The 288,358-nt window shown below is 37.6% G+C and overlaps 1 non-coding gene across 1 annotated transcript; it reads left to right on the top strand.

The window, feature by feature from the left end:
• Positions 1-268,792: 268,792 nt before the first annotated feature.
• On the top strand, positions 268,793-268,956 carry LOC115801866 (U1 spliceosomal RNA). Its single transcript, XR_004022229.1, has one exon. It is a non-coding gene; the product is annotated as a U1 spliceosomal RNA (small nuclear RNA).
• Positions 268,957-288,358: the final 19,402 nt, after the last annotated feature.

The following is a 288,358-nucleotide window of genomic DNA, read 5'->3' as shown; positions in this document are numbered from 1 at the left end:
TATCTTTTTGTATCATAGTTTCCTCTAGATATATGCCCAGGAGTGGGATTGCAGGATCATATGGTAACCCTAATTTTAGTTTTTTAAGGAACCTCCATGCTGTATATTATTAAAATATCAGTTAATACTTGAAGGCTTATAATGGAAATTCAGGAGCTTCTTTCCCCAATTTTCCTTTGCCTGATTCTCATTCCACAGTGACAGTCTCTTTAAGGGCATTTAACTGTTCTGGTATTTAATAGTATATTTAAAAATATCGTTATTTCTTGAGTTATTGTTTCAGCTTTTGACATTATCTTTGCATTTCAAACTTATGGAAGATGAGGCTCACCATCCTCATTCCTCTTGCCCTACAGCCATGCAAGTTTCCTTCTAGCCATCCTCTGAATATACTATATCACAAGTTAGAATGAATAGAAATGTAGTATTTATATTATTCTGACTACTGATTCGGTTCATAGATATGCAGCTATGAACAAAATGTACTATGATTACATTTTCTTTCCTTAACTTTTAATTTTTCCTGGAGTTATTAATTGTCCTATTTTTTGTTTGCTCAGTTTTCTATTTAAATATCACTACTTAATCTGCAAACTCTCCAACACAGCTATGAAACTCCTCTCAATACTGTTAAATGGTTGAGCAATCCATTGTATTATATATATATTGTGATGATATCTCCCTGGGAGCCCTCTCTTCTCCTCTTCCCATCTGGACCATTTTCTCTCTGTATTTGCTGCACAGCTGTCACCCCAAGGTTTCCTTTCACCCTCTTTCCATGATTACCCTAACTTATCTCCTATTTCCAGGAGTCTATATTTTCATCTTTCTTGGTTTACTCCAGTTTAGGACAACATATCTGTGGCACAGATATTCTAAGATTACTGCTATGATCCCCATATCCTGGTATACATGTCTCTATGTGGGGGGACCTAGTGAATTATTTCTAGATAATAGAATATGGCAGGGGTGATGAGTTGTTGGTTCCATGATTGTATTACATAAGCTTGTAATGCTTGTCTTGCAAGAAAGCTGTCTCCTTTATTGGCTTTAAAAAAGACAAGCTGCCATATTGTGAGCTATACTATGAGAGGGACACATGGAAAAGAACTGAAGCAGCTTATGGCTGACAGTCAGCAAGAAATTGAGGTCCTCAGTCTGGCATCACGCAAGGAGCTGAATGCTGCCAACAAACAAGTGAGCTTGGAAGGAAACCCTTCCCTAGCTAAACCTTTAGGTGAGAACCCAGTTTTAGGTGACTACCTTGGTCCTAGCCTTGCAAAGGACACAGCTAAACCATGCCCCCAGATTCCTGACACACAGAACATATGAGATAATAAATGTGTGTAGTTTTAAGCCACTACTTTTTGATACTACTATGGCATAGCAGTAGAAACTGAATATAGGTTTTGGTACCTAGAAATGTTATAGCAAATACTTAAAGATGTGGGATCAACCTTGCAACTAGGCAGTGGATGATGCCTAGTAGAGTTTTAAGGAGAATAGTAGAGAAAGCTTAAATTGCCTTGACGGACAGTAGAAATCTGGACTTTAAGGAGGATGCTGTCAGTGGGGACTCAAAGGTAGTGAGTAGCATGTTATTGGAAACTGGATGAAGGGGCATCCCTATTAGGAAGGGCAGAAATCTTAGTGAAATTCTCACCTGCAGTTACATGCAGAGCAGAATATGTAAGAGATAAATGTATTTTGTGAAGGAGATTGCCAACCAAAGTTTTGAAGGTTTAGCCTACTTTTTTCTTGTTGTTTATGGTAAAATGTAAGGAGAGAGACATATAAGGGAAGAACTGTTAAACAAGAAGTAACCAAAAATTGATGATTTTGAAAAATTTTAGCCTCTCCAGATGGCAAAATACAGGAAAATTAGGATATGTCTTCTGAGTACTATCAGGAAAGTGTATGGTTTAGAGAAAAGCCAAGAGTATGACTGTACAAGCTTTTGTTACAACTTCAGAAATATCAGGGGATTAGAGTAGTATTCAGTCACACAGGGAACCATTGAAAGAGGTTAAGAGTATGTTTTGTGGAATCTTTCAAACCTTGGGGCCTCTAGGAAGATTAAAGCTGTTGTCCCTCAGCAATTTTAGCAGGAGTCCAAGATAGACAAAACTTTATCCCAGAAAAAGTTGCTTTTGCCTAATAGAATGGACTATGGAAGAGCCACAAGTTTTTGAGAAAGTTATTCAGCAAAAGCACTGTCAGCTTGAATTGAAAGGTATAGTGATTGTGTAAAATGAAAGAAGGCTGTCAGTCCCCAAAATTAATGTCAGGAAGCAGGCTGATATTACTACTCAGCAGCAAACACATATTACTCTTGATCATTCAGAGGGTAGAACCAAGAACATAGAGAGTAGAGCCCAGAGTCAGGGGAAATTATTCCTAGGTCTTGAAATCTAATCAAAGAACTCCCAATATTTGCACAACTGGGTTTTAGAATTTCAGTGGATCAGTGATACTTCTACACCTTTCATTTTTCCTATTTTTGAATGGAAATATCTATAGCTGATATCTTACACCTGTGCTACCTTTGTATGCTGGTTGTATATGGAACAGATAACTTGTCTCTTTAGTTTTATAGTTCAGTGCATCTGAGAACTTAATTATTATAGATGATAAGATTCTGGACTTGGAAAAGATGCAGTAATGGGATGAGACTTTTGGAGACCTTGGGAGGGGGTGAATGTATTTTGCATGTGGAAGGGGCATGAATCAATGATGGCCAGAAAATGGATGGAGGCAGGCAGACTCTAAGATGGCCCAATGATTCTCACCTATCTGTATCCAAGCCTTTTGTAATCCCCTTCCCTTATCCAATAGAATACAACAAAAAGGACAGGATGCCACTTTTGTGATTATATTACATAAAATTGTAATGCCTGCCTTGGTAGGAGACTCTATCCTTTGCTGACTTTAAAGAAAAGAGCTGTCTGTTGTGAGCTGACCCATGAAGAAAGCTCTGTGATAATGAACTGAGGGCAGCTTCTGGCCAAAGGTCAATAAGAAACTAAGGCCCTCAGTCTGGCATCTTGCAAGAAATTGAATGCTGCCAACAAAAATGTGAGCTTGAAAGTAGATCCATCTCCGGCAAGCCTGCAGAGGAGAAACCATTTAGTCTTAGCCAAGACCTTGATTGCAGCCATGCAGAGGACCCAGCTAAGCTATGCCTCGACTGCTGACTCACAAACTGTGGGATAATAAATGTATGTTGTTTAAAGCCACTAAGTTTTTGGTAGTATATTTATGCAGCAAAAATTAACTAATGCATTATCTTTCTATACCACCCTGAGAAAGGGAGCACATTTCATCTGTATGCAAGTGCTTTTCTTCTGCCCTCACCCTTGATTGATAATTTTGTTCTGTGTAAAATTGCAGATTGGAAATAAATTTTGTTTTTACTCAGAATTTTGAAAGCTACATTGTATTCTAACCCATAATACTGCTATTTAGAGATCTGATGTGTTACAATTTTTGAACCCCTGTATTTGACCTGTGTTGATGGGCATTGGGTGGCTTCTGCCAATTTGAAAATGGTATCCATCAATTCTGGGAAATTGCTTGAGGTTTTTTTTGGTTTTTGTTTTTTGTTTTTTGCGGTACGCAGGCCTCTCACTGTTGTGGCCTCTCCCGTTGCAGAGCACAGGCTCTGGATGCACAGGCTCAGCGGCCATGGCTCACGGGCCTAGCTGCTCTGCGGCATGTGGGATCTTCCCGGACTGGGGCATGAACCCGTGTCCCCTACATCGGCAGGCGGACTCTCAACCACTGCGCCACCAGGGAAGCCCTGCTTGAGATTTTTAATGCTGATTTCTTCTGGGTTTTTTTTCCAGTTTTCTTTTTTGGACTTCCTATTAACCACACTGTTGAATTGATCTTCTAAATTTCTTATTTTTTTTCTCTATTATTTCCCAAGACTTTTAATCGTTTTATTTTCTTGGACATTTTCTGTCATCTATGAAACATTGTATTTCTATCATACTTTTAATTCCCAAGTATTATCTCTTTTTCCTTTTCTTTTTTACAGCATTTTTATTTGTTTGATTGTTTTCATGTCTTAAGACCAGTGGTTTCTGTTGTTGAAGTTGTCTTTTGTTTTCTGAATTGCCTGTATTACCTCTAAGCTACTTGCTTGTTTGTTTAGGTCTCTGTCTTTCATGTTAGAGCCATTCCTTAAACATCTGGTACTATTTGGCTGTCCACTTATATTTCACAGTGAGGCATTAAAGAAAGGTTAAAAACTGTGGATAGTAGTGGGTAGGTGCTTGTATTCTTTTGGGTTTCACTGTAGGGTGATATGTTTCTCCAAAATCAATATCTTTGGATCTTTTCTCTTGGCCTATTTTGTTTTCCAAGATAGAAACCCTATAGAAATCTCCTATTTGGGGGTCATAAGCCCATCTGCTCACATTCAGAGGTCTGAGTGAGTGAAGGAGAGTCAGATTCTATTATTTAGGTCAATATGGTTTCTTACTCTTGGCCTCAGCTGTGCCTGCTGTTCCCAAGTTCTTCTGCTAGAACAGAGAAGCAGTATTTGGCTACCCAGTATATTCTGAGACAATTTCTGATAACATGTATGGAAAATAAGTTTGGATAAGCAAAAATGATTGCCAGAGGATAACTTGTTATCATTTGAATGGCATTCAAGTTCCTCTGCTTCCCAACAGGTGTGAAGTGACACATAAGTTTGCTATGAATGGGTTACAGGTATGTGAGCTACCCAGCCACCTCAGCCCTTGGAGAGCCACCAGGCCACCGGCCATGAGCACATAGTGCATTTACCCCTGTGAAACATATGCACATGATAATTTCCTATATATGTCATTACATGAAAAACATTGGAAAGCACCATTCTCTACAATCTCACCCAATATACATTTCTAGTCTTGCTTCTCACAACTTCCCAGAATAAACTTTATTTTCTAGTCAATACCTGGAAAATCCCATTGCCATCCTTTTTTCCCCTCCTCTCTCACTTTTTGCTTACTCACCTGGTCTGCTCACCTGTATTTTCCACTTATTTACACTTAAGTCTAATCTCAAGTTTCAGCCACTATATAAAGCTTTCCTAGATTATTCTAGCTGTTTGTGATGTTTTTTCCTCTGAATTTTCATAGCATTAATTTTTCATAATACTCATTTCCTTTTTCTTGATCTATTTTATATTGTACTTATATTCATATATATTTTCTGTCCAACTAGATTGTGAGCTTACAGAGAATCAAACCCTGTCTTATTCATTGTTTTGACCCCTTTACTGTACTATCTCATTCCCTCAACAATCTTTGTTGGAATGTATGAATGAGTGAATGAATGAATCAATCAATAAAAATTAATGCAGCTAATACACTATCACACTCTCTGACAACTTGTATTGCTAAACTTTAAGGTCAGATCTCTTCACAGATCCAAGTGAAGTTTCTATGGGAACATGCTTGGTAGTGATTTTTTTAAAATTTTTATTTTGTTGGAATAGTAATGTACTGTCTAGATATGGGGTGTGATTTGCCCTTTAGTGAAACTTCTATCAGCAGCACAAGTGTTTTTTCTGTCACTGTCCTCAGAATAGAAAAATCAACATGATTCTGTCAACTGTATTTATAATTGCTTTAGAAACACTTTTTATTTCTTTTCAAGTGATATGTAAGAAAAGGAAAACCATAGAATTAAACAGGACATGAATCTGCCATGCAGAATTTCACCTTTTGTTTTCTCCTTCATCAGTTAGATTTGCATGTATAATGCATTTTGAAAATACCAACCCATTTATATTTTCCTCTGAAGCTAGCCTAAGGGGTTGCTGCTGTTACTTTCCACAAGATAGCAACTTTATTAGCTCTTTCTCCAAACTTGTCCATTTGAACGTGTTTATTTGCTTTGTTTCTTAGTTTACAGAGTGTTACATTTCCATAGCTTTCATTCCAGAGTTCTTTGCGCAACTTCTCTTTTTCCCCTACTTTCTAACATCTGTTTTCATCTGGCTCTGACCTTTGACCTGTGTGCTGGTAAGGGAGAGGGGTAAGTTCTGTACTCATTCTTTCGCTACAAGTCATTTATTAAAGTAATTCAAGGTTCTTAGAAAAGTAGGATGTAGGGTTAAAAGCCCTAAGTGTGAATTTTAATTCTACCAGTATTCAGTCAGTAACCTCTGGCAAATTATGGCCTCTCTCTGGGCATTTTCTTTCATCAGAAAGTGAATAGGTTGGACTAAACTAGTGGTTTTCAAATTAAAGTCCTTAATGACCCAGGAAAGCAGGAAGATATATCCCAGACCAGGGGAATAGAAAAGACCAAGCCACACACACATCCGCAAAACAGTTGTTCTAGCTAAAGCTACAGTGGGGAAATCAGGCTGGCAACAGGATGAAATCGCATCATTACATCCCATACCCACATCCCTAATGTACAGAAGAGTAAAGGAGTTACCACCGAGAGGAAAAGTCATTTAAATTTGCGGTGAGATATTGCTTTACAGTTTGGCAGTAGAAGTCATCAAAGAATGTGATATGATCTTGTAAGCTTTCAGTTTTGTTTTATACATTGGAAATCTTTGCGAAAGTTTATTTAAAATAAGTATTTCATGGCTAAAAATTAAAGTTTATAAACTGCTGGACTATCTAATGCTATGGTTCCTTTCAACTCTAGATGTTGTGCTTGACTCACCAGGCAATGAAATAATGACTAGTCCAGTGGGGTCTGTATTTGGTGTTTTCTGGTTGAAAGTGTCAGAAGGGCATTGGAGGGTGAAAATTAAGGGGCAGTATATGACAGCACTGATCCTCTGCACTATAAGTTCTGTGATGGTCTCACATGCTTTCTCATCTCTGACCTCATTTGATCATAACAAGTGTTCTTTCAAGTCACTGAGGATGAAATCCCCTTGGTTACGGGAATGGCGTTTATAGTCATTAGATCTGGGCTTAAGTCCTGGTTTTGTAACTTAATAACTGTGTTGCCTTGGGCAAGTTCTTTTACCTCCTTAATGCTCTAATTTTTTCATTTATAAGATGGGACCAATAATATCTTCTTTAATTGGTTAGCATTAAGTTGGAACTATATAATTAATATCAAGTTCTTAATATAGTGCTTGGTAAATAATCCACAAATGTACCTATTGTTTTTGTTGTTGGTGGTGTTTCAACCCTCTTTAGAGTAAGCTGGAAGTATACTTCTGCAAAGCCCTCTTTGACTACCTTTGCTGTACACTTAGGTGTTTGTTTTCCTGTGTTTTTACTTCACTAGTCCAACTCCCATTAAATAACTGTGTTTTGTATTCTAATTTCATACTTGAAGCTCCCTGAGGGAAGGCTGTATGTGTTTTTATTCATGTATTTCAGTGCCTAATACAGTATCTGTATTACATTAATGCTCAATAGTTTTTGAATGAATGAATGAATGAATGAATCCTCGAAAGAAGTTTACATTTTGTGAACTGAAATTTGTCTTTAGTCAGTTTTTACTTTGTGTTTCATCCACAGTTGCATCTGAGGCAGCAGAGACATTGTTGTTAAAAATAGCTTTTAGCAGCTTAATATGCTATAAGCCACAAGGAAGATAACTCTGAAGCTGAATCATGTACAAGCACAAATTTCCCTGAAAATTTTGTTCAATTCAAGGACATAATTTCTTTCTATTTTTTGGATATACAAAGGTGTAGATGCAGCACTAAAATAGCTGTTTATATTAAAAATAATCATTCTTTTAGACCTAACTAAATCCCACCTCTCCTGAAAGGACTTTCTTGTCTAAGCTGACCCAAACAGATTTCCTTTCCTCCTATCCCTCTGACCCTCCCTTGCTTATATTCATCTTTCATGTATATTTATTGTGCATTTACCCACAGGATGCCAGGCATTATGACAGGTGCTAGATATTAAGTCATACACTCAAGATAGACATTATCTCTTGCCCTTGTGTCAGATTGAACTCTGACAGACAACCATGTAGATAGACCATTATGCTCACTAGAGTTGTCATGTGTTCTGGGAAGGCCAGGTTCCTAACTGGCAGAGAATATTTGTGGACACTGAGAAAGATGTCCATCCTGTGGTTTGCATAGTATCCTAAAGACTTGAGAGACAGAACATGAGTCTGGCCAGCCTTGGGGCACAGGCATATAGAAGGAGAGAACGGTAAGGGAAAATCACGTGAGGAAAATGGCCTCTTGGACAGGGTCTTCCCTGTGCCCCCATATACTCCCCTTGCTAAAGATCTTAAATGGCAAGGCCTGGGTGCAACTGTGTGAGGCTGCTGGTCTTCTGAAACTCTCCTCTCCAGTGTCCAGTGTTCTGTGAAGGTCCAGGGCAGTGGTATAAATCGAGCACCATATCACTTGGTCTCCAGAAGCAGAGGAGATTTGCTGCTTGCTGGCACAGGAGAAGAGCGCCAGAGACCAGCAGTTCCGAGAAAGCCTGCAGAGGGTCAGCTATAGCCATTGTCACTAGTCAGCCAAGAGGGACCATGGAAGCAGCAGCCATTGGAACAGAAGGGCCACAAAACCACTAGCAGCAATTCTGATTATTTGTGGAGAATCACATCTCTCCCCAGGCCCAGAGATTCCTGGTGAGGCTGATTAGGGAGAGAGATTCTGGAAAAGGCAAGACTTCCTATTAGTCCAGAGAGTGAGGTCCCAGACCATTGTGATTTGGAGTATTGCTATAATTTTCACACAATTACACTTGCTGGCAAGCAAGACAAAGTGAGTCTCACTATTTACTATTGACTTACAATAGTAAATGCATAATTGCAATAAAATGTAAGTGCAACAACACCTAATATTTGGTGAATGCTTATGATATGGAAGACACTTTTGTAAGCATAGTACATGAATTATTTCATTTAATACTTCAAACATGTGAAGTAGGTACTGTTGTGTCCAATTTACAAATGAGGAAATTGAGACTCAGGGAAGTTAAATAACATGCCCAAGGTCACACACGTGGGTTGTGGCAGAACTAGGATGGGAACCTAAGTGGTCTGATCACAGAGTGTATGCTTATGTCTTACGCATTCACCACTTCTTTGATTATTATGTCTATAAAGCCTTGTCTCCTGACTAGATATAAGTTCTTTAAGGGCTGAGTGCCTTCTGCTCATTTTATAGCAACCTCAAAGGCACTGGGCATGGGGTGCCCCTCTGGGCAAGACTTTCAATAAGAAACTTGTACTATGTAACCCTAATGTGCTACCTGCTATCCTCCCTCTTCACTCCCTAGCTACTCTTACTGAGACATTTGGTGATTATGTTGCCTAGCACTTCTTCAAACTACTTGTCTTGGGTAATTATCTACCCAACTTCATCCCAATTGTCTCATATTCTAGTGTGTTCCTTCTTTCCCTCAAAGAAGGTTCTATTTCTTTACTACAACAGATGTAGGTCAAGTGAATGGAGGAAAGTGATTCAATTAAGATAATTCAAGTGAGCCTGAAATCATTCAACAATCATTTATTGAATGTTTCTTTTGTTTCAAGCACTATCATGGATAATGGGTAAGACACCGTTTCTGCCTTAATAACTTCATAAACTAGTCTAGGAGAGGCAGCATTTGTAGTAAGGACTATAAAATTAGGCAGAATGGATTAAGTATACAGAATTCAGAAAAGGGAGAAATCAGTTTGGATGTGGGATACCAAGGCTACATGAAAGTAGCATTTGTCATGGTCCTTGAAGAGTTGAAATAGAAAATGTTTATGTCTTGTCTTAAGGGTAGGGTCATTCCAATATGGAAGTCCTTTTACTCTTCCCAGGATTCCTTTAATTTTTTAAATGAATGTCTTTTAACTTAAATGGATCCCTAATGGGTGAAACTGCTGCCAGTAAGAAAAGGTAATGAGCTCTATGTACATGCTGTTATTATCTGCATTTATTGATGAGGATATTAAAGCTCAGAAGTTAAGTAACTTAACGAGTGTTCCAAGCTAATAGATGGGTAAGCTGGGAGGAAGATTCAGACCTGCTCGTTGTAGAACTGGACTTTCCTCTGCCTATTTTAAAGTCTATACTATGAAGAATTACTTAAAAATAAGGGGAAGGAAAAACAAACTTTATTGGAGAGGAAGAGTTCTATGCTCAATTAAGACTGGAAAATGACACTAAAGTTAAGCAGATACCATTACTATACGTGTTCTCAGAGTCTTACCGTTAAAACACATTAAGAATCTCTAAGAAGGGGGTATAGACTGCATTATTTCTCCAACTTGACCGTGAAACTGGATATTTGTGAAGCACCCCTGGGATGACTGTTCATCAAATGTATCTTGGAGAGTGCTGTATTGTAGCCCAGAAGACTGAGCAAAGTTTCAGGTGATATGGAGGAAGAGGGATATGGGGAGGTGGCTATTTAGGACCCAGGAACCTTCCTTGTTCTACTTGAAGCATAGGATGTAGGCAGTCACTTTCTTCAGTTTCAAGTCAGGGCAACCTTGGCTGAGCACATCTTAGGAGCTCAATCAATACTTAGAGAATTGACTTGAATTAGAGAATACAACACTTCCTCTCATTTCAGTAGAGGCTCTCCCAATAACAGAACTATTTGGAGAGAATAGCTGTGTAAAGAGCTGCCCTGCCAACAGTTTTGATTTGTCTGGAGGCAGCAGACAGTCATGTCGTGGGGATCTTCCCTCTCTGCACAATCCAGTAGAACATTTCAGAGTTTCTCTTCCTACTCAGGATCATCCCCTCTCCTTACACCCAGCCCCAAACTGTGACTTAAAGTCTTATGGTTTGTTTTCATAGTGTTTCAAATGGAGACTCTTTTGCAGCTCTCTTTTAATCAAACATTTATATGGTGGTTCACTTTGAAGACAAAATATTGTACTTTAAATTCACCCTGAGATAATTACAACATCATGGTCTTTATTTGAGCTGCAAAACCCATAGTATTTTTGTGGAAAATGAAGCCATCAAAAATGTGAGTCTGTATAATTTCCTGAATTATCAGATGGAGAGAAAATAGGATTTTAAGAACAAAGAGAGAAGATATCTGACCTATATGACTCAAATTTTATCCAGTTGCCCTTTCAGTTTTAAAGGAATGATGGCTTTTTATTTCACAAGATATGTGGTAGAGAAGAATAATGATATCTTCATTTACATGGCACTTTTAGTTTATTAAAAGTTATTTTTAATATCCATGATCTCACTAGACTTGACTGTTACTACAATCCTGTAAAGAAAACAGGTTAATTAATGATTGACCTCCATGTCGTAGAGGAGAAAACTGCGACCTGAGAGGATAATGACTCTTAATTCCCACAACCCTATTTAACTTATTCAAACATATCTTTTGTGCTACTAATATGTGCTAAGCACTGTACTAGGATATGGGAATCTGAGGATGAAGGTGAATAAGATACTGTACCTATCCTCAAAGTTCAAGCCATCCAGAAAGAAAGACCAACATGAGATTGATAAATTGGCATGTGTGGTGATAAGGTCTGTTCACAGTGCTGAAAGAGCATCTGCTTTCTCAGTGAGACATGATAGACAAGTGTTGAGAGTGATTCAGAGAAATGGTTCTCAAACTTCAGTGTGCACCCAAATCACTGCAGAGTATTGGGTCCCTCTTCGAGAGCTCCTGACTTAATTGTTCTGGGGTGGAGAATTTGCTTTTCAACACATGGTGCTGATGCTGCTGGTCTGAGGACCACACTTTAAAACCATTGATATAGGGACTGATTGATGCAGGCCCTGGGAAGTGTAGCAAAAATTGGAACATTAAAGGACAAGGAAAGACTCCCAATAAGACTCAGCAAGAAGGCTGTCAAATTGTTTTAACAACCCAGTGAGATGGGAAATTATAAATTTTTAATGGGATAAATTAATGCCTCATCAATGTTGCTACCAAGGCTTGGGAAGATGAGAAGGGAAGTAGAAAATTGTAAATATGGGTGGATCCTTGTTTAAGACTGACCTAGGAGTGGAAAAATTATAGATGCTGGAAGCATGGTTTTTGGACATGAGGTCTCATTTGGGTAGGAGGGAAATGAAGATAGGTTAAGGGTGACAGGCCCACCACGGTTGTTTTCATACTGTGAAGCAATGGGACTAATTCTTACAGTTGCATATTATGGAGGTTTCTTGAGAGGAAGAAGCAGGCTTTGTGCCCACCACCATTGCCTCAAACAGAGCAGCTGTGCTTTTGTTTATGTTGAATCTACTGGAATTCCTTGTGATAATTTATTTCCATAAAAGGTTCTATAACCAAATGGAATTTGGTCGCAATTGAACTACGATAAAAAAAGAGGTCAAGGGTTTGGGGGTGTTGATGGATTTTGCTGAAATGGGGATTTGTTGTAGTTCCAGTCACAGCTTGTGCTCCTTCTGGCTGCCAAGGTAAAATCTCCTTTGTGCAACAGTGATTCTGGAATAATGTTTTCACGGAATAAACCCAAGTGAGACAGAAACACAGCTGTCTGCTAGTGAAAAGGTTATACAGTTACTCCCAAGGGCCCTGGGAAGACAAGAAATGTGTAGTCCTTTTAGCTGTATACTGTGTCCAGGGGTCATTTGCTTATTGGGAACATAGGGTAATTAGTAAATTTTCAGGTCCTTTTGGCAATTGTCTTATTGATCTCCTGATAGTTTATAAATGTTTTCATTCATGTAATGCTATTTGCTCTCCTTATATAACCCTTTCTGGTGTGCTTCTATAGAAAGTATTTGGGGAAAGATGAGACAATTATATACAAAAATATTTATATATTAATGCACTCAGCAAAACAAGGACGAAGTGGAGGCAATATATAAGCCATGTCGTAATTTAAGCCAGTATTTCCGAAATATGTCTGGATAACAAATAAAATTCTTGTTAAAAATAAAATGACTAGATTTGAAACTACTGAATCAAAATTTTTAGTGGAGTATCTTGAATCTGTATTTTTAACATGTTCCCAGGTGATTCATATGCAGTCAACTCATTGTTGGGTATTTAAAAATCATAGCTTGAGGCCATCAGGGCACCTATATGTGGCCCTATATGATATATTCAACCAGGGCCAGTCTACAATGTAAGAAGCTATGCATAACCTGTGGGGCAGCCTAACTTTATTGCCCACTACTCTTCACAGCTACCATGTTTATTTGCCTCTATGAGTCTTGTTCCCTGACACATATTATGTTCAAAATAAATATTCTCTAATGATCCTCTGGGGAACAGGCAGCAAAAACTGAAAAGTATATAACTTACAGAACTACCCTCAGGGAAAAATGTAAACCAATTCCAGACTTATAAATGTTACCTGATTCTTAAGTATTTAAGAATTGGGTTTCAAAGCCTGTGTTTTTTCACTCTGTCATGTAATGCCTATGCAGTTTATCTGCTACCATTAACACTGATGAATACCAAGATGAGTTCTGAGGAAAGAGCCATGTATCTGGGATTGCTTGACTAAGGCTTCTAGGAAGGAGGGCTGTTGTGTGCATGGAAGCTATGGTACACTGAGGATATGAGCATGTGCTCTAGATTCAAGCTTAAATTTAAATACCCCCAATAAACGTTTGTGTGACCTTAGGCAAGTTAGTTTAGGATAGGAAGCCTCAGTTTTCTCATCAGTAAAATGGACATAATTATTCTGTCTACTCAGAGGGTTGTCATAAGAATTGCATGCTATATTGTATGTAAAGTACTCAACACAGGGACTGGAGGGCAGTAAGTATTGAATACATTGAACAAGTTGGAGTCATTATAATCCCCAGGTGATCACACAGCCCCACCTGATCCAAGTCCAGTACACTGAGAGAACATATTATGTTTCCTTTTTATTAAAATATTTTTTAAATAAAACAAGAACTTGCACTAATTGTATTAATGAAATCATTTTTTCAGTGTAATTCTACTTCCATATAATTAAATGATTCTTGATAAATGGGATTTTTAACTATATAATTAAAATAGATTGACTTTGTACTGTCATAAAGCAGAGTTTTGTAATGGGAAGGGCTTGGATTTTGAATTCATACAGGATTGGGTCCAGAAGTCTCTACCATCATTCTCTAGTTGTGTGAACTTGGGCAGTTCCCCTGAGACTCAGTTCCCATCTGTAAAATGAAGATAATAATGTCTATTTCAACTGGTTACTGTGAGGATTAAATGTTGAAAGGATCTAACAACATATAAAATAGCTGGCAGTTAACAAAAGTATATTTAAGAATGTTTTCAGCAGCAAGTAACATTAACCCAACACACACTCAAGTGCTTTGAACAGATAGGGTTCTATCTTTTTCTGATAGCAAAATCTCAGAAAGAGATAATTATTGACATTGGATGAGATGCTCAGTAATGATGACATAAATCCTCTATTCTTTTCACTGTTCTTAGAACATTGCCTTTCATCCTAAAGCTGTTACCTCATGATCACAAGATGACTTTCACAACTCTGATTTCAGTTTCAAGAGGGAAAAAGAAAAAAAAAAAAGAATTAAGAAGTCTTCTCTTTGGGAAGCTTGGGCTTTGTATTCAGAAATAGAATCCTCCCCTACCAGAGTACCCTTTTATAGATCATTGGCCAGAACTAGGTTCAATGAGTGGCCACGGGTAATAAAATTATCATTATTCAACACCTGGGCTGGAGCGAGTAACGGTCTGGTATATACGACATAAAAGGATGTTAACTGGATCCCTGAAACAGTAGGGTTCTATCAGTCAACTAGAAAGAGATGAGGTGGGCAAAGGAGATGCTGGGTAACCATAGAAAGTATCTGCCACCAGAGTCATTCAACAAAGCCTAAATTTACTCTCCCCTTACCTAATAAAAATGAATAAATGTACAAATAAAAAGTCCTTGGCTAGTTTAGGAGTCCTCATATATAGTTTATGAAAATATGACTTCTGAACGCAAATATACTGTAGGATCCAAAAAGTTGCCCTTAAAAAGAGTCAAACTTTCAAGGAATAACCTTAATCATTTGGGTCAGAGTTTTTAGCATGGATTCCAAAGAATGGATTTTAATCTAAATATTGGAGAAGATTAATAGTGACCATTTGGCTACTTTCAAAGAATGGTGGTCTTAGCTAAGCACTTAGGTAACAGGACTATCTGGGAAGGTAAATTTGCACCGGACCTTTTCCCAGAATTGCATTAGTTGGGCGCTGTCAATGGAGGAGGAAAGACCTGGACACATAGCTAAGTGACAAGAACTGCCTCTTCTCATGTGAGAAGGTATGACGTAAAAAGTCTGGACACTATTTCATTATTGGTATATCCCAAGCCAAAATCTGACTCCTACTTTCATTTCTAGCCTCAGATCTCAGCACTCCCCCCACCTCTCCCTCTGCACCACAGCTCCTTGACTCTCCTGACATGATCAAATAGTCTAGGTCTCCCTGTTACAAATTGCCTGAGTGCCTGGCACTTTCCTTTGGAATATATGCAACACTTATAAATAAGTGACTGGCTACTTGTGTAATTATGATTTACTGTCTCTTACCGAGAAGAATATAAGCTCCTTGAAGTGCTACATCCTCAGCGTCAGAAAATGTTTGGTACTTGGTAAGCAATCCATAAATATTTATTTTTGAACATGTATATTTAGGATGTATCAATTAAGAAGGTTATCTGAAAATCTAAATATACTGATTGGGAAGGAAGGAGTGAATTTTCACTTCATAAAATAATTTCCCAGAGGAGCCCTTTAAACATGGAGCTCCTTTCAGGCATTTAAAATAGGATATGATTTACCAGAATTTGATTCATATTACTTTTCAGGAACACATACACACACATACACACACACACACACACATACACACACACCCCTAGTACAAAACCATATGCTACAAACATATCCTCTAAATTCCTCATTTTCAGGCATGATCTAAAACCAATTATGAAAAAAATTGAAAAAGAAGGGGAAAAAACAAACTAGTTCTAGAATACCAGCCCCATGATTAACAGGATAAAATAATGATGAGAAAGATCAGATGCCTACTAGGGAAATTAGGATAGGAGTATGTGGCCCTAAATAAATCATCTCCCACCCTTTCTCCTAATAGTGGGTTTGATTTTGAGTCAGTTCTTGGGCATGAATCTGCTCTGTGGAGGACTAGAATAATTGTTCCTCTCAAAACAAGCCATGTGGGCTGCTGGCCGAATGCATTAGTGTCAGTGGGGGATAGGTGGTAGGGTGGTGATGGAATACCGAGACCTGGGTAATAATAACGATGAAGGCAGCTACCTTCCCTGTGAGCTACCAGTCCCTGTGTGCTCATCGTGTACCACACACTGTGCTATGCACTGGACTTGGATCATCTCTTTTAAACTTTGAATTCCTATCTGCCACTTACTTCATAATTTTCAGAAAGTCATTTAAACTCTTATAATTCAGGTACTGAAACAAATGATGCCTGCTTTAACTTTCTCCCAAAATAAGGCTCAAAGGAGATCATGGATGTGAATACACCCTGTCACCTGCGAAGCATTATAGAAATATAAGACATTTAACCATGCCTTATATTTGTATCTACTTAAATATTTTCGTAGTTATATATGTTTTGTGTATATATATATTTTATATTTTGATATATATTTGTATTTATTTTGTTTCAACAAACGTTTAATTAGATCTATGCTTGGGATGTAATGGTAGCTGAGAGGCCGTCTAATTCATGAAGCCTTGAGATAAAAAGAAGTCTTCTTGGAGAGAGTCCAAACTTGCCTTTTAAAGGATGAAGAAGAGTTGCCCAAATGAAGTAGGGCAGAGGAGTCCAGGACATGCCAGACAGAGGCAACAAAATGAGCAAAACTAAAAAGGCATCCAACAGTTGGCCCTGGGAAGAAAATCAGTTCAGTATTACTAGATGTAGAATGTGTAGGAGTGTCAAACAATGAGGCTGGAGAATTACACAAGAGCCAGGTTATCTAGGGCATTCCAAGCCCTACTAATGTGTTTGATCTGTATTTTTGGAGAACAAATGAACTGCTTTAAGCAGAAAGATGACATGGTCATATTTGTATTTTAAAAAGACCAATCTGGAGGTATTATGAAGGATAGATTTAAGGAGAACCAAACTGGAAAGGGAAAATTAAGTTAGGAGGCTAAAACAGTAATTCTAGCCTGATGACAAGGTCTTAACTGGAGTAATAGTTGTTGGTAGGAGAGGAGAGAATGGATTCCCTAAATATATGTGTATGGGGGAGGAGTTTCACATTGGGAAATCTGGTTATTGATTAAATATGGCAATAAAGAAGAAAAAAGTAAAAGTCCATGGTGAATCCAAGATCCATAACTCTTTTTCTGGATGAATGGATGGATAGATGGATAATTTGGGTATGTAAGCACTGAAAGAGTTTGATTTGATTCTGGACCTCATGAGGTGCCAGATATTTGATTTTAATTTTAATCCTATAAGTCTAATTACTCAACTTACTCAACCACTCAAACACCGAAATCCCCTTAATTCTACCATGTACCAAACACTGTGCTCCGTTGGGATGCAAAAATGAATGATACTGGCCATTCGCTTTAAAAGGTTTACATTCTTGGTAGGGGAACAAGACTTACAGATAATAATCTAAGGTATCCTGGAGGCAAATGATGTGTGCAGAAGATCAATGGTTCAAGTTCTCAATGTGAAAGAGACAGGGTAGAGTAGCATCGATGGCTTCCTGTTTCAGGTGCCAACTTTATTTGGGCCTTGAAGGAGGACAACACAGGCCAAAGGAGAAGGGAAGGAATTAATAGCAGAGAGAATGGAAGCAGTTGAAGGGTAAGGTGATTGGCAGAGGTGTGTCTGAAGATTGTAAGTAGGCTAGTGTGTTTGGAGAAACCCTCCCTCTTGTCTAGTCGCATGTGGGATGTTTTTAAAGTTGCCACTGCCTGAGAAAATCCAGAGACTCTGCAAAAGCCCTACCTGGTTTCTAATGAGGGTGGTCAGAGGCCACTCAGTAGACTTCCCATTTGAAAACAATGGCCAGAATGAGGGAATATTTTCTTTTGGCAGTGAGCACAGTCATGATGTGCCTTGTATTACCTTAGAGAAGAGCTAATTTCCCCTGCTCTGTGTTCTGAGGAAAATATCCCCACTTTTGACAGATGTTCTAATTCAACAATTAGCAGTGACTATGACATGCAAAAATTACCAGTTGCTAAAGCCTCACTTAGCCAAATGGGAGACATGGAGTATTTTTATACCCGGCAGCCTTGGGCTGTGTAGCTTGAAGCACACACTTGCCCAGCATTTCTCTAACTTATGAGTTTCACCACTAACTGTAATTTATTTTTAAATATTCTAAAAATGTGCCCATCGCAACAGTTTCTGGGTGGTGGGAGGAGAAAAGAAAAGGATGCAATGCTGTATGAAATGGCATCCACTAAACAGCTTCCTTTCCAGACTTTCGTACCATTATATCACAGGAAAGACTGGCAATGCTTCAGCCAAAGGGCAGCTTGGTTATGAGAGCCCTAACAGGACATTTCTGCTCCAGCAAATGATTAGTGCCTTCCTTGCCACTCAGGTATTCTGGGTAAAATTAAAACAGGAGATTTATTGGTTTCGAGGGTCCTAGCTCCTCTCTCTGCATTTTTTTCCTTCTCGTATCAATAATAGTATACTTCTTCCATTTGTCCATTTTACACCAGATATCCATTTTTTGCCCCAACAAAGTCTTCTCAGAAAAAATTCAATCTCAGTATATTGAAATAACCACAGGGCCTCAGGATTAGAAAATCAATGATAACTGTGATTTCCAAACCTTTTGTACTAAACCTGTTTTAGGAAAATAAATACATATATACCTATATTTACATGCATACAAATGAGCAGACACTCACAATATGTGTATTAGTAAAATAAAAGCACAGCATACATTTAAGTAAATATTAATAACTAATTATGGTGCATACAAATAGTCTTAATAATTTCAATAATTTTAACCAACTTGTTGTCAAATCTGATCTGAATGTCAACCTTTACTTTTTGGTGTGGTTAATGAAGACCTCATACCAGGGATAGAAGTCTTAATTGAACCATTTTCCTGTAGTGAGATACTGCATAAATTATTTGTATTGTCTTCACTCTGCAGTTCCTCCAAGGGGATTATTATATACCAGAAGTGTATTTTGTGAGGGTTAGCTTATTAAATATCAGACACTCTGCTCTGTAAACCTATTTTATGTAAGTGATAATATGTAGCAATATGTCAAAAACAATCCCACAATTCATGTGCCACTGCCAACCTCTCCACCTGTGAAGTCCCACTCTTCCAACAGGAATTTCTTTCACTGAAGCATGTACTCTAGCCAAGAGGCTGGTCTCAATCTGGATATTAAGTATTAGTATTTTTTAATCTGCGGTTATCTTTACATTAAAAAATAAAAGTTCTAAATTCATTTCCCATCCCTTAGTTGTTCATCCTGAACATTCCACTTTGGAGTCTGTAAATGGGCCTGGGTGGATGAGCTCCTCTATCTTCTCTAGAATCATCTACACTCCTGGCTTCCTGAATGGTCTGTGTTAGTTGTGAGTTGTCAGAGAGAGGCAGTGTGTAATGGGAGCAAATTCTCAGTGGTCAGAAACATGGTTTCTAGGAGGTGAAGGTTATATGCAGTCCAGTTCAATTTCTTCAAATCCACATTTGCAGGTGACCCTGTGTACAGCCCAGGAATGTATGGCTGGCCGGATCTGACCTCATGGGGGCTATCTTCTAAAGGTCAGTGGGGCTCTTTCTGACTTGGTCCCAAATTCCCTCCTAACAATCTCTCTCTCTCTCTAATGATGTGATTCTCTTACCGCTTTCTGGCAATCAAGCTGTCTGCTGTTTTCTTCTGCTTACCATTCAGGGCAGCCATAGTACTCCCGAATAGGGCATGTCTTGTTCCCCACATCCAACTCCTTACATATTCCTGTGGATTCTATTCTACAGTCTCTCTCACATTTGTCTGCTGTTCTGTCTTCACTGTTAGCACCCTCATTCAGGCCTCATTATCTCTTGCCTGAACTGGAATTACAGCCTCTCATCAACACCCCTGCCACCTGTCTCCCCTCACTCAAATCTCTTCCCCACATTACTGCCACCTCCAAATGTTGCTCATTTTTGTCAGAAATTTCCAATGGCTCCTCTGCTGTCTGTACCATTAATTAACCCGCTCAGGATGGCATTCACATTCACAACTCTATGTGCCCGATCTGCCTTTTCTGACTCCCTGCATTCTTCTGCAATTCTTTATTTTCCAGACAAATTAATTCTACTTCGTCAACATATCCCACATTTTCACTCCTTTGTTCCATTGTTACCAGTTTCCTCTGCCTGAAAAATAATCCTCCCCCTTCATATTTTAATCCATTCGTTCAACCGTGACTTTTTATGCACTACTAAGATTTTCAGAGGCTCTCACCTGTAAAATGTCTACCTGTTTTTTCAGGGCCATGTCATATACAACTTCCTCCACTAAGCCTTTTTTGCCTTCACAAAGCAATGCCATTTCTACGTCTTCTGAACTTTTTCAGTATTTTATTTGTGCTTTTCTTATGGCACTGTTTTTTGTTTGTTTAGTCTTACATTTTGGCTAAAACCACGTAACAAATACCTAGTCTATACCAAGCACTGTGATAGGTCATATGAGATTGTATTTAATACTCTCTATACCCTTACTAGGTCCATAATATTATCCCCCTTTTAAAGAGTGGGAAAATGCCCAAGGTCAAATCGCTAATGAGTTTTAGGCAGGAATCGGCCAAGCCTGTTCTCTTTCCTGATTATATGATGGCATGATTATAATCATAGTTGTACTTTTTCATCACCAATAATACACCACAAACTCCTTGAAGACATGGGCTCTGTGTTATTAACCTCAGTGCTAGCCACACAGTACTTATTAAGAACTAAATTGATTGAGTTTCATTCAGTTGAACTGTAGCTGAGGGGCCTTGGGGAAGGGAACAAGTCAAAGGAGTAAGTGGCCTCAACATGCCTTTAGACTGGCCAACCCCACTAGTGTGAGCCTTTCCACACACAGGTCAGAAAAGGGCCTAAATAATTCAGTCAGCCTCAGTCCACATAGGTCTTCATTTTCTAGCTTTCTAGAAGTCACTGCTGCCTAACTCCTGGCTGCCACAGTCTGCTGTAGCTTTAAATATTCACTGCGTTAATCCTGATTACTGAATAGAGTGGCAATTAAGCTTTCATGGCATAATTTCTATGTTTCACTGGAACAGTGCTAATAGTACATTTTGTCTTTCCCTTCAAAGAACCCACCTGTTTTTTGGGGGAGACGGCAGCAGGCCGGTGCTGAGGGCTGCTCCTTAAAGGGCTGGTGTTAGTTATGGGATTCAATCCCTACATCTAGAGCCACAGAAGGTTTGAACCATGGAGAGGGGAAAGATGTGAACCTTCCTTCAACTCTGCCCTGACCAGAGCCAAATGTTTTTAGACTCAAAGGAAACCTTCATCTATGTCCTTTGCCACTTTGTATTTCCTCGTATTTCAAAAGGCCAACTGGGGCCATATTTTTACAGGCTGGCTCCCTCCTCACCAATAGGCAAGACCACGAGACTTCTCTAAGATTGTACCTGTGCCACAAGGAATTTCTGTGTCTTGTCTGAACAGCTACACTGGAGGTCTCAACCTTCATTTCCCAGGCAGTTTCTTAACTGTTAGCCTGTTTTCTCACACCTGCTTCCATCCCTCTGGGACTAAATCTTCATTTCCCCAGCCCACTACTACTATTCAGGAAGCTGACTTATGCTCCTTTTTGCCCTGGTTTTAGGTCCCACAGCCAAGGGCCAGCCCCAGCTCCTAGACTCCAGCCCAGTTCAAGGTCCTGAACACACCCTTCAAGCAAGCCCTGCTGTGACATGAGCTGGGAGCTGAGGGGCAAGCAGGCTGGGACGGAGCCGAAAAAGGGAAAAATAAGGACTACAGCTGGAGGGACTAGCTCAGCTACAGAGATGACCACTGAAGAGGAAGGCCATCAAGCCAAATTTTACTTTCATAAAAGCCTGGAGGAGGGAGCCACCATCATGGCCCAAATGGTTCTATCTGGTGGGCAGGGCATGGAGATTAGAACCCTAGTTAGTGGCCGTATGCAAAGTTTGACTGGTGGCAGCTTTGTTGATCTGAGTGGTTTACATTATTTGGAGAAGCCTACTCTAGCCAAAGGTAAGTTAAGCATAATGCAAAGGCTTTGGAACTAAAAGGAGTTGGGTTCTAATTCCTGGCAGCCTCTAACTAGCTCTGTGAGTTTGGGCAGCTTAATTAATCTCTGTGAGCCTTGGGTTTCTCACATAAAATTGGGGATATAATAATTATCTTGTAAAGCTGTGATGAGATTTAAATATGGTAATACATGTCAAATACCCCACATAGGAGCTGACAATAAAAGATATTTATTCATATTAGATGGGAGGGTTGAGACCTCAGGAAAAGTGAAAGGATACAGACAGACAGTAGATAGCAACTTGTGTCCAGGGTCTCAGCGGTGGATATGAAGTGCAAATCAAGAAGCAAGGTCAAAAGATCAGGAATGCAGATGGGCACACTGAGCCAGAGCCAGGGGAAAACAGTGTCAGGGCTCCCTGGTACACTTGACTCACACAAGATAAATTTTAGCCCTCACCAGCTGGTCAGAGGCTATTCGTGTCCTCCCTGCCTTCGTCAGGTCTGGTCCGGGAATTGGGCAGGGGACCCTTTGTGCCTATGAACGAACAGGCAGGGGCGCTGCAGAGCGGGCCAACTGCTCAGGTAGACGATGAGAGCAGCTGCCTGAGAAATAATGGGAAGGGCACCGCCAGCAGTCCCGCCTACCTCACCTCTGCCAGGAGCTGGTGCAGCCACCTGGAACCCTGTCCCTGGAGCCAGGGACACAGGGTGCGATGACGCTGTACTTGTGGCTTATGTTAGAGGACCTGAGTAGGGCAGGAGATTACTGGTGTTCAGGAACAGCTTGGAACAGAGTAGGGTCATCCCCCAAGGCAGAAGCAGATTAGGAGTCAGGTACTAAGATATGACAATGTCTGGTTGGCCCTTCTCTGTTGCTTTTGCTGGCTCTTGGCTAATTTCTCTGCACCTGACTTTGTGAGCTACTGTCACAGTCATGATAGGTGTGTATGTGTGCGTGCACACACACATGTGTAAAAATAAGACAAGAGAGAGTATTGGAAAATCAGTGGGTATGGTAATCAAGTTGCCTACATATTTTAAGGGCCCCATGATTTCAGTCTTTCTTCTTATATTAAATCACTGTCTCTATAAACATCTCTACCTCAAACTTTAAACTCTGTGAGGGCAGGGAAATTCCAAGTGTCTGCCTAGCACAGAGTAAGTGTCTGGGAAATACCAATTGAATGGAACATCTGTATTTTAGTCCCTGTATGAGACACTTTAATATATTATTTCTAATTTTTGTCACAACCCTGTGAAGCATCATTGACCTAATTTTATAAATGACAAAACTGAGATACATAGAAAGTCCGTACAAAATTTGTAAGTGGCAGATTTGAGAAATAAGCTTTACTCTAGCTCATGTATCATATAACATGTCTATGTTTGTGATTTGGAAACATGGTTATTCATCACTGTAGCTTTAAAGTAGGAGGGAGAACACTTAGGAATTCTGGGGTTAAATGGAGAAAATGAAGGGTTGGAGAAGGGAGGAACAGGCATCTGACATTTCCAGAGTGACAATTAACATTAGCACGCTTGGCCTGGTGTAGTATTGGCCTGATCTAGCAAATAAAAATACAGGATCCCCAGGTAAATTTGAATATCAGATAAGCAACAGATAATTTTTTAGTGTGAGTGTGTCTCAAAAATTGCATGGGATATACTTAAACTAAAAAATAATTTGTTGTCTATCTAAAATTTAAATTTAATTGCACATCCTGTATTGTATCTCCCAAGCCTACTCTGGTTTGATCTATAGGACAGTTCCAAGAGACATTGGTTAAGATTGACAGGAAGGGAGTTCCGGTTAAGGAGGTCATCTACAGGTGGAACAAGTTTGTGTGATTGTGTCTCCTTTCAGTCATTCAACAAACATTTGGGGGCCATTGTCTCATGCAAGGTATTGTGAGGAAGGGAGAAGTGTGTGGGTGCCAGTTAATACTCCTTCAGTTCTTTGAGCCCAGTAGAGGAGTGGAGGAATATACATCAGTTACTGTGGTATTAGTCTATGGGAGGCATGTGACACATTGCTGGAGGAGATTTGGCATGGCCTGGGTGCAGGGAAGGCTTCTTAGGGAAGAATTTACTACAGTTAGGCGTGACCCAGTTTCATTAAGCTGCTCCACAATCTAAGCTCCATGATCCTGCTGAAGTGATCTCCCCAAGTGCAAGTCTGTATACATCCCCACCCTTGCTTACAATCTATTATTGGCCCCCATAAACTTTTTTTTTTTTTTTTTTTTTTTTTTCTGTACGCGGGTCTCTCACTGCTGTGGCCTCTCCCGCTGCGGAGCACAGGCTCCGGACGCGCAGGCTCAGTGGCCATGGCTCACAGGCCCAGCCGCTCCGCGGCATGTGGGATCTTCCCGGACCGGGGCACGAACCCGTGTCCCCTGCATCGGCAGGTGGACTCTCAACCACTGCACCACCAGGGAAGCCCCCCATAACCTTTTAAATTAAATGGCCAAACACTTCTGTTGAGATAAAAGTCCCTGTCTGACAGAGAGTCTGTGTACTGGCCCAGCCTCATCTTCACTTTGCCTTGGCTGTGAAGAAATGTCCTGCAGGATCTGACATGCTGTCCTTGTCCCCTCAAGCTGGTCATCTTCCTGATACGGCTTCAGCTTCACCTCACCTGCCTAACTCCTACTCTCTTATATGTGGCTACTAGGTGTGAAGCACATTCTATATGGCCAACTCTTTATCAGGTAGTTAAATTATTTAATCCTCCAAGGCTCTGTTGCAGAGTCACACCTTACTGAAGCACACCTCTCCCTGACTGCAATCTTATGGGCTCCTCCTATTAGCTTTCCTTTGTCAACGCACCTGCACCAGGTGTGGTCATTGTCAGTTTGCTGTCTTTACTACAATGTGAGCTTTTTGAACAGAAAGGTAGCGTATTACTTTTGTCTATAATCTTCAGGATCTAACACCATGCCAGACAGGTAGGAAGGACCCAGACATTTGCTATATGAATGAATACATATTTTAAGGCAGGGTTCCCCAGCCCCCGGGCCGCAGACCAGTACGGGTCCGTGGCCTGTTGGGAAGCAGGCCGCACAGCAGGAGGTGAGTGGTGGATAAGCGAGCAAAGCTTCGTCAACTGCTCCCCATTGCTCCCCATCTCCCACTTTACCGCCTGAACCATGCCCAGCCCACCCGGCCTCGCCCAAGGAAAAATTGTCTTCCACAAGACCAGACCCCAGTGCCAAAAAGGTTGGGGACTGCTGTTTTAAGGGAGTTAGAGACTCCTTGTAATAATAACATTGCTACTAATAGTAGCTATCGTTTACTGAGCCTGTGTTAAGCGTTTTATATCCATGATTTTTTTTTCCATAATTTTTTTCCATGATTTTATTTAATACTTTCAGTGACTATATGAGGTATAACTTTTTATAATTGCCATTTCACAGATGAGGAAACAGAGGTTAAAAATGTTAGTTAACTTGCCCAAGCTGGTGGTGGAGCTGGCGTTCAAACCCAGGTGTGACCGACTGCAGAGCCCATGGTCTTAATCACTAGGCAGTCCTGCCTCTCAAATGTCCCTTAAGACTGTCATCAACTTCCCTTAGTCCCTTACTCTTTCCCTAGTGGGTTAAATGCACTTGTCACATCTGACTACTCAGGAAAACCCAGCTGGGCCAAAGAAAATATCTCCGTGGGAGAACCAAGGCTTGTGCAAATATCCAGACTGTGAGGAAGGCCTGCGGTTTTTTCGTTTGTGCCCTGTTTGTAATAAATAAGCCACAGCAGCATGCTTAGGTCGTTAGCAGAGATAGATGGAGCCAGCCAAGCCATTGCTCTACACTTGACAGAATGGAAATGCTGCTTCTCCATTTGTGGAGCAGGGTGGTGAAGGAATTCCCCAGCCTTTATGTGCTTTAAGAGGATGATTGCATATGGGAGGAGAAATAGGAGGTAGGAGATGACTCCAAAGGGATTTATTGGGAGAGTCATTACAGGAGAAGGCAAATGAAGGGGCTGGCAAGTGCTGTACCTGAATAGTAGAGTCTAGTTTGTACTTGACTGTGTACAAATCCCTGCACCCCTGGGACCTCAGTGTCCTCTATAAAGTGGGGTTGGGGGCGGTCACATTAGATTAGGACTTTCCACAGTCCTAATTCCACAGTCCTAGTTCCATGTGTGTTAAAAGGCATTATATGGTGAAAGTCACTTTATATTTAAAACAAAAAGTAAAATACTGTTTAAGAAAGGTTTGTTTTATTTAATTTAATTTTTTAAACATCTTTATTGGAGTATAATTGCTTTACAATGGTGTGTTATTTTCTGCTTTATAACAAAGTGAGTCAGTTATACATATACATATGTTCCCATATCTCTTCCCTCCTGCGTCTCCCTCCTTCCCACCCTCCCTAAAAAAGGTTTTTTGTTTGTTATTTACTGCAGGATTTCTCAGGACCTTTATATGCTAATGTAAATTACCAGTCTCCCGGTGGTCAGATACTTGGTGGCATTTCCTAAACTTGATTGATCACCAAACCACATTTTCAAAGAACTATCATGTGGTAGAATTTCCAGGACCAAAAGCTATACGAGATGGTGTCTGGGGCTCACTTATCTGAAGGAGAGCTGCACTACCACTTACGTTAGCTAGGGAACACCTTGGACAGGGTGGCAGAGCTGTTTTATCTTCTAGAGGGAGAGAAGATACACACAAATGTACTTTCTTGGTTTAAAGGCTCTGTGCCCAGCTGTGTACCCAAAACTTCCCCATGTATTTAGTGCCTAAACTCCTATGAGAGGCAAATTGAACTTTACAGTATGCTTTGAAAGATGGAGTTTATGCCTGTATTTCACCACACATTTAATATAAATTTTATATAAGTGATCTCATTTAATTTTCACAAAATACCCCAGTGCAATGGTTGTGCATATTTTGTAGGAGATAACATTCACAGCCCTGCCTGAAATATGCATATCATTGTTCCTATTTGACAGATAATTAAACTGAGGTCCAGGGAGCTTAAGTACTAGAAGAGCTAATAAGTATTGGAACCAGGATACACACCCAAGTCTCTTTCTATTTAAGTGACAAGGAAAATTTCAGTTCTTTCACAGTTTTTTGATTTGTTTTCAATCAGGTTGACCTAGATAAATAGTCAATATATGAATGAAAGCCTTGGTGCCAACTCAGGATTCTACTTTAGTACCTTCTTTGTCAACTGAAGAACAGTAAAGTTACTAAAATTTATGAACATTTACATCAGTTAACCATTTCTGCATAATAAACCACCCCAAAACATAGAAGCTTAAAACATGGACCATTTTATTTGCTCACAGCACTTCCCTTGATCTCATCCAAGGTCACTCACATGGCAACAGCCATCTGTTAGCTTAACCAGGGCTGGACAGTCTAACACAGCCTCGTTTTCTTATCTGGTGGTTAGCGCTGGCTCACAGTAGGAGCCTCTGTATCCAACGGCAAACATGGAGTTCTTCAAATGGTGGTGGCAGTGTGCTCAGGCTTCTTGAAAATCAGGCTTAGGGACTCTCACACCATCAATTCCCCCACATTCTGCTACTCAAAGCAGGTCATAAAGCCAGCCCAGAACCAAGGGTGGGAAATGGACCCTGATTCTTGATGGGAGAAGCATCAAAGTCAACTGCAGAGGGGCCTGTGGGCAGGGATTATTGTAGCCATCTTTGCAAACAGTTGACCACTGTTTTAGTGGATATTTCTTTGAAAACCTGCTCAGGCAATGCCTCCTTTTCTGAACATCTGCCTCACTTTTAGTGGGATAGGCCTCTCTAGTAAGAGCTGATTAAACAAAAGATAGACCCTTACCCAAGAAGGAGTTAATTCATTGCCAAGTTGAGTCAGTAGATTCTTTTCCTAAGAATTTCAAATTGCAAAAAGAGATACAAGTTAGTCAGCAATGCTGGAATCAAAAGCAATTCTGTGGAGCCATTTCTTCTCAATATTCATGAAGAAGCAGAGATATACCATTCATTCATTCATTTAAATATATTAACAGCACACTCATTGCATGCTTGGCACTGTGATAGGCACTGGGCCCACTCGACTGGGAAAGAACAATGAAAGCGTATCCACAGGGATAACGGGACAAACACTACCTGTTTCCAAAGAGACAGAGGCTCTGGCTCCAGAACCTGGAGATCCCTGGTTATACATCTTGCCCTTATCTGCTCTAAGTAGCCTCTAGAACTGTGCAATAAAAACCGTTACTTTCCTTAAGCTGGTAGAAATGAGTTCTGTCACTTGCATCTAAATGAGTCTGAATATAGTATTCTACTGAGAGAAGCTGCCAGTTACTTTCTGTATTGGCAGAGAGGATATAACATTGGAACAAACTGTCTACTATTCTGGGACTTTTAAGAATTAGTACCTGGGAGACATGGTCATTTGGATTTGGTGACAGCAGGACCTCAAGATGTCAAGTAGATTTTTCTTTATTTTTATACAGCAAGACACTTCCAAATATAGTAAATCTCTGACTTGCTTACTGGGCAAGAATTGACTCAGGAGGAAATAAGTCTACCTTTCTAATAATAATTATTTATTCAACTTTCCACTGATTATATTTTGAGTGCCAGGCACCATTCTAGGAACTTAAGAAACATCAACCAACCCAGCTGACAAAGGTTTTCGCCCTTACAGAGCTTGCAGGCCAGCATGTTGTTCCCAAGTTATGAAAAGTGAGAAACACGTAGAGATCATTTTGGTATGTTTACAATTAGGTATTTTCTAACATAAGTATTTTCTGGAATAGGTATTTTTCTCATTGAGAAATCTAATGGCCAATAATATATCAATAAACATTGCTGAATGTGTAAGTGCAATAGAAAGTGAAAAACAAGGGCAACAGAAATATTAAAAACTCAGTAGTGTTGATGTAATTGTTTCTGTGAAATAATTCACTGACTTACTCTCTTGCAAGATTGACTCTATGGTGAAGTGCTGCGCTGTATTCTGTACTGGGATAGAATTGGTAAGGTTGGGGATAATATATACCATAGCTGGATTTGGGGCATTGTAGCTCATGTAATGTATGACTGTAAAGAGTCTGATTTCATTCTCATTAGTCCTGGGCAGTATTTATTTCTCCTCTGGCAGTTATCATTGTTGAGACAGGTTTACATCATTTGTATTGCCTATCTTGTACATAAACCTTGTGAAAAGAAATCTGTTTAGTTTTTAAAAGTACTATTAAAAATGAAGAATCAAATCTTTTCTGAGTTGTTTTACTTGGAAGAAGCTTTGACTTTTTAAAAAATGTAGCTCCTTTTACAATAGTCAAATGGCTGGGTTTGATTCTTGATTCTCGGAGTTCAAACATTAATGTCTTTTCCAAGTATTCTACATAGGTTCATGTAAGAATATTTATTAAATCAATTGTCATAAGAAATTCTCCAGGATATTGCAGACACTTAACTGAAGGATAAGGGAAACAGATAGATGGATATAGATGAATGGATGGATGGATGAATGGATGGATAGATAGAGATAGATAGATAGAAGATAGATAGGTAGATATGGATAGATATATAGATAGACGCATATATATGTATATATATATACATACATACATATTTATATACTTATATATATGGCTTCTGATGTTCTTGCTGTATTTGCAGCCTGAGGAATCATTTTCTTCATGGTGGACCCTTTGAAGGCTTAATCGAAGCAGTTGGTGATGTGCCTGTGCTTGTTTCTGTGCCCTTTTGCTCAGCCCACGGAAACATGTCTGTACAATTAGTCCAGTCTATCAGAAGATATCATGATATCACATACCAGCTGTTCAGAAGAGATGTGATATAGCATAGAAACTTAGAGTCAGGTCTTGAAGGTAAACAGACGGTTTCAGATCCAAGCTTGGTCACTTACTGGCTACAAGACCCCAAACGAATTGCCTATCATCTCTAAATGTTGAGTTTCCTTATCTGTTATGTGGTCACTCTAATAACATCTAGTTTATAAGTTTATTGTAAGAAATTAATAAAGTAATACAAAGCACAATGGCATAGAGTAAGGCCCTGTTATTGCTAGTGTAAGATGATAGAACAATAATGGGGGTAAGGGAATATGAGTTAGTAGAACACAGATTTGTGGAATCTTAAGGCAGAAAAGGACCTTTTCAGATCTTCCAAGTTTTCTATTTCATGGACTGGGAATCAGAGGCCCTAAGAGGTTAACCTAGGGTCACCAAGCAAGGTGGATGGTAGAATTAAGAGTTACACACTGGTCTAGAGTCAGAGATAAGATACTTTTCAACTGGTCTGTTCTTTTATTTTTCCCTCTCATAACAAGAAGGATATGTTTGTGATCATTATAGTCAGATTACCTGAGTGACTTTTGCAGTAACTTCAATCCAGGGAATTACCTGAAGCTCCACCACTTATATGTGGCTTTCTCAAGAAGTGGGAACTCCTGTATCACCAGGATAAAAGGGAGCACAGCGCTTAAAGAACAGACTCTATCCCTGACTCTATTAACTCTATGTGTATGCTTTCAAAAGGAAATTCTCTTGGGCAGATAAGAAGTTGGCACGCTGAAAGGTAATACAAAATTTCCATGCTCAGTCGTCAGGACTTGAGCAGGCTCGCCTGCGATGCAGCCTACGTCATCCAGAGCTTTTCTCCAGCCTCCCGGCTCCTGTGCATTACTCATGGCTCTGAACAACAGAGCAGGGCAGTGCTTATTGTTCAGGGTATGAATTCATCATATGAGGGGCTGTTCTGAATGGAAACTGACCCCCTTCTATCCTCCCATATCTCTCCCCCTCAAGATGCCTCACAGACTGAGGAGATTGGGAAGCAGTAGAGGGAGGGGCGGTTAGCACTGCCCTGTGTGGACCCCTGAGGCTTCTTGCTGGACCAGGATACTGAGTTCCCTTTTCTGAGCATCTGCACCTTATAAATAGATCCTTTAAAAAGTATGTGTGTAGCTTCCCAGGTGATTCTCTCTTGAAAACCTGGAGAGAGGTGGAGGCGTGAAGAATCCATCCCATTTTGAGATAGCAGCTCAGAAATGCAATAGAGATCAGCTGTTTAGTTCCTGGACATGTCCTCCCATGATCTCTAATGAGGAAATGTTTGTTTAATCTCTTTTAGATTGCTGGGCCAGGCTGTTTTCAGCGGGAAGCTCAAACAAAGAAAATAATTTTATAATAAGGTAAAAGTTAATTGCATATAATTAAGTTCTATAAAGTTAGCACCCGTAATTTATTCGTTACTTCTTAATTAAAAGTCTTTAACGTTTTATATATGCCTGTTGGATGAAATGGCAGAAGGCTATTTTACTAACTATGATTCAAATAGCTGGGGGATGATTTTAGCCTTCTGGGCCCCAAGTTTCCAATCTGGGTTCTTGGAGTTCTGAGGAAAACAACCAAAACAGGTTTTTGCCTCTGATGTTCCTGGAATTACACTACTTGGTCTTAATACTCACCTTGAGGAATATTAATGAATATAAATTGCAAAGGCCAAATGATGCTACTTAATGTTAATCATAATATTCTAATTAAATTGAAATATGAAGGGGCACAAAATATTTGAATTTGAGCCCTGATCCCCTACCCACATTGGCTAGCATTATGTGAAACAGGTTAGCTGTGAACGGCCCTACATGGATTTCTTGGTTTTGTTTTTTTTTTCCTTTGTTCCTCAGTTCCCCTAATTACTTAGAATATCTGAACTAAGGCATCTTCGTTTGAGACCAGTTACAGCCTTTGTGAATAAGATTGTAGTCTGGAAAAGATGTATTTTCCTACTAATATAAAATAAAATAAATTCTGATAACTTGGTATCTTTAAATCTCAAGCCTGGGTATTCTCGTTGGTGCTGTGGATCACGGAGTAGCTAGGGAGACAAAGCACTCCCACTTCTCTGGATTAGCATCAGCACCCTCTTCTCCGTTTTGTTATATACGTTGCCATGGTGTTGGAAGGTTGTGGCCTAGATAAAGCATTGGAATATTGGGGCTCTTAGAAAAGCTTTGAGAAATATCCTCTCTCTCCATCAGGCTTAGATTAGCCAGGGTCCTCGTCTAATTTCCATGATCTGATGTATGCAATATCAATGGTATCAATAAAAATTTCTAAAACCTCCTAAATGATTTCAGCTCTCTTTTACATTTCTGAACATCCCTGAAGTGCCTTGATTACTGTCTTTGTTTTTACCTCTCTTTTCTCTCTTTACCTCTCCCTTTCTCCCTCTCACCTTTTCCTCTTTTACACATGTTTATTGAGTGCCACATATAGTACTATACTATAGGAGAATGGTTCCTGGTAACACAACCGTGAAACACATGTATTATTTTTCTTTTCTTACACATATTGCATCTGAATGTCAGGGGGTTTGAGTGCCATGATCAAAGTCACACTGCCAGGACGTTTGGCAGAGCCAGGTTTCAAGCCAAGTTCTATGACTTCACAGCACCTGCACTTTTCATTCTCCCTGCCTACCTTGTGAGCCTAAGGTGGTCTATCACTACAGCGGCTCCTTAAGCTTTACCAGTAGTTGACTTGTCACTAATCTGTAGATCCCAGGATCTTCTTACTGGCGAGAAAATTGATAGTAAAACCTAAAGAAAACAAGTATCTGCAGTAGTTGAGGGGATCCTATAAGAATCAGAAAATTCCAATGATCTAAAATTTTTCTACATCTATGTAAGAATTATTTAATGTAATATGTATGTATATGTGTGTATATATACGTATATATGTGTATATATTTATATATATAATATTGTGTGTGTATATGTATACTTGTGTGTGTATATATATATACACACACACACACACACATATATATATATATATATATATATATATATATATATACGCCATTCATTCAATAAAGATTTTTAGTACTGAAGCATCTTGGTCACGCCCTATCACATAATCTTGAGTCTTGAAGGAAACCAAGTCCATCTAAGTTTTGAAGATGGTAATTCAGATAGCTCAGTCACATAGTTATATTATAAAATATTTTTAAAGCAATAAAATAGTTTTCCCTAACCTTTTCAAAGACATTTGGCAAGAGCAATGATGACTGGCAGACCATATTCTCTTTGGCATATGGGACAAGAGAAAAAACAACAACATAGTTTCACATTATGTGTAACTGCAGTCTTCATCTTGAAGGAGGAGAGGGTAGGACCAGCATAGGCTGATGTTTCATTAGGAGCCTAGGTTTTTGTTATGCATATTCATACATGATCTTGTTCAATGTTGACATTCTACACATGAGGAAACAAAGGAAAAAACAGATACTCTTAGGTGAATAATTGACAAATTTTTGAAAACTCAGCAAATTTTCATCCTGATCTCTATCTAGGTCTATATTACTATTCTTCTGTATTCCCCACATGCAGAATATACTACTGTTTCCACTTTTCTTCTTATCCAAAAACTGAGCTCAAGTATCACTTCCTCCAGGAAGCCTTCCAAGACTAGCCCAGATCATACTGATCTTTCTCTCTTTAGAATTCCTATAGGACTACTTCTCAGAATTATAAATGTAGTTCATCTAATACTGCCTTAAGTTGATCTCTTTCATTAGGATATGCCTTACCTCGCTATGTAGCTTGACTTTTCTGAGTTCCTTGAGAAGCAGACCTATACCTCCTTCTTTTTTTGTTCCCTATTACAGCTAAAGACAGCTGGTTACATACATACTTATCAAATGTCTTTGAACACAGCTTAGTCATGTTCCCAGAATAACCAAGAAGGACTGGACATTGGCAAAAATTCAGATTCTTGTTGCTGTGGCCCTTCTTTGTAACTTACTAGGGTAGAAAGGGAGCCCAGGAATCTGAAGTTTAAGCATTTTCCCTGAATGATCCTATGCAAATAGTTTGGGGATCATACTTCAGTATTCATTGCTGGAAGGCAGTGGTTACCAAAGTGGACAAGACTGGAATAACCTGGGATGCATGAAAATAATATAGATTTGCAACTCTCAACCCAAACCAATGGAATCAGAAGTTTTTGGAATGGGCAGGGGAAGGGACCTAAGAATCTGTATTTTTTGAAATTTCTGCAGGTGATTTTGAAATGACCAGTCTTCCTATTTTTTTTTTTTTTCCTGCTGCAAAAAGCTTTACTGTTTCCATTCGGTCCATGGTTTGGGATAGAGCTGGTTAAAAAGTTGCTTAGTGGCAGCTGGAAGAGGCTCGGGGAGAAGCCCTGACAGCAGGGGTATGCAGAGGGGCTCCTCAAAGGCCGCTGGGCTCTGGGGGCTCCTAGCTGTGCTTGGGGTTGAGTCTTTCTAAGAGATACTCACAAACCCAGACTGGGGTCTGGCTAGCCTGTGGGGGTTAGTCAGGTGACTGTTCATCTTCTGGATGAGTTTCACCCACTCATCTAGGAAGCAGATCTCCAGGAAGTCACAGAGATGGGGGTCTGTGCAGGCAGAACCCAGGGTATGCAGATCCAGAACAGCCTGGTTGAGGCTCTCCTCCAGGACTACGGTCATTTCTATAGCATCTAGGGTTTTACCCCAATCATCTTGGGACACTTCCTGGAAGAGGGCACATCTTCAAGAGATGCTCAATTCCCTTCAGAGCCACATGCTTGTGGTCAAAGTAGAAGCCCTGAGAGAGGTAGGTGCAGGAGGCCTGCAGATGCAGGTGGGCCAAGTGGTTGATGGCAGCCTCTACCTTGGTGGAATAATTCTGATGAATCTGGGAGCTCATGGTTGGTCTATAATAAGGAACTAACCACAAAAAATGGTGTTGGCTGGCTCCGGAGGTTGGAGGGTACTCAGAGACCAGAAGAAGGGGCGTCCCCCAGTATGTTCCTTCCAAACACCAAACCCCACTGAAGCAAGAGGCAGATCCGCAGGACCCCCGGGTGCACTCTGAATACCCAGTCCTATTACCACTATTTGGGAAGTTCTTTTAACTACTCTCCCATCCAGTTTCATTAGCATCAGACTCTTGGTTCTACATCCGCAATCTCCACACCTTCTGCCAGGCCTCTGGCTATATTCCATCACTCTTCTCTCTGGTAAGAAAATGCCTAAAGCAAGACTGCCATTTTGAAAAAAGTCTCCCCTAGGAGACAAGCACATTTCAAATACCATTCTGAGCTAAACTCTTGATTTTAGCAATAAATCTCTTCTAAAATTATGAAGAAACATGGCTTAATGAAGCTATTGAAAATTCCATAAATTTATCCTACATGACTAAGATGTTGCAGCTTTTTGTATCCAGTTTAACCCACATGGAAAATGTTAAATCACCATATTAACAGCACAATCCAGCAGTTAAATAGCATGACAGTTACCATGGAAATGTGCCAAACACAGGTGGGTTGGCAGTGTGTGTAGGGGGTATTGGAGGGAGGAATGTATTGTAGGTTACTTGAGAACTGCTATGCCCCATTTTTGTATTTAAATTATTCATACTCTCAACCAATTTAAAGAGATGCAGCTGAGCTTTTAAAAGTAAGACCTCCTCTCTCTCTACCTGTTTACTCCTTTGGTGGAAACATGGTTATTTCTCCTTTCAGCTAGAAGCATTGATTTTTCATACATAGTTTTCTGAATGTAATAATATTAATACTAATACTGACAACCATCAAAAATATAAAATCTGGGACTTTGCTGGTGGCGCAGTGGTTAAGAATCCGCCTGCCAGTGCAGGGGACACGGGTTCAAGCCCTGGTCCGGGAAGATCCCACATGCTGCGGAGCAACTAAGCCCGTGCGCCACAACTACTGAGCCTGCACTCTACAGCCTGCGAGCCACAACTACGGAGCCCGAGTGCCACAACTACTGAAGCCCGCACGCCTAGAGCCCGTGCTCTGCAACAAGAGAAGCCACCGCAATGAGAAGCCGGGGAACCGCAACGAAGAATAGCCCGTGCACAGCAACAAAGACCCAAGGCAGCCAAAAATAAAAATAAATAAATACATAAAAATTTTTTTAAAAAATGTAAACTTTAAATACATTCCATATCCTGCAAGGCCCTAGATGGATGGAGCCCTGCCTAACTCTCTGATGTCATTTTGTACCAACACTTCCCTGTTTACCTTGTTCTAGGCACACTGGCCCATCTGTCTGTCAAATATGGCAAGTCAATTTCTCCATATAGGGGGGTGTTCCACGCTGAATCGTACTACCCTGCAAATTTGTGTGTTGAAGTGCTAATCCCCTGTGCCTAAGAATGTGACTGTATTTGGAGATAGGGTCTTTAAAGAGCTAATTAAGTTAAAATGAGGTCATTAGGGTGGGCCCTTATACAATATGATTCATGTCTCTATAAAAGAAGGAGATTAAGACACAGAACACAGACACAAAAAGGGAAGATCATGTGAAGATACATGCTATGCACAAGCCAAGGAGAGAGGTGTAAGAAGACAACCCTGACAATACCTTGATCTTGGACTTTTGGCCTCCAGAATAGTGAGAAAACACGTTGTGGTTGTTTAAGCCACCCAGTCTCTGGTACTTTGTTATGTCAGCCCTAGTCAGCTAATACATGGGTGTTTGTACTTATTTCTTTTTGTGCATGAAATGTTCTGACCCCAGAGTTTCAAAGGGCTAGACGTTTCTTTGATATTCAAGTCTCATCTCAGATGGTCATCTCCTCAGAAATACCATGATAATCCTAAATTTTGCCCTTTCCCCAGTCATTTACTGAAGTGGAAACTGGAGAGGAGAATGGAGCTAAACTGTCAATCAGGACAATGTGATCCCTTGCAACACTGTTTAGTTCAAATAATCCAGTCCTAAGTCAATTAACCCATGCCACTGTTGTAGCCACAGGAATTTGTTCACTGGCAATCCAATCAGTCACAGCATGGGACTTTTGTCATAATTATGGGATGTGACCACCAGGGAAGCCTGCCTTGGTACTCCTGGTAGCCTTTTTGTGACCATAAGTACCACCTGAAGATGACACAGACATACAAAAGATAACAGGCAGAGAGAGACATACATACAAAGCCAGGTCTTGAATAACCATGCTTGAATCCTACTCTATCATCAGACCTTGTTACCAATAAAGCTCTTTTACTATTTAAGCCAGCTTTATTTGGGTTTCCTGTTCCTTGCAATGGAAAGCATACTGACAGATGCAATTACTATCCCATTATTGTATTTTAGCTTCCCATTTTCTATGGAAATGTCCTGTACAAATATTGGAAATTGCCCTGTACAACTATTTCCTTGTTAGTTTTCTGCTCTTTCTGACAGCAGATACCCTTTCTTGTTTTCTGCATTTTCAACATGTGGAACAGCCTGGTACCTAACTAATGTACACCGAATATATGAGTAATAAATAGTATTATATTAAGTATGCCAGATACTATGCTAGGTGCTTTATGCGTATTATGAGTTTCCTCCCTTACCCACTAGAATGTGAGCTTTATGAAAATGGAGAAGTGCTTTGTTCATTGCTGTATTCTCTGGACCTAAAACAGTATCTGATATAGAGGAGGCACTACTGAATACTTGCTTTTGTTTTGTTTTGTTTTTTCAATTGGAGTATAGTTGCTTTACAATGTTGTGTTAATTTCTGCTGTACAGCAAAGTGAAGCAGCTATACATATACACATATCCCCTCCTTTTTGGATTTCCTTCCCATTTAGGTCACCACAGAGCATTGAGTAGAGTTCCCTGTGCTACATAGTAGGTTCTCATTAGTTATCTATTTCAGCGCCCCCCAACCTTTTTGGCATCAGGGACCAGTGGAAGACACTGGTCTTCTTTGCGGAAGACAGTTTTTTCACGGACAGGGGAGTGGGGCTGGTCCAGGTGGTAATGCGAGCGATGGGAAGCGGCAGATGAAGGTTCGCTTGCTCGCCCACTGCTTACCTCCTGCTGTGCCTCCTGGTTGCTAACAGGCCGCAGACCACTACTGGTCTGTGGCCTGGAGCTAGGGGACCCCTGATCTATTTTATACATAGTAGCGTATGTATATCAGTCCCAATCTCCCAATTCATCCCACAACCACTTCCCCCCACTTGGTGTTCATACGTTTGTTCTCTATGTCTGTGTCTCTGTTTTTCCTTTGCAAATAGGTTTATCTGTACCATTTTTCTATTAATGGATTCCACATATATGCATTAATATACAATATTTGTTTTTCTCTTTTTGACTTACTTCACTCTGTATGACAGTCTCTAGGTCCATCTACCTCACCTCACTACAAATAACTCAATTTTGTTTCTTTTTATGGCTGAGTAATATTCCATTGTATATATGTGCCACATCTTTTTTATCCATTCATCTGTCAATGGACACTTAGGTTGCTTCCATGTCCTGGCTATTGTAAATGGTGCTGCAATGAACATTGGGGTGCATGTATCTTTTGGAATTATGGTTTTCTCCAGACATATGCCCAGGAGTGGGATTGCTGGGTCATATGATTGTTCTATTTTTAGTTTCTTAAGGGACCTCCATACTGTTCTCCATAGTGGCTGTATCAATTTACATTCCCACCAACAGTGCAAGAGGGTTCCCTTTTCTCCACACCCTCTCCAGCATTTGTTGTTTGTAGATTTTCTGATGATGCCCATTCTAACTGGTGTGAGGTGATACCTCATTGTAGTTTTAATTTGCATTTCTCTAGTAATTAGTGATGTTGAGCAGCTTTTCATGTGCTTCTTGGCCATCTGTATGTCTTCTTTGGAGAAATGTCTATTTAGGTCTTCTGCCCATTTTTGGATTGGGTTGTTTGTTTTTTTGATATTGAGCTGCATGAGCTCCTTGTATAATTTGGAGATTAATCCTTTGTCAGTTGCTTTGTCTACAAATATTTTCTCCCATTCTGAGGGTGTCTTTTTGTTTTGTTTATGGTTTCCTTTGCTGTGCAGAATGTTTTAAGTTTAATTGGGTTCCTTTTGTTTATTTTTGCTTTTATTTTCATTCTCTAGGAGGTGGGGCAAAAAAGATCTTGCTGTGATTTATGTCATGGAGTGTACTGCCTATGTTTCCCTCTAAGAATTTTATCAAGTCTGGAGTTACATTTAGGTCTTTAATCCATTTTGGGTTTATTTTTGTGTATGGTGTTAGGGAGTATCCTAATTTCATTCTTTTACATGTAGCTGTCCAGTTTTCCCAGCTTATTGAAGAGACTGTCTTTTTCTCCATTTTATATTCTCGCCTCCTTTGTCATAGATTAGGTGACCATAAGTGCGTGGGTTCGTCTCTGGGCTTTCTATCCTGTTCCATTGATCTATCTTTCTGTTTTTTTGCCAGCAGCATACTGTCCTCATGACTGTAGCTTTGTAGTGTAGTCTGAAGTCAGGGAGCCTGATTCCTCCAGCTCCATTTTTCTTTCTCAAGATTGCTTTGGCTATTCGGGGTCTTTTGTATTTCCATACAAATTATAAAATTGTTTGTTCTAATTCTGTGAAAAATGCCATTGGTAATTTGATAGGGATTGCATTGAATCTGTAGATTGCTTTGGGCAATACAGTCATTTTCACAATATTGAGTCTTCTAATCCAAGAACATGGTATATCTCTCTATCAGTTTGTGTCGTCTTCTGATTTTTTCATCAGTATCTTATAGTTTTCTGAGTACAGGTCTTTTGCCTCCTTAGGTAGGTTTACTCCTAGGTATTTTATTCTTTCTGTTGCATTGGTAAATGGCAGTGTTTCCTTAATTTCTCTTTCTGATTTTTCATTGTTAGTGTATAGGAATAAAAGAGATTTCTATGTATTAATTTTGTATCCTGCTACTCTACCAATTTCATTGATTAGCTCTAGTAGTTTTCTGGTGGCATCTTTAGGATTTTCTATGTATAGTACCATGTCATCTGCAAACAGTGACAATTTTACTTCTTCTTTTCCAATTTGAATTCCTTTTATTTCTTTTTCTTCTCTGATTCCCATGGCTAGAACTTCCAAAACTATGTTGAATAATAGTGTTGAGAGTGGACATCCTTGTCTTGTTCCTGATCTTAGAGGAAATGTTTTCAGTTTTTCACCATTGAGAATGATGTTTGCTGTGGGTTTGTCATATATGGCCTTTATTATGTTGAGGTAGATTCCCTCTGTGTCCACATTCTGGAGAGTTTTTATCATAAATTGGTGTTGAATTTTGTCAAAAGCTTTTTCTGCATCTATTGAGATGATCATATGGTTTTTATTCTTTAATTTGTTAATATGGTGTATCATATTGATTGATTTGCGTATATTGAAGAATTCTTGCAGCCCTGGGATAAATCCCACTTGCATGATCCTTTTAATGTGTTGTTGGATTCAGATTGCTAGTATTTCGTTGAGGATTTTTACACCTATGTTCATCAGTGATATTAGTCTGTAATTGTCGTTTTTTGTGATACCTTTGTCTGTTTTTGGTATCACGGTGATGGTGGCCTCGTAGAATGAGTTTGAGAGGGTTCCTTCCTCTGCAATTTTTTTGAAGATTTTGAGAAGGATGGGTGTTAGCTGTTCTCTAAATGTTTGATAGAATTTTCCTGTGAATCCATCTGGTCCTGGACTTTTGTTTGTTGGAAGATCTTTAATCAGTTTCTATTTCATTGCATGTGATTGGTCTCTTCATATTTTCTATTTCTTCCTGGTTCAGTCTTGGAAGTTTGTACCTTTCTAAGAGTTTGTCCATTTCTTCCAGGTTTTCCATTTTATTGGCACATAGTTGCTTGTAGTAGTCTCTTATGATCCTTTGTATTTCTGCAGTGTCAGTTGTGATTTCTTGTTTTTCATTTCTAATTTTACTGATTTGAGTCCTCTGCCTTTTTTTCTTGATTAGTCTGGCTAAACATTTATCAATTTGGTTTATCTTCTCAAAGAACCAGCTTTTAGTTTCATTGACCTTTGCTATTGTTTTTTTATTTCTACTTCATTTATTTCTGCTCTGATTTTTATGATTTCTTTCCTTCGACTAGCTTTTGGTTTTATTTGTTCTTCTTTCTCTAGTTGCTTTAGGTGTAAAATTAAGTTGTTTATTTGAGGTTTCTCTTGTTTCTTGAGGTAGGATTGTATTGCTATAAACATCCTTCTTAGAACTGCTTTTACTGCAGCCCATAGGTTTTGGGTTGTTGTGTTTTCATTGTCATTTATTTCTAGGTATTTTTAAAATTTCCTCTTTGATTTCTTCAGTGATATCTTGGTTATTTAGTAGCATATTGTTTAGCCTCCATGTGTTTGTGTTTTTTACAGTTTTTTTTTTTTTTCTTAATTGGTTTCTAATCTCATAGTGTTGTGGTCAGAAAAGATGCCTGATACAATTTCAATTTTCTTAAATTTACCGAGGCTTGATTTGTGACCCAAGGTCTGATCTATCCTGGAGAATGTTCCATGTGCGTCTGAGAAGAAAGTGTATTCTTCTGCTTTCAGATGGAATTCCTATAAATATCAATTAAGTCTATCTGGTCTAGTGTGTCATTTAAAGCTTGTGTTTCCTTATTAATTTTTTGTCTGGATGTTCTGTCCATTGGTGTAAGTGGAGTGTTACAGTCCCCCACTATATTGTGTTACATTCAATTTCCCCTTTTATGGCTGTTAGCGTTTGCCTTATATATTGAGGTGTTCCTATGTTGTGTGCATAAATGTTTACAATTGTTATATCTTCTTCTTGGATTGATCCCTTGATCATTATGTAGTGTCCTTCTTTGTCTCTTGTAACAGTCTTTATTTTCAAATCTATTTTGTCTGTGATGAGTATTGCTACTCCAGCTTTCTTTTGATTTCCATTTGCTTGGAATATCTTTTTCCATCCCCTCACTTGCAGTCTGTATGTGTCCTTAGGTCTGAAGTGGGTCTCTTGTGTACAGCATATATACAGGTCTTGTTTCTGTATCCATTCAGCCAGTCTGTCTTTTGCTTGGAGCATTTAATCCATCTACATTTAAGGTAATTATCTATATGTATGTTCCTATTACCATTTTCTTAATAGTTTTGGGATTGTTTTTGTAGGTCTTTTGCTTCTGTTGTGTTTCCTGTCTAGAGAATTTCCTTTAGCATTTGTTGTAAAGCTGGTTTGGTGGTGCTGAATTCTCTTAACTTTTGCTTATCTGTAAAGGTTTTAATTTCTTCATCGTATCTGAATGAGATCCTTGCTGGGTAGAATAATCTTGGTTGTAGTTTTTTCCCTTTCATCACTTTATATATATCCTGCCACTCCCTTCTGGCCTGAAGAGTTTCTGCTGAAAAATCAGGCAATAACCTTATGGTGATTCCCTTTTATGTTATTTGTTGCTTTTCCCTTGCCCCTTTTTAATGCTTTTTCTTTGAATTTAATTTTTGTTAGTTTGATTAATATGTGTCTCGGTGTGTTTCTCCTTGGGTTTATCCTGTATGGTACTCCTTGCATTTCCTGGATTTGGGTGGCTGTTTCCTTTCCCATGTTAAGGAAGCTTTTGACTACCATCTCTTCAATATTTTTTCAGACTCTTTCTCTTTCTCTTCTTGTTCTGGGGCCCCTATAATTCGAATGTTGGTTCATTTAATGTTTACCCAGAGGTCTCTGAGACTGCCCTCATTTCTTTTCATTCTTTTTTCTTTATTTGCCTCTCAGCAGTTACTTCCACCATTCTGTCTTCCAGGTCACTTATTCATTCATCTGCCTCAATTATTCTGCTATTGATTCCTTCTAGTGTGTTTTTCATTTAGGTTATTGTGTTGTTCATCACTGTTTGTTTGTTCTTTAGTTCTTCTAGGTCCTTGTTAAACGTTTCTTGTATTTTCTCGATCCGTGCCTCCATTCTATTTCTGAGATTTTGGATCTTCTTTACCATTGTTACTCTGAATTCTTTTTCACGTAGATTGCCTATTTCCTCTTCATTTATGTGTTCTTGTAGGTTTTTACCTTGCTCCTTTGTCTGTAACATATTTCTCTGTCATCTCATTTTTGTTGATGTGAGGGGCTGTGTTCCTGTCTTGCTGGTTGTTTGGCCTGAGGTGTCCAGCACTGGAACTTGCAGGCAGTTGGGTGGAGCCGGATTGGTGCTAAGATGAGAACCTCTGGGAGAGCTCATACCAATTAATATTCCCTCAGGCCTGAAGTTCTCTGGTAGTCCAGTGGCTCGGATTTGGTGCTCCCACCACAGGGGCTTAGACCCAACCTCTGGCCTGGTTGCTCAGGGATATTTCTTGTCCCCTTAGGTGTCCAAGGTCCTCCACTAGTGTCATGTAATGTTGTGAGTGCTCTGTGAGAATTGTTCCAATGTGTTCTTAATGTACTTGTGAGGAGATATGAACTCCATGTCCTCCTATTCCACTGTCTTGACTCTGCTGCAATTGCATTCTTATATACAGCAAAAAGTTAAAGTCAGTGTTCATATAATTGACCCTAGAGGCTTCCATGAGAGGCCCCACCCCTAACTGGGACCAATACATGATTTTGAATGAATGGATTTTACTGAATTCTTTTAACAATCCTGTGACACAAGTACCATCCTTATTCCCATTTCACAGATGAGTAGGGAGCTCATTAAATATGAGAGCTGGAAAACAAGCCTAGTCTTTTGGACTCCAAAGTTCACAACACTGTAATGCCTCATGACCATAAAGCTTACAGATTAAAACAACAATAAAGTTGATATTGAATTTATTAAAGAAGGCTTTCCACCTGGACACAGTTGAATTAATTACTTGCACCAGTTTGGTCAACTCCTTGTTGCCCATTTCTCAGTCTGCATCATAATCACTTGTGTAGATTATTAAAAATAACAATGCCTGGATCCATTTCAGAACTACTTAATCAGATTCCCAGGGGTGAGCGGTAGGGAGATACAGAGCTCAGGTTAAGGTGGTTTTCAAAACACTACAGGTTATTCTGATGCACAATAAGAGCTGAGAATCACTGTTGAATTATGAAATAGTTTATTCTGCTAGTGAGACAACTGTGCTGAGAATTGTTAGGGAACGACTGAGAAAGAAGCTTTCTGAGGTCACCTCCATGTGCTTTTCACCTTTGAATTGTCAATGCCTAGTCCAATGTCAGGTCAATAGTAGCAATACTACTACTCTTAGTATTTCAAATAATGATAAATACTGACATAAACTTATTTCTCTGAACTAGGCTCTGTATTAAATTATACCTATTTTCTTGTTTAATCCCAAACAATCTAAAGAGGTATGTACCAAAATTATCTTCTGTATTTTTCAGATGAGAAAAGTGAGGGTCAGCCAGGCTGTTTTTTACCCTGGGTCCAATATTAAATATGTGAAGTAGGTTTTCTTCTTATTCTAACTCTAATCTTAACGTGCACAAAATATTCCTTCTCAAAGATAATCTGTTAATGCTTTGGGAAGGAAGCAACTAGCAATAAGGAAAGAAAGAAGGAAGGGTGGAAGGATGCAAGGAAGAAAGAAGGGGGCAAAGGGAGAGGAACAAAGGAATGGAAGAGGGAGGAAAGGGGGAATTCTGGTGCTATGAAAGTAGAAATACAAGTCAGCTCTGAAGTCATCTCAGACCTGCCTTTTCTTCAAAGGGTTAGGCTGTTTCTTGCCACCTGCCAGTGAAGTCTCAGAATTTTGTCACCTGTGGGGTTGCTGGCTTCCAGAACTTGCTAAAACACCACTTTCCCCTCTCTCCCCAAGGAGAAGTGCCAACATGGAAGGGTTAAGTTCAAGTGCATTAATAGGGCATGGTGCTTGGGGACTAGAAATTTTGGCGTGTTGAGTGAAGAGATTAAAAAATTCAGTTTTCTACGGTGAGTCTCTTCTTGAGGTGGCTTCTATCCATGAATTCTTTCTTTCTCTTGCCTTCTCTGAGATCTGCATGGAAATATGATGAAATGTTACTTTTCTACCATATACTTAATTAAAAAAATGAACCCTAGGTTATTTGGTAAGGTTTGGGGGAAAGGGAGGAAAACTCAGCCAATTGCCCCAGGTTTTAGGGACAAAATCTGTTTTTGGATTTATCTTTTATTATCTCTTCTCACCACTGTAATGGTAATATTTAGAGGGCCAGTTAGGGTGTGGGCCTGGGGTAAGGTTCCAAGGAGGCCATGGTTTACTTTTGGTCTAGGACACTTGGATATGCCTACTCTAAGTCAAAGTTGTCTCCATTTGTCTACTGGTACAGCTTGACCATGCTGGAATTCCCACACGGGATCAGGGACCAGTGTCCTGCAGGATAAAAAAATGTGCACGTTTGCCTAGAGTGTCCCTTCTACATATTTTATTTTAGAATCTGTATCAGCAAAATATAGGTAGTCAAAAAATGCATAAGCTTGGTCCTTGTCAAATATCATCTTCTCATGACTAACTGAGCCACCTCCCACTCTTCTGAGAGCCTGCAGTGAAGAGAGTCCTATCTAATTTCAGGAGTGTCCAGCACCAGTGATTAACAAAGTCCCCAGTGGCTCAACAACAATTTCTTTTGTAAGGGAGACAGCAGCTTTCCAGGCAGACCTTTACCTGCTTGAATAAGCAAAGCTTTCCTAAGCCCCAAGTCTCTCATCCTGTGAAAAATGCTGCTTGCATTTTCCTTCAATGAGAAACCAGAGCAGAAAAGTATGATGTATGAGAGCACAGCCTTCAGAATCAAACACAATCAGGTTTTATTCATGACAAAGTTATTTAACATGGCTATGGATAAAAGTTACCTAACACCTGTAAATCTCATTTCCTTATCTGTATATTAGGGATGATAATAACCCCATAGGCATTTTCTGATGATGAAATGTAACAATCAAGGCACAAACTAAGTAGCAATGAATGGATGCTATTATTCATTAGAAAATTTTATGAAATCAGATATGAAACCCAAGAACTGGGTCTGAAGTTTTTAATGTTGTGTTGTGCTTCCTCCTCCAAATCCTGCACCTTTGGTCTCAATGGGCTTCACATCTTGCACATTGAGTTCTCTAGGATGCAGACTCTGAGAGGCAGTTTAGTGCACCATAAGTTCAGATTGGAGGGTCCTTGGGACCAGTCTCTGTGAAAGGGAAGGAAGGGAGCAGGCTTGAGCAAAGGGAGAAGCCGGGCTGTGATGCAGCTTCAGCTGACCCCTCAGGAAGCTCTAGACTAGACTGGTGCCAGAGTTGTCACGCATTGGGCCAGAATGACCAGGCCTTTATATCTCTGCCTTAACAGTCACTGGATGTGCCTGCCTGTGGGAGGAGTTGATCTTGGGTGAGATGGCTCTCTGCAGCTGAGGCAATCCTTGAAGAAACTGAGAGCTGGAGTGTGTCTGCCTGCAGCACTCCCTACAGCTTAGCAACAAGGACTTTTTGAAAAGGAATGGGGGTGGACCACCCCCATGTCCACCAAACCACATCCCTGCCATACTGGTGCATAATGATAGCTTTTGGTTTTCTATGTGCTAAGCAATGTTAGACATATATCCATATTTCTTACTGTCTGTCTGTCTAGTTTTTTTAAAGCTTATTCTTTTTTAAAATTTTGTTTTAATTTTATTTTTTGACCACATCATGCAGCATGTGTGATCTTAGTTCCCCTACCAGGGATTGAACCCGCGACCCCTGCAGTGGAAGTGCGGAGTCTTAACCATTGTACCACCTGGGAAGTCCCTGTCTGCCTATTTATCTGTCTATCTATCTATCTGTCTATCAATTGACCTATCTAAACTGAGGCACAAATTTAAATAAAATGCCCCAAATCAACCACCCACTGAGCAATAGGAGTGACTGTTGAAACCAGATAATCTAGCTGCAGTGCTCACACTCTTAAACACTGCTATCTAGTAACTAGATAGATAACTAAACACTAGATAATCTATCTAATAGTGACCTGGGTCTCCAAAGAGATCTACTGGTCTTGTCAGATACATTTGTGTATCTCTAGTACAGTGGTTCTGAAACTGCAGTCCCCAGATCAGCAACATCAGCATCACTGGAAATTTATTAGAAATGCAAATCCCCTGACTGTTCAGTCTTCCTGTCAGGTATACCCGAGTGGCCCATCCCTCTCCCATGGAACTTTGCCCCCTCCTGGCCATTGGCTCCCAGCTGTGAGTACCTACTCCTGCTAGGTTTCACATTTAGAATAGAGTTCTTCCTTGTATAATGTTGTCATCATCCCCTCTCAGCCTCAAGGATAGTATTTAATTGGTTTTCTAATTTACAGTCTGATGTTATTCCAAGACAACAGAGTTGGCAACCCAAACCAAGTATGCTGATTTTATTGGCAGGTCAGAGAGCCCACAATTCAAATCTCAGGCCCATGGCTTACTAACAGCATGACCTTGACCAAGTTCCAATTCATCTGTAAATTGCAATGGTTTTATCTACAAAAATGGGAATAAAAATACCTGTCTCACAGGCTTGCTCTGCATAATTATTTAGATAACTGCCTAGGTGCTGACACATAGAGTATGCTCCATAAGAGACTTATCTAAAATTTATGTGTATGCCCTTTTCCCTCTCCTCTCTCAGCTACCTTTGAAAGACCAGCTAAACTTAAAAATCAATACCACATATTGGTATCTTCATGCCAGGTAGAGCATCCTACCCATCCATCCTTCTTTCTTTCCCTAAGAAAAGAATTTATTGAAATATTTTACATTTTTTCTAAACAACTCCCCTGCAGAGTGACAGAAATATATTAGGTACTCCAGTGAATTAGTTAAATCTGAACAATATATGTATATGTGTACATACACACTCTCACCACACACACACACACACACACACACACATACATGCACATATACACACCTAAGCTGTTGTAACAAACCTTTACATTATCTTACTATTAGTCTGATATCAACCTTATGAGATAATATAGACTCCTTTATTTTAATGATGATAAACTATTATAAATAGCAGTTAACTATCTTGCCAGATATCTCATATAGTTAATAAGGGGCAGAACCAGAACTGAAGCTCAGAATCCCAATATAGCCTTCTTTAGATTATAAAGCCCTCCAAAGAATTCTGATTAGCAATTAAAGTAACTTTTTTAACTGAGAAATATGTTTAGGTGTTGGTGATAGATAAGGACAGTATCCAGATAATGGCATCTACCATTTCTTATCAGAACATTACCAACATTTGCTCTGTGGATTGCAGTAGAGAATCCTGCAGAGAAAAATTTATGTGATCAGCAGGGTGCAAGAAGGTTGTAATGTGGAGGAAGCCCAGAATTTATTAAAATATCAAGGGATTATTATTTAAACCTAAACTAAGAAACCTGTGAATGGAGAGAAGAATGAATATCTCCTGGAGTGAGGCCCATTAACGTCCTGGGAAGAGCTAACTGTGGAATAGGACACAGCTAGTAACTAAGGGCCTTCTACAGGTTAACCCTAAGGACCCAGCCAGTCTCCACAGGAGCCTGGATCCGCTGAAGTTCTGGCTGAGCTACTGGTCCTTGGGAGTCAATTCACGTGGAGCAACCATAGCAGTGGTTCTCAACTTGGGCTATATCTGGGGAGATTTAAGCCACACCTGGATCACTTAAATCAGAATCACTGGGGGTGGAACCCAGATATAATATTTTTTAAAGCTCTCCATAGGATGATAATGTATAGCTAAGGTCAAGGGCCACTGTTCTGGAAACTAAAATGTTTCCCTCTCTTTTATTCTCTTTCATTCCTTTTATTTTTTTATCTTCGTTTCTCCCTCCTTCCCTTCTTCTCATTCTTCTTTTAATTTTTTCTGAAAAACATTATTAGGGACTTATTACATGAGAAGCCATGTGCTATAAAGATATATAAGATGTGGTTCCTGTCCCTGTATTATTTTTATGCAGCAGTGTAACAAATGAATGCAAATGTAGAGGTTTAAAACAATACCCATTTATTAGCTAACAGTTCTGTAGTTCAGAAGCTTGGCACAGCATGAATGGGTTCATTGCTCAGGATATCACAAGGCTGAAATGGAACTGTTAGCCATATTTAATTCTTATCTGAAGACTCTTGGAAAAAATCCACTTCTGAGCTCATTTATATTTTTGGCTGAACTCAGCTCCTTGGGGTTGTAGCACTGAAGTTCCATTTTCCTTGCTGGCTGTCAGGAGTCTCTCAGCACCTAGAGGCCATTCACATTCCTCACCACTTGGTGTCCTCCATCTTCAAGCCAGCAAGGTGCATTGAATCTTTCTCATGCTTTGGATCTATGATTATCTCTTCTGTGACCAACTGGAGAAAATGCTTAGCTTTTAAAGGATTTGCATGATTAAGTCAGGACCACATGGATGATTTCCCTAACTTAAAGCTAATTTATTTGGGACTTTAATTACATCTGCAAAATGCCCTTCATAGCAACACCTAGATTAGTATTTGATTGAATAATTGGGTAAAGGTTAGTGTGCACACTGGACAAGAATTTGAGGGGGCATCTTAGAATTCTGCCTACTACATTCCCAAGGAGTTCACATGTAAAGAAGCAGATGTAAAGTGCTCCATGTAAAGCAATACAGGATGATAACAGATATAAGGAATACTAACAAATTGTTGAAAGAGTGACTAACTCTGGGGGATATGTATAGAGGGTCAGAGTATGCTTCCTAGAGGAGGTATACCTGAGCCCATTCACACATTGGACAATTACTTATTGAGCTCACACTGAACCGAGTTTTGAGAAATGACTAATTATTTTCCAGATGAACAGGAGTATGAGTGAACTTTCCAGAAAGGAAACACCCTATAAAAAGAACACGTGTCCAGCAAGTGACAGAAGAAGAATTATTTAAGGGAGGAGATGCTGTTCAGTCCTTCTAGAACATAAAGTGTTCAGGGGAAGTGATTAGAGAGGAGGCCAGAGTGAGGCAGGGGTCTGAGTTATGAAACCCTGTGACACAAATTTTACTTTATTCATTGGTGATAGGGAACCACTGAGGGCTTTCCCCCAATTTTGTTGAGGCATATTTAAAGTACAATAAATTGCACATATTTAAAGCATACAATTTGATGAATTTTGGCGTATTTAAACACCCCTGAAATCATTACCACGATCAAGAAAACAAACATTTTCTATCACTTCAATAGTTTTCTCATGCCCTTTTACAACCCGTCTCTCCCCTGAACTCTGCCCCAGGCAACCTCTGACTTGGTTTCTGTCACTATACATTAGTTCCCATTTTCTAGAATTTTATATAAATGGATTCATGTAGTATGTACTCATTTGTGCTTGGCTTCTTTCACTCAGCATAATGATTTTGAGGTGAGGTTCATCTATGTTGTTGCAATTACCAATAGGTCATTTCTTTTTGTTGCTGAGTACTATTCCATTGTAGTATATGAATATACTTTTATCTATTTTCCTGTTGGTAGGCATTTGTGTTGTTTTCTGGTTTTGTCTACTAAATAAATTATTGAAATAATTTTAATAAAGCAGCTATGAACATTCATGTTCTAGTCTGTGTAGATATGTTTTCATTTCTCTTACATAGATATTTAGGAACAGAATGTCTATGCATAACTTTTTTAAAAATTGTTTTACATTTAACTTTTTAAGAAAAATTTCCAGAGTGCTTGTACCATTTTGTAGCAGTATATGAAACTTTTAGATGCTCTATAATTTCATTAACACTGGTATTTTCAATCTTTAAATTTCATCAAAGCAAATGGGTGTGTATGGTATCTCATTGCATTATTAATTTGCATTTCTGTGATACCTAGTAATGTTGATCTCCTTTTCATATGCTTATTGGCCATGTGTATACAGTTGGCCCTCCATATCCTCAGTTCCTCATACATGGATTCAACCAACCATGGATGAAAAATATTTTATTTATTCCAGAAAGTTCCAAAAAGCAAAACTTGAATTTGCCATGTGCCAGCAACTATTTACATAGAATTTACATTGTATTAGGTATTATAAATAATCTAGAGATGATTTAAATATAAGGGAGAATATTCATAGGTTATATGCAAATACTAATCCATTTTACTTATGATACTTGAGCATTGGTGATTTTTGGTATTCTCAGGGGTACTTGTGTGTGGAAGGAAAGGCATCAACAAGAGATGATGGGAAAGCAAAGAGGAGACCCTGTGGAGAAAGCGGTATTTGAGTAGAACCTCAGAGGAAGATGAAGATTTTTATTGTTTGAAATGATTTCAGACAGAGGGAATAGTATGAGTGAAAGCAGGAGGGTGTGTTTTGCAGGTCAGTGAGTTGTGTGTTGTGAATAAAGCAGGGAAATGTGGGTAAGTGATGGACTGGTGGGTTTAGTGAGATTGGAGGCTAGAAAGAAAGGTTGGGGCCAGATGATGTGTGATTTCATGTTCCTGGGTATATCATACCTATTGTTTCACTAGGTCCTGTGTTAGAATCATCTGACAGTTTAGCAAGATGTGGTCCCTGCCTCCAAGAAACTCATCCTCTAGTGAATAAAAGGACCTGATAAGTCATTATAAAGAGGCTAAAATGTGCAACAAGGATATATCTAAAGTGGAAGGCACAAATAAAGAGTCACTAATGGAGGTTTCTGGAGGGTGTGAGGTGGAGCATTGTTTAAAGAAGGATTTCCAAACAGAGGCAGTAGCATGAGTAGAAATGTGGAAGTAAGTGTGCTCAGGCTCCATGCATCTCTCTTGTTTCTTTCTTCCTTACTTCTAGCTAGAGGAAATCTGAGTTTGGGGCTTAAGGTGGAAATGGAGACATTGCTTTGGCTTCCAGTCCAGTCTTAATTGGGTCAATTTCATCTACCAGCACCAGAGAGTCCTTATTTCAGTATCAGATGCTGACCCATCTTTCACAATGAAGTGGTACTTTATGTCTCTTCTAGGCATTGATCCTTGTATAAATCTGCCTCAGAAATCTTAAATGAGGAAGTAGTGATTACAAGGCAGGATTCAGGTTTTCCTGCATTCCCAGCCCTAATAATTTGGAGAGCAGGACTTAGTTCTGCTCAGAGCAGACAAGGCTTTGATTGGAAATGCTAAATTTCCAGAGGCTTCTACAAAGTTATTTGTTGTTTTCTTGGCTCAGTGGACCCTTCTTATCACCTGTCTCAGAGCTCTGCAGCATCTTGCATTTTGATGGTAAGAAGCCGTAGAGGGGACAATACAGGTGTTTGGAATTTCAAGTGATTCAGCACCACTGGGAACATGACATACTAGAAATGACAATCTCTCCATTTCCACCTGCCAGAAACTCTGGGACCAGTGACAGGCAGCCTCTCCCCAAGTCATGAATATGATGAATAGCTTTGCGCTCACCAGGCGGTTATCTTCTTAGTGTAATTCAGGCTGAGAAGATACTTTCTAAGTGGAAAGCTTGAGTTTCAACTCAGAAAGCACTTAAGCATATTGGAATCTCCACGTAAGTAATTTATTTGTTTTATTTTCATTTGAGTCTGAGGAATTGTTCTGATTGCATAGTCAGTGGTGATTGCCAAGGGCCACCGTTTGAGGTTGGGTTTCCTGGGAAGCAGATGCTGAGACAGAGTGTTAGTCAGTTGGGGTGGCCATAACAAAGTATTGTAGACTGGCTGGTTTAAACAACAGAAATTTATTTTCTCACAGTTCTGGAGGCTGGAAAGCTGAGATCAGGATGCCAGCATGGTCAGGTTCTTGTAAGGGCTCTCGTCTTGGCTTGCAAATGTCCACCTTCTCACTGTATGCTCACATGACTCTTCCGTGTGTACACATAAAGATACACTCACCCGCACACACACACACACACACACACACACACACACAGATCTTTCTCTTCCTATTAGGCCACAAATCTTATAGAATTAGGATTCCACCGTTATGACCTCTTTTAACCTTAATTACTTCCAAAGCTCTGTCTTCAAATATAATCACATTAGGGGTTAGGACTTCAATATATAGATTTTGGGGAGGGGGGGAACACAGTTCAGTTCATAGGGCTGAGATTACTAATCAGGAGATTAATTAGGGAAAGCTTGGAATACTACTTCTAGAAGGGAAGAAAAAGAAGCAGAGTTGAATAGAAGGAGAAGTTGGGCTGTTAAACAGTCTCACCAAAGATGTCAGCTGACCCTACAGGGAGCTCAAAAGCTGGGGAAGGTTTTTCAGAGCTGTGCCAAGTTGAAGTCTTTTTATTACTGTGTTAAACAGTGATTGGATATGGACTGACCCTACTGAGAATTTTCTTATTCTCTCCTTGTTCATCTGTATATATTTTGAGGATGTGTGGATAGATTTCTAGGCAGCTTGACATTATTCCCTGGGAATGTGGTAAGCCTTTTTCAGATTCTTGCTGTACATGATGGTTTTGATGACTAATTCCTAAGGAAGAAACAAAACAAAACAAAACAAAACAACAAGGAGAATCCAGACAAAAGGAATTTGCTTCTGAGGTCAGTCTAATGATAACACACTCAAAAGCTCCTAGTTTCAGGTGAAAATGAAGAAAATACCAGCATCAAAAATGTGCATAACAATGGGTGACTCTATTTCTAACAAACCTACTTGTCTTTATTTTTTTTTAATCTAGACTGGCTGGCTCAGTTGGCTAAGTTGACCATTTTGGTTCCTCACTTTTACCTAGAAAATATTTACCATTTCTCTACCCTCATATATTAACCATTATAAACCTTTAGGGCTTTAGCATTCCCTAATCTCACAGAATTAAGCCTTCTCATTATGATCTTCTTAGCATACTATGCTGTGTCCTTTGCAGCAATCTCAACAGGTGTAATTACCTGATTAATGATTGTTTCTCTGTTACAGTGTTAGTCCTATGAAGCTAGGGAATCATGCTTGTTTTATTCACCATTGTATTATCACCATCTAGCACACCTCTTGGCACATAGTGTTCAAACATCATTCACTGAATAAATAAATAGATGAGTCAATGAATGTTAACAAAGCAAAAGTATCAACCAGACCTTTTGGGGTCATTTAGTATGTTTGATATGAAGTTCCCAGTGTTTTCTACATTCTTAAATGGATCGCATTTAATAAGTCATTTTAAAAACTGATTGCTCAAATTACACACTGTCATACTTTTTCCTCAGACCATTGCTTTGGGGAAAATATATCAAAATGTATCTTCATGACATACATCAACAGCAATCTGTAATTATGAAAAAGTCAGTGATTAAGATTTATCCTTCATGGCGCCTGACTTGTTAGGATGTTCTCACAGGGAAATGCACACATCTATTCATATCCATTTACTGAAAAACAGTCCTTTATCATGGAAAGTCTTCCTGTCTGAATGGAACAACATGACGAATACTTACCTCACTGGTCAGAGTACCAGAGTTCACCTTGCTTTTCAGTGAGTTCACAGCTAGATCCCTCTAGCATCCAACATTCATTTTCTATTTCAAAAAAAATTTTTAATGTCCTCAATAACTAATTTAAGGTAGTGCAAAGAGGCTTTATTATTAATTACTCTTGAAAAAACTAGGTGATGTTTGTCTTGGCCAGGTGGGAGAGACTGATGCTAGGTAATGTAAATCTTTTATGTTCTGTGTTAATGTTGGTCCTGAATTTAGCAAGGAATATCCAGTTTTTGGAATACATGCCTTGAGTTTTAAGGAAACTATTGCCAATGTGTGGCATGGCCACTTATATTTCTGTACTTGTCCCCATGGGAGATGTCATTATTAACAATACTTATTTTCTATTAAACCTAATATTTTTTCAGAAACCCATTCAAAATAGTATTTTAGGCAGCCACTATCACTTGCCTTGTTGATATGTGAGGTGAAATCTCTTTTACTCTCACTCAAAGACAAGGTATGGTTTAATTGGGCAAAACTCTAACTTAGGAACACACCAGAAAAATGAATGATGGATTCAAGGGATAGTGTAAATACATGGCTGGATGGATCAAACATGTTTATATACATTCCAGTTACCAGGAATTTCATGCACATTTTTTCATTTGATATTCATAAAATGCCTGTGGAATAGGGAAATCAGACATTTTCTTTTTATTTAATAGATTAAGAAGGCAAGATTGAGAGAAATTTAGGGACTTATTTGGGATCAGAAACCTAATAAATAAAAAAAAAAATGTGTCCTCTGATTCCAAATTATTTTTATTTAGAAATTATTTCTATAGAATTATTTTATAATTAGAATTTTTCTATTACTATAATTATATAGTTATTCTTCTTTATAATTAGAATTATTTTCATTTTCTATAGTTTCTTTCTAATGACCTAATTGATTGATGTATAAAGAGTAAAGGCAGAAAATTCATAAGGCTAAAAAATATACTGTGGCAAGCTTCCTTTTCCCCCGATAAGAGACCAATTAAAGAAATCAGGGATAAAACTTGATTCTTGTATGAACTTTACTCAAGACATCTGAAAAGGTCTTCTGACTCAGGGAGAAACTGGTTGTTTTCCAGTGCTGTTGTCAAAATACTGGCTGATTATTATCCTTCTGGCAAACAAGCTGTTTAAAAGCCATTGTGGGGTGCTCATGTGAAGCCCCATCACTAAACAGGAAAACAGAGAATATTATTATGCATACTTAGCATAGGCACAGTTACTCTGGAAAGGAAGACAACATTGAGAATCCAATTCTGGCTGTCCTTTTGTATTTTCCACAAATAATACCTCCCCTGTGACCACTCTCAAAGTCTTCTAGACAATTTCAATACCAGTGGGTCTGTCTCTTTGACTTGTTTTTGAGGCTACTTGGATAGCCTGAATTTTAACAGTGTAAAAAATAATTGTATAGAAGCCAGGTGCTGAGAAATAGGGGTTAGGGTATGAAGGTTTCTACAATAAACTTGTGTGTGTGTGTTAATGTTTAGAAATGAATGACCTAAAAACAAGGCATGAAGTTTATTAAACCTAGAGGGCCTTCCAAATTTATAAGCGATAAATTAAAAACTTAGGTTGGAAAAAATTAAAACAAAACCATTCAAGAATAACAAAAATAAAAATTGTTTAATAATACAGAACTATATGTATCCATTACTCAAACCAACTATACAATTAAAGACAAAGTCGTTATGTTAGCTACCTTGAGCAATCAAAGAAATCCAGACCATTGGGTGTGAAAACCAAGTATTGGTTGTACCTAGGTTGAGCCCTGAGTAACATTCTAAATAAATTATTTTCTTGTGTCTATTTATCTTTGTTGTAATAAAACTATAAAGAAAGAGTACCTAGCCCAATGTCTATAGGATAGACTCATTTCATGTGGCTGCTATTATTAAAAGCAGATCAATGGTCTATCACAAAATAGCCAACCACTAATACCTTACACCCAAGGAAAATAAATTCATTATGGTTAATTTTATGGTTTTTGTCCTCCGTAGTTTGCAACAATATGCAGTATTTCTTTTCTGTTTTATTCGCATATGCTGCATAACGATTTTTTGTTTTCTGGAATTTTTATCACATGTCATACCATCATTATTACACAGTGGTATTTCAAAACTTAGAATAAATGAAAACTCCCAAAATGTGGTTAAAGAATCTGTGTGGTAAAATGACATGAATTCTGAATTTGACTCAATGATTCTTCTTTAGACTCTGATCATGTACCAGACTGAACCAGGCATTATTGCACAGGGGAACATGTATGTACTTTGAAATCAGAGATAGTTATTGAAATTAAAAATCAGTAATTTGGATTGTCAAATTTGATTCACAAGAATCAGGTATAATACTCAGTACTGAGCTTTACTAGTAATTAAAAGTGTATGGGTGACAATGTAACACAGGCAATGCATTTTCCTTTGGAAAGGTTTGAGATGACCAATGCCACTCCCTAGATCCACTAGGACCTATTCTGATTTTGATTAAACATGGGATGTTCTAAGCAACACATGCAGGATATTGCTTGTTACAGAAGGAGCCATTTTGGTTATGGATCATCTCATTTTTAAAACTTCAATATAGCTTACATGACATTTTCCAGTGGGCCATGTCCCATATATCTATGAATTCATAAGGTATGTACAATAAGCATCATAGACAGACCAGATATATTTTGTTAAAAGCATTTCAAATACAAGGACTTTCTCTGTTATCTTTCTGCTAGTAAGTTTGCAAGGGGCTTTGACCAGTTCAGCTTGTTCTTTCCCAGGTGTCCCTGGTAAAGAAAAAAGTATTTCACAGATATCATAGGCTTACTGCTAACCCTTTATTTCTCACATGAGTTCAAATCATTACTTTACTACTTGGTTACTGAGTGTGATTATTCTGGGAGACCTCGGTCAATTTCCACTACATAGGTTTTTTAAGACTGAGGACATTCACTGTTCAGAATATTATTTTTCCTTCTTTCTTAGGTAAGCAATGAGGATAATAAAATGTAACTGTTAGGTATTGTTCTCAAGGATCTCACACCAAGCAGTGTATGTACCTTTCCAAGAAATATATATTTCACTTCATTACAACAAATGAAACAAGAAATGCTTTCACAGTTTCTGTAAGAATTCTGTTTTTTTTTTTAAAGTACCAGCTAACAGTTTTAATGCTACAACTAATGAACAAGAAAACTATCTAAAGTAAAGTAATAGTGTTATGTTTCAATACTACCACTGCCAATTATGTCTGACCCTGGGCTTGTGTTGCCAGTGGCAAACAATAGGAGAAAGATGTGGCATCCATACAAGTAGGTGAGAAGAAATCTGCTAAAACTTTAATGGATTGCTAAAAGCCAAGTGCAGGCTGGTGTTATAGTATAGAATCACTGGGAGGCCTAGATACAAAGGAAGTTGACATTCACTCATAGATTAGGGGCAAGTCAGGAGTCCAGAGCAAGCTTTTCTCAGTGGTGGTGTGTAGGAGAGCATCTGCCACCACTGCAGGAAAGGCATGACTCCTTATTCCCTGATTAGACTCTTTTCTCAAATGGGCAAGAGCTTTTTTTTCCCCCTAATTGAAGTATAGTTGATTTACAATGTTGTGTTAGTTTCAGGTGTACAGCATAGTGATTTAGTATTTTTGTAGATTGTATTCTGTCACAGGTTATTATAGAATAATGGTTATAATTCCCTGTCTATACAGTATATCCTTATTGCTTATCTATTTTATTCATAGTAGCTTGTATCTGTTAATCCCATACTCCTAATTTGTCCCTCCTCTCTTCCCTCTCCCCTTGGGGAAGGGCATCAAACCCTATCACCACCAAGGCTCAGGTAAAGACCCATTGTGCTGAAAGAAGTAGAGGGAAGCACCATCTACTCATGGGGAAGGGGTAGTCAAGAGTCCTCTGCCCAAAATGCTACAAAATTATTAGACATCTCCTACCACAGGGGGAGGAGAAAAAAATTTTCACCTGTACATGACCCACCACAGACACTAGGCAGAGTTTGGCTGCCACATAGAAGAGGGCCATGAGCACTGAGGAAGCCCCACCCCCAAAGCCCAGACACACAGAGCCTACCTACACTGATCTGGGCCAGGCAACAAAGAACCTCACTATCACCAGCGTAGGAATCACTGAGGAACAGGGACAGTACTCAGATACAGAGAAAGGTCAAAAGTGTGAAGAGAAACCCAGCTATGTGGTGTAAGCATACCGGGGTGGTAGAAAGCTGAGGGTGGAGCACAAACATTGAGATAAAACTTCAGAGAAATTTTAAGTTTATGGTGTCCTGAGGGTAACCATAGCTACAACAAAGCCCAGCTTAACTCCTGACTGGATTGACTCAACCCTTAATATTAATAACCTAACCAAAAAAAGAGCCATGCCCATTTTCAAGCATAAATGCTAATATTTACCTCAGTCTCCACTGTTAAATATGTTATATGTTTCATATATAATGATATGTCTCACATTTAATATAAAAATTGTACAAGACACAGGTGTGAGCACACCCTCACCCCCAACCAACTGTCAAGAGAAAAAGCAATTAATATAAACAGACTTAGTAATGACTCAGATGCTGGAACTATCAGACAGTGACTTTAAAACAACTATGTTCGATATCTTAAAACATCTACCTGAAAATCTGATGATTTGCATCAAGAGAGGGGGAATTTCAACAGGGAGATAAAACTATAAAAGAATCAAATGGAAATGGTAGAAATAAAAAGCATGGTATAAAAGATAAAGAATTCATTTGCCAGGCTCGTGAATAGACTTAACACAGCTGAAGTAAGAAACAGTGAATCTGAGTATAGATGAAGAGTATATACTGAAATTGAATCACAAAGAGAAAAGCAGTAGGGGAAAAAAGATATCCAACACCTCTGGAGTAATACCGAATAGCTTAATACACATGTAATTGAGGTCCCAGACAAATTAGAGGGAACATAGCAGAAGAAATATTTGAAGAGAAGACAGCCAAGAATTTTCCCAAAATAATAAAAGTAATAAAACTGCAGGTTCAGGATGCTTAGAGAAACACAAAAAGATAAATAAAAAATAAAGCATACCTGATAGAGCATATTTACACTTATGGTAACTAAAGAAGAAAATAAAACACTGAAATTAGACATATACAAAAAGATATACTACACACATTGAAAAAAATATGGATAATAAGAGACTATTAATAACAATTTCACCATAAATTATGCAAGAGAGGAAAGAGAAGTGACATCTTTAAGGTAAAGTTTTCCAACTCTTAATTTTATACCAAGTGAAAACATCTTTCAGAAATGAAGGTGAATAAAGAGTTTTCCTTCAGAAAAAAAAAAAAATGAAACTGAGAGAATTCTTCGCTAAGACCTAAGACCTATGATATAAAAATGTTAAAGGAAGTTTCCTAGGCAAGAGAAGTAAGAGATCAGAAACTTGTATATATACAAAGAAATGAAGAGCTTAAAAATGGTAAGGGTTAAGATAAATGCAAAATTTATCATTTTTCTTATTTTGAATCAATCTAAAATATAACTGACCATTACAAGCAAAATTTTTAATATTATATTATTGGACTGTAACATATTTAAAATTAAACTGTATGTCAATGGTAACAGAAATGGGAGGAGGGAAAAAAATGAAAGGTTTTCTTTTAAGGTTCTTACACTATACATGAAGTAGTGAAATATTATTTGAAGGTAACCTGAGATAAATTAAAGATGTGTTATAAACTTTAGGGCAACCTCTAAACATTAAAAAGAAAGTAATATTGCTAATAAACTAATAGTGAAGATGAATACAATCTTAGAAATACTCAAATCAAATCCAAAAGCAGGCAACAGAAGTAAAAAATAATAATAATTTTTAAAAATAGAGAACAGATAGAAAAAAGAGAAAACATCCAATAAGATACTAGATTTAACTCTAACACTACAAATACAGTAAATATAAAAGGATCAATCATTCAAATTAAAAGATAGAGGTTATCAGATGGAATAAAAAGCATGACCACACTATATGCTATCTACAAAAATACTCACTACAAATATAAACATGTTGACAAAAGTAAAAGTAATAGGATAGAAAAAGAGATATGTAAACACTAACTAAAAGAAAGAAAGAATGGTTTTATTAATATCAGACAAAGTAGATTTCAATACAAGGGATAGTACTACCAGGTGTAAAAGGAGGACATAATGATAAAGGAATTAATTCACAAAAAAGACATAACAATCCTAAATATGTATGCACCTAACAATTAGCTTCAAAATATGGAAATGAAAACTGATAGAACTGAAAGCATAAATAGGCAAATTCACAATTTTAGTTGAGAGACTTCTGTGCTACTCTCTCAGTAATCCATAGAACAAATAGAAAATCAGTGAAAATATAGAAGGCCTTTACAATATTACAAACCAACATGACTTAATTGACATTTTAAAAAAACACACTTCACCCAAAATAGAAGAATATGCATTTGCATTATTCCTATGCCTCCTATAAGCAGATCCCAAGATGGGATTAGACATTAAAGAGATTTACTGGTGAGACTCAGTCTAAGGAAAAAAAAAAAAAATAGAACCAAACTTTCAGTTATAAGATAGATAAGTCCTGGGGATGTTACATACATCAGGGTAACTATAGTTAACAATACTGTATTGTATATTTGTAAGTTGAAAAACAAAAAGAGGTTTATTGGTGAGATTTCATTTAAGGAGTCTTCAAGCAGCCCATGGGCAGTATGACTTAGCATAAGTGTACTGGTGAATTCAGTGGGTAGCAGCTGGGGCCATCCAACAACTATCCTTCCCCAAGCAGGAGATCTGAGTGCCATGTTTTCATGGATGCCAAGTACATGTTTTATGCTCCACAGCATATACTTCACACAGCTTTGGAGAACAGCTCCTCCATGGTTCCTATGACCCTCTCTTTCTGAGGAGAAACTTAGAAAAGGAAGGTTAAACTAGTGGGATAAACTATAGGCATTAATGGTGAAGAAATCCAAATAAAGTTGATAGTTTAGTCATTAGTATTGTACCAATGTTGATCTTTTTTGAATTGTAGATCTTTTTTAAATGAAGTGTAGTTGATTTACAGTATTATATTTAAACTATACAGCATAATGACTCAATATTTTTACAGTTTATACTCTATTAATTACAAGATAATGGCTATAATTCCCTATGCTATTCTATATATCCTTGTTGCCTATCTACTTTATACATAGGAGTTTGTATCTCTTAATCCGTACACCTAACGTGCCCTTCCATCCTATACCAATGTTGATTTATTAATTTTGATGAATGTACCTGTGATATTGTCATATAATAAGAAATATATATTTGGTCTTTTTTCCTGGTACCTAGCACAGAACTCTTAAAATCTTTCTAATTTCCTAAGTGATAGGGGTGAGAGGAGCATCAATTATTTTATATATATATCTCCGCTTTTAACCATACCTCGTATATGTCAATGAGGTGAATTTTAGTGGACCCCGAAATAGAATCAAGATGAGGACTGGTTGCCAGAGAAGGCAACCATGTGATTATAGGGTTGAAATTTTCAGCCCCACCCCTGACCTCCAGGGAAGGTTGAGGGGCTAGAGATTGAGTTAATCACCAATGACCAAAGATTTAATCAATCACACCCACACAATGGAACCTCCACAAAAACTCTATAAACAATGGGATTTGGAGAGTTTCTGGGTTGGTGAACATATCCATGTGCCAGGAGGGCGGTACATCCCAAACTCCATGAAGACAGAAGCTACTATACTTGGGACCCTTTTAGACTTCATCTATGTACCTCTTCATCTAGCTGTTTATTTGTATCCCTTATAACAGCAGTCCCCAACCTTTTTGGCACCAGGGACCAAAGTTTTGTGGAAGACAATTTTTCAACAGACGGGGGTGGGGGATGGTTCTGGCAGTAATGCAAGCGATAGGGAGCAGTAGATGAAACTTTGCTTGCTTGCCTGCTGCTCACCTCCTGCTGTGCAACCCGGTGCCTAACAGGCCACAGACCAATACTGGTCCGCAGTCCAGGGGTTGGGAACACCTGCCTTATAATATCCTTTATAATAAACTAGTAATAACAAGTAAAATGTTTCCCTGGGTTCTGTGAGCTGTTGTAGCAAATTGTTGAACCTGAGGAGGGGGTTATGGGAACCACCAACTGGTAGCCAAGTCAGGCAGAAGTGTGGGCAATCTGGAGACCCACTACTTGTGATTGGCATCTGAAATTGGGGGCATTTTTATGGGACTGACCCTTAACCAGTGGGGTCTGTGCTATTCCAGGTAGTTAGTGTCAGAACTGAATTGTAGTACACCCAGTTGGTGTCTGTAGAAAATTGGAGAACTGCTTAGTGTGGAAATCCCATATATTTAGTGTCAAAACTGTTTTGCGGGTAAGAAACAGATCATAATACTAGTATTACCATAAATATGCTAGATGTTAACCCTAAGGGAGATGGGTGAATGATACACAAGGATTCTCTGCCCTACTTCTGCAAAATTATTTCAAAATAAAAAGTGCAAAGAAAAGGAGAAAAGAAATGACCCTATTTTCTCCTGCTAATTAGTCAATTTCCCTGCCAGTTTTGTGAGTCCTCTTCTTGCCTGTTGGTCTTTGGACACAATAAGTCCAAAGAGCCCTGATGGTAGCCATAGTTGGTGGTTTAATGGAACTCTTGTTGAATCCCTTTAATGACCTTTTAGTCAGAAAGACCAAGAAATAAAAATGAAAGAGAAAGAGAGAGAGAGGGAGAATGTGTGTGTGTGTGTGAGAGAAGAGATCCAAATTACAAATCACAAATGAGAGGGGGCATTACCACAGATCCTATATAAACATTATGATGATAATAAGGAAATATTTTGAACAACTTTATGTCCATACATTTTTACAAAGTAGGAGAACTGAATGACTTCTTTGAAAGATATGAACTACCAAAGATCACTCAAAAAGAAATAGATACCCTAAATTGTCAACCTAATACTGTTATCACATTGAGGAAGTTCCCTTTAATTTCTAGTTTGCTGAGAATTTTTATTATGAAGGATGTTGGATTTTTTTCTTATGTTTCTTCTGTGTATATTTAGATGATCATATGGTTGTTGAATAATTGTAACAGAAACAGACTCACAGACCTAGAGAATGAACTTCTGGTTACCAGGGGGAAGGGTGGGAGGAGGGATAGATTGGGAGTTTGGGATTGACATGTACACAGTGCTATGTTTAAAATAGGTAAACAACAAGGACCTACTGTATAGCACAGGGAACTCTGCTTATTATTCTGTAATAACCTAAATGGGAAAAGAATTTGAAAAAGAATAGATACATGTATGTGTGTCACTGAATCACTTAGCTGTACACCTGAAACTAACACAGCATTGTTAATCAACTATACTTCAATATAAAATATTTTTTTAAAAAAAAGTAAAAAAAATAAATAAAATAAAATCACCTGGGCTGCTTATTAAAATGCAGATGCCTGAGTCATTTCTCCCAGAAACTCTACTTCACTAAACCTGAGTTGGGGCCTGGGAATATGAAAAAAAATTAAAAAAAAAAATAAATATAGCTATTATTTTCATCAGTATAGACCCATTTTCCAAAGTCCCACAATTAGACATAGATACTAGGATCACAACATGTGGTTCAAAAATAATAGCTATTTTTGTTAATTTGGGATCAATGTTGAGATTTGGTTACTTGTTTCTTGCCCATATTGATTTATGCCCGCTTAGGTTCTAAAGAGATTCAATATGAGGACAATAAATCCCAATATATTTTTATTGTTTCTGATCAGGTATCCTCTCCTATTTACCCAGTGTAATTTTTTAAGGGTGAGCTTGAAACAAACACTTTATAGAGGAGTACCACGGTTAACACTTCATCTTTTCCTTGAAGTCTAAAGTCACACTTCAGCAAACGATTTCACCCTTCCTTCCTCCTGGATCCCACAATGGCCTCTTTTCAGAGGTGCTTCTCAAGTGGAAAGTGCATTGCTAGTTTCAACATTGAAAATAAAAATTTTAAGGGGGAGGATTTTCTTCTTTTAATTACAGCTTTTTAAAATTTCTTTAACCTCTTTATTGGAATATAATTGCTTTACAATGGTGTGTTAGTTTCTGCTGTATGACAAAGTGAATCAGCTATACATATACATATATCCCCATATCTCCTCCCTCTTGCATTTCCCTCCCACCCTTCCTATCCCACCCCTTTAGGTGGACACAAAGCACAAAGCTGATCTCCCTGTGCTATGCGGCTGCTTCCCACTAGCTATTTTATATTTGGTAGTATATATATGTCCATGCCATCTCTCACTTCATCCCAGCTTACCTGTCCCCATCCCTGTGTCCTCAAGTCCATTCTCTACTTCTGCATCTTTATTCCTGTCCTGCCACTACATTCCTCAGAAACCTTTTTTTTAGATTCCATATATATGTGTTAGCATATGATATTTGTTTTACTCTTTCTGACTTACTTCACTCTGTATGACAGTCTCTAGGTCCATCCACCTCACTACAAATAACTCAATTTCGTTTCTTTTTATGGCCGAGTAATATTCCATGGTATATATGTGCCACATCTTCTTTATCCATTCATCTGTTGATGGATACTTAGGTTGCTTCCATGTCCTGGCTATTGTAAAAAGTGCTGCAATGAACATTGTGGTACATGTCTCTTTTTGAATTATGGTTTTCTCAGGGTATATGCCCAGTAGTGGGATTACTGAGTCATATGGTAGTTCTATTTTTAGTTTTTTAAGGAACCTCCATACTGTTCTCCATAGTGGCTCTATCAATTTACATTCCCACCAACAGTGTATGAGGGTTCCCTTTTCTCCACACCCTTTCCAGCATCTATTGTTTGTAGATTTTTTGATGATGGCCATTCTGACCAGTGTAAGGTGATACCTCATTGCAGTTTTGATTTGCAATTTTCTAATGATTAATGATGTTGAGCATCCATTCATGTGTTTGTTGGCAATCTGCATATCTTCTTTGTAGAAATGTCTATTTAGGCCTTCTGCCCATTTTTGGACAGGGTTGTTTTTTTAGCTGAGCTGAATGAGCTGCTTGTATATTTTGGAGATTAATCCTTTTTCAGTGGCTTCATTTGCAAATATTTTCTCCCATTCTGCGGGTTGTCTCTTGGTCTTGTTTATGGTTTCCTTTGCTGTGCAAAAGTTTTTAGGTTTCATTAGGCCCCATTTGTTTCTTTTTGTTTTTATTTTCATTTCTCTAGGAGGTGGGTCAAAAAGGATCTTGTTGTGATTCATGTCATACAGTGTTCTGCCTATGTTTTCCTCTAAGAGTTGTATAGTGTCTGGCCTTACATTTAGGTCTTTAATCCATTTTGAGTTTATTTTTGTATGTGGTATGAGAGAGTATTCTAATTTCGTTCTTTTACATGTAGCCATCCAGTTTTCCAAGCACCACTTATTGAAGAGGCTGTCTTTTCTCCATCGTATACACTTGCCTCCTTTATCAAAGATAAGGTGACCATATGTGTATGGGTTTATCTCTGAGCTTTCTATCCTGTTCCATTGATCTATGTTTCTGTTTTTGTGCCAGTCCCATACTGTCTTAATTACTGTAGCTTTTTAGTATAGTCTGAAGTCCAGGAGCCTGATTCCTCCAGCTCTGTTTTTCTTTCTCAAGATTGCTTTGGCTATTCGGGGTCTTTTGTGTTTCCATACAAATTGTGAAATTTTCTGTTCTAGTTCTGTGAAAAATGCCATTGGTAGTTTGATAGGGATTGCATTGAATCTGTAGATTGCTTTGGGTAGTAGAGTCATTTTCACAATGTTGATTCTTCCAATCCAAGAACATGGTATATCTCTCCATCTGTTTGTATCTTCTTTAATTTCTTTCATCAGTGTCTTATAGTTTCTGCATACAGGTCTTTTGTCTCCTTAGGTAGGTTTATTCTGAGGTATTTGATTCTTTTTTATTGCAATGGTCAATGGGAGTGTTTCCTTCATTTCTCTTTCAGATTTTTCATCAACAGTGTATAGGAATGCAAGAGATTTCTGTGCATTAATTTTGTATCCTGCTACTTTACCAAATTCATTAATTAGCTCTAGTAGTTTTCTGGTAGCATCTTTAGGATTCTCTATGTATAGTATGATGTCATCAGCAAACAGTGACAGATTGACTTTTTCTTTTCCAATTTGGATTCCTATTATTTCTTTTTCTTCTCTGATTGCTGTGGCTAAAACTTCTAACTATTATGTTGAATAATAGTGGTGAGAGTGGACAACCTTGTCTTGATCTTAGTGGAAATGGTTTCACTTTTTCACCATTGAGAATGATGTTGGCTGTGGGTTTGTCACATATGGCCTTTATTATGTTGATGTAAGTTCCCTCTATACCTACTTTCTGGAGGGTTTTTGTCATTAATGGATGTTGAATTTTGTCGAAAGCTTTTTCTGCATCTATTGAGATGATCATAAGGTTTTCCCCTTCAATTTCTTAGTATGGTATGTCACGTTGATTGATTTGCATATGAAGAATCCATGCCTTCCTGGGATAAACCCCACTTAATCATGGTGTATGATCCTTTTAATGTACTGTTGGATTCTGTTGGCTAGTATTTTGTTGAGGATTTTTGCATCTATGTTCATCAGTGATATTGGCCTGTAGTTTTTTTTTTTGTGACATCTTTGTCTGGTTTTGGTATCAAGGGCGATGGTGGCCTTGTAGAATGAATTTGGCAGTGTTCCTCCCTCTGCTATATTTTGGAAGAGTTTGAGAAGGATAGGTGTTAGCTCTTTTCTAAACATTTGATAGAATTCACCTGTGAAGCCATCCGGCCCTGGGCTTTTGTTTGTTGGAAGATTTTTAATCACAGTTTCAATTTCAGTGCTTCTGATTGGTCTGTTTATATTTTCTATTTCTTCCTGGTTCAGTTTCAGAAGGCTATGCTTTTCTAGGAATTTGTCCATTTCTTCCAGGTTGTCCATTTTATCAACATAGAGTTACTTGTAGTAATCTCTCATGATCCTTTGTATTTCTGCAGTGTCAGTTTTTACTTCTCCTTTTTCATTTCTAATTCTGTCGATTTGAGTCTTCTCCCTTTTTCTCTTGATGACTCTGGCTAATGGTATATCAATTTTGTTTATCTTCTCAAAGAACCAGCTTTTAGTTTTATTTATTGATCTTTGCTATCATTTCCTTCATTTCTTTTTCATTTATTTCTGATCTGATCCTTATGATTTCTTTCCTTTTGCTAACTTTGGGGTTGTTTTTTTCTTCTTTCTCTAATTGCTTTAGGTGTAAGGTTAGGTTGTTTATTTGAGATGTTTCTTGTTTCTTAAGGTAGGATTGTGTTGCTATAAACTTCCCTCTAAGAACTGCTTTTTGCTGAACCCCATAGGTTTCGGGTCATTGTCTTTTCATTGTCATTTGTTTCTAGGTATTTTTTGATTTCCTCTTTGATTTCTTCAGTGATCTCTTGGTTATTTAGTATTGTATTGTTTAGCCTTCATGTGTTTGTAGTTTTTACAGATTTTTTCCTGTAATTGATATCTAGTCTCATAGCATTGTGGTCAGAAAAGATACTTGGTACGATTTCAATTTTCTTAAATTTACCAAGGCTTGATTTGTGACCCAAAATATGATCTATCCAGGAGAATGTTCCATGAGCACTTGAAAAGAAAGTGTATTCTTTTGTTTTTGGATGGAATGTCCTATATATATCAGTTAAGTCCATTTGTTTAGTGCATCATTTAAAGATTGTGTTTCCTTATTTATTTTCATTTTGGATGATCTGCCCATTGGTGAAAGTGGGGTGTTAATGTCCCCAACTATTATTGTGTTACTGTCAATTTCCCCTTTTATGGCTGTTAGCATTTGCCTTATGTATTGAGGTACTCCTATGTTGGGTTCATAAATATTTACAATTGTTATATCTTCTCCTTTGATTGATCCCTTGATCATTATGTAGTGTCTCTCTTTGTCTTTTGTAGTAGTCTTTATTTTAAAATCTATTTTGTTCTGATATGAGAATTGCTATTCCATCTTTCTTTTGATTTTTATTTGCGTGGAATATCTTTTTCCATCCCCTCACTTTCAGTCTGTATGTGTCCTTAGGTCTGAAGTGGGTCTCTTGTAGACAGCATATATATGGGTCTTGTTTTTGTATCCACTCAGCTAGTCTGTGTCCTTTGGTGGGAGCATTTAATCCATTTACATTTAACGTAGTTATTGATATGTATGTTCCTATTATCATTTTCTTAATTGTTTTGGGTTTGTTATTGTAGATCTTTTCCTTCTCTTGTGTTTCATGCCTAGAGAAGTTCCTTTAGCGTTTATTGTAAAGCTGGTTTGGTGGTGCTGAATTCTCTTAGCTTTTGCTTTGTCTGTAAAGGTTTTAATTTCTCCATCGAATATGAATGAGATCCTTGCTGGGTAGAGTAATCTTGGTTGTAGGTTTTTCCCTTTCATCACTTTAAATATGTCCTGCCACTCCCTTCTAGCTTGCAGAGTTTCTGCTGAAAGATCATCTGTTAACTTTATGGGGATTCCCTTGTATGCTATTTGTTGCTTTTCCCTTGCTGCTTTTAATATTTTTTCTTTGTGTTTAATTTTTGATAGTTTGATTAATATGTGTCTTGGTGTGTTTCTCCTTGGATTTATCTTGTGTGAGACTCTCGCACTTCCTGGACTTGATTGACTATTTCCTTTCCCATGTTAGGAAAGTTTTCAACTATAATCTCTTCAAATATTTTCTCAATCACTTTTTTTTTCTCTTCTTGTTCTGGGACCCCTATAATTCGAATGTTGGTGAGTTTAAATTTGTCCCAGTGGTCTCTGAGACTGTCCTCAATTCTTTTCTTTCTTTTTTCTTTATTCTGCTCTGTGGTAGTTATTTCCACTATTTTATCTTCCCAGTCACTTATCTGTTCTTCTGCCCCAGTTATACTGCTATTGATTCTTTCTAGAGAATTTTTAATATCATTTATTGTGTTTTTCTTCATTGTTTGCTCTTTAGCTCTTCTAAGTCCTTGTTAAACGTTTCTTTTATTTTCCTCATTCTATTTTCAAGATTTTGGATCATTTTTACTATCATTACTCTGATTTCTTTTCAGGTAGACTGCCTATTTCCTCTTCATTTGTTTGGTCTGGTGGGTTTTTACCTTGCTCTTTCATCTGCTGTGTATTTCTCTGTCTTCTCATTTTGCTTAACTTACTGTGTTTGGGGTCTCCTTTTCACAGGCTGCACGTTCGTAGTTCCCTTTGGTTTTGGAGTGTTCTCCCAGTGGGTAAGGTTGGTTCAGTAGGTTGTGTAGGCTTCCTGGTGGAGAGGACTGGTGCCTGTGTTCTGGTGGATGAGTCTGGATCTTGTTTTTCTGGTGGGAAGGACCACATCTAGTGGTGTGTTTTCGGGTGTCTGTGAACTTATGGTTTCAGGCTGTATCTCTGATAATGGGTGGCGTTGTGTTCCTGTCTTGCTAGTTGTTTGACATAGGGTGTCCAGCACTGTAAATTGCTGGTCTTTAAATGGAGCTGGGTCTTAGCATTGAGATGGAGATCTCTGGGAGAGCTTTTGCCATTTGATATTACGTGAGGCTGAGAGGTCTTTAGTAGACCAATGTCCCACCTCACAGGCTCAGGCCTGACACCCAGCCAGAGCACCAAGACCCTGTCAGCCACATTGCTCCAAAGAAAAGGGAGAAAGAAAGATAGAAAGAAAGAGAGAGAGAGAGAGAGAGAGAGGGAGGGAGGGAGGAAGGAGGAAATAAAATAAAGTTATTAAAATTTTTTAATGTTATTAAAAACCAAAAAATTAAAAAGTAATAAAAAAGAAGAAAAGAGAGCAGCCAAACCAAAAAACAAGTCCACCAATGATAACAAACACTAAAAACTATACTAAAAGAAAACAATAAACAATGGGCAGACAGAACGCTAGGACAATTGGAAAAAGCAAAGCTATTCAGACAAAATCACACAAAGAAACATATACATACACACTCACAAAAAGCGAAAGAGAAAAAAATATATATATATATATCAGTTATTTCAGAGATGCAGGGTACATCAAGTTGATCGTGGAGATTTAATCCACTGCTCCTAGGCCTGTTGGGAGAGATTTCCCTTTCTCTACTTTTTTCACACAGCTCCTGGGGTTCAGCTTTGGATTTGGACCCACCTCTGAGTGTAGGTCGCCTGAGGGCGTCTGTTCTTTGCTCAGACAGGACGACATTAAAGTAGCAGCTGATTAGGGGGCTCTGGCTCACTCAGGCTGGGGGGAGGGAGGGGTACAGAATGCAGGGCGAGCCTCCGGCTGCAGAGGCCGTTGTGATGTTGCAACAGCCTGAGGTGCGCCGAGTGTTTTCCCGGGAAAGTTGTCCCTGGATCACAGGATCCTGGCAGTGGCGGGCTGCACAGGCTCTCGGGAGGGGAGGTGTGGCTAGTGACCTGTGCTTACACACAGGCTTCTTGGTGGCTGCAGCAGCAGCCTTAGTATCTCATGCCCGTCTCTGTTGTCTGTGCTGATAGCTGCAGCTCACGCCCATCCCTGGAGCTCATTTAGGCGGTGCTCTGAATCCCTTCTCCTTGCACACCCCGAAACAATGGTCTCTTGCCTCTTAGGCAGCTCCAGACTTTTTCCTGGACTCCCTCCCAGTTAGCCGTGGTGCACTAGTCCCCTTCAGGCTGTGTTCACGCAGTCAACCCCAGTCCTCTCCCTGGGATCTGACCTCCGAAGCCCGAGCCTCAGCTCGCAGTCCCGCCTGCCCCAGCGGGTGAGCAGACAAGCCTCTCGGGCTGGTGAGTGCCGGTTGGCCCTGATCCTCTGTGTGGGAATCTCTCCGCTTTGCCCTCTGCACCCTGTTGCTGTGCTCTCTTCCGTGGCTCTGAAGATTCCCCCCGCCCACCCCCCGTCTCCGCCAGTGAAGGGGCTTCCTAGTGTGTGGAAACCTTTCCTCCTTCACAGCTCCCTCCCAGAGATGCAGGTCCCGTCCCTATTCTTTTGTCTCTGTTTTCCCTTTTTTCTTTTGCCCTATCCACGTACACGGGGAGTTTCTTGCCTTTTGGGAAGTCTGAGGTCTTCTGCCAGTGTTCAGTAGGTGTTCTGTCGGAGCTGTTCCACATGTAGATGTAGTTTTGATGTATTTGTGGGGAGGAAGATGATCTCCACGTCTTACTCTTCTGCCATCTTAAAGGCGCACTCTAATTACAGCTTTTAGCAAGCACTTTACTCTACATGTTGGTCTTCTTCACTATATTGAAGCTCGTGAGGCCAAGATCATGTTGTATGTTTATACTTTATTATTTTTTGTTTGTTTTCACAGGCTCTACTACAGGCTTTGCACAAGGTTGTTTCTTATTAAATATTGAATAAGTAAGTGAATAAGTAAATGTTCTACCCTAGGGCATTATGTGATGTTGACCCATTTTTTCACTCTTGGTAGAAGTAGATTTTGTTCTCTGAAGAGACTAGAATATTTGTGTGAGTCAGACAGGTCACAAATGATTGCCAGTAATAACATAAAACACAAAGAAAGTACCTGGTATGATTTAGAGACAAATAGAGTTGTTAGATGGAAAAGGAGCAGGTGATTTATTTAAAATGGACATGTGTTTGTTTAGAGGGGAAACAGAGCAGAACCTTACTTTTTTCTAAGAGTAGCATCTAGAAACTTATTTGGACACACTGGGAAGCAGTAAGTTGGCTAATAATTGTGTTATTCCTGATGCTAGTTTAGAAAGATAAATACGTTTTCACAATCCCAAGTTTCCTGTTACCCTGGCAACCACAGGTAGAGCACTACAGTGATGGGATTGACTCACTAAATCCTTTTCTAAATCCTCTCAAAGATTTAATGTTGTTAGCTTATCAAGTATATGTCTCAAACTCTTGCTCTTCTAAAATACTTAGAAAAACCCTTTGATTGGGATCCAAAATGATTTCTCTATATCACTGATGAACTTTTATTAAGGCTGATCTTTTGAAAACTCATCAAACTAAAATTTGAGCTTCTTTTACAATGGCAATTGAAAATCTCCCCAGGAGATTTCAGCCAAAGAGAGGCTCACCTAGCTTTAGTGTTTTTACTCAGTATTTACTGAATACTTTAAGACAAATATGTCTGTTGAATAATAAGCAAACAAACATAACAGGGCATTTAATTTTCTTCTGAACTTTGCATATTTACTAATATCCAAATGATGCTTCTAAATTTTTCCTACTCTTCATGCTGTGTAGCCATTGAGCAAATGCATCAGCTTTTTCCTTAGGACTAAAAGCATGCATTTTCAGTCCCACAATATGTTACCACACATTGATAAATAAAAGTAACAATGACCACAATATAATGACAACACCAAATAGTATTAATTATATATTTCCATGGAATGTTTCAGCCTAAAAAGAACTTCAGTATCACTCATCTTAAACTTCAGGACAACTGAAATGGATGTTACTATCTTCTTTGTAGAGATGAGAAAAGTGAAACACAGAGAATACAAGTGATTTTTCCCAAAATACAAGTAAAAAAGCTAGAATTTAATATCCCATTTGATGAGACTTCTGTTGCATCAATTTAATTATCCCACTCATGAAAACTAAGATTTTGTCTTGGTTGAGATGGCAGGTATATACAAGGAAGAGCAAAGAATGCTGGCAAAGTACCTAGGGATCAGATAATAAAAGTCTTGGAGTATTTTAAAGAGGTTGAATTCCATTCTGTAAATTTTAGGGAAACTTTGAAAGTCATTAAGCAGGAGAGGAATGTAATTAAATTTATATTTTGGAATAGTAACTCTGGAGTTATTAATGAAAAGATATTTAAGTGATGCAAGACAATAGAGAGAGAGGTTAGTTAAGATGTTATTACTAATGAAGTGATCCACCTAACTCACAATTACTAAGTGAAATAAACACATGGGACATGGGTAGAGTAGGAAGGTACCTACTAATGAGCCAGGCACTATGCTGGATGCTTTGGAAATACTATCTTTAACCCTCCAAAAATAACCTCTATTATGCACTACTGTTTTTATGGCCTAGAGAAATTATATAATATATTCAATTTCTCACAGCCAGCAAATGGCATAACCAGAATTTAAAATTAGGGTTGGGGCTTCCCTGGTGGCACAGTGGTTGAGAATCTGCCTGCCAATGCAGGGGACATGGATTCGAGCCCTGGTCTGGGAAGATCCCACATGCCGCAGAGCAACTGGGCCCGTGTGTCTGGAGCCTGTGCTCCGCAACAAGAGAGGTCATGATAGTGAGAGGCCCATGCACCGCGATGAAGAGTGGCCCCTGCTTACCACAACTAGAGAGAGCCCTCGCACAGAAACGAAGACCCAACACAGCCATAAATAAAAAAATAAATTTTAAAAAATAAAATAAAATTAGGGTTTATCTGGTTCCAAATCTCTTAATTTTCATCAACATAATTCAGGAGCAATGAGATGGTGAGGAAGGAACATTATCAGGCCCTATTTAGGAAACAAACATTTGATTGGATTAGAATACTAGTGATTGAAGGATGGAAGAGTCCAGAATACTTCCTAGTTTTATGGTTTGAATGCCTGGATGAATTATTGTACCATTAAAAGAAATGAGAAATTGGGGATGAAAAGCAGATTTGGTGGAAAGATAAAAATCTTACTTGTGACTTCAAAACTGTTTTACATTAGGATCACCTGAGATGCTCTTAAAATCAGTTTTAACTGCCTGATTTTCACACTAAATGTAATCATGAGGGCAAGGATCAATGTATCTGAATGTACAATTACATCTAACAGCTTAGTTCTTGGCATATAATAGGTATATAAAAAATAAATTAAATTTCTGAATCAGAAAGAACTCTGAAGCCTATAATATTTGTCTTAGGTTGAATTAGTCATGGTTTGCCTAAGAAAACAGAAACCACACTAATTGTTTAAAGTAAGAAGGGATTTAACATAGGGAGTTAGAGTCATACAACCTTTGGAAGTTCTAGAGGAATGAAGGCATTAGAACAATTACTGGTTTTTTGTTTGTTTTTTTTTTTAAATTCAGGGAAATTCAGAAGAGAAAGAATTGCCGAGAAGATGTTAATAATCTCAACTCTCTGCAAAGCCTAGGTGGGGTATTTTAAGGACAGCTGGAACCTGCTAGCAAAATTCCACATTTGCCATCTCTCTAATCCGTTTATTTGTCCATTGTTACTGCTGGAAAACAATGGCTTCTTCTTTTCTTCCACCTTTCAAATATCAAATAAGTTCCCCAAGATTATCCAAGAAATGTAGTTTCTAGGCTTTTACCCAGTGTAGTAAAATGGAGAACTTGAAAAGTAGTGTGATATCATCATCAAATGACATCTAGCAGACACGTCATGTGTTTTTCTCTCAGGCTCTTTTAAAGATATAAGGCACTACTATTTCTGCCTTGTTTCCCCTCCAATGTGCAAAATTTATAGGCTACCTTTCTTTTCTCTTCTCCCTGCCTCACAAATACACGTTTTCATGTACTTTTGTTCAATGTAGATATTTTATATAATATACTGATAGGATGAGTCTTTCCATTTAGTTCAGCTGTGCTTAATATCTTCTAGTGTTATTCCAAATTAGTGTTACTGTCACAGATTATGCTCTTTTAGAGAATGGGTATGACTGCATTATTGTAATTTTGTTTGTTTATATGACATTTGGATTGTTTACAGGTTTGACTATTATGAATAAATACCTGCTATGAGAATTCTTACACAAGTGTTTTGTTGCACATGTATTCATTTTTCTTGGATAAATATTTAGGAATAGAATTTCTGGGTCAGAGGGTAATTATATGGGATTTTTTTCCAAAATTATTGCACCATTTTATATTTACATCAGGATTATGTGAGATACCTGGGTGCTCCAGACCTTCACAGCTAGTTTCTTTTATATTTTAATCATTCTAATGTGTGAGTAGTGATATCGAGCTTCTTTTATGCACTTAATGGTTATTCACCTATGTTTCTTTTTGATGGGTGTTTCAAGAATTAAACTATTTTTAAAATTGGGTTAGTTTTCTTTTTAGTGACATAGGCATTCTTTATATATTCTGGATACAAGTCCTTTGATACGTAAAACACACACACACACACACACACACACACACACACAGAGTGACTTGACTGTTGTAACCCAGTCTATAATTTGCCTACTCTTTTTCCTAATATTGCCTTTTTATGAGCAGACATTTTAAGTAAGTGTAATTTATAAGTTTTTTTAATGGTTTCTTCTTTCTGTGCCCTATCTAAATTTGTCTCATGAAATATTCATGAAAATATTCTCTTATGTTTTCACCTAAAAAGTATATAGTTTTAGCTTCTATACTTAGGTTTATGAAGTAAAGCTTTAGTTTATGTTTTCTCAGTAGTCTTATTGCTATCTGTTGAAAGGACTTTCCACATTGGATTGCTTTGACAAATTTGTTCAAAAAAATAAATTGACCATACAAATGTGGGTCTAATTCTATTTTATTCCTTTAATCAATTTGTCTATCTTTGGGACAGTGTTAAACTGTCTTATTTACCATGGCTTTACAAAAAGTCTTGAAATTACATAGACCAAGTATTCATTCTTTTTTTTTCTCTTTTCAAGGTTGTGTTTACTATTCTAGGCCCTGTGAATTTCCATTTAAATTTAGACTTACCTTATTAATTTCTACAAAAAACGCCGTTGGGGATTTGCTGGGGATTGTATTGAATCAATGAATCAATATGGGGAGAATTTATAGTTTACTGAAATATAAATTATCAAGTCTTTTGGTCCACAAACATGTTATCACTCTACATTTATATAGGTTTTTAGTATGTTTAGTATATGTCAATGTTTAGTATATGTCAATGTAGAGGCTTTGCATTCTTTTAGAAAAATTAACCAAACCATACTTCTTGTTTTTGTTATTATAATTGTTATTTTTAAATATTTCATTTTACATTTGTTGTTAGTATAATTAAAATGATTTTTTGTATGTTGACATTGGACCATAGAAGCTTGCTAAAGTCACTTATTAGTTTTAGTATTTTTTCTTTGTAGATTCATTGGGATTTTTACGGACACCATCATGTTTTTCTATTTGAGTGTTTTATCTCTCCCTTTCCAATCTATAGGACTTTTAATTATTTTTCTGGTTTTATTACACTTCAATAAGGTTCTGCAGTACAATGTTAAATAAAAGGGATGAGAAAGAATATTTTTCAGTTATCCCTGATCTTAGGAAGACTATACTTAATTATTTAGTGTTTTATCAGTTCTGATATGAGCTTTATCATGTTTTTTTGTATCAGGTTGAAGAAAATTCTATTCTTTTTTTTCTGAGAGTTTTTAAATATGAGTGTGTACTGAATTATATCAAATGCTATTTTTCTGCATCTATTGAGATAATTGTATAGATTTCCATTTATTCTTTTAATATGGTAAGTTACACAGATTCTTCAATGTTAAACTAACTTTGCTTCCTTAGACACATATATTTGACTTTTATGTTATTTGATTGAATATGCTAATATTTTGTTAAGTATTTTTCCATGTATGTTCATGAGGAATATTATCTCTAATTTGCTTTCTTTGTAAATTTCTTTCCTGTTTGTGGTATGAGGGTCTTTTGCCTTATTAAAACATTGGAACACATTACTTTTCCCTCTATTTCCTGATTGGTATTTCTTCCTAAAATGTGTGATATAATTCACCAGTAAAGTCACCTGGACCTCAGCTTTTCTTGGGGAGAAGGTTTTGGCTAATAAATATTACTTATTTATTATATATCGAACTATTCATATTTAGGTTTCCTTGAATCACCTGTGTTAATTTGAGTCTTTCAAGTAACTTTTTAATATTTCAACTAAGTTGTTAAATATATTAGCATGTCATTTTTCTTAATATTTTCTTATTATACTTTTAAAACAATTCTAGGCACTAGAAGTGGTTCCCCTCTTTCAATCCTAATATTGGTGATATCTCTCTCTCTCTCTCTCTCTTTCTCTCCTCTCCCTCTCTCTCAATCTGACCAGTATAACTAGGGATTTATCAATTTTGTTGACATTTCATTAAAGAATCACTCGGATAATAAAATCAATAAGCTTCTAGCCCAGCTGCCTAAGAAAATAAAGAGAGAAAACAGAAATTACTAATATCAGAAATGAAAAAGATATCACTAAAATCCCATTAAAAGGATAATAAAAGAATACTATGAACAACTCTATGCCCCAACATTTGATAACCTAGATAACATGGACCAATTCCTCCATAGACACAATCTGCCAAAATTCACACAAGAAGAAATAGATGTTACAGATAGACTGACTATATATTGAATCAATAATTAATAACCTTTCAAAACAGAAAGCACCAGGCTCTGATGGTTTCTCTGGTGAATTGTACCAAACATTTAAGAACTAAATTATACCAATTCTCTACAATATATTTTAGAAGATAGAAGCAGAGGGAATATTTCCTAATTCATTCTCTGAGACCAACATTGCCCTAATACCAAAACCAGTTACAAAAAAAGAAAACTATAGACCAATATCTCTAATGAAGATAGATGCAAAAATTCTCAACCAAGTTTTAGCAAATCAAATTCAAAAAAAGCATAAAAAAATTATACACCATGACCAAATGAAATTTACCCCAGGTATGCAATGCCAATTCAACACTGTAAAATCAATTGATATAATTTATTACATCAAAAGACTAAGAAAGAAAGGCCACATGACCATATCAATAGATGCAGAAAAAGCATTTAAGAAAATTCAACTCCCATTCATGATAAAAGCTCTCAGTAAATGAGTAGAGGGAAACTTCTTCAACTTGATAAAGACTATCTACAAAATACTTACAGCTAACATAATACTTTATTGTGAGAGAATGAAAGCTTTCTCACCAGGATCAGGTACAAAGCAAGTATTTCCCCTCTCACAACTTTTGTTTCAATGTCAAACTGAAAGTCCTTGCTAAATCAATAAGACAAGAAAAGGAAATGAAAAGTATACAGATTGGGAAGGAAGACATAAAAGTGTCTTTGTTCACAGATGACATGATCATCTATGTAGAAAATCCAAAGTAATTGACAAAATTCTGGGAACTAATAAATGATTATAGCAATGTAGCAGAATACAAAGTTAATATATAAAAATCAGTCCCTTTCCTATAAGATAAAAATGAATAAGTGGAACTTGGATTTTGAAACAATATCATTTACATTACCATCCCCCAAAATGAAATACTTTGATATAAATCTTACAAAATACCTATAAGATCTATATGAGGAAAACTATTAAGCTCTGGTGAATGAAATCAAAGAACTAAATAAATGGAGAGGTATTTCATGTTCATGGAAAGGAAGACTCAATATTATCAAAATGTCAATTCTTCCTAACTTAATCTATAGATCCAGTGCTATCCCAATCAAAATCCCAGGAGGTTTCTTTTATGAATATCAGCTGATTTGAAAGTTTATATTAAGATGCAAATGTACCAGGATAGTCAATACAATATTGAAGGAGAAGAACAAAACTTGCCACCTGACTCCAAGACTTACTATAAAACTACAGTAATCAAGACAGTATGGCATTGGCAAATGAATAAACACATCAGTGGAACAGAATAGAGAACCCAGAAATAGACCCACTTAAATATAGTCAACTTATTTTTGACAAGGAAGCAAAGTCAATACAGTGGATCAAAGATAGTTTCTTCAACAAATGGTACCTGAACAACTGAACAACCACATGCAAGTAATGAATCTAGACACAGACGTTATACTAGTTACAAAAAATTATATCAAAATGGATCATAAGCCTATGTATAAAACACAAAAATATAAATCTAGAAGATAACATAGGAGAAACCTAGGTGACCTTGGTAATGGTGATACTTTTTAAGATATGACACCAAAGAAATAATCTGAGAAAGAAATAATTGATAAACTGGACTTCATTAAAATTTAAAATTTCTGTCCTTCAAAAGACAATGTCAAGAACATGAAAAGACAAGCCACAGACTAGAAGAAAACATTTTCAGGAGGCATATCTGATAAAGGACTGTTACCTAAAAGGTACAAAGCACTCTTAAAATTCAACAAGAAAACAAAACAAATAAACACAGAGTTTTAAATGGCAAAAGAACTTAACTGATACCAAAGAAGACATACAGATGGCAAATAAGTATATGAAAAGATGCTGCACATCATGTGTCATCAGGGAAATGCAAATTAAAGCAACAATGAGATACCATTACATACCTATTACAGTGGCCAAACTCCAGAACATTTACAATACAAAATGCTGGTGAGAATGTGGAGCAACAGGAACTTTCCTGCATTGCTGGTGGAAATATGCAAAATGTATAGCCACTTTGGAAGACACTTTCACAGTTTCTTTAAAAACTAAACATATTCTTACAATATGATCCAGAAATCATGCTCCTCGTTATTTACCCAAGCAGATGAAAACTTATGGCCACACAAAAACCTGCACAGGGATGACTAAAGCAGCTTTATTCATAATTTCCATAACTTGTATGCAACCGTAATGTCCTTCAATAGGTAATTGAATAAACTATGTTACATCCATACAATTAAGTATTATTCATAACTAAAAAAATGAACTATCAAACCATGAAAAGACATGGAGAAAAGTTATATGCATATTACTAAGGAAAAGAAGCCACTCTGAAAAAGGCTAGATACTGTATGATTCCAACTATATGAAACTCTGGAAAGGGAAAAACTACAGAGACAGTATAAAGATCAAATAAGATCAGAGGTTCCCTGAAGTGGTGGTGATGGGAAGAATAGGCAGAACACAGAGGATTTTTAGGGCAGAGAAGACACTCTGTATAATATTACAACAATGGATTTATGTCATTATACATTTGTCCAAACCCATAGAATGTACAACATCTAGTGTGCACCATAAGGTAAACTATGGACTCCGGGTGATTATGAGGTGTCAGTTTAGGTTCGTACTTGGTAAAACATGTCCCTTTCTGCTGAGTGATATTGGCAAAAGGGGAGGCTATGCATGTGCAGAACAGGAATATATAGGAAATCTCTGTACCTCCTTTATCAATTTTGTTGTAAACCTAAAACTGTGCTAAATAATAAAGTCTTAAATTTAAAAAGAATCATTAAGAAAAAAATTTCTTAATTGTTCATGTTTTTCATTTACACGATTTTCACGTTTGTCTATTACTTCATTCCTTCTACTTACTTTGAATTTAATTTTCTCTTCTTCTAGTTTCTTAAGGTGGATATTAAATTACTGATTGAGACCCTTATTATTTTCTAATATAAGCATTTAATGGTATAAAATGTTCTCTAATCACTCCTGCACATTTTGATATGAATTATTTTTACTTCATTAAAATATTTTCTAAAAATATTTTCTAATTTCCCTTAAGAATTTTTCTTTGACCCATGGGAAATTTTAAATATCATTTTGTCATTGATATCTAATATAATACTATTGTGGTCAGAAAGAATACTTTTTATCATTTAAGTAATTTTAAATTTATTGCAACTTCATTTATCATGCAGTATATAAAGCAATATCCTTGATTAATGTTCCATGTGCACATGAATAAAATGTATGCTATACAGTTGCTGGATATATTGTTCTGTAAATGCCAGTTGTTCTAAGGTAGTTGATAGTGTTACTCAATTTTTCTATATCTTTACTGAACTGTGCTCACTTTTCTCTATCAATTGAGAGAGCAGTGATAAAATTTTCTATTATAACTTTGGATTTATCCTTTTCTCTCAGTAGTTTTGTCAGTATTTACTGCCTGTATTTTGTATTTATATTATTAACTGTGGACCCATTTAATATTTTTGTCTTCTTGATGAGTTAACCCTTTTCATATTATTAATTATCTCCCTTAAAATCTGGTAATATTCCTTATCTTGGAGTCTATTTTCTTCCAATAATAATAGATCCTCTTTAGCATCTTTATCCTAATTTTATCATGGCATTTATTTTTATTATTCCTTTACTTTTATTCTTATATTTAAAATAATTATATTTAAGGCATACCTTTAAAACATACTTAAAATGTGCTTATATTTCAAGTGTGTGTCAAAAGTAGTATTTAGTTGGGTATTGCTTTTTTATTCTAGCCTGACAATCTCTGCCTTTTAATTCAAGTGTTTAGTCCATTTACATTTGATATAATCACTTCTATGGTTGGGTTTAATATCACAATTTACTATTTGTTTTTATCAATAACTGATCTAGTTTTGTTCCTTTAATCTTCCTTTCCTCCCTTCATTTTTGCTCTAGACTGTTTGTGTCACCTTCAAAATTCGTATGTTGAAACACTAATCCCCAGTGTGATAGTGTTTGAAGGGAAGGCCTTTAGGAGGTAATTAGATCATAAGGGCAGAGCCCTCATGGGGATGTTAGTGCCCTTATAAAAAGAGACAAGAGAGAGATTTTTTTCTCTCTCTTTCTCTACCCACACCATGTGAGGATACAATAAGAAGACAGCCTTGTGCATATCAGGAAGAGAGCCCTGACAGTGAATCTGCCAGCACTCTGACCTTGGACTTCCTAGCCCTTAGAACTATGAGAAGTAACTTTCTGTTGTTTAAGCCATCCAGTCTATGGTATTCTGTTATGGCAACCTGAAGTAGGACAATCTTGTTAGTTAATTTTTTTATGTATTCAATTTTATCTCATCTGTTGACATGTTAACTTTATCTCTTCATTTTTATTTATTACTTTTACTAGTTGTTTAAGTATTTTATATGTATTCTTAATTTATCACACCCACAATAAACATTAGATTTCCTTGTATATTACATAAGACACTAAAACAGTATATGTTTATTTACTTTCCTCCCATCTTTGTGCTGTTGTCAAATAATTTATTCTATACGTTATAAATCCCTCACTATATTAGTATTAATTTTTAATAGTTCACTACCTTTTATTTTATTTTATTTTTTTATATGATGAGCAACAATATTTTCTAGAATGGTACCATCCATACAATAGCCACTCGAGCATTTGAAATGAGTTCACTATCTTTTAAATAAATCAAAATATAAAGTATAAAATGTCTTTCATATTCCCTCATATATTTATCATTTTCTAGAGAAATGTTTTGTATTTATTCAGCTTTCCTTCTGATGTCATTTTCCTTATGACTAAAGAATTTCCCTTAATACTTTTGTAGTACAAATCTGCTGGAGACAAATTCTACCAGCTTTTTAAAAAACATTCATTTTTTGCCTTTGTTTTATTTTATTTTATTTATTTTTTTCCAACATCTTTATTAGAGTATAATTGCTTTACAGTGTTGTGTTAGTTTCCGCTGTATAACAAAGTGAATCAGCTATATTCATACGTATATCCCCATATCCTCTCCCTCTTGTATCTCCCTCCCACACTCCTTATCCCACCCCTCTAGGTGGTTGCAAAGCACCAAGCTGATCTCCCTGTGCCATGCAGCTGCTTCCCACTAGCTATCTATTTAACATTTGGTAGTATATATATGTCAATTCTACTCTCTCACTTTGTCCCAGCTTACCTCCCCCACACCAAGTCCTCAAGTCCGTTCTCTATGTCTGTGTCTTTATTCCTGTCCTGCCCCTAGGTTCATCAGAGCCATTTTTCTATTTTTTTATTTTTAGATTCCATATATATGTGTACCATGCTTTCTGGATTGCTGTAACTTTGGAGTATAGTCTGAAGTCAGGGAACCTGATTCCTCTAGCTCTGTTCTTCTTTCTCAAGACTGCTTTGGCTATTCGGGGTCTTTTGTGTTTCCATACAAATTGTGAAATTTTTTGTTCTAGTTCTGTGAAAAATGCCATTGATAGTTTCATAGGGGTTGCATTGAATCTGTACATTGTTTTGGGTAGTATAGTCATTTTCACAATGTTGCTTCTTCCAATCCAAGAACATGGTATATCTCTCCATCTGTTTGTATCTTCTTTAATTTCTTTGTTCAGTGTCTTATAGTTTCTGCATATAGGTCTTTTGTCTCCTTAGGTAGGTTTATTCTGAGCTATTTTATTCTCTTTTGTTGCAGTGGTCAATAGGAGTGTTTCCTTAATTTCTCTTTCAGATTTTTCATCATTAGTGTATAGGAATGCAAGAGATTTCTGTGCATTAATTTTGTTTCCTGCTACTCTACCAAATTCATTGATTAGCTCTAGTAGTTTTCTGGTGGCATCTTTAGGATTTTCTATGTATAGTACCATGTCATCTGCAAACAGTGACAATTTTACTTCTTTTCTGATTTGGATTCCTATTATTTCTTTTTCTTCTCTGATTGCTGTGGCTAAAACTTCCAAAACTGTGTTGAATAATAGTGGTGAGAGTGGGCAACCTTGTCTTGTTTCTAACCTTAGAGGAAATGGTTTCAGTTTTTCACCATTGAGAACGATCTTGACTCTGGGTTTGTCATATATGGACTTTATTATGCCGAGGTAGGTTACCTCTATGCCTACTTTCTGGAGACTTTTTATCATAAATGGGTGTTGAATTTTGTCAAATCTTTTTCTGCATCTATTGAGATTATCATATGGTTTTTCTCCTTCAATTTGTTAATATGGTGTATCACATTGATTGATTTGCATATATTGAAGAATCCTTGCATTGCTGGGATAAACCCCACTTGGTCATGGTGTATGATCCTTTTAATGTGCTGTTGGATTCCATTTGCTAATATTTTGTTGAGGATTTTTGCACCTATGTTCATCAGAGACACTGGCCTATAGTTTTCTTTTTTTGTGACATCCTTGTATGGTTTTGGTATCAGTGTGATGATGGCCTCGTAGAATGAGTTTGGGAGTGTTCCTCCCTCTGCTATATTTTGGAAGAGCTTGAGAAGGATACGTGTTAGCTCTTCTCTAAATGTTTGGTAGAATTCAGCTGTGAGGCTATCTGGTTCTGGGCTTCTGTTTGTTAGAAGATTTTTAATCACAGTTTCAATTTCAGTGCTTCTGATTGGTCTGTTTATATTTTCTGTTTCTTCCTGGTTTAGTCTCAGAAGGTTGTGCTTCTCTAAGAATTTGTCCATTTCTTCCAGGTTGTCCATTTTATTGGCATAGAGTTGCTTGTAGTAATCTCTCATGATCCTTTGTATTTCTGCAGAGTCAGTTTTTACTTCTCCTTTTTCATTTCTAGTTCTGTCAATTTGAGTCTTCTCCCTTTTTTTCTTGATGAGTCTGGCTAATGGTTTATCAATTTTATTTATCTTCTCAAAGAACCAGCTTTTAGTTTTATTGATCTTTGCTATTGCTTCATTTCTTTTTCATTTTTTTTCTGATCTGATCTTTATGATTTCTTTCCTTCTGCTAACTTTGGGAGTTTTTTTGTTCTTCTTTCTCTGATTGCTTTAGGTGTAAGATTGTATTGTTTACTTGAGATTTTTCTTAATTCTTGAGGTAGGATTGTATTGCTATAAAATTCCCTCTTAGAACTGCTTTTGCTGCATCCTGTAGGTTTTGGGTCATCATGTTTTCATTGTCATTTGTTTCTTGGTAATTTTTGATTTCCTCTTTGATTTCTTCAGTGATCTCTTGGTTATTTAGTATTGTATTGTTGAGCCTCCATTTGTTTGTATTTTTTACAGTTTTTTTCCTGTAATTGATATGTAGTCTCATTGTGTTGTGGTCAGAAAAGATATTTGATATGCTTTCAATTTTCTTAAATTTACCGAGGCTTGATTTGTGACCCAAGATATGGTCTATTCTGGAGAATATTGCATGAGCACTTGAGAAGAAAGTGTATTCTGTTGTTTTTGGATGGAATATCCGATAAATATCAGTTAAGTCCATCTTATTTAATGTGTCATTTAAAGCTTTTGTTTCCTTATTTATTTTCATTTTGGATGATCTTTCCATAAGTGAAAGTGGGAGGTTTAAGTCTCCTACTATTATTGTGTTACTGTCAATTTCCCCTTTTATGGCTGTTAGCATTTGCCTTATGTATTGAGGTACTCCTATGTTGGGTTCATAAATATTTACAAGTGTTATATCTTATTCCTGGATTGATCCCTTGATCATTATGTAGTGTCCTTCTTTGTCTCTTGTAATAGTCTTTATTTTAAAGTCTATTTTGTCTGATATGAGAATTGCTACTTGAGCTTTCTTTTGATTTCCATTTGCATGGAACATCTTTTTCCTTTCCCTCACTTTCAGTCTGTATGTGTCCTTAGGTCTGAAGTGGGTCTCTTGTAGACAGCATATATATGGGTCTTGTTTTTGTATCCATTCAGCCAATCTATGTCTTTTGGTTTGAGCATTTAATCCATTTACATTTAAGGTAATTATTGATATGTATGTTCCTATTACCATTTTCTTAATTGTTTTGGGTTTGTTGCTGTACGTCTTTTCCCTCTCTTGTGTTTCTTGCCTAGAGAAGTTCCTTTAGCATTTGTTGTAAAGCTCGTTTGGTGGTGCTGAATTCTCCTAACTTTTGCTTATCAGTAAAGGTTTTAATTTCTCCATGGAATCTGAATGAGATCCTCGCTGGGTAGAGTAATCTTGGTTGTAGGTCTTTCCATTTCATCACTTTAAATATGTCCTACCAATCCCTCTGTCTTGCAGTGTTTCTGCTGAAAAATCAGCTGTTAACCTTATGGGGATTCCCTTGGACGTTATTTGTTGCTTTTCCCTTGCTGCTTTTAATATTTTTACTTTGTGTTTTATTTTTGATAGTTTGATTAATATGTGTCTTGGAGTGTTTCTCTTTGGGTTTATCCTGTATGGAGCTGTCTGTGCTTCCTGGACTTGATTGACTATTTCCTTTCCCATGTTAAGAAAGTTTTCAACTATAATCTGTTCAAATATTTTCTCAGACCCTTTCTTTTTCTCTTTTTCTTCTGGTACCCCTATAATTCTGATGTTGGTGCGTTTAATGTTGTCCCTCTGAGACTGTCCTCAATTCTTTTCATTCTTTTTTCTTTATTCTGCCCCCTGGCAGTTATTTCCACCATTTTATATTCCAACTCACTTATCTGTTCTTCTGCCTGTTATTCTGTTATTGATTCCTTCTAGAGTATTTTTAATTTCAGTAATTGTGTTGTTCATCACTGTTTGTTTGCTCTTTAGTTCTTCTAGATCCTTGTTAAATGTTACTTGTATTTTCTCCATTCTGTTTCCAAGATTTTGGATCATCTTTACTATCATTACTCTGACTTCTTTTTCAGGTAGGTTGCCTATTTCATCTTCATTTATTTGGTCTTGCTCCTTTGTCTGTAACATGTTTTTTTGTCATTTCCTTTTTTTGTTTGTTTTGATGGATGGTGCTGTATTCCTTTCTTACTGGTTGTTTGGCCTGAGACGTCCAGCACTGGAGTTTGCAGGCAGTTGGATAGAGCTGGATCTTGGTACTGAGGTGAGGACCTCCAGGAGACCTCACTCCAATTGATATTCCCTGGGGTATGAGGTTCCCTGTTAGTCCAGCAGTTTGGACTTGGAGATCCCACCACAGGAGCTTGGGCCCGACCTCCAGCCTGGGAACCAAGATCCCGCAAGCTTCATGGTGTTGTAAAAAAAAAAAAGGAAGAAAGAAAGAAAAAAAGGAGCAGTACAATATCAAAGAATAAGAAAATAAAATTAGAAAGATAAAAAATATATTAGGAAAAATAAAACTATAATTGAAACAACTGCAACAAAACCACACCAGAAAAAAGAAAAAAAAAAAGTGGTGGGGGAACAAGCCAAAAGGAGTGTTCACTAAAAAAGTATAGAGAATAAAATAAAACTAGAAAGATAAAATATTTATTAGGAAAAATAAAAATATAAAAGCATCAACAACAATGAATCTACAAGGTAAAACAGAACCCCAGTCTAAAAGAGGGAAAAAGAAAAAAAAAAAAAAAGCCTTGGCTTTGGGGGTGGAGTTTAGGCCGGGGTGAAACTTAGGCAGGGGTGGGGTTTAGGGTGAGGCGGGACCTAGGTCGGTGGGGGGTGACGTTTGAGCATGGGGTGGGGCCTAGGTAGGGTGACGTTTAAGTGTGGGGTAGGGCCTCTATTTAGGACCTGCCTGGAAGGGGAGAAGCAGCACGTGGAAAGGAGGGCCTCTGGAGTGTGGAGTTCTGGAGTTTGGAGGTAGGGACTTGAGCGAGGGTGTGTGGGTGTGGTTTAGGCCCAGTGCATTGGAGCGAGTGTCCGAGTGTAGAGGTAGGGCCCTGGGTGGGGGTGTAGGGGCAGGGCTTGGGCTCTACGCGTCCTGAGGGAGGCTCCGAGGGCAGAGGATTAGGCCTGGGAGCCCAGCAGGCTTCCCAGTGCCTAAGTGGACAGGGCAAGCACTGGCCCCTCTCCCACCATCTCCCCCACGGTCTCCTCCATTGCCGCTGGACCCTTAACCATGGGTGGGTCCTGCTGAGTGTAGTACCTTCATTTTAAAGGATATTTTTGTAGGGTATTTTATTCTTGGCTGGCAATTACATATATTTTTTTTCTTTTAGCAACTTAAAAGCAGCATTCCATTGTTCTCTGCCTTTATTTCTGCCTGGAGTTCAGCAGTCAATCGTATCTTTTTATTTTTTCTTTACATCATATATCATTTTTTTATGGATACTTTTAAAATTCTCTTTTTGTGTTTGGCTTTCAGCAATTTCCCTATGATTTACCAATATGTGGTGTTCACTCTGTTTATCCTGCTTGGGATTCAGTGAGCTGCTTATATCTTTGGTTTGATATTCTTCATTGAAATGTAAGTTTTACTGGCCATTATTTCTTCAAATACTTTTTGTTTTGCAATCTAAGTCTCTTCATAGATTATGTAGTAATCTATGTCTCTTCTGTCAATTCTGGAGCAATCTCCAGATTGCTCTGGAAGATAAATCTGTCTCTTCTCCAAGTCCATGCATGTTAACCTTCTTGCTATTGCTCTGTTAACTTTCTCAGCTTTTTTCCCCTCTCTGTGCTTCATTTTAAATCATTTACATTCTATTGTCTTTAAGTTTGCAGACCTTTACTTTTGTATTTCCCAATCAGTATACAATTAATCTTTTTAATTTTTATCTCAAATATTGTATTTTTCAATTCTAGATTTCCATTTTTTCATGGCGTTAATTTGGTTTTTGAAATGTCCTACCTCTTCGCTTATTGTGTTTTATCTTTTAATTCCTTAAAATATTTGTGATAGCTTTCTTAAATTCATTGTTTTCTAAGTCCAAAATTTCTGTTAGCTCTGTATCTTTTTCCATCAAATGCTAGTTCTTTTTTTTTTTAATTGGTCATAGGTAACAAATTCCTGCTTCTTTGCATGATTAGTAATCTTTTACTATTTGCTACCTATTGTTCATAGTATGGTGTAAGGAATCTTGATTGTATCTTTCTTTATAGAGTGCTGTGTTTTGACCTGGCAGGCAGTTGATTTACTGGATCAGCTTGATCCTTCTGAAGCATCTTTTTAAGTTTTTCTAGGGTAGGTCACAAGTAACCCTTGTTCTAGGACTAGAGTAGCCCTACAGCTTTTCTGTAGTATCATTTGCATTTTCAAGGTGTTCACTGAGATCCCTATTCTGTCTGTTTGTGACTCCTACTTTTCTTTGCACTATATGATCTCAAGAATATCCATTCAGCTTGCATTTCCTCAGTAGCAGTTCTCTGCCAGGCCTCCTCTGCCAGGAGATTTTCCCAGCTTATATTCAATTTAATATTGGCCAAAGACATTAGAATACCACTGTAGGTTTGTGGTTCTCCTATTCTGCATAGCACTTTTCTCTCCAGCATCATGTCCTTCACATTTTATCTGCCTCAGCATTGCCAAACTCTGGTCTCTGCCTCATCAGCTTATTGAGAATATCATGCTTTGCTTGGGGTGTATCTTCTAATGTAAGAGTACAGCCAGTACCTGCAGACAGAAAGTCAGGATGACTGTGGGACTTACTTCATGGATTTCCCTTATTTAGGGAGCACAGTCCCATGCTACTTCTTATTGAATATCTGACAACTGTCATTTCATTCATTTTGTCCAGTTTCATAGTTATTCACAGTGGGAGGGCTAGTCCAGTAGTTGTTCACTTATGTCCAGAAGCAGAAACTTCTGAAATAAAATTTTACTACAGCTATCTCAGTCTTTCAGACAAGTAAAAATAGTTTATCCCTACTTCTAGAGTCAAAATAATATTCTTAGAATCAGTCTAAAGCAAAGACTTGGTTATCTGAGGTTAAAAGAAAAAGCAATAGATGTTGGTTGGCCACTTCAGGATGACTGGCAGTTTAGGTTAATTGTCCTGATGGCACAAACTATGAACAAAATTTCAACTGGGAGAACTCTCCCATCAGGAGAGTAATTACAAGATAATGTAAATTACCACAGGTAGAAAAAAGCCTACCTGTGTATTCTGTCCTCTGCTGGTAGAGAATGGTGTCTGAGACATTGCTACATTCTTTAGTGCAGTTTTTTTTTTTTAATTGAAGTATAGTTGACTTACAAATTTATTAGTTTCAAGTGTACAATATAGTAATTCAATATTTTTATAGATTATGCTCCATACAAAATTATTATGAAATATTGACTATATTCCCTGTGCTGTACATTACATCCCTGTATCTTATTTATTTTATACTGAGTAGTTCATACCTTTTAATCCCCGTCACCTATTTTACCCCTTCCTCTACCCCCTCCTTTCTGCTAACTACTAGTTTGTTCTCTGTATCTGAGCCTGTTTCTGTTTTGTTATATTTGTTAGTTTTATTTTTTAGATTCCATATGTAAGTGAAAACATACAGTATTTGTCTTTCTTTGCCTGACATTTCACTTAGTGCAGTTTGGCAGTTGCAATGATTACAGTCCCAATCACCAGATCTTATTTTGAGGTGTCTTTCTTTTCCACCTAGCATATTAAAAACTTATTAATTTCCATTTAACCTTTGGCACCCATTTTCTGGCACCAGTACTGAACTGATTATAGGTTCTGTTTACTGATGTTTTCCTTATTAACTTTGAGCAGACATTTTCAGTTTTGTGCTGTGGTAACTAAGAGTTGACAGTTTTGCTATGGAATTGCTTACACCTGAGAAACCTGTGTCCTTGGGAAGATACCCACAGTCTTCACATTTGTTCCATCTGAATAATCATCTTTAGTGGATTCCAGAAGTAAAGCTACTGTTGATTTTTTGAAGCTTGTTTCCCCAAGGACCTAGTGATGCCCATGACCTCTTCCTTGTAATCAAGTCACTTGTTCCTTATTTTTCGAATGTTTTAAGTCTTTCTTTCTGCTAACTCTGTTTCTGCAATAGTGAAATTTGCTTCTGGTGTTTGAATTTTTCTCTACTCTCCCCCTACATACCTTTTATGAAGGCTTGATTGTGTTTGTAATAGCTTAACTGACTTCTTAGACTTTTCATTTCTCCAGCACACATTACGTGAGCACTTTTACCTGGAACCAAAAACTTTATTTCATTTCATCTTCCCTTTTCCTTCCACTCAGATGTTTGATTTTCTATACACTTCTGATTTTGTCTTCTGGTTTGTCCTATAGTGAGATATATGAAGTTAATGAATTCTTGGAATAACCAAAGCAACCAGTGAAAAATAAATCTTGTCAGTGTTACCTTTCTGAGCTGGTTAATTTCACCCATTGGACCAATATTTTGTCCAGGCCTGAACTCAACCTACTGTCTTTCTTATATCCACTTTAATCTGTTTTATTTTAGCTTTGTCTACCCTCAGAGTCATAATTCCAAAGTTTAGGGGCATAGTTTCTCAGGACACACTCAGTGTCTACATGCCATTCCTGGTGGGTGTCACCTTAAAGCTCACTAGCAATTCCTAAAGTCTGTTCTTATGACACTTTCTGATCTTTTCATCTCAAACCTATATAGTTTGTAATATTCTAATTTAGCTGTTGGGGGAGGGGTAGTATTTTTATATGCTTACTGTGAAATCTCCAACTGCAGTTTTAAGAGGGTACTTCTCAACAGCTTCCTGGAACCTGATACTTTCTGGGCAGCCTGTTTGCTAGCTATGCATTTGCCATTTTTCTTTTGTTGGTTACTTTGGGGCTTATTCCCCTTTCCTGTTAATAAAAAACATCTCCCTTTTTTCTGACACCCTCTTTAAGAATAACTTGATCTGGGTGATTGACCTTTTCCTCTTCACATATTAGTTTCTCTTAATCTTTAAGATCTCATCTTCTTTTTCATCTGTGAATAATCTGTTCCACAAGATCTTTATCATTTCTCTTCAAGAAATGTATTTTTTCTTCTAGCTTATTAGTTCGTTTTCATTTTTTCCCCTTAATTTACTCATTTACATTCCTTTGCGTTGATTCTAATCAAAAGTCTGAAGAATATTTTTAACTATGCCAGTTCTGCTCTTATTTTCTAGGCAAATGTGATTCTTAGAATTGAAGTTCACTTAAATACTGTTTGGTCCATTGGATTTGCCATAGTTTCTTAGATTTGTTTTTCTGCATTAACCGAATAAAATCTTTGCTTTAAAATTAGGAACCCCATTCATTTTTCATTTGTTCATGAAAAAATATCTTTCACTCTTTTGGGAATGTGCCACTTTGGTTGTCTGAAATTAAGTTCAGAATTTGTGTAATGGGCAAAATCCATCACAAGTTGTGGTCATGGGCTGATGAGTGATTCTTAAATTTGGTGAAGTTGTTACAGCTCTACCTACCAAGGCTTGACACTAAAGATTTAAAGCTAGAAATTCAAAAGGGTTCTACACCAGGGAGGCTCTCATCTGCTTTTAGAGTTTTAGGTCCAGATCTTGTGGCCAGATATCTGACTGAGAATCAGAGTAAAGGAAGCAATTATTTTTTCACAATCCTCCCTGGAAAGTAAGCCTTTGAAGGGGTGGGGTGGGGGTGGGGATAAGAAGGAAGACTGTTTTTTCATTACTCTATATATTTTCTAAAAACTCAAACCTATAAAAAATTTACAAGAGTATTACAAAGAACATGCATATACACATATCCTTCATGTAGTTTCACTCATTATTAATATTTTGCTGCCTTGGTTTTTTCCTTTCTCTCTCTCTCTCTCCCCCACCCACATATACATACACATACACACACACACACCCTTATATGCACCTATATAATATATACATTGTTTTATTTGAGGAACCATTTGAGAAAAAAATTGTAAAACTCGTGACCTTTCACTCATAAAAACTGTAGCATAGATAATGTATTTCCTTTTTACATAGTTGCAGTGAAATCACCAAATTCAGGAAATTTAGCATCTGATACTGTTCCTAATATATAGTCTATAATCAGAGTTTTGTAATTACAGCAATATTATCCTTTAAAGAAATATTTTTATCAGTACAAATCCTTTCCAAGATCAAGTGCTATATTAGGTTGCCATATCTCTAATGTCCTTTAATCTGACAAATATGCTCAGCTTACTTATTTTATAACATTGACATTTTTGAAAAGTAGAATGTCCCTCAACTTTGACTTGTCTGATATTTCCTCATGCATGTTTCCTCATCCTCATTTTGTGATTTCATTCTTATTCTGGCTTTGTCTAAAATACCAAGCTAAGCAGTACTATGTTGTTCAAGCTCCACTCTAATTGGCCAGTACACTATGGTCCCTACAGCTGGCATGTGCTAAGATCTGCACCTGCATCCTTCTCTTTATGCAAACAACACTTACCTGAACAATGTATTAATGTTACAGTGACCAAGGTTAAAATCCTATATTTCTACTGAAGCCTGAAGCTTAAAGCTACTTACTCAGGCCATTTGAGTTTAAAACCATCTGCCTAATTGTGAACAATCATCTGCCTAACACAATGTAAGCTGCCATGAACCGTTAAACAATACGTAGATGGACTATGCTTACTGATGTGCCACAAAAGCCTAAAGTCACCTACCCTAGCCAGGTTAAAGGCATCACTCTTTCTGTGTTACCTGTGTCTTCAGGTGTAATCATTTGCTTATTTCCAAAGAATCCCAGTCCATTTATACATAGTGCCTATCCTCAGTGGCATCTCAATATATGGTTGCTACATTGAATTGGATTGCACTGTATTAGACTGATGTTTGAGTGTGTGAACCTAAAGCAAGATATCCTTGTGCATAATAAAAGCATAATTGTCTCCTAGTGTGGTAAAAAGTTACCTCCCTTTTTCAATTAGATTATCCATCCACATAGACAAAGTCAAATTTTATATGTCAGCAAGGCTTAACTGCAAGTTCAGTTAAACAAAAAATTGAACATCCAAAGAGAAACACTCCTTAAGTGATAGGCTGAGCCTCAAGGGCACTCATCAGACCCCGGATTTTGACATCCGTAAAAAAAGAATGCAGGCCCACAGCATACAGTTGCATGGTTGTTGCTGATGACAGAAGGAGACCCTGCAGAATCAGAAAAGAGAAATGGAAATAATGAACAAATCAACCCAGAGAGCAGGTGCTGACATGTGGCTTCATATCAGATAGGACACTTCCTTCACTGTGTGACAAGAAAATTGAGGACAGAATGCCCAGCAACATTACACAAAAACAAAATCTTAAAAAAGGAACACAGAGAGGCATAAAATGATCGATGAAAGGGCTCTAAGAGGTGGCCTGACCAAACAATTTGAAAACTACTGTGGTTGAAGGCTGTGTGGCACTTTACTCCTGACTTCTGTTGGCCTCTGGTGACTTCACCTCAGCTGGCTTTTGCATTGAGTGAAGTTTGCAATGCAGAGTTCTTTTTGGTGGACCAAAAAGGATCTTTCGGTTTCAGTGTGGATTTGAAGAGCCCTAGATTTCTAACCATGAAAAAAGGGAAAATCTAGGACCAGGAAACCTATTTTAGCACATCATAATGCTATATTTTATAACCCACAGGATTTTGCAGAAAAGATATTAGCCAGAGGTTCTCAAAGTTTGATCTGGGATCTTCTGGAAGTATCTGAGACCTTTTAAGGAAGTATTTAAGTGCAGGTAAAACTGTTTTCATAATAATGCTAAGATGTTATTCACCTTTTCCACTCTTATTCTCTTTTGAGTATACGGTGGGATCTTCCAAAGGCTACCTGAAGTGTGATGACATCTTCCTTTTGAAAGCTAATAGGATGTGTACTTATGTATTTTAAATGTTCTAAGGTAGTATATTTAGGGTATAAGTATATACTTTTTCAGGGATTAACTCAGTTTGTTCTCAGTGATTACTTTGCTATCACTGGTTATTACCTTTAGTAATCTTACTAACCTTATTATCATCTAAAAATAATTATTTTGAAATTCCAGGATAAACTATAATATTTTATAAAAAATGCAAAAGGCATGTTTTAGAATTCCAAAATAATGACCTATTAGACAATAACTAGGTTAGAGAGCTTATGAGAGGTAAACTTGCTCTTATAGCTGTGACAACAAGCTGTCCTAGTAGCTTTTCACCATCAAACACTTATAATTTTTTAAATGCCAATTTCACTTAAGAATGTCCTTAATGAAGTACAGATCTTCCTCAAATTACAATGGGGTTACATCCCAATAAACCCTTCATAAGTTGAAACCATCATAAGTCAAAAATGCATTTAATACACCTAACACACCTAACATCATAGCTTAGCCTATCCTACTTTTAATATGCTCAGAAATAAGCCTACAGTTTGGTAAAATCATCTAACACAAAGCCTATTTTATAATAAAGTGTTGAATATCTCATGTAATGTATTAAATACTGTACTGAAAGTGAAAAACGGAGTGGTTGTGTGGGTACAGAATGGCTGTAAGCATACCCTCGTGATCACATGGCTGACTGGGAACTTCGGCCAACTGCTACTGCCCAGCATCACTAGCCCAGAAAAGATCAAAATTAAAAATTCAAAGTACGGTTTCTCCTGAATTGAATGTGTATCATTTTCACATAATCGTAAAGTTGAAAAATTGTAAGTTGAACCATCATAAGTGGGGAATTTATCTGTAGTAAAATATTATTGAGTTTATTAACTATTGACCCTTGAGTACTTGCTTTTTAATATATTGTATGACAAAATGGGAAGTACACATAAAGCAATTCTGCATACTGAAGTACAGTGGTTGCCTCAAGGAAAAGCGCTTGTGTGATTGAATAATGAGCTAATTGCTTTATTTTCATGGAACAACAGACAGACTATGGTTTTTCAGACTTTGGTATTTGGCAAGCATTTTATCAAAAATGGACAATGTGGACCTGTCATTTTAAGAAAAATAACTGCCAGTATTTGTTGCCAATGTTAAAATTTGAGCTTTCTAGCAAAAATTAGAAATTTGGGAAACTCTTATTCAGCAGTGTGAGCTTGACAACTTCACAGTACTTAAAAAAGCTTTACTGCTGAGCTCAGTGATCTATTGATGGTATTGTCTAAAGAAATGCATTCGCATATGGAAGGTCTGCATAAATCATTGAACCGATATTTTCTAAATGATCCATGCATGATGTTACAAAATCATGTATGAGTAAAAGATTCACTCAGCTTATAGGTAGATTAGTAGAATTTAAGGCAACAGAATTCACTGACATGATTTCAAATTCCACACTGCAAATAACTCTGAAGAAACTACCACTTGTGTTTTGGTATACTATCATATAAGAATATTTATAATTATCTGAAAATGCTACTGAAATACTCCTCTTTCCAATACAGAGCTTTGTGAAGCTGGATTTTCTTCACATAGTTCAATTAAAACCACATAGTGTAATTGATAGGATGTTGAAGCTGACATAAGAATCTAGTTAACTTCTATTAAGCCAAACATTAAAGAGGTTTGCAAAAATATAAAACAACACCATTATTCTCACTAACTTTTTGTTTTGTTTTGTTTTAGAAAGTTTGGTATTTATGTTATCAAGTAGTAATTTTATTTTTATTATTTTAAATTTAATTAATATTTGGTTTTTATCTCTAATACAGTAAATATAGATAGATATGACCAAAATAATCAAAAGCTCTTTGGGATCCTCAGTTTTTACAGTATAAAGGGATAATAAGACAAAAAAAGTTGAGAACAGCTGACATAAGCTATTTCTCATTCAGATAATAACAAAATTATTAGGTGCTTTTTATGTGTTAGGAGTTGTTCTAGGTGCCAGTGTCAGAGAAAAAAGACAGAACGTACATTTAAGATGCATATTGTTAATTGTTAAATGTAATAAAGAAAAGATTTTGAAACTCATTTTACCTTATTCCTGTAGCACCAATGTGAACTACATATTTATTGAGTGCCTACAATGTGTAGGTGATTTATGTATATCATTTCTTATTTTTACGAGGTCTCCATAAAATATCCCCATTTCAAAGATGAGGAAGTTGAGACCTAAAGAAATAAAATGATATGATCATGAATACATAGCTACTTATTGGCAAAGCCATGAATCAAAAACAGATCTGCCTATTTCTGAAATGCAGACTGCTTCCCTTATACAAAACTTGTACTTTATAGGAGATACTTAAGTAGGAGTTTGATGGCCCAGTAGGTGAGATGCTATGTAAAATTTTCATGGAACAGAGGTGGTTGAACTAATTAGCATTTAGGTATTAACTAAACTAGAGATATTATGATTCAAAGATTCACATTTATTCTGTTAATATGGCGGTTAACGCAGGAAAGAGTTGTGGTTGAGTTCACAGGCAGTCTTCTACAAAAGCCAGTGTTTCAGATTAAGTCTGAAGGCAACCTGCTGGAGAATTTTTTTTTTTGGTTGGTGGAGGTCAGTCTTTTGTTCTATTCACGCCTTCAACCAGTTGAATGATGCCCAACCACATTATGAAGGACAATCTGCTTTACTCAAAGTTCACCAATCTAAATACAAATATCATCTGAAAACACCCTCGCAAAAACATCCAGAATAATTTTTGACCACATATCTGGGCTATGTGGCCCAGCCATGTTGCCACATAAAATTAACCATCACAACCAGCTGGGTTTCACTAATTTTCTCTACTTTTTCCCCGATTTCAACTTCATGGGTTTCTGTCCTTTTCCTTATTATTTTTTCTTCTGCTTGTTAAGGGTTTTTCTTTTTCTGGTTTCTTAAGGTGAAAAAGTAAACTATTGATTATGAGACCTTTCTTCTTTTTTATTACTAATAGTTAAAATTATACATTTCCCTCTAAGAACTGCTTTAGCTGCATCCTACAAATTTTGATATATTATATTCTCATTTTCTTTCAATTCAAAAATGTTCCTGTTTCTCTTGAAAACTCCTCTTTCTCTTAGTTTAATTTCAAAGTATTTGAGGATTTTGTTCACATCTTTTTTGCAGTTCATTGCTAGTTCAATTCCATTTCGGCCAGAGAACAAACTTTTATTTTATTTCATTTTTTTAAAATTTATTAAGATTTGTTTAATGACCAAGGATGTGGTCTATCTTGTTAATTGTCCTGTGTGCATTGGAAAGGCATGGGAATTCTGCTATTGTTAAATGGATAGTTCTATAAATTTCAATAAGATCTAGTTGGTTGATGTTTTTATTGCATGTCATCTGTATCCATGCTGATTTTCTATCTACTTGTTCTGTTGATCAGTGAAATTCACTATAATTGTGAATTGGTCCATTTAGCCTTTTAGTTCTATAAGCTTTGCTTCATGTATTTTGGATCTCTGTTGTGAGATGCATATATATTTAGGGTTATTATATCTTGTTGGTGAATTAATCCTTTTATCATTAAGTGATATCCTTCTTTATTCTTGATAATTCTTCTTGTACTGACATATGATTTGTCTGATATTATCATGACTCTTCTAGTTTTCTTTTGATTAATATTTTATGGGAATCATTTTTCATCCTTTTAATTTTATCCTACCTAAATCATTATATTAAAAGTGGCTTTCTTGTATATATCTTATAACTGGGCCCTTTTTTTTTTAAACATCTTTATTGGAGTATAATTGCTTTACAATTGTGTGTTAGTTTCTGCTTTTTAACAAAGTGAATCAGTTATATATATACATATGTTCCCATATCTCTTCCCTCTTGTGTCTCCCTCCCTCCCGCCCTCCCTATCCCACCACTCCAGGCGGTCACAAAGCACCGAGCCGATATCCCTGTGCCATGTGGCTGCTTCCCACTAGCTATCTACCTTACGTTTGTTAGTGTATTTATGTCCATGCCTCTCTCTCGCTTTGTCACAGCTCACTCTTCCCCCTCCCCATATCCTCAAGTCCGTTCCCCAGTAGGTCTGTGTCTTTATTCCTGTCTTACCCCTAGGTTCTTCATGACATCGTTTTTTCTTAAATTCCATATATATGTGTTAGCATACGGTATTTGTCTTTCTCTTTCTGACTTACTTCACTCTGTATGACAGACTCTAGGTCTATCCACCTCATTAAAAATAGCTCAATTTCTTTTCTTTTTATGGCTGAGTAATATTCCATTGTATATATGTGCCACATCTTCTTTATCCATTCATCTGATGATGGACATTACGTTGTTTCCATCTCCGGGCTATTGTAAATAGAGCTGCAATGAACATTTTGGTACATGACTCTTTTTGAATTTTGGTTTTCTCAGGGTATATTCCCAGTAGTGGGATTGCTGGGTCACATGGTAGTTTTATTTGTAGTTATTTAAGGAACCTCCATACTGTTCTCTATAGTGGCTGAACCAATTCACATTCCCACCAGCAGTGCAAGAGTGTTCCCTTTTCTCCACACCCTCTCCAGCATTTACTATTTCTAGATTTTTTCATGATGGCCTTTCTGACTGGTGTGAGGTGATATCTCATTGTAGTTTTGATTTGCATTTCTCTAATGATTAATGATGAGCATTCTTTCATGGGTTTGTTGGCAGTCTGTATATCTTCTTTGGAGAAATGTCTGTTTAGGCCTTCTGCCCATTTTTGGATTGGGTTGTTTGTTTTTTTGTTATTGAGCTGCATGAGCTGCCTGTAGATTTTGGAAATTAATCCTTTGTCAGTTGCTTCATTTGCAAATATTTTCTCCCATTCTGCGGGTTGTCTCTTGGTCTTGTTTACGGTTTCCTTTGCTGTGCAAAAGTTTTGAAGTTTCATTAGGTCCCATTTGTTTATTTTTGTTTTTATTTCCATTTCTCTAGGAGGTGGGTCAAAAAGGATCTTGCTGCGATTTATGTCATAGAGTGTTCTGTCTATGTTTTCCTCTAAGAGTTTGATAGTTTCTGGCCTTACATTTAGGTTTTTAATCCATTTTGAGCTTATTTTTGTGTATGGTGTTAGGGAGTGATCTAATCTCATACATTTACATGTACCTGTCCAGTTTTCCCAGCAACACTTATTGAAGAGGCTGTCCTTTCTCCACTGTACATTTCTGCCTCCTTTATCAAAGATAGGGTGACCATATATGTGTGGGTTTATCTCTGGGCTTTCTATCCTGTTCCATTGATCTATCTTTCTGTTTTTGTGCCAGTACCATACTGTCTTGATTACTGTAGCTTTGTAGTATAGTCTGAAGTCAGGGAGCCTGATTCCTCCAGCTCCATTTTTCGTTCTCAAGACTGCTTTGGCTATTCGGGGTCTTTTGTGTTTCCATACAAATTGTGAAATTTTTTGTTCTAGTTCTGTGAAAAATGCCAGTGGTAGTTTGATAGGGATTGCATTGAATCTGTAGATTGCTTTAGGTAGTAGAGTCATTTTCACAATGTTGATTCTTCCAATCCAAGAACATGGTATATCTCTCCATCTATTTGTATCATCTTTAATTTCCTATATCAGTGTCTTATAATTTTCTGCATACAGGTCTTTTGTCTGCTTAGGTAGGCTTATTCCTAGATATTTTATTCTTTTTGTTGCAATGGTAAATGGGAGTGTTTTCTTGATTTCACTTTCAGATTTTTCATCCTTAGTGTGTAGGAATGCAAGAGATTTCTGTGCATTAATTTTGTATCCTGCAACTTTACCAAATTCATTGATTAGCTCTAGTAGTTTTCTGGTAGCATCTTTAGGATTCTCTATGTATAGTATCATGTCATCTGCAAACAGTGACAGCTTTACTTCTTCTTTTCCGAATTGGATTCCTTTTGTTTCCTTTTCTTCTCTGATTGCTGTGGCTAAAACTTCCAAAACTATATTGAATAAGAGTGGTGAGAGTGGGCAACCTTGTCTTGTTCCTGATCTTAGTGGAGATGCTTTCAGTTTTTCACCATTGAGGATGATGTTGGCTGTGGGTTTGTAATATATGACCTTTATTATATTGAGGAAAGTTCCCTCTACGCCTACTTTCTGCAGGGTTTTTATCATAAATGGGTGTTGAATTTTGTCAAAAGCTTTCTCTGCCTCTATTGAGATGATCATATGGTTTTTCTCCTTCAATTTGTTAATATGGTGTATCACATTGATAGATTTGCATATATTGAAGAATCCTTGCATTCCTGGAATAAACCCCACTTGATCATGGTATATGATCCGTTTAATGTGCTGTTGGATTCTGTTTGCTAGTATTTTGTTGAGGATTTTTGCATCTATGTTCATCAGTGATATTGTCCTGTAGTTTTCTTTCTTTGTGACATCCTTGTCTGGTTTTGGTATCAAGGTGATGGTGGCCTCGTAGAATGAATTTGGGAGTGTTCCTCCCTCTGCTATATTTTGGAAGAGTTTGAGAAGGATAGGTGTTAGCTCTTCTCTAAATGTTTGATAGAATTCGCCTGTGAAGCCATCTGGTCCTGGGCTTCTGTTTGTTGGAAGATTTTTATTCACAGTTTCAATTTCAGTGCTTGTGATTGGTCTGTTCATATTTTCTATTTCTTCCTGATTTAGTCTTGGCAGGTTGTGCGTTTCTAAGAATTTGTCCATTTCTTCCAGGTTGTCCATTTTATTGGCATAGAGTTGCTTGTAGTAATCTCTCATGATCTTTTTTATTTCTGCAGTGTCAGTTGTTACTTCTCCTTTTTCATTTCTAATTCTATTGATTTGAGTCTTCTCCCTTTTTTTCTTGATGAGTCTGGCTAATGGTTTATCTATTTTGTTTATCTTCTCAAAGAACCAGCTTTTAGTTTTATTGATCTTTGCTATCATTTCCTTCATTTCTTTCTCATTTATTTCTGATCTGATTTTTATGATTTCTTTCCTTCTGCTAACTTTGGGGTTTTTTTGTTCTTCTTTTCTAATTGCTTTAGGTGCAAGGTTAGGTTGTTTATTCAGGATGTTCCCTGTTTCTTAAGGTAGGCTTGTACTGCTATAAACTTCCCTCTTAGGACTGCTTTTGCTGCATCCCATAGGTTTTGGGTCGTCGTGTCTCCATTGTCATTTGTTTCTAGGTATTTTTTGACTTCCTCTTTGATTTTTTCAATGATCACTTCGTTATTAAGTAGTGTATTGTTTAGCCTCCATGTGTTTGTATTTTTTACAGATCTTTTCCTGTAATTGATGTCTAGTCTCATGGTGTTGTGGTTCGAAAAGATACTTGATACAATTTCAATTTTCTTAAATTTACCAAGGCTTGATTTGTGACCCAAGATATGATCTATCCAGGATAATGTTCCATGAGCACTTGAGAAAAATGTGTATTCTGTTGTTTTTGGATGGAGTGTCCTATAAATATCAATTAAGTCCATCTTGTTTAATGTATCATTTAAAGCTTGGATTTCCTTATTTATTTGCATTTTGGATGATCTGTCCATTGGTGAACATGGGGTGTTAAAGTCCCCTACTATGAATGTGTTACTGTCGATTTCCCCTTTTATGGCTGTTAGTATTTGCCTTATGTATTGAGGTGCTCCTATGTTGGGTGCATAAATATTTTCAATTGTTATATCTTCTTCTTGGATCGATCCCTTGATCATTAGTAGTGTCCTTCTTTGTCTCTTCTAATAGTCTTTATTTTAAAGTCTATTTTGTCTGATATGAGTATTGCTACTCCAGCTTTCTTTTGGTTTCCATTTGCACGGAATATATTTTTCCATCCCCTTACTTTCAGTCTGTACGTGTCTCTACGTCTGAAGTGGGTCTCTTGTAGACAGCAAATATATGGGCCTTGTTTTTGTATCCATTCAGCCAATCTGTGTCTTTTGGTGGGAGCATTTAGTCCATTTACACTTAAGGTAATTATCGATATGTATGTTCCTATTCCCATTTTCTAAATTGTTTGGGGTTCATTATTATAGGTCTTTTCCTTCTCTTGTGTTTCTTGCCTAGAGAAATTCCTTTAGCATTTGTTGTAAAGCTGGTTTGATGGTGCTGTACTCTCTCAGCTTTTGCTTGTCTGTAAAGTTTTTAATTTCTCCATCAAATCTGAATGAGATCCTTGCTGGGTAGAGTAATCTTGGTTTCAGGTTTTTCTCCTTCATCACTTTCAGTATGTCCTGCCACTCCCTTCTTGCTTGCAGAGTTTCTGCTGAGAGATCAGCTGTTAACCTTATGGGGATTCCCTTGTGTGTTATTTTTCCCTTGCTCCTTTTAATATGCTTTCTTTGTGTTTAATTTTTGACAGCTTGATTAATATGTGTCTTGGCCTATTTCTCCTTGAATTTATCCTGGGCCTTGTTTTGCTTAATCCATTTTGACAGTGTATCTTTTACTTGGTGTGTTTAGATCATTTACACATATGTAATTACTGATATGCTTGAATTTATGTTTAGCATTTTATTATTTTTATTTTGTTTTTATTCTGTTGTTTTCCCTTTCCTGCCTTCTTTTAAGTTATTTGACTTCTTTTTAGTATTGCTTTTTCTTCTCTAATTTTTTACTATATTTTGTGTTCAGTTTTTTTAGTGATCTCTCTAGGATTATAATATACATATTAACTTTACAGTTATGTACACTTTACATAGAATTAATATTTTATCACTGTAAATGGAATTTAGAAAACTTGTACCATACAGTCCCTTTACTTTATCCCATTTTTTTTAGTTGGCATATATATTACACTACACACATTTCAAAACTCAACAATGTTATAATTTTTAAATATAACTGTTATGCATATTTTACAAAACTTAAGATAAAATATTTTAGTACAGTTAATGAGGTATTTACCATTTCTGTTGTTTTTCCTTCATTTCTGAAATTCTTTCCACCTAAAGTTTTCTTCTTATTGAAGAACTTTCTTTAATATTTCTTTCAGAGTAAGTCTTTTGATAACAGATTCTCCTTGTTTTCCTTCATCGAAAATGTCTTTATTTCGCCTTCTATCGTGAGGGATATTTTCTTTTGATATAGAATTTGGGGTTGACAATTACTCTATTTTATCACTTGACAAATGTCTTATTGTCTTCTGGCCTCCATGGTTTCAGATGAGAAATCCACTGTATTTGAATCATTATTCCCCTATAGATAAAATGTCATTTTTCTTTGGCTGATTTCAAGATTTTTTTCTTTGTCTTTGGTTTTCACCAGTTTGATAATCATGTGTCTAAGTGTGAACTTCCATGAGTTTACCCTTTAAGGGCATTTTTTAAACTGCATTTAATCTGTAAGTTTCTTCCAGCCATTATTTCTTCAAAAATTTTTTTTTGCACCAGACTTGATTCTTCTGGAGCTTCAATAATATAAATAATAAACCTTTTATGTTGTCTAACAGGTCAGTGTCAAATTAATGTTTCAAAGTATCAGGGAATCCTTGTGGGTTACAAGACAAGATAAAGCTTTATAGACAAAATAGACCAGAACTGATCCATGATAAATCAAAAGGAAATATACTGAGAGAGATGGAGAAAATATTATTGGTGATTGGAAAACCCTGAAACCACACTGTGAGACTAAAATTGATGATTTCTGTAATTCTTTATAAATCATACTTCTATTTTCAAAAGGTATCTCCAGATAAGCATACTATACTCTAGGTCATAAGGCCAATCATGACAAGGGTGAAGATGTTGGCCTACTCCACAAAACTGGGAGATAAACAAATATATCCTTGGCATCTCATGCCTACCTTCTCTCTTTTTCTGCCCCTTGGCCATCCTCTATCTTGTGTGCTTACCTGCCTGCCAAAGATCCAGGGCACGTCTTTATCTCAGGTTGCTCATGAATTTGGGGCAGCAAGCTGAAATGTTGAAATACAGTTGTCTGTGAGAAACTCAATGTGATACTCTTTTCAGGAAGATTTGCTTTTAAAATAGTAATTAGTATATAAAAATAATTACTATTGGTAGAATATCATAACTAGCAAATGTGTAATAATTTAGGTTAGAGGCAGATCTTCTGCAATATGTGGGTAAAAACCTAGTCTCCTCGTGTATTACATAGAGCTGACCCATTGATATTAGTAATCAATATCTCCCCTTCAAAAAACATTTTTAAAACTGTGCAAAAATTCTATGTTTTCAGAAGAGAATGCAATTAAATAATTACATATATATAATATTTTCTTGAGGAATGTTCAGTGGGTCAGAATCCGTCTCTAATAACCAAGGCAGAAGAGTAGAATGGAGTGAAATAGGTTTATCTCAAAATAAACATGACATTAATGGGGAAGTTCCTCAATGTCATGTGTGCATTAAATTGAGAGCTGATTCAGGAGAATGTAGTTCTTTGATTCCAACTCACAAAGAAAACATCTTCTAGTTAAAGGTATTTTAAGCTTGCACTTTAGAAGAAGTTGTCATATGAAGACTAGTTAAGACAGCTGAAGAAACAGAGAAAATGATTTTGAAGTAGTATAAAAATCTAAGTAAATTCAACCATAAATAATAGAATTAAAATAAAGGAATTTGAGGAGATAAAAACTTAGCAGTTAAACAGGATGGGATAACATTGCGTCTTGCATCCATGGCAAGTGGCCAAGATTTTATTCGTTATGCCAGCTAGTCTTAAACACTGATTTTATTTCAGCTGCCTAAAAATAAACTAGTTATTTTGATAAATACACATTGGAATCATACTTAAGGGAGAACTAGGTACTAAAGACAACTTTAAAAGGCAAAAATAATGTATTATCAAATAACTTCATAAAATCTCTTAAATTGTCTCTGAATTAGAGTATACATGATGTGTGGGCACCTTATATATTAATTTTTATGAATGCTAAATGCATCAAAGATGGAATAACAAAAAAGGAGAATTGATATGAAGGTGACTGAGCATTCAAACCTTTCTACCATTAAGATAATTATCCATCCATATTAGTGAATACAGACTAGGTTTAAGTATTGATTCTGGCCCAGTCTTTCTCCTCTTTTCTTCTGGAACTCCAATTATTTGTGTGGTAGTGTCCTCCTATTTCTCTTAGGCTTTTTTTAGATTTTCAATCCTCTCATCTCTCAGTGCTTTAGTCTAGATATATCCTTCTAGACTACTTTCTAGTATGCTGATTCTTTTTTATTTAAGTCTACTCTTCTCTTAAGGCCATCAATTAAGTTTTTACTTTCAGTCATTATATTTTTCAGTACTAAATTTCTATTTATTCTTTTATATAGGTTCTAGTCCTCTGCTTAAATCCTCCACTTTGTATTTTAATTATTTGAGCATATTTATCACATTTATCTTAATGACTAGGTTTGAACATCTAATTACGTGTGTCTCTGGTGGGTCTGTTTTTATATTTGCTGTTTTTATTGGCTTTTGATTAAGTCTTTTTGTATGTTTAATTATGTTTTACTGAATGTCAGACATTAAACATAAAAATCATTTGAGACTGGATTTTTTTTCTCTAAAAAGAATTTTAAATTTTGTTTCTAGCCTGCATCTAGGCTAAAGACAATAGCAATACCAGATTATCTTAATACAATAAAGGCCTGAGAGGATTTGAAGCTGAGAGGATTTGAGTTCTTTTCATGGCTGTCACACCTTCTCATATGTTTAACCATGTGGAGTCATAATAGAAAGCCAGGTAGATATCAGGGTCCTTCCTGCTTGGTGAGTCCTGAATCCAGTTTTGGTTCTCCCAGCCCCTTGAGTCTGCCAGAAACTCTGCATACTTTCTCAAAATCTCCAGCAGTACTTTTAGAATTAGTAAATTCCTGAACAGAAAAAACAAGTACTAATTGCCAAGCTTACCTCTTTTGCTTTCCTTCCTCTCCCAGATTCTTGTTGTTGGTAACTTTTCAATTCCTTCCAATTTTTTAAGCCTGATTTGCCTGACTTTTATAATTGTCATCCATAAGAAAGTTTGTCTGAAATAACCCAGTCAACCATTGCTGGATTTAGAACTCAATTTAAATTTTATATGTTTACTCTAATGAATGGGGTTTGTGAAGAAGTAGAAAGTAGGGAATAAGGGGATAAACCAAGAGATTAACACAAGTGTAAAGGTATAGGGAAAAGATAATGAGGATCTAAAGCAGGATTGTAATGATAAGGATAGGGAAGATCTGAGGGGTTTTAGAAACATTTCAGAAGTAACATTGGCATCCCAAGTAAAAGCCTGAGGTCTTTCCAGAGCTCCTTCTTTTTGGGTTTTGAACTACTGATTGTTTGGATGTGGCCATAAAAGGTATTGGCACTAGGTTCTGCTTTAGATGACACTGGATGATGGTCTTATTAACAGAGAGAGGAAATACGGGAGGATAAATAATATTGGGTAAGGAATTGGAAAGAAATAAATTCAGCTTTGGACATACTGCAATTTGAGGTGTCTTGAGCACATACAAATAATGATAGGGAGAATTCTAAAGATTTCCACCCTCCCAAGATTCTTGTCTCCTGATGATTCCACCAAACATTAGTCTATATACTGTTGTGAAGGGACTGTGCAGATATAACTAAGGTTACTATCAGAGATTAAGGTAGAGTGTTTAACCCAGGTTATTTAAGTGAGCCCAATATATCGCACAAGCCGTTAAAATCAGAAGAAGAAGGCAGAAGAATCGGTCAAAGAGATGCAACAGAAAAGGACATGAGAGAGTTTCCAAGTGTGAGAAGGATTCTTGGTGCCATTGCTGGCTCTGAGATGTAAGTACCCATGTGCATGGATTAGAGTGAGGTTTCTAGGAGCAAAAGGGAACCCCCAGCTAACAGCCAGCAAAGAAGGGGGACTCAGCTGTACAACCATAAGAAACTGGATTCTGCCACCAATCTGAAGGAACTTGCAAGTGGAATCTTCCCCAGAGCTTCCAGAGAGGAACACAACCTGCCAACCACTTCATTTCAGTTTTGTGAGACCCAAAGTAGAGGCAACAAATGAACCATGCTGTACCCAAAACTGACCCATGGAAACTGTGAGATAATAAACGATTGCTGTTTTAAGCTGATAAGTTTGCAATAATTTGTTACAATAGCAATAGAAAACATATACATTACACACACATACATACACCTACCAACACATCTCAAACTCAGGGTAGAAGTACAAGAAGAGGGTGTACTATAGAGTTCTATAGTTCTATTGAGTGAGAGAAGTAATCAATAATATACACTTGGGAAATTAAAAAAAAATGTTTAAAGAGTAAATAGCACAAGAGGATACCAAAGAAATAGAAAACCATAAGGTGTGTTATAGAAGCGAAGAACAGAGAAAATCTTAAGAATGAAGGAATGAACAGCAATACAGCACTGTAAGATGCCACAGAAGGGAAGGATTCTTAACAAGGAGTGTTACTATACTATACCTCTTTCTTGCTATATTTTTTTGTAAATGGCTGCTTTTTCCCTTATTCTTATAATATCACCCTATTAGATTGTGGTATGAGTTATGTCACATACCATCTTTCACACTCTTCAACAGCGCTAAGAAGATCAGAACCAAAAATGGAGGCCATCTCTAGGAAATATAAGGCTTTGATGTCAGTTAGGGTCCTCCAAAAAGCAGAGGCCAAAATAGAATTAGCCAATGAAAGAGATTTATTAGAAGCAATGCCTATGAAGATAAAGGGAAGGGGAAGGAGTAGGCAGGGAGATTCTTCAGACCCTGATACAGGTCTGGACCCTGGGAAAGGAGAGAGGAGAGAAAAGAGGGTTGAGTAGTAAGAGCCTCAGGCTGTGAGGAGGTTCCGAGAAAGTCTCAGTCCAGACGAGGGGAAGCACAGAATAAAGATTATTAATCAGAGGCATGTCATATTGGCAGAAATGGTGCACTTCTTGTATCCCCTCCAAGTTTAGTCATTAGCTTTGAGCAACTCAGGGTGAGTGTGGGCTTGGAGAGAACACTGTAGTGCATCCAAAGATGTGGCAGCTGGAAGCTATCTGCCAACTATGCTCTTCACAGCAGATTCTCTTAAAGGCATGTCTGAGCAGCCCTACCCAGGGCCACCACAAACCATACAGCATGCATTTACTGCATAAATGTTTATTAAGAATTACTCCCCTACCTTGTTTCACTTTTCTTATCTTGTTATTTTGTGGATATGTATTTGTATAAGAGTGCTTCAAAATATTACTGTAATAAAGCAGATTATAAAATACTTTTACTTGGAAGACTAAACTAAAAAGTAAGATTCCAAAAATAAATGCTGGACTATATTAGAAATAGAGTGGATATTGTTCTGCTTTATTGGATAGTTTATTAAACCCCTTAACTTTTGATTATACTTGTTTTTATCCAAGTCTAATATTTTCAGAGTCAGCGTGTTACTTTATTCACATGATTTCAGACATTGAGGAAGGCCAACACGTGTTTCCTTCCCTTTGCATCTATTGCCTGATGCCTGAAGTTACACAACCAGATTAGCGATATATTCTTGCACACTTCATGTTTTCTCTTGCCTCTCCCTGGAGTACCCTACGACCGTTCCTTCTCTGCTTTTACCACCTATCTTTCAAGAATTAGTTCAGGCATCATCATCTCTAGGAAGCGCCTCCACATACCCTTTCTCTGCATCTATAATTCCTCAACTATATATCTGTCATATCGCTTATCCCACAGTGTTATCATGATTGTTTGAGACCCTTGGGCAGAGACCTTCCTTGTGTTTTATCATTATTCCTTACAATTAGCACTTCGTATGGAATAAAATAGGTACACAGTATGTGTTTGTTAAGTGAAAAACTTAAATTCCATTAAAATATATATAACCACAGGTGTGTTTAGCACTTCACATAGTCATTTCCACTTGAAGATGATTAAAAGATAGAAGTAGGTTTTGACTGGGGTAGGGAATAGTCTGGGCGCCAGTGATAGGGACAGTGCTACTGAAGAAGGTTTTTAAAAAGCCGTCCTCTAAGATAATAGAAAGTGTTCAGAATTGGAAACCTGATACTAAGTTACTTACGCAAAAGAAACTCACAATTTTTCACAAAGCTGGCCCAGGGATAGGCTCATTTTAATTTCAATATGCTACCTTAGCCCAAGTGAATTGATTTGGTAAACTAAGTTTTTTCAGCCATCAGAAAAGGTAAATGACATTCAGACATCTGCTTGAAGGAAAAAAAAATTTCCTCTTGGTCTCCTACAGATGTGTCTTTAAGAATGGCACATTAGTTAAAATCCAGGAGCAAATAAATCAATACCAAATGTGAAGTGGCACTTAAAGGTTTATCTCATTGCCAGTTCTCTTTTAGACCTGGCTTGATTTCTTTCAACAGCAGACCCTCTGGGACTCTACTACTCTGCATGGGGTTTCTCCTCTGGAACATTTACTGACCTTTTGAGAATATTCCTAACTCCTCTTGTTTCTATAGTCTCTGTTTCCAGGACTCTGTTCAGGTTGAATGAGAGCTAGGCTTGAAGGATGATATATCTCTGCCTTATGTAATACTCCACTTAGCCACTGGCATAATCATTATGTTCTAAAAATTAATGATGAGGATTATGACATGCTAGAGATTTTACAAATACACTTATTCTGAGTGATATTTGTGAATATACCTTTTTTCTCTTATAATGAGCTTAAGATACTTAACTGTGGAAAACTTATTGTAAGAGGGAAAAGCAGACTTCCTTTCTTTACGCTTTGCAGATCTTACCCCTCTGCTTAAAACCTTTGCACTGCAAAATGAATGAACTTTAAATGTTGTCATGGTCTGTAAGATCTTACATGATCTGGATGTAATCTGTCTTTATGACTTCTGCTCTTCACATTCTTCCCTTGTTCCCTGGCCCCAGTAGACTTCCCTTTGATACAGACCCATTTGGGCCCTTCCTGCCATAGGAACTTTATATATGATAATGGTCCCTATCTTCCCAGGTCTTCATGTATCTGTTTCCTTTCCATTCAATCTCAGTTTAAATGTCATCTTCTTAGAAAGGCCTACTTTGCCCATCATAGATAAAGCATACCCCTCCCCCACTGTCTATTCTATTTTATTTGCTCTAAAACACTCTGAAGTTACTTAGTCTGTTGACACTGAAGGGGAGAATATGCTACTCCAAAATATGCCATTTTGGCATATTGATTATTTTGAATTAAATTTACTTGAGAAATAGCTGGTGCAAGAAGGACATTCTGATTCTCTTTTATCCCCTTGAAAGCAGGAAGTAAATCTTCCATGTGATAGGTACCTTCCCTGTACCAGGAGGTAAAGAGATAATCCTTATTACTAGATATAGGGAATTTAGGACCAAGAAGGCCATATAAACACATCTTGTTACTTCTTCACTCATTTACTACCCCAAGCCCAAACCTCTTTATCTTGTCAATTCTTCACAAATTAATTGTTTCTTTGTCTAAAAGGTCTAAAAGCTTCCTGCTTTGGTCACTTCTTGGAGTCTCATATTTTTATGAGATTCCTATATGCGTGAAATTAAATTTGTTTTTCTTCTGTTAATCTGTCTTATGTCAATTTAATTTTTAGACTGACCAAAGAAACTAGATGGGAAGAAGGGAAAACTTTTCTGCCCCTACAGCTCCATGAGGGCATGGGCTTCATTGGTTTGTTTATGGAAAAACAGACAACTTGGTGGCACATATCAACAGGCTTATATATGATGCTCACCTTCAAGTCCAGCTCTTTGAAAGTGCCAAGATTAGCTTTGATTGAACAGTCTTTGATGAAATGACCACTCCTGAATCAAATATTGAGGTCAGGAGGGTGAAACACAAATGAATCAAGCTTGGATTACATGCCTTCTGCATGTAAAGAGTAGAACAAACCGTGATAGCAAAGACTGAGAATGTGAACAAGGGTGATTTTCCAGAGAAAATGAGGGTAATTTTTTTGAAAAAAAAAAAAGAGAAAGAGAGAAATAAAGACTTAGAAGTTGAAAGCAACAGCTGCCCACTACAAGCAATAGAAATTGATATCATTACTTTAAAGGGCTACAAGGCATTCCTCAGTGTAGACGAATCCTAATTTAGTTAACTAATTCCCCGTGGATGGACATTTTTAGGTTGCTTGCAAAATGTTGTGATGAACACCATTGTTATATCATTGATTATATCAGGATAATTCCTAAAAGTGAAATTGCTGGGCTCTAGTGTACACATTAAATGTTTGTTTTAGAAAAGTACTATTAAATGAAAATAAGTTTCATTGTGGAAACTCATTCCTTTTGTTATAACAGTACTGTCCAATACAAATATAATGTCAGCCACATATGTAGTATAAATTTTCTAATAGCCATTTTAAAAAAGTAAAAAAGAAATATGTGAACTTAATTTTTTAAATGTATATTATTTAACCCAATATATCAATAAGACTGTCATTTCAACATGTAATCAGTATAAAAATTTATTCATGAGACATTTTACATTTTTTCCTCACATTAAGTCTTTGCGATCCGGTGTGCATTTTACACTTACAAAACATCTCAATTAGAACTAATACTCAGTGGCCACGTAAAATTAGTAACTACCTCATTGGAGAGAACAGCTCTAGAGTGTTCTAGTTCTAGTAAGCACATAGAAAGTTTTACACACCTACGTGCTCTGAGACTAGTTTCTGGATGATTATTTAAAGCTAGCTCTAACTGAACCTAGTACAAATCACGCATTAATAAGACTGTCCATCCGGTGAACTACAGTAATCTGGCAACAGAGTGGTCAATTCTGTAATGATCACAGAGAATTCATCAGACTTTGGGGAGTCTGGATGAAATATGCTTTTAGACTATACAAATCTTTTTACTCTGATTTCAGGAAAGGGTCTAATATGTACTCAATGCTTACTTAGAGCTGTGTTCTGTATTCATTTGTTCCTCACAGGATGTGAATTAGGTACAATTGCTACACCCATTTTGCAGATAAAAAAACTGAGGCCCAAAGAAATTAGTTTCATAGCTAGCAACTGGTGAAACTGGAATTGAAACCTCTGACTTCTAACTCCAATATCCATATCCACTAGCTCTGTTTCGTTTTATTCTCACTGTACCATACATGCTGATACAACAGCCTTTGACTAATAGTTAATTTCTTGTGCACACTGACACAGTGAGTCGGTGCCCTAAAATTTTAGATGTTAATAGCCTAGTCATCAAAGTTATATTCCCTTTTGAAAATTAGCATTTAGGAATTTAACTTACCTATTGATGTAATAAAATGGCTAACAAGTCAGTCCCAAGACCCTGATCAACTTGGCTTATGCAAAAAAATTAAAAAATAAAAAAGGTTATCTAAATTTGAAGACCAAATCCTGAATCCTGGAGATTCCATGTAACCCAACCTGAATAGCCAGATTCTCCCCCTTTTTATGGTCTCTTCCTCTCATCTTTCAGATGATTCTATTTAGTCCTTTAGGAAAAAATTGCCCTGGGAAAATAAGAAAGCATCCATCATTTTAATGTGACAGGTAGAAAAGTAGCTCAGGACCAGAATAGAAATCATTTAATTGTTCTTGAATGCTTGGGAGATACCACTAAGCTTCCAAAAAGTGCCTGGGAGAGTATGTGATAAACATGTTGTTGGAATGTGCATTATCTTATTCCAATTCCCAAATCTAGCTGAAGACACAATATTCAGACCAAAAAAAAAAAAAACAAAAAAACGTCAACAGCCTGAAAATTTAAAGGTTTTCATTTTCTTTGCTATTAGTGATTTTGAGGCTTCAATTAGAAATCTCTCTGCTTAAAACAGATTTGACCTTGACAAATGCACATCTTTCTCATTGGTCAAATGAACATATCACCTAAATTTGAAAACATGCTTGGGTACTCATTAATTGTCCACTTAAAATTTGGAGGCTGTCTTTGTAATGGAAGTGTTAAATTTAATTAAATAAGGTGGCTATTAGACTAAGGTGGTTCTAATGCCTTAACAGCCTAATAAGTAAACAAAAGCCTTTACCTGCAAATGCCTCAAGGTCAAGAAAGTGAAACTGAGGACAACCAATCACAAACAGCCAACTAGGCTTTACCAAATAAGGAAGTGGTTTAAACTGTTAACCAATCAAATACTTTCATTACTTTGCTTCTGCATCTCCTCTATAAAAGTTTTGTCACTAGTTCCTGGTTGGTGGAGTGCTCCTAACCACTCCAGTGCTCAAATAAACTCTTAAAATTTTAATATGCCTTAGTTTATTTTTTAATAGAAGCATAGAGAGAACCCATGAAATGATTTCCTGAAGCACTTAAGTAGGAGGCACTTACAAGATCTTCAGCAAATGTGTTTATGTGTCTGTCAGCTTGTGGTACTAGAGTGGGGCAATAGGGTAAAAAAAAAGATATTTTTCCTACTAAGAAGCCGGAAGAGGAGCATTGCTATGTACAGTATTTACAAACCCAGACAGTGATCACCACATTCAAAGACAGTTTATGGTAAGTAAATGCAAGGTTGAGCTGAGAGAGACTTAAGGATTTAGAAGTTTTAAGTCGCAGACAAAATAGCTCTTTCTTTCAAGGGAATGTTTTGTTGAAATGCTTGAAATATATTCACCAGAAGTAAAAAGATGGTCTAATAGACTTTTATAGAATCTCAGAAGTGTTGCTCAGGGGAGGAAGATCTGTCCTTCTTCAACCTGCTTTGGAGTCCTAACAGCATGGCAGTGATGGGGGGGTGGTGGTGGTGCAGGTAAACCTGCCTGAGACCAGGGTCTGTGTCCCTCTGGTTTGTCACTGTATTCTTAAGGTGTGGCACTGGCAGAGCATTATGTAAATGATGCTGAATAAATGAGAGACTTTGTCTCATTGATCAGAAGTTTCTCTCATCAATCAGTTGTGGTTTGGCCACACAGCTGGTCTTAAGTGGACCTCTTGGTAGGCTACTATAAAGGAAATTTAGGGAGGGTCAAAGCAGATGACCTTAATGTCATTTCTAATCTTGAGAGACTATGATTTTAAGATCTTTCAAAGACTTGCGGTTTGATGGGCATGATGGATCAAAATGCTTAGTTTCTTAGTCCTAGGAGCACCACCCCTCTGATGAAATTTGAAGAGAAACACTTACAAGGACTGGTCTATCCCTTCAGATATGGGCTGGAGCACAGGGTTTGTCTGACACAAATTGAAAATCAGGGCCTCCAAACAATTTTGGAAAACAATTTTCATTATATGAGGATCAGAAATGACCTCATCAAAGCGTTGAAGGACTTCTCTCAAGGCTTGTAAGCTCCATGGAAACCATTTGAGTGTGGGGGAAGCATGTGGGGGGCTCCTTTTCTGGCTCCTCTGAGACCCTCGCTCTCTCACTACAGACATGGAGGTAATGACACTTGCCACCTTGCCTTCATTAGTATAATAGCTTTAATGATTTGATTTACTCCTGTAAAAGGTGCTGCATAAACGCAAATGATCACCAAGAATGATAATTAACAGTCTTCAGCTACAAACCTCTCCCACCTAAAGTCCATATATCAGAGAATGAGAAATGTAGACGCTGTCCCCTCTTTGTGCTAAATATGGTGACAGGCATTTGTAAAAGCTGTGCCTTTCTCTGGTTCCATAGCCTAAGTATGTTTGCTGACTGAAGGAGATACTGATATAATTTATCTTTCATAAGAGTTCAGTGCTAGGGTGGCAAGGTGCTGCATTCAATATGGGGGGTGAGGGGGAGGGTGGGAGCAGGGAAGCTATTTCCAGGTAGGAAAACATGAAGTCCCCAAACCCTAAGTGTATTTAATAAAGAGAGATTTATCATGATTTGTACCCTGCCAGCATTGTACACAAATAGCTTTACAAGATGAGGAAAGTACCGAAACAGGGCCTGAACATCTCAGGTTTAAAAATGTAGCTCAACCCATGCGCATTGCTTTGCACGGCCCTGACCAATTATCAGATGCTGCTTATTGACACCATTGATTATTTCTATGAAATAAACAATCTGATTAAATAGCAAAAGCTTCAAGCCTCTTGATTTAAATCTGGAAGGAAGAGGAAAGTTTTGTTCCTAGAAATGTAGTTCATTTGCCCATTAAAGTTAATCTGCCTAATGTGTTACATTATAAAAAACAAAACAAGCTAAGATGAAGGATGAGGGTGGTCAAGCTTTCATTCCTTTAGCAGGTTGACTCTTTTTTTTTTTTAAAGAGGATACATTTCATGAGGTTTTGATTTTTACAATGTGAGCTGCAGCACAATCTTTGTTTATCCTACTAACTGATGTATTCTTTTAATTACCGTGTTACTGATGAACATGTGGCAAAGCCCTCTCCTCGGCACAGTACTTAAATAGAGCATCAATTATGAATAAGGAATCTTTGTTGTTAGCTTAGGCCTCTTATCTTTCTCGGTTTGCTTGGGACTGTTATTTTTACCTTCTTTGACTTCTTGCAGTGTCACAAGGTGATCTAATCTTAAATGCTTGCCTTCTCTTTGCAGCCCATTCTAGCTTTATAGCTTGGGTCTTTCATCTATTTCTTGATCCAAGATCAGGTGTTTCATTCATTCATAGATAATTTACTTCTACTGGTTATTTGAGTTTTTGAAGCTCAAAACGCCAATTGAAGTGAAAAGTTCAGAAAAAAAGAGACTCAAGTACTTTGGAGTCTAAGACATTTAAGGTTCCTCCCAGGCGGTTAACTCTCCAGTTCAAGGTGAGAAGATTTGCAAAGTTAGAAAGGCTGGTAAATTCATGAATTGACTTCCGAAGTCACATGTAATTTGCTTTTTAAGAAGAAGAAGAGCATTAGAAATTTGGGTTCAAAATAGAACATATACAATGAGAGAATTCAGTCCTGAACTTTTTCTTGTATTTTTCCATGCAAATAAGGCAGTTGGAGTGGAAAATAGGAGAAATTGACCCTGCAGTCAGCTAACGGTAAAGCTTAACATATAAGAGACAATATTTTAAGAGCATATTTTAAAGCAGTCTAACTCCAGTAACAGGATTAGAGTCATTTGAATCCTCAGCAAACTTTCAAAATTTGCGGCTTTGTTTTGGTTTCCTTCTCTCTTTTCATTCTTTACTTCTTATTTTCATTCTGGTGCTACCTTTGCTTCACCCATATTTTAACTGTTCAAACCTCAGCTGGCAACCTAACATCCCATTATGCCCCCTCTTTCCCCATACCATTCAAAATTACTTTCTTTTTAAGGTAATTTCAGCTAGGTGTTAGGAGAAAAATAATCTGAATAAATTTCCCTTTACCAGGCCATTTGTGAAAAATGTACACAGGAGAGAAAAAAAAGTTTAAAGCAACAATATCCTAAAAGTGATGTGATGGCTATTTACTGGTTTCACCCACTCTGAGCAACAGAATGTTGACTTTAATGGTTAGATAGGGTCTCCTCAGTGAGACAATTTATATGTAACAGAAACAGCAAATAAATTCATCTTATTAGGCTAATTCAGGTTGATAGTGCTGCTTGAAGCACTGTGTTAAGAAAGTTTACAAAGCAAAGTCAAGATGTAGTAAGAAAGAACAGTTCAAATGATTAGAGCTTTCTTCCATAGATGAGAGATGTGAGAATGGTAGTCCTAAGGCCAAACCTTTACCATTCCTAATATATTGAACTATACTAATGGAACCTATGCTTTAAAGCAGTTGAAACAATTAAATGAAATAATACTTAGAAAATACTTAGCATGATCATCCTCACCTCTAGCTGAGATTTTGATTTAGTACGTCTGAAGGGATTAAAACAACACAGCAACAACAGCAACAGTGACATCAATAGCAAATGACTAGATGAAAATGACTTTCCACTGGGATTGAGACCCATTGGCATTACCCATAGTAGGCCGTCAATATATATTAACTGTTATTATTATTATTAAAATGGAGAAGCATTTCCCAAAAGTTGTGCTATGAACACCAGAGCATTAAATTATGTATGAAAATGAAAATTGCAGTTATATGTGTGTGGAAATGCTGCATAGTCTCTTCCCTCCTTTAAAACTAAAAGGCGCTTTACTTATTGAAAAAGTTGAGAAGTCCTTTAGTAAATAAATTTATTTTCCAAGTTTTTGTGAATTCATACCTTTATCCTTAACCATCTATTGACATTCATTGAAAGTAGAATTTGGAAGAATATATTCTGAGTACAGTTCTTAAAGGTTTAAGCAGGAGTACACAAAACAAACTACACATAATATATAACTGTGTTCTGTATAATTTCTTATTTTGCAATAGTATGTAACTGTTCCTCTGACCAGATCAGTTGCAGTAATATGAAACATCATGGAAGTCATTTCTGCTATAAAAAGGCAACAGAAAACCTCTTTTTTGACTGAACCCAATTACCATCCCAATTTTCACTTCTTTTTTGTTCCATATTTCCAGCATAGCTTGTCCTATGCTCATATGCTTTATTTTTTAATTTATTTTTGAAATTAATTTTTATTAGAGTATAGTTGATTTACAGTGTTGTGTTTCTGCTGTACAGCAAAGTGAATCAGTTATACACATACGTATATCTACTCTTTTTTAGATTCTTTTCCCATATAGGTCATTACAGACTACTGAGTTCCCTGTGCTATACAGTAGGTTGTTATTAGTTATCTATTTTATATATAGTAGTATGTATATGTCAATCCCAATCTCCCAATTAATTACTCCCCAGCTCCCTTTCCCTCTTGGTAACCAAAAGTTTGTTTTCTACATCCGTGAATCTATTTCTATTTTGTAAATAAGTTCATTTGTACCATTTTTTTTACATATAAGTGATATCATGTGATATCTGTCTAACTTACTTCACTCAGTATGACATTCTGTAGGTGCATCCATGTCACAGCAAGGAGCTAGATTTTTTTTAAATCCCAATTTTCTATGCCTCTGGACAGCATATCTCCTTAGAAGAGTCGCCTATACTTGCTGTGTTATGGACTGAATTGTGTCTCCACAAAAGTCCTGTGTTGAAGCCCTAATCCCCAGTATCTCAGGATGTGACTGTATTTAGAGATAGGACCTCTAACGAAGTGATTAAGTTAAAACAAGTTCATTAGAGTGGGCCCTAATCCAATCTGACAGATGGCCTTATTTATAAGAGGAAATTTGGGTACACAGAGATACCAGGTGTAATGCACAGAAGAAAGACACTGTGGAGCACAGTGAAAAGGCAGCTATTTGCAAGCCAAGCAGAGAGGGCTCAGAAGAAACCTAACCTACTGACACCTTGATCTTGGGCTTCCAGCCTCCAGAACTCTGAGAAAATAAGTTTCTGTTGTTTAAGCCACTCAGTCTCTGGTATTTTATTATGGCAGCCCTAGCAAACATGCTGCCTACAATATGTCTACCTTGTCTTCTCTTGAATCTGCTCCATTTAGGTGTTTGACCTCACCATTTTTCCCAAACAGCACATCTGAGGGCACCACAGCATTTGACGCAGTTGATTACTCCCTCCTTTTTGGAAAGTTTTTTCCACTTGGCTTCTAGGACATCACACTCTCCTGGTTTTCCTCCTGTATCACTGTCACTGTCATTGACCAGCCTTCTCACTCTTCATTCTGTTTTTCCCTCATATCCCTGACCTCTTGCTCCCTGGGACTCCTTATTACTCTTCCTTCTATTTTTCTTACCCAGAACTATCATTATCAAACACCTACCTTATATATTTATCATCATTGTCTGATTCCCTCCCCAGGAATGTGCGAGATTTTTGTTTCTTTTAGCCACTGATATATCATCAACATCTAGGACAGTGCCTGGCACATACTAAGTAGGTTTAACAAATGCTTTTTGAATAAATAAATTGGATACAACCAATTAATTCACTTAGGAAAATGGTCTATTTCTTTCCTCATTGTCATTTTCTGATGTACTCTTGTGTTCCACTCTGTTTGGAAGCAGTAGAGGTTCATTTCTGCAGCACTTTAGTAAATTCTAGCATTGTCTAGTGGTCAAGGGTATAGGCTCCAGACCTGGACTCTGCCTTTACTGGTTGTGATAACACAGGCACATTTAGCCTGTTGCCTCAAATTTGAACAAAAGCTAATGATTATTTCACCCTATAGGAGATGAAGGGAGAGAATGCATGTACTTAATGCAGTGCTTGGCACCTCGTACAAGTTCAGTGTTATCTTCCATCATGATCAGAATTTCTACAGCAGAATTTCTACAGTAGAGCTACATACTTCCTTGAATGCAGAAACCTTGGATTCTATACTTTCATCTTTACCAGTTGCTAGTGCTGTAATCTACATAGCAAAGCTACTCAGAAATGCTCCCCACTGATGTAGAAGCACAGCCCTAACTAGCTACATAGGTGTTAGGAGACAGCAGCCTTGCGAGGGTTAACAGGACTTTCTGGGTGGAAGAGCAGTAGCACTTGTTTTTTTTTTTCTGTTCAAGGCTTCACATACTGCCCAAAGTATCTCTTATAATTCTGTGCAAAAAGACTAAAAAAATCTGAGATCCTCTTCAAATGTAAGAATTCTGAGTCAATAAAATGTGGGGTTTTTGATATGGAAATGCAGCATGAAATAGATAAGTGGAGCATCTAACATAGAAATTTTGAGAGTGTCTATGTCTCTATTCAATTGAGGAAGTGAGTGGTGTAGGTAGGAAAGGGGCTGTTTTAAGTTCACACTATGAAAGAGACTTTAAAGAATCCTTTGTTTGTTGTGTTCTCTTCTATTTGTGACACAAAGCAAAGGGGTTAGTTCACAAGGCTGTGAGCCAGAGAGCTTGGAGTATCCTGAGGGAAAAGGCTTCAGCATTAAACATACAGACAAGAGAACCCAAACACAGGGTGTTAACACATGCAGGAAGCCTGAGGGCTTTGACAGAGGGCTTTGGAGGGAGCAAATCTTAGCAACACTGATAATAAATATGCTGTTGAGAGTGAACATTAAGGGTTAGAATAAGGAAAGGCTGAACATTTTGTAAAATTTAAGAAGGGAATTAGAGGCAAACAGAAAAGCAAGTGTAAAGCAGAGCCCAGTTAGAATAACAAGTAGATTAGTGTGGTTGGAACATAGTGTAAGGGTGAGAGTTTCAAAGCATTTTTATTTATAGGGTAATTTTTAGATTGTTGCAGGGTCACTGGATCTTCCCAACCCCTTAAACTAAAAGTAAACTGCAGTTTTTCTTCACTGGGTGTTACATGAGGGACTGTGGTCACTGAAATGTAAAACTCTAGCAAGGAAATGGAATAAAGTTGAAAGAGGGGTTGAAGCTCAGCCTTGGAAAGCAGTGTAGAGTAACACCTAAAAGACGACCTTGAGTTCAGGTGACTAGGTTCAAATTTCAATTCTGTGACTTGCTAATTGGGTGATCTTGGGCAAGTTAATTAATGTTTTTGAGCCTATATTCTAATTTACATAATGTGGGGATAATATTATCTTCCTCACAAGGTGATTATGAGGATTAAATGAGATCATGTATAGAAAGCATTTTGCACAGCGCCTGCCTTATTGTTAGTGTTTGGTAAAGATAAATGATGCCATTGATTTTGACAATGGCAATGATTTAAAAGGGCCTAGGAGGGAGATCTTACGAAGTTTTCAGTATAATAAAATGAACATAACAAACCCACATTTACATAGATAAACACATCACAATCCCTAGATTATATTGGGGAAAAAGGAGAACATCACAGCTTCACAAGAGAGAAAGTGCTGGATATTGGACCTTCTTACGTAACTGGAACTAAGAAAAGTAAGAACACGTAATCAACTTTCTCCCTCTGTGCTGTGGACCTAGCTCACTTGAGGATGCTTTGCTCTCATCAGCTGGCCAGCTAATGTGAGAAGATCAATGATAAACTCAGTACACTCAGATAAGCTTGATTCTGAACCTTAGAGTGCCACATCATTCTTTTACTGAAGTGAGCCCAATAACAGAGAAATGACCTTTTTGGATTGTCAACGACAGAAAAAATATATATATACTTAAAAACAATCCTTTTGGGCTTTAAGAGAAGGTATTTTTCTTGCAGCGGTATTCCACAGTTCAGTGGGGCTAGCCAGATCTTATACTAGAAAGGATGTACAAATGGTGTCTGAGGAACATGCCTGCTGCTCTTTGTTCTAAATTTCCCCATGCTGCCGTTCAGGACCATGCTCCCCGTGGAAATGTTACATAAGGCCCTCCTTTATCCTGAATTGTTTATTAAAACCATTTTGAAATGAAGATTTTTATCTATGCTACCATCATCCACATCGATAAAATATTTTCCTGCTGATCCTCTCAAGCTCTAAAGCATGCCCTGACTCCTGAGATGATTACATTTTATGCTGGCTCGTGGCATAAACTTTCAAAACCACTAGGTGAGTTGTCTTTGTAGTACAACTGATTTCTTGATTGATGTACAGTGTCTGACATGGCTTTGTTCTCCTGGCTTCCCACTGGTTATCAGATTATAGATAAGAAGAAAAGAGTGTTGGGCTTCCCTGGTGGCGCAGTGGTTGAGAGTCCGCCTGCCGATGCAGGGGACACGGGTTCGTGCCCCGGTCCGGGAAGATCCCACATGTCGCGGAGCATCTGGGCCCGTGAGCCATGGCCGCTGAGCCTGCACGTCCGGAGCCTGTGCTCCACAACGGGAGAGGCCACAACAGTGAGAGGCCCGCGTACCGCAAAAAAAAAAAAAAAAAAGAAGAAGAAAAGAGTGTAACAATCAGAGCAACACTGGAATCTCTAATGATATTAGAGGTTACCTTCTCTTTAAGAGAGGATTTGTTATCTTAAAATGATTGGATCATCCAAATATATCATGCTGGGCAAGTCAACTCAACTACAGACTGGGGCTTTGGAAAGCTTTCTTCCTGATCCCAGAGTTCATCTCATTTTTGGCTGCAGGAAATCTATGCCCTGAGAAATTAGATGTCTGGAATGACCTTTAATCTCAGCGGAAAGCTTTTTTGTTGTTGAAATGCTGCCCAATTGTGAGGAAAGACACAATTTTCCTTACAGTGCAGAGAAAGAAAAAAAAATTTTAATTTAATGCTGGCCTCTTACTTTGCAAAACGGAGCTAATACTTTCCTCTTGCTCTGAGAAAACTTCAGCTGTTTTGTTTTCCTTTCTTCCAAAGTGGAAGAAGATTGCCATATTGAGACGTTCTTTGGAAAGCACATAGGACACTTAGATTTGGCTTGCTGTCTGTAGATACTTGGCCTATCAAAAGATCCAGAAATAAGCTTTGATGAATCAACCAATTTTCCTGTTTTGAAAACTTCTCTGAATCCATTATTATGTAAAACAAATAAAATTGGTTTTTCTTTCAAATACGCTTTCTAATATCCACTGTGCTTCAGTACTAGTTAGAATTGCAACTTCCTATGTGAATATACTGTTTTTCTAACACAAATGGCTACCCTCTCCTATTCTCTATGGTGCAGTGGCTCTGTGAGTGTGACAAGGTTAAATATTTTGTGTTTAAAATATCTTTACTGAATCCCAGCTGTGGGCTTTTAATCCTAATGGAGAACACGGACAGATCTTACATACTTGTCTCATGCACCAATTACTTGGTGAAGGAAGTTCGCATGCAGATGTGACCTCTAAGAAGGAAACTTCAGACAAACGATAGCAAATTATATTGGAATAGGCAGAGGCTGAGGTCACCATAGAGAAAACATACAGTCTGTAATTCAAATGGCCAAGGCAGATTGTTTAAAACACAAATCATTAGGCTGGAAAGCGTTCTGCTTAGCAGTAAAATTTGAGTTATCCTTCCATCCCTTCAGACTCTTCTCATCCTATTCAGCCCTACTGCACCAGGCTTAGGGACTCCAGTCACAGTTTGTAGCTCACCCATTCCTCTTGTGTTGCTAGCAGGTAAGGCTGTTCATGCAGAAATCACTGATGACAGTGGGAATGACTGTACTGTCTTAGAAACAGACCCAGAAGGCCCTGGCTCCTTCAGATATCAGAGGCTGATGTACTTGTGTGATTAGTCAGAGGGGGAGAAGTGTCCAGCTCATCCCTCTGATCAAGCTCACCAACAGTGCAAAAACCCCATGGCTGGAATTGTCATAACTTCTACCTTGTAACCAAAAGTTTCCCAGAGCTGGTGAGCATGCAGGCTTGACAGAGAGCTGTGGGTAGGAGAGCAGGGGGCCAGCACGTGGCTATTTCAGAAGAGCAGCTCTAGCTGAGGAGAGAGAAGGGCAAGACCTAAGATAAAGTGAGCTTGGAGAAAGCATCTCCAGGAAGAAGAGACTTCCCTTGGGTCTCCTGGTTCCCCTGGGATCAGATTCCTGTGCTAACCATATGCTCTGTTAATGCTTCTGCCCTGTGTCTGGCTGTAAATGACTCATTTATTGAATGCCTGTGTACCAGGCGCTATTAATTTAAAGTCTATTCTGTCAGGTATTAGTATTGTATCCTTCATGTTTTACAGATAAAGAAAATGAGGCTTCGGGAGATTAATTTGCCCCAGTTTAAACAGTTAGTGCATTTGTATTAGGATTCAAAGTCAGGTGTATCCAACTTTTGTGTTTTTAGCACAATACACAGCTTCCCCATTTCCTCTCCACTCTTTGCTGGTCTCTTTTCTACCTTGAAAAGTCTCAGGTTTGATTGTCAAGTTAGTGTCCTAGAGCAGAATTCTGCCCAGAGCATCCTTACTGAAGGGGTTGTCTAGACAGGCAGGTCATCAGGACAGGATACCCACGGGGACTAGTACTAGTTGACTGACCACAAGGTTCCAGTGCAAAAGGGGCAAGGCTGGGTGGACCTTGCAGAAACACAGTTTAAAAGAGGAACTTTCGGCAAACAAATAGCATCGACTACACGACACCGACCAAGCTCAAATTATTCTCACGCATAAAGTCTAATGAAAAACAGGCATAGAAATTGATTCTGTTTTGTTTTGTTTTGTTTTGTTTCCTCCTTGAGTTGGACCCACTGCTGGATCTGTATTAGGTCTAGGCACATGCTCGCTTTTATGATTTACTTATTCCATTCTGTAATAGACCTTAAATTACTGATGTTTAATGAAGATACACATTCCCAGACTGATAGGTCTTAGGCCAAGACATTGATGCCACATAACCCTATTATGCTATTCCTAACAAGAAATACAGAATTTTTCTGATTCCCTCAAACCAGCAATGAGAAAAGCCTAAGAAGAGGAGCAAGGGAAAAGAGTTAATGATGTTACTTTAACTGAGAAGAGCTGGCATATTTGAAATCAGTCTCCAGCCATGAATCCCCAGCCTGCGGTCCCTTCTCCTTACAGTACCACCACTTTGAGGTTTCTAAGGGACAGACTCTATGCCTAGGAAAGTGAGACACAGGGCTTTTGAATTTAAAAACAAACTCTGGTTGATTTTGATCAGCAGCATTCTTTTGGGTTTGCTGAGGACAAGCTGTTGATGGAGAGGTGGACTTAAAGAAGTTTAGGATATGATCCCTAACTCAAGAAGCACAAGGGCAGGGGTGATGATAGAAGGGAGAATGTGTGAGATGGCACAGTGTTCAATACAGGTACTGGTAAAAAGCTGAGTGCCAGAGTTGTGGGATGGACATTCAGACGAAGGCGAAATCTTGCCATCTTACATGTTATATTCCAACCATGATAGAAGCTCATAGTTGCGAGTACAATTTTGAGAGGCTCTATGAATAATTTCTTTTCTTTCCTTTTTTGCTTAATGGCCTGTAGTCAGTCTGGCTGGCTTTGACACCACCTTCACTACCTAGTAGTTGCATGATGGTGTCCAAGTCTCTTTCTGTGTCTGTGCCTCCGTCTCCTTATCTGTTAAACAACAACACTTGTACTAGTAATAAATACATCATTGTATGAAACGCGAGAAGTAAATGAAATAATTCGTATGAAGCACTCAACACAGAGCTTGGCACATGGAAGAGTCAGTAAATAATACTATGGCAGATAGTGTTGATTGTCTGCTTAATATCCATTCTCTCCTTCCCTGCTGACAAACTCCAACTGAGTTGAGTGGCATTTTCCCTAGATGAATGCTCACTCTCCAGCCTCCCTTGAACCAGAGGTAGCCACATGGTGCTATTCTGGTCAATTTGTTGTAGGTAGAAGTCTCCTGGAAGTTTCTGGGAAAGGTTTCACTTCCCTATTCAAAGGGAACATAACCTGACATGTGCCTGACATAACCCCTTCCCCAGTTTTTCTTCCTTGAATATGGATCTAATGTCAGGAGTCAAAGCCACAATTTGTGACAGAAGCAACAAGAAAAGAGAAATTTCAAGAGAATTGAAGATATGCCAGCCCAAACCCTGTCAACCTACAAAACCAACACCAGCAGGAACCCATATCCAGGTTTCTTTTTGTGTGAGAAAAATGCCCCCTAATATTTATTTTTATTGTTTTAAGTTGACTCTATCAGAAGGTCTTCGTTATTTGCAGGTGAAAGCATTTTTAACAGAGTTACATATCACCATTTTTTTTTTTTTTTACTTAAACCCAGGGATAATTTTAATCTTTGTAAAAACCCAGGAAGGTAAGGTATTGTTATTCTCAGTTTTCTTCAGATGAGACTTTTATTGAGGCTTAATAATAAAAAGTAACATTTTAATATTAAAAAGAATTAACAATGATAATACTACAAATAATGAATTATAATAAGGTAATAAAATGTTAAATGTAATAATAGCCGACAGTTTTTGAGTTCTTATTATGTGCCACTTGCATTTTATTTGTTTAATCCTCATAACTCTATAAGGCAGGTTTTTTTGTTTGTTTGTTTGTTTTTGCGGTACGCGGGCCTCTCACTGTTGTGGCCTCTCCCGTTGCGGAGCACAGGCTCCGGACGCGCAGGCTCAGTGGCCATGGCTCACAGGCCCAGCCGCTCCGCAGCATGCGGGATCTTCCCGGACCGGGGCACGAACCTGTGTCCCCTGCATCGACAGGCGGACTCTCAACCGCTGCGCCACCAGGGAAGTCCTAAGGCAGGTATTTTTATCCCCGCCATTTTACAGATGAGAAAACTGAGGCACATAAAGGTTAAAAAACTTGCCCAAAGTCACAGAACTGAGATTTACATTCAGAGCTTTTGGACCACCAAGCTTATGTGCCTAATTATTTAACTAATTCTACCTGCCTTCCTGCAGTTCCCAAATGTTTTCTGTCTCCTCCAGGTCTTTTTGTACATGCTGTTCATTGCGGCTGGAACAGTTGTCTCTCCACTACCTTTTCTTGGCTAAATATCATTGATGTTTCCTACCTCAGCTTAAATATATCTTCTTGGAAGCCTTCCGCGACACTCCCTCCGCTGTATGTGATTCCATTTTCTCTTGTGTTCACTCCTGTCACAGAACTTAGTCCACTCTTTTGCATGTTCTATTTATGAATCTTGCTCGCCCCTCAGAGATCATCTTTCAGGACATTGGCTCTACGCTCTGTTCACCAACGTTGTCCTAGGATTTGTTTTATAAAGACATTCAATTAAAGGTGTCAGATTTAACTGATGCTTTGTTCTCATTGGATGCTTCAGGGGAGGAATGGTGCCTGAGGAGGTATGAACAAAGCAGATTTAGGGAAAGGAGGAATGACGGACTCAATTCTAGGGTCCCCAGCAGGACTTGCATGCAGGTCAGTTCATGTAGTGCCAGTGAAATTATGCTCGCTATTTTAGCATTTACTGCAATCAGCCCTAGGAAGGCTACTAAGTAGTCCACAGCCAAAAAAAAAAAAAGGAAGGAAGAAAATAAAAAATGCTCTGAAAAGGTGGCAATGTGTGTCTCTGGAAGGCAAGCCTAGACATGTGGTGGGAGTTAAAGAAATGCAGAATTACAAAAAGAATCCCTCCCACGGATGTCTAAAAATGACGTTCCTAGCAGCTTTAGGTATCACAGTTGTTCAGGCAGAAAACTATTTGATTAACTCACTGGCATTATCTCCGAGGTGTGGGTGTCTTGGAAATCTGCATGCACAATATTTCCTTAAGATAAGCTACTGGGCATTGCTGTATATAGGCTTCATTGCTGCTCTTCGGCTCACTCTGTATGTGGCTGACGTCATGCACTTTAAATATTGTCCCTCCCAAGGTTAAGATAGGTGTGCTGTGGTCATTTTTGTGCCTGGCCTTTGGGAAAAAGATAATGAGATTTGACGTTGACATGAAATAGAATTTCTGAATGTACCAGAATGGGCAACATACCCAACCCCACCCCCTTCATTCTCTCTACACTGCTTTCCCTTGAAGGTTTTCAGGTAGCTCCTTTCTCATCTGCATTTTTCCTTTTATTTTAGATATTTGGTGAATCAGACTTGGTTCATCTAGGTGGCAGAGTTAGTCATAGTGTGATATTGAAGTCTGCAGAGGCCACATACAGAAGGATCACCAGAAATAATGGAATGAATATGTGGGTCACTCAGTAATCCCTACTCTGACCCGTACCTAACCCTGGGTCAGAAATATGCTTTAATCGATTTCCATGGTTAGAGAAGAGAGCTTTCCACCCCAAGTTTAAGAAGCCCAAGCAACAAGAAACCTGACTTCCCAAATGTGACCTTACTTAAGTCCATTGATTTATAAATGATTCAGTTTGATTTAGTAGTAATGATAAATGATATTTTAAATTATAGGAATACCTAACAGTTTTATTTGTCCAATTTCAATCAATCTTAGGGGGTGCCAGGAGCAATTTGTTGATAATGATTCTGAAACTATGTATTGGTTGGTAGAAAATTATACTCTAATCCAGGGGTTGGCCAATTTGTTTTGTACAGGGTCAAATAGTAAATATTTTAGGCTTTGAAGGCCATACGATCTGTGTTGCAACAATTCAACTCTGCCACTGCAGCCCAAAAGCAGTCAAGGCAATACGTAGAGAAATGGGCGTGACTGTTCCAATGAAACTATTTATATAAACAGGAGGCAGAATTTGGCTCACTGCAGGGCCATAGCTTGATGACACCTGCAATTAACAATTTCTTTAGTGGACAGAGGGAGATATTGGTAGAGATTGGTGACACAGAAGCCATGCATTTCCCATTGCTGTTATAGAGATTTGCAGCATTCAAACCCTTTCATTTTTAAAGTCTTATTGGTTCCTCCCAAGAAACGCATGAGGCAGCTCAGCAGCAGAAACTTTTAGGTCAGTGGTGCATTCTGGTTAAAAGCACAAGCTTTAGAGAGAGACTGGTGTTGGAATTGAACTCTGTACTTAAAAGCTGTATGAACTTGAGCAGGCAATTATCCTTAGTACCTCTGTGCCTAATCTGTTAATAAATGATAATAATAGTATCTACCTCAAGTATAAAGGGCCCTTCAATCAATGTTTGTGATAAATTCAATTATTATTATGATCTTCCCTATCTATAAACCGGGGCTAACCACATGGTACTTACAAGTATTAAATGAGGTAGCATATGTAAAGCTTATATAGCACAATGCTTAGTGCATAGTAATGCGTAATAAATGTTAACTAGTATTCATATTTCCATTTTACTGATAAAGGAAGTTTAAAATGATAAAATAGTTCTGCCAAATCTTTATAGTAAATAATAGCAGAAGTGGGACTAAAACCTAGTCCTTTGGACTCCAGAGATCATGTTATTGCCCACTAAAAATGAGGAAATGTATATTAAACCTCCCTGAAAAGTGAAACTCAAATGGAAACATTTTTCATTAGAAGTGATAGGATATAGACAAGCCCTCACTTTCCATTAGTTGCATTTATTGATTTGTTTATTTTTAGTCATATATTTTGTCACATACTTCTCTATAAAATTCCTTGATTTGAGGTATATTTTTCTTATTTGCCAGTCAGGAGGCAACTTGGCCCTGGGAATAGAGCACAGGCTTGAGAGCTCTTAGGGAGAAGAGATTTTATATTGCCTTTTCTACGAGATATATTTCATCCTTTATAAAACAGACCCGATTGCCTAAATGCCCATGTTTTATTCCATGTTGATACCATAATCTTAACCTTATCCCAGTGGAGAAAAATAGTGGACATATACACCAAAGTGGGGGGAGGCTAGAGACCTCTAACTTGTGTGCTTGTGTGGCTCCGAAAGATGATCTGAGTCAATTAGATTAATTTCCACTCCACTGTTCTTTCTCCCATGGAGAATGTCAGAGCAGTGAAGGGCTTCAGAGAGGAGATGGCACTTGGAAAGTCATGAAGAGTAAATAGAAAATTCAGCAAGAGCAGAAGGGGACAGACATTATAGGCAGAAAGTACAGGCTAAGCAAACGAGGGTTGACTGCAAAGGGAAGAGAGATCCTAACGAGAGCTGCCAGGAGGCTTTTGAGACTGTTGCTTGGTAACCACCTAGCACAGTTTGGTGGCTGTAGCTGAATCATTCAAATAACTCTTGGCTGCCCAATCCCTTTCTCCACCTCCATAAGTGTGAACACAGAGTGGAATCTAATTCTAAGTCAGCAGCTGATACAGACATCAGCGATGGGGAGTACGTTATCTCAGGGACATCTCTCCTTCAGTTGTGGGTAAGTTCTTGCCTTCTCTCCTAGGGACACCCATAGACTCCCTTACCCATGTTCAAGTTGGCCCCTGGACTAGTGAGCTGTGGCTGACTTGAAAGAAACTCACCTTTGTAAACACAGTTCCATGAATTATACCAAACTCTAGAAGAAGAAATCAAACTTAAAACAGAAGGGAGATGAGGAATAGTCCCCAGGGGAAGGTGCAGATGAGCGTTTTCATGTACTAAAAAAAAATGTAAACACTTTCAAAAGATGGCACTTTCAGCCCAGGCAGGCAGTGAAGGAAGAAATTTGTCAAGATCCCATGTGTTTTCTTGATGATACTTCTCCTCCCTCAGTGAATAAATTGATAAAATATCAAGAGCTGTTCTGGAGGTAACGAGCACACAAGAATTTACAGTAGAGGTTGTTCACTGCAGCAGTTGACTGTCTGTTTGATTCTAGCCCAGACAGTCTCCTACTCGCCTACAGAGAAGGGTGGAGATTCTTCTGGTCATGACTCATGAGGCCGGCGGCCAGAGGAAGGGGGGAGACCAGCGTGGAGAGCTCAGGCTTGAGTGGGCCCGTGTACCCTTGCAAGCCGGGGACTCGTGGGAGATGCCTGCCCCACGTTTGCCTCCATTTGCTTTTTACTTCTCTCCTCCTTTCTCTTTCCATCCCCACAAACACATGCACATGTTGGAGGGAAGAGGCTATTTCTGGCTTGCTAGCAAAGACAGAAATCACACCCAAACACAGAAAAACTAGGAGAGGATACTGCTGAGAGAGTGAACCACATTTTTGAATAGCTGAGTTGAAGACCCTTCAGAAGGAAGGAGACCTTTTGTGACATTTGGTTCTTCCCTTGTGATTGACTTGTTTTGCTTCAATGGCTAAAATTCTTCTGAATTTCTATCAGCAGTTGCATGACAGTTTCAGAAAGAATGACAGAATGGCTCCATTAAACAGAAAATTCCTTCTCGACAAGCCACTTGAATGTTTAATGTGTATTTCTTTAACTTCTTGGAAGAATGGCGTAACCCGGCTAATGCCTGGGGGTCTGGTCATGTTCTATTCTTTTTTGATTCATATATTGGGAAGGAAATGAGTCACGCTTGATTAAGGGCTTGATACCACCTACTTATGCAAATTATGTGTGTGGACGAGAGCAGGATGAAGCAGAATGCCATAGGGTGGGCAACATTCCTTCCTGTGCTTGAGTGTTGACTTTGCAGACCGCAACTCTCAGCATCTCCATCCATGAGCTGTTCTGTGACCAACTCTGCAGAGAAGCACTGTGTGTTTATATGTGTGTGTGTACCAAAACATCTTTGGCTCATCACAAAATGTCAAACTATTATATGGTCCTTATTGCCTCTATGGAAGAGACTGTTTGAATGCCAAATCAGACTGCCAGGCACAAATTACAGTAATAACAATAATGATTATTTATTATTTGTTTTGTGTTTGGTATGTGCTAGGTGCATCTCCTCATTTAATCCTCCCGATATTCCGCAAGTAGATATTTATAACCTCTATTATAATAATCTCAGGAAGGTTAAATGAATAAACTCAACCTCAGATCTGCTTATCTCTAAAATTTGTGCTGTTATAAAATAGCATCCTCAATCTGATTTTGGAATTGCACTGTGAAACCCACCATGTTTCAAAAACATTTTTATAAAATGTAAGGCAGTGAGATAGAATATTTTATTCATAATGCACTGCAAAGCCAGAAATTTAAAATGATTCAATATCGGTACTACTCAGTTTAGCACATAATTTAATACTCTCACAAATTGTTCTTTTTTTTTTTTATGAAGACCGATCCTTGAGGGCAGATTTTTTTTTATACTTTTAAAATGTAAACATATATATAGAGAGAGAGTCGGTATTTTGAATACGATTCAAAATTTCTGTGTCTGTTTTACTTCAACTGCATTTTTTTCTTTTCACCTTTTGACTTCCTTCATCCATTTCTCCCACCTTCCACCCCCTGCCTCTGGCAATCACTAATCTATTCTCTGTACCTATGATCTTGTTGTTTTGTTTTGTTTTAGTTTCCACATAGAAGAGATATCATATAGTATTTGTCTTTCTCTGTCTGACTTACTTCACTTAGCATAATGCCCTAGAGGTCTATCCATGTTGTTGCAAATGGCAAAGATTTCGTTCTTTTTCATGGCTGAATAATAATCCATTATATATCTATGTGTGTGTGTATATATATATATATATATATATACATATATCTTTATCCATTTTTTTAATCCATTCATCCATGGATGGACACAGACTGTTTCCTTATCTTGGCTGTTGTAAATAATGCTGCAATGAATATGGGGGGGTGCATATATCTTTTTGAGTTACTGCTTTTTTTTTTTTTGATAAATACCCAAAAGTGAATTGCTGGATGATATGGTAGTTTTGCTTTTTTTTTTGGCTACATTACGTGCAAGATCTTAGTTCCCCGACCAGGGATCAAACCCGTGTCCCCTGCAGTGGAAGCACATAGTCCAAACCACTGGACCACCAGGGACTTCCGTGGTAGTTCTATTTTAATTTCTGGCAGAACCTCCAAACTTTATTTGTATCCTCTTCTGGACCTAACATAAGATAAGAAATCCAATTACAGTAAAGACAAGAGAGCAGATGAGACATTAATATGTGTGTGCCCAGCACAAGGAGAGGTATTTTTACATGGTTCCTATGGAATCACATTTTATGTGAGGATTTGATTATAAAGTCAGCACACATGGTGATTATTTGTTAGACTTTTACCCAGCATCAAGTTGCCTTTCTTTTTTTTAAATTTATTTCTTGAAGTATAGTTGATTTACAATGTTGTGTTAATTTCTGCTGTACAGCAAAGTGATTCAGTTATATATATATATATTTTGTTTTTTCTAGAAACATACAGCCCACCAAAACTGAATCAAGTTGCCTTTCTATTGTAATCCCTCATTTTCCAGCCATGTGGAATTTGGATGGGACTGGTCTCATCACAGCTCCAAAGTGGGTCCTGATTGAATTAAACTAATTAGTGAATTCCATCCCCTTGGCTACAGTTATTGATTCAGGGATGTCATATGACCCACACAAAAACAACCAGGACACAATTCCTGAGCTTTGACCTGAGCCATGAGGAAATTTGAATTCCTATTTTTGTAGCATCAAGAGCCTTTTGAGGACGAAGAAGGAAGGACTTTCATATGAACCTGCCCAACACTGAAAATGCAGAGCTATGAAATGATGAGAAAGACCTGTGTCTCAGGAATATTGTTTGAGTCCTGAGTTACCCCTAATCTAGGAGTAGGAACCAATTTTCTTATTGCTTAAGGAGTTTGAGTTGTTTTTTCTGTTCCTTACAACATGAATCCTACCTGATTCCCCAGGAAAGGCAAAAAGAAATCTCATATGTTATTACTTTATAGATAGTTATGAGGCAGGAGATAGATGGGCTCCAGGCCAGACATTTACAACTAGCCTCCTGTTCATATTCCTTGAGGCAGGGGATAGATGGGCCCCAGGTTAAACATTTACAGCCAGTCTCCTGTTTATACTTCAAGATAGAAATACAACAGGGACAGGGTAAATAGCTGAACTTGGTCTCCTGTGGACACTTTAAGATAACAGTAATGGCAGGGGCAGAGATGGGCTAAGCACTGCTTTGGTAAAAGACCAAGAGGTCACATATTTCTCATGCTTGGGGTCAGGGAGACCTCGACTGCACGTGCACAGAAAGGCTCCTTGGGGGGTCAAAAGGGAGGGGACGCCAGACCATAATAAGTTGTGGTAACTCCCTCAAAGGCCCTTGCACTGAAATCCATCTTGGCTAAAGGATGTGCACACACATAAGTGAGGGCCCTGAGGCAAATCACCCATGGGGTCAAAGCAAGACGATTGGTCAGAGGAAAACAAAAGCCCAGAAGACTGCCCTCTTATAAATGATTTAAACTTCTCAAAGGTGCTACTTCTTTTTCAGCTCGCCCATGCATCTGTTGGCATGTCCTCTGCTTTTCTAATAAACACCCAACTTTCCTCTTTACCTACTGTCTCCTTGTCAAAAAACATTTTTTCAAGGCAGACAAGAACTGGGACCCAGACTTTGTCTGCTGGCCCTACTGGTCTAGTGGTTGAGATTTGGTGCTCTCACTGCCGTGACCAGGATTCGATCCCGGTCTAGCTCCCAGCTGCTGCTCACTGTTGTCTCTCCAAAATCAGTCATTGAATCTCCTAGTAAGGCCAAAACAACCAGTTTTTTTTTTGTTGTTGTTGTTTATCATGGAAACAGATTGCTGTTTCTTGAGTTGGGCAGGTAATGAAGTGATTGGCTTTCATTTAAGGGTCACATTAGGAAAAATATTTTTTTTTTAACTCTAGAGTAACACTGTGCTGTTAGATGCTCAAAATGTGCAAGGCAAGTGGAAACTGGGTTAATCCCAGGCAACAGCAATATTTTGTGCTTGCTCTAGGACATTTGCTCACTGAGTGGATGTTAGGTAACATCACTGTCTTAGTCAGCTCGGGCTGCTATAACAAGAATACCATAGGCTGGGTGGCTTGAGCAACGAACATTTATTTCTCACAGTTCTGGAGACTGAGAAGTCTGAGATCAGGGTGATGGCATGGTCAGGTTCTAGTTCCAGCCTTCTTCCTGGTTTCCACGTGATGAAGAGAGAGGACTCAGGACTCTTTATCCCCTTATAAGGCCTTCAATTCCACTATGGGGGCTCCACCCCCATGATCTCATCCAAACCTAATTACATCCCAAAGTCCCCCACCTCCAAATATAATCACATTGGGGATTAAGACTTCAACATATGGATTTGGGAAGGAGACAAACATTCAGTCCATAGCAATCACCCAAACTATTTAAAATCCTTCCCCACAGCAACTCCGCCAAGTACTTGTACTTGAAATCACATAAGAAAAAGAAATATATCCAGAATATGACTCCACAGAATTATCTAATTTTATCTTCACAGCATTACTTTAAGGAAGAAATCAGTATTTCAATATTCTGCATATGAGGGCATTGAGACTCAAGGAAATTTAGAGTTTTCTTTCAGCATTGTAAAGATGGTAACTAAAGCCAGGATTTACAGCCAAGCCTGTCAGACACAAGCTACATGATACAGGAGATCAATAAACTCTTTTTTGATTAATTGAAAGTCTTATTAGATTTCAATTTAATGAAAGTTATAAATATGGTGGCAAATTGCTACCTCTCAGGAATCAATGAGCCTGTTTAAAAATGTGGTATTTAGAAGCCTTGGCCTATCCCCTTAACTGAATTTTTTTCGAACTGTATTTCAGTTTTAGAATCATGGCAGTCTCTAAATTACAGAATACATGGGGATCATGTAGTGACATGCCCCTCGAGTAGTTCTTTATGGCTAAAGAATGATAATTTCTTTTGAAGCAAAACGGTCACACAGTGCAATACAGCAGAAAATAGTTATTGGAATTAAGGAAATAATAGGTATTCTTTGAATTCTTCAAATTTGTATCACTTTGATAGAGCCCATAGAGTTGAGTTTCTGTTGCATTTAAGTGAATCCAGTAAAGAAGGATGAAATATCACTTGTTTTTATAAGTCAAAAGGGAAACTACTTGGCAAAAATTACAATTCAATGCCCTAGTTTTTGACAGCCTATTGGGGAAAATGTCATACTGCAATGCCAGGGAAATTGCCAATTTCCCACAAAGGAAAGCATTTTTTTTGTAACTAAGGAAGTTTAGTGTGCAGTAGGATATGAAGACTTGAAAGCACTTGAATCGTCTCTAGAAATGGCTGAGCTGTGCTTAGCCCTCTCTGTGTACACATCAATCAAACACAGTTTTTGTCAAAATTGCTTTACTTTGCTCCCTAACTTATCATGACTTCTGCTGAGATTTGGTTATGGGAACGGGGCTTGGAAATAAAATAGCAACAGTGGTTTTAGAGGTTTTCTTCCTTTTCATTTTTCAATATATTGATTAAAATAAATTAAACTTCAGCTAATTTATCACCCCTTATAATGAATTCATCAGGCCTCTGAAAACATAGGGAAGCACAAAATTGTTGCTACCTGTTTGTATTAAACTTTGGCATTTAGTATTTCATGGTTTATCATGGTAACCATTCTTTGTATTACCCTTCTTTTTTAGTGTTAGGAAGAAGGAACCAGGAAGAAAAGCAATTAACTTACAGTTTCCTGAATTGTGTTAATACAGATAGTCCTTGTACAGTCTTTAGATTTTGTTTTCACTGAAAAGATAAGAAGTAGTAACTCATTTAAGGCAGAGTGTCTTGACCCATATACATCTGAATTTTGGCCTGTAATTTTCTTTAAAGTAACAAGAATTAAGAAGCATTTTGAGGGCAGCTATTTATGCATATGTTGAAGTAATCTTCAGTGGTTTTTGTTCTTTTTTAAAAAATTTTGTTTATGTCATCATCATCCCAACGTGGGAGGACAGGTTTTATAATTCACATCTCCTAACCCCCAGTGTGATGTCTGCCTCATTACATTGCATTGTCCCTGGGGTAGGGAATAATTTTGTTGCCCAAAGAAATATACAGACTAAAATATATGAAAAAAACTGTCTTGTAATTTAAAAGTAAGGATTCACATACGGTTGAATAACTCAACACTATGAACGGTTTTCTAAAAGAAAAAATAAGTAAGAGACAGCACTTGAATTCAGGAAATTTTACTTTAAAGGATAAACTCCATAAAATGCATCTGACATCCTCCTTCATCTAACTGCTTCCTACTTTTCTAGCTCATTTCCTGTCATTCACCATCTTACACTGTGTATTCCAACAACACTAAACTGTTTGAATTTCCTAGATACATCATGCTGGAAGTAAAAAAGAAACAGGTGGTTTATCAGAAACTAGGATTTGGGATTGTCCTGCAAAAGCTAGAACCATGTTATGGGCTGCCAGGTGGGAGCTGATGATAGGCTGCTCCTTGGGAGTTGAACCAGAGAAAGCACAGCTGCTGCTGGAAATGCTGTCATGCAGAGTGAGAAATATATAAATCTCTTGCCTTCTCCTCTATTCTTGCCCTTGCCCACCAGTGACTTCCATTGCCCACACCAACCAGATGTCAGTTGCCAAGGGGAGGCTGGGAAAGTTAGTTCCCCGAGATGCAAAGCAGATCAGGGAGGAGGTAGGGAATGGATCTTAGAGCAAACATGCAAATGAAATTTACAACCTGTCTTAAGTTGAGCTTACCCAGAAATACCATAAAATGAGGACTTGCATTCAAGCAGTTTCTTTGGGAGGTGAATCCAGGATATAAAACAGAAGTGGAAAAATGATATGTGGGGGAGGTAAGGAAGCTGATACAAGGAAAATTAATAAGCAAGTTATCACTGTGGGAACCTGGGGCTCAATCATGTTGGGAATCTCTGAGAAATTGCATAGAAAATGCCTCAGAATCCCACCTGAGGGATGAGGAAGCTGGGATATGTATGCAGCAACTCTCTTGCCTCATTGCTTGAGAACTGCTCTTGTGAGGGAATAGGCCATTATCTTGGTTGTACTTCCAGCCTTCCCTGAGCATGGGGTGAACATTCTCAAAGAAAGATGATCAGAGAATGTCCAGAGGCAGAAAAATCGCAAGTGCTTGCAGTAAGAACCTGTCAGCAGATAAAGGAATGATGAGGGTCAAGCGGCAATGAGAGCACCTGCTACACGCTCAGGACTGAATTAGGTGCTTCCTTTCTGTGTGTCGTTTGTACTTTCTTCATATGTCTGTCATTGTGTTTATTACATAGCTGTTTCTAATCTATTCTTTTCTTCCTTAAACCAGAGCTATTTCTTATTCTTTATCTAGTCTCCACCAATCAGCCACAGACCTCCTTATATATATAAAATATTAAATTGATGTTTTTAATCCTATCAGACCTAACTCCTCCCTTTTTATAACAAATAATATGAAATATCCCATTTAATGTCCTGAAATTTAAATAATAAAGCCTATTTAAACACATTTTTAAAAATATCAATATTATATCCTAACTCTAATAAAAAAAAAATCAGAAGAAACCAATTTATCATAAAATGGCATGTGTATCATTAGTAAAGGGTAAGGTATGAATACACTAGAAGGCATAATAAGTGGTTAGACACTTGCATTTACTTATGAAAACTACATGAAAAACAGAAAACTTTTGAATATTATTTACATTTTTATCTTTGTTAGTTGAAATATAAGCTAATATGTAGACTCAGTGTATATATACATAGACATAGTGTGGATGCAGCAACTAAAAGTGCAGAATGACATGGAAGTGTTGTATGAAAACTTAAATTTTATAAGATTATTTCAATTTGTGATGTGCTTTTCCAAAAAAGTGAACAAGTCTTGATAGATTTACTAAGAAAGTACTTTTTGCTGATTAGCATAATGGCATTTCTGAAAAATTCTGTGTAGTTAAAACAGAGAAAATGTGTGTGTATATGTGTGTTTGTATTTTCATGCAGAATAGAGTTAGGACATAAGCTCAGATATTATATCGAGATTATTCATCTACATGAATCTCCCACAGGATATTTGATAGTTGCCAGATGTGAGTTAATTATCTAATGTGCAGGACAGGCCTGTGCCTTGAAGTATATATAGCATCCCTGGTCATTCCTATACCCTTAATTCTAAGGGGTCCCCTAATTATTGTGACAATGAAAAAATACTCTCAAATTTCTAAAACACCCCTTTGAAAGTGAGGCTTGCCCTTTGAGAACTACTTTGTTAAATGTTTGTTGAATGCATCTGCTTCTCAAGTAGATAGACCCCAAATAGTGGATTAGTTATGGATGGGTGAATAGGAAGTTGAAATTACCTAGGAATATAAAAAGTGGAAATTCATCAACATATCAAAATCACTTTCTGATTATAAAGATGATTGATGGCTGTTTGGAAATATGTATTTTAAAATGTGGCTACTTATTGGTATATTTAAAACTGTCCTCCAGGAGAAAATATAATGAACTTGGCCTTTTAGCTCAACATTTTAATAATGGCTTGGAAAAAGATACAGGAGCCATGTTTATCAGATTTGGAGATAACACAAAGTTGGAAAACATAGTTAATGTGGTGGGTGACACCCATGGTAAAACAATGAGTTAAAAAAATACAATGATATTCATACTCTGGTCCCAGAATATGATTGTATCAGTACGAAACAAAGGCATAGGCTCTCTTATACACATCAGCTCATTACTATCTTAATAAGTAGAGAGACACTGGTTTCACCTGTTTCCATGTGATCTTTAACTACAACAAATGTCTAATATTTAACACAGACAAGGTTATAATCCCACTACACTGACTTGTTTATGGTAATATGTTTAAGTCTGAGTGGTGTCCTTTAAGAGGAGCATTGACCAACCTAAAAACTTAAAAGAAAATAATAATAATGCAAGATCTGAAAACTCCTCCATTTGAAGAATGATGAACAGAATTGGGGATATTCAGAGTGGAAATGAAAATATTTAGGGGAGACATGGTTTACACATGAGCGAATTAAGACTCAGAGGTTAAGTAATTTGTGCAAGGTAATAAAACTAATACATTTAATTTATCAAACATGCATTGCTAAGTGATGGACTATGGATCATTTGCAGTGTTCATAATAAGCACATGTACTGGCAATATAAACAGTGCCCAAATTTTAGTAGCTTACTAATTCAGCAACTTAAAGTTTATTTACACACAGCTAAATTGTCCCATCTTTGATCTTTTTAAGTGATTTTCCTTCCTACATGGGGTGATTCTAGAACGCAGGCTTCCTCCATTTTGTCGTTGCTCTTTCCTCTAAGTTCTCAGCATCCTCCACATTTAGTCAGCCAATAGGAAAAAGGGAGCATGTGTGGTAGCACAACTGCTTCTTAAAAACTGCCTGGGAAGTGACATACACATATTCCATTAGTCAGAAGAACTCACATGACCAAACTTGGAATCAAGGGAGGGGGAAGAGAGCAAGGACTCAGGAAGAAGATGAGAAACATAGGCCTGAATTAGGCAGTTGTCTCCCACATATTGCTGGCTATGGAAAGAGAGAATGAATTTGTTGGAGGAGCCGCTAACATTTTCAGCTACCATCAGCAAAATAAACTTTTCCACTTATTTTACAATTGAGGACACCAAAGCTTATAAATATTTAAGAACCTTTCCCTAGGTCTCATAGCTTTTAAGTGGGTACTGAATTTTTTGTCTAATTTTAAAGTCTAGGTTTGTCTTTATACTATTCTAAACCATCTCTAGTGAGAGATAGACCTTCCTATTACTACATTTTGCTTTCTTCCCCAAATGAGTTCAATTTTCCTATTTTTACTTACTTTTTTGATCAACCAATGGGATCTTGACTAGTTCTAACTTTTCTTGAATCAAGCGTTACATCCCCTTTCTAGACAAATTATTGTTAGTCACCCAGAGGCATGCCACCAATAATCTTTCTTCTGGAAGTGGTTAAAACAGATACATCCAAAACATACACACACACACACACACACACACACACCTGCTTACACATACACTCACAGTCACTCATACACTCATACTGACACACACACTCACACTCACATATACACGCACAAGCTCCTTCTCTGACCTTTTCTAACTCATACATTTTTCTCCTTTGGGGGATTAAACTACTCCTGGCTCCCCTTTGCTGGTATTTAAATAAAGTCTGCATAAAATACTGAAGTCATTTTCTTCCTGGCTTTGCTCAGTCTCCATAGCAACCTGCTTAGCAACAGACTTCTTTAAAAAGGAATCTCAAAAAAGCTGCACAGGACCATATTTCTTACAATTGTACTAAAAATTGGAAAAAAATTAAAATGAGAACTGTCATCACAACTTACACTAACTTTCCTCTCAATAATTCTCTGGCCTGTTGACCTGCTTCTGCTCCTGCCATGTACTGTCCGTTCTCCACATTGCAGTCACAGCCACCTCCAAACACAGTTCAGTTTGTATCATGTTCCTTCCAAAATGTTTCTTTCCAGGAGTTCTGTTCTCATTCTGATACAGCCCAAATTTTGATCAGGGCTCACAAAGCCTTACAAAGTCCCCCCAGTCTCTGGGACGTGTTCCTCTTTGCTCCCACAGTCCTTTCTTGTTGTCACTCCCATCTGCCAAGCTCATTGCCCCTTCAAGGCCTTTACATCTGCTGTTCTCTCTGCCTGGGCTGCTCTGCCCCGAGATTTTTACATGATTCATACCTTCTTATACTCAGCATCTGAATTAATCTGCATGATTTTAAATAGAAATGGATATCATCTTCTTCAATGGGTGGTGCTGGGAAAACTGGACAGCTACATGTAAAAGAATGAAATTAGAATACTCCCTAACACCATACACAAAAATAAACTCAAAATAGATTAAAGACCTAAATGTAAGGCTGGACACTATAAAACTCTTAGAGGAAAACATAGGAAGAACACTCTTTGATATAAATCACAGCAGGATCTTTTTGACCCACCTCCTAGAGAAATGGAAATAAAACCAAAAATAAACAAATGGGACCTAATGAAACTTAAAAGCTTTTGCACAGCAAAAGAAACTGTAAACAAGACAAAAAGACAACCCTCAGAATGGGAGAAAATATTTGCAAACGAATCAACAAAGGATCAATCTCTAAAATATATAAACTGCTTATGCAGCTCAATATTAAAAAAAAAAAAACAACCCAATCAAAAAATGGTCAGAAGACCAAAATAGACATTTCTCCAAAGAGGACATACAGATGGCCAAGAGGCACATGAAAAGATGCTCAACATCACTAATTATTAGAGAAATGCAAATTAAAACTACAATGAGGTATCACCTCACACCAGTTAGAATGGGCATCATCAGAAAATCTACAGACAACAAATGCTGGAGAGGGTGTGGAGAAAAGGGAACCCTCTTGCACTGTTGGTGGGAATGTAAATTGATACAGCCACTATGGAGGTTCCTTAAAAAACTAAAAATAGAATTACCATATGACCCAGCAACCCCACTGCTGAGCATATACCCAGAGAAAACCATAATTCAAAAAGACACATGCACCCCAATGTTCATTGCAATAGCCAGGTCATGGCTATTTACAATAGCCAGGTCATGGAAGCAACCTAAATGCCCAACGACAGACAAATGGATAAAGAAGATGTGGTACATATGTACAATGGAATATTACTCAGCCATAAAAAGGAATGAAATTAGGTCATTTTTAGAGACGTGGATGGATGTAGAGTCTATCATACAGAGTGAAGTAAGTCAGAAAGAGAGAAACAAATACTGTATATTAATGCATGTATGTGGAATCTTGAAAAATGATACAGATGAACTGGTTTGCAAGGCAGAAATAGAGACACAGATGTAGAGAACAAGCATATGGACACCAAGGGGGGAAAGCGGGAGGAGATGGTGGTGGTGGGATGAATTGGGAGATTGGGATTGACATATATACACTAATATGTATAAAATAGATAACTAATAAGAACCTGCTGTATAAAAAATAAATTAAATTAAAAAAAGGAATTGAACATCATCTGAAAATACAACCTTTATTTGTTTATGCACTTATTATACATGTGATTTCCACTAGGGGAGGGGCTTTGTCTTCTTCACAACCTTATTCCAACTACTTAGCGCAGGGCTGGCAATGAGTAATCACTCACTGTTGAATAAAATCAACAACTAATGACCATTGTTTGTTTAGTGCCTCCCACATATCAGAATGTATTTGTTTGTTGTTTCAGACTGTAGATAAAATGACTGAAGTTTCTAGAGAATAGGACCCAGTGTCTCTGTCCATCCTGAAAGTAAATGCTTATGCATTAGGGACATTCCACTCCACATTTAGATTAAGAGCAGAACTGGGATTCTGTCAGGTGGCCCAAACTGGCCATAATTAGTCTGCAGAGGTGGAAAAGGACTGTCCATGTAGTTTTGCTCACTGCATTCATCTAGACTCTAAGATCATGCATAAAACATGTTTGCTTTAACTTTGCACAAAGTTCAGTATGATGGAGTTTGAGGGAAATTCATCTTTCAGACAGGTGGTTTCCAAGATTATAAAATTGAGCACAGGTGACTAAAGGCGTTTGCTTAAGAGGGGGAGGAAGGATTCTTTAGTATTTTTTACGCCTGCCCCTCTCCTCCTTTCCCAGAAATGGTGCTTGATAAAGAACATTAATTAAGTGGGTACTCTATGGATGATGCAGATTATTCCAGAGGAAATAAATGCAGTGTATAAGTTAATCAAAAGAATTTCCCCGGCATTGACTTTACCCCTTAGCTCTTTAATTAGCTATTCAAGAGCAGCGCTCCTATACATGTCTAAAAATAGACAGAAGCTTCCTCAGGAGAGAAGTAAGGCAACCTGTTTTCTCTGCATTTCAGTAGTGGTTCAGATTTGCACTTTAATTTCATAAAACTGATAAAAAGTTTGTATATTTTTTTTCTTTTAAAAGTGTACATCTGTAACAGAAAAGACATGCCCAGAGGCTTTACTCATGTAAAAGCATAGTATTATATTACGTTTGCATAGAACTTTGTAGTTTGCAAAGCTCTTTAATATAGATAATGTGACTTTTCTTCCTCACATTCAAGTAGGTGATGTTAACATTAAAAAACAGCTGTGGGGCATCTTGATCCCATTGGCACTTAAACTGGCAGCCCCTCCCATCCTGGTGTTTCTGGGAGTCCCAAGGAGATGTTTGACCTTGTCTCACAATGTTGTGTGTCAGCTACTGCTACCACAAGAAGCCCTTTATTTTCTTTCTCATCTGTACTGTATTCTTTTGTTAATGTTCTCCAGATTACTTTAAAAATGCCCACTAGTGCATCTGTGAGAATGCTAATATCCTTGCTGACCCTTGAGGTGCCAGAGGAGTGCTGTGATCTCCATGGAAGTGGACAGAATGCTTTGCTTTAACATATTTTATGCTACATTTTCTCCGCTAATTCTTCCACCTTCAGGGACACTTATGCCAAATACATAGATTCTTTGAGCAGGCCCCCCCATCAACTCACAAATTATGCTCTAGCACTGGATCTGATTGAGGCCCAAGTAAGAGTCTGCTATACGTTATTTCATTAGGTTTCCATGACAACTCTATGAGATATTTAGGGTAAGGCGTTTAGGTGAGGTTTATTATTGGTTCCATTTTATGTATTAGAAACTAAAATACAAGGAATTTGATTCATTTTTTAAATTTTTAAAAAATAATTTTAAAGAATTGTCAGGTTAAAATAGGAATGAGATACCTTTCTACTTACCTACCCCCACATCCTTTTTGTTATTTCTTTGTCTAAGATCAAAGTCTCCTTTTTTAAGTTCCTCATGCAAACTTTTTTTTTTCCAGCTTTATTAATGAATAATTGACAAGTACACAGGTAATTTCTAATTCTCTTTAAATGAGAAAAGCTGCCCAGGAAGGAATGAATTTTATGTGAGTGGAGGTTTGGAAGCAGAGACTGGAAGGTACAATGGAGTGGTCAGATACCAGATGGAGAATATGGACTAGACGCATCTCTAAAATCCCTTTCCAATCCTTTTGTGGTCAATAATCCCACAGCTAAAACCGAAATCAAGTGAACAACAATGTGACTCTGCTAAAGGAAAGGGAGAAGGTCTGGACTTTTATTAAAAGAGGGGTGAGGAAAGCACAAAGCAAAATGGTTGATGAAATCTGAGAGAAAAATCAGAAGAAAGGCAGAGGGAGGAAGTTTTCAGTTTAGGCAAGAGCAGCAGGGTCTGGAAAGAGTTTGTGGATTACTAAATCCTTTCAAGTTCAAAGGCAGAGAGCTGGTGACCTGACATGAGGTCTTCTATAGCTGTTGGAGTTTGAAGAGGGGGCAGGAATAATGCCAGTCAGCAGGAGATGGGTGGGATCAAAGTCTTGAGTTAAGAAGCAGCTTAGCCCCATAGAGGCATCTCAACCCTCTTGCATTTGGTTTCAGCTCCATGTCCACACCTGGGAGCAGCATGCCCCTAACAGACACCAGGGTGATAGTGCTGGTAGTGGTAGAACAGACCTCTCTGCTACATAAGAACCAATCAGGAGAAACCAGTCTCACGGGAAAGAAAAACTAATGACAATTGTGGGACATCCAGAAATCTCTTCTCTGCCTTAGTTTTGAGTAAACATAACTCAAAAAGTTCTGGGACAAAGAATTGTGACTTGACCATTGACATAGGCCATTGGCCTATGTCAGAACTATCTGTTACTCTGCTACTTTCTATATATCTATTTAATTGGTCCTTCCCCACAGATTACTGTTCATTGATCTTACTAAAGGTTTTCCAGCATCTGGGTTTTCTGTATACTTGTTTTCCCTAGGACACTGGAGCTCATTGCCTTGTGTGTGTGAGTTGGTAGGGAGTTACTTAGTTGCACATCATCTTTATCCTGAAGTGACCTTTTTCTTAGCTTTGACCCATGGACCATAAACACTTACACTGCTAGGCTCTTGAACCATTAGGACGTGAGGCTCTGTCTGGCATCCCATACAGATGGCTTTGCCTCATTTATCTCAGGCTTGGAAACTGAGCATTCTAATACAAACACCCTTATGCATGATGTAATATTTATTTTAAAATTGTATATCTTTTTTGCAATAAATAATAAAAAAGTGAGTTCAGACAGCCTTAATAATCTAGTTAAGGCTTGCATCAGAAAAGAAAAGCAGGGCTTCCCTGGTGGTGCGGTGGTTGAGAGTCTGCCTGCCGATGCAGGGGACACGGGTTCGTGCCCCGGTCTGGGAAGATCCCACATGCCGCGGAGCGGCTGGGCCCGTGAGCCATGGCTGCTGAGCCTGTGCGTTCGGAGCCTGTGCTCCGCAACGGGAGAGGCCACGGCAGTGAGAGGCCCACATACCTCAAAAAAAAAAAAAAAAAAGAAAAGCAATTTTTACTTCCAGATGGGTAAATTGAGACAGGTTAAATGTTTTCTCCTGATAACAGCAAAAAGTAACAGAGTTGAGAGTATAACTCTGCAACCCTGATTCCCAGTTCTCATTAATAAAACACAGTCAACACCCTGCTCTCTTGCTCTGATTGCTAAATTTACAGACCCCAATTCTCCCATTAAATCTAAATTGTATTTGTATTTAAATCTAAATTGTATTTAGCATTTCCATCAGAAAGCTTTAATTTTTAAATTATTTCTAAGAGCTCTGAGGAGAGGTTATTGGCATTCTATCTTGAGAGCACAGGAGAAAAGGTAGTACAAAAGTTAAGTGACAAACCACAGGACACAAACAGACTGCTATTGCCAGAATAGACAGAAATTCATAGAAATTCATTCCCTCTATTTTTGAATATGAAAATTTTCTTAGTGAAGTGCTTAAAACAATCCTAAAATCAAAATATGACAAAATATAGAGAAAAACTGAGTATCCATTTGCCCACTAAGCTTACTCTTTAGCTTAATACCTTGAATAGTTAATTATCTTTATCTAATTCCTGTTTTCCAAACCTGTTTGGCCCTACCAACAGGCTAACATGCATATAGTGACTATAATATGTTGAATAACTCCAGGATAAACAGTAAAGATTTGAGCTTACACAGTCTTGCTATATTTATATGTGCTAACTATTGACATCAATATACTCTTAATTGCTGAGTACACATGAGATCACTATTTACTGTGAAAGACACTGGATAGGATTGAAAGGAAAACATCATGATAAAATTGCCCAGTAATTCAAAATGTTAGCATGTGGCTAGGAGACTGAAAACACCGCCAATGCATTCAGAAATTTCTGTTCCAATGTAGAGTGTGAGTGAAGATAAGATAAAATTCAGATTTTAATGCAAGAAAGTAAATAAGACTATAGATTTCACCAGGACTCGGTAAGTGAAACTCTCAATTAGAGTAGAACAATTAAGGGATAGAATTTGTACAAAATGTAGAAGGAAAGATGGGAAAAATCTTTTACATGGGTACATATCCTGTACAAGATATGTATAATAATTTCAGAAATTTAGCAGGGAATGACATAATTTTCATAGAACTGCATGGCATATGATTAGAGGGTGGAAAACAGGAGTCAGAAACCAACTTGGAGGATTTCCAGTGATGTAGATGAGAAATAAGAGATGTTTAAACTAAGGAAGAGACCATCTTTGAGAGATAATTAGGAGGAAGAATTAAGAATGTGAGACTTCAAAGAGCCTACCCTAGAACAATGGGTGGATAGTGGCTTCATTTACCAGGATAGAGAATGTGAGAAGTGAAAAAAAAAGACTTTGAGAAGACATTTAGATTTAGAAATTTTGCTTTGATATCTTTGTGAGACATTCAATTTAAAATGACCACCAGTCAATAGGAAAATCATGCCTGAACCTCAGTCAGTAAGTCTGGGAAGAGATATTCATAGTCCTGAGGTTTTTGTTGTACAAAAGAACCTGGAGATACTGTTCCATGTGGGAAGAGACTCATGGATTGAGCATTGGAAATTCCACATGTAATCAACTCGTCACATCTTTGTTATTAGTGTTTTAAAGAACTAAATATAGCACTAAAAATAGGTATATGCCAAGAACTTAGGAGCAGAAAAGGAAATTGAGTTGACCCTTGAACAATGCAGGGGTTGGAGCATTGACCTCTGCTTAGTCAAAAATCTACATGTAATTCATAGTTGGTCCTCTGAGTACACTGTCCCTCATCCTTGGATTCAGCCAGACTCAGGTTCTGTAGTACTGTAGTATTTACTTTGGAAAAAAGTCCATGTATAAGTGGACCTACACAGTTCAAACCTGTGTTGTTCAACTGTATTTTGTTTTGCAGTCTGTTCCGGTAAATTAGGGATGTTTTCCTTAATCTTGGAGGATGTCTTCTAAAAGAGAAAGAAGACTTAACCTATGTAGCTTCAAAGGCTTAATCCAGAAAAATGAAATAAGGAAAAACTGTCTAATAAATTGAACTGTGCCAAATAAGACAGTTTGGTTAGGCAGAAAAAACTTTCTAGACACTAAAGCTGTGTCTGACATACAGGCAACACACAGTAAACATTTGTTGAATGAATAAGACTGATCACTTTGCTGAGAGTTGTAAATAATGATGAAATATTGAATGAGGAGTTCCCTAAAATTGATTTCTGTCCAGTCTTATGTATCTAATATTTTACATTGAATAGTTCTTTGGTCCATTTCTTTGAGACCTTTAAATGTAAAGACTTATCTGAAGATAAGACTTCCCTTTAGATATAGCTCCATAAAATTAGCTTATCACCCTTTGCTGAGAAAATAGTATATATAAATGTGCTGGAGTCTACTTTGTCAAACATAATCTGTAAATCTAATAAGACATTTGCTCAGAACTATCACTTTGCCAATATCTTTACTTTGAACATGGTTGGCTTCCTAAATATTTTTTAAAGACTTTATTTTTTAGAGCAATTTTAGGTTTACAGTAAAATTGAGAGAAAAATACAGAGATTTTCCATTTACCCCCTGCCCTCACACACGCATAGCCTCCTCCATTATGAACACCACTCACCAGAACGGTGCATTTTTTTACCAAGGGTGAACCTACATTGACACATTATAATCACCCAGAGTCCATAATTACCTTAGGGTTCACTCTTGGTATTGTACATTCTATGCGTTTGGGCAAATGAATAATGACATACAGCTATCATTATAATATCATACTGCCCTGAAGATCCTCTGTGCCCTGATTGTTCATCTCTCACCCCTGCCTCACCCCTGGCAAACACTGATCATTTTACTGTCTCCATAGTTTTGCTTCTTTCAGAATGTCACATAGTTGGAATCATACAGTATGTAGCTGTCTCAGACTGGCTTCTTTTACTTAGATATAGGCATTTAAAGTTTCTCCATGTCTTTCCATGGCTTGATAGCTCATTTCTTTTTAGGGCTGAATACTATTTTATTGTCTGGATATAGCACAGATTATTTATTTACCTGTTGGAGGACAATCTTGGTTGCTTCTACATTCTGGCAGTCATAAATAACTGCTGTAAACATCTGTGTGCAGTTTTTTGTGTAGACATAAGTCTTCAATTCCTCTGAGTAAATACCAAGGAGTGTGAATGCTGGATCATGTGGGAGGAATGTTTAGTTTTGTAAGAAGCTGTCATACTGACTTCCAAAGTGGTTGTACCATTTTGCATTCCCACCAGCAGTAGAGGTTTTTATCAGTATTTTAAGATTTTGTTCTTCTTTCATTTAAGTTTCTCCTTTACTATTGTTGTATCCATGTAAAATTATAGTGATGAACATGGCTAAAACATTCATTAATTAGCCCATCTCCCTGGATTTGGGCAGAATAGTGATTAGATAATTTTGGATTAATGGGGTAATAAAAATATACATTACAGCAATTTTGTGACTTCTTACTTTTATAATTTGTCAGTTTTATGCACATTTAAAAGTGTGAAGTACATGGAAGCGTGTATTTTCTTTGCTTCATGACCTCATCTCTAACCTCTATGGTTTAATTTTGTTTTAAAAAGGTACTAGATTACTTCTATATACAACTTAAAACATATGTGTACAATATCTCCTAATATTAACCTGTATGTATCAATCAAAATTTGTTTCATTTTATCTTCCTTTTTTCTTACTGATGATCCAATGTATATTTTCTTATTTTACTTTTTATGAAAATGCATTCACATTTTAGATTCTATATATTTTTCTTTATTAAGTTTTCAACATCACTAAAATGCTTCTGAACTTGAATGGTGTTTATCATTCTCAAAAAACATGTTTCCTTGTATTCCACCTCTGGGATCTCTGAGAGCCAGTATTAATGTGTAAAACATTTTTTTTTTATTGCTTTACAGAAACTTCTTTATCTTTAAAACATGGTACAACCTTATTATGCTTCCCTGATGCAATTAGGACAGAATATGTGAAAAATGTCAACACGAATAACAGTTGAATGTTTGGCAGTGAACATGTGCTATAGTCATTTTAGGGGCAAGTCTAAATTGGAAACTCTACTTAGATAAAGGTCAGCTTTCCTAAATAGATGAGTCAATGTAAAGAAGCAATAGCTTCTTCCATAATATTTATACTATAGTTAACATATGTAAGCTATTTTTTCTTTGAGTTCTATGTGAAACTTTGTAGTTCAATATCCTACCTAACATACTAATGGAAAAATAGAAATAGCATATATCTCATTTGAATATGCATAGCACAAAGTATAAAGGGGCCTCCATCCCTATCGTTCAGTTTGATGGTGGGAATACATGCCTTTCTGTTCTGTCCAAACTGATCCAAATACTGATCAACTAGTTATTACCAAGTATTTACTTTGTTCTTGGAATTTGCATATTTGTGTTGAAAGTCTGATGCCATCAATTAGGATTTTAAGGTAGTTGGTCCAGACAAAGGTACTAAAGAGATAATCAGTCCAGATTTGATTTAACATATATTTAACACCTATTTATTAATCATTTCCTATATACTACATATGTGAAGAAAGAAAATTAATGTTAGTGCAACCCAAAGTATTAGCTGTGGGTAAGAGATGGTTTTAGGTAACATGTTGAGGTAGTATTAAATGACAGTGGATCATACACTGGGCAAGCTCTTTTTACTTCTCTTCCAAACCTTCTGCTTATCATCAAAGAGAATATTCAATTTGATGCCCCCATATCTTTAGCTCTTCTCTAGACAAATTCTCTCCCTCTCTCTCTCTCTCTCTCTCATGAAAGTGAGGGGCATCAATCTAAGAGCTCAAGGTGGAGAACAATATTACAATTTAATAATATGATTTTACTTTGTCATTTTTATTTTTGGGCTTCCTCTCTTATTAGAGTAAGTGATTTTTTTAAAAGATAAGTCGATTTAAGTGAAAAAGCAAAAAGTTCAAGTTGAAGGAACATTAACAATACATGTAATATACCGTTGCAGCAAAGCTGGTAGATGGTTACACAAATGCCTGGAGATGGTAAGCACTGGAAAGCTATATCCTATGTTCTTGGGCATCACCATTTAGATTATTTTTTTGTGGGGCAAACTTCTATTCCTGAATGTTACCTATATTATGCCGCTAATCTAAATACTCTGTTTTACAGTACTGGTTATATGGGGACAAAGATCATTGCCATCCTGTTAGTTTATTTTAAGGTTTATATGAAAAGACAAAATTAAGAAAAAAAAATTGAGAGCTAGTCGCTGCCTCTACTGCATTTTTCATCAAACGTGAGGGCTGAATGTGCCCCATGAACTTGTTCTACGATGCACAGCACTATGGTTGTGCGTTTTAAAACAGTGAGCTTTGTGTCTTGTTTGGTTATAAAATTACTAAGTCACCATACTTTGGGCACTTTCAGAGGGTAGATATGGCAACTTTGGATAGTACAGTATGGTACAGGTTAGATATACTACAGGTATGTATCATTTCAGGTTATGAATGTGCTTCTGAATCAGGAACTGGCAAAAAAAAATAAGCAGTTAACAAATCAGGTACTGATTGTGGTTTTCTGCTCCCCATAATCAGAAAGAATAGTGGCCTTTTGTTTGTTTATTACTATTATTTCTTTATTATGAAGAGAATGAATGGCAGAAATGAGAATCAAACTTGGAAACCATGATTCCTGGAGCATGGTTTTTTCACTCATAGCAACAGCATGAATACCTTCAGGCAAATGCCACAATCAGACTACAAGAAACAAGAGAAATCCTGGACTAACAGTTAGGAAACTAAGCTGTGTGACCTTTGGCAACTCGTTTAACTCGTTGGAGCCTCAATTTCCTCAGTTGTCAAATAGAAAAGTTAATATTTTCCTTGTTTGTCTTACAGATTTGCTGTGAGGCTTAAAGAAAATGCTGAAAGATCTATGAAATTCTGAACTGCCATGCAAATGTAAGGCATTGTTATCCTTATATATTACCTCTTTCACTCTTTTGTGATGTTGACATTTTCTCTACCCTGCTCCTTAGCCCATGATCTTTCATATGTGTTCCTGTGTGTCTATGCTTCCTATTTCCTGATGGATGCAGAAGCTTGACAGGCTGCCATGAAGTCATTGGTATTTGGCAGAGAGCTCTCTCCTGTCCACATCTTTGCTGGGACTGCCTCCGAGGGACTCTGCTGGATTTACTGCCTTGGGCAGGGCTCCGTTAACATCATCTGTTCTCCTGTTGTCATGAAATAAGAGAAGCTAAAGTTCAAGACAGAGAAGAGTCAAGATCCCAGAGGAATTTGGTGAGCACTTCTTCCTTGCCCTGGACCCTGGTGACATATGGATAAAACTAGGGGTAACGGTAATTTGCAAAAAATTTCATTCAACTTTCCTGATCCAACTCAAATTTCATATTCCCTCTGAAGCCTTTTCTGATTCCCCCAGGCAGAAAAATAGATCCTAGATCTTGTGTTCTTATTGCACTTTGATAAAACCTCCATTATGACACACACTATGATATATTGTACCAATTTCATATTTTTAAGCTTCTCTTTTGCAGCTGATCTTCTAGAGAGAAGAAATCTGTCTTATTTATTTCTATCACCTCAGTACCTACTTTGCTGTATAATAAGTAGTCACATTTTGGGGGGAATAAAAGAGTGGGAAAGAAGGAAGAAAAGATTAAAGAGAGGGAAAGAAGGAGGGAGAAAGAAGAATAAGTGAATTTTCTTTATTCTCTGGAACGGATGATTTTGTTTGCAGCATCCCTAAATCTAGAGCTATAATTTAAACCTAGGTTTTAGCCCTAGAATATTTAGCAAGGATATATTATTTTCCTAGGTGGTAAGATAACTGTGATAACTTGGTCAAAATGTTTGTTTCTTCCTTAGAATCCATTTTGACTACAGGCTTTTTTCTTTACTTTTAATACCCCCCCAATTTTTTTCTTAAGTAAGTGCTGTGTATGTGACATGGTAAACATATATAAATGGTATTCTCAAAATGTTTTAATCAGTTTTGCTTTTGCCTATGAGATTATTTTTGTTTTCTAGCTCCAAAATGCCAAAAGAAAAAACGTAGTGCATTTTTTGAAAGTCTAGACAATTTTGCCTTTTGATTTGAGGTCTGGGCACTCATCTTATTCTTGTACTGCAATTAGAATCAAGCAAATCATTAAGCATGTCTAAGAGGACAACCTATGTGAATTTAAATAGCTTATATTTCTGGTTCACTTTTCCCAATTTTAAGCCACTGCACCACACGTAAAGAGGCCTATCAGGTCAAATGTTTACCTAACAAATTTCTTGCTATATTTTCTACTGAGATAATCCTATATGATTATAAAAGAAAAAAAGAAGGAAGGCAGAAAAAGAGGGAGGCAGGGAGAGAAGAAGAGAGGAAGAAAATGGGGAAGAAACTTTTTACTTAGATTTTTACAACATCTACAGTAAATGTTTTGGAGACAAGGCCATGATACTGGTAGAAAAACAATCAGAATGGAGAAAATCCTGCACAGATGTAAAAAAAAACTAAGAATATTTGTCTTTCTGCTGTGCTCTAAGAATCTTTAAGAAATAGCCCTATTTATTATTTTTTCTTTATTATACAGCATTCACTATCAGCGATCTCCATTGCATTTGATGTTTAAAAGTTGCTTATTTTCCTCTTGAGATTTTAGTACAGTCTCATTAGAAGTGATCTTATCAACACTGAGTGATGGTCTTCAGAAGAGAGCTAGCATTGTATAAATACTGATATTTCATTGAGATCAGAAACCATGTATTTTTCAGCTTTTTATCTTAGGGCTTCGTAAAGTGGCTGGTATGTAGGAGACATAAAAAAGCATTTGAAGAAAATGCATAAATGATTGAATGACATATGAATGAAAAAATCAAATTTAAAACAAAACAAAACAATAGCCTAAGTATTTAATTTAGTTGGGAATCACAAATGTTTACTGTGTGCCTGTCATGGTTTACACACTGAATTCAACACTGTAAATTATATAAAATTGGTAAGTTTCTGATCTTCAAATAACAGTTTTACTATCAGTCACATATTCTATCATGACAGAATCAGCATCAGTTTTGGCTTAATTGTTATAATTGTGACATTATGCATTGGTTACTAAGAATGCCATGATTACCCTCACTAACTAGTTTTCTGACTTTTATCCAGTTTGCAGAAACTCATAGAGGAAAAAATCTTCATGTGATGTGTAAAACTTTGTACCAGGACAATTTAACATTCTTTCATTGTTACTAGCAGAGTTTCATATGTTTAGGCTTATCTTTTGCAACTGGCCCTATGGAGCCTGAAGTAATTTCATTTTAGTTTGAAAATAGTTCAATTTTTAGTCCCTGACTGGTGAGGAACCAGATATCAAGGTGCACAATCAGGATAATGAGCCAAGTTGAAAGTAACATTCAAGCTTTCATTCACTTAACTGTGACAGAGCAAGCAAGAGGCAAAAAGTAGCCCTGGCTCCTCGGTGTTCCATTTCTTTTTTTGTTTTTTTTTTGCTTTTTTTTTGCGGTACGTGGGCCTCTCACCACCACGGCCTCTCCCGTCACCGATCACAGGCTCCAGATGCGCAGGCCCAGCGGCCATGGCTCATGGGCCCAGCCGCTCCGCGGCACACAGGATCCTCCCGGACTGGGGCACGAACCCGCGTCCCCTGCATCGGCAGGCGGACTCCCAACCACTGCGCCACCAGGGAAGCCCTTCCATTTTTTTCTGTGGAATGCACCAGGCAAGTCAGGTGGATTAGCACAGGCAGGGGAATCTTCTTACTGTGGAGGAGCCTGGACAGAAGGTCACTGCCTTTTTATAGACCTGTGTGCGTGGTAGTGGCAGGGGGTGCTGGTAAGGGATGGGAACGGAAAGGTACTAAGTTAAGTGGAGAAAAGTACCTCCGCCAAGGCCCTCAATAAGGAAGTCTCTGAACTGAATGGAGGCGCCTGAATTAGGAGTACAGATATGTATATGAGCATGTCTGGCTGGCCCAGGGATGGGGGGGCTTGAGTCCTTGACTATAACTCCCTCCAGGACTGCAATGCACAGGCTATGCACCAAGTCTGGTGTGGGGAAGGCAGCTTCCTCCCACGAGGCCTGCAAGGAAAAGCTTTGTAATTGCATATGGTTGGGCCAGAAAGATCACACATAGGATTTGGCCTGGCACCAGCTCCTCACTTCCCCACCATCTTCCCTCTGCTCTTCAGCACTGGGGAAGCATCCACACTAGCTCCCTCCTGGTAGTGTCACTCTGCCTGGAATTCTACAGCATCTGGCTCAAAAATATCATTCCTTTCAATGCATTTGCTATCTTTCAGACACTTGATCTCATGGTCAATTACCCTCTGACTCTATTAATCTTCATTTCCACTTCTAATCAGCCATGTGCCACAAATAACAGAATAAAGTGCTATCCCTGAGTTCCCTCGGTACTGTCCAAAATTAAACCATCCTCACCTGTCGTCTCTTGCATTGCTTCCTCTCAAGCACAAAAATTGTTTTCCGTGCATATTGATATTTTAGAATATTGTTTTCCTAAAGTATTAAATGAGTCCCCTTATGGCCAAATGGTATTTTTTGTTGCCAACCCAGCTACCTGAGTTATTTTATTATTCTACTGTCGACATCTTCTCTCGCCCTGACCCACCCCTCTCTTTGCATTCCAGTACCGAGCCCGACATTATCCTCACATTCTACTTTCTCTGCTCTGTTCCTGCTTCCATACTACAGTGTTTGCTGGAGCCATAAAGCTTGGCTTACCAGAGGTTTGCTCTGTCCAACTACAACTTGGCCGTGGATATTTGCTTGGCAACTGTCTGTTCATCCCTCATTGGATTTCTGGCTCCCTCTCTTCAGTGGCATATCCAGCCTTTAGACTTCTATCACTTTTCTTTCCCTCACCTCTCCTTATAGCTGTCAACTTTCTTTTTCCTTCAGTGAGATGTGAGCTCACCATCTACATCCTTAGTACCCCTTGTATATTGTATATCCTTTATAATTCCCCTGTAAGAGAAAAACCGCAATAATGTAGTATAGCATAATGGTAAAGAACATGGAAGAAAATATAAGACACTATAATTCACATCTAAATTAAAATCTAATATGATGAAGTAACAGGATCTGGACTTCTACTCAAGTAAAAAACAACCTTGAAAAAGACCAAAAAAAAAAAAAAAAGAGAGAGAGACAACTATATGGAAAAATTGTTTTTAATACACTGGAATTAAGTTACAAAAGATTACCCATGAAAGACAAGAAACAAATGAGATAAGCCCTATGATTTCCTAAGCTTAGTGCCTTGAGAGAGTTTCAGGCTCCAGCTGAGGGAGAGAGAATTCGGGTAAAAACCAGCTGACTCTCTGAGTTGAAAAGATGAGTAGTTAGTTCAAGAAAACCAACAAGCTTGACAGAGTACCAGAGAGCTGCATGAAGAAAAATCCTTGAAATTTACAGAAGATCCCTCTCAAGTATTCAATCATGAAGTGATCAGTACATGCATGTGAAAAAACAACTTGAGGCTGGAGAAAAAAGGGAACATTGCCTCTATACTCATGCAGGGCTGGGAATAGTACCTCTTTCCACCAGCCTAAATGGAAAAACTTACAGGGCATTGGTAGAGAAGTCAAGAAGGTCTTTCTTTAATAGTGGGGAATAATTAACAAAATATAAAGGGAAGATTCAAAAGAATCAAATTGTTTTTAAGTAACTAAGCTATATTTCACAATAAAGTTCAAAGATGTTTATGAGGACAAAGATATATGGCACATAAAAAGGTAAAATTCACAATGTATGCACCCAATCAAATATTATCAGGTATGAAAGAAAGCAAGAAAACATGACCCACAATGAGAATAATAAAAAATTGAAATGAACCCAAAATAGACACAGATATTAGAATTAGTAGACAAAGAATGCTAAGATAATTATTATAACTATACTCCATATGTTTAAAAAGTTAAGTAGAGACATGGAAGATATAAAAAAGACCAAAGTCAAAAGAATGCCAAAGTAAATGAAAAGAGCATCAGTGGGCTGTTGGGACAACTTCAAGCAGCACAATATGCAAATGCAGAGTTCCTAAAGCGAAGAGAAGGGAGGTAAGTCTACAGATCCAAGCTCAATGAATCTCCAAAACAAGAACCGTGAGGAAAACTAAACCAAGGCATATCATGATCAAATTCCTCAAAACTTGCAATGACAAGAAAATTGTAAGATCAGCCAGAGGAAAAAAAGACACATTTCATACCAAGGAACAAATTTAAGGATGACAGCAGATTTCTCCTTGAAAATAGTGCATGTGAAAAAAATATAGCAACATCTTGAAAGTATGGAAATTAAAAAAAATGTCAATCTAGAATTCTGTACCCAGCAAAAATATATTTTAAACATGAAGGTGAAATAAATGCACCTTCAGACATACAAAAGCTGAAAGAATTCATTACCCGCTGACTCACAGCACAAGAAATATTAACGGAAGTCCTTTGGGCAAAGCAAAAATGATACAAGTTAAAAATCTGGATCTACATGAATGAACAGCACTGGGAAGGGTAACCATGTGGGTAAATATATGAGTGTTTTCTTATTAAATCTCTTTAAAGGATATTAACTGTTGAAACAAAAGTAATAACAATGCATTGTGGGTTTTATTACATATCTGTAAGTAAAATGTGTGGCAACAATAGCATTTAGGCCAGAAAGAGAGAAATAAGAGTATACTATTCTTAGATTTTTATAATATGCATGAAGTAGTATAATATCACTTGGAGTGTACTGTAATAAATTAAGGATGTAACTATAAACTGTTATGCAATCACTAAAATATTTTTTAAAAGTTACAGCTAATAAGATAATAAGAGAAATAAAAAGGAACCTTAAAAATTGCCCAGCGGGGGGGGAAAAAATTCCCCAGTGACTCCAGAAGAACACAGAAGAAAGGAACAGGGAGAAATGGGACAAATAGAAAACAAATAGCAAGGTGATCAACTTAGCTATCTCAGAAATCACATTGAATGTAAATGATTTAAATATCCCAGTTTAGAGATAAAGATTATTTCAATGGTTAAAAAAAAGCCAGACTCAACTATATACTATTAGAAACTCACTTAAAATTAAAATTTAGCACAAATAAAGTTCCAGACTCAGATGATTTCACTGATAAATTATAACAAATATTTAAGGAAAAAATATCAATTCAATACAAACTTTTCTGGAAAATGAAAGAAATACTTTCAAACTCATTGAACGAGTAAGGTCAGTGATAGATGCTATTGCTGTACATATAAGGGATTGATCAAATCTACCTGGGATGATTAGGAAATCTTAAATTTTCTTCCAGTAAAACCTTGTTGATTTTACATTTCTTTTCATTGACAGTACAATGCTATACCTTCAAATAATGCCTAATATCTTTCCTGTTAGTACTATAAGAAGTATATTGTAACCAAAGACAATGACTAGCAAAGGAATGCATGTTAAAATGCATCATGAACAGAGTATCAGCTGTGAATGCATTAAATATCTGTAAAATTATTTTAAAATCTTGATTTATTTATCATTTTCTGAGAAACCTTTTTAAGGTTATTGTAAAAATGAAGCAATTTTTCTTGATAGAAATTTTGTATATCATTTCTTTAATGCAAGCTACTCCAATTACCATTTAGCTAATGAATCCTTCAAATTTCATTTGCATAATTGGTGCCAGTTTTGACAAGGGGAATTTATCCTGCTGTGATAAAAGCATCATCGGACTCACCGACAGAGTGATGATTATTTAGTTTGAAATCAGCATGGACATGCCACTGAACAGACAGCCAGAAACACTGGCTTGTCATTCTAGGTTTCTAAAGTCTTAGCTTTCTTTCTCATTACAGGGCCTGGGACTCAAAACATGATTGGTTATACTGATGTTATAACTAGTGATGAACATTTCATTTGACTGACATCTTCAGATGTACTAAAAGCCCTGGTCTTCAAAATGAACTACCTTTTTTTCAAATGTGAGGGCATTTTTATATATTACTATCTATATAGTGGTGACTCTCAATTCTCTATTTCTATAGCTCCAACTTTGCTCCTGAGCTCCATGGCCATGTATTAAATTGCCCACTAGATACCTTCACCTGAGTGTCTTGTATTGTGCTGGCTCTGTGCTAAACGTTTATCATACATTATCTTATCCTTACAACAGTCTGGAAAAAGAGATATTATCATCTTTATTTAGAGATGACAAAAGTCAGGATCACAAGTGAATTCCCAAGGTCATGCTGGTAACAGGGGAAGGACATAGGATTCAAATCGAATAACTCTGAGTCCAAAGCTATTTTATACTGCTTCCAAGCTTATATTACATCTTAGACCTAATCTGACGTAAAATTGAGTTCCTAGACCAAATAATATTAAGTTTGAGATCCTACCTTTTAAAAAAGTACTCCATATTGATGAATAGCACAGAATTCCTTCAGTCAAACAAGTATGCCTCTGCTTTCCTCCAGCCCAGTAGTGGTTAATAACAGCAACCAGATTGCAAAGGCTGTGTTTGCGGATTTTCTTTAAGTAGAATGTAGCCTGGTTACTTGGGGAAATAAAGCAGTGATAGGTGAAGCAAATTACCAGACAAAATTAATCTAAAAATGATCATTCTCTCAGACCCGAGTATACTTGACAGTTAGTACAGACCCCTACATTACAACTCACGCAATTCAAGATGATTACCCAGGTATGAAAAATTGATTCAGACCATCTAGTCTTTGGTATTTTGATCTGCTTTGTGTAAATACAACCAAATTCCCATATTTTATAAAATTCACAGGTCCATGAACTATTACTGAGTTTGATTATTATGGTGAGAAGTCAGAGGATAAAGCCAAGCTAATATTTCTTGTTTCTTATTAAATATTATGAAACCCAGTTTCCTCCTGAAATTGCTGTGTGGATTAAATGTGATATGACAAAATCAGTGAAAGCAGTGTTTCCTGTATAACACAATTAGTCACATGTTTCTATAAAGCAGAGGTTCACTAATTGTTTTTTTTTGTTGATTTAGATAAGTTAATATGAGAGTCCTAGCCACTACAGGATGGAAACTAGCCATTATTAAAAGGTGGAGGAGGGCTTCCCTGGTGGCTCAGTGGTTGAGAGTCCACCTAACAATGCAGGGGACACGGGTTCGTGCCCCAGTCTGGGAGGATCCCACGTGCCACGGAGCAGCTGCGCCCGTGAGCCATGGCCGCTGAGCCTGCGCATCCGGAGCCTGTGATCCGCAACGGGAGAGGCCACAGCGATGAGAGGCCCACGTACTGAAAAAAAAAAAAAAAAAAAGTGGAGGAATATGTAAAAAAAAAAGAAAGAAAAAGAAGCAGGAACTTACTAGAAATCAGAACTCCAGTAGTCAGGGGAATTTCAGGAATTTGACATTTATTAAGTACTGATGATGGTCTGGGAAGAGTGTGAAAAATGTTTAATATGCTTTGTTACATCTATCCAGAAGGATTTACTGAGTGCCTACTGGGCTGGTCCAGGCATGATGCTAGTTAAGAAGCCTGTGATTTCAGTGCTATTTTGTCCATTTTTCCCCCTTGCAAATAAACTGAACATTGGAATTCTAAACAACTTGCCCAGGATTGTACAGTCTGTGTCAGTCAAAACTTAAACCTGGGTTTATTTGACTCCAAAGCACATGTTCTCAAACCCTGTGCAATTCTATCTTTTACATTCATAAAAGTTTCTCTTACCAGACAGTGAACTTAGGGTAAAACACATGGCTTCTAGAAGGGAAAAAAATTGGGGTTTAAATTCTGGTCCCGTGTGTCATTAACTTACAATCATTGGCAAGTCCAGCCTCATAGCCCTCAGTTTCTTAACTAGTTTAATGAGAAATAAAACTCCCAGTTTATTTGGTTTGCAGTGATGATTACAGGAAACAATGTATGCAAATTGTGTGGCATATTATCTTGTACTCAGAAAAAAAACATATTATTATATTTAAAAGATTGGTGACTTCTTCATTTTTTATTCTCAGCATCTAGAACAATGTCTATTATGTTATAGATACTTAAGAAATGCATGTACACTCAATAATGAATAAAGGAGTGAATAGATGCATATAAAGCATCCAAAAGGCTATATACCTCTTGCAATAGTTTTCTCATTCAAAGTCAAGATATGCTTATCTGTTCTTGCATATCTGTTCACTTCTGAATGATTCCTGCTTTGAGGTAATATTAATAATGCTTCAGCTTGTAGTTTTAAAAATATGTCATGCCAGAACATGTAGCAGGAACTGAGTAGGCACAAATTACATACAAACTAGGAAAAGAGAAAATAATCCATTAATCCAGAGTGTGAAATAACTCTGTTATTGGATCAAAGTTACCAGAGATGATTGAAGGGCTTCTGATTTTATAAAATAATGCATAGAAAAACATACTTTAAAAAAATTTCTCAGTCCTTCCCAACTTGATATATAGATTCAATGCATTCCGAAACAAAATCTCATCAGGTTATTTTGTGGATATCAACAAACTAATTCTAAAGTGGAGGCAAAGACCCAGAATAGCCAACACAATATTGAAGAAGGACTGATACCACATGATTTCAAGACTTACTATAAAGCTGCAGTAATCGAGACAGTGTGCTGTTGGTGAGAGAACAGACAAATATTGTTAGATGAAAAGAACGGAATAGAGAGTTCAGAGACAGACCCACTTAAATATTGTTAACTGATCTTCGACAAAGGATCAAAGGTAATGCAATGGAGCAAAGATAGTCTTTTTAACAAATGGTGCTGGAACAACTGAACATCCAAATGTAAAAAGAAAAAAAAAAAGAATCTAGACACAGACTCTTCACAAAAATTAACTCAAAATGGACCACATACCTAAATGTAAACTGAAAAACTATAAAACACCTAGAAGATAACAGAGGAGAAAACCTAGATGACCTTGGGTATGGTGATGCCTTTTTAGATACAACATCAAAGTCATGATTCATAAAAGAAATGATTAATACACTGGACTTCATTAAACTTAAAAACTTCTGTTCTGTGAAAGACAGTATCAAGACCATGAGAAGACAAGCCACAGGGTGGAAGAAAAGATTTGCAACAGACATTATCTGATTAGGACTGTTATCCAAAATATATGAAGAACTCTCAACAATGAGATACTACTACACACCTATTAGAATTGCCAAAATCTGGAATACTGACAACAGCAAATGCTAACGAGGGTATGAAGTGACAGGAATTCTCATTCATTGCTGGTGGGAATGAAAAGTGGAGCAGCCACACTTTAGAAGACAGTTTGGTCATTTCTTACAAAACGAACATACTCTTACCATAGGATCCAGCAATCACACTCCTTGACATTTACCCAAAGGAGTTGAAAACCCATGTCCACACAGAAACCTGAACATCAATGTATATAACAGCTTAATTCATAATTGCCAGAACTTGGAAGCAACCAAGATGTCCTTCAGTAGATGAATGGATAGATAAACTGTGACCCTCCAGACAATGAAATGTTATTCAGCGCTAAAAATAATGAGCTATCAATTCATGGAAATACATGGAGGAAGTGCATATTGGTAAATGAAAGAAGCCAATCTGAGAAAGTTACACACTTATGATTCCAACTATATGACATTCTGGAAAAAAAAACAAAACATACTATGGAGACAGTAAAAAGATCAATGATTGCCAGAGGTTGAAGGGGAAGGGGAGAATGAATAGGCAGATCACAGAGAATTTTTAGGGCAGGGAAAATACTCTGTATGATACCATAATGATGAAATACATGTCATTACACATTTGATCAAACCCATAGAATGTACAACAACAAGAGTGAACCATAAGGTAAACTGTGGACTTTGGAATTATAATATGTCAATATAGGTTGACCAATTGCAAAAAATGTACCATTCTGGTAGGGGATGTTGATAGAGAGGCTATGCATGTGTCGGGGTAGGGGGGTATATAGGAAATCTCTGTATTTTCCCCTAAATTATCCTTGAATTTAAAACTACTCAAAAAAAGTATTTTTAAAAAATCTATTAAAAACTTCTAATACATAAACATGTTTGGAGCTGTGCTTGAAATGGATTCTCTAACGCAGAGATTAAACAGAAGTTTGCACTGTAGCCAAGGTATGATAAAAAAAAAGGAGTATTCAGATAAGCACAGAATTGTTTTAATACAAACAGGCACAAAATTATGCATGGAGGAATTGAAACTAAAATATACTATTATTTTAGGAAATGGGTATTTAAATTTAACTGACATATTATTGGGAAATATTTGTATATTACCTTTAGTGTAAAACATGAGAACAAAGATAATGAGACTGATTTTATTTTATGATCTATGGAATTGATGATATTATTTTATATTGCTGACATGGGTTTTTGAAAACTAAGTAAGAGAAAAAAGTTTAAAATATCTAACTTATGTTCTATTGCTTTTATTGCAGGGCTTAACAAATTGTGGTAGATTGTTGTTCAAAATATTCACTCTCTCCTCTCCATGGCTTATATGTACCAGACCCTTTGCTTTGGGCTCTGCCATGTGGCTTTCTTTGCCAGTTCCATACCTGTGTATTAAGATTAGGGTTGCAAGATATAGCAAATAAAAATACAGGATGTCCAGTTAAATTTGAAATTCAGATAAGAAATAATTTAGTTGAGTATAAGGATGTCCCAAACATTGCATGAGATGTACTTATGCTAAAAAAATACTTGTTGCTTATCTGAATTTCAAATTTAACTGGGCACCCTGTATTTTACTTGGCAGCTCTACTTAAGAGCCATTGAATGCTTTTCCTTGTCCTCTTGCCACTGCCATGGAGAGAATATATGTGCCCTGGTAAGCCCACTTGATTCCAGGAGGTGGAAAAGAGGTTCATAGATCAGATCTATTCTTAACCCGTGAATGAGAGCTGCTCAACTGAAATTTATCTAGATCAACTGATTCTTTACCCACCCATTCAAACTACAGATGTGTAAGCAAAATAAATACTTATTGTTGTTTGTCACTGAAATGTTTGTGGTTATTTTTTATATAGCAATGGCTGACAGACACACAGATTTTAAGAAAATAAAAGGAGTAAAGAGCATATTGGCATAATTATCAAAAAACACAGAATCAATAACTTTTGTGACTTTTTTCTAAGTTGATCAAAGGTTTCATGGCGATATACTCTATAGAAGATATTTTAATTTATACCCAGATATAATTTGTTCATTTAGTAACACAGAACAGTGTACCATCTCTGTGAGATTTACAAATTATTGTTGATTGATTACTGGACTGAATCTTTTCCAGATCACACCTTTCTTGTTCTTACCTGTTTTCTACCATGCATAGACCAACTGTTAACACTTACGAGCCTCATTCACTTATCATTTTATTCAGTGGATATTTACTTAGTGCCTTGTTATTACTGCTTAACAAATTAATTCAAAATTTAGTGGCCTAAGACAACATTTATCATCTCACAGTTTTTGTGAGTTAGGAATCTGGGAATGGGCTGGCAGAGTCCTTTTCTTCACGGTTTCTCACAAGCTACAATGAACATGTTGGATAGATTGTATTCATCAAAAGACTCAACTAGGGAAAGATTCTGTTTCTAAGGCTATTCACTTAGCTGTTGGTAAGATTCAGTTCCATATGCGCTGTTGGACTGAGAACTTCAGATTCTCAGTGGCTATTGGTCAGAGACTTCCCTCAGTTCCTTGCCACATGGGCCTATCCAACATGGCAGCTTATTTCATCAAAGTATGTAAGCCAAGAAAGAAATGGAAAGAGAGAAGACTAGCAAGATGGAAGTCAAACTGTTTTATAGACTAATCACATAAGTGACATCACATCAATTTTTCCATATTCTATTCATTGGAAGCAAGGTACTAGGTCCAGCCCCCACTCAGGGAAGGGCATCACACAAGAGTATGACTACTGGGAAGTGGGCATCATTGGGGTCTGTGGTAGGTTGAAAAATGCCCTCCCCCAAAGATATCTGTGTCCTAATTTCTAGAACTTGTGAATGTTACCTTATGTGGCAAAATAAGAACTTTTGCAGATGTGATTAAGGATCCTGAAATGGGGTGATTGTCCTGGATTGTCTGGGTGAACCCTAAAAACAATACATACATCCTTATAAAGGGAGCCAGAGGGAAATTTGTACATAGAAAGGAAAAGAGGATATGAAGATGGAGCATGGAGTGATCTGAAGATGCTGACCTTCAGAATTGGGGTAATGCAGCCACAAGCCAAGGAATGCCAACAGCCAACCAAAGCTGAAAGAAGCAAAGAATACATTCTTCCCTAGAGCCTCTAGAGGGGTATAGCACTGCTGACTTGATTTTGGCCCAGTGACACTGATTCTGGACTCATGGCCTCCAGAACTGTGAAGTAATAGTCCTCTGTTGTTTTAAGCCACTAAGTCTGCAGTCATTTGTTACAGCTGCCACAGAAAACTAATATGGGGTCTTGTCAGAAGCTGCTTACCATAGTGCCATTATATGTATCAGTGTATTGTTCAGGAGCCTTTCAGTCTTTCATATTCAGCTAACAGAAAGTCATACTTAAACTAGCCTAAACAAGAAACATTTGTTTCAATTACTATCCACACTTAAGACTAAAGTAATGTCATACATTTTCCTTCATGGTTACTTTTATACTTAGGCAGAATAAGAACCGTTGGCAAAATGCGGTGGCAAGATGATTGACAATAGCTCCCGCTTTGCATCCTCTTCTCATAAATCTGAGCCGAAAGAGTAATTCTTTCCTCCAGATATACCCCCATAAAACCAAGAGTAATTCTCATTGATCATGATTGTGTCATATGCCATCGATGAAAGAAATCTGTCTGTGTTCAGAGGTATGTGATGGTCTGATTTTCCAAGCTGGTTCCTATATCTCCCCTGGGCATGATGTTAGCTCTACAAAGCAGCTCATGGATTAAGAGGAGAGGAGTGATTTCTTAACAAAAATTAGAAACTGTTATTAGAAAAAGGATGAATGTATCCAAATAAGTGAAAGGGAAAAAAGGAATTTATATTTCATTAAATCCTAGTGAGAAATAGTTATGAAAAAAATCAATCAATCTATTTGAGACTGTGTTTGAGGAATTTAGAGTCTTATGTTGGGTGCAAAACAATAAAGGCATAAATCTACTGTGTCTCAAGTAATTACTTTCTCAGAAACCAAGACTAAGCAATATCATAAATACAGATAGCAGACAACAACATTTACATATATATATATATATATATATATATATATATACACACATTCTGCTTTAAGCAAGTACCTCCTTGACCTTCTTTGTACTCCCTGGAAATATGCTATTCTACATCTCAGCACCTTTGAGATATAGTGTAATGTACTGTTTAAAAACATGGGTTGTGTGATCATACTCTCTTGGTTTAAATCATGGCACAAACATTTTCTAGTTCTGTGATCTTTGGTAAATTACTTAGCCTATCTGAGATTTAGCATTCTTGTTTTTACAACTGAAATAAGATTACCTACTGCATAAGATTTTTCTAAATCAGGATTTAATGAGCAAGCACATGCTTAGAATTTTAGTAAAATGTCCAGCGGTTACTCCTTTTAGTAAAATGTCCAGCGGTTACTCCTTAAATGTTATTTATCATTATCTCTCAGCTTCCCTGGGTCTAGAATATTCTTTCTCTGTTTTCTCCCCTGTCAGTGAACTTCTTTATAATAAAGGAGTAGAGTAAGTCTGCTCTTCTTTGAAGTCTTTTTTCATAACTTTTCTTACACATTGTCTATAGCAATCCATGGTAACATCTTCCCTTGGTCTTACTGCTATTACCACATCACCACATAATCATGTGAACATACACTTTTGCACTTCTTTCTCTTGCTAAGTGTTAAGAGCTCTGTTTGACTTATACTTGGTCTTCAATAGGACTTTATTGAAATTATCATCAAATATTATCTTAGGGAGCATGGTGAAGCCTTTGACCTCATTGCAAATCCCTGGAAATCAGAGCAATTTTACTCCTTTGACTGTAGAAGAAGTTCACATAATGGTTTCCACAGTCTAATTAATCTATGTATTTTTTAAACATTTTTATCGGAGTATAATAGGTTTACAATGTTGTGTTAGTTTCTGCTGTATAACAAAGTGAATCAGCTATACATATACATATATCCCCATATCTCCTCCCTCTTGCATCTCCCTCCCACTCTCCTTATCCCACCCCTCTAGGTGGTCACAAAGCATCGAGCTGATCTCCCTGTGCTATGCAGCTGCTTCCCACTAGCTATCTATTTTACATTTGGTAGTGTATATATGTCAATGCTACTCTCTCACCTGTCCCAGGTTCCCCTCCCCCGCCGTGTCCTCAGGTCCATTCTCTACGTCTGCATCTTTATTCCTGTCCTGCCCCTACGTTCATGAGAACCAAATTTTATTTTTTAGATTCCATATACATGTGTTAGCATATGGTATTTGCTTTTCTCTTTCCGACTTACTTCACTCTGTATGACAGATTCTAGGTCCATCCACCTTACTACAAATAACTCAATTTCGTTTCTTTTTATGGCTGAGTAATATTCCATTGTATATATGTGCCACATCTTCTTTATCCGTTCATCTGTTGATGGACACTTCGGTTGCTTCCGTGTCCTGGCTATTGTAGATAGTGCTGCAGTGAACATTGTGGTACATGTCTCTTTTTGAACTACAGTTTTCTCAGGGTATATGCCCAGTGGTGGGATTGCTGGGTCGTATGGTAGTTATATTTTTAGTTTTTTAAGGAATCTCCATACTGTTCTCCATAGTGGCTATATCAATTTCATGTATTTTTTTTAAATTGGGGTATAGTTGCTTTACAATGTTGTATTAGTTTCTGCTGTACAACGAAGTGAATCAGCTGCATGTATACATATATCCCCTCCCTCTTGGACCTCCCTCCCACCCACCTAGGTCAGCGCAGAGCACTGAGCTGAGCTCCCTGTGCTATACAGCAGGTTCCCATTAGCTATCTGTTTTATATGTGGTAGTGTATATATGTCAATCCCAATCTCCCAATACATCCCACCCCTCCCCGTGTCCACCCATCTGTTCTCTACATCCGCATCTCTATTCCTTCCCTGAAGATAGGTTCATCTGTACCATTTTTCTAGATTCCACATATATGCATTAATATACGATATTCGTTTTTCTGTTTCTGACTTACTTCACTCTGTATGACAGACTGTAGGTCCATCCAGAGCATTGTCAATATGTCAGAATATTAGAGAGAAATAATATTAATTGTGCACAAAGTGTTGTAGTATATGATTAAAATTGTTGTTTTCACTCTTTTTCAATGACATAATTTTTCTCAAGAGACATTTTTGTCCTTGGAGAAAACATTAAACCATTTGAATATTTACCATCATAATCTATGTTTGAATGCCTTTTGTAAATAAGATTGATAGCTTAATAGATGAGAGAGGAAGAGAGATCGAGAGGGAGAGAAAAAGAGAGAGGGAGAGAGAGAATAAGAATCTTTTTTAAAAAGTCTGAATTTTTGTTTTTTTCTAGAGGCTTGTTTGAAAAGTCACATCCAGAATTAGTCCATGGCTGTGCTCAACAATACATTATTACTGAAGAAAAATAGTCCATTTGGTTTTACTCTTAGTTGGGGGTGGTGAATCAATATTTGTGGAACAAAACTAAACTGAGTTGACAATCCTTCTCTTGTAACTCTTTTATATAGAGAGCCCCTGAGTTATTTCTCAGGTCTAAGAGGTCTAAGTTTGAAAAGCTTAATGAATAGCAACAATTGTATTTCCTAATGCCTTCTTTATCTTGCCTTTCTGTGCCCACCTTCCACTGCTCTTATAAACATTCTTTTAACTTTGTTTATTAATCTCCCAAATAGTGTATCAGCAAATGTGGCCAACTCACAGATGGAAAGTTAGAACTTGGGCCACACAGCTAACGTATTCGTCCACTGCCTTCCAGAGTTAGTCAAGTGTGTCCAGCTGGTTTAGCATAATAGGAAGTTATTAATACATAGCATCATAATCAGTGAATTGAGACTAAATTTTCTTTCAATAGAAATGAAACTACACAGTCACAGTGAGTTTTCTACAGAATCTATGGGGAAAAGCACAACCTGTTTAAAGTTATGATTCCTCAACATCTAACAGAAGCATTTCCATCACTGGAAGCAGAATGTATATTTGCCTTGTAGTACATCTTACATTTCATTTTCCTTGAAAACCTTTCAATCAACAGCTAATAATAGCTAATAGGGTAGATTGTTAGGGCATTTATAAATAGACAACTTACAGTGTTTAAATCTAAGTTTTTTTGCAAGTGATTTGAATTCCACAAGGTATAAAGCCTAGAATGCAAAATTCACAAGCGCCATTAAAAAAAATTCACAAGTGCCACAACCTGATTTAAACATTAAATAAGGGCTTTACAACTTACCACATATTTTACAGGGAATATCTTAGTCACTATTATTGTCTAATTATGAAAAGAACTTTGCTTTACATAGTCCGTAGCAGCAGACATGCTCAGTGATGTGGAGAAGTGAGACAATTCTAAAGCTAAATTGAGCAAGTAAACAAAGCACTTACACTTAAATTATCTAAAGGAGTCCAGAACTTAAATTATGTAGACAAATTTTTCAATTTTCAAATTTCTCTCTCTGGGTTTGGCCTCCAACATTATGATCTTCATTCATCTTATCTCTTTGAAGAATTCATTAAAAGTATAAAATCCTAGAAATAATCCTAGGATGTTGAGATTAACAATGATACCATTATTGTCAGTGAAGGTCAATCAATCTGTAAGAAGACGATGCCATATTGTAAACAGCATAGTCTTTAGGGGCAGTACAGTATACTTAAGGGATTGTCTATAGGGCTTAAATATTCCTCTGCCAATTACTAGCTTGGGTTAGTTATGTAAATGCTATGTTACACTCTAGTTAATAAACTCTATATAGGATAATTATAATAGTACCTACTTCCAAGAATTCTTGTAAGGGTTATATGATACAACATAAAGCACTTAGAATCCTGGCATGTAATAAAATCTCAATAAATCTTAGACATTATTATTACTATACTTATTTTACTAGTAATATCATTGTTCAGATCCAGAAAGAAATGTATTTAAATCATAAGTTTGTCACTTACTAGCTTTGTAAACTTGAGAAAGTTGTTTAGCTGCTCTGACTCTTAGTTTCTTGGTATATCATAAGGCAATGTATTGCCTCATAAATATGGTATGAGGCTTAAACAGAGTATTCCTTGGCAGCTTGTACTATACTGTGAAACACCAATATAATTCCTGGCATAGCATTTGATAAGTGATACCTATTTTTATTGTTGCCTATTATTTTTACATGGTAAACAATATCTTAAAGGCTGTGAGCATAAGTTAAAGAATATATGTGCTAAGGCTTTTTCAACCTAATTAGAAGTCAAGACATACACAGTAGACTTAGAAATAAACTATCCAAACATTCGGACATTTTTGATAACTCAAAAGAAAGAATTGGACCTTCCCAATATTAGACTTTTTATTTCTTTTTAAAAAACTACATATGTTGGGCTTCCCTGGTGGCGCAGTCATTGAGGGTCCGCCTGCTGATGCAGGGGACACGGGTTCGTGTCCCAGTCCAGGAAGATCCCACATGCCTCGGAGCGGCTGGGCCCGTGAGCCATGGCCGTTGAGCCTGCGCATCCGGAGTCTGTGCTCTGCAACGGGAGAGTCCACAACAGTGAGAGGCCCGCATACCGCAAAAAAAAAAAAAAAAAAAAAAAAATACCCTACATATGTTATGGTACTAATGTATTATGAATATCATTAATGTATACAAATATACACTTTAAAAGAATGAGATAAAATGTTATTAAAGGTATACAATCATTTTTACTCTCACTAATATATTGTTATTAATATATAAATATATGTAAGGGGAAAGCAATGTGATTGAATATGGCTCATTGTCTTTTTTGTTGTTGTTTTTTAACATCTTTATTGGAGTATAATTGCTTTACAATGGTGTGTTAATTTCTGCTTTATAACAAAGTGAATCAGCTATACATATACATATATCCCCATATCTCCTCCCTCTTGTGTCTCCCTCCCATCCTCCCTACCCCACCCCTCTAGGTGGTCACAAAGCACCGAGCTGATCTCCCTGTGCTATGTGGCTGCTTCCCACTAGCTATCTATTTTACGTTTGGTAGTGTATATATGTCCATGCCACTCTCTCACTTCATCCCAGCTTACCCTTCCCCCTCCCCGTGTCCTCAGGTCCATTCTCTACGTCTACGTCTTTATTCCCGTCCTGCCCGTAGGTTATTCAAAACCTTTTTTTTTTTTTTTTAGATTCCATATATATGTGTTAGCATACAGTATTTGTTTTTCTCTTTCTCTTTCACTCTGTATGACAGACTCTAGGTCCATCCACCTCACTACAGATAACTCAATTTCTTTTCTTTTTATGGCTGAGTAATATTCCATTGTATATATGTGCCACATCTTCTTTATCCATTCATCTGTCAATGGACACTTAGGTGGCTTCCATGTCCTGGCTATTGTAAATAGTGCTGCAATGAACATTGTGGTACAGCCTCATTGCCTTTTAATCTTTAACATTTTGTGACATACCAATATAAAGGTCTTATTTTGGTTTCATTTTTTTTATTCCTGATTTTTATGGCTGCCATAGCTGAAAAAAATTTACAAATCCAAATGGTAGAAAGGCATCATAAAGTGCAATTTAAAAAATTATTACACAAGATTTTTAAGTTTATTCACCACTTATGGATAGTTTATATTGTTACATCTTGTAAATTTCCTTCTTCTCTGATTCAATTGGTTGTTTTTCAACCTAACTATAAAACACTGTGCTTTTACATTTTTCAAAAAGGGTTTCAAACCCCCTCCCCGCCGAATACTATTTGTGAGAATTTTAAGAAGGTTAAAAGACTATGTTTCTGATTAGAGTCTGCAGATATGAGCATTTTTATGGGTGATATACAGCATTTTGGGCAGCAACACTAGAGAAGGATGGAAATAATTCTAAGCATCTATTTTCCATATTCTCTCTCCACAGCAAGAATTTCTTTCAAAAAGCAATTATTTTCTTGCTTATTGTTGAAATATCCCTTTTAACTTGAAGGGATGAATTAAAAGAGCTTATTTATTTAAACATCTGATAAGTAGCAGCTACCCAACAGCCACTTGTCATACCAGAATAAAAGTCAGCAAATTTGGAACTGTTTTCTTTTTCAAAACAAAAACACATAATTTACTTTTAAGGTCAACAGCTCAACTCTTTTTACTGTATTGCCGAAAGATTTTATAGCCAGTTCTCATTTTATTACATAGTATTGTACAGATTTTATTTTTAAATCTTTATTTTTTTAACACAGTTAACCATATGATATCCCATAAAATGCAAAATGTTTTATGTTCAAACACAAACCACCCAATGAGAACATTACTGTCAACACTTCTGTTGTGTGAAGTGTTCATTCTTTTCTGGGATTATTTTCTGATAATAAGCTTAGGTAGAGTGAGGACTGAATAAGGCAGAGATTGAGTAAGGCAAGATAAAGAAGAGGTTGGCCCATTTAATGAATATTAGAAAGTTTAATTTCTTCCTCATATTTATATTAAAAATAAATATGATGTACTCTGTTTTCTCCCTGTTTCCAATGGATCATCTTACATATTCCTGGGTTTGCAGCTCCCACTTTGGAGGTTACTGCAGAGACTGCAGACTTTGAATGTAATCTATGTAGTAAAATCAGCAAATGCTGGAGTGGTGAGAAAAGGCTAGTCCATTGGATTGGGGTCAGGGGGAAATAGCTTTTAGTAGCTTGTAAAGATTATAGAATATTTCCATTGTTTCAGAAAGCTGGTCTGGAATGAGACCTCTTAGAAGGCCTAGGGCAAGCAGAGCTTTTCTTTGTTGCCACTGGTACAATGTCTTAAAATTCTGAAGAAAAACCCCACTTTATTTTAGTCTATAATATCATAAAAGGAATAATTGTCCTTCCTCAATTAGTCAAATAAAATTAGAACTCCAAACATAATAATACTAGCTATTTATTGAGAACTAACTTTGTGTCAAGCATTATACTGTTTCTGAGGATTATTTCATTTAATTCTCAAAAGTAATCTGTGAAAAAGTTTTCATAGGGGTAAAGTAAATAATCCATGGTTATAGGATTGATAAGTAGTAAAGCTGTGGTATGAGTCTAAGCAGTCAGAAGTGGTGCCATGTTTCTGGTGATGTCACACATTCTGTGTGGCAAGGACACAAGTGGTGTGAGGAGACACAGGTGCACACCTTGAGTACAAAATTTAGGGGAAAGGAGTATGTCAGAAAACTCGGTAATCAAGATAAATAATCTTTTAATGCACTAATTTTTAAAAATCAAAATTAATGCAAAAAATCCATGGTGAACACAATGTCAAAATTTTAAATAAAGACAGGATCACTATTTCTGATTTTTCCTTTTGCCTGAGGTTCCAGTGTGGTTGCATATGACACTTTATTTAAAATTGTGATATTTCCACATTATGGATTTTTTTTTTTTTGCATTAGTGTTTTTTAACAGTTCCTTCATAAATTCTTCGAATCACTTCTTTTGACCCTTGCTGGAACCGTGACTGATACAACTAATTAATCAGAATCTCTGAGGGTGTGGAACAGGAAACTAGATTTTTTGAGAGCTCCCTAGGTTAGATTTTGTAAATACTGACCCATGGTTCTTTCTCCTGCTTTGTTTTCTGGTGGTGTAACCAGGTAAAGTAACCAGTTGGGCACAATGATTTCATTACACTAGACTTTTGCAATAACATGACCTGTCTTGCTATCTGTCTTGACTTTTAGGGTAACAATGATAAGTGATATTAGTCCTTAGATATAGAAATATTGCATAAACATTTCTTGGACACAGAATTATTGGGGGGCACATAGTAAACACTCATTAAAATGTAGCAATATTTTTTATTAGATGACTTTTTTTTCCCTCTCCTTGGTAAATTTTTCTTGAGAGATGAGGAAGTTGGTGTAGTATAATTAAGACCTGAAGCATTGTACTGGACCTTCTAACATTGCAGAAAATGAAGGCAGCCACAACAAGTGATTAATAAGCAAAAACATTATGTTCTATAAAAGAATAGTACCATCTAGAGTTGCCTTCGACCACACACCTTTCACCACTTTCTGTTCAATGTTATATTCCCAGGTCTCACATTTTACAGAGCACCTCAGTTTCTAGGAGGCACTCTGTACACAGGAAAAGAAAAAGAGACAGGCATGGATTTCTGATACAAACAGAAGTGGATTCAATCTTGGGCAAGACACTTGATCTCCCTGAAAACTCAGTTTCCCCACAGAAAAAGCAATGATTATCTGAGTATTTTTATATTTCATTGTGTCTTATGGGGTTATATTTTCCTAACCTTTAGTTTGTAGAGCTTGGTTAGTTATATAATTTTTAGAAATAAAACATAACCTTTGCTTGGTTATTGCTAACTACAAGACACTGTATTTTCAGCTAATGAGGATAGAATCCTAATGAGAAAAGTAAAACTAAACAAAGAAGGGCAATTTAATTTGAGCTTCTCCTAAGAATATTGATCCAGCCTCCATCCTAATATGTGAGTACACAACATGATTAAAAGCATATCTAGTAGGCACATTATTAATATTCAATATCAGTCACCCTACCTTTTGGTATACATTTGTTGAGAAATTTACAACCACCTTATAACAAACACGATATCAAGGAATCAATTCCTACACATTTGTGCAACCCAAATATACAATATATCTTATTCAGTCTTTTGTCTTTCTGACTTATCCTAATATGTTTAATAAAATCACTAAATAAGTAAATAAACTATTCTCAATCCCACATTATTCAGATACTTTATTTTGAAGTATACAAGCAACTATCTTAGTGGCATGATTATATAAGTCAGTTATGCTTGAAGAAACCACAGTTTTAGCTGACCCATTATATAACCGTGTTATATATAATTCCATGATCAAGATTTGCTTCAGTTACTTGTTGCTGCCATAAAAAAGCACTAAAAAGTTAGCAATGTAAAAATAGTTTATTATTTTTCATAGCTCTGTGTTGACTGAGCTAAACTGGGTATATTTTCCTACACTGTACAGGCTGAATGAGGTCACATTCAATGGGGAAATCCACTGGGGCTGAAGTGGCCAAAGTTGCATCTTATCCACCACAGTGTTTCTACATGTAGCCTCTTGATATATACTAGTCTAATGACTGTCCCCAAGAGGCAAAAAGCAGATGTCAGTCTTCTTAACACTTGGGCCAAGAATGTAATTTCAGCTGCATTCAAGCAAACCACAAGACCAGACCGGTTTCCAGAAGAGAGGAAATAGACTCCACCTCTTGATGGGAAGAGTGGCATGTGTGTACAAGGGTGGAAGAAATGTTGATAACCGTTTTCAGATACCATCTATCTCTGTATTCTGCCACAGCAATTCACACCCCCCAATCTACAAAACACCTTCACCTCTCCCCAGTCACATCCCATTATGAAATCAGCTCCAAGTCAAGGATCCTGTCACCTTAATCAAACTCCTATGTGGATAAAGCTCCTCAGGGGCAGTTATTCAGATGTAAGAACTTCGGTGCTATTTCCAACATAAAATATATGGCATTGGCATTGTGACTGAGTAGTTGGCAGAGGCCTGAATGGTGATGAGGAGATTGTTAATGAAGGAAGACCAGAAAACTGGGAAAATTACTATGAAAGACTGGAGAAAGTGTAGGGTATGTACTTAAGTATTGGCAGAAAAATTAAGATTATTGTCTGAAGTTACTTAGAAGATAGAAGAAGCACCTAATGAACTCTGTATGGCTTGGAAGCTTTCCAGGCAACATTTTGAAAACATTTTTTAAGCTATGAGAAGATATTATAAGAGACAAATGAACTAAAGAAGGAACTTTTCAGTGTTCAACAGAACCAAGAAGAAATATTTTCAACTGGGTTTTGCTGGGTTGGAAAATAATACTATTTCTCATTCCCAGTTACTCAAACCTACAAAAGGTTCTCAGCATAAGAAATAGCTTCAGAACAAAGATCAAATTGAAGCTCTGACAGCAAAATGTGGACTCAGAGTTAAGATCGAATCAATGGCATAACTTTAATACTGCTTGTTAAAAACACTGAGAGATTTAAGTCAGTGCCTTGTAGACCCTTTTGACCAGACAAAAGCCTTCAAAGAACTTTAAAGATATTACCCCAGAGCATCCTGAATCTCAGCCCAAAGTAGAGAGTGACCTAAAGAGATCTGTGGTTGTGGCATTTTTCTAGTGTACTGGATTATAATTTGATACCTTGGAAACACAGTGCTTTTTTCTTTAAGGTAGTTGAATTAGATTGGATGAAAAGGGACAGAGGAAATTTAAAATGAAGAGACTTTTAGGCCCTCAACTTTGTATTGGCAGGATGAAGGCTGAAAATTCCACTCAGCTATAAATATAGGACATTTCTTATGCAAAAAGATGATCTGAAAGGCAGAGGTAAGGGTTCAAGGATGAAGCTTAGAGCCATAAAAAATCACTCCCAGGGAACAGACTGAATCCTAATCAAGAAATTTTCCTTGTTCAAAAGTGGGGTGCTCCGAGAACATGTACCTTGCCATTGTCTGCTGAATTAGTCTTTTTAAATTACAAGTCTCCAGACTGACAAGACCCACACTAGAAGAGGCTTATCTGGACATGAATGTGGATCACAAGAAACTGGACGTTAAGCCTGATAAGACTTCTGAGTTTTGAGTGGGGGTGAGAGCCTTCTGCACGTGAAATGATTGTGAACTGTGGCCAGAGGGTGGATTGTAGCAAATTGCCTGCAAATATTGCCATCAACAATTTCCCCCATTCCAGATGTTTAGGATGCTCCCACATTAAGAGGTGGAGCCTATTTCCCATACCTTGAATCTGAAATAGCCTGTGACTTGCCTTGACCAATAAAGTATAGCAGAAGGGAGGTTCTAGGACTTCTGAGTCCAGGCTTTAAGACAGATGGCAACTTACACTCTCTCTTGCTTAGAGCTCTGAGCCGCTCTGCAAGAAGTCCAGCTCTTCTGTTGGAGAGACATGGGGGGAGGGGGGAGAGAGTGTTAAGACCATTCCATACATTCTGAGCTTCCAGCTGAAAGCAGCCACATGGTGACTCCTGCTGACCCCCACGTGAGCCCGTGTCAATCCAGAGAAGCCTGAGAAATAAAAAAACATTTTTGTTTCAGGCTACTGTATTCATTTGTATTGATATATAGCAAATTACTGCAAATTTAGTGGCTTAAAACATACGTTTATTATTTCCATTTCCCTGAGTCAGGAGTCCTGGGTCATGGCCTGGCTCGGTCCTCTGCAGAGAATCTCACAAGGCTACAATCGAGGTGGCAGACAAGCTGCCATCTCATCTGAGCCTTGGCCAGATAAGAATCCACTTTCAAGCCCCTTTGGGTCATTGACAGAATTCATTTACTTGCAGCTATGTATCTGAGGGCCTCGGCTTCTCACTGGTTGTTGGCCGAAGACCTCTCTCAGGTCTTAGAGGCCACCCACAGTTTCCTGACACATGGCCTTCTCCACTTGCAGTTCACAAGGTAGCTGTTTATTTCTTGCTCTAATCTGCTAAGACAGAGTCTTATATAATGTACCTGAATCAAAGGCGATATCCCATCACCTTTGCCATATAAGGTAACTTTATCAAGGGAATGATAGCTCATTGCCTTTGCCATATACTGTTAGAAAGAAATCAGATTCCTCATGGACTTAAGGGGAGGGGATTATACAAGAGTAATTGCTGGTCACTTTAGGGTGTGTCTGTTGTTTTAGACGGCTTGTGAAGCAGCTATAGATAGTCAAAGCACCTTCCCTTCAGCAGCAACTCTATGAATAAAAGTTGTCATTTTTAGTCATTCAGGTAAAGAGCTTAGAGAAGCCACTTCATTAAATGTTTACAAAATTAAAGAACCATCTTTTCAATAGAAATCTTGGCCACAATATATAGGTAGAGAGTGCTTCCCATGTGAGTCAGCAGGTGAGAAGTGCCAACTCTATAAAATCTTTAGGCATATCAGATGCTGAGCTTAGGCTGAGCAGTGTTCTATCCATATTCTGCTTTCAGATTCAAGCAAATTCTTTTAGAGGCAGGATCGTATGGGAGAATATGCCATCTCAAATCTCAAGAAGGAAGTTCAGAAAAAATTATAGTAATCCGCATCACCTGACATCAGATGATCTTGAAAGCTGAGAGCCAAGCATTGGAACATGCTCTGTAGCAGAGCTCTTTGAATGTTATAACTTTTGTACTAATTTGGAACCACCTTAAGTGAAGATAGGAAACCTTTGGATCAGACTGAGTGTCTAACATGTAAAGATAGGTCCCAGGGAATGCTTTCGTCAAAGGGCTGTTTACAAAGATGACAGGATCAGTGTGCATCTTTCAGGCTCAGATTATATAACCGCATTATACTGTTGCAACAACTCTGCTGCAGATGTTGCTTCATGGCAAAGAGTAACTGTAAAATACATAGGTAAACTCTGTACAGTAACATTAGATAAAAGGCACTTTATGTGTGTTACTCAATTAACACTCAAAACAATGCTATTGTAGGTACTACGGTAAACTGTTTAAAGAAATAATGGGGAAAATGAGTCTAAGAGAGTTTAATAAAATACCAAAGTTTATGAAACTAGGAAGTCACAGAGCCATGACTCTAACTTTATTCATTTTCATCCAGCTCCAAAGCCCATATGTATTTTCCATTTGATGAACTCTTCCTTTATTTATCCTCATAAGTGCATGATGACAAAACTTTTGGGAAGGATTTGATTTTTATCACTAACATCTAAGCATTCCTCTCATTGGAAATTGCTAATAGAGATAGGGAATAGATTTTCCACCGTTTCCTTCAAAGAATTGAGATTATAGATGGTAGCGATAGTTTCATTCCATGTGCATCAAATCACTGATGCCTGGAAATGTACTTTTTGTTTGTTTTTTTAAGTCAGAAAGTAAAGTTTGAATATCTGGACTAAATAAGAAGACCTTGACCCAGTCAGCATAGCTGGTTGGTTTTACCAGTTGTAGTGGTAATAAAAATCAGTGGCATTCTAAACACAGAGGACTGAAAAGAAGAATCAAGTAGAGTTTTAGAAAAGTAATTCTAAGTTTATGAAAATAAAATCAATTAGTTGGAGAAGAAATGCGCAGTGAAAGAATCAGCACTTCTATTCTCATAAATAAAGTGTGAAAAAGTCTCTTACTGCTGAGGAGAGGAGAGTTGCTATACTTCACAGCCCAGAACTTCATAGAACTGCTGAACTTCAAACAGACTAGCTACAGACATCTATGAAAACTCAGGAAAACAGTGATTCTTCCACGGTCACCACAGAGGCTGAAATAAAGATGAAAGGAGTTTACACCCACCAGTTTGACCTAGATGTAGCTTCAAAATAGGCTTAAAAGTCCACTCATCCATTCATTCTTTTTATCATGCATGGGTACTGCAGTTCCTACTATGTGCAGCTGGTATTGAGGTAAGCACTGGGGATACAATGGTGAGCAAGACACACCTGGTTTCTGCTTTCATAGAGCTCAGAGTATAAGGGAGCATAAAAGGAGGACAAGTGAGCAGGCATTTTTAATACAGTGAAACAGGTCAAGTACTGTGTTACATGAGCCATAGAGGGAGAAGGGATATCTGTCAGGGAAGGCTTCCTGGAAGAAATCACACATATGGTGGAACTGAGTAATGAATGGTAGATTGCCAGGTTAAGAAGACTTGGGAAGCCAGTTACAGACAAGGAAATGGCTTGTGTGAAGACTTAGTGGTGAAAAAAGCAAGCTAGATTGGAGGAATGGAATGAATTATAAGCTGGTGGAGCCCAAGTGTAAAGGAGGGAGTAGCCAGAGATGATGCTGGAATATTGGGCCAGAACATAGTCTGGCAAGTCTTGTGAGACTTGTCTAGGCAATGAGAAGGAGTTTGCACAATGGGAAGTACTGAGGGGAAGAGAAATGTTCAGATTATTTCTGGTTGCTATTTAGAAAATCAGTTAGGGTTGGCAAGATAAAGTGTAGTGAGACTAGTATGGTGGCTATTGTATGATAGAATCAACAGGATTTGATGATTGGCTGTAGAGTTGAGGAGGAGGAGGAGTCAGGAAGGCCTTCCCAAGTCACTGGATTAGCCAAGGGTGTGGATGGCAATACTATTCGGTGCATAGGAAACCCAGGAGGAGGAGCATTCTGGGGGATGAAGGACAGGGTGATGCAGTTAGTTCGGTTTGAGGCAAGAAAAGGTATGTGTGGGTTTACTGAGAACCACTATAATAAGAGCTCAGTATGCTTTACTGTTTCTTTTGAATTGCAGTTTAGCTTTTAAATAAATGTTTTCAAATGTTTGACTTTTAAAATGTTATCTGCATTATTTCTATTTCTGCTACTATAGACTGTCCCCAACTTATGATGGTTAAACTGAACAATTTTTTGACTTTACAATGGTACAAAGGTGATACACATTCAGTAGAAACAATACCTTGAATTTTGAATTTCGATCTTTTCCTAGGCTAGCCATATGCAGTACGATACTCTCTTGTGATGCTGGGCAGCTGCAGCTCCCTGTCAGCCTTATGGTCGCAATGGTAAACAACTGATTTATGCTTAGAAGTGTAATGTTTTTCACTTTCTGTACAATATCCAATAAATTATATGAGACATTCAACATTTTATTATAAAATAGACTTGGTGTTAGATGATTTTGCCCAACTGTAGGCTAATGTAAGTGTTGTGAGCACCTTTAAGTTAGGCGAAGCTAAGCTATGATGTTTGGTAGGTTGGCTGTGTTAAATCCATTTTCAACTTATGATATTTTCAACTTGTGATGGTTTTATCAGGGTGTAACCCCATCCTAAGTTGCGGAAGATCTGTACTATTACCATGACCATAATCTGCAGTTTTGAACAGCTCCAAAGTGCTAGGCTTTGTACTAATGAATTATATTATTTAAATTTTAATAGTCATCCGATGAGGTAGGCACTACGAGAAAACTGAGATTTAGCAAGGTTACCTAACTTATCTAATGTCACACAGGTAGTACCTAGTAGAGGAAGGATTGAATCCTGTTGTTGCCAAACGCTGTGTTCACGAGTGTGTTATATTGAAAGTAATGGCTAACTTTACAGTTAGAAGAAGAAAAATCCATTCAGGAAAAAAAGAGATATTGATATTGTCTCTGTTAAGTTCCAAATGCCATTTCTACAGAGATAAACATAACGTCAAGCCTACCTTAAAGAGCACACATTTTAGTGAAAGAGGCAGAAAGCAAACATATACTATTTCATGCAGTCTGTAAAAATTGCTTTGAAGGAAGTAGGTCAGTGGCAGTGAAGAAACAATGAACAAGAGGCTTACATCAGAGTGGAATAAGGGAAGGTCAAGTAAGTGAAGTAAGTAAAGTCAGGGAAGTCTTCTAAAAAGTTGCGAATGTCACAGAAACAATGTAGAGCATAGGACATTGTATGATCTGACAGAATTTCAGAGTAGCGGGATCACAGTGTGAAATGGAAATGGTAAGGGATATAGCTGAAGATAATCAGAAGTCAGATAATTAAAAGATTGAGTGCCAGGGTAAGGTGTTTTGATTTTAGCCTAGAATTAAATCATTGAAAAACTTTGGAGTAGAGGAATGACATTATTAGATTTACATTTCTAAACAGATCATTCCAGAAGCCAAATAGATTTGTAAGATACATGGTATAGAGACCATGCTCACAGAGTTTGCAAACTAGCTCAGAATTTGGCCACAGAAGTATTTAGCCAGAATGATGGAAAACAAAACAAAACACAAACACAGCAAACAAAACTTTGAAAGGGAATGCTTTTAAAAGTGGCAAGAATCCTCCAGCCCATCATAGCCCTCACTACTCTGGATTTTCTTAGAGCTGTCTGCTTCACTTATGTATATTACCACCTGGTCCCTTAATTAACAACCTTTATGATAGTAAGAAATGAAATGATGAAGACCTAAACTAAGACTGACTTTAGGATTAATGCAGAGTAAACAGGTTACAGAGAGGTTAAAGAGATCAAACACAGAAATTGAAGTCCATGGAATTGGAGGCAGGGAATATAATTCGTGAATCGCCACAAATGATGAAAGACAACTTCAAGGTAGTTGAGTTCACCCTCTGAGGCTTTGCAGTCTGGTGAGAGAAGCAGAGCAAGGGAGGAAGTGTGGGAAACATTGACTTTAAAGGGTGGACTTAGGAAGGGTAGTTCATAAAGGATACTTTGAGGGTAGGCCAGAGTGCAATCTCTGGCTGTCTTTGCCCTTCTCAAGCCTGTGCCATTTGACTGGGAATAATGATTAAGAAAAAAAAAATTAGAAAAAAATAAGAAATGGCTCCACATATACAAGTAATGTTCATAGATTCATAGAGTTGCAGTCAGCTCATTCCAACCTCCATCTTCTCAGAGGTAAGTAGGAGAGCCGGTAAGCCCAGACTAATGCATGTGAGCTAAAAATGGGGCTCTTCTTAAACCTGATTTGTATAGATTTACATTCATATTTATTTAGTGGAAGTGGAGAAAATCTCATTTTTTGAAATAGTTATTTAAATCACACAAGATATCTATTAATTGATTCTTATTGTTTAAAAAAATCCAAATACTTTAGAAGTACAAAGAGCAAAAAATGAATCCCTCCTTACATTCCTGACCCCCAGTATTCCTATGCTTTCTTCATACAGTGGCATATATTATAGTTTACAGTTTAGTATACATTTTTTCCAGAGATTTCCCATTACTTTTCTATGAAAATGTGCAGATTATTTCCTATTTGAATTCCATGCTGTACACTAAATTTCCATATTGTGTAGTGAAGAATTAACCTTACCCAAAGAGAAGTCTGGGCTTTGCCCTTGATGACTGGGAAGAGAGCTCTAGAACCCTGGAATAGTCTGCCTGACAGGAGTGTCTTTGTGTCTATGAGGGTTTTGGCCACTGGACAATCTAACAGTGTGATTTATGATGAGGACTTTGAGCTGCAACATACCAATTCCAACTTCCAGAAGAACTGATGACAAAAGATATTAGGATAACTTCTAGGAGGGGCTTCAGACTAAAAGTCAACCATGCAGGCACTATGTGATAAAGCCCCAATAAAAACTCTGGACACTGAAAGCGAGCTTCCCTGGCAGGCAATTCTCTGTGCAGATTGTCTACAATGTGACCGGGCTGTTCATGACTTGGTGGAGAGAGGACTACTGGAACCTCCATGTTTGGACTCCTTGTGGACTCGACTCTATGTGTCTTGTCTCTTGACTGATTTTAATCTGTATGCTTTTCCATCAACAACTTGTAATGTGAGTGTAACAGTTTTCAATGAGTTCCCTTACTCCTTTTAGCTAATTATTGCACCTAAGCGTGGTATGGGGAACCCCATGAACTTGCAACTGGTGTCAGAAATGAGGGTGGTTTGTAGGGACCTGTGCCCTCATACCTCACAGTTTAGATAACTCTGGGTACATGTAAATATGGGTCTGCTTGATACCTAAAAGGTTAAACCTTTTAGATATATAAAAGGTTTTATTTTCTTTTCCAAAAATTTCGTCACTACCAATGTATTTTCCTTTTCATTTTGAATTGAAGAATTAATTTGTCAGAATCATCTGAGAATATAGGCTTGGGATATCTTTGAATTTACAGATTAACATGAGAATTTTATATATTTATAATATTTAGTTTTTCCATTTGTGAATTTTATATGTCTACTTAAGTCTTCTTTTATGTTTATTAGTAAAAGTTTACCTCTTTGTTGAGTAGGTAGTGGTTATATTCCTAATGTTTTATAGTTTTGGTGCTAATTCAAGTAGTATTTTCTCCTTTTTTAATTATTTATTTCTATTGTATAAAGTAGTGATATTTTTGTATGTAGATCTTTTTATCCAGTAATATTACTAAAGCCAATTATGAATTTTTTGAACATTTCAAATAATTTCTCCTGGATTTCCTTGGTAGAGAATTATATCATTTGTAAATTCTGACAGTTTGTCTTTTTTAAATATGTAAAGTTTTAATTTATTTTTCTAAATCTACTGCTTTGCCTAGAATCTCCAGTAAGATATTGACTAATGACAGTAGTAGTTGGTATCTACAATTTGTTCCTGAGTTCAGTGTAACTTTTAAAACTACTTACCCTTAAGTATAAGTTTTGCTGGGAAGTTCTGGTATATACATGTTGTCAAATAAGTTTCCTTCTATTTCTAAATTGCTAAGACGTTTTTAAACAAAAATCATATCAGTATGATCAAAATTGTTTTTTCTTAATCTACTAATGTAGTGAATTATAATATATGATTTTCCTAATGCTAAACCTTCCTTGTATTTCTTAGAAAGAAATCCTTTTTGATTAGAATAAATTTATTCCTTCTCCAGTTTTGTTGTTAGGACTTATGCTTACTTTGTGGAATTATCTTAGAATCTTTTTATCATTTTACATATTCTGAAAACTTAATAATGTTGGCACATATTGGTACTCTGCTTCTCTTTTTAATATAATAGCTATGGAATATTGAAATAGGTATTTTTTGATCACATATATCTGCCTACAGAATATATATATATATATATATATATATATGTATATATGTATGTATATATGTTGCTCCCTCTCTCTATGTGTACATTGAGAGAGGTGGATAAAGACAGTTAAGACTAACCTGCGTGGTTCTGGGAAGAGCAAGTAATTTTCTAAGAACAGAAATGACTGACTAGCCCCTGCATGAGTACAAAATATTCAAGTAATAAATGACTGATGGTGATTTACAAAATCTAAGGTTAGCTAAAACCTAAGGTTAGTCAACATGACATCAGAGTGTCTCTGTTGAACTGTAGCTCCTGAGATGTTATCTCCAGGAACCAGGGCACAGGATTGAGAATAAAAGTGAAAACCATTGCTGCTACACTAACTCTGACTCCTTACTCAAGAAGGTTGAGCATTACAATTGGAGTGGCTAAGAAATTGCCCAGGTAGAATGAGGTTTGGTGTTAATGATTTGGAGCCTTCAAATGTCATACTCCTTGACCCCAGGTCCTATGCCATACTGTACCTATATTTTAACATCTCCTCTCTCCCCACAACACACGGTGCTTCCTAAGTATATGACATTTAAGAAGTTATCGCCCGAACTGGGAATCATCCTTAACTACTACCTTTCCTTCATCCCCACATTGCACTGATCCAGTTTTTGCAATTCTATCTCTTTAATCTCGTGGAAACCCCTTTACTCTGTGTTAATCCTATAGTCATCCTTCGTTTAGATCTTCATCATTTCATTTCTTACTGTCACAGAGGTTGTTAATTAAGGGGACAGATATAAGTCAGGGATAGAGTTAAAAATTATAACACAGAAACAATTGGGTTCTAAAATTTGCTAGGAATTGCCTATAAAATTTTGTGATTCCAATCATTTTATAGGCAGAAATTTGGCTATCTTTTTTCCTTTTTCTATAGTTATCATTCATTTCAGTTTTTTGAAGTGCTCTTGAGTTAAGTTTTAAAAATTATACCTTATATTTCTAGGCTTCCAATGATTACCTTTGATTTTGAAGCTGATATTTTGACTATTTTTTCTAAGAATAATAAAGTCTAAAGTTAATACTTACACTCTCTCTTTGATCAAAATCCAATCCGAGGGCTTCCCTGGTGGTGCAGTGGTTGAGAATCTGCCTGCCAATGCAGGTGACACGGGTTCGAGCCCTGGTCTGGGAAGAGCCCACATGCCGCAGAGCAACTGGGCCCGTGAGCCACAATTACTGAGCCTGCGCGTCTGGAGCCTGTGCTCCACAACAAGAGAGGCCACGATAGTGAGAGGCCCGCGCACCACGATGAAGAGTGGCCCCCACTGGCCACAACTAGAGAAAGCCCTGGCACAGAAACGAAGATCCAACACAGCCATAAATAAATAAAGCAAAACTGTCAACAAGTAAAAATAAATAAACACTATTAAAAAAAAAATCCAATCTGAAGACCTTTGCAGTTTCACTTATCACCAAGTTCCTCTTCCATCTTCCCCTCCCCAATTTTCATGTAATGATTGTATTGGATTTTTGATCCACATATTATTTTTGATATTGCATATCAACATTTATTGAAACTTTACTATTTTTACATTTCTTCACTCAGCATTCTTTCTTAAATTTCAGTGTTTTTCTTGATTTCACATTTCACTTTCCTGCAGAATGTCCTTTAATTGTCTTCACATGTCATAACTTGCTCTTCTTGACCAACATATTGGCTAAGTGTAAAATTATAGTTTCAAAGATATTTTCCAATTTTTTTTCTGTAGAAAATGTAAGATCCATTCTACAATATAGGCACCACCCAGATCCCTAATGGAAATCTTTTTCTTTTGTGAGTAACTTAGTGATTTTGAAAATTTTAGCAGTTTTTCTTTATTCTTGAAGTTCTTAGGTAAATCAGGATATGTGTATGTTCTTTTCTTTTTAAATTTATGCTGTTTGTCACTCAGTGGACAATTTCATCTAAGACCATATGTCTTTATCTCAGTGGGAAGGTAGGTCTTCTATTATTTCTTTTCATCAATTATCTCTATTGTTTGATTTGGAAATCCTTTTAGACAGATATTAGATATCCTGCATTGATCTCTATGAGTCTTAATTTGTTTGCACTTTTAATTTCTTTGTCTTTTTACTTTTTAAAAAATCTCTTTGACTTAATTTTACATGTCATTAAATTGTTCTTTAGCCATTTCTCTTCTCTACTTCACCATTCTGATTTTTCTCTAATTTCAGCTACTCTTTTCATTTTAGTAATTTTCATAGTGCAGATTCTTAATATTTGTTATTGCAAGAGCTACTCTGTTTTTTGGAGAATGTTAATTAAATAATTTTTTTAATTCCCCCTTTATTTTTGGAATTTCTGATCTTTTACCAAATTTAACTGTTCTTTGCTTACAAGGTTATGGAATGATTAATGTATGTAAAAAATCTCTCATTTTAGACATGAAGTAAAAGTGTCCACTCTTATTTATTTTTTGTGGTACGTGGGCCTCTCACTGTTGTGGCCACTCCCGTTGTAGAGCACAGGCTCCGGACGCACAGGGTCAGTGGCCACGGTCTACGGGCCCAACCGCTCCGCGGCATGAGGGATCCTCCCGGACCGGGGCACGAACCCGCGTCCCCTGCATCGGCAGGCGGACTCTCAACCACTGCGCCACCAGGGAAGCCCCTCCACTCTTTTTTAATTGACAATCATAGAGACTAGATGAAGAATGCAGATACAGCATCATCATCAATTCTACGTTCTGCATCAAATCTGCTAACAGTTACAGAAAAATATGTTTAAAATATATTAAATACAGAATATCTTGTTTATCTTGTTCATTCTCTTTCAGTTCACTGCCTTTCTCCAGAAGTCTGGTGATCCGTGGTTTGCCAATCTGAGTTAGGAGCGAAGGACTAGCAGATTAGTCAGGGTACTGAGAAACAGTTCCTTTGCACGTGTGCCAGTCTTTGTCACCAATAGCCCTCTCTCTGACTGGCTGAGGTGACTGTGAGGTTTGTATCTTTGTGGAGGACGCAACAAGAGAGCTTTACTTCAGGATGTGCTGGGGAGAATACAGACAGAGAACTAGTCCTCTTGCCCCAGGCTTCCACCAATTACCAGAATAAAAATGTTTGACTTGGCTTGGAAGCACTGTAAATCATTTCCTTTCTGTCAGGAATGACCTTTCTTTGCTTTCCACTCTTCCCCCATCCCTTTACCCCAACTTCAACTTAGGTTGCAAACTGGCGTTAGCTCAAGCTTTGCTCTGCTTTTCTCTCAGACCCCCAGGCCCGCACTAGGAGCCTCAGAAATGTCCCTGCTGCTCCTTGTTCAGTCAGAGCAAGGGAAGAAAAAGAACTCAGCATTCCAAAAATATAGTCCTGCTTAGGTAAACTCTCCAGGGTCCTCTCTGACTCTTTGTACAATCTGACTCTGAGTTTCAAGAATCATTAGAATTGCTTGAATTTACATTCCAGCTTTTCTTCATATTTTGGAGGCTGTGGTTTTCTTAATTTTGTCTCTGGCCAATCACTTATGTCTGCAATTCACCTTTCAGGTGGTTCTCAAAATTTCTGTTCTGCTGAAGTCACTCTATCTTATTTTCCATTATATTCTGTGCTTATTATATTTAAAACATATTTTTCTGTAATTTTTAAAGGATTTGGTGCGGAAGGTAGATTTGATGATGATGCTGTATCTGCATTCCTCACCTTGTCTCTATTATTATCAATTAATAAAGAGGGGATACTTTTACTTCATGTTGAAAATGAGAGATCTTTTATATGCGTTAATCATTCATAACTGTAAAATTCATAATTATCTCCCAATTCATACCTTTTCTGCCATTCATAGGTAATGTTAGTCATTGTATTAGTCTGGGTTCTCCAGAGAAACACAGCCAATAAGATATGTGTATATAGAGAGATAGATTTATTTTAAAGAATTAGCTCACACAATTGCAGTGGCTGGCAAGTCCAAAATCTGCAGGGCAGGCCAGCAAGCTGGAGACCCAGAAAAGAGTTAATGTTTCAGCTTGAGTCTAAACGTAGTCTGGAGGTAGTATTCGGTCTTCTTGGGGGGAGCTTCAGTCTTTTCCTTTTATGGCCTTTAGCTAATTTGATGAGGCCCACCCACATTCTGGAGAATAATCTGTTCTACTCAAAGTCTGCTAATTGAAACATCAATCTCATCTAAAAAATACCTGCACAGAAACCTCCAGACTGGTGTTTGACCAAATTTCTGAGCACTGTGGTCCAGCCAAGCTTGCACATATAATTAACCATCACCATCATACATGTTCATTAACATATGAATTATAGTTACATGTGTTTCATTACAAAGCCTTACTCAAAATACATTTCAAAGGTTCACAAATACTTCTTGAATTAAAATTAGATTTTTTAAAAAGATCATTTATTCCTAGCAGAGATTCCCATGTCATGCATTACTCAATTTCAGAATTTCAACTGCTTTTAACAATTGAGTTTAAGCAGTCCTCAGTGGACCAAAGATTGCTGTAAAATTCTCAGCAGAGATAATTAGTACTGTAGAGGAGGTTACTGCTGTTTATTGATGTAGCTTTTAAATTTTTATTCAAAAACAAGTCATCTTTGGTGGATGAGTTAGTATTTTTGTTCCCACCCTTTACGCCCTCCTTATCTTACAACTTTGTGTCGGTAAATTTTGCTATGGACCTTCCAGGAGAGTAGATAGAGACTGTATCTCCTCTTTGTTGATATTCAGCTTGGCTCTGTGCCTTGTTTTGAGTAATTAAGTGTGCACAGGTATGCAAGCAGAAAGTATAGTTGCATGGTTTGACTTATTCTGTTGAGCTTCTATGGTTCCACATGAGGACAGAATTCACTGAATAACCAGTTTTAGAATGAGAAACATGTGGAACAGACCTAAACTGGACTGGACTGAAATAGAGCCATACCAAGTGTCCCACAGACCTATGAATAATGAAACATTAATTTCCTAAGCCACTGAAATTCTGGGTTTGTCTCTTATACAATTATTTTACAGCAGGAGCGGACTAATACTGTAGGAAAATAAAGACCAATTTACATGTCACTGTTACTTGAATTAACTGGTATTATATTTTATCCATTCATCCCACAAATATTGATTGAGCAACTACTACATGTCTGGGATCACTCTGGGCAGTATTAGTACTTTTCTACTGCCAGTGATATTTCTTTGCTTTTCTTATATAAGACACAAGAAACCTGCCTTGCTGGCTTCCTATTTAATTTAGATCCAGGTAGAGCTGCTGTTGAAGAAAAAAAAAAAACCCTTCACATTATTTTTCAAAATAATCAGTGTCAGTCACCATGTGTCTTGAAGGAAAAAAGTCAGACACAAAATATGATGTTCTCTGATTAACAAAGTAACAATGGATTTTAAATGTCTTATATACAAATGAAGTTACAGATTGTGAGTGGAACACTGCAGGATAGACTGCAGTGACAAATGACTGTAAAATCTCAGCGTTCTGCAACAGCAAAGATTCATTTATCACTAATGCTATGTGTCCATCATGGAGTGGTGTATGGCTCTTCTTCATGGTGTATTCCCTCTGGGCCCTCTGCAATATCCAATGTATAAAACATTGTTGAATCATAACAGAGAGAAAGTGTGAGCTGGTGCTTAAAATTTCTGCTTGAAATGGAATTCACTCATTTCTATTCTCACTTACTGGCTGATTCTGTCATCAGCTGGTCATGAAATTATAATTGTCCTCCAGGGAGGGGCAGCAAACAATTATGAATCATAATATACTTGTTGCAAGCAACTAGAATATATAGCTTCAGAATTATTGGTTACATTTCATAAGAGAGGCCTTTAAACTTTTGAAGTCCCTAATTTTAAAGGAAATTCTTCAAAAATTGGCAAGGAGTTTTATGATGAGGAGATAGAGAATAGGTATAAATCTGACACAGATCTTACTCTAGCAAAAAATAGAGTGTGTATTTGTGATAACACTAAGTCAAATGCCTTGCAAACATTCCAAAATTTTATTTTTATCAATGAGCAGTAAATGACTTTAGAGTTCAGAAGTTTGCTTCCTGCAATGTACCTGAGTCCACAATCTTTTATCCTCCCCCAATTTTCATTAACATTTGCTAATAAGATCCCTTATAGCCTCTGGTATCAGCATGATTTTTATTAGATATGACTGAATCAAACAGTATGGAGCTTATAGGTTTTCTAGTATGACATTAAACATTGTAGAGCTTATATTTTTCTATCTTCTCAATAAAGCAAGTAGCAAAATCCCTGGCATAAAGTAGGACTAAGAAAACCCTCCTTCTCTGTCTACAAAAACATACTTCCACCTACCCTTAAGGATCATTTAACCTTTATTAAACCTAAAAGTAATGTTTACCATTTATAAAGCACTTTTTGAAAATTCAATTAATTCTCATCACAATCCTATGAAATATGTATTACTACATTCCCTTCTTTATAGATGAATATATTGGGACTACAGGAAGTTAAGTAATTTTTGAAACATCACATACCTCAGCAAGTAGTTGCCAAAGAGACCTTTGTTCAAAATCCCATACTTCTTTCAGCACGTTTTTTTATAATGCCTATAATTTGCTTTAAGACACTTCAACATAGTTAACGTGTACCAGTTATTTTTAGCTCTAGGGGCCATTAGACAGTACCATGTTATCAGGACTTTAGAGTCCAGAGGTCTTCAACTAGCAATATGATAAAGGGTCACATTCCAGAGATAGCAGAGAAACACATCCTCTGCTATCAACACCTAATCCACAACCTTCTGTATCACCTAATCCCACTTTACTAAGTGGGCAGTAGATATAAAAAAGGGTTTTTACTGATGAAATTAATGTTATTATCATCATTTTTTAAAATTTTATTAACATCTTTATTGAAGTATAATTGCTTTACAACGGTGTGTTAGTTTTTGCTTTATAACAAAGTAAATCAGCTATACATATACATATATCCCCATGTCTCCTCCCTCTTGCATCTCCCTCCCACCCTCCCTACCCCACCCCTCTAGGTGGTCACAAAGCACCAAGCTGATCTCCCTGTGCTATGCGGCTGCTTCCCACTAGCTATCTATTTTACATTTGGTAATGTATATATGTCCATGCCACTCTCTCACTTTGTCCCAGCTTACCCTTCCCCCTCCCCGTGTCCTCAAGTCCATTCTCTACAACTGCATCTTTATTCCGGTCCTGCTCCTAGGTTCTTCAGAACCTTTTTTTTTTTTTTAGATTCCATATATATGTGTTAGCATACGGTATTTGTTTTTCTCTTTCTGACTTATTTCACTCTGTATGACAGACCCTAGGTCCATCCACCTCACTACAAATAACTCAATTTCGTCTCTTCTTATGGCTGAGTAATATTCCATTGTATTCATCATTTATTTTTAAAAGGAGACTTGTTTGAAAAATTGAAAACATTCAAGATATGTGGCTTAGCTAAACCATCTTTGCTTGTTACTTGCTCCTCTCAGAGACAATATCCATGCTTTTGATCCCCTAATTGGTCATGTGTCCAGTTATTGGTTTTGGAAGAATGTCTGGATTGCATGATGCCAATTAGATGGATTCCTTGTCTCAGGAATTTTGCCGTGTCCTTATCAAAACCACTTAGTGATGGACTCACCTAGAGGACATAGAACTGGGGATTCTGTTTTTTTTGGTGGTACGCGTGCCTCTCACTGTTGTGGCCTCTCCCGTTGCGGAGCACAGGCTCCGGATGCTCAGGCTCAGCGGCCATGGCTCACGGGCCCAGCCGCTCCGCGGCATGTGGGATCTTCCCGGACTGGTGCACGAACCCGTGTCCCCTGCATCGGCAGGTGGACTCTCAACCACTGCATCACCAGGGAAGCCCAGAACTGGGGATTCTTAAAGTGTAGAAAACAGATTGTATGAACCCCTTCTGTATCAGCTTTCCTAATAAATAGTAATCTAATAAATGTCCATGTAGGGGACAGAACTGAGGACTAATTCATGACTTGCTTTCTTTATAACCCGGCAGCTATATTATGCGGAGTAAGAAACACCAGCCAGCTCTGACTTTACTGGCAGCTCCTTTTATCTATGACCAAATTGGTATAGGTCAGTTCTCAATCACACTACATATCTTCTCATGAACGCCATGCAGCAGCCTTTCTTGAATGCTGGTCTTTGTAACCCGAGATTACCCGTGTGTTAATATTGAGGACAGTGACATTGTGACTAGAGTATGATTTTTTTCAAGGCCTTGAAATGCTTTGAACATATATCTGAGCTCTGTAAATAGTTGTATAAGCTAGAAATTAACTCCTTGAGAATGTTTCTTCAGATGCTTTAGAGTCCCCTGATTCTTTCTATAAGGCTAGGTAGAATGAGAGATTCTACTGCTATTTTAAAAATTAATGTTCTTTATCTGCAGCAAGCACACAGACAAAATATTGATACTTAGTAATAAAAAAACCTCTTAGCAATTATACAAAGCCCATCTTTAGACAGCTTTACAAATATCAGCTAATTAAATTTTACTAAACATAATTTATTTATAAGATAATAAACATATGGTGGAAATAAGGAAAACAAAGCATAGTCATAGAAAATTACACCCAAATCAAATGCTAATTGATTGAAATTACTTTTTCTCCTTATAGGGTACGCGCCCCCACCATCTTCAATATTTTTTTTATTAATTCATGAAAGTTGGATAAATTTATTCTGAATTTCACATTTTTACTGTGCCTTAGATATTGCCTTCAATTATCATAACCGTCATTTCAAGGGAAAAGACTTCTTTAACTGTTATAGTAAGATACAATTTTGAATAAAAAAATCAAGCTGCATTGTTATTGAAATCAGGCATAAAATGTAATTTTCCTTTGGTTTTCCACCTTAGATGCTTTGATGCTCTGATTACCACCAATTTTTGTCTTTCTTGTTATGCTTTCCAAACTGGTACTATTATTGTGATGGTGAATCTTTGTTGATGGCAGAAATACTCAATTTTGCAGCACCAATCAAATTAAAAATTTTGTATACAACTTCACAACTTCTCTCTCCCTGTTTGCTTCTCTCTCTTTCTGGTCATCCTTCCCACAGTGTCAGTAATCTGTAGAACAGTGAGGTTTGGCTTTCGGGTTAGAGATAAAAGACTTATTAAGCTTAGAGTTTAGGAGGATTTGAAAGAGTTCTTTGTGTTGACCATTCAGAGCACCACCAGCTCAGGCTCTCTTCTGAACACCGCCAGCTCACAAGGTTAGAAAATGTTTTTCATCCCATAATTTGTGAGCTGATTGCTGGTTAGGGAATTTCAGAACTTGTCTCTAGTAAGCTGACAAAAAAAAAAAACAAAAAACATAACATATTAAAGGGGGTCCCACACCTGCAGAGAAAGGACAACCAAAAGATCAGATGGCTGACAAAATATAGCTGCTGGAGGAGAAAAACATCAACTTGAATAGAAAAGTAATACAAACCCAAGACTATTCAGATTAAATACAGAAATTACTTTTTGGAAATAAAAATTTCACCATTAAAACATGATTTCCAACTAAACGATTTGATAAGTAAAGTGAAGAAATTGTGACCATTGTTGAGACCTGAATTAGTATCCAAAAGATCAAATAGAAGAAGGAAAGAAAAGTTCAGAACAAATATTTTTAAGTGCAGATATGGATGGAAAAGAGGTTCTGAGGATAGATCCAGGATATAACATGCCAATAATAGAACTTCCAGAAAAAGTGAAAGGAACACATGTAGGGGGTTACACTAATTTAACAACCATTTAACACAAATATCCCTGGACTAAAGAAAGACCAGATTGTATCATTTTAAAAGATGCACTGAGTTGCTGGTATGAGTGATAAAAAAAAAGGACATGTACCTAGGCATTAAAATTTCTAAATTTAAAGATAAAGAAAAAAAAATCTCTTAACATTTCAAACAGAAAGAGCAAACTGACTGCAAAAGTAAAATAAGCTAGAAGATGGTGGAATAATACATAAATAAATAAATCATACATAAATAAATAATAAATGAATCAGAAATAAAAATTAAAACATTAGAAACCTATATCTGACCAAGGTATTAATACATAAGACCAAAATAGATGGATAGATAGATAGATAGATACAGATACTCAAGAATTTAGAATATGTGTTCCCTTACATAGGGTAATATATAATTTATCATTCCAATTGAGAGTGAAAAGTGCCACTATTAATAATTATTCTACAATAACAGGCATAAACTAGGACTTGCTAGGAAAGCTGGAGGGGGATATAATTTATCATCTTAACGGAAAGTGAAAAATGGCATTATCAATACTTCCACCAAAACAAGTAGGACTTCCTAGGAAAATAGGGATGAATTGTCACTACCCATATACCACATTTGAGAAACATTCTGAAGAACTTGATCCATTTAAAAAAAAAAAAAAAGAAGAACCAGGAGATAAAGCTGAGAACTCAGGATGGGAAAAATGAATCAGGAGGAAACAAGTGGTGAGCAATAAAACTAACAGTAAAATTTAAATAAATAGTGACAGATCCTTTGAGAATGAATGTTATGTTTAACAGTGCAAGAATGCAATGTTAAATGAAGTTCCTGAAATATAGGAAGCATATTCAAGATAAATTCTAATAATAGTACAGAAATAAGAGTAATAATATGTCAAAAAGAGTTGGAGTAAGAATAGGAAAAAGAGGGGAAGTAAAGTATTTTTATCACTTATCTGTAGGGGGAGAGAGTATGAGAGTATAGTAGAAGTAGTCTTATACTCTTAGTTTTAAGTGAGTAGAGGAGAAGTAGTGCAGTCGAGTGCCCAGAATTAACCAAACTTGGGGTTTAAGGCACAGTCCTTAAGTCAAGACTTCCAAGTCTGTCTGCTTTCTGACACCAGCCAAGTCACAAGTTTAGGGTTCTCAAGGGCCATCCTCTCTTCAGACCAGCTTGATACAAATTTGGGGGTCTCCACAGAATTCCTCGGAATCAGTAATTTGCCAAAACTCACAGAATTGAGGAAAGCATTATTATCCTTATAACTGCAGTTTTATTGTAGCAAAAGGGTACAAATAAGAACCAACCAAAGGAAGATACATATAGGACAGAATGGGGGGCTAAGAGGATTCCAAACATGAAGATTCCACGTCCTCAGGGATGTGTTACCCTCCTAGCATTGATGTGTAACAGTATATGCATCCCAGGAAGCTCATCTGAGTTTGGCATCTAGAGTTTTTACTGAGGCTTCGTCATGTTGGCATGATTGATTGCATTATTGCCCACTTGGTTGAATTCAACCTCCATTACCACTACTGTTCCCTGGAGGTCAGGCTGATCGCATGTTACTCAAAGTCCCAAGCCTCTAATCAATCACATCGTTGGTCTTCTGACATGGCCAGCCCCTATCCTTGTTAGTATAAATTACCTAGTTGCCCACCATGAATCATCTCATTAGCATAAATGATCAAGTGTTGTCAGAGGGGCCAACCATGAATAACAAAGTAACTTCTATTACTTGAGAAATCATCAGGGTCTAGATGTTACCCTAAAGGAACCGGGGACAAGGGCCATACCTCTCTTTGGGCTGAGACCAAAGTTTTTATTATACAGAATCGTTTTTGTGGAGGAATTATTTGGTAACATTTTCAGTTTATATTATAGAGGTTATGTACCTGAAAAAGAAATGGAAATATATAGCACAACTTATAAATTGTACAGGGAGAAAAAATGTATGAAGTTGCTGAGCTAACGCACCAAAAATAAATTTAAAAGATGAACTATTGGTGAATGGATAAAAATGGAAGTGATGTTTACAACTCGCAAACAATTCCCTTGAAAGGGAAGGTCCTGTCCGCTCATTTGTTCCTTTCTCCATCCAGTTAGCTGGAATGTGGATGTGATAGAAGATAGAGAGCTATTTTAGAATACAACATGGAAACTGTGAATTGAGAAGATAGAAGCCCTGGACTTAATAGCATTTAGCCACAAATTCAACTGTGGATCACCTATCTTGATATTTGTGAGATGGGAATATATATTGTGTGTATTATATATTACCCATATCCTATCTAGTACAGCTTGGAAAAGGGATACTAAGGAATTGATATAAGTAGATAACCATAATGGCAATAATAATATCAGATAAGATGGCATTTAATATTAAAAGCACAAAAATGGCTAAAATAAGTCATTGTGTAATGAGACCCAACATGATGACATAATAGTCATAAATGTGTATACTCCAAACAATACAGCACCTAATTACATAGGCATAACTGTTAAAAAACATAAGAATAAAGTGAAAAAAGATAGAATTGTGAATTTATAACAGACTTCAAAATACCTCTCCAAAATTAAAATGATTCAGTAGACAAAATCTTTAAAAATAAAGATTATGAAGACTTTAATGATGTGATCAATAAGCTTGATTTAATAAACATAAAATATTATAATCATTTAATAAATAATATCTAGAATTTTATTTAGTATGGGTCTGCATAAAAATGTCCTAAGATTTTTTAAAAGTCAGGATTTTTTAAGGGTGGATTTTCTGATTATGAGCCAATCAAATTAGAACTAAAAATCTTAGCAACTTGAAAGACACTATTAAATAACTTAGATTAACAAGGAAAAAATCAGAAGTGAAATTAAAATTATCTATAAAACAAGGAACAGGAGAACATCTTATATCGAAACATAGGATACAGAAAGAGCAATTCACATGGAAAAATGTATAGCCTTGAGTGACTACATTTTCAAGAAATGATGAAAAATAAAGGAACTTGGTACATCCTAGGGAATTAGACATGCAAAGCAAACAAAAATAAGGAGATGAAACTAAGAGGCAAAATTTTCACATTAATATAATGAAAAGATAGAGAAAAGGATTTTTTAAAAAACTAAAAACTGGTACTGTGAGAAAAATAATTACTTTGATTAACTTATAAATATACTATGAGCTTGGAAACTTAGAAGAAATCCTTTATTAACACGGATCAAACGTGGTTGATTGTTTCCATGGCAGAATGCTTTCAATTCTATTTAAATTTCTCCAGGTTTTCACTGTGGTAACTAATTTTTAAAAATTTAACAATAGGCAAAAACCATCTGAAAGCTGAATTCAAACTGTATGTCACCAGTTTGCAACTTGTTGTGTATAAGATTCCTTAAGGTTGCCTTCCCAACTTTTAGCATATATATCAAGTATGTTAGGTAAAATATCACAACATTGTCATATAAAAATAATCAGCCTCTCTTTGAGCCTAACATTTTTATTTCAGTATACTTCTGTTAATATTACTCGGAGCTCAGTATTCCATTTTTAATTTCAAGGAGAGTGGCATTGCATTGACTTCAAGAGTGAGAGAAATTAAATAAAATAAAATTTCTTCTTAAAAAAGATGATAGTTTCATAAAGATGAAAGTGATAAACAAGGAAAAGTTTACTTAGTGATTGTCAGTTCTAAACCCCCAAATTATACTTTTCAACCACTTTGTGGGATTTGCAAGTCATGGTCTTGCAAATGTACATGTACATGTCATGATCAATAGTTTGATTGAACTATTCTTTCCCTCTTTAACCAACAGTTATTACAGAAACCCAGAAATCAATATTCTGGTTTATTTCAGCCAGGTAGGATGGAGTTAGGGTTTACTTCACATGGCTTTCAAGCCAATGACACTCATCTTTCTCATGAATTCCAGGTGAAATTCAGAATTGCCAAGGATTACACCATAGCAGATTATTTAGGGATGTGGATTAGTCACACAAATCTTCTTGAATCAGTTCCGTAAAGACGATAAATGGCTAAAACCATGGTGCCGAAAGGAAGAAAAGGACAAGGTACAATCTATGAACAAAAATGCAGGCCATTTAGCTTTATGTGTAACTGTGTCCAAGTGCTTTGCCAGAGGAGAGGAAGGGCTTGGAAGGTAAATAATGAGTCCAGAGATTTAAGCCCCATCTGTTCAGACAGGCTGAAGCTCACTGGGATGACAGTGTTTATGCTGGGCATTGATAGATGTCATCTCAATTGGCTCTTGACATGAGAGATAGTTGAGGATGTCTGAATTAGAAATTGATCCCAGGATCCTGAACGTGAGCCAAGAGCAGTGTTCATAAAAACACTGTAGTAAAAGAAAGCTGGTGTCCTCTTCCCCCTGTCTGCTCCCTCTCAAAAAGAAAAGAAGAAAAAGAAAAACAATAAGAAGAAAATGTAGAATGCTACCCAAGTCTAGAAAATGTCAAAATAGCAGTTTCCTTTGTGTAATTAATAATTATTTGCATATATTTGACCCACGTGTTCCTTTCTGTCACACTTATTTTATTTTTATTGTTCTTAAATGTTAGTCTTACATTATGAAAAGGAATTTATACTCAATATTGCCAATATCTGATCATTTATTTTATTCATCATTTAATTTATTGTTTTGTTTTTAATAATGTGACAGACATAATATTCCATTATTATTTTAGTTTATTTTTTTAATTACTTGTGAGATCAAGTAATGTTTAATATACTTCCATACATTAGTGAATCAGTTACTTACTCTCTGATATTTGTTGGTCCAGGTTTTATTTTGTATATGTCTTAGCATATCAGGCACTGCAATCAGACCTATCCAGTCCCTGCCACCTGTAAATTGTATGGCCTTTGACAGTTTTCTTAATTCCTCTTATTTCAATTAGTTGGCCAGTTAAATGGGAATAATATTGGTATGGTATTATTTACCTCTTGATTCATAAAGTTACATATATTTTTAACCAAAACAGGCACTTGAGTCATCTGTTTCCCTTATTTTCCATAATCAATACTTAACTAGCCTTTGTTGGTTTAACCTCTAATATCTTTTGTCATATTTCAGTGAATCTAAAATTCCATCAACTGTAACATACACCATTACTTTAAGTACCCATAACAGAAAAAATGCTGCCAATGCATGCATTGACGTATTGCTTGACTTAAGAGTTCTAGAGCACCAGGTTTTTTCACACAGTATTGTCATCACGAAATTTGGCTATATACCATTTCTAAGAGAATTGCTCTGTTATCGTTTGGATTTTGAAAATTTCCATGCACTTACACAGGCCATGGCAATTGGATAATTAATATAGCACAGAGACTATAAGAAGTATCCTGATTTCAGAGACGTTAAACTTTTTTCAAGTGTGCCTTAGAATTTCAAAGGACAGTATTTCTCATTATCTCCACTGCCATCAAAATAGTCTAAGCTGTAATCATTTCTTAGATAATTGAAATAGTTATTGAAGTAGTCCATTTGCATTCATCCTGCCCACCTTCTTCTATCCAATCCTATCTCCACCTAGTAGCTAGACAGTTTGAAAATCTGATAATGTCACTTGTGCTGGGTCTTCTTCCTATGGCTCCCTTCAATGGCTTCCTGTTGTACTTAGAATAAAGACAAAACATCTCTATCAACCACATTTTGCATGGTCTGGCCCCCGTCTCTTCTCCAGCCTCATCCTTCTCTGCTTTTCTTCACTCTGCATTCCAGAGGGTAGAGCACCTCTGTTCCCTGCCTCATCTTTGCACATATGTACTCTTCCCTCTGACCAAATGCTCTTCTCCCATTTAATTAAGTCATCTTTGTCCTTCAGATCTCAACTCAAATTATTTCCTCAGAGAAGCATTCTTTGACCTCTTCAGTCAGGTTTAATTACTGATTAAATTCATCTATACAGCAGTTGACACAGCTGCAATGGTATAGTTATTTTTGTGATTATTTGTTTAGAATATAAGCCCTATAAGGACAGGGGCCATGATGACTTTTGTTCCTCACTATATTGCCACCAACTAGCACAAAGTCTACTAAAGAACAGATGGTCACCATGTATTTATTGAATGCATGAGAAAATAAAGAGTTCTTATTAGGGCTGAGTGTGATAATGCAGATTATAATAGTGCAGTATTGACTCTTTCATAGTAGGCATTTTATAAATCTTAGCTCTTATTATAGTCGTTGACTCTCTTTCTTCATAGGGCATCTCTGGCTTCTCATCTACTTTTAAAGAGTTCACATGCTCTATATATCTTCACTAATTTCAATGTGTTTGCAGTGCAATGGACCCAAATGATCTCTCTCAGTTGTAAAACAATTGTATCTGCCCTGCAACATTTGTTTTCTTGGCATCAATTATACTGAAAACTACTGAGTTGAGAGCAAATCAAGTTATCACTGTCTATTAAAAGCCCAAGATTTGGGGCTTCTCTGGTGGTGCAGTGGTTGAGAGTCCGCTTGCCGATGCAGGGAACACAGGTTCGTGCCCCGGTCCGGGAAGATCCCACATGCCGCGGAGCGGCTGGGCCCGTAAGCCGTGGCCACTGAGCCTGCGCGTCCGGAGCCTGTGCTCCGCCAACGGGAGGGGCCACAGCAGTGAGAGGCCCGTGTACCGCAAAAAAAAAAAAAAAGCCCAAGATTTGCATCTCTAGAAGGATGAGAAACAAAGGGCCAAATTTGCCTCCATTTGGGAAGCACAAGTCTGTAATCATGGTTTGTCTGTTTTTGTTTTGCTTTGTTTTGTTTTTTTTCCTAGTAAAAACTGATAAGGATAAGAGGTTTGCTAAATAGATTGTTTAATAATGCTACTTAAGGAATGTCAGAGTTCCATTTTAATCATCTCTCTCCCCAAAATATATGTATTTATTTCTTTGCTCAAAGGCCAACTCTACTTTTACATTACTTTAAAATTCCTTCTGTACAAATACCATGAGTATAGAAAAGGTACCTATAAAAATGTCCCACTCAACACTATCATTTTTGTGCATTTGCCTCTGGTTTAATTGGAGTCTTTGATGGCTACTTCTTGATCATCACACATTTGTTGGCCATGCATTGTGGGTCATGAGCAAGATTAGGTATTGCAAGGGACACAGAGGAAGAATAGAGGCATACACCATAAACTCTCTCAAGTTCCTTCTTTTTTCTTCGTTAACATCTCCCAATACTGGAAAGCCATTTTTCTTTGAGAATGGGCAGAAAAGATATTATTGTTTCAGTTAACAGCTAGCTAACCAAAGTCAAGTTTTTAAGCAACCTAAGTCTCTAATTTTTCATCTGTAATAATATTGTAGATATCTGTGGTAGATTGCATCATTGTCACCAAATCTTTTTCTTCTTTGTATCCATGTATTTTTCCATATGCCTCTGCAGTTTCTTCCACTAAGTCTAAATATGTTCCCAAGCTCCACTGATGTTGGACTTGCCCATGTAACTTACTTTGGCTGAAGGAATTTTATAAGGTCTGATGAGAAAAAAGGCTTGACATTTGCTTGTGTTGGGTTGGGTGGGGTTGGGTGGGGTTTGCTCTCTTGTGCTTCTGTCATAGTCATGAGAAACATATACTCAAGTTAGCTGAATGGTCCAAAGAGAATGAAAGGCATGTAGATCATATCTGGATGATCCATGGCTTGCAGCCAATTCTAGCTGAGCCTGAACTAGATTAGCTGGCTCCCAGTCTGTCTCAAAAATCCATGAGTAAGAAAAAATGCTTATTGATTTTGCCACGCATTTTTGGTATGGTTTGCTATATACCAATAGCTGACTAAGACATACCTCATCATATTTTTTTAGATAATTAAGAAAGACATGATATATAAGGTACCCAATATAGTAGGATGCTGAATAAACTGTACAGAATAGGTAATGAAGGAAAAGTTCATAATCCAGTAAGAACAAAGAGTATTGGCAAAGTGTTTTTAGAGCTCTGAAATCAGTAGAGAAGCATTTGACATTCTTCTCTACCAACTCTGTGTCCTTGAAGAAGGTACTGAACTTCTGTAAGTCTTGGTTTCTTCACCCATAAATTGAGGAAGATAATGGCAAGTAACTCAAAGTGTTTTTTTCTTTTATTGAAGTGTAGTTAACTTACAATGTTGTGTTAGTTTCTGGTGTACAACAAAGTGATTCAGTTATACATGTATATATGTCTATATATATATCCTTTTTCTTATTCTTTTCCATTTTAGTTTATTACAAGATATTGAATATAGTTCCCTGTGTTATACAGTAGGACATTAATATTTATCTGTTTTATATATAGTAGTTTGTATATGCTAATCCCAAACTCCTAATTTATCCCTCCCCTACCCCTTCCCCCTTTGGTAACCATAATTTTGTTTTCTATGTCTGTGAGTCTGTTTCCTCATAGTGTTTTAAAGATTCAATGAGGCTATGCTTTTGAAGGGCTTTGCAAAAATGTGATTCATTGTAAGCTTTCAATAAATGTTAACAATTGTTATTACTATATTATTATCATTATAAGTATTTATTAATCATTATCATTATTATAATTGCTATTTTAATAGGTTCTTTAGGGGCAGAAAGAGTATTCAATTTCAGAAATATTGGCCAGTTATTTTCTTTTTATTAACCTACTTCAAAAAGGTTACCAAATCCAGAATTAACAATCTTTTTAAAAAAAATAGATACAGGGCTTCCCTGGTGGCGCAGTGGTTGAGAGTCCACCTGCCGATGCAGGGGACACGGGTTCGTGCCCCGGTCCGGGAGGATCCCACATGCCGCGGAGTGGCTGGGCCCGTGGGCCATGGCCGCTGGGCCTGTGCGTCCGGAGCCTGTGCTCTGCAGCGGGAGAGGGCACAACAGTAAGAGGCCCCCGTAACGCAAAAAAAGATACAATTTACCTATTGTTCAGTTTGTTTACTTTGATAAAGATTTCAAAACTCACAATATATGTAACCCCTAGTAGTTTGACTTCTACTATCCTCTTTAAGTTTCTTTGCACTATGTCTGGTTGGTTAGTGGGACAAGATCATGAATGATACTATTAGGATCATTCTATTCTGTCATCTAAATCTGGTAATCCCTCTTGTCTGGAAATCCTATTGATATGTCATGGCTTTTTGTTTAATAGCTATACTAAAATGAATATTTTTCTTCATAGGAAAGATCATTTCTAAATATTATAGCATATATTTATTTATTTTTTTAATTTATTTTTTTTGTTGTTAACATTTTGCCACATTTACTTTCTCTCTCTCATGTATGTGTGTGTATACACACATTTACACACAAATATAAAAACATATATGTATACATATACACATAAGACTTTTTTGCCAAATATTTTAAAGTTGAAAACATTGCAATATATCACCCCTAAATTCTTCATCATTCTTTCACCCCTAAATTCTTCACCTTATCCTAGGAATAAGGAAATTTCCTACACAATCCCAATAACCGTTATCACATCAAAGTAAATGAACACTAATTAAATACTATCATTTATTGTTAATGTTTTTCTCTCTCACTAGTAAGTAAGGTCTCTGAAGGAATGGAGCTTGTCTTCCTCACTGCTACATCTCCAAAAACTAGAACAGTGTCTGACACATAGGGCTCACTCAGAAAATACTTGCTGAATGAATAAATGAACTTACATTAATAAAAATGGTTAGAATTTCAAACATTTTTACATGAATTATTTCCTTTATTTCTCATAGAAGCCCTAAAATATAAGTACTATTAATCCCATTCTACAGATAAGAAAGCTGAATTTTCCAGTTATTCTTTTACCTGGATTAGACCCATTTGCAAAGAACCAAAATAGAAAAAAAAAAGGAAAAAGACATTAGTGTACATAGAGAAAATCTCCCAAATGTAATTTCTCATTCAAAAAGATTTTTACTGCAGACGAGTTTTTAAAAATTAGGAAAAATATTTCATGAATCATTCATCTTCAGTGGATGGTTTTCTTCTACATTCAGGTGAAGTCTTTCTTTCTTGTTTTCATACATTTATCTTTTGGGATCATTGAATCATAGCTGTTAGAGCTGAACACAGCTTCAAGAGTCTGGTTCATTTAGAATCATGTACTTTTTGTTTTGTTTTGTCTTCTTTTCTCTTGAGATCTCTCAGTTTGGAAGGGAAATTGGTTTTCCATGGATCGCTGAACCAGCCGCATGGCTTTTACTTGCCTGGGCAGCATCACCTAGAATTTAAAGGCTGTGACTCCAAAATATGATTTATTCAATGAAAATAAAGTAGTGAAGTAACCAAGTAGCCACTGATTTATTTCAGACTAGAAATGTAAACCCCCAAAATACAAATTTCCCAAGGGAAGTTACATGTCTTTTTTGTGGTTCCTTAATCAGATCACACAACAGTCTGGACACAATCACACTTAAAATGAATTGAACTGAATGAACAGTGACTAGCAGCTGAAGACAAATTACTGAACCATTTTGTTCAAGGCATATGAATATATATCTTAGACATTTTGCTGAAACCAACATAAAGGCAGTGGAGTGTGTTGAATTAATTTCGAGAAGTGATTTTTCATTGTCTAATTGACCTGTTATGAAAATGCAACCTGCACCATGAAAAGGGTGATTCTAGCTTAGATTCTAGCTCTAGAATACTGGAGATTCTAGCTCTTCAGCATACTGGTTAGCAAAGTAGCTCTACAGCTAATCAAGTAGATTTCCCAGAGAAACTGAACTTTTCATCTGAGGGACAGTGTGCATTTTGCCTGTCTCCCAGAGCTGAAGGCTTAATGCTCAAAAAAGGGAATATACCTTTCCCCAGAGGATTCAGTATCTGAATTGGTTACTGTAGTCTTTTATTCGTTAGAACTCATTAGTTTCGATGAAATAAACCCATTTGAACTAGCTGAAGCAAAACAAGAGAATTTATGAGATTCTAGGGATAGTTCCCAGAAACTGAGAGCATGCAGTCCAGTGGACCTCCAGAGTTACTTAGGTTGTAATATGGCTCCTGTTATAAACTGGTCAAGACAAGAGTCCATTGCTGAACTTCCTGAGCTCTAACAATTCTCTCCACTTGCCGTTATTCACAGCAGTTCCTAGCTTCAATGCTGCAATTATTTTTCTAACAGTCTAACACCCTTGTCTTCCCTCAGTGCAAAGTGTTTGAAGCTTCCTTGAAAGAGAAATGACAAAGGAAGCTCACCTCTCCTAGTTAATGTGAATCTTTCCTCTCTTTCCTATAAGCTCCAGAAAGCAGGATATTTGCTGTCTTCAAATTATGGACAATTACACTTGCAAATAATTGGACTAGTTAACCCTCTCATTACTGTCTCTCAGTCTGGGAGGGGAGAATAGCTTCAGCCTCAAAGAAGGTTTCCTCGGAGCAGAAAATCACTTCAGCAAAGAAGGCTTATGACATGACCAGGTCCCAGATGCCATTAGGTGCCTGTCACATAGAATGACTTGTTATTTGCTCTACCTATAATTATTCCAGACTGACATTTTATGTATGTTGAGGAGGATTAAGAAAAAATAAATATGCTAGGAATTCACATCTTGTGAAAGAATGATATATATAAACAAACAATTCATGCCAATAAAACCAAAAAAGCTATTGAGAAATTTGTGACATTGAAGTAATATTCACACTGACAATCAATAGCAGTTGTTGTCCCTTCAACATGAAAATGTTGAAAGATAAATATCGGTGACTCTTATTACTGCCCTGACTGGAAATATTTATTGTTTAGATTAGTGGATAATTGAAAATAACTTACATATACTTATGTGTCCAATTCCAATCACAGTCTCAGAGGTAGATAGTACCTGGTAAAAGGATCCTCAAATTTCATCTGCAAGAACAAATAGTATCAGCTATAGGCTAAAGATCTGAATTCACTAAGGTATTTTAGCTCCATTTTTAATATTTTAAATAGAAGGAGCATAGCTTTGGAGTTGAGCACTCAAAAGTTTGAATCTTTGCCATATTTTAGTTGGATGGCATTTGACATATTTTTAAAATCTCTGAACTTCATTTGTGAAGTTCAGGGGAAATAATAACCACTTCATAGAATTATTATGAGGAACAAATGGAGTATTGCATGTGTATCAGTGAGTAGAGTGACACACACCAGACAGACAGCAGAGAGACTCAGTATATAGTAGCTGTTATTAGTGATACTATTATATTAGAAAATAACAGCCCTATACTATAATTAAGTAATAGTTGTGCTTTATAGCATGTAGGGTCCTGGAGGAACTGAAAACCCTGATTTCCAAAAACGTCAGTACACTTACTAATTTTTCTTACCTACATTATACACAAAATAATTTCAAAATTATAACACCTGTATTATTATCAGGAATAATATCATTAAATAGAAAACCCAGGAGAGTAAGAAATCAAATATATAAATACCAAAAAAAAGATTTAGAGTTTCAAAATACACACATAAAAAGTAATTCATTTCAACCAACATTAAGTCAGAAAAAGTAATTGAAGAATTTTTATATGCCCGCACTTGCACACGTGCACACACACACACACACATACACACACCCCTATGAATAAACTCAACCAAGAACTTTGCAGAACTCTCTGTACAGATAAGGGTTTCTCGGTCTTGGCATGATTGATATTTTGGACTGGATAATTATTTGTTTTAGTGGTCTTCCTTGTTGTAAGATGTTTAGCAGCATCCTTAGCCTTTATTCACTAGATTTTAACTAGATTCCAGTAGCACCTCCTTTCCCTACCCTCCCTGCAAAGTCATGACAATCAAAATTGTCTCCAGACATTGCTAGATGCCCTGGGAAGCAAAACTGCTGGCAGTTGAGAATCATTGGTATAGACTATATCATGAAAGAACACTCAAATGGAGAGAATGATCGATTTCTTTCATGTTAAGCTCAGTACTATACAAATGTCATTACTCTTTGGTTTTGAAAAGTTTTATAAAATATTTTTAAGGAAAATAACAACCAAGAAGAATAAACAAAGTATGTGGACATATAATTCACAAAGAAAGAGATAATATTTATTGGCTAATAAATATATAAATGAATTTTCTAACTCATTAATAAGGAAAATAAAAACAAATAACTAGATAATATATTATTTAAAACATCAATGTTAGTAAATGTGCTTTGAAATAGATTTTCACCTTTCCTGCTGGTGGGAGTGTGTATTGGTGTGAGATTTTTCAGAGGGCAAATTGACAGTAACATCAAAACGTTTTAAAAATATGCATCTTATTTTATGTAGCAATTTCACTCTCACAAATGTATTTATCCTTCACAATTAATTAGATTTAGATATGTGCAAAAATATTTGTAAACAAAGGTTTTTTTGTGATGTGATATTTAAAACAGCAAGGATTAGGAATACAAAAAATGTCCAAGAACAGAAGTTAGATAGAATAATTATGGAATCACCATTGAATACAATATTATTCCTCTATTATTAGATTCCTGTATTATTAATAATATGTGGTTATTACAACATATACCTTTAATAAAGTGATGTGTGTGTATTTGTATATATAAATGTGAGGGGTTAAGTTTCTCAGGAAGCAGACTCAGCAGCCTCAGAGATGGAATTTGGTATGTTGGATATTTCTTAAGGAGGGGCCTTGGGAACAACATCTGTAGAACAGAGAAAAAGGAAGCAGTTGTGAGCAAAAGAAGAAACCAACCTATGACTTATACCCAATGATAGTCTTTTTTTGATGCTTAGAGAGCTCTGGACCTAAAATGACAATTGAATGTCCCAAAAGATGGACCAGGACTTTATACCCATGCATCAATCAGCTATTGGATGTAGGCTTTCAAAGAAAGGTCATGACCTTGGATGGGGATGCTCTTCACACCTGAGGTGGTCCCTGAAGGGGCTGACAGCCCTGTGCTGATGCTAATTCCAGAAGCTGGGTAAACAAGCTTTTATGAAAGGGCCACCTAGATGGCACATCACAGCATCCATCACAGAGCACATGTGTTTTGTCACTGTGTGAAGAATAAAGCAACATCCTTCTTTCCTGTCCAAGTCCTGAACAACTTGAAAAATAAGATTAAAAGCTCCTCAGAATGAAGGCTAAAATATCACCTTTATTACAAAAAAAGCTGCAGTTGAAGAAAGTGGCATGTGGTCTTTGTAACACTCCAAAATTAGACAGAGCTTCCCATTCGGTCTTCAGCAGAGTTGGGCTGGGATAGGCCTCCCACCAGGTACCCACCTCACTAAGACTTACCACATGGAGGAGCAGAACAAAAAGTGTGCTCCTTTATAGGCGACTGGGTCCCAAGAGAAGGAAAAGAGGAAAGGGCTGGACAACTCATGTGCCAGTTTCCACTTCTAAACCCTCCACTCTGATTTTTCCTCTTGGAGAATAGTGAGAACCAGTGTATAGAGAAACAAAGGAGCAGAGTGATCCCCTAATTGGCTTCCTCCACAATTTAGAAAATATCAACAATTCCGAAAAATCATTTAACTAGTAAGGATACACATGTGGGGAAGAAGATTGTAGGCAAACACAGAATACCAAAAATGTTATATCTGGGTTGTGCTTTTGGGGCAATACAACTATTCTTTTTAATATATACTTTTAAAATTTTATAAATGTCTTATATTGAACATGTATTTCTTTCATGATCTGGAAAAAAATTAATTAAAAAATTAACGCCCGTTTGTTTGCAACAGAACAGGTAGTATACAGATCATAGAGATGGTGAAGTAGGGGAAGATTGAACTACATTAATAGAGAAGGGGAGAAATAATATGGAGACAAGAATAGCAGGTGCAAGAGGTTGGGACATGAATTGAAAACATGGCAGTCAAGACTCTTGTTACTACTGAATGAAAGACAATTACACAGAGTTAATCAGTACCAGCTACAGTGACTGGTGGGCTGTGTTAGGAAGCGAGGCTCTCTAACTTACCCTTAGAAGGCAAAGTGCTTGACAGCATGGCAGTTACTCTGTCACTATCCCAGTTTGGATGCCAAAACTTCAAAAATGGCCCTCAGATCCACGAGACAAGTTGAACCAGAGTTGAGATTCAGGATGCTCTGGACACTTACTTTATTTTTGTCCCTCTCTCCAACACTAGAATGTAAACATCATTGACAGGACTTAGTTTGCCATATAAACTGCTTTTTTCCCCTGTACCTACAACAGAATTCATAATAGGTTATACAATGGTATTTTTTTAAATGCTCGGAAATGAGCTAGATATGACTGTTTATCAACCCGTGAAAAAGAACCCCAACGTAATCTGTAATTCTTAAATTATAACAGTTAAATAACCCCAATTTTTGGATAGGCTTTGGAAAATAGGATTTTAGGGTAAAATGCCCACTTCAAAATGTTTCTGTTAACATGGAATATAGTCTAAAACTGGAAGTTTTTGATAATGAACACATAGGATAGTTTTTATAGCATTGAAGCAGCCTCAATGAAAGATTTTACGATTTCAAATTTTAAAAAGGGCAAGCATCATTGTCATTTTTTCTGTGTGAGTGGTCAGCACCGAATACATAAACAAACACATTCACAACTCATAAACATTTAAAACGTATTAACCAGATAACGCAGCTTTCTGCCCATGCCCTTGCTGTTAATCATTACGGCCATTGTCTTTTACGTTATTGCTAACATTTTATAGCCTTCCTATGAGGGAAGAATTTTATGTTTTGCACTACTTTTGGGGGATAATGCAGCTTATGTCCACAGTGACAAGACCAACATAAATCTACCTGATGCTTAGCTGTGGTTTGAGACAGTGGGTTTAAAGAATCTGTACATTTTAAATTTAGAATGCCTCTTCAATACAGTCCCCGTAAAACACAGAAACTATAGAAAAGTGACTTTCTTTGTTGTATACATTGATTCTTATGTGTCTTTCACTTATAATAATAAATTTATTAAGTGCTTGCTATATGTTGGGCACTCTTATAAGCACTTTTTATATATTTTGTAAATCTTCATTGTGACACTATGAAAAAAAATGCCATACTTTCCCCCTTTTAATAGGTATAGAAACTGAGAGAGAAGGGTTAGTAAAGTAACAAATGGTTTACACACGTCATCATTTATTCACTCATTTAACATTTAACAAGTGTTATTAAATGCCCTTTTATGCTAGGCTTTGTTCTGAGAGTTAGGAATAAAATTGTGGACAAGTGGACAAGTTTCCTGCTCTTGGAATGCTTAAATTCCCTTAAAAGATAGAGGCAATAAATAAAAACAAATATAAAATAAATAATTTCCAATACTGATATATGCTATAAAAAAGTACACATAGTTCTAAATATAGTAGATATGGTAATAGAGTGTGACTGTATTTTACTCTATTTTTTATTTATTTAAAAAAAATTTTTACATCTTTATTGGAGTATAATTGCTTTACAATGGTGAGTTAGTTTCTGCTTTACAACAAAATGAATCACTTATATATATTTACATATGTTCCCATATCTCTTCCCACTTGCATCTCCCTCCCTCTCACCCTCCTTATCCCACCCCACTAGGTGGTCACAAAGCACTGAGCTGATCTCCCTGTGCTATGCGGCTGCTTCCCACTAGCTATCTACCTTACGTTTGGTAGTGCATATATATATATATATATCCATGCCTCTTTCTCACTTTCTCACAGCTTACCCTTCCCCCTCCCCATATCCTCAAGTCCATTCTCTAGTAGGTCTGTGTCTTTATTCCTGTCTTACCCCTAGGTTCTTCATGACATTTTTTTTTCTTAAATTCCATATATATGTGTTAGCATACAGTATTTGTCTTTCTCTTTCTGACTTACTTCACTCTGTATGACAGACTCTAGGTCTATCCACCTCATTACAAATAGCTCAATTTCGTTTCTTTTTCTGGCTGAGTAATATTCCATTGTATATATGTGCCACATCTTCTTTATCCATTTATCCAATGATGGACATTTAGGTTGTTTCCATCACTGGGCTATTGTAAATAGAGCTGCAATGAATATTTAGGTACATGACTCTTTTTGAATTATGGTTTTCTCAGGGTATATGCCCAGTAGTGGGATTGCTGGGTCATATGGTAGTTCTATTTGTAGTTTGTTAAGGAACCTCCATACTGTTCTCCATAGTGGCTGTATCAATTTACATTCCGACCAACAGTGCAAGAGTGTTCCCTTTTCTCCACACCCTCTCCAGCATTTATTGTTTCTAGATGTTTTGATGATGGCCATTCTGACTGGTGTGAGATGATATCTCATTGTAGTTTTGATTTGCATTTCTCTAATTATTAATGATGTTGAGCATTCTTTCATGTGTTTGTTGGCAGTCTGTACATCTTCTTTGGAGAAATGTCTATTTAGGCCTTCTGCCCATTTTTGGATTGGGTTGTTTGTGTTTTTGTTATTAAGCTACATGAGCTGCTTATAAATTTTGGAGATTAATCCTTTGTCAGTTGCTTCATTTGCAAATATTTTCTCCTATTCTGAGGGTTGTCTTTTGGTCTTGTTTATGGTTTCCTTTGCTGTGCAAAAGCTTTGCAGCTTCATTAGGTCCCATTTGTTTATTTTTGTTTTTATTTCCGTTTCTCTAGGAGGTGGGTCAAAAAGGATCTTGCTGAGATTTATGTCATAGAGTGTTCTGTCTATGTTTTCCTCTAAGAGTTTGATAGTTTCTGGCCTTACATTTAGGTTTTTAATCCATTTTGAGCTTATTTTTGTGTATGGTGTTAGGGAGTGATCTCATTTCATACTTTTACATGTACCTGTCCAGTTTTCCCAGCACCACTTATTGAAGAGGTTGTCCTTTCTCCACTGTACATTCCTGCCTCCTTTATCAAAGATAAGGTGACCATATGTGTGTGCGTTTATCTCTGGGCTTTCTATCCTGTTCCATTGATCTATCTTTCTGTTTTTGTGCCAGTACCTTACTGTCTTGATTACTGTAGCTTTGTAGTGTAGTCTGAAGTCAGGGAGCCTGATTCCTCCAGCTCCATTTTTCATTCTCAAGATTGCTTTGGCTATTCGAGGTCTTTTGTGTTTCCATAAAAATTGTGAAATTTTTTGTTCTAGTTCTGTGAAAAATGCCAGTGGTAGTTTGATAGGGATTGCATTGAATCTGTAGATTGCTTTGGGTAGTAGAGTCATTTTCACAATGTTGATTCTTCCAATCCAAGAACATGGTATATCTCTCCATCTATTTGTATCATCTTTAATTTCTTTCATCAGTGTCTTATAATTTTCTGCATACAGGTATTTTGTCTGCTTAGGTAGGTTTATTCCTAGATATTTTATTCTTTTTGTTGCAGTGGTAAATGGGAGTGTTTTCTTGATTTCACTTTCAGATTTTTCATCCTTAGTGTATAGGAATGCAAGAGATTTCTGTGCATTAATTTTGTATCCTGCAACTTTACCAAATTCATTGATTAGCTCTAGTAGTTTTCTGGTGGCATCTTTAGGATTCTCTATGTATAGTATCATGTCATCTGCAAACAGTGACAGCTTTACTTCTTCTTTTCCGATTTGGATTCCTTTTATTTCCTTTTCTTCTCTGATTGCTGTGGCTAAAACTTCCAAAACTATGTTGAATAAGAGAGGTGAGAGTGGGAAACCTTGTCTTGCTCCTGATCTTAGTGGAAATGCTTTCAGTTTTTCACCATTGAGGACGATGTTTGCTGTGGGTTTGTCATATATGGCCTTTATTATGTTGAGGAAAGTTCCCTCTATGCCTACTTTCTGCAAGGCTTTTATCATAAATGGGTGTTGAATTTGTCGAAAGCTTTCTCTGTATCTATTGAAATGATCATATGGTTTTTATCCTTCAATTTGTTAATATGGTGTGTCACGTTGATTGATTTGTGTATATTGAAGAATCCTTGCATTCCTGGAATAAACCCCGCCTGATCATGGTGTATTATCCATTTAATATGCTGTTGGATTCTGTTTGCTAGTATTTTGTTGAGGATTTTTGCATCTATGTTCATCAGTGATATTGGCCTGTAGTTTTCTTTCTTTGTGACATCCTTGTCTGGTTTTGGTATCAGGGTGATGGTGGCCTCGTAGAATGAGTTTAGGAATGTTCCTCCCTCTGCTATATTTTGGAAGAGTTTGAGAAGGATAGGTGTTAGCTCTTCTCTAAATGTTTGATGGAATTCACCTGTGAAGCCATCTGGTCATGGGCTTTTGTTTGTTGGAAGATTTTTAATCAGTTTCAATTTCAGTGCTTGTGATTTGTCTGTTCATATTTTCTATTTCTTTCTGATTCCGTTTTGGCAGGTTGTGCCTTTCTAAGTATTTGTCCATTTCGTCCAGGTTGTCCATTTTATTGACATAGAGTTGCTTGTAGTAATCCCTCATGATCCTTTGTGTTTCTGCAGTGTCAGTTGTTACTTCTCCTTTTTCATTTCTAATTCTATTGATTTGAGTCTTCTCCCTTTTTTTCTTGATGAGTCTGGCTAATGGTTTATCAATTTTGTTTATCTTCTCAAAGAACCAGCTTTTAGTTTTATTGATCTTTGCTATCATTTCCTTCATTTCTTTTGCATTTATTTCTGATCTGATTTTTATGATTTCTTTCCTTCTGCTAACTTTGCGGTTTTTTTGCTCTTTCTGTAATTGCTTTAGGTGCAAGATTAGGTTGTTTATTCGAGATGTTTCCTGTTTCTTAAGGTAGGATTGTATTGCTATAAACTTCCCTCTTAGAACTGCTTTTGCTGCATCTCATAGATTTTTGGTCGTCATGTATCCATTGTCATTTGTTTCTATGTATTTTTTTATTTCCTCTTTGATTTCTTCAGTGATCACTTCATTATTAAGTAGTGTATTGTTTAGCCTCCATGTGTTTGTATTTTTTACAGATCTTTTCCTGTAATTGATATCTAGTGTCATAGCACTGTGGCTGGAAAAGATACTTGATACAATTTCAATTTTCTTAAATTTACCAATGCTTGATTTGTGACCTAAGATATGATCTATCCTAGAGTATGTTCCATGAGCACTTGAGAAAAATGTGTCTTCTGTTGTTTTTGGATGGAATGTCCTATAAATATCAATTAAGTCCATCTTGTTTAATGTATCATTTAAAGCGTGTGTTTCCTTATTTATTTTCATTTTGGATGATCTGTCCATTGGTGAAAGTGGGGTGTTAAAGTCCCCTACTATGAATGTGTTACTGTCGATTTCCCCTTTTATGGCTGTTAGTATTTGCCTTATGTATTGAGGTGCTCCTATGTTGGGTGCATAAATATTTACAATTTTTATATCTTCTTCTTGGATCCATCCCTTGATCATTATGTAGTGTCCGTCTTTGTCTCTTCTAATAGTCTTTATTTTAAAGTCTATTTTGTCTGATATGAGAATTGCTACTCCATCTTTCTTTTGGTTTCCATTTGCATGAAGTATCTTTTTCCATCCCCTCACTTTTAATCTGTATGTGTCTCTAGGTCTGAAGTGGGTCTCTTGTAGACAGCAAATATATGGGTCTTGTTTTTGTATCCATTCAGCCAATCTGTGTCTTTTGGTGGGAGCATTTAATCCATTTACATTTAAGGTAATTATCGATATGTTTGTTCCTATTCCCATTTTCTTAATTTTTTTGGGTTCGTTATTGTAGGTCTTTTCCTTCTCTTGTGTTTCTTGCCTAGAGAAATTCCTTTAGCATTTGTTGTAAAGCTGGTTTGGTGGTGCTGAACTCTCTCAGCTTTTGCTTGTCTGTAAAGCTTTTAATTTCTCCATCAAATCTGAATGAGATCCTTGCTGGGTAGAGTAATCTTGTTTGCAGGTTTTTCTCCTTCATCACTTTAAATATGTCCTGCCAGTCCCTTCTGACTTGCAAAGTGTCTGCTGAAAGATCAGCTGTTAATCTTATGGAGATTCCCTTGTGTGCTATTTGTTATTTTTCCCTTGCTGCTTTTAATATGTTTTCTCTGTATTTAATTTTTGACAGTTTGATTAATATGTGTCTTAGTGTATTTCTCCTTGGATTTATCCTGTATGGGATTCTCTGTGCTTCCTGGACTTGATTAACTATTTCCTTTCCCATGTTAGGAAAGTTTTCAACTATAATCTCTTCAAATATTTTCTCAGTCCCTTTCTTTTTCTCTTCTTCTCCTGGAACCCCTATAATTAGAATGTTGATGCATTTAATGTTGTCCCAGAGGTCTCTGAGACTGCCCTCAGTTCTTTTCATTCTTTTTTCTTTATTCTGCTCTGCAGTAGTTATTTCCATTATTTTATCTTCCAGGTCACTTATCCGTTCTTCTGCCTCAGTTATTCTGCTATTGATCCCATCTAGAGTATTTTTAATTTCATTTATTGTGTTGCTCATCGTTGTTTGTTTCATCTTTAGTTCTTCTAGTTCCTTGTTAAATGTACCTTGCATTTTCTTTATTCTATTTCCAAGATTTTGGATCATCTTTCCTATCATTATTCTGAATTCTTTTTCAGGTAGACTGCCTATTTCCTCTTCATTTGTTAGGTCTGGTGGGTTTTTATCTTGCTCCATCATCTGCTGTGTGTTTTTCTGTCTTCTCATTTTGCTTATCTTACTGTGTTTGGGGTCTCCGTTTTGTAGGCTGCAGGTTCGTAATTCCCATTGTTTTTGGTGTCTGTCCCCAGTGGCTAAGTTTGGTTCAGTGTATTGTGTAGGCTTCCAGGTGGAGGGGACTAGTGCCTGTGTTCTGGTGGATGAGGCTGGATCTTGTCTTTCTGGTGGGCAGGTCTACGTCTGGTGGTGTGTTTTGGGGTGTCTTTGGGCTTATTATGATTTTAGGCAGCCTCTCTACTAATGGGTGGGGTTGTGTTCCTGTCTTGCTAGTTGTTTGGCATAGGATGTCCAGCACTGTAGCTTGCTGGTTGTTGAGTGAAGCTGGGTGTTAGTGTTGAGTTGGAGATCTCTGAGAGATTTTCGCCATTTGATATTATGTGGAGCTGGGAGGTCTCTTGTGGACCAGTGTCCAGAAGTTGGCTCTCCCACCTCAGAGGCACAGCACTGACTCCTGGCTGCAGCACCAAGAGCCTTTCATCCACACTGCTAATGACATCGTGCCGATGGGACATCAGACGTGGGGGACTCAGGGGGCATCTGCTTTCAACCACAGAGCTGGGGGTGCTGGCGTCTCCCCTCCTTGGGAGCGGGGTGCAGTCCTGACCACCCAGCCTCCAGCTGCCCAGCAGCTGGGGAATCACAAGGTGATATCTACTCTATTTTATTTTTTATTGACTTATAGTTAATTCACAATCGTATATTAGTTTTAGGTGTACAGTGTAGTGATTCAATATTTTTATAGATTGTACTCAATTTAAAGTTATAAAATATTGACTATATTCCCTGTGCTGTGCAATATATCCTTGTAGATTGTTTTGTACATAATAGTTTGTGCCTCTTAAGCCCCTCCTTACCCCTACCTTGCCCTCTCCCTATTGGTAACCACTAGTTTATTCTCTGTATCTGTGAGTCTGCTTCTGTTTTGTTATATTCATTTCATTTGTTCCATTTCCTGGATTCCACATATAAATAATAACATACAGTATTTGTGTTTCTCTAACTTATTTCAGTAAGTATAGTACCCTCTAGGTCTAACCATGCTTTTGGTCCTTCCATGTTTTTGCAAATGGCGAGGATGTGGAGAAAAGGGAACACTAGTGCACTGTTGGTGGGAATGTAAATTGGTGCAGCCACTGTGGAAAACATTACAGTTTCCTCAAAACTGAAAATAGAATTAGACTGTGACTTTAGATAGGACAGTCAAAGAAGGTTTGAATAAGTGAAAGTCTAGCTGAAGCTCAATGTGGAGATAGACCAGGCATAAGAAGATCTAGGTAAAGAGAGTTCCAGCCAGAGTGAAGAGTGAGTAGGAACAGAAAGAAGTCCAGCACACTTGGGGAATGGAGCAGGAGAGATAACAAAAAACCTATCAGTCAGGTAAATCCAGGTCCTCTGACTCTGGAAACTGCACTCTAATGTAATGGCTAACATTTAGGAGATTTTCAGCTACAAAGTGTTTCCAGCTCATTGATGGACCACAAGAATTCTGACACTTAGGCCAAGGTAATTGCTACTCCAAAATGTGAAATCTCTGAGAATTTTCCAGTGCTTATGTAAAACGTACATAAATTTTGCATTCTATTCCCAACACATCTTTTTTTGTTTTAACATGAGAATATATTCTCCTCCTCTTAGAAATTTTGAATTCTGGGAAGATGAGCTATATTTCTTCTGAGACTCTGCATGGAACCCCCATGGAGCACTTCTGAGCACACCTGGTGTATACAAAACATATCTTGAGAAACACGATTAACATATCTCATGGTAAGTACTGGATAAATGCTTAATGAACAGATGAGTGGACACATTCAGCTTGTTCCTCCCCTCTGAGTGCATGGAGGTGTCACAACATAACCTTAAATATCTTGTCCGGAGGTGGTAAATCCTAGTGTTAAGTATACCTATGAGTTGTTTATTAGGTTTGAATTTTGATTCTAGAATTTGCTATCATGTGACCTAGGGCAGATCATTTAATCTCTATGTGACTGAATTTCGTCACCTGTAATAGTTGGGATAATAAAAATACTATGGTACCATCAAAGGATGAGGATTGGGTATGATAATGTATTTAAGGAACTTAGCATGATGCCTAGGATATTAGGTCCTGTATAGGAAGATGGAATATCCCACTGTTTGCCAATGACTAAACAGGAGCTGCTTTCAGGGACATGTGGATGAAAATCTCAACACTGAGAACAGTAAAACTCAGAATATACTAACAGCTGGATGTGGCATCATAGAACAGTATTCAACTGTAGTATCTTGGTACACTAGTGTCTGTTACTTAGTAGGCTCTTGAATTATTACTGAATAAATACATCAATAAGTGAAGGAATGATCAGTAGGGTGGTATGCCATATGTAATTAACCAGTAAAATAGTTGATAATATAATTTTTTAATTAATTCATTTTTCTTATAGTTTATAAAGCATTCAATTTTGTCCTGACAAAAGTATTTCATGGCCAAATATCTTAAAGACATCATGGGTATTATAATTTAAAAATCTCTCAGAATTCCTGTGATAAAGAATTTATCATCCAAAGGTATGCTGATAAACTGCTCTCTGGAAAATAATCTCCAATTTGTAGTCTTTGCAGATTTCGTGTCAATACTCCCACCTTGGCCTATTTCAAAGTACCCATGTGACATTACTGAGTGCAGAGATGGAAAGAGACAAGCAGATTTAGCTCTTATGAGTTGGTATGAACCAGCTTCAGCAAACTACTGCTTTGTCATATCAGAATTTTCTAAGCTTGTATAGTTTCCCCACCTTTTGTCTAACAGCATGCCTGTTGGTAAAGTATGGAAATGTTTTATGGGGCATGTTTTTGTGAAAGTATGCCATATGTTGTAATGTTCTCTTACTTTCATTCCCATACACTTTCTTGAATGAGTAGCAAATGGGGAAGGCTAGAGCTAGGGCATAGCTCCCGGAGATGGTGTTTTAGGTACGTGAGCTTGTACTGTCATGTGTGTCATATGTAAAATGTACTGAAACCTGGTGGTGTGAGAGAAGGCCCATCTAATATGGTTCTATTCTTTGAAGACCCAGAGATTCACTCATGTCAGTGCCCAGAAGGGGTCAACTCCTAAGAGTTTGACTAACTTGGGCTACTGAAGTTAGAATGATACTGAGACAGACACAAAAACGACTGTTGAACATACTTTTATGCTAGTCATACCTGATGAGAAAGCAAATATGAACCAGAAACTAACTGACTTACTCTAAAAAAATAAAATAATAGGGGCTGAAATAACTTGAAATCTATTAACTAAGCCATTTAATGGCCCTACAGGAATTAGATAGTTATATAATTTAACAGGATTGAGACAAGATCACCTGATGATCCCATTTTACTTTAGGGATGATCTTGCCAGTGACACTATTGGCTGAAGTTGCTTCTACCAATGTGACCAGTAACAGGATCAGCTCTGCCAGAATTTGCTTCTGTTGTCTTTTTTTCAGTGATCCCATTGCTGACCACACCCCATCCCCAAACATCACTACATTATTTATTTATATCTTTTTATATATTTAATTAAGTTATAGTTTAGTCCTAGGTGTTAGAATATTCTCTTTCAGAGTTTTTGAATATCTCTACTCTGATCCATTATATTTTGTTCTCACTAGTTCACAGCCAGATAACAATCCTTCTCCTTAATTTCCTAGCTGTTGTGGGTACCACACCATAACTCTAAATTGCTACAAGTTTAGCAGCAAATATAATATTGGAATGAACTTAGGATTCAGGGTTTTATTTATTCTTCCAAAAATACTAAGTTTACTTTTACTATTGCCATATTTTGGTGGAACACTGGTAATAAAATTATCAGCAAGACAGACATGATCCCAATCTTCGTGAATTTATAAACCCACTAGTTCTACAACATAGTAAGCTGTAAGACTGTCTGGATAGGCAAATCACTTCATCTTTTGGATCTTCAGTTTCCTAGCATGTAAAATGAGTGTAGTAATATTTACCTTGTGGATTGTGTTGGGGAAATATCATTAAAGACAAAAAATCTTCTCCCAACCTAAAAATTCTCTCTACAAAGTTAGTAGGGAAAGAAAACAGTTTTATTATTACACAAACATTAAACCAGGAAGTTTTGCACATCACAGGCAATCTGCTAAGAGACTGCAAAGACAGAAAGAAATCTCACCCTTTAATGTAGCCAAGCTGATATGACTCATTACATACCTCTGCTCGAGATAAAGAAAAATTTGTCCTTGTCAAGTAAGAGGACTTGACAATACCATTTGCCACACATAGTTCATCCCAATATCACTTCATAGTTGGAGTGACTGTCTATATTAGTTAATTGGCTTTATCCAGAAGAAAAACAAACTTTTCATATCTTTATAATAGGAAGCAGTTATGCAACTTAGAGCAAGGGATCCGTGAAGTTGGGTTCCTACCCTCCCACTGAAACGAAGAGGTAGCGGTGCTAACTCCCTTGATGTTTATATTTCAAAGAAATGGCTCCCACGTATTTGAGAAAGATACTCCTGGTCATAAAGCTGACAAAGGGCCTATCTAGTTTTTCAAAGAATTTATATGCATTTCAAAGCAAAAATAAAGTACTTATAAGTATAAGTTTTCTAAAGTAAACAGTCAGAAAAAGGAGAGGAGAAGGATATCTTCCCTTATTTTCAATAGAGAGAATTAAGCCTATTATTTTTTATTTTTATATGCCCTTTCACCTGTTATAAGAATTGAGTAATGTGTCTATAAATGTAAAAGCATTCTGTAAACTCTTAAATGTTTTTACAAACTGAAAGTGTCATTTTAACTGGAGTAGACATTTCCTTGAATTAGAGACATCTTGAAGGCAGATGGGTGAAGCGCGATACTGCTAGAGAGGGCCCAAACTAGTCTGAACAAAGAGAGGAAAGTAGGAAGGAGCAGGCCTCTGCAGGTCATGGTCGAGTGCTTTGCATAATTAGAACAAATACTGTCTACTGGGAAAAAGTTTATGATATTGTACCCAGAGTATGTTGGAATTTGTGTGTCACAAGAACGACATAGCTTTTTTTTGATAGGCAAAAGGCAAAAGGAAATATTTGTAATTTTCCTTACAGAGGAATGACATGAGATAACAACATGCAGGCAATTCAAATGATTAGCATTTGGATGGATTAAAATGTGATAGACTGGCTATTGAGAGTCCAGGTATTGACATCCAGTAGACCTGGACTTCCATCTTCAATGGAAGCTTCAATACTTCCATTCAATACTTACTATTGAGCTTCAATACTTACTAACAGGACAAACTTGGACAAGTTTCTCAATATCCTTACAGCTCATTTTCCCTCTCATCTATAAAGCTAGGATCATAGTACCCACTCAGTAGGATCACTGTAAGATTTAAGTGTTTAGTCAGTGTCTGGCATATAACAAATGCCAATAAATGGTGACTGTCACAGCACCATTTTCATTATTAAGAAAAATAATAAATGAGTTGGGAAAGTTTTGGAATAATTAAATGATCCATGAAGAGCTGTTTAGAGTCTTTGTTTTCTAGTTTTTTAGTGTGTATTGCAGGTATGTTGAAAGTTAAATCAATAGAACATGGACAGCAATTTGGTGAAATAAATAGACAATATTAAGCCTTTGTCGTCTGTTTGAGATTGATTGCTTTAATGGGCCCAATTCTTCATCCCTTGTCATGGGACTTTGGAGTGCCTCCAATCGAGAGGCAGAGTGTATTTTCTCTATATATATCTGTGGCCAAAGAGGTGTTAATAGGAGTGAGCCAGCAGAGGTTTATAAAAGGAACTGCACATTTCCACTAGTCTAGTCCACTTTTACCTTCTGCTATTGCCATGAGAAGGACATGTCTGGGGCAGCCTGTGGCAGTTTGAGAGACATGTGGAGGAGAGCCAAATAGCTCCAGTCACCTCAGCTGATAGCCAGACAACCTCTAGACCTGTGAAGAAACCCAGCCAAGATCAGGAGAGCTGATTCCAGATGCATAAGCTATCAACTGTCTGTTGTATATCATGGAGAGCTATGGTTGTTTGTTACTCAACAACAGCTAACTGATACATCATCAAACAGATATAACATCGAGCCATCATCAGAAAAAAAAGAAAATAAAATTACTGCCTCACAAGGTTTTTGTAAGGATTAAAACAAACAAATGTACAAAGCTCCTGCCATTAAAATGGCACTCAGTAAGGGCTGGTTTTTGAGGCTGAAAAAGTCAACTTCCAATAAAGGTCTATAAACTTTTTGCAATGCAATATATTTTGATGTTTGTGATTACTATTTATTAGATCCAACAAAGAACACAGAAATGCTATATTAGAACTTTAATGATAGATTCATGTATGTTTATAATCCCAGAATAGACTTCCTTTTTGAATTTTTATGTATTGCTTTAAAAAGACCCATTTTATATGACAGACATTAAAATAAGTCTCTCTTTAAACAATGAACTGTTAAGACTTTATTTTTCCATTTTTTCCCCCATTAATAAAATGGCCTTATTTTCCACTTACATAATGGACTCAAGCAGTCAGTGATTGGTTAAATTGCTCATTCTGCCTCTTGCCTGCAAGGCTTTTGCTGTGAGCAAGCATCTAGCACAAAATCTGACTACCATGGAACATTAAACAGGTATTCTCCTTTTTAAACTTTGTGATCTCAATTTCCCGGACTTATCCAATAGAAAGCAGATGCAAATTAAGAGCTCGATTCACAAGAATAATAAGTAGCATTTATACTGGCTTCCTATGGAGATGGCTCAGAAAAGTATGGAAGGCACAGCTAGCACTGCCAAATGAAATGTGTGTTCCTACAGTTTCATAAATACCCTTCTTGTTCTCTTCCAAATATTGACCTTTCTGTGCTGAATGAAAAAGTAAGTACAGGCTCAAACAGGCACAAACAGGTAGAATCATAACAGAAGACTGCCTCTCTTTAGAACATGCTTTGATGTGTTTTACTGTTTCATTTTTTAGACACACTAAAGAAAGAGGAACAGATTTATTCAGTCTGACTTATGCCTGCTGTATAGTGCAATAAACGGCCACGAAGCTGATATGTTTCCAGCCCTCTCTCAATATTACAGCAAAAGATCTCTAGCATTCTAGAGAAAGTCATTAAGAAAGAGGTTCTTTGGTTTTTGTTTGTGTGTATTGTGTGTGTTGTGTGTGTTTGTTTTCTGTTTGTTCATTTGCTTTATTTTTGCTTTATGAATGAAAGAAAAAACCTGGAAAAGATAAATGGCTCTGCTATATGTTGGTGCATTTATAGCAATCCTTAAAAGAGTTGACAGCGTGTTTCACCTACATTAATTATAGAAAGTCTTCACACAGACTTTGGTTTTCTCTAGAAAGTTTGTAACCTTCGGTGACAATAACAGAAAAGGACATAGAAAAATGAATCCAAAATGTGACTTGTATTTAGGGAAATGGAAAATCAGCATGAAGATTGATCACAGCATCAACCTCCGCACTGAACTGAACTCTGTTTTAGATGATCATTTGGTCTCAACAATTTGTAGAACCACATCAAGTTTATTGAGGATTTTCACTAAGGAAATCTATGATACACATATAACATAACTAGGTACTCAGTAAGTGCTTAATGAAGTGGAGTGAAGCTGGTCTAAGCAGATACTAAGACGAAGAATTGGTAACTTGCATGTTAGATCAATATGGAGACAAAAAGCTGGATTCTTGGAAATAACCAGATATTTGGCATATAATAGAGAGAACAGCTGCTGATAGTTCATTTTTCTTGTCATTATTTTGGCAAGATCATCAGTAAGGAAATCTTGGCTATAAGGAAGGTGTCAACTTCCACCCCACCTCTTACATCTCAGATGTCTGCAGGCGGGTGGTGGCAAAATGGACTCATTTGTAAATGCAGAAAGCAGACATTGATACCTATTATGACAAACTGCCAGAGATCATCCTCTATTTGTATTTAATCCTCTATCCCTGCACTCATTTCCAAAGCTCTCATATTCCAGGATTAGAATGTTGCTGTTGTAGAGAACTGGCTGAAGCCAAATTGTCTATGTACATTTATTAGATTACTTGTGGTAGATTTTGGTAGCTGCTGCAGTCAGCTAGAGATGAGTGTTAGCTACTCCCTGACAACATCAATACTTGGATAGCAGGTTATTATAAAAGCAAGTGTCAGAGCAGATCCACCCACACTTGGAGATATTTTTTAGAAATGCTATTTGTTTAAAAAGCTATAACAAATAACAGCTCAACAGCCCTACTCTGTACATTCAAAGATGTACCAGTTCTCGGTTCTTTAGGTGCTCTGAACATAACGTGCTGTCTCTGGGTTCACTAGAGATGATGCAAAATATAGAAGCAGGATTCAATTAGTCTTACACTCATCATCCACTCTCCTGAAGAGTGAACAGTGGGGGTCTCACTGGACTTCCTATTTATGCCAGGGTGAGGAGTGTCTCCAAATATCTTAGACAAAGCATAGATCTTGAATACTACTAATTTGTCACCATTAAAAACCCATTCTTAATATTTATTAAGTTAATTAGCAAAGCCTCTGGGATTGATTGGAAATAAACATAGCTGACTCAGGTAACAACCACCTCTGGAGCCCGGGCCTTTCTGCTCTAGAATTCCTATGACCTGTGAATTCTTCAAATGACCACCTCTAGATTATAAATTCAAATACATTACACACACACACACACACACACACACACACACACACACCATATTGTCTGCAAATTTATAAATTGCATACATACAACAGATGTCAAAACCTTCTGGCTCTCTCAGCTTTTTTGAATCTTCACAGAGTTTTGAGCCTTCCTGTTTTGATTTTTGAATTTCTATTTGGGACCTGTTGTTTTACAGTTTAGTTTTTGCAACGCTATTCCCCTCTCTTGCCCTTCCCCAAGGTTTTCTCTGTCTCTAGCCACATAAAACCCTGTAGGCCATGCCTGCCCTCAGTCCTGTAGTAGAGGAGGGTTGAAGAGAACAGTATTTCTAAATACTTCTAGAACATTGAAGAGTAGAGTATGTGTGATTTGTAGCAAGAGGAAATGGTGCTGAATGAAAAAAAAATCTTTCTGGTAGAGTACAGTAAGTAGAAAGATCACATATAGGTTTTAGACTCAGTTCTCTTTATATTTAAAATCTGACTTCACCATTTTCTGCCTGTATGGCCCTGTGCAAATTGCTTAACCTCTTTTAATCTTAGTTTCCTCATATGGTAAATGGGGATAATTTTTATTTACATATATATATATGTAATATATATAATAACATATATAATGTGCTTAAGTAGTGCCTGACATACCTTACTTCTATAAATGGTAGAGTGTCAGTGTTAATAAGTAATCTGTATTATTATTGTTGTGGTTGTTGACATTATTAATTGATATTGAGGATATTAATATTATTCTACAGACTAGATATGAAATTGTAAGAAATCACTGAGACTCATAACATGAAAAAGTCCTCTTGTGGGCATATGAAAGGAATTACCTTGTGAATTAGGTGTAGATAGAAGACTCTACTAGTGATTAGTATAAATTAGTTTGTATGTACACAGATTGCTCACCACTATTGGTATTTAAAACTATACCTGTATGCTATGATTGTTTTCAGTAGTGCTATCTTTCTTCCTGAAAGGCAATGAATATAGATTTATATGAACATACATAGTATACTGTATTTTACATGGGTGCTAACCCCAAAGAGAGGAATGCAAATGGGAATCTTTGTAGGGCTCTGCATTATAATCCTAAAAGGAAAGCCATCATCTTCACAGTAGGCATTCTAGTAAAATGATTATGAGCTTTAAACTTTGATTAGGACAGAGCTAGATTGTAACCTGGCTCTACCCCTTACAAGCCATGAGATCTCACTTATAACAGCGATGGGAAGAACAGAAAAGTTTGAGGATAAAATGAGGTAATGTATAGAAAGCATTTATCACAGTACCTGACACATAGTAAATGTTAATTTTATCCATTTGACAGAGAGAAAAACAAAAAACAAAATCTCTCAGATGTTCCACTGATGTGTGTTTGTGTGTGTGTGTGTATATATATATATATATATATATATATATATATATATGTATATCATGCATGCTGGGGAAACTATGGAAGTCAACTTACAAAAATAATAACTGTAATGATAAATGCAAACATGTTTGCTTTTTCGTATGTGTTCCAATTACTGGGCTAAACACTCTTGTAATCTCCCGAAGAACAGTATGAAATAGGTACTATTATTTCCCTCAATTTTAGAGATGAAGACACTGAGACTTAAGAAGCTAAATAACTGCTCAAAGTTGCACAGCTCACTGAGATTTTGATTCAGGCTATCTGACTCAAGAAAGTAGATTTTTAGCCTCCAAGCTATAGCACCTCTTCTTCATAAGCCTTCCTAACCGTTAAGTGACAGGTCACAACCACCAACAAATCCTGAAAACAGCTACTATTCAGGCCCTGAGACAATGTGTTATAACGTCACAGCTGCTGTACACACTGCAGTCCAGGCATTGCCCCAGCCAGAAATAGGACAATCCTCAACCACCTTTAAAATGGATGGAAAGCCCTTCCGTCTTGCCTCCATTGTACTTTCTAGTCCTATCTCTCTCCACTTTATTTCTCACACTTTATTTCTCAGTCTAGTCTCCACACATACTAAATTTCTTTAATTTCCCCAAATGAGCCTGCTTTCACAGCTGTCAGGACTCTGCCCAAGATACACTGTCCACCCTTTTCTTCTCATCAGCACCCTGGTGTCCCAACTAGCTTACCTTGTGCCCTGTGCCTATCCCGCCAGTGGTCTGACTATAGGAGCAGTGATTTTCTCTGCTAACCAAGCCTTGATGTTTGCCCCTGACATTAGGAACATATTTCCTCTCAATTACATTTCCCAACATTTTACATCTTTTGGAAATAGCACCTTGTAAAGGAAGCAAGAACAGGAAGTGGCTGGTGCCTGCAAGCCTCTAAGAATTCTTGAACTTAAAACACTGAACTGAGTCAGAATACTTCCATAGATCATGGGGTTTAACATCAGTCTGTTTTTCTAAGTGTCTGAGTCCTGGCTGTACAATTGCTGGTATGCATCTGTCACAGTCAGTATTGAAAATCCTACAGCCACAGACTGTGAGAAAAGGTAACATTTGAGGTTTATTCACATTTTCTTTACACTTATTCATTATTCATCTTGTGTGCCTGTCATCTTGGAAGCTACAAAGTTCTATTCACACAGCACCTGCTGACCAATGATCAGTGTGAACGAATGGTCTAAAAGTAGCTAAGAAAAGAAGGACAAGAGAAAATAGAGCAGCAACTTATCCAGGAAGCCAGATCCTCATTGTGTGAATGTGTGTTTGAACATTTACAATTCAGTGTGACTTTAGCTTTTCATGAGGGAAAATGAGCAACAAAAGCAAAATGCAAAAGTATCTTTTAATGTGAGCTTTAAAATTTTAACATACAGAATGATTTATTTATCATTTAGAAAGATCTCCCAAGGGAGATATTTATCAATACTCATGTAGAATTTGCAAACTGGTTTCACCTTTCTTTTATTTTTATTTTTATTATTATTTTTTACATCTTTTTTTCCTGTTTCTTTTTTTATTTTATTTATTTATTTTTTACATCTTTATTGGAGTATAATTGCTTTACAATGGTGTGTTAGTTTCTGCTTTATAACAAAGTGAATCAGTTATACATATACATATGTTCCCATATCTCTTCCCTCTTGCATCTCCCTCCCTCCCACCCTCCCTATCCCACCCCTCTAGGTGGTCACAAAGCACGGAGCTGATCTCCCTGTGCTATGCGGCTGCTTCCCACTAGCTATCTATTTTACGTTTGGTAGTGTAATTCTCCCACACCGTATGGCAGACAGGTCAGGGTCTATAACCCTTACTTTAGATGTGAGGGGGAAAAAGGAAAGGGAGGTCGAATGATTTACAAAATTGAACCTTTAAAACTTCATCTTCTAATTTCTCTGACATTCTTCAAATCTCTCTCCCTGTGCTCTCCAATATATCATTAGACATCAGAACTTGGGCTTCAAAGATCTTGTCTTTATTAGGAAGAAATAAGCCACTTGCCAATGGGTCTCACATTGTGGAAAATCATTCTTTCAGTCAGAAGATTATTTTGCCAGTCCTTCTCTCTGCTTCTCCCTGGTTCACAGTTGCAATTGTCCTTCTGTATAAAGAGATACAAGGCTTCATAAGTCAAGGGAGTGTAAATGGTAACAACATTCCCACTGGGTCTTGGTCTGCTTCCAGCCCCAAGAAGGATATCATTTTCAGTGTCATGTTTCCAACTTCCCTGGAAAGGTCTCACCTCTTTTCCCACACCCCAGCTCTCCCTAATCTTGCAGGCTTATGTCTGAATTGCCTCTGCTTGTCTCTGCCTTTTCAAAAAACCGAGGTGCTTATCTCAGATATACCATTACAAGCTCCTCATCTTTTCTACTTTTGTCACTGATACCAGCCTCTGCTGTCAGAGTTGATTATCAAGATGGTAATCTTTTCGTATATAAATATGCCTCTGCTCTCGGAATGAGAAAAAGTTTGGATGCTGGCCTTGAAGGATGTTTTATTATGATCCTTATTTGCCACCCTTGCTTCCTTTCAGGAACATAGAGGAATCATGTTGATGTTTACTGGAAATGCTGTAATCCCAATAGGATTTGCATAATAGAATAAATTTCACTGTCATCACCTTAGACACCCATAACTTTGCCCCGGTTCTATGACAATGGCCTCCTAACTGGCCTTCCTGCCTCTTTTCCAAGAGTGTTTCTCAATATTGGCAAATAGAATTATCTTTTTGAAGCGCAAACCTTCTCATGTTGCTTTCCCATTTAAAACCCTTTCAGAGGTTTCCACCAGCCTTTAGGATTAGAGTCCACATCCTGTAGAATTATCTACAAGTGTTATTTTGTAGCGTTATCTCAAGCATTCCACCATGTGGTCCCTACTTATCTCTTTAGTCTCACTCCTCTCCTTGAAGCCTTCCTTTCATCCATACTTTTAGCAGTTTCCTAACCGTGCTGGGCTCTCTTATGACTCTGGGGGTTTGCATGTGTCATCTTACTGTTTAGGATAGTTTTTTTGGCTGCCTGGCCACTGTTTCTTTATTCTGTAGGACTTACCAGGCATCATCATTTTTGACTACACAAACACCATGAGTCTGGAAGAATTCTTTGCCTGGGTTTGAACTACACTGCGATTAGTTGAGAATTTGTAGTTTGAGGGCAGAGGCTCGGTATTATTCATGTCTGTACTTCAGTGCCTGGCAGGAAGTGGGTACTCAACAATGATTATGGAATGAATTGTTGATATTCTACCCTCAGTATATGAGTGTGCACAGTACCCTTTCTATAACTCCACAGTCAGAGATTGGGTTCTTGGTGTGCTAATGTTCAGGCAGGATACCACCAAACTGGGAGTCAGGAGGTCCAGTTCTTATTACTGACTCTCCAAGCTACTGTCTGAGCCTCTATTTCATTCACATTCTTTAAAATGTATATTTGTTGAGTCACTACTAGGGCCTGACACAGTTCTAGGTGCTGAGCATGTAGTAGTGTCCAAAACAGGCAGAGTCTCTTTCTCATAGAATTCACATTGTATTTGAGGAGACAAAAACAAATGGATAGCCATATAGTGTGCAAGTTATTGTAAGAGTTATAAAAAGTGAAACTGGGTACAGAGGTTAAAGAAGCAAGGGGATGCAATTTTCAAATAGGATGGTATGAGGAGGCAGTTCTGATAAGGTGGCATTTGAGCAGGGACCAGTGAGCATGTGTATCTTTGGAGAAAGAGCATTCCAAGCAAAGGAAACAGCAAGGTCAAGGAGCCTGAGGCAAGATCATGCTTATCATGTTCCACAAATAATAAGTGTCCTATTGTGGTAAGAGCACAGTGAAGAAGGGGCTAGTGGAAAAAGATGTGGTCAGAGTGGGCAGGACCAAATCATTCAGGGCCTGTAGCTAGTGGGGAGGTGTTTCCTTTCTACTCTGAGTTGCAGAAAACTCCATTGAAAGATTTTCAGCAGATTTGAGGCACAATCTCATTGCTCTATTAAAGCACTCTGACTCTTGTAAGGAGTAAATACTGTTAGGGGGACAAGTGTGGAAGCAAGATCAGTTAGGAACCACTGCTGATGACTCGGGCTAGGGCAGGAACTGGGGGGAGCAGAGAAAAATAGTTAGGTTTTTTTTTTTTTTGCGGTATGCGGGCCTCTCACTGTTGTGGCCTCTCCCGTTGCGGAGCACAGGCTCCGGACGCGCAGGCTCAGCGGCCATGGCTCATGGGCCCAGCCGCCTTGTGGCATGTGGGATCTTCCCGGACCGGGGCACGAACCCGTGTTCCTGCAGCGGCAGGCGGACTCTCAACCACTGCGCCACCAGGGAAGACCCCAATAGTTAGGTCTTAGATACATTTTGAAGACAGATTTCATAGCATAGCTTTTTTGCTGATGAATTGGATGTGAGATGCGCAAGAAATAGAATAATCTGTGATGATTTTAAAATTTCATGCCATTTACTGAGGTGAGGAACACTGAGAGAAAAGCGGATTTGGGGAGGGGAGAGAAGAATCAAAGGATCCAAGTTAGATGTAAATAGATATAGACATAGATATAAATATAGAGCTATAGATAAAGATGTAGATACAGATATATAAGTATATACGAGAGGAAATCTCGAGTCAGCAGTACAATAATTGAGCCTGGAGAGTAGGGGAGCTCGAAGTTTGAGATAAAAATCTGAAAACGACTGAAATACGGATAAAGCAGCCATGGAATTGCACGTGGCTGCCAAGGGAGTGAGTGGAGGCAGAGAAGACCAGCGTCCTGAGCAAGGTTTAGACGCGGGGCCATCAGAGCAGACTGAGAAGGAGGAAGCCGTGCGATAAGAGTGAAACCAAGCAAAGCCGTAGTTTCAAGGAAAGAGTGATCAGTTGTTTCAAAAGCTGCCTAATAGGTTGAAAACAATGAGGACTGTGACTGTACCCTAGAATCTAGTACTGTTCAGGGTATTAATATCCCTGACAAATGCGGTTTGGGGGAGTGGTGAGGACAAACCTGATAGAAGTGAGTTCATGAATAATTAAAGAGCAAGTAGACGCCGGGAATATAGACAACTCATTAAATGAGACTGGTGGGCTAAGTAATTTTCAAATTACCTTTTCATCTCTAATTTCTATGATTTTAAAAATCATATCCATGTTGTATACCTCAGTATTTACTTGGGTTGCCAACCAGAACATTTGAGTTCAACCCAATATCCTGAGCATAGAATTATTTTGAATGTACTTTTTCTTTGGAGAATTCAGAAGGCACATTAGCTTTTTCAGAGCCTCAGGGCCACTTTTAGCTACTTCAGTTATCGCTGTGCTGCAGAGGTGGTGAAGGGCCAGGTAATAGAATGCTGGGTAACAAAGAGCTTCTGGCATGTAGAGTCACCTTGTCTTTTGCTTCATCCTTCCATCTGTTCTGCACACCTTATCACTAATGCATCAGTCCATCCATCCATTCAACCATCCATCCATCCACCCTTCACTTATTCATCAAGCCTTGGTGGTACTAAGACCTCAGAGTGTTCTCTCCTCTCTATCTGGGGACACAGATATGGAGTATCTCCTGACCCATAGGAGGGTCTCCCAGTACAGATTACACTGAGCAGGCCCTGCAAACGAGCAGGCCCAGAGCTGTAAAAGGAAGGGGAAATGAAGAGAAGCAGAGGCATTATAGTCTGAAGACTTTTATATGATTGAATAATCATTATAATCATAATGAATGAATAATCATAATCTGAGAATGAACCTTGGGTTGAAGCTATAAATATTTTGCTAAAGCATCAGATCTGAAAACGATTAGGTGGAGAAGGTTCAGTGCAGTGTACAGCCTGAGTCAGGAAAAGACGTTTAGGATGAAGTCCTTGTGAGGGGTTTTAGAAGTCTGCTCTTATGTTATGGAGGTTCATGAAACAGGAGCAGGACTGATTGTAAAAGGTAATATGCAGTGCCAGAATAAAACATGTTGGAAGGGCTTCCCTGGTGGCGCAGTGGTTGAGAGCCCGCCTGCCGATGCAGGGGACACGGGATCGTGCCCCAGTCCAGGAAGATCCCACATGCCGCGGAGCGGCTAGGCCCGTGAGCCATGGCCGCTGAGTCTGTGCGTCCAGAGCCTGTGCTCCGCAACGGGAGAGACCACAACAGTGAGAGGGCCGCGTACAGCAAAAAAAAAAAAAAAAAAAAAATACAAAACCTGAAGTGCTCAGTTTTTTATTCTTTTACTTCCTCTTTTCCTATCCTCTCCTTTTCGAGTCTATCCTTTTTTTCTCTTACATAGCACAAAGAAAAAATTGATACAAACCATGACGATGAAATTCAGAATAAAACATTTTTTTAAAGCATACAACTGAGCTTTACCTGTCTCTGAATTAAAGGTGGGGTAGCTGTGCTTTGCTGATGGATCCTAAGACTAATTACTGAAGGGTAAGACCTGCTAAATTCTAGACTTCTTTCACATTTCACTGGGGTGCACAATTCAATAGTGTAGATATACTAACTGAAGGACTGGAGTGCCAATCACTTTGAGAGAAAATAAGGCGCTCCCTGGTATAGGGGGCTGTTTTAGGGGGCCCAAAACACTCTCCAGTTTTCTGTGACCCTGCCAAGTGGTGTCTTTAAGCCCCAAGTTTCATTTCAATGTTGTGGAATAGCATTTTTCAGCTCACTTGCCCTCATCTAAAAAACCCTGATAATTCTACTTAGTTCACAGTTTGTTAAGTAGATTAAATAACACCTACATAAATGTAGTTAAACTGTAACTTGCTATATAGCTTTTATTAATTTAACTCAATGTTGGCTACTAAGTTACTTGAGGACAGGGACATTCATCACTGAACCCCCAGCAGCTGGTACATTTCTGATATCAAATAAGTGCTTCTTAAAGTGAAATGTGAGGAATTATTATTATTGGTACTCTTCTTATTATGGATTGTTTGTTGTGCTCCTGTACCCTCGTGTCCCTGCTTATGCCTAGTACCTGTTGTACTATTATATTTTATCTACAAGCTCGCCTGAACCCCTGAAGACATTATACTCTAGAGCTGGCACTGTCCAATATGTAGCCACTAGCCCTGCATATAAAGAGCACTTGAAATGTGTCTAGTGCAACTGAGAAACAGAAGTTTTGATTTTAATTGATTAAAATTTAAAAACTGACACTGAATTCAGTTATGGGAAAACTTTAAGTATGTTTGGGAATACTTGGATATGTGATTCTACCTTTTCTCTAAATTTTATGAAATCTAAATACAGATCAAGTATTTTTGGTGAAAATTCAGTATTTAACTGAGATGGGATGAAGTGTAAAATACACATCAGGTTTTTAAGATTTAATATAAAAAAACATGAAAATCTTATTAATGATTTTTCTGATGATCACATGTTGAAATGATAATAGTTTGGACACATTAGGTTAAATAAAATATAGTATTTAAATTAATTTCACCTGTTCCTTTTCTTTCCACGTCTAATTATGGCTGCCAGCAAATTTAGAATTGTTTATGTATCTTGCATTATATTTTCAGGGGACTGCGCTGATCAAGACAGTCCCCACTGATGACCAGTTAGGCTCCAATTTTGATTAATACTCTGAGCTTGAAACGAAATTGATGATGATGATTGGAACAACAAAGACAGTATCTTAATCTAACTACTTACATGGAAATTTAGAGTTTATAAAGCATCCTTAACTAGAACATTATATTAAATGCTATAAATCGCTGCAATGTGCTGTAAAATTCATGGAAGCTCAGAGAAGCAAAGTGATTTACCCAAAGTTATTCTGTCCATTATTGGCAGGGCTGAGATCAGAACCCATGTGTCCTGATTCCAAAAGGCTTTTTCCATCCCCTCACTGAACTTCCCTTTTATTGTGTTGTCTGTGATTTTTTTTCTAAAATACATCACTTAAATTATAAGTGTACTAAATATAATTAAATACATGTATGATGTCTATTGAACTCAATCATTATACCAGGCAGAAGAGTGGCCAAGGGTTAGGGTTCATAACTGGCCCTTGGTTAGACCATTTGTTCTGATGAATTTTTTTTCCCACAAGATTATAACAATAAGGTTAGAATCCTGACACTGGAATTTTTCATAACTCTCTGGAGTTAATTTTTCACTCAGGTACTATTTCAGCACCCGGAATGATAGAGACCTGAGGCTTCCTTTCACTTTCCACATATGTTGCTTGGCCATCAGTGTGTCTGTCTGCTAGTAGATGACTGTCTATTACAGAATTTAGCCTGAGACATATTTATGTGATACATGACTTGTTACTGTTTGGACTTTCTTGAGGAGTACAAGGGGGAAGTATTTTTTTTTGAGAGCCTCTCCACATCATATCTAGTGTTAATGTAATGACCAGATTCTATAGCAGTAATCTGCTACATTAGCAGTAGCAACTGGTAAGAATGAAAAAAGTAAAGAACTGCTATAAATTAGCACAACATATGATCAAAGCAGATTCCTTTAACTTGTGTCGAATATCTTCTATGTGCTGGGAGATTTCATCATCTCATTTCATTTAAACATAAAACAGCCTCATGAGAATGATATCATTACCATTTTGTAAGTAGAGGCCCAGAGTACAAGTGGTAAGATGGGTTCAATCCTGGGTATATGACTGTGGCATGATCTCTGTATTTTTCCTTCTGTCTAAAAAGTGGCAATTGTGGTGCAGTGCAGTAAACACTAGACTTTGAATCAGAATTGAATCCAAATTACAGGCATAATACTTAAGATTACATAATACTCAAGATTCAAAAATATTCGTAATACTCAAGATTTAAGTTACAGATACAATTCAATCCTTATGTAACATCATTGTACATTTGTTCACTCATTCATTCAACAAGTGATTGCTGATTGCCAAGCCATGTGTTAAATGCTTAGATGTTGTGAAGCTTAATGAGCTGCATCTAAAAAAATATTTTATAAAACAACAAATGCTTGAAAGTATTTTCTATTTATAAATTAGTAATGATTCAATAGTCTGTGATGATGTGGAGGAAGACTGTTGTCTAAAGTAATAGACAACCTCATCAACTACTTGGTTATCCAGGCCAGAATTCACTGTCATCCCCACATCACATTTCTAGCAATAACTGTTGGACATCTGACCATTCCTCTTCATCCACATTGCTATTGTTTTGTTTAGGCACTATCTTTTTTTAAATAGACTTTACTTTTAAAAGCAGTTTAGGTTCACAGAACAAATTAGCAGAAAATACAGAGATTTCCAATATATGCCCTGCCCTGACACATGCATAACTTCCCCATTATTGACATTCCCCACCAGAGTGATGCTTTGGTCACAACTGAAGAACCTACACTGACACATCATTATCACCCAAAGTCCATAGTTTATGTTACGATTCATTCTTGGTGTTGTATGAATACATTCTATGGGTTTGGACAAAAGTATAAGGACATGTACCTACCATTATAATATTACACAGACTAGTTTAATTGCCCTAAAAATCCTCAGTGCTTTCCCTTTTTATTCCCCCTTTCTTACCAATGTCATGTAGTTGGAATTATGTAGAATGTAGTCTTTTCAGATTGGCTTCTTTCACTTAGAAATATGCATTTAAGTTCCCTCTATGTCTTCTCATGGCTTGATAGCTCATTTCCTTTTAGCCCTGAATCCATCGGCCAGATGTATCATAGGTTATTTATCCACTTAACTATTGAAGGGTATCTTGGTCGCTTCCAAGTTTGGGCAGTTATAAATAAAGCTGCTGTAAACAACCATGGGCAGGCTTTTGTGTGAACATAAGTTTTTAACTCATTTGATTTTATACCAAGGAGTGTGATTATTAGAGAGAGTATGTTTAGTTTTGTAAGAAACTGCCATACTTTCTTCCAAAGTAACTACACCATTTTGCATTTCCACCAGCAATGAATAATGGTTCCTGTTGCTCCAAAGCTTCACCAACATTTGGTATTGTCACTGTTTTGGATTTTTGCCATTCTAGTGGTGTCTCATTATTGTTTTTAATTTGCAATTCCCTAATGATGTATGAAGTTGAGCATCTTCTCATATGCTTATTTTTCATCTGTATATCTTGTTTGGTGAGGTGTCTTTTAAGATCTTTTGCTTAATTTTTAATTTTTTTAATTTAATTTTTTTTGGCTGCATTGGGTCTTCGTTGCTGTGTATGGGCTTTCTCTAGTGCAACGAGCAGGGGCTACTCCTTGTTGCGGTGCGTGGGCTTCTCATTGTGGTGGCTTCTCTTGTTGCAGGGCACAGGCTCTAGGTGTGCGGGCTTCAGTAGTTGTGGCATGCAGGCTCAGTAGTTGTGGCTCACAGGCTCTAGAGTGCAGGCTCAGTAGTTGTGGCGCACGGGCTTAGTTGCTCTGTGGCATGTGGGATCTTCCCGGACCAGGGCTCAAACCCGTGTCCCCTGCATTGGCAGGCAGATTCTTAACCACTGCACCACCAGGGAAGTCTCTCTTTTGCTTAATTTTTAATCATTCATTTTCTTACTGTTGAGTTTTAAGATTTATTTGTATGTTTTGGATAACAGTCCTTTATCATATGTGTCTTTTGCAAATATTTTCTTCTTACCTATTCTGAAGGGGCAGTTATGATGATCTCTTAACTATCTCATTGACATCAACCTTAACTTGTTCTCCACACTGCTGTTAGACTCAGAACCCCATAGTGTGGACTTTAAGATGATTATCTGCCCCTCTAGCTGCTTCCCACCATACCACTTCACCCCTGCACTCCAGTTATACTCAACTACTTCCAGTTTCCAAAACAAGCCAGCCTGATTGAAGTCTCCATACCCCTGACCATGTTTCTGCCTGTACTCAAAATGCCCCTTTCCTGCGCCTTTACCAAATGAGATCTCACTGATCTTTCAAAAGTCATCTCATCAGTCTCTTCTTTTAGCTTGTATTTCTTAAACCTCTTACCTTAAATACTTAGGTTAAATTGACCAATTCCTCATATCTCTTTGTTATCCTTAAATAAACATAAAATATGATGATACTAAAGCACTGCCAATATCTAACTGTACTTATTTATTTACACAAGAAGTTGCCTCTACTAAACTGTGCACTCCTTGGGATCAAAGGTTGTTTCATTTATACATCCCCAGTGCCTGGCATACAAGAAGATTCTCAGTACATGTTTTCTAAGAAATTGAATAAATAATTAACTTATCATTGCTTAAAATCTTTTAACAGATGCCCTTTGTCTACAAAATAAAGCCTGAACTCACGTCAGTGGTATATCAGTCTCTTCCTCATAGAAGAGACTTAGTCTAGAGTCTTTGCTGTGTCTATACATTTATTCATGATCCCATTCTACTAAAATATAAGCAGTTCTTCCAGTGCATGTTAGGGTTTCAGGCTTCAAGGCCATGACTCATCCAGGTTCACAGTTGAACTATTTCAGGGTCTGGTCAATCATGCCATCCTTGCACTAAGGGCTCCCACAAAGAGCTTGTGGGAGCTCTTTGTTACCTATGGATCTAAAGAGAGTGGGTGTGCTGAAATGTAGGCCAACCTTTAAAGCAAAACCTAAAATGTTCCCAGCCTGTTTTATATACCCCTGGCCTTGCCAATTCTGTCACTCTCCAGCTGAAGTTCTCAAATGCTTTCCTGCCCACCATTCTTACATACTCCTAGATGTTCAGGTCTTTTTTGTGGACTCTTAGGTTGTAGATAGCACCCATTTTTACCATCTTGTCTTGACTACCATCCTGTGACTGCCTGCTAGGAAGTAGTGTATTTAGGCCACTTCATTCCCCAGGAAATGTGTAAGTAATAAGAAATGAGAAGCTGTGCTTTCCAAGAGAAAAAACTGGGAGCGAGCTTTCTGCAAATTCCTTGCAGTTAGGGAGTTAACTTGACATTCCCCACTTTACGTGGGCTGAAGCTGGCACACAGCAATGCCAGCATTTCCTCCACTGCTAGCATGTAATTAAATGCTTTGTGAAGCATTTGGGGACATTCAGTTATGTGAAAAACATCACAGAAATGTGGGTTGTCTTTGCCTTTGTTCTTTAATCTAAGGCATCTTGTTTCTTGCATTCATTCTGTTATTCTTTTTTCAGATAATTATGGGTCCCCAAAAATGCTGAGTTGGACATTTGGATAGGAAGATTTTGTTTTTCAAATTGGAAAATCCCTAATAAAGAATTTCAAAATATTAGCTGCAAAGGGCATACCTTTCATCTTAAAGCAGAACAACGGTCATTCCTTTTCCTGCCTCTCAAGTATTATCTGGTGGGTCAATAACAGACTGCAGTTTCAGGTCAACGTAATTTCAGCCAACTTTACCTTTCCAAGCTCCTCTCTGCCTACCTCCCTCCCGAGCCAATTATGGCAAAGTCAGAGGCTACATAAGAAGGTCTCTTGCTATCATGTGAAGGGCTTTGGACTGCATTATGCAGCCAATGGGCCCAGTGTCTAGTGTGCCATGGATAAGCTCTTGGTTGAGTCCAAGAAGCTTCTGAGTCACAGGATTCTCTGCTCCACAACCTCTATACCACGTTAATACTTTTATTTCCAGAAGACAAGGCAGGTACGTTGGTTTCTTTGCCCACCCCATTTGCCTGATAACCTGAACTGCTCTGAGACTGTCTAGCTCTTACCAGCCTATCGTTCTCCTCTCCTTAGTGGCACTTTGACTTCCTGTCTAAGACTGTGTGAGATTCACTGCATCATCCTGAGAACACCATCCGCTGAATGATATTAGTTGCCTACCACCGGCACTGTTCACAGGCCATTGCCGTGCCGCACAGTCCAGGCTGGACGTTCCTCTTCCTCTTCCTTCCCCAGGCACCGAGCGGTGAGATCTGTCCAAACCATGCCAGGCTTGCAGGCCGACAGAGCCAGTGTCACAGAGCCAGGTCCTGTCTCCTTTAACTGTCCTCACTATCCTTGTTGCCAAGGGCTAAGGATGCCATGTTGTGAGGCCACTTCTGTTATGACAGATCCCGACTTGGAATAGTCATCTACCTTGTATCACAGAAAAATATATTCCTTTGACATGTCATTTTTATCTTTGGTATTAAAAATGCTAGCTGAATGCTCTTCACATTTGCAGACCTGGGCACATTTATCACTGTGCTCAATTTAAAAAAATCCTACTCATTATTTATTATCTTGTTGTTTGTTTTGTTAAAAAGAATATTGTCGATGGGTACACTCACATGCACTTCAAACATTTATTTATATATACAACATAGAAATACATATGTATATTATACATATATATGAATCTACATTTTTAAAAAATCATAGAGGCAGAGCAGAAGAGCACTAATACTTCAGCCTTGAATATACAGCAATACTCTTTCATAAAAGCAATTCTAAATATTTTCTCAGTTAAAGGATTACAATATCAAGAGCCTGACTACATTCTAGGGTATATGAAATACAAAGTACAGCCAACAGTGTTCTAGTAATTCAAAGAAAAAGAAGCAAAGGGAATAGCCGCTGGTGTGCCACAGGAGGCACAGAGAAAATTCGTAACAATGTTTAATTATGGTCTTTGTATCAACTCAGCCTAGATTATATAATAACAGGGATGACCCCAACAAACAGATGATTTCATCTAGAAATCATATTCTGCTATTCTACTACCTGGGAGGTACAGTAGCTGTCTGCTCATATGAGAGGGCAAAGATGACTCTTCTATTTGCCAGTAATCCTATGCCTACTACATTCTGAAAAGTAGACTGGAAATTTTCAAAGGACGCCTTAGGTTTTAGTTGTTATGCTAGATAGTACATTATGTGTCAAAGGGATGACATTGTTCTATAAACACACCTGAATTGCAGTTAAAGAGGGCAGATATTCAAAATCACTATTTAATAACATGCTTCCTAGTGAAACAACTATGGTGTCTATATATTATACACATACACACACATGTTTTTGAAGTTTAATTGGCTATTTTGGACTACAATATTAGAAATGCATATATTTAACTTCTCCAGATCTCAGTTTCTAGGTGTATACTAAGGGAAAAATAATGACCACTTACCAGCGTGGCTATTGTAAAGATTGAATGAAATAATGTATATGAAACACCTAATAAGAATGTAATAAATAACAGTCATTCAATAAATGTTACCTACTTTCCCATTCTCTTTTTTTAAATAAATTTATTTATTTATTTATTTATTTATTTATATTTTTAATTTTGGCTGCATTGGGTCTTCAATGCTGCACATGGGCTTTCTCTAGGTGTGGTGAGCGGGGGCTACTCTTCGTTGCGGTGTGTGGGCTTCTAATTGCAGTGACTTCTCTTGTTGCAGAACATGGGCTCTAGGCGCATGGGCTTCAGTAGTTGTGGCACACAGGCCCAGTAGTTGTGGTGCACGGGCTCAAGAGTGCAGCCTCAGTAGTTGTGGCACACAGGCTCAGTAGTTGTGGCACATGGGCTCTAGAGCTCAGGCTCAGTAGTTATGGTGCAGGGGCTTAGTTGCTCCACAGCATGTGGGATCTTCCCGGACCAGGGCTGGAACCTGTGTTGCCTGCACTGGCAGGCGGATTCTTAACCACTGTGCCACCAGGAAATTCCCTCTACTTACACGTTCTCTTACACATGAAGTTTGAGGTGATCTTGACAGTGGTCATTTCTACAAGCAGTGTTGTGCCCCCAAGAACAAGTCTGGTTTGAGTGGACATACCACTGTATTGATTTAGTCATCTGGATTAATCCTCCAGGCTGAATTGGTTTAACAATCCTGGCTGCTCTCACATTAGCTGATACACAAGGTCATACTACAGTGATAATAATGGCTCCCACTTATTAATAATTATGCTCTGGGCATTATCTGTACACTTAAAAGTCTCTCTGAAAGGTGGGAATTTACTCCCCTCATTTTGCAAATGAAAAAGTTTAGACACCAATAGACTAGAGACATATCCAAGGCATACAGCTAGCTAGTGTCAAAGCTGGTAACTAAGCAGTTGTGCTGGCTCTCCAGTTTCTGTATTTCCACTGCACTGCATGTTTTCATCTCATCTGTCTACCTCACCAGTCTATAAGACAAGACCGATGTTATATTCATGTTATTATCTTTACTTCATGACACAGTTCAAGGCATAGAGCAGATCCTAAATGATTTCATGAAAGAAGAAAAGACTATTCGGTCTGACTAATCATGTAATCCAATTCAGTTCAATAAATACTTCTAAAAGTTTATACAATAGGCCTATTAAATTCTGGCTGTACGAGAACTACAGTACTAAATAAGAAATATTATTTTAGTTGAAATTCCCTAAAATCAGTCTTGTTTTTATTCCTTAAGGAACTTGCAATATACTAGGGGACTCTATGTGTTTGACACTAAAGCACTGCAAGACTAGGTATAATGAACTAAGAGTGATGCCACATGCTTGGGTGTGCTCTTGGATTCTGCATCAGGTGGTCAGAGAAGTATCCCTGGCAGGGAATGGGGTGGTGATATCTAATTTGGACTTTGAAAGATGAGCAGAATTTCATTATGTGACAATAGGACAAATGACATTTTGAGCAGAGGAAGATGTATCAGCAAAATAGAAAGAGTAGTTTGTTTGCATAAAGGCTGTACTTTGAGATGATTTAGGCTGAATTAAGGACTTTCTAAAAATCCAGAAGTGACAAGCTTGCTGCTTCCTTTGAACTCAAGGTAACCATAAAAAGGAGCATATGTATATCATCTTTAAGAGTCAGAAACAGTAGCCAGCATTTATCTTTAAGAGTCAGAAACAGTAGCCCACTTTTATCAAAAGGTTTACCTGTATCTCTGCCCTTGCAAGGCATGGCAAGGAGAAGTCAGCTATCATCCTTGACTTCTAGAGAAGTAGTTAAGTGTAAGTGAAATTGAATAAAAATACTTTAAAAATAATAAAACTTAAAATAAATAAATAAAGCACTTAACCAAATCTAGGACTCAGAATACTTGCCAATTGTTAGTTTTTTTCCCATAGCTAGCCAATAAATCAACTAATTAAAAAAAGAAAAACAACTCCAGCTGACCACACTCGTTTCCTTCTCTTTCCTTTCCCCATAGCACTTTACATCATCTGACGTTATGCGTCTACTTGTTTATTATCTGCCTTCCCACTAGAATGCAAGCATCATGAGGGCGAAAACATTTTTTTTCTTTCAGCATCTAGAACAAGGCCTTAAACATAGGAAGTCGAATTGAGTGAGCGCTGGTTGAATGAACGAAGGAAAGAATGAAACAAAATTAAATGTAAGGAGCAGTAAAAGATGAGCCCAAGGAGAGGGGAAGGAGCAAGATCAAAGAAATCCTTGATGTGTTAATTGCCATCACTGAAAAAGAGGAAACATGACGGTGAAAGTAAAATGATCTGCTGTAAATAGAATTTGAATGCAGAATATTAGAAGGTCAGCAGATGGGGCTCTAAGAGGTGAAAATTACATATAAATTCAGACTAAGAAATAAGGTGATGTGATAAATTCAGAAAAAGATGAGATAAGATTAATACAAGACCAGGAGATAAATTTTTACTTTGTGGGTTAAACAATTTAAGAACAAAGAGTACAGGTAAAACCAGCTCTCTGCAGAAGAGAAGAAAACGACTCCCAAAATAAAACAGAGAGCAGAGAGTTTGCGGGAATAGAATCCACAGACCAGCACGTGGTCCTAGGAAGACAGGACATATAAAGGAAAATATACGTATTCTGATCTAAGGAGTGTTAAAGTTTGCATACTATCTGTAGCTCTTACTGACTGTGTGACCTTGGGCAAGTCACGTAACCTCACTGAGCCTCAGTTTCCACATCTGTATAATTTCTCTAATAATGCCCTGTATAGGTGTGTGGGTTCCAAAATCAGACTGCCTGGATTCAAATCTTAGCTCTACAACTTAACATCTGTAAACCTGAGTAAGACAATGTCCTTGCCTCAGATTTTTTATCTGTAAGATGTAACTAATTACCTGTCTGCCGCAACATTCATAAAAATCATTTCCGGGGGGTGACAGGCAAAACTATCAAATTCTTTGAAAGCGACAGTGAATAATATTATTACAACCTCAGGATTGGGAAGGATTTTTTCAACAAGAAAAAATAATTTTAACTTATAAAGAGAGAGATTGATAAATTGGACTACATTAAAATTAATTGCAAAAGATACAGTAAAGAGAGTGAAAATAAAACCATAAACTGGAAGAAGATATCAGCATCTTATATGAAACATAAAATATTGATATTCAGGATATAGTGAAATAAAAGCCTTACAAATCAATAAGATAAAAGACAAACCAATAAACCAAGAGAGAAGAAAGGGAGTTATTAACAACACATTCAAGATACTGGTCCATTGAGATAATGTAGGAAAGGAGGGAGATGCAATTTTTATTTCTTAAGCTGGGTTGTGGATACTTAGGTGTGCATTTTATCAATATTCGTATTTTATACACTCCTTTGTAAAGATTATGTATATTTTTTAAAATAGAGACTGTAATAAGTACCTACTTCATAAGGTTGCTATGAGGATAAACAAGTTATTTAGAACAGTGCCTGGAGTATAGTATTTAATGTGTTTATTATTATTATTATCATTATCTTAAAACATTAGAAGCATTGCAGGCACTTAATATAAGGTAGTTATTATTTTGAAGCTATTGTCCCATCAAAGAATATGTGAATGGAGAGAAAGCGGTCTGCATGCAGACTAGAACAGAAGAAAACCATCCAAGAGAAGCTCTGAGTCTCTACTTGGCAGCCTTGTCCTTACCAGTGGAGGTGGTTCATCACAATATAGTAGATCTATTATACTAGCCTTTATGACAGCCTTGCCGTCATATCAAGTTCACATAAAAACACTACAGTTTCTCATACAGCTGTTCTCAGAGGAACAGAATGTGCAAATCAAACAGTATAAATATTCCAATCTTTGGTTAGCTTTACCACGTTTTATCTATTAATAGAGGAACATTCTATTTTATGTCTCAATTGCTTGTGAGCTCAGTTAGGGGAAGTTTTAGCTTTCTTAATTCTGAGGGCATCAATAAAATGGTGCTTCAAGACCAATGAGGCAGAAAACCGGTTCCAGGATTCTGATCCAGGCTCAGTCGTCAAGCCTGGACTAAGCAGCCCAGCAGATAGACCCCTCTTAGATTTCAGTCCCTAACTACAAAAGATGGAAGAAAAAAAGAGAAAAATGTTTTGATAAGAGACTATGTTAAGGGTTCTTGACAATGACACTGTATAGCAAATAGATGTTATCTCTTGAGATCATTTAAATATATTGAAATGGGCAGCTGGCAAACTGTTCTGAGTGAATTCTGAAGCATTGGTCACAGAGTGTAAGACAGGTTAACCGGGGAGAAAAGGAAGGCATGTGATAGCAAGTGTGCCATGGCTGATAGGCAAGTGCTGATCACCAAACCAAGAGGGGAGTAATATTTTATGTGTTTGTTGTAGAAAGACACAAAATGTCAAGACAAAAACTACAGCTATTATTAAGAAAGGAGGAGGACAAGACTTGGGAATATATGCTCCTTATAAATGCAAAAGAGAGAAGTTGCCCAGGGAATGTAGCGTTTGCTCTGTGTACAACTTAAAGCATGGAAATGTGGAGTAACTTCATCTAGGTGTCTAGGTTTAAAAATAAACAAAAGCAATCAGAGAAACCACACAGTAAAGTATTACTTGTATGTGAATACGTTTAGAGACTCTGGATGTCAGTATCTGTGCTCAGAGGTTGGTCAGTATTATCAAAAGTGTGAAGTGAACACTTGTTAAAATGGAAAGGCAGATTTTATTCAGAACTGTCTTGATAGTTATAGGGACTATTGCAGTGGGGTTTTGCAGTATGGAGAGATTAGGCTCAACTCCAAATACAGCAAGGAAAAAGGGGAACTTATAGCCAAGGAGCAGGGTAGGGGTCTGTAGATAGAAAACTACTAAGGAGAAACATCAGGGGTAAGGGGGGATTCTGGCTAAACTGATTGGACAGGATTTTTACTAAAACCGGTTCTTTTTTTTTTTTTTTTTTTTTTTTGCGGTACGCGGGCCTCTCACCGCTGTGGCCTCTCCCGTTGTGGAGCACAGGCTCCGGACGCGCAGGCTCAGCGGCCATGGCTCACGGGCCCAACCGCTTCACAGCATGTGGGATCTTCCCAGACCGGGGCACGAACCCGTATCCCCTGCATCGGCAGGCAGACTCCCAACCACTGTGCTACCAGGGAAGCCCCTAAAACTGGTTCTTGAAAACATGCCAAGGATGGGGTCTAGTCAGGCTCAGGGGTTCCTATCTAGAGTTTGGTCAAGGAGAGAGTCGTTGTCAGTGATAACACGTGGTAATAAATGATATAAAGAAAGTTTTTAGGAGAAGGAATAAAGGCCCAAACTCAAAGCCTATATGTAGAGATTAAGGGAGTCCTCGTATAGAATTTTTAAATGTGAATAAATTGGAGCAAAAGGTATACACACCATCAAGAGTACATGAGGCAAGTATGAAAACTCCAAGTTGGTGAGGAGAGAAGATAGATGGATGATTGATAAATGACAGATAGCTAGCTAGCTAGTAGCACAGCAAGGATGGACCCCCCCCTGAAAATTTGTTCTGGATGTCAAGACCAATAACCACACACACATACACACCCCAAGAGAGTATGAAAAGGCTTATTCCTTATATAATCAGACTTTTTGGAAGAACAGGGTGAGCGGCCCGAGCTGGTTAACAAAAAGGACAGTGCAAGGAAGGAGACTGGCTAAGGCTTTCACTGTGGTTAGTGGTGGGGCTGAGGCCCACCTGCACTGAAGGAGGGTGCAGCTTTCTAGGCCTTCTAAACAGTTTGCCCAGATGTGGTCGAAAGGGTAATGGGCTTCAGCTGTGAGCTGTGAACAGGAGTAAGGTATTTTTGTGACTGTCGTAGGAAAGTATTGGAGAATTTGGGGCAAAGGAGTTATGTGATATGATTTACATGTTCAGAAGTTTTATTCCCTTTCTGGTATATTGAGAATGGAATGTAGGGAACAAGGGCAAAAGCAGGGACATTAGTTGAAAGAATTATGTAGCAATTCAGGCCATTTTTACTTGGCAAGTAGCAGTGAAGCTGGTAGGAAGAGCTTACTTAGATTTGAGATATATTTTGAGAGTATCACTAACAAGACTTGGTGACAGATTGCATTTAAAGAATGAGAAAAAAGAAAGGGGCCTGGACATTACTTAAGTGTAAGGCCTGGTCAACTGGGTGAATAGTGGCCCCATTGAATGACATGGGGAAGACAGCTGTGGGAGGCAGCCCCCAGAGGTGTGTTTGCACACAGGCTAGATTTCAGGTACCAGTGATATATCTAAGTGGAGGTGTCAATTAGGCATTTGGTTGTGCTAGAGACAATACACTCAGAGGTCCACATTTTAAAGTTATCATTGAGTGAAGACCAATCGAAAACTAAGAACAATTTGGCAACACATGTAAAAAGTCCTGTACTTCAATGTAATTTATTTCAGCAACGTTTATCAAGAGACATCATGAATTTGTTCAAAAGAATAAAATCCTTAGGGTGAAGCTGAAATCTCGGCCCAGGTTCACTAGCCGAGAAGTGGGGAGAAACCCATTGTGATGCTGCCCAACCTGATTGAGATCACTGCTGAGTTCTCTAAAACATCTGAGAATGGGCTTTCAGCCAACCTTTGGCTGCACTTTTAATGGCATATGGGCTGAAGATATAATGAATGACACAATGAAATAAGAGATGTCAATAATAGCAGAGATGAGAGAGAGAGATTTTGTAAAGAGGAGGCAACAAGCCATACTTATCATTGACTACCTGATTTTTGAGTAGGATCTTGTTCACAGTCTGGGGAAAAAAAATGGGAGGATATAGCTAAACCGAGAGCCATAAACTTAAGGTAAAAACATGTAAAGTGTTCAATAAAGGAGTGGTCTGGAAAGAATTTAGATTTTGTGTTGTTTAGACAAACTAGAATTTTTCTCTTTATAAAAGGTTACATTATGCTTCTCAAGGGGGAGGTGATAGACTGATAGACTATGTGAGAACATTACATTAAAGTGACCACACCTTCAAAGCTCTTAGCTATTTAGAGCAATAAGTTAACTTAGGAAGGGACATCATGTTCAGGTTGCCCTTGAAAATCTGGCTAGTAAACTCTCATAGGAAAAGTTGTCCACCTGCCTGCTTTCCTATGTGCATGCTACCCTCACCTGCTTCCAGAACTGTCTTCCAGGAGAACAAATCATATTTTATTTCTCCCATTTCTCAAAATCTTAGTCAAGGTCCTACATTATCTGATTTTCACAACTTTTTCACACCAAGTGTTCCACTCACTGTGTCTCATCTGTATTTTTCTCTTCTGTTCTCTTATGTTCTGCCTTAACCTTTGGGAAACATTTTCCTACAAAATCCTTCACATCCTTCAAGACCCAGATTAATGTCTTCTCCTATGAGAAGCTTTCCTAGATTCTCTAAACTTAGTGAGTCTTGGCTTCCTCTGTTTCTATTCATTAAGTAACCTAGACTTTATAAACAAGTACTACAGTTATTATATATAATACTGTGTATAACATATGGTTATACATGACAGTTGTTAGTGTCTAATTTCCCAGTTAGACTGTGAGCATCCTTGGACTAGACACCATGCTTCATTCCATGTGTTGGTATTTCCACAGCCCTTAGCAGACTGCCATGGTCATTGTGTTCAAGAGAGGCTTGAAATCATGAACTTTAAAATGTTTTATGTCTGGTATAGGATTCAATTAATCTTAATTCTTGATATTGATATTAGTAATTTAAACACAATGAAAAAAATAGGGGCTGAGTTTGTTTCCCCTAAATCCATTTTTTCCCCTTATCTACCTATGGATTAAAGTGAAATCCAGAAGTTTGGGGGAAGGCCTGGTCCTAAGTCTTTGCCATTTATGTGGCATACTCAAAGGATGAGCAGAACATAGGCACCTAGGCGTGGATCTGGAAATTTCTGAAGAAACTTCGGTTTTTCTCTTTGTTCCATAGTCAGGTTGCAAGATCTGAAAATTTTCAATTTGAATACAAAGGTAATTTCCAAGGTGCTGTGTACTAGATAACCTACCTAATGAGCATTTGTAATGTTCTTAATGTCTCCGTGGAAAGGTGCTATGAAAGAACAAATGAATTTTCTTTATGGTTTCACTTAATTTCATTTCATTTATAGCTATTTGTTCCAAAGATAACAGGTTTTATCATTATTCTTACTCTCTGTGTTTAGCTTTATTAAAACAAACTGTTCTCCAGGAGGAAATTGTTTTAATGTGATTTTAGAACCCCATGTCACATAGAAATAGAATAAATCTGGTAAAATGTAATCCTTCGTTTTTCAAAAGATAAATTAACTATCCTTTCATGTTTATTGGCACTTCTGAAATGATTAGCCACCTTGAAACATTTTGAACTTGCTGGAATTTAATATGTCCTTCAAGAAACCAGGCAGTAAATGGTCTTTTTAAGATAGACTTGGCAATTTCTCATTTTGTTTCTGTACATCACTGATGCTATAAGCTACTGGCTGCAGGTTTGCCCCTCATTGTGCCTCATAGTGAAGGCAGATTAGCTCCCTAAAAAGCTGCTTAAGAAGGAAAGGAAAGAGGAAATTACAGAAATATTCAGTGTGATGCACAGTCTCTAGTTATTACTATGCTGTTATGGGCACATTGATTGTCATGGACTGAACTGTGTTCCCTCCAAATCATTCATGTTGCAGTCCTGACTCCCAGTATCTCAGCACATAACTGTATTTGGAGATAGGGCCATTAAAGAGATAATTAATTAAAATGAGGCCATTAGAGAGGGTCCTAATCCAATCTGACTGATGGCCTTACAGTAAGATGGAATTTGGACACATAAAGAGACATCAATGATACAAGCACACAGAGGAAAGCCCATGTGAAGAACCAGTGAGAAGGGGGCCATCTGCAAGCCAAAGAGAGAGGCCTCAGAAGAAACCAAACCTGCCTACACTTTGATCTTGGACTTTTAGCTCCAGAACTGTGAGAAAATAAATTTCTGTTGGTTAAGCCACCCAGTCTGTGGTATTTTGTTACAGCAGCCCTCACAAACGTATTTATTCTCCACCAACGTGGAGGACCATCGATCGGAGTAACACTCCTGTCTCAGTCACTTCTTTTCATCTGATTGGTGATTTGGGGGATGAGAAACTGGGAATGCTTGGCTTGACTTTACTCTCCCCGCTTCTCTCCTTTCAGACCTGCCCACCTCCATAGAGCACGTGCTCCAGTCTGAAGTTGGCCAGAGCAGCTACTGGACATAAGCATCTCAGCTGTTCTCTCCTTTCTTTGTCTTTGGAAGCTGCCTGCCTACTGTGACCATGCATTCTATTCTCATTCATGCTACAAGTTTTCTAGTGGTAATCTCTGCCCCTGAAGCTCTTTTCTAGTGCTTCCAATGCCTGGGTGTTCCCACTTGTCTAATTCTGGGGTGCAGCTTTAAAAATTCCACTATTACCCCAAACCTAAGCCATGTTTTTAAGAGCTAACTATTTAAGTCCTTATTTAAGTTCACCTTTTGTCTCCATCTGATACCATTTTGTCTGTTCACTTTGCTTCTATTTCATGTGACTTAGAAAGGGAAATAATTCATTTACATGTTTAAAACTCAACATATAAGAAATTAAACATCAAGTGAGAGTAATCATAGATTCTGCATCTGTTCATGATAAATAGTTTATTACAAACTAATTGATTCTTGTCTAAAAGCTAGATGAGCCAGCAACTAAACTACTTATAGACACATTTTAACTCTTCTCAACTACAGATGACTGGTTGGCTGGTTTTGTTTAACTTGCCACCTACAAATCAAATTTCCAGTTTATGATGGCCTTATTATTTTCATTTCTTACCTATTCTCTGGTTTTTGGATACTTTATTAGTATAATCCACTTTTCAAGAAGATGAACAGCAAGCTCAGAGAAAGGAAGGAGAACTAATTTCTGCTACAATGTTTGGTTTTAATAAAAAGGGAAATATTGGCTTAGCAGTGTTGCCAGATTATTTAAGCTATAAAATTAATATAATAATGACATAATTAAAATTCACTGCGTGTGTATTATATGCTAGTATGTATATATTATAGCAGAAATCTGCTAAGTACTGCACATGCATTATCTCACTTAAACCTTATAACAACCACATGATGAAATGGAAGTACAGTGTTTAAATACCTTGCCCAGTGTCACCCAGTTGGCAAACAGTGGAGCTGAGAATTGAACTTGGGCTTTCTGACTCTAAAGCTGATATATTCATCACAAAAACTTGCTGCTTGCCCTATGCCAGGAATAGGCATTAAAAGCCACTCAGAACCTTTCAATAGTGGGAAGACACAGAATCATTTCAGGAGATCAAGTGGAGAAGAAGACTAACTGATGAATCAGTGACTTATTTCAATTCACATAAAAATAATTAGAAGAGTTTGAAACATAATTCAAAAACATCTCTCACTTTTTCCCCAATAAGTCCACCAAGATTCGCTTCTTTTGTGAAATAAAAGTAAATGGTAATTTAGTCATTGCTATAATTGCCTTAAACAAATTGGTGGCTTTTAAATCATATTCTTTTTTGTTGTTGGTGTTTATTTTTTGGCTGTGTTGGGTCTTTGTTGCTGCACACGTGCTTTCTCTAGTTGCGGTGAGCAGGGGCTACTTTTCGTTGAGGTGCGCAGGCTTCTCATTGCAGTGGCTTCCCTTGTTGCAGAGCACGGGCTCTAGGCACATGAGCTTCAGTAGTTGTGGCTCGCGGGCTCTAGAGCGCAGACTCAGTAGTTGTGGCACATGGGCTTAGTTGCTCCGTGGCATGTGGGATCTTCCCGGACTAGGGATTGAACCCGTGTCCCCTGCATTGGCAGGCAGATTCTTATCCACTGTGCCACCAGGGAAGCCCCTTAAATCACATTCTTATGGCTCTTGGAAGAAAAACAAAAAGTCCACGTGATTTTGCCAACAACATACCTTTTAGTGTTTTAAGATTCCAAAGTAAATTGTCCTCAAAAACAAACACTAAAAATATATATTTGGCAAAACTAAACTTACACATGGGAGCTAACCTAAAAGTTACCTAGCATAAGTAATCAAAGGGCATGCTTCTATTAAACTTGTTTTATAGAACAAAAATTCCCATTTGGTTCTTCTTTATTATAAATAAACTTCCTAAATATTAGCAGATTTCTTTAATTGCCATTGCAATCATGTTCTTCTCTATTAAAATCTAAATCTGGATCATGTGAAAATAGCAGTGTAAGTAGAGTGAGTCTTATTTCACGTGCTAGATGAGCTAAGTGTAGTTCTACAAAATGCATATTCTCTGATGAGTTGGTCACTCCCCAAAATGACCTCAAATGCAATATGAAGATCCCCCAAACCATGTGAAGAGAGATTTAATGAGTATTAATGATACTCTAAAGAGATGCTAGACTTGTTAGTGGTGAGCAAGAATGCTTAGATCATGCTAATATTAAAGCCTAACAGATTCCCTAAATGCCTTTCATGTTGATGCGAGATTCCTGTTTCCATGGCAACCTGCAGTGAGTTAAGAAGAGTACTGTTAAAGTGTACCACAGTTTTGCTTAGTCTCTCTGAAAGAAAAATGTCAGAAGAAACCATTTCTCTATCCATGATTGTAATTAGAGATCCTCCACCTCCACCCACAAGCTTCTGTTGCTGCTCCTGAAGAAGAAATTAAAGGCAGTAAATCAGGAATCTGTTTAATGACCTACTGTGTTCTACATGAGCGTGAGCTGCAGACCCTTTACTGGATACAAGAATCACATTTACATTACATTAATGTTGGAAAATCTGTAGAAAGGGATCAAAACAGATAATGGTGCCAAATAATGTGCAGGAGAAATAATGAGGAAAGCATCTATGCCCTGATTCTTAGAGGCTGCTTTTAAATTTGTTCAAATGACTTCCTCTAGGGTAGTGCGTTACTGTCCTGTTTTTGAAGCTCTGCTATTCTTTGCATTTTGAAAGGAATGAAAATATAATGAACATTTCTGTTGTTCTTCAAGGAATCTAAATCAAAGCTCTGACAAGGGATATCCACGCACATGTTTGCTTCAGCTTTCCTAATTCATTCATTATCCTGCTCAAAGCTCATGACCAAAAGATTCGCCCAGAATGACAGAGGCAGCATGTCCATTGGCAATTATCCCAGACCACTCAAGGGGGAAAATGCAACTGAAAATCAAAGATCCTGATACAGAGCATCTTTTATAGGAAATGGAGTGATAGGAATGCAGAGTCACTTTTTAAAACCACATTTATTTTGTTATATCATAGAACACTGTAGCTAACATTTATTGCACACCTACTCTGCTTTAGGAATTATGTTTTATATGCATCATCTTATTAATTATCATAAAACTAAAAAAGATAGGAATTACTATCTCCAGTTTTAAAATGAGAAAATTACCTATGAGAAATGCCTAAGGTCACCCATATCCTAGAAAAAATTTTAAAGTCATCAGAGATAGACTTTGAGTCTGCCTACCTCCCTGGTAGGCATTCTTTTGTTGTTAAAAAATAGTAATAATAATAAAATAATAGTAATAATAATATCTATCAATCCAAATCTAGATGGAAAAATCAGTAGCTATATAATTACAAATATCTTCAGAGTCATGCCAGTAATTTAACCGAGTAAAGCAGGCTGATTGAGTTGAGAGGCAATAGAGACTGATGCGGACTGTGGCCAGCTGGAGTTCACGTATCCCATGTAAAGGAGGCAGCTGCTGCTCAGCTCCCACTGATGTTTGTCATGCTGAAACATAGGCTTACTGTGGCCAGATTTTCTGACTTTTCAAGACAATCCACTAATCACAATTTTCATGTGAAATCTATGCATTTTTAAAAACGAGTACAAAATGAAGTGTGAGAACCAAGAAAAAGATCTTCCCCAGGCTTCCTTACTGTTTTCTCCATGTTAGGAATTAATCAAACTTCTCTACAGAAATGAAAGTAATTTACAGAGGAACCCCCCACCCCTGAAAAAAAAATACCAAGGACAAAATTAACAAGGAAGTAGGAGTGGTAGAATTTTAGGCATTGGTGAGACTTTCTGATAAATGTAGTGGAAAGAACAGTTGCATAAACAGCATCTAAAAGTAATGCCCAGTTGTGATTTTGATTTCACTTACTGAACTTCTCATAGAAACTTAATGCTTTCCCTTTTCTACAATGTTGTATTTTTTTTATACCAAAGAATTGAAGTAGAACAGAATTCTATTTGCTCCTTAATTAAATGAAATAACATTTTTTTAAAAAGTTCTATAATTTTCTTCTGTGTGATGGTACAAGTGGCAAGTTTAATTTCATTCAACTGAATGACAGCAGTAAATGCACAGCAGAGGTGAGTAATTTAGATTCTTAAAGCTCCTGCTATTGAAGTTACCCAAGGTGTCAAGGGTAGGGAAATCTTTAAGACATAAGCTCCCACAGCAGCAGTCCCTTGCAGACAGCAAGCAAGGATGAAGCTGAAACTTACACTGGAAAATGTTTACTACTGATTTTCTTAATACGTTTACTTTTGATGACAGAAGGTCAAGTTACATGACTATTTCTATACAAAGGGAAAAAAAAGAATATAGTGCCTTGTTTCAGCTTAACTGACTCATTAAATAAACAGTAAAATTCTCTCTCAGGGGAGAATATGGATATATATGTTTAAAACACATCTTAGAGATTTTCTAAGGCAATGTTAATATTACATTAAATATCAATGAGTCATTTTGTTGGAATAGTGATGTTAGACCATTTCCTCATAATTTTACTACAGTCATTAGCTGGCCAAATAAATGACCTTGAGTTATACAAAAGTGAGAATGATCATAAAAATAAATTTGAGTGCTCACAGTGGTCCAGCAACACATGTAATAATTCATAAACATGGCCCCCATGATGACAGTTCAGGGATTCTTTTCCCTAACTTTACAAAGCTGTGAGAGACTATAAAGCAACCAAGCTCAACCAGCATTCTGGCATAGCAGCCAATCAGACCTAACTGAACTCTTTAAATGCAAGCACATATGGATGGAAGTAAAAATTTGTTTTCTGGGAATCTGAATTCGAGGGTCAGAGCAGGAAATCAGAATAAATACCTGAATCTACATGCCCCTTCATTTGCATACTATATTTCCCATTATCCACTGTTACTTCATAAAAATGATGATAATGATTTTAGGCAATGATATATTTAGTTCTTATTAAGTACCACGTATGGTGCTGTTCATATACAGTCTCTCATTTGATGCACACAGCAACTCTGAGAGACAGGGACTGTTATCTTTATGTCACAGAGTAGAAGACATGAGCCAAAGACGCGAAGTAACTCAGTTTAGGGCATAGCTAGTAAGGACCAGAGCAAAGATATGAAGCCACCCTTTTTCATGCCAATGCCCTCACCACTCCAATGTTATAAATCCTATTGTTACACTACTATGGTAGCACTGGGAATCCAGGACACAAGTGAATTTCTCTGGATGACAAAATGCAGGGTTCCAGAGAGCTGAATATGTTAAGCAAGCCATTTCGTCATTTGGGGTACAATCTCCAAATCTATAAAATGGGAATAATGCCTTTGCATTGCCAACTCCATGAAATTATTGTGACGATCAAAGGAGAAACTGTATGCGAGAGCAATTTGAGCAGTAGAGACTGTTAGCTAAAGTCACTTAAGAATAAGCAGATATGAGAAAAGCTCTTTGCCCTCCCCATATTTGCCTAAAAGTAGGACATAAATTTGTAAAGGTGTCCCCTCTCTCCTCTGAATAAGGAAGGACAAAAGTTAATCATTGGAGACAAGTCTAAACCCTTAACAGCCCAGAGAAGACACTAAAGGAACCAACATAACAAACCTTGCTCAAACTAGCCCTTATCTACCATTAGTTTTTCCATATATTTGCCTTTCCACATTTGCTGCCCCTAGAAGCTACAAGCCCTTTTTCTTTGTCTTGTCACTTCTCTAAAATTTATTATTATTTTGTTAAGATGCTATACAAACTCAAGTTCTACCCACCCCTGTGAATTACTCATCTCTGAGTGCCCCCCTGTGTATGCCTGTGATGCACATGCTAATACACTTCTGTTTGTTTTCCTCTTTGTCATCTGTCCTTTGTTAGTCTAATTTATAGGACCCCAACCAAGGAACTAAGATAGGTAGAGAGGAAAATGATTGTTTTCCTCCCCTACACTGAGATCCACTTAGAAAAATTTTGACTGAAAATAGCCCAGAATAGTGGCTACTCTGAATTTGATCCCATCCTTTATTTCTAGCCTCACTTCCCCAAACTGCATCCCCACAGGGACAGCCGAATGCACAACTTGTGCCCCAAGCACATTATACTTCCCACTCACCCCAGAATTCCAAGCTTTTCCGTACACCCAGACATTTGTATCCAATTTCCTCTGCCTAACATGCCATAATGTCTCTTCGTTGAACAATAAATTGCTACTCATTTTTCAAGATTGAGCCCAAGGGTCACTGCTTCGAAAAAGATTTCCAGAGCTTCCAGACAGAGTGATCTTCTACATGACTCAAACTCTGTTCATGTCTCATATCATTTACCATGTCTTGTGTGTAGCAGGGTGTCCTATTTGAGTCCAAACTAAATCAGGCTGTGCACATTATTAGTGGGCTGGTGGCCACAATTTGCATGAATATTTTGCATGAGACTTTTTATGTGTTTTGGCTATAGGACAGGGAAAGGTTTGCTCTGTTGTGTTTTATCTGTTTGTTTCAAGCTCTTAAGAGACAGAAACAAAAATGGAAAATAATGAAGCGTGTGTTCCTGCCTAGTCCTTTGGATACGTTGGCTTTTTTAGAGAAGGAAGAGTCACAACTGGGGATACTGCTTTTCTGAGAGTCTCTGAGACCTTGAGTACCACTGGGCTATGCTACAGAATGCCCTACTAACTAAACCCTATTAAGTAACTCAGAATCAGAGCACGGACAGTCTCCCCACCCCACCATGGTCCAAGGAAGAGGAGTGACTTAGGGCCACTGTCAACAGTGGCCCTAGTGAAGTTCCCATTAGCAATTTAATGAGAACAAGATGGTTCCTTCTCTCCTCCTGTGACTCTCCTAATCAGTGCGTCTACTGTAAAGTCTCTGTAGCTAATGGATCAGTTCATGTACCAGAAGAAGCATCCACTGGGTATTTCTGGAAATCTTTGGGGGTATTTTGCAAGAGGTGGAAAGGTCCCAAGTGAGCAGTTAGGGAAAAGAGCAAGGCTGGGAGTCTTTAAGACACTGAATTACATATTCTCTAGAGCATTGGCCTAGCCTACAATTAGTAAACAAGCAATGTGATTACCATTCTAATTGTCTCCTTGCATGCCTATATATTCCCATATATTCTCCTTGCATGCCTATATATTCCTGTAGGCTGTGCAATTCTTCTGATCAAGAACAATGTCTTGATAACCAAATTTAGTGCATCTCAGCCACTAGGCACTCCATGCATGACTTTTGAATAAAAGAGTGAATGGATATAGATTCAATCAAAGCACAGAACTGATTGTTTCTTTGAGCAAGTATTGTTCACAACCACACATACTGTTTTTTTAAATGTAACATAAATCCTTGTAAAGTCACCTAGAATCATGGAACTGCAAAGGGAAATCGAGAAAACTGTTAGACTTGAACTTATTACCAAGACAAAGCAATGTAAGCTAATCTCCATTAGTATTTTGTAGAGCACACAAGGATTCTCCGCTGTTAAAAGGTGCTCCGTCCTCAGAATAAGAATAGTATAGTGGTTCAAAGTACAACTTTACAGTCAAATTGCCTGGATTATATCTTTGATCTATCACTCTTGAGCTGTGTAAGCTTGGCTAAAAATTTGTGTTCATGTGTTTCAATTCTCTCACTTGTATAATGGTAAAAATAATAAGACCTACCTTGTAGGACTGTAGTGAGTATTAAATAGTTATGATTAAAGTGTTGATGACAGTTCCTGGCACATGGTAAGCATTCATCAAATGTTAGCCTGAATGGATATTTATTAGCTGAACTCTATTTCACTTAGTATGGTCTTGGCTTGCCCAGAAATCTAGCAATTCCAGCCATGTACTCAGGCTTGGGTTTCCTATACTTCAGTTTCACTTTTGTAATATTGACACTAGGACTGGATGGACATACTGAAGGTTAGCAATAGCATGTGTTACATTTCTGGGGTAGGGAGGTGTTTTAAAGTACCTACCATGTATTGTAGCCACATACCTGGCCTTGTAAAAAAAATGTCAGTGCTTTTTCAAACGTTTTGGCCTTTTCTTTTCTTTGCCATTTTAATACTGCTCCTACCACTTGCTGACCTCCTATGGAGAGACTGGTTTCCTGGTGATGCATGTACTCATACAGTTACAAGCCCACAAATTGACCCATCAGTAGGTGAGAGCAACTTGTTCCAATCTGACCATTACTCTGTCCCAGAGAGTTGCAATTAGAATTCTAACAACTGCCATATGAGAGAACTCCCAGGGAAAAGGTTACAAAGAAGGGACATAGAGATATTTAGGAAACAAGTGAAGTCAATTACAAAAGAGGATTTGTGTTTAGAAAATGGATATTATGTCAGGAGAATGGTTTCTGTTTACTGGTATTGTGCCCATTTCTTCTGCAGGTAGCTCAGGGTGCTGTTCTTCTGATGGATCATGTTTGAGTAATCGCAGCGTCAGTCCATTTAAAACACCTTGCTGTGAATCAGACTGAGGTGGCCACGAACTCAGCAGAAGTCACTGCATTCTGAAAAGGTCAGGCACAATAAACACAGGCTTTGTAGATTAGGGAGGTGTAGAACCTAGATTTCAATGGAGGTAAAATGAGTGTGCCCAGTTTCACAAGTGAAATTGCTATGTTTGTCAGTCACTTTTGTGTATTGCTTTTTCTCTACAGAGCATGAACGATAAGAGATAGAATCCAGACTCCATTTTTGTTACAAGTCAGCCTCGTCTGCCATATTACTGAGACTGTAATTTATCTTTATCAGCCTGTATTCACAGTATTATCATGAGTCATAGGATATAACAGGCTCTCATAATTATAGGTTTTATGGTGAGGCCATGTTGGAAGGGGCTCTAAAGAAAATTGAGAACATTTGGAAAGAGACGTTTTCCTTTTGCTGCATGACTAGTTTTCTTTCTCTCTGATTTCTGATCACTTGAATGTTTTCAAGACTTCAGTGATTTGCCATTTCCATAAGGATAGAGTTGCGAGATAAAATAGAGGACCCTTAGTTAAATTTGAATTTCAGATAAACAAAGAATAGTTTTTAGTGTAAGCATACTGCATATATTGCAAATGTTGCATGGGACATACCTGTACTAAAATATATTTGTTTTTTTAATCTGAAATTCAAATTAAACTGGAGTCTTATAATTTTTTTTGTGTGTGTGGTACGTGGGCCTCTCACTGTTGTGGCCTCTCCTGTTGTGGAGCACAAGCTCCGGACGCACAGGCTCAGCGGCTATGGCTCACGGGCCCAGCCGCTCCGCGGCATGTGGGATCTTCCCGGACCGGGGCACGAACCCGTGTCCCCTGCATCAGCAGTCAGACTCTCAACCACTGCACCACCAGGGAAGCCCTGGAGTCTTATAATTTTATTTACTTAATCTGGCAAACCTACCTTAGGGCAAAAATCTCAACTCCATAGCCAAGCTCTACACAATGTTTCCTTAGTATGTAGATCCGCTTACTTGCTACATTTTTTGCTCTGATCATATTGGATTTATTTCAGTTTATTAACGATGTTATTTGCTCTGTCAGTGCCGTGCCTTTGCTTAGCTATTCTCTTTAGCCTAGAAATCTCCACTCCACCATCACTATTTCTTTGCCCAGCCCAACAACTTATATTTGTTAAAATCTTTAAAAGGTTCACCAGGAAAGCCAATATTGTATAGTCTTGCCCTTATTAGGGTTTCAGTGGAGGCAATAAATAAAAACCCTTCCTCGATCTCTTGAGTTAAGAGCCGACTGAGAAATAAGATGCAGAAGACAGAGAGAAAGCAAAACTGACTGATGAATATAATTATAAATTTGCAGCCAGATGGACTTCTACAACTCTCCCTGAATTGGACTTAATCCCCCAATTTCAGGGGTTGTAAAGAGCAGGCCAGAGTGTTGCTCCCAAAGCAGAGGAAAAACAGAAGGACCGAACTGAGTCTCTTCTCCCAAACTGTTGTGTCAGACAAGTCACTCTTCCTCCCTTGGGGCTAGAGGGAAACTCAGAGCCTTCCATCTAAAACTTTCTTTCCCAGGAAGTTGAGTAGAAATTCTCTCCTTTCTCCATTCCCCTTCTCTTTGAAAAATTAGGAATATGGAATAAGTATCTGTCTCCAATGTCCCCAGCTTTTTATGTCTTTAACCCACTCAGTTTATTCATTAAGTCTATGGTCAACTGTTGGTGTAGCTGGTTTATTAGTGGGAAGAGGTTAGGATGGTAATGCTGTTACGTTCCTGAGGCCACCTCACAATATCAGACACTCATACTTTTTTTTTTTTTTTTTTGACACTCATCCTTTAAAGTCCTGCCAGGCAACTGGTGGGTAATTTAGCTTTTGCCTCCAAAAGGCTTTGAAATGGGCCAGAATGGAACAAATTTCTGAATCCTGGGTAGAAAATTCATCCTTTAGTTTTTTCCTTCTGATTTACAAATAGACGTGTCCTCTAAAAACAATCCTAAAGAAGTCCTAAATTTGAATAAAAACCATCTCTGATTATGAAGAACATGGATACAAAAGGAGGTCCAAAGGTTATATTCCTTTTTCTTTACAAGTTAAGACCAAATAGTATGTAAAATTGTTTCATCACAATCACCCAATTTCTTATTCTGCTCAGTCTGACTCAGGGAGATCTCTGATGCTATTGTTGGGTAGAGCTGGGACTCAGTAGACTGCTTCTACTAAAAAGTATAGTTTCTAAATCATGTCAATGTGGAATCAATCCAACTTAAAACCGCTTACGTGCCATGTTTTTTCTAATATTTGGACATAAAAGAATATCACAGCTTCAACCCCACACTGCAAAATTTAAAAATTCAAGTCGGTCTCCAGCCTCTACAGAAATACTGTTCCCAGAACCCTATACTCTGTACAATCCAGACCCACGTTGTTGCCAGAAATGAAAGCAGAAACGTAGTAGCTGAGGAAGAGGAGAGATACAGGGAAGTCTTGGTTTTAGCAATTTACCAGGATGCCTGTTAATTCATGTCAGTAATCTGAAGGCTACAGGCTGTGAAATTAAGCTCTTATGAGAAAAAGCTCCCATAAGTTTAATTGTAATGCTATGTTTGTCGTCTGTAAGGGGAGAGCAGGGGGGGAGGATCTACATATACACCATCTCAACTCTCAGAGCATGGCATTTGAGACATCCCTGCCTTCTTTAAAAGACATTATAACTGAGCACAAGTGGCAGCTTCAGTCACGAGATCTTACTAGACATGCCATTCTTCCCCATTTGGCATATGCAAAATCTCTCCTTTCTGCTTTCCCTCTAACCCTCTAGCATTCAGGGCCGTGTTGTGTGTTTTGTCGAGTGACATAGGCTCCACCTTTTCTTTTGTGAGAAGTCTTTGTCTTCTGTCATAGTGATCATTGCCACTGCTACTTGTGAAAGTTCTTTGACACTTGAAGCCTCTTTTCTATATTTGTTTATACCGGAGAATCACCATACAGTTTCCCGCATTGTAAATATTGTTGATGCTTCTGAACCTGAGCTACGTGGGCCTAGGGAGAACCAAAACACCTGCCATCTGCTTCTCAGCACCTTGCCTTTCCAGGCTCCTTTAGAGAAATAACGCTGATCTTCTAAAAGCTCAACTCTTTTTTTCTATCCTCTGCTCTTCATCATCCTTATTGATCTAGAAATAACTATCATGTTCTTTAATTCGTTTTGATCTTTTTGAATTTTATTTCTTGTCACTGTTACTATTCTGATGGTAAGAAATAAGTATATTTTAAAATTATCTTTCCCTTTCTGATTTGTTCAGCAAGTTTAACTTCTAAAAGCTGAGTAATCTAGGTACTTTCTTTCTTATTTTATTTTATTTTATTTTATTTGTGTATAGTTGCTTTATACTGCTGTGTCAGTTTCTGCTGTACAGCAAAGTGAATCATCCATACATATACATATATTCCCTCTTTTTTGGATTTTCTTCCCATTTAGGTCACCACAGAGCACTGAGTAGAGCTCCCTGTGATATACAATAGGTTCTCATTAGTTATCTATTTTATACATAGTACTGTATATATGTCAAACCCAATTTCCCATTTCATCCCACCCTCCCCTTCCCCTCTTGGTATCCATATGTCTGTTCCCTACGTCTGTGTCTCTATTTCTGCTTTGCAAATAAGATCATCTATACCATTATTCTAGATCCCACATGAATGTGTTAATATATGAAATTTGTTTTTCTCTTTCTGACTTACTTCACTCTGTATGACAGTCTCTAGGTCCATCCATGTCTCTGCAAATGACACAATTTCATTCCTTTTTATGGCTGAGTAATATTCCATTGTATTTATGTAGGTATGTTCTTTCTTAACTCATGAGTTTGGGAAAATTTCATGGAGTTTCTATGTCAATCCAAGGAGAAGCGAGATTCTCCGTTCCTTTCAAAGTGTTAATTAATAAAGACTAACATGCTTCTGTGATCAATACCAAGGTATGAATCACTGTAATCTAAAAACCATGGTCAAGGCTTAGGTAACCAATAAATCAGAGTACCAAGCAGAGACAACTTCTTAGTAGGGAAGATAACCCAGGAGCCTAAAGATAACCTCCATGAATCCTAGGGTTTAGCCATGATTTGTTCCCCACTTAGCCCTGAACCTTGATCTACATAGAGAAAAACAGAATTGGGAGTATATAACCTTGCATTTCTTCCCTATGCCTGGCACAAAACACATACCAGTGTTCGGTAGCCCTCACTGAGATTAGCTGTCTTCAGAGTTTAAAGATTTAGTCTGTAGTCTTCATTAAGAAATTCAGTATATGCAGGAAAAAAAATTATTCTGCCCAGCAAGACCTAAAAAAGCCAGTGTATTGAAGTACTGCCTATCCTAAGATGAGGTTTAGGTAAGACACATATACTCTCTTTCCTCTATGATCTGATCCCTATGTGTCTTCTTAAATCACATCAAGTTCAGTCATAAAGGTCTCTGGTTATTGGAATACCCCAAGTGTCACCGTCTTCAGTAACCAAAGGCAAAGTCCCACACAGATAAACTTCCTAGCTTTAGCACTGGCAAAAAATTTCAATACCTCCTCGGTTTAAGCCAAAAACCTCAATCTCTCTTTTTGCCAGTGGGTTAAGTTGGTTTTTAAATGCCAGTTTCTTGCATCTACTCCTCAGATATCTGGCAAATGCTATAAGATGATGGGGTATAAGGGACATCAGTAAACAGCATGTTTATTTTCTCTTCCAAGTTTAGAATCCATTGAGAAATTAGGCTCAGGACAGACAGATGGTTATCAAAATATCAGCCCATTTTTAGATCCATAAATCTGATTGGAGAATGTAGTTTAGCTCTAATACTGAAGTCTGAATTAAACCAACCCATCACCATTTCTAGCTTTCCCCATGCAGGGCCAGAGTCCCTCTGCTGAACTGTCTTCTTGCGGAAATGAAGATCCTGCGGTGCACAATCCCTTGAGGCTCTTTATTCAAAAGAGAGAAACCAGAGGTTTGGAGCATGCTCAGATCCCCCCTGCAACTCACCCTTCAGGCAGGCATTCTGTAGGTCAAAGAGACACAAATGAAGGGTGAGGGGGCAGGGAGAAGATGGGAATGAGAGGAGTGGGGAATCCCTGGTCCCAACTTCCCGGCCTAAATCAAATCTCCCTGTTGAGTTTTATAGCAGCTCTCCTCATTTATCTGTCTTCTGATATAGAACATCCTTGAAGGCAAGGATTCCTTTTGCCTTGATTGTCAATGTATTCTTTGCACCTGGTAAAGTGCTGGCACTCAGCAAATATTTGCTGAATGAATAAATGACTACATGGGCTCACTAGTGTGGAATTCTGGGATAGCACATTGCTCAACCAACCTGTTTGCAGCAGCTGGCAATGGTATCACCTGGAGATCCAGATGGAAGATCCAGATTCCTTCTACTCTCTTTCCATAGCACAGGAATAACTAGCATGCCTCTGATATAAAGATATTCACTATGTCACTGTCCCCTGTGTGTCCTATTTCTGGCAATGCACAGTATCACTGAATAGCCCCAGGGACCCATCAGTCATTCTTCTCTTCTCGCCCTATGCAGTGGCAACAGAATAATATTTTAGGCATCTGTCGCCTGAGACTACTGAGTAGTTCTCAGAAACGTAACCTCCTCATAGAATGACAGGTTAACTGGATATCTTCAATTAAAGAACATTGTATACAATGTTTATTTTGTTTTTCCTAAGTTCTGTTTTAATGTAAACTTGTAACTCAAAATCTTTCACATTGATGGCTGCATGGTCTAGAAACAAGTTTTTCGATAAGAATAAGCATTTTGAAGGGAAATGGTGTTGATCACAAAGCCTCCCTCTTTGCTCTAATTTCATGTGGATGTCCTGGCATCAAAAACATATGGGAAGAAAAATTGAATAATGAGGCTGCTATATATGGGAACTTCCTATATCCTTTTGAAAGACTGGAAGTGAAATCTTTAGAAGAAAAATTAAATAGATCAAACATAAAGTAGGATGGAGGCCTTTTGCTCTATCCTATCCAGTGGCTGGTATGATATAACTGAGGTTATAACTGAGGTGAGGAATGGACTGTCCTGCATAAAAGTTACTGTCACTTATAATGTACTTAGTATATAAGTCAGACATGGTGCTTTATGCTTATTGCATATGATCTCAATTATTCATTATAACTACGAAGCAAGTACTATTATCCTCACTGTACAGATGAGAAAACTGATGCTTAAAAAGGTGATACACCCAAGGTCACGAAGCCAGTATTATGCATTACGATTGGAACATAAGTCTGTTTCTGGAGCCCATGCTTATTACCAATAAACTATGATGCATCCTTTCAGAAGAGGAAAGGAAGTAAAGCGTGATTGGATTGGCTCTAGCTTAGGGTTTAAGGGGGAAAGCCAAAAGAAGGGTTCACCAAAAGTTCATACATTATCCTGTTTAGGTTACCTGGTAGGGGTGAATTCCAGTGGAAATAAAGAGTATGCAACAGCTTAAAGTTTTCTCTGCCGTGAGACCCTCAAGGAACAAGACAGTGGAAAGCTGTACAAATATTTGGATTAGAGTCTGATACTAAGGGGACTTGTAAGCATTGGATGAAATGAGAACCAAAAGCTCTAAGTAAAAATAATCCAGATAAAACTGTCCATCCTTTAGCAGATGGTCAGTGCAGGGGGCTCCTGCATCAGAGTCATGACATGGTCCTGTGAATCTTCCTTGGTGATCAAATGGCACTCCAACAGTGGGGTGGGTTGAGCAAGCTCAGCTGTTTTGAAAAGTTGTTGAGTTAAAAATATAAAGTGTGTGGGCTTCCCTGGTGGCGCAGTTGTTGAGAGTCTGCCTGCCGATGCAGGGGACACGGGTTCGTGCCCCGGTCCGGGAAGATGCCACATGCCGCGGAGTGGCTGGGCCCGTGAGCCATGGCTGCTGAGCCTGTGCGTCCGGAGCCTGTGCTCTGCAACGGGAGAGGCCACAACAGTGAGAGGCCCGCGTACCGCAAAAAAAAAAAAAAAAAAAAAAAAAAAAAAAAAATATATATATATATATATATATATATATATATATATAGTGTGTCTCTGAGGTCCTGTAATAAGTACTATCTGCTAATGAAGTTATGTACACACTGCCTAACAATAGCATATCTAATTTCCACAAAATGAAAGTTGTCCTTTTTTTTAACTTTTTTTTTCTTTTTTGATATTCCTTAGCTCTTGAGAATATTTGGTACACAGAGAACCATGCCTGTGGTTTTTAAATACTTTTTCTGAGTTTCTCTTCTGAGTTGTAATTTAATTATTTATGTGACCATAAAAGATAGACTGGATTCAGGTAAATGCATTTGACAATAACAACACTTAAAACAAGGATTTATCCAAAGGCAGTGCAGAGCTGGCAAAAGGTTAGATTTCTTTTATGCACTGTATGGCTTCTGAGAGGACCACACGGATTTTTTTTTTTTTTTTAAGTCATCTTTGCAGCACCAGACTCAAGACAGGCATTAGCATAACTCCTGATCAAATTCAGAAATACTTTGTACAGTGTCTTGGAAAGGGGTCATGTAGATCTTTAAACAGTGAAAGACTTGTTGGATGGGGAGATAACCACTTCCTCGAATAGCCACTTTGTTCTGAGGTTGGCCTAATCACTGAGGTTCTTCCTAACAATTCAAAGCATACTCATTGTAATTTAGGATAATGGAACTGAAAAAGACTTTAAATTCATTTGGCAAAACCCTCTTTTTTGTATAAGAAGTCCATTAATTCACTCTACAAAGAAACACTGTGAATCCACCATGTGCCCAATATTGTTCCAGGTACTCGGGGTACACATACAGTGAATATAGCAGACAGAAATCTCTAACCTATGGAGCACACCTCTTTTGAATTGGCTTGCTCAGTCATACAGTATTGGAGAGAAATGAAAACAAAAGGACTCTCATTACCCTGTACTATACATGTCACCCCCTTTATTTAGATTACACTCTTCTTCTTCATTGCCCAGCTGTATCCTATGAGCCATCAAAACATTGTGTAAAGTCACCCGTATTTTCCATGTTAGTCTTCTATATTTCCCAGAGTCCTTTTTTATAACTCTGTAACAGTGTCTTTTATTGTTTTATGCTACCTTTATTTATACACTTAACTCTCCCAATAGACTATAAAGTCCTCAGTTGTTAGAATTTATTCATGTTGTAGCCTCAGCATCATTCTGAGTGTAATAATTGAATGAATTAGTGAATTATTGTATGTTATCTTTTCATTTATTTATTCATTCAATAAATATCTACTGAGTGTCTATAGTTTGCCAATTGCTACACCAACTACTGCAGATCTGTCATAAAAAAGATGCAAAGCTTCTATCCTGATATTGAAAATGAGACACTGAACAACAAATTAAATAAGTAACTTAAATGTTAAATAGGAAAGTAATACATTTTATATGAAAAATGGATGAGTAAAAGTTTTCAGGAATGCTGGGTTGCAGAAAGCAGTTGTAGTTTGAATGCAGTAGTGAAGGCAGGTCTGAGTGGAAGGTGATGTTGGAGGAAGGCCTTGGAGGAGATGAGGGTGCAAGCTGTGTGGCTATTGAGGGAACAGCACTCTGGCAGAGGGAGAAGCCACTGCGTGGGTCCTCAGGGAGGAGGGGGCCTAGGCTTCAGAAGCAGAAGGCTATTGATGTGGCTGGAATAGAGTAAGAGACGAACCATTCATAGGAGAGGAGGACAGAGAGGCAGTGAGGGCGTGGAGACTACCACAGCCTTGTGATCATTATAAGGACTAGCTCTTACTCTGCAAAACTGAGGAACCATGGGAACATTTTGAGCGGAGGCGTGATAGGATTTGACTTGTATTTTAACAGGATGTCTCTGGATAGTCTATCGAGAAGAGTCTGCAGGAAGGCATAGGAGCTAGAAAAGAGACCGATTAGGAGGATATTGTAATAATCCAGTAGCTAAATGGTTTTGTGAGATAGAAAAGAAGGCCCTAAGAAGTGGTTGAATTCGTGATATATTGAAGATAAAACCAACAGCATTTGCTATTTGGGGTGGCATGTGTTAGAGACAGAGACAGCAAGAGTGATTTTAAGATTTTAGGCCTGGGTGACTGAATGAATGGAGTTGCCATCAACTAAGATTTGGAATGTAATCAGTGGGGCGAACTGTGGAGGAGGGATGAGGAAGCAGCAGTTTTGGACATAAGTTTGAGATACTCTTTTGGCATCCAAGTGGAGACATCATATAGGCAGCTGGATACAAATGAGGAAGCTCAAAGGAAAGTGTGGTAAGGGAGGAGATGATCCTCGTTGTCTGTGTGTGTGTGTGTGTGTGTGTGTGTGTATGGTATCAGTATAGGTAACATTAAAAGCCATGAGATGGGATGAGATTATCAAGGGGCAAGGTCCAAGCTGAAATAAAAGAGAGAGAATGAAGAAGAAAGGTCAGTGTTGTGGTGTTAAATAAAGAGGAATTGTGAAGTGGCTGTTTATGAGAATGCAGCAAAGGATAGAGTAAGGAAACATAGTATGATTTCCAGGCAGCATTAAGGGCACATCTGAAGTTCATGGTCATAAATCTAAAGTAAGATTAGTCAGCATAGTTTATGTTTTTCTCCAGCCATGTTCAGTTGCATGGGTGCAGGTAGAGTGTAGATGGAAAGTTGGGTTTAACATTTTAGACAACATTAAATACATCCTGCATGAACTGTAGCTGTTTGGGAAAGTATATTGATAACTAGCATCAGACTTATTAAGAAGAGAATTCTCTATATGTCAGAGTGTATATTGGTTAGTCTTTTGGGTGCAGGAGGTAGGACTCCAAATACATAGGTTAAAAGGATACAATTAAATATTCACAGAGAAAAAAAATACTCTGCATGAGAAATGACCAAGTTTTTATAATAGAGAAAGTAGGGAATGAAGAATGTGCTGGTGAAAGAAAGCAATATGGCAGAATTCCAGAGTCTGAGGAAAACATTACTAGGAAGAAATTTCTGGTGACCAGGCAGACAAGGAGATTTTATGAACAAAAATAACTAGCTTATAAGTCATCTTTAATATTTTATGGTGATCAAATCCAGTTACTCTAAACATTCAAAGAAGCCTGCCTTACACACAAAAGCCTGAGTGAATGAGAGGAAAAATCAAAGGAAAATCAGAGGCGAGACAAGAGAACAGACACAGAAAATGAGATGAGTCAGAGCTCAAGAGAAGCAAGAACTTGGAACAAGAGCTACCAGGGAGGACATGAACCCAGAGGGGTGTGCAGAAATATTGTGAGGACGGTAGACATGACATAGACTTTGTGGGTTCAGATTAATTTTGTATTAAATTTTTTAAAAATAGCAAGATATCATATGTTATTTCAGTTAAGTGAGAATAATAGCTACTGTTTTTTGAATGCCTACTTTGTGCCATGCATACCCACAGATGTGCCTACTATAAATAAAACTTATTTTTTATTACAAAACCTTGCAAGATAGGCTTTATTAAATTTTCATGATATTAAAACATCTACTTGTTTATACCTTTTTATACTGATGCATGCATTGCATTTGATATAGGCTATAATTTTTGTGAAATGCTGCTATTAAATTGCTGACATGTCTTATGTTTGATATCTTAAAATTAAGAAAATGTGGCAATTTAGTCACTATATGTGATAAGACTAAAATTCAGAAAGCTTAATTATCTTTTCTAATTTCCCACAAATGACTGACTCAACGATTCAAAATCTAGGTCTCTAGGACACAAAATCTCTGACTATTTCCTCATGCAAATTATGGTTATTTTTCCCACTGTTTGAGAACCAGCCCTGATTCAGCTTAGCAAGCCTAATTCCATTTGCATACCCAGGAATACATGTTCATGTCATGAAAGCAAAACATGTTCACACATCAACAACTCATCAGACTAAAAAAATCTTGGTGTCAGCAGTGGCATAGAAAGTGTCTCGGTGGTAGAGACAAAAACAAGTAATTTAGCTATCTGATTTACCAGAGAAAGTGCAGGGGTCACAAACAGTAAGATAAATTATGAAGAAGGGGAATAAATCTTGTTTTCTTAGTGAATTAGGGAAATGAAAAAAAAAAAAAAACAACCAGAAGTAATTGCTAAATTTGAAACACTAGAAACAATCAGTTGACAAAAACAAATGATTCAATCAAAGTTGTTATTTCATGTGGTGGAACAAGTGTTTGCAAAACCGTTAGTCTACTAGCAAGTCACTCATCATATAAACCCAACATACCTTTCAAGAAGATGTCCTTTTATGGATCTAAGCTATTACAAACAGCCTGGGATTCTTATGTTTTCCCAGAATGAACTATGTATTTAAGGTCCTAAGCTCAGGAACTGGTAGCCCAGTTCTGAAGCTGTGGCAGAAGAGGTCAGAAATTGACTAAAACTGGCATTATATGGGTGATGAAAACAGGAGGCATGGCTAAGTCACAGGAGAGAGAGAATTCTAAGCAGAGATACATGTATCTATGCTATGAATATGAGTATATATATGCTATGAATTATAGCAGTCAGCCAGGGGAAGGAAGTACCAAGTAATACAGCCAGAGCCACGGGGGAGGAGCTATTACTGGAAATATTATGCCAAGGGAATAAAACAAAATTGCCAGTGGTATAAGGTCCGAGAAGGCAAATTCAGGGCAAGCCTGAAATAAAGAGTTTCATGGTAAAACAGTGGAAAACGTGCATAAGGTTATCTGAGGTTTTTCTTTTTTAGCCATTTGCATTCTACCTCTTTTGCTACCATACATTTTTTTTTTTTCCTCTTAAAGTGATCAACTTCATACTTACCTGACGGGGGAGATACCATGATCACGAAGGTGATTTTCCCAGGGCGTGGCTTATCCATTGCACTCCGGATGTGCTGACCTCTTTGATTTCCCCAAATGTGTGAAACTTGACTGCATAATTTGAGGTAGTGGGGGACTGCATTTGTGCTTTCCCCTGATTTTTGCAAGATTTTAAAAAAAACAGACATTTTGTAGTTTTATGTATTTCTCTAGTGTATTTAGTGTTCCCTCCTTGTTACCAGATTTTTTCTGCTTGTTACTCAGTCTGCACTTTCTTTTCCTTGTGGAAAAATGTAGGTGAGGTGCCCCTTTATGTCAGTTGAGCCTTCTTTTTATGTTGCCACGTAAAGTATATTTTGGGTTGTAACTTTGATGTTTTGTATATCTAGCTCCACTTTTTCTCTAGTCAGGGAATGTCTAAGCAAAGGACTAGTGGGCTGTTACTGGCACTCCTCTACCCAGAAGCAGCGAAACACAGAGTTCCCCTTCTTGCTTTTACAGCCTTGAATAGCTACCAACTTCACCACGACAGTTTTCCTTTTAAACCCCACCCCACCAAATAAATACGTACATACATACACACATACGTAAGTGATGAACTTCAGGAACCACTCACTACCTCCATGACTTGATGCCTTAGATAATCTATGGTTAAAATGGAGATCTGTTAAATTCCTAGCCGTATTTCAGCAACCTTTGAAATGACAGAGCCCTAAGTAGCTTCCTCTCAAATCACTCGTAAGGCCGCCTGAATTCCCACCTCTGAGTACAATACCATCCTCAATTTACATTTCCACACACTTGACGTAAGCAGACTTTTAATTTTATAAACCTGATGGGTGTGAAAATGTGAAGTTGAACATCTTTTCTTTATGTATATCTTTATGCCTTCTGTTCATATCTTTACCCTCTTATCTAATGGGTTGTCTTTTACATACTGATTTGTAGATTTCTTTTTATATGTAATGAATGCTAATCTTGTTTTCTTACACGCATTGCAAATATCTTCTCCCAGTGTATGGTTTCTCTTTTAGCTGTGTTTATGGGGTCAACTTATTGATGCCTTCATTTGTGGTTTGTTACTTGGTTTCCCCACTTTATTTAAGAAAGCCTTTCCAATCAGGACATAAATATAGTCTCCTGCATTCTCTTTTAAAAGTTTAAAAATTTTGCTTATCATATTTTTGTCTTTAATCAATCTGGAATTTACTTTTGTATATGGTGTGGGGTAGGATATCAATATTACTTTTTCTGTATATAAGCCAATTGTCCCAGTACAATTTAATTAATATCTCAATTTTTTACTGATTTCTAATGCTACCCATGACATTTATAATGTCCCATATTTTCATGAGTCTATTTTGCCTTCTGCAATATGATTAACTCTTTGTTTCTGACTTTCAAAGCCCTATATAATCAAATCATATAGACCTCAGGTGTGTACCCTGTAGTACAACAACAGCACTAAACCCACAGAATCGAAGAATCTTAGAGCTTGAAGGTAATATGTAGTTTTTAAAAAATCTAGTTATATAATTTTATAGATAAGAAAACTCAAGCCCAGAGAAGCTAAATGAGTTGTCCAGGGTAATATAGCCAATCAGTGGTAGAGCCAGTTATAGAAATATATTTACTCAACATCCACTGCAGTCCCCTATTCACAAAACTAGTGCTCAGCACATATTAGATTTACTTACTGTTTACAACAAATGACAGCTTCAAATTAAATCAAATGGGAAAATATGATTTGTTAAGTGCCTACCATGTATTAGACATGGTGCTATATTTCCCTAAAACTTGAGAGCAAATTTCCTTTGAACTTTGCCCCATAAGTTCTAGTCTGTGTGTTCTTTTCTCAACCTCTGTAACATGACTGATAATTCTAAGAATACTCTTAATCTGATAAGAAGGTTCTATTCAAAATTGAGTCCTACACTGCTGGAATGCAATTTCCTCCAACATGCAGAAAAGTTTTGCAAAACCCCTGAATGATACTTACATGTGTATTACACAAGAACTATGAGAACAGAATTTCTCCTTAGAAATTCAAACTGCAACTGTCATCTACTTCTTTTGCTTCTGACTACATATTCCACAAACATATTTTAAGAACCCACATAACACAGATCACCCTCATGAATAACATTCCTGTTCATTAGGGTCTTATAGGCTAGTTGTGGAATTAGGTTCATAAAAAAAAGCCATTTATAATTCAATTGTAGTAAGTGTCATTAAATAGATAAGAACAACAGAGTTATAGAAAAGCACAAAAAAGATCTGAACTGATCATTCTACATGGTAGAGTCCAGGAAATCCTCATGAGTGGGAATACATGAAATGAACTAAAAGTATAGGAAGGGAAACAAGTATTTATGCGCAGATATACATATTTATATGGAACATTATAGCACAAGAGTTAAAGAAAATTGAGATTTTGTGTTAGTTGGTAATGTGTCAAACTTTTCTTCCCAAGATCTCACATTGTGATCAGTATCACTTAATATTTATTAAGCGGTCAATTATTTTACAGGCACAATGAAGGGCCAGGAAATACAGGAACGGACAAAATTGACTTGATTCCTGCTTCAGAGATAGATGTGTATACAGTTTAACATCCAAATGAGTACACTTTGAGATTGTAAAAGGATACTATTAATAATTACAGTGTGGCAACAGATATGAATCAGGACTAGAATTTATGTCACCATATACAAAGGAAAATATCAGTGTGAGAAGTGACCATGCAATAGGGCTCATAACCCTTTTTGAGGTGTCATAGAAGACTGTGGAAATGAAATTTCTCCAAAGAGTCAGAGTTTCATCAACATGCAACCTATGCTGTTACACAGAGTCCTGCACCTAGAAGGGCTCTGCAGTTGGTTTAAGGCTCTGCTGTTGCTCTCTTAAATTATGAAAATGTTTTAACCAGAGGTTTCACATTTTCATGTTGTACTGGGCTCCCCAAGTTATGTAGATAACACTATATGGAAAATATAATTTAATCTGATTTAGCAGGAAGACATTCAGAATGCCAGAGGACTCAGGAACCATATGGTATGAGGCTGGTTGAAGAATCTGGAAATACTTAGCTGGATAAAAACTATCCAAGGATGAATTAATAACTGCCTTAAGATAGTGAGAGTTCAAATGGCCTAGAGGAGAAGTAGGGTTTTCCAGTGCAGTTCTAGAAAGGGAACAAGAACAACTTTCGAAAGCTATAGGAAAACTGAGACAGGGCAGAATTTCACTACAATAGAAGGCAAGACATCATACCTGTAAACTCCCTAGTATCAGGGGTATTAAAGTTGAGGCTTCTTGATAAGAAGTAATGATTATTGAAAATTAAATTTTGCATTCATTAAGCGGAGAAAGAATGAGATGATTACAATAGTCCAAACCAATCCTAAGATTTCATATTTATGAAATACATTGAAGCTTCCTTGTCAAAATGAACCATATATTAGAATTCCAGGATGTAAAGCAGGGAACATGAAACATCATCTACCTTTGATTACCTGTATACATTTTTGAACAGAGAAAATGAGGAAAAATGTAGAAGTCTAATAGTGTACTCACTTAAATTATCTCATTAACAAGTATACAAGTCATGCTAACCTTAATTGTGGTTAAGATTTCCAAGACATGACTTTAAAATTAGCAAATAATGGTAATAACTCAACATTCAACAAGTGAGGTCTAACTTAGTTATTTAAGCCTCACAAAGAACTTGTGAGTTAAGACTTGTTATACCATTTTATAGATGAGGAAACTGAAGCTCAAAGAGTTGAGGTTTTAGGCACGTAGCTAGTTAACAGAAGAGTAAGTAATCAGTCTATTTATTCACTGAGGAGCTATTTATTGAGTGCCTAGGACGTTCAGGCACTGCACTATGTGCTAAGAACACAAACGTGAGCAAAATGGAATAGAGTTTACAATGTAACAGAATAGCCAGGATGTAGTAAACTTTTTCCTTTATTACATTCCAAAGGAAACTCTCAGGCAACTTTTCTCATTGACAAGCAATTGTTATTTTGGATAATTGGGATTTACATGTTTATTAAGCCTTTATGTCAAGTCTACATGAGCCTGGTGCTATCAGCAAGTGAATAGAACATATTCTCTGTCTTTTGAGAGGTCTAGCAGACACAGACTTACATAAACAACTGACCACAAATACAAAGCAGAATGAATAAGTAGTAAGTAGATTTGTAAATATGGGAGAGGCTGAAGAGCAGGAGAGTTAAATGTGATGGGGTTATCAGGAAAGGTTTCATGGAGGTGAGCCTAGAACCACGACATAGGGATAAAAGTTCAAAATGATGAGAACAAGTTTCAAGAGGACATCCTATGATGTCAACCCTCATACCCACAGCACTAACACAGTAACTAGCATATATCCAGTTAACAAATAATAAGTATTTATTAAGTGAATGAATATTAAAAAATAATTTCTTGGTGTGTATTTAATATTGAACAAGGAGAAAGATCAAAGTCACAGAGTTATCAGTATCCATGGAACATATGGGTAGGGAGCAGGCTGATGAGTATTCGTGGCGAGTGGTATGACCATGTCAATGAACAAGTGCTTATGGAAGAGAGAGGAAATGATACTTAGAAAGACAAGTAGGAATCACATTGTGGAAAACCTTACTTTTTAGATGAAGCTTGAAGTAAACTCAGTAGGAAATGACAAGACTGTAACATTTAGCATCTAGCACCTATCACAGTGTCTTAAACAATAGTACACAATATGTGCTTGCTGAATGAAAACACGTCTCCCCACAACTAGGACGCCTGCCAGCCGCTGGTGAGGGACCTCAACACCCAATGATATGGGAGGAACCTCGAAGCGAACTGGTAGGATGTGGGGGGACTTAGGGGGGAGAAAAGTGGAGGCTGGACACAGCTGGTGGCCCTGAGGTGTTCCCACACATGGAGGGACCCTCGGGGGCTTGGATTGGGGGGAGCGCGCCCAGCGTTTCCCCTGCCCAATTGGCTGGGGAATTCTGCCTGGCTCTTCGGCTGGGTCCTATGCTCTCAGAGGCCCCCTCTGGGATGCGCTGGTTCTGGAAGAGTAGGAAGGTGGCCAGGGGAGAACAGGAGAGGCAAGCAGGAGGGGGCCTCCAGGACCTGAAGAGCAGGAGAGGAATGGAGGGCATTGGCACCACCCACTCGAGCCTGGGAAACCTACTGAGCTCCCAGGTGGGGTGCCCTGCCCTCTGAGACCAGAGGCAGGAGGCACGTCTGGGCACCTTCTGTTCTGTTGAGCCTAAGTCCAACCCCCCACACCTCCCAGGACCTTTTCCAGCCCTGTGGGTCCTAAGCATAGGCCCCTCCCACCACCCAAACCTCACCCCTGCTAAGGACCTGCCTTCCACAGCCAAGGCCTTTTCCACCATTTTTTCTTTTTTTCTCCTCTTTTTTACTATTGTGGTTTTGTTTAACCTTCCAGTTGTTGTTTCATCTATATTTTTATTTTTATATTCTTTCTAACATATTTGTTAGTTTCCTAGTCTAATTTTATTTTTTACTTTGTTACTGTTTTCTTTTCTTTTTCTTTTTTTGTTTTTTTCCACCCTGCATAGCTTGCAGGATCTTGGTTCATGAGCTGGGGGTTGTGCTGAAGCTCCTGTGGTGGGAGGTCCTAGTCCAAACCACTGGACTAACAGAGAACCTCAGAAGCCAGGGAATATTAATTGGAGTGAGGTCTCCTGGAAGTGCTCATCTTGGCACAAAGACCCAGCTCTACCCAACAGCCTACAAACTCTAGTGTTGGAAGCCTCAGGCAAAACAACCAGTAAGACAGGAAAATAATCCCACTCATTAAAAAAAAAAAAAAGAAATGAGACGGCAAGTCACCCAAGTCCAGGAAGCACAGAGAGTCCCATACAGGATAAACCCTAAGAGAAACACACCAAGACACATATTAATCAAACTAACAAATATGAAATTCAAAGAAAAAATATTAAAAACAGCAAAGGAAAAACAAAAAATAATATACAAAGGAATCCCCATAAGATCATCAGCTTATTTTTCAGCAGAAACTCTGCAGGACAGAAGGGAGTGGCAGGATATACTTAAAGTGATGAGAGAGAAAAACCTATAACTATAACATTACCCTACCCAGCAAGGATCTCATTCAGATTCGATAGAAAAATCAAAAGCTTTTCAGACAAGCAAAACCGAAGAGAATTCAGCACCACCAAACCAGCTTTACAACAAATGCTAAAGAAACTTGTCTAGGTGGGAAACACAAGAAAAGAAAAAGACCCACAAAAACAAACCCAAAACAATTAAGAAAATGGTAATAGGAACATACATATTGTTAATAACCTTGAATGTCAATGGATTAAATGCCCCAACAAAAGGCACAGACTGGCTGAAGGCATACAAAAACAAGACCCATATATATGCTGTCTACAAGAGACCCACCTCAGGCCTAGGGACACATACAGACTGAAAGTGAAGGGATGGAAAAAGAGATTACAAGCAAATGTAAATCAAAAGAAAGCTGGAGTAGGAATATTTGTATCAGATAAAATAGACTTTAAAATAAAGACTGTTACAAGAGATAAGGAGGGACACTACATAATGATCAAAGGATCAATCCAAGAAGAAGATATAACAATTATAGATATATATGCATCCAACATAGGAGTGCCTCAATACACATGGCAAATGCTAACAACCATGAAAAGGGAAATCGAAAGTAATACAATAATAGCAGGGGACTTTAACACCGTGCTTACACCAATGGACAGATCATCCAAACAGAAAATAAATAAGGAAACACAAGCCTTAAATGACACAATAGACCAGATAGATTTAATTGATATTTATAGAACATTCCACCCGAAATTGGAAGAATACATTTTCTTCTCAAGTGCACATGGAACATTCTCCAGGATAGATCATATCTGGGGTCACAAATCAAGCCTCAGAAAACTTAAGAAAATTGAAATCATCTCAAGCATCTTTTCTGACCACAAAGCTATGAGATTGGAAATCAATTACAAGAAAAAAATGTAAAAAAGACAAACACATGGAGGATAAACAGTGTGCTACTAAATAACCAAAGATCACTGAAGAAATCAAAGGAGAAATTAAAAATATACACAGAAACAAATGACAACAAAAACATGATGACCCAAAACCTATGGGACACAGATGCAGTAAAAGCCATTCTAAGAGGGAAGTTTAAAGCAATTCAATCTCACCTCAGGAAACAAGAAAAAATCTCAAATAAACAATCTAACCCTACACCTAAAGCAACTAGAGAAAGAAGAACAAAGAATACCCGAAGTCAGTAGAAGGAAAGAAATCATATAGATCAGAGCAAAAATAAATGAAATAGAAATGAAGAAAACAATAGCAAAGATCAATAAAACTAAAAGCTGGTTCTTTGAGAAGATAAACAAAATTGATAAACCCTTAGCCAAACTCATCAAGGAAAAAGGGAGAGGACACAAATCAATAAAATTAGAAATGAAAAAGGAGAAATCACAACGGACACCACAGAAATACAAAGGATTATTAGAGACTACTACAAATAACTATATGCCAATAAAATGGACAACTGCAAAGAAATGGAAAAATTCTTGGAAAGAAACAATTTTCCATGATTGAACCAGGAAGAATTAAAAAATACAAATAGACCTACCACAGGTAATGAAATTGAAACTGTAATTAAAAATGTGCCAACAAACAAAAGTACAGGACCAGATGGCTTCACAGGCAAATTCTATCAAACACTTAGAGATGAACTGATGTGGATCCTTCTCAAACACTTCCAAAAAATTGCAGAGGGAGGAACACTACCAAATTCATTCTATGAAGCCACCATCACCCTGATACCAAAACCAGAAAAGATAGCACAAAAAAAGAAAATTATAGACCAATATCACTGATGAATATAGATGCAAAAATCCTGAACAACATACTAGCAAACAGAATCCAACAGCACATTAAAAGGATCATACACCATGATCAAGTGGAATTATTCCCAGGGATGCAAGGATTCTTCAATATATGTAAACTAATCAATGTGATACACCATATTAACAAGTTAAGGAATAAAAACCATATGATCATCTCAATAGATGCAGGAAAAGCTTTTGACAAAATTCAACACCCATTTATCATAAAAACTCTCCAGAAAATGGGCATAGAGGGAATCTACCTCAACATAATAAAGGCCATATATGAAAAACCCACAGCAAACATCATACTCAATGGTGAAAAACTGAAAGCATTTCTACTAAGATCCAGAAGAAGACAAGAGTGTCCACTCTCACCACTCTCATTCAACATAGTTTTGGAAGTCCTTACCACAGCAATCAGAGAAGAAAAATAAATAAAAGGAATCCAAATTGGAAAAGAAGAAGTAAAACTGTCACTGTTTGCAGACGACATGATACTACACATAGAAAATCCTAAAGATGCCACCAGAAAACTACTAGAACTAATCAATGAATTTGGTAAGGTTGCAGGATACAAAATTAATGTACAGAAATCTCTGGCATTCCTATAAACCAACAACAAAAAATCAGAAAGAGAAATAAGGAAACAATCCCATTTACCATCACAACAAAAAGCATAAAATATCTAGGAATAAACCTACCTAAGGGGGCAAAAGACTTGTACTCAGAAAACTATAAAACACTGATGAAAGAAATTAAAGATGACATAAATAGATGGAGAAATATACCATGTTCTTGGATCAGAAGGATCAATATTGTGAATATGACTATACTGCACAAAGCAATCTACAGACTCAATGCAATCCTTATCAAACTACCAATGGCATTCCTCACAGAATTAGAACAAAAAATTTTACAATTCGTATGGAAACACAAAAGACCCTGCATAGCCAAAGCAATCTTGAGGAAGAAAAACGGAGCTGGAGGAATCAGCCTCCCTGACTTCAAACTATACCACAGCACTACAGTCATCAAGACAGTATGGTACTGGCACAAAAACAGAAATATAAATCAATCGTACAGGATAGAAAGCCCAGAGATAAACCCACGCACATATGCTCACCTAATTTACAATAAAGGAGGCAAGAACATACAATGGAGAAAAGACAGCCTCTTCACTCAGTCCTGGGAAAACTGGACAGCTACATGTAAAAGAATGAAATTAGAACACTACCTAACACCCTACACAAAAATAAACTCCAAATGGATTAAAGACCTAAATGTAAGACCAGACACTGTAAAACTCTTAGAGGAAAACATAGGAAAAACACCCTTTGACATAAACCACTGCAAGATCTTTTTTGACCCACCTCCTAGAGTAATGGAAATAAAAACAAATATAAGAAAATTGGACCTAATTAAACTTCAAAGCTTTTACACTCCAAAGGAAACCATAAACAAGATGAAAAGACAACCCTCAGAATGGGAGAAAATATTTGCAAATGAAAAACGTAAAAAGGATTAATCTCCAAAATATACAAACAGCTCATGGAGCTCAATGTCAAAAAACAAACAATCCAATTAAAAAATGGGCAGAAAACCTAAGTAGATATTTCACCAAAGAAGACATACAGATGGCCAAGAGGCACATGAAAAGATGCTCTACATCACTGATTATTAGAGAAATGCAAATCAAAACTACAATGAGGTATCACCTCACACCAGTCAGAATGGCCATTATCAGAATATCTAGAAACAATAAATGCTGGGAAGGGTGTGGTGAAAAGGGAACACTCCTGCACTGTTGGTGGGAATGTAAATGATACAGCCACTATGGAGAACAGTATGGAGGTTCCTTAAAAAACTAAAAATAGAACTACCATACGACCCAGCAATCCCACTACTGGGCATATACCCTGAGAAAACCATAATTCAAAAACAGACATGTACCACAATATCTACTGCAGCACTATTTACAATAGCCAGGACATGGAAGCAACCTGAATGTCCATCAACAGATGAAAGGATAAAGAATATGTGGGGGCTTCCCTGGTGGCGCAGTGGTTGAGAATCTGCCTGCCAATGCAGAGGACAGGGGTTCGAGCCCTGGTCTGGGAGGATCCCACATGCCGCGGAGCAACTAGGCCCGTGAGCCACAACTACTGAGCCTGCGCATCTGGAGCCTGTGCTCCGCAACGAGAGAGGCCGCGACAGTGAGAGGCCCGCGCACCGCGATGAAGAGTGGCCCCCGCTTGCCGCAACTAGAGAAAGCCCTCGCACAGAAACGAAGACCCAACACAGCCAAAAATAAATATAAATAAATAAATTTAAAAAAAAAAAAAAAAAAAAAGAATATGTGGCACATATATACAATGGAATATTACTCAGCCATTAAAAAAAACCGAAATTGAGTTATTTGTAGTGAGGTGGATGGACCTAGAGTCTGGCATACAGAGTGATGTAAATCAGAAAGAGAAAAACAAATACCATATGCTAACGCATATATATGGACTCTAAAAAAAAAAAAAAAAATGGTACTGATGAACCTAGTGGCAGGGCAGGAATAAAGACAAAGACATAGAGAATGGACTTGAGGACACGGAGGGGAGGGGGAAGCTGGGGTGAAGTGAGAGTAGCATCGACATATATACACTACCTAATGTAAAATAGTTAGCTAGTGGGAAGCAGCAGCACAGCACAGGGAGAACAGCTCGGTGCTTTGCCATGATCTAGAGAGGTGGGATAGGGAGGGTGGGAGGGATGCTCAAGAGGGAAGGAATATGGGAACATATGTATGCATATGGCTAATTCATTTTGGTGTACAACAGAAACTAACACAGTATTGTGAAGCAATTATACTCCAATTAAGATCTATTGGATCTTCCCTGGTGGCGCAGTGGTTGAGAGTCCGCCTGCCGATGCAGGGGACACGGGTTCGTGCCCCGGTCTGGGAAGATCCCACATGCCACGGAGCGGCTGGGCCCGTGAGCCATGGCCGCTGAGCCTGCGCGTCCGGAGCCTGTGCTCCACAACGGGAGAGGCCACAGCAGTGAGAGGCCCGTGTACCGCAAAAAAAAAAAAAAAAAAAAAAAAGATCTATTAAAAAAAGAAATAAGCAGCATATAAGTTAAAGTTTGAAATACGAGCAGGAGTTGGGGAGAAGGAAAAACAAAGTGTGCAAAGGGCTAGAAATTAGAAAAGTTCAGTAAAATATTCAAAGAAGGCCACAGGAAGAGCTAAGCCTAAGGATGTAGAAAGGAAACAGATGAAATATAAAATCAGAATGCTGAGAAAGTGAACACCAGAATGCCAGTGGGGTGACAACAGCAGTAGGTTCACAGGAGGGCTAACTAAGGCCGTGGCAAAGGGAACAGAAATGGGGGGGCGTCTTTGTAACTTACACGTACTCAATGTTCAATAAATAGTGCATGACAATAGGTTTTGGGACTAATTGCTTATGTAGGGTAAAGAAGAAAGAGAAGAGAAAATTGACTCTGAGTTTTAGAGTTTGAAGGGTTAGATTGATATTGACTATATAATTGGAAAATGGAAATATGGTCAATGAGCAGATTTTGCAGTTCAATTAGTAAATTTAATTTCGGCCATAACTTGGTTAAGATATCTGCCTGCCTTCTCTTTTGTCGTTGCCTAGAAGAGTGGAAATATATGTGGAGCTCAAACCTCATAGTGTTAAAGGACAATTCTAGCAGAATCCTCTCCATCACACCACTAAGTAGCAATTTTTCCTTTTCATGGAAAGCAAACGGAAGTAACAAATGGTGACTATTTTCTATTGCTCTCAAGTAGAGATTGTCAATATGTGATTGCCCTTTCCAAAAAGGTAGGCTGCTCCTCTTACGTTAAAAGATTAAACAACCTCTTCAAATTTCATACTTAAAGCCATTTTACTTAGAAATCATGCATGTTTATCTTTGTATGTTTACGCCTAAATAACTAACTTGTAGGAAAATATGTCCCTTTGAATACTGAATAAAGCCAAGCAAAATTATGCTTCGATGTTTCCTAATTTCTTCACAAGAAGGATAATGAAAGGAATCAGAACAAATCCTTCTCCCTTGAAGAAAGAGTTGCTCATAGGAGCTTGTCTACCAGCAAGGATCCTTCTTTATGCACTCTTTTCACTCAGCTAGCCCTGCATGGACTTCTCAGAATATTGATAAATCCCACCTTTGGCAAAGAACTGAATGCAGTATTTCTTGGCATTTGTTTCATGGAGCATTAAAGGAAAATGAAAACATGTCACTGGATTTGGTCTACTGATGTCCTGAAATATCTTTTTAATTACAACCAGAGACATCAAAGTATAGTATAGCTCGGAGAGGGAGGCTGCCACTATTTTGAGAACTATGAGAACATTTATAAAGACATAAAGCATTTGAGTTCAAGCATCATCTAGGAAAATGTAGCATATGAGTCCAGGGGAAAGAATAAAATAGAGAGAAAGACAGAGACAGAAGTGTGGGGGAGAAGAGAGAGAGAGCGAAAGGAAGAGGGAAGTAGGGAGAAGTGAAGGGAAGGGGAGGAGACAGAAGAGAGAAAAGGCTGAGCTGAGCACTAGAAACTCAATATTCTGAAGAAATGAAATTTTAGCAGTGAAGAAGAGAAAAGTGAAGCAAGTTCAATGAAATGTGGTGAAGAATAGTTGAAAGGATGAAGACAGACGTGAGACCACTGGATCTGACCACGAGGCACTTTTTGGTAATTGATGGAACCACTTATACAAACATTTCAACTTGGATGCAGTGGAAAAGAAATCACTAAGTTTAAAGAAGATACTTACGATACTAGTGATAAAAGTGAGATGAGATACAGAGTGTGTGTTTTGTCAGGTCCCAGAGGTAAGCCCAGGTAAAAATCATGGATGGGAAATACATGAAATGTAGCTAATATTCAACTCACAAATCACTCAGTATATTGCACACAATTAGAACACAACACAGGTTAGTCAGAGTACTGAAATTAGAAAAAGGGGTGACAAACCCCTCCAAGGAGAAGCTCAGGAAGAGGCGTCTCAGCATGAGCAGTGGTCTTCAGTCCAACAACAGATCTTGAGACAAGCCTGAGTGGAAAGTCACCTTCTGCTCCAACAGGACCTCTGGCAGCGCTGACTAGACCAGCTCCCAGCAGCAGCATGGAGTCAGGTCCTCCAGCAAGGAGGCTTCAAGTGTCTTGGCTCAGTGGCTTCATTTTAAGAAGTCTGCCAGCATGGCGTAAAGGTTACACCCTAGGGGGTTTTATCTCTATAGTTGCTCCTATGTTCCAGTAAAGTCTTTCCTCTGACATTACCAAACCAATTCCTTATCTAAAGTAACACTCTTATTTATCACTCTAAGACACTTGCGGTCCTGTATCAGACATTTCAAAACAACTATTGTGGAGTTCACATTGGCCACTGTGACTCCATCTCGAATTACTTACCATAGCTTAAATCCTAGGAATTTCACACAAAATGAGTAGGAATCATAACACAAAAGAATCACACTGGGGCTTCCCTGGTGGCGCAGTGGTTGAGAGTCTGCCTGCCGATACAGGGGACACGGGTTCGTGCCCTGGTCAGGGAAGATCCCACATGTCGCAGAGTGGCTAGGTCTGTGAGCCATGGCCGCTGAGCCTGCGCGTCCGGAGCCTGTGCTCCACAACGAGAGAGGCCAGAACAGTGAGACGCCTGCGTACCGAAAAAAAAAAAAAAAAAAAAGAATCACACACCATAACAGTGTGTGTGGGCTGGTGAAATATTTTAGATTTTTAAGAGAAAATCAGATTTTTACACATCATAGCATATTCCTCTTAGCCTGATTTCTATACTTAGCCTTAATAGCTGTGATACGGTCTGGTAGAAAGACAAAATTATCCTCTGGTGGAGAGTCTGTTTCTCACTAAGTCCATCCCTCAATATTTTGAGTAGAGAACAGAAATCAAATGCACAAGGTCAGTGCATTTTAGTCATTCAGGTTAATTCTTTTAATACAGATATATTGGCCAGATAGGTGACACTTATGTACAGTCATTTTTCAAGTCTGGTTACTCCTTAATCCTAATTATGCCTGACCTAATTTAAAGTGAACAAAAATTCATTTTCAACAAAATAAACAGGAACAAAAGAGCTTTTATTATTTGTTAGAACAAGCCTTGTTAAATAGTGAGCATCTGCTCTCCATTCCAATTATTGTTTGTAGGTTTTAAGGGTCTAGGTTAAGTAGAGTTGTCAGATTTCACTTTGTTAGATAATGAAGTCAGAAAAATGATAATAACATCAGCTCAAATCTGTCATGTTTTGCAGTTTTTTTAGTGTATCCATTTGCCCCTTTGATTCTGATAATGCTGGGAAGTAAGTACGCCTGGCTCTTCATCTGTACAATGGGGATAAGAATTATATCCTCCTTATAAAGTTGTGCTATTAAATGAGTTATAAAGGCAGGGAGCTTAAAATTGTGCCAGGCACAAAGCAAAATATTAATAAATGTCAGCTGTTTTGTTGATCCTATTAGTATGATTATTAACTTCAGTGTACTTTGTACAATTCGTACCACACCAAAAGAAGAGGGAGCAGAAAAGAGATGATGAGAAAGAGAGGGAAGGCAGGGAGATAAATGAAAAGAGGAAGAAGGGATTTATAATCAGACTTACAGGTGAGAGGATCTGCACCTTACCTATCTGAAAAGGCTATCCAGGATTATACCATGTCAGTAAGTAAAGTGGATTGAAGCAGATACAATAAACTGGTATTGATTAGCTTTGTAAATATCCATTCTCTTGCAGTCAGGCATGGGAGATCATTTAGATTAGAAAGAAGTGTGACGAGACACAGAGTTCCAGGGATTCAAATGAAAGACTAAGAACCAATGACTATCTGTATGACCCTGTGTGTGCTTGTAACTAATCTGTCAGGACCTAACCCATTTTCTCTGAAGTGTAAAGTTAAGTAACAGTTTCATATGTTTATCTTGTGGCAAGAGTACCAAAAGGAAAGTCAGAAAAGGCATATGGAGTCCTTCACCTAGGCTGACTACAATGATGAATAATCTCAATAAATTGTACTCTGCAGTGGTTTCAGTTATTGTTTCTTTTGTTCTATATAACCTGTGTTCAAGTCCTCACCATGCCACATCTGGATGATTGCATACCTTCTCACTTTTCAGTTTTTCACCTCCTCAGGCCATGTGCCATGTTATACACCAAATATACACCTGATCAAGTTAATTCTATTGCTCAATGAACAATCAAGTCAATCACTATAGCATGGATTTCACAACCTGATATTAGAAACTTTCTTAAAGCTTATTCATTCTGTCCTCATCTTTACAGAACATTATTTATTATATCTTTATTTTTACAGGGGTCATACAGACTAATTTCCCATTGTTGTTTTACTGTTATTCACTGTGCGACTTGGAAAAATTGCTTAACCTCTCTCAGCTTCATCTTCCTGATTTCAGCAGTGATTGATTCTCAGTAGGGGTGGGAGCAGTTGATTGTGCATCCCAGTGGACATTTGTCAATGTCTAGAGACATTTTTTTTAATTTTTACAAATGGGGGAAGAGTGCTATTGGCATCTAGTGAACAAAAGCCGGGGATACTACCAAATATCCTACAATGCACAGGACAGCTCCCCACTACAAAGAATTATCCATTCTCAAATGTGTGTCAAGGTTGAGAACCTCTGCGTTATGGAGATCCTAAGCCTACTGACTCATGTCACTGTGACAGTTAAAAGTTAAGGGCCGTACAGCGCCTGGCATTCACAAATACTCAACAAATGTTCATTTTGATTGCCTGTCCAATCTTATTTCCTGCCTTTCCTGATTCCTATTTTTATTTATTTAACGAAATCTTCTTTAGTGCTTGCTAAGCGCCAAGCACTTTAAAAATATTAACCTATTTAGGGCTTCCCTGGTGGCGCAGTGGTTGAGAGTCCGCCTGCCGATGCAGGGGACACGGGTTCGTGCCCCGGTCTGGCAAGATCCCACATGCCGCGGAGCGGCTAGGCCCGTGAGCCATGGCCGCTGAGCCTACGCGTCCGGAGCCTGTGCTCCACAACAGGAAAGGCCACAACAGTGAGAGGTCCGCGTACAGCAAAAAAAAAAAAAAAAAAAAATATATATATATATATATATTAACCTATTTAACCCTCAATCTAGCCCTGCCACGGTAAGTTCATGCTCATTTTCCAGATGAGGAAACTGAGTCACAAGGAGGTGGAATATCTTGGCTAAAGCCATACAGCTTGCAAGTTGCACATGTGGCATTTAGACATTGGCAGTCTGATTCCAAAGTCTGTGTTCTAACTATGGTGTCAAGCTGCTTTCCTACATTCTACTGTCCTATGTACCAGCCACTCCAGGCTTCTGTTTAGTTCATGTTATTGCAAGCATTTCCATACCACTGAACAAGAAATGATAAATTTTTGAAAAAGGGACCACATTGTTGTTCCTCTTAGAATCCCTTGTAGCTAGCAAAGTGCTTAGCATGAAGTAGGCTGTACATGAGTAAATGAACCAACCCATCAATCTATCAGCCAGAGTTCTGTGGTGCAGTTTCCCTTTCAGTCACTAGTAAGGCAGGGTCAGGGGGATGTACTTGACCCTAGAGCAGAAGAAAGTCCACTGATCCTCCCAGGGGCTTTGTCTTTGTCTTTCATCATGACTTCTTTAGCCTGGGCCCCAATCACCTAAACTAACCAAAACCAACCCTTAGTGAATTTGTGGGTACTGAGCCTCCCAGAGGCTCCATGTGGCTTGATGAAAATGCTTTCACAAAAATGGATGCATTTGTATGTCCATTATTTGGTGACTAGACAGACACTAACAGGAGCATATTTTGGTTCTTAACAAGCAAAAAACAAACAATCATGTATATTATCTTTTTAGAAAGTAGGTAGGAAAATTATTGAAGTTTTCTCTATTTTTTCATGACACAATTCTAACACATGAAAAGAAAAACAAAATAACATCCTCCTTGTATGTGTAATGTTCCGTCATAAATATTGTTTTAAGGCCCAGGATTTGGATTCAGAAGCCTCAAGTTTAAGTCCCAGGTCTGCTACTTCCAAACTGTGTGCCCTTGACCAAGCCAATTAACCTCTCTGTTTCTGTTTCTTCAACCTGAGAGAATATTAATGCACACGCATGCAAACACACACACACCCCATTCATGACTGTTGCAAGGGTCAAGTAAGATAAAGTATATAAAAGTACCTAGGGGGTTCTCCAGCTTTCAACAAGGGCGTTTAGACGTACGCTAATATTTATGCTCTGTTTTTCTTTCTTTAATGAAAGTTATACATTCACGTGGTTTAAAGAATCAAATTGTGGGGACGGCTTGAAGATGGCGGAAGAGTAAGACGCGGAGATCACCTTCCTCCCCACGGATACACCAGAAATACATCTACACGTAGAACAACTCCTACAGAACACCTACTGAAGGCTGGCAGAAGATCTCAGACCTCCCAAAAGGCAAGAAACTCCCCACGTACCTGGGTAGGGCAAAAGAAAAAAACAGAGACAAAAGAATAAGGACGGCACCTGCACCAGTGGGAGGGAGCTGTGAAGGAGGAAAAGTTTCCACACACTAGGAAGCCCCTTCGCGGGTGGAGACTGCGGGAGGCGGAGGGGGGAGCTTCGGGACCACGGAGGAGTGCACAGCGACAGGTGCGGAGGGCAAAGCGGGGAGATTCCCGCACAGAGAATCGGTGCTGACCGGCACTCACCAGCCCGAGAGGCTTGTCTGCTCACCCGCCGGGGCGGGCGGGGTTGCGAGCTGAGGTTCGGGTTTCAGTTTCAGACGGAGCGCAGGGAGAGGACTAGGGTTGGCGGCTTGAACATAGCCTGAAGGGATTAGTGCACCACGGCTAGCCGGGAGGGAGTCCGGGGAAAAGTCTGCACCTGCCGAAGAGGCAAGAGACTTTTTCTTCCCTCTTTGTTTCCTGGTGCGCGAGGAGAGGGGTTTAAGAGCGCTGCTTAAAGGAACCCCAGAGACGGGCGCGAGCCGCGGCTAAAAGCGCGAACCCCAGAGATGGGCGGGAGACGCTAAGGCTGCTGCGGCCGCCACCAAGGGGCCTGTGTGCGAGCACAGGTCACTCTCCACACCCCTCTTCCGCGGAGCCTGTGCAGCCCGCCACTGCCAAGTTCCCGGGATCCAGGGACAACTTCCCCGGGAGAACGCACGGCGGGCCTCAGGCTGGAGCAACGTCACGCCGGCCTCTGCCGCCGCAGGCCCGCCCCGCACGCAGTGCCCCTCCCTCCCCCCCCCCCCGGCCTGAGTGAGTCAGAGCCCCCAAATCAGCGGCTCCTTCAGCCCTGTCCTGTCTGAGCAAAAAACAGATGCCCTCCAGCGACCTACACGCAGAGGCAGGGCCAAATCCAAAACTGAGCTCCTGTGAGCTGTGAGAACAAAGAAGAGAAAGGGAAATCTCTCCCAGCAGCCTCAGAAGCAGCGGATTAAAGCTCCACAATCAACTTGATATACCCTGCATCTGTGGAATACCTGAATAGACAAGGAATGATCCCAAATTGAAGAGGTGGACTTTAGGAGCGAGATCTATGATTTTTTTCCCTTTTCCTCTTTTTGTGAATGTGTACGTGTATGCTTCTGTGTGAGATCTTGTCTGTATAATCTTGCTTCCACCATTTGTCCTAGGGCTCTATCCGTCCATGGTTTTTTTAAAAACTTTTTTTCTTAATAATTAATTTTAATTGTAATAACTTTATTATACTTTACCTTCTTTCTTTCTTTCTTTCTTTCTTTCCTTCCTTCCTTCCCTCCTTTAGACAACGAATCACCCCAAATTGAGGAGGTGGTCTCTGAGAGCAAGATTTATGATTTTTCCCCCTTTACCTCTTTTTGTGAGGGTGTATGTGTATGCTTCTGTGTAAGATTTTCTCTGTATAGCTTTGCTTCCAACATTTGTCCTAAGGTTCTATCCGTCCCTTTTTTTTTCTTTTCTAAATATTTTTTAATTCAATAACTATATTATACTTTATTTTATTTTTACTGTATCTTCTTTCTTTCTGTCTTTTTTCCTTCTTTACCTCCTTCCTTCCTTCCTTCCTCCCTCCCGCCCTCCCTCCTTTCTTTCCTTCTTTGCTTCTTTCTTCCTTCCTTCCTTTCCTCCTTTCCTTCTTTCTTTCCTCATACTTCTACTAATTCTCTCTACTTTTTCTCCCTTTTATTCTGAGCCGTGTGGATGAAAGGCTCTTGGTGCTCCAGCCAGGAGTCAGGGCTCTGCCTCTGAGGTAGGAGAGCCAACTTCAGGCCACAGGTCAACAAGAGACCTCCCATCTCCACATAATATTAAACGGCGGAAATCTCCCAGAGACCTCCATCTTAACACCAGCACCCAGCTTCACTCAACGACCAGCAAGCCACAGTGCTGGACAACCTATGCCAAACAACTAGCAAAACAGGAACACAACCCCACCCACTAGCAGAGAGGCTGCCTAAAATCATAATAAGGCCACAGACACCCCAAAACACACCACCAGACGTGAACCTGCCCACTAGAGAGACAAGATCCAGCCTCATCCACCACAACACAGGCACTAGTCCCCTCCACCAGGAAGCCTACACAACCCACTGAAACAACCTTAGCCACTGGAGACAGACATCAAAAACAACGGGAA

The sequence above is a fragment of the Delphinapterus leucas genome, chromosome 1, assembly GCF_059928025.1.
Source record: "Delphinapterus leucas isolate spDelLeu-1000000601 "Yukka" chromosome 1, BTC_Dleu_Yukka2, whole genome shotgun sequence".
NCBI lineage: Eukaryota > Metazoa > Chordata > Mammalia > Artiodactyla > Monodontidae > Delphinapterus > Delphinapterus leucas.
The sequence above is the reverse complement of the archived record's forward strand: the minus strand, read 5'-3'. Positions and strand labels throughout refer to the sequence as shown.